This window comes from Helicoverpa zea, chromosome 1, assembly GCF_022581195.2.
Source record: "Helicoverpa zea isolate HzStark_Cry1AcR chromosome 1, ilHelZeax1.1, whole genome shotgun sequence".
NCBI lineage: Eukaryota > Metazoa > Arthropoda > Insecta > Lepidoptera > Noctuidae > Helicoverpa > Helicoverpa zea.
Window position 1 is genome coordinate 14,850,392 of NC_061452.1, and position 237,769 is coordinate 15,088,160.

Genomic DNA, 237,769 nt, shown 5'->3' on the forward strand with positions numbered 1-237,769 from the left:
AAATATTGAGTGTTATTGTATCTAGTGAATCTGTAATCTTACCATCTCTAACTTTAACTTACTATCTCTGAGAATCTATGAGGATAAACCGAAATGACTGTTGCTACATAGATAGCCCAGAGCCTGAAAAAGTATATACTTACATATAATATGCTTACTTTTTACCGAACCGATAGTAATAGAGGTATAACAAATTACAAAAGCTTATCCAAAATCCAGCAAGCATTTCCCAGAAAATACTAATCAGAAATATGTAAAGAAAAACTTATAAACGATTTATCCTGTACCTACTTACATACAATCATTTGACACATAGATACATACTTACTTACCGAACAGTATTTGTTGGCTCAATCCCATAGACGCAAGAAATAAGTGTGAGTGTAGAAACTATTAAGGAAAATGTCTCCCGAGACGTTTCAATCTACCCTCCTCAAATGTCTGACGTTTGGATTCTGCATAATATGATATGAAAATCTCATAGAACGTTGTAATATAATGTGTGGGATATACCAGTGTAATGTGTAAGTTACATGATAACTTTTTTGTGAGATATGTGTGAAAAATATTATGTAAAGATTTTCTTAGAAGTACTTAAACGTTACTTTAGTTTAAGTCTTACTTTAAAAGGATTTGTGTCGTAGTTTAAGTTGTCTTAAATTGAGTGGCAGTATTCGGGCGTGAGAGTTGTGTGTATTTTTTTTAACGATTACTAAGCAACTTGTTTATATTCCTGTTTCCCACCATATCTTTCAAATGTGGAGGAAATAACAGCCTCGGATAAAATAAATAGCTTTCATCTTCCTCCATTATGACGCTTCATAGCAACAGCATAAATGTTACGCTGCCATAAGACACGGATAAAAGTTATTCATTGGTTATTTCAAAAACTATGTTTCTGCGGTAATGTCGAAGTACATACATGGATTTTTACCTCAGGTAAAATTCATTATAATTCTTGAAAAATAGACAGAAGTTATGAACACTATATACATTTGTTCTACTGTAATATTCAAGTTACCCTTGAAAAGAGATACCAAGCCGTAGTACGTCGTTGGTCAAAGAGAACAATAATTATGTTCGTTGGCGGCCAGCCAACTGCGCACTACACGGAGCAGGCTGGAAGTGCCATCGTCTCACTGCTACTCAAGTAGCTTGTACCACACTATAGAAACAAGGAAAGCGAAATTAGTCATACACTAATTCCAATTCAAATAAGCGATGGGGTTGACATATCCAAGTAGGTAAAAACGCCGAATTCAATAAATACAATAACAATACAAATGATTAATTTCAGATTACTCCATATAGTGGCATCACTTCATCTAATGTTATTAGTATTATGAAGCTGAAGGAATTCTTCAGGTATTTGTTTACTTGACGGCGCTTATCTTAGGAGCGATACAGAAAAATATTTCAGGGTTAGACAGCACATTTATAGAGAGGCTGTAGATTTTCTTAATATTTTCTTGTCTTGAACTGTATTGAAACGATTTAAATATTAGCAGAGTAGGAAAATGGCTGCAAATAAATGATTAATAATATTTACAATTCAGTAAAACTCAAAGAGTATATCAGTAATCTCTTATTGGACTTATAGGACACCTCGAACTTAAAAGTACATAGTTAAAATCGAAACAGCTAACTTATAGATTCTGAAATGCAGAGATTTGTTCAAAAATCCACCAGAAATTGATATACAAACGCAAATATCCAACCCCCATGTCACTTACCTTGAAGCAGAACATAACTACCGCTGTCAACACAAATAGTCCGACATTATTGCATTTTTGCGAACCGCGATCATCCACTGCTTACTTACATCTGTACATCTGTACCTACGTATGTATCTTATGTGTGTAAATCACGGAGTAAGGAAAGATGATCGGAGATGCCATAATGTAGGTAGGTCAAGCGCCTTGTTCTAGGTCGAATACATAAGGCGGGTAAGACCAAAATGATCAGTTACAACTGAACTAACGAGGCCCGCGGTTTCTTTGGGACATCCGTCAACGATTTTTGGTATTATAAAAAAGGGGCGGGTTCCAAAGAAGGCTTATAAGTTTAGAGGCAGTAACATTCCCCGCCCTCAGCAAACCCACATTTTGGCGCGCTACATTCTTAGGAGATTTTCCGTTATGGCACCTCCGCTAGTCATTTTGTTCTCCATGGTGTAAATCCGTACGAGCTGACGCGATTGTGCCGTCTCAACCCTTTTCATAGCTGAGTTATGTGGACTGACGGGCGACGGCGCGTTGTGTATATGTTAATATTTAGAGAATGCTTTTGTCATTATGTTGTGTTAACGCCTTTATTGTTGGAAGGATCGAGGCTGGTTAAAGGTGGCCGAACATTGGATGAGTGACTTTTAGCAACGACCTTGCTTTTTGTTACAAAAAATAACCTAATAAAGCGGAAAATAGAGCCAAAATTTATTACAACAATGAAAGTCGTGTCAAAGAATTCCTTTTTAATTGTTCCGTTGATTACAAAGAGAAAAACAAAAGCAACACTTATTGTAAACATTTAACAAAGAGTAACGATGTATTGTGGTGTTTAAAAAGGTTTCAGGAGGTTTATGGAAGTTGGTAATTTCAAGGTGTTTTGGGAAGTCATGCGTTTATGTAAATAAACAATATTTCAAAGCATTTTGATATTCTTTTCATATTTTAATTGTCAACAAACGTTTTTTAAGTAAGGAAATTAAAATTCAGTCAGCCTTTGTTATTTTTTCCCTTAAAATATCTTCTGTACTTAGTTTAATTATAGGATGTACGGGGAATAATTTGTTTGATGGATGATTTATATGGATCAAAAACAGCTTACCAGAGAGATGGCTCTTGATAGAGAGAAGTTTAAAAGAAGGACTGCCTTATATTTAACAAAAACTGAAATGTACGACAGTAAAAAAGCAGGCAAAAAAAATTCTACCATTTCATAAGCTAGCTATCAATCACTAAACCAATGTATCATTTAATTGTCATTAATATTCACAAACATAATTCAGCTGATAATAACGTTTATGAAAATGTATGAAAAATAAAATGTGCTATTTGTCCAGAAGACTAGGGCAAAATAAGTCCGCTCTAAGCACTTAATTTTAAATAATATTCTAATGAATATTCCTACATTTTTAAGATTTCTCCTTGTCATAATATTCGAAGAGCGTCGCGAGGAAAAATGTCGCCGTAATAAAGTTAATATTATCCGCCTGACTTATTAAAATTTTACGAAAATATTCCAGGAAGGGGGTGTACCGAGACTTATTTAATATTCTATTATACGTTTATATTGGAGAGGTTTCTTGAAACCAGATTTTCCTATGATCAGCAAACACATAGTATTGTCAGATATGATGTTCATGGTTTGGTACATACATGATTTGTGGCTTACCTAAAATAATTCATAAGGATTATTTTCTTAATCCCATATTCCGTATCCTTGAAAGTATGAAATATGGCGTAAAGCAAACGCGAAATGACTCCGAACAAAATTATTTCCGAACAACCTTGGAAGGTTTTATTGAATAAAACCTTTTTGATTTCTTATGAAAGTAGACTTCAGTGAATTCTGCGTATATCGTCAAAATGACAAGGTTGCTTTCAGCATAATAGAGTTCTTAAATAATGCAATTAAAATTAACTAGGCGTTGACTCGCGGTTTTGGTCGCGTCCCGTGGGAACTACCGCTCGTACCGGGATAAAATAAAGCCTGCTCGAGAAGAGTGTTGCTGAAAACAGTAAAATAATTTTTCAAATTAGTTTAGTAGTTTCAGAGCTTTAAGAGTTTTACAAACAAAAAACAAAACAATATTTCCTTCGTACAGATAACCCACTAACTGGTTCATTTTCCTCTATAACTGTTCACTTGAACGCCCTCAGGACACAGCTCCATTTAACCTAGAAACCTCTTTTATTAAAATTCCTTTTATTAAATGATCCGGTATATCTTCGCAGTAATATAGAGGAAGTCCTTTTGTGTGAATCGAGTGCCTTCATCCCATTAGCCGTGTTTAATTCAATTACGATGGAGGGTAGTTATCTGGGTATCTCCGATCGGGTACAAAGTATCCCCGATACTTTTTTGTTTGATTCCTCAAGCGTATCTTGCGTGGGGGGTTTTTGAAAAGGACCTCAGTTCCCGCGTACGGCGTGGGAGTTTTTTTTTGTTAAGTAAAACCTGGATTTCTTTGAGGTTGTTTGCTAGTGTTTGTGAAAAGAGTAGTGCTTGATAATCACGTAATTGTGTTATTACAAGGAGTTTGCGCTGGGTTTGTTAACGATTTTTGCTGACGTTCTTAATCTTCGATTTCTTAGCTATATTGCCTTAAATAAGCAGTGATTTAAGCAGCAGTCAGTCAAGATTATATATATATAATGTTTAAGCTAACAGTCTATAAAAGTAGGTATCTAACTGATTGAAGTGTAAAGTAAAAGCGATTACGAGTGTAAATCTTTATTTAAACCAAGTAAACATCCTTTGTAAACAGCCCTTTAAATGGTTGTTTACAAGGTTTCAGTTCTTAAATCTACTCTTAAGATCGCCCACTGAAATAAAGGGACGAATTCGAAATAGGGATCAGTTTTTAATTCCGAGTAAATATTTTTCAATGACTGTGTCCGACTGAAATTCATATTAGGTAAATAACTGACAGTGGTTATAATAAGTAATCTTAAACGTTTTACTTAATTTCCTGAAATAATCAGTTTATTCGAAATTAAGCAATTATTATAGAACGTATTCATAATTTAAGTTCTATAATTATTATTTATTCACAAAAACCTGCGACCGTATTGCAAGAAGTAGTATTGAACGCGCGTATTCTTAACAAGGGAATGTCAGGAACAGTTCTTTAACTCTGCCTTTCTTTACGGACAATTTTAGGCAGTTTTTTTTATTATTTTTTGTTTCCTTATCAGTATTTACTTGAGTAAATGAAGTTATCTGATAAGCAAGCAAGCAAAAAAATTGCACGCTAATATGAGATGGTTTCCCTGAGTTTTGATGTAAAATATTGACTGGGGAATCGAACTAAGTTTAATTTGCAAATTCCATTACAACGATGGCATATTAAAAGAAAACGGAAAATGTCTCAACATGTACAACTTACACAAGGTTAAAAAAATATTCCCTTCTTATTTTAGCTGTCAACAAAATAACAAAGAAAAATATCGAAAAAGGGAATCCTTAAACTAGGGATCGATCAAGTTGAAGTTTGTTCAATCCATCATTGATGTTACTTTCGGATTCAGTCTGATATTTATCACAATCTGTGCTCCGTAATGTAAATATAGGGGCTTACAATGTATCTTTTGGATATTTCAGTTTTGAAAACAGTGTAAATAGTACGTCAGACGGAGATTGAGTGCTCTGTGAAAAATCTGTCATAAAAATACCGATTGTCTGTCTCTGCAGCGATTCATTGTCTAAATAACCATACATTGGCATATACCTTGGCTAGGTAGGTTTTGCGGGCCACTTGCCTTGGTGCAAACATCACGGATGCACTGAGAATTCACATCGATACATTCAATCTGACCTCCTGTCAGCCGATCTTTGCGTTATTAGGTTTTCCACAGAGGACGTAAGGATGAGATTTTCCATATAAGTTAAATCATGAGGATTTTCCTACATAAGTATTTATTGTACCTGTACCTTCTCTCCAGATTGGCTGACGGTGACGTGGGCGCAGGGTGGCATGCAACTGCAAGGAGACGCCTCCGCAGACGACGACGACTCCGTCAAGGGAAGGTGAGTGGAACACCTCCTGGCTTCAAATGAGAACCTAGCTTTGAAAAGATGGCTCATCTTTATTGGCTGAAATACTGTTATAATAATTATAGGAATGAAGGCACAATTTTAGCGATACCTACTCGCTGTTTCTCACGGTTTCATAGACGTACCGTGACTATGATAACAAGTAGCCAAAAGCCTTTCCTCGATAAATAAGCTATCTAATACTTCAAGCATTTTAGCGCGTTCAACCAAACAAACAGTTCTGCTTTATAATGTTAATATTGGTAATTTATTTATGCGATAAAGAATAGTTAACTCGCTTTGTGCTTAGACGCTTGAAGAAATGTATGATCGAAATACAAAATACCATATTATATAAAGCTTAATCAAGATGAATCTATAAATAGATTTACATTTCGGGTCTTCTGCAGCTATACAAAATCTTGTATATTATAGATAGAGGAGCGATGGAGCGAGACCCTTGCCCAATTATGCAAAGTTAAGGATACTTAAGGATCTTGTGTTAAAATTCGAAATATTATCCTTCAAAGCATTATCTTAACCATTCTTTTTTATCTGTATAAAAAGGTTAAGCTTCTATACGCATTAGTTTTTACTGAGTATTGCCCTAGTGTGCTATGTTTTAACCATAAGGTAATTAAATTCTTTAAGACTTCAGAAAAATAAAATATATTGGAGATAATATAAATAATGGCTAGGCTACATAGTGGTTAGCAAAAAAATAAACAGTATAGTGGTTTTCGGAATACATGTGTACTTACTACAATAACAAATGTATCCAATAAACAATAACTTATTCCTACTTATATGATTATTATCTCTTCCTAAACACTACGCATAAGTAAGAACATCGTAATGTTGCTTTATCCCTTCATAACAACATTAGGAATTGGTAATACAGTTGTATCACATTTATTTATCAGTTTGAACTGTAGGTCATCGAAACAAAGGTTACACAGAGTTAAAACTTCAGTAATCTAGTTACAGATCTTGTAGTTTACTTTGTAAAGCTCCGACACGCCACGACAACGCCACGCCAACGCAACGGCCGCGCCACGCCGCGGGACGTTCTTATTGAGGAAACTTTAGTCTTGTGTTTTAATTAAACGGATTTGTTGAAAACTTTATGTTTTATTGGTGTTGTTTAACTTATGTATCGTTTTATTTTGAATATTTTGAGGATTTTAAGACAATATTTAATTTGTATAAAAATCCTCTGTAATACCTACTAGGTACATTATATAGAGGTAGGCAGTTCTGTTTCATATTTTTTTAAGTGATTGTAGGTATGTCGCTAATTGTGAAACAATAGAAAATCAATTGTGTCTCGCGTATATATACGCTCCGACATACAAAGGGTTAATAAAAATGTTCATAAGCTAATACATAACCAATATGTTTCTACTAGATATCCTAACATCCTCGCCTTTTACAAACATGGCAACAAAAATTCATGAAACCAGAACATTTTCCAACCCGACTGATAAAGTGAAACTATGAGGTCGATTGCAACAGTTGCATCATCGTTTGCCCAGCAAACTAATATAGCAAGACTTTGCCAAGTTTCCAGCAGAACGGACTGTCCGACGCAGAAACGTGCCTTATTATTACTCCACAGGAAAACCCGATAAGAATATTGTGGCATTTTCTTACTTTGGAAAAATTGTAAAGCATTTTCTTTCTTTGACAAAACAAATATAGGTTTACAAATATTATAAAGCTGAGGTTTGTTTACTTGCGTTAATCTCAGAAAATATAGGATCGATTTGAAAAATTATTTCAGTGTCAGATAGCTAACTTATCGAGAAAGGCTATATGCTACTTACTTTATCCGGGCAGGCGAAGTAGTGTCCACTGAACTCGGGCGAAACCTGTGTGTAAAATATAACTTGGTTACAAATCGTGATACATAAATCCATTCGCTGTACGAAATAGACCAATAGAAACACTCAACCGCCGTGAACAAAATATTAAAGCACACTGCTGGATACATTCGTATCCCATTTTTCATCAAAGTACGTACCGTTGCAGGTCAGTGACCTATCGATAGAATTCTGTAAATCAACAAACAAAATACACATTGTAACAGTTCATGAAGTTCTGAAGAATATAAAACATGCGAGTAGGTTTTACTTTGTATTGAAACTGATTGATAATTTTTTACGATGTTTTTTATACTGAAGACTGGGAGGGTGAGATTTTAATGTATATGATATCTTCAGTGTAAAGTATATACAGTATACACATTATTCTGTGTAATTGTTTTTTTTTTCAATTGCATTATTGACTTATTGTGTGAAAAGTGGTAGTGAGCGATGATGGTAAACTAAGAGTATTTTGAAAATGTGAAATTAAACCACACAACAAAAAGAAATAAATAAACAGTAGCATTAATATTTTAAGAAAGAGGTTGTACAGTTCCAGAAATACAGTATAAACCATTTCCTGAAAAAGTTGCTATCACGTAAAAACGCTCTCAATTTTATCATTCAATTTCCCCGACACACGCACTACATTGAAACAAAAGCTATAAAACAAAAATAAGCATTGTGTGGACAGCCTGCATTCGCTTCCCATTCATAATTAAAAGTAAACAACACATACGAAATATTTGGTTATTTTATCAACAACTGACGATCGGGTGAAAAGGTTCCATGTGAGTCTACCCTGATCGGTTAACATTATTCTTATTTGCGATGACGAATCAATGTTTTTTTTTTATATAAATGTAGAAAAATTATTGTATAGCAAAACTATGGTAGCATTTTGAACTGCAGTTTGAATTATTATAGTGAAAATTATTATTTGCAAGAAAAAAGCGTTTTACCATAATTTATCTATCTATCTATGTTATTATAAGAGAGAGATATTCTTATTCAAAAGTGTAAAAGTATTATTACCATAAATCTTCCACCTGTTATTCAAAAACTTTACTTTTGCAAACCAATAGTAACTTTGTTACCACTAAAATCACAATGGTACCCACGGGCGTTGACATCTCAGCGTATAATCTGTTCCACCTGGCATCTCTCATCACAACTTAGATGGGAACCCTCACCGGACAGTTTATAGCTCAAACAAAGCTCTAAGCTTTTAATTAACTTTGATTGCACACAGATACATTCTATGTATTCTAAACATTGTACTACGCAATTTTGTGGCTGTTGTTGCTACGGCGTAGTCAATGTAGCTACGATGGCTACGACGTAGTAATCTAAAAAATATTTATTTGTAGGTATATTTTTCTCTGGCAGTCGTTACGGGTAGTCAAAAGCCAGTTAGTCTGACAACCAGTCTTACCAAGGGTATTGGGTAGCCCGGGTAGCTGGGTTGAAGAGGTCAGATAGGCAGTCGCTCCTTGTAAAACACTGGTACCTAGCTGCATCATAACAGATGAGGTAAGTATATTTATGTGCGGCTACTTAAGCAAAATTAAACAATTATAATTTTAAATCTGCAACTGAATTGTACAATTTGTGTTGAGCTGTTATAGTTGTATTTTACTTTCCAGTAGTTATTTGTTGAGTGACTGACTGCAGCTGAAGTGAACAGCAACGCTATGCGGTTAAAGTTGTACGCTATTCAGTTAATAGTACTAGTATGAAATTGTTGTTAGCCAAAATGTGGCCAGCATTTGCTCAATAGACATATAATATAAACATAAGAATATCTGCATCGAATAAAACAAAATTTGATTAAATATACTATCTTTTAATTTTATAGGTATATCTCGCAATATATCAAGAAAAGTCTCGCAATGCATCAGCTTAAATCCAAAGTATATTGACCTCGTAATAGGAACTTATAATTCTGTCAGAGTTCCCGCAAAACTCATAGAGATTGGTTTTCCCAAGTTTTTCGAGAAATCCAAGATTGATAACAAACTTTCTGATTTGTCTGTTGGGAAAGTTTAAATTGAAAGTCGATAGGCAAATCAACGTAATTCATAGTGTAATAAGTTCCGACAATTAAAACTGTGACAGTAATAACTATTTCATTGTGGTTACGGTTAGTGTGGGAGTTTGTTGCCAAGCGTGTTCCGTGTTGGTATCACTTAAATAGTCGATATTATAAATGGTCTGCAACTTCTGTTTATGATATCTATTAGTAGAACAAACATATATGTTTGTAGTTTGGTACATATTTGTACCAAACTGAAATATATATGTTTTCCAACTGGCATATTGTATTATGTATTTTAAACTTCAAGTTGACCTGCGTTAAACCACAACCAACAATTATTTTGCAAAATAACTCTGTAATAATTGAATACATGAATATACAATTTATGTTTTACAAGCTGTTTCTCTCGCTTGCATCAGTTTCAATTAATTCAATTTGTGGTTCAATTGCTTTATTTTTTACAGTTACAGAGATATGTCACAGGCTAAATAACATGCCGTTTTCGTAGCATCCCTCGCCAAGTATTCACCCCGCAGGTATTAACAATTCTAACATAACCTCTGAACAGCAATTAATCACAACTCCTTTGTATATGTGACAAATATCCCCCATTTAGTGACGTCATAAGCCAGGGGGCTTGATCTATTGGCCCCGGAGCACCTAAACAGGGATTTATATTTGTATGTATACAGGAACGACTTTTTGAGTGTTTCAAAATAGGTAAGCATTCCAACGTTTAAAGTCATCGAATATCGAATGCCCACATGATCGAAATAAAAACATGTAATTTTATACTGGCCTGTATAGCAAACGACAACCTCCTACTGCTTCATCATCTCTCGAGCCTTTTCGAAACTATGTTGGGGTCGGCTTTCAGTCTACCCGGATTCAGCTAAATACCAGTGTTTTACAAGGAGCGACTGCCTACCTGACCTCCTCAACCCAGTTACCCGGGCAACCTCCTTCTGCTTATCGCAAGTAAATATTAGAAATGCCAAGAAAATCATCTTAAAACAAGGTAAATAAAATCTAAAGAAACACTCGTTCACGATAACCAAATTCAAAACTTCAAGTACCTAATCACAAACAAATTTTGAAAACTCTCAAAAACGCTCGGCATTTTCCGGAAGGTACGTGCTCATTCCATTAGAGGCAGTTGGAAGGGCTCCAAGTCATTTACAAGAATATTTGTTGATATTAAATTTACATAAGCCCCACTAGCAAGTTACGCGGTGATTTTAACTTGGGAACATAAACTATGGGGTGTATGATACCGGCAATCTGCGAGGCGCGATGTTTGTGCATATTTTTACCCCGACTCGGAGAGAGGGTTGTGAAATACAATGATTATGGGTAAACAATATGCAAGTTCGGTTTATACGTAATCAATGTTTCCGAGTGCAGGATACACAGGGATATACAGGGTTGTGACATTATATGTTATAGAAATAGTATAGATTCATAGTCTAAAAGGGCATATGCCTCTCATACAAATACCTTTTTAAGTTTTTTTTCAAACTTCAACTGCATAGTTTAATGATATAAAGAGCCGACCTTTTTGGTAAAGTTATTAAGTAGCCACTACAAACACTACCAATACCCATTTCTTCACGCTCAAAAATAATTTCCACGAAGCTCTACCCAATAAAACCAATTCAATTATTCGTTCAGAAACATTACAATTATTTATTTTATCATCGGATAGTCGCGACATCGCCGAAACGTCCTCCGTAACATGTTTCTGTGGGAACACGATTAATCACACCAATTTGCGAGCGTTAAGTTTGCCAACGAGGGGGGAGGGCCCCCCATGTCTCCGTCTTCTGGTACAGGCAAATTTAATTTTCTTAATTGTTCCACTTCAGGAGCGGTGAAACTTCGTAGTGCGCTAGTGGAATTCTTGATTGGTGTTAAAAAATCATACTTTATTAGACGTTTACTTTGTACCTTCTAGCCTACATGAACTGTCATATTGAGTAGTTATGGATTACTTAACAATAATGAATGACACTCCAAAAACATTTAACGCATTCCCATTATAAGGGTGATTACATACATCCACGCACCAACTCCCGTGCTACTGTTTTAATCGTACCTACTTACTTTGCTTTGTATTTAAAACACGTGCAGTGGAACACACTCAACTCACTGACAATAACTCGATTCTCTTTTAGCTGTGGAGACAGTGTGAGATCCGCCTAAGTACTACCCATCTTCCTCCTCGCAGAGTTTACGTCATCGTTGCTTATCATCATCGGCGTGACGTCACAACCGGTGACGCTGTTTAGATTAATATCCTGTCAGACAAAGGGAAGAGAATTAGGCCTGTTAGGCCGGCTGAGTTCACAACTGTCTTGATATATTGTAGTAGTATTTCCAGATGCTAACAGGGTGAAGGGTTCAATTGGTATACAAAGTAAAATTATTTACTTTACCTACATATTTGACACCTAACTTTCTAAAAAATCCAGATACTTTTTTTTTATTTACCTACAGGAGTCTAAATAGATATTCTGAAGTGATATTACTACAAATTGTCATAGTAGTAAGCGAGAAAATAGCAGGGGTGGTCCTTACCTAAAAAGTTTCGTGTGCACATAGCTTAACCGCAGATAGAATGTCACATCCCAACCAATCTAAAAAAACAACTTACAAATCCGCTGTAAAACCAACAAAATTGATTAAATCGAAGCGCTTGCCGGCCGGCGGTGAAATCAAAGCGGCGGCATTCGATTCATTACGGGCATGTAATCAGCAGCCCCCATTACTCGCTCCATTTACCCCCTTAATGGCTGGAACAGAACCTTCTCGAGTTTTCACCGGATTTCTATGTGGTTTTACAATGTAAACAAATAATTTGGTTAGGAATTCTTTCCTAGATGGTATGGGGACAATTGCAGGTAGATTGGACTTGCCGTCGTTCTTTTACTACGCCTATGAGTTAAAATCTGAGTTGCGTGCACCTCAACAAAAATGGATTAAATAAAGTTGCAATAAAAAAAAAAAACATAAATATCAATAAGTTTTCTATTAACTTTGGGGACCAAATATTATCTACTCACTATAGATTCTTCAACAACAGAACACGTGAAGCGACATAGTGCCTAACCAATTAGTAAGCGTTTATCATTAGCTTTGGGAGTTAAAGTGTTAAGTAGTATGTTCTAGCAAGTTCTACGCAAGGAGTTCTGAAGGTATTTAACAAATTAACGATTTTGCGCCTGAACTGTCGGCTGTTGATTTATTTGTTCACTAACTTTATAGGAATACAAAGTTTAGTTTAAAATCAATGTTTATTCATGCAATTGTGTAAAATTTGTTTATTTAAATAGTGAGACTGATTTCCTTATGTGGTAGTATTCAGGTATGTATGTTGTATCTAATTTTAAGCATGTCGATGGTGCAATCCAAAAATAATCATAAGAAAAGATGTGCAATGTGTTTGCAATACAGACAATTTCTTTACATACAAGATGCAATTGGAAGTGCATACAAAATCCCATACAAAAGCCAATAGCATAAAAAACTGCAATACACTACAAACTATGTATTTATAATGCAGATGCTCATTACAGCAGCCTTACATCCCACCTGTCCAATACATTATTCAGGCACATACCCACTGACAGTGTCCACTCCACTGGCAGTGCCGTGTCCGGCTCGCGACGTTCATTAACCGGAACTATGATCACCGGGTGACGTCACGCAGTTCCCGTCCGTCTGATGTATGTCGTGTGACGGACAGTGAGTAGGTACGACAATGAATGTCTGTTTGTTTGTTGTGATCAGTTATGCTGGTGGGTTTACTGGTTGAAGTATAAGCAATAACGGTTTTCCCGGTTGTATTATCTTGTGTTGGAGTATTGATGAACAATTTAACTGCAACGGACAAAAGCTGCAACGCTGACACGTCTATTTCTTCGGAAAAAAATACATGTTAAAGAAAATATAAACATCGGAATTGATAACTTCCTCTTCTGTGCCAAGTCGATTCAAAACTTAACAGCACATTCCCAACCAAAGTCATGAAAAGACATGTAGTGTATAAATGCACTTTTGATAGCAATTAATTCTGCTACCTATTACTAAACGTTGAGCTCCCATATACGTGTAAGATGAACACATATAATTTATTCCGCACCCCGCTTAGCCGGCGAGTGGTTGAATTGCAGTGGCCTACATCCATTGAGCGGCGGACGTGTAATCGCCGACCGGACCGGCCGAGTGCCGGCCATCCGGGTGTTTGTGCGAGTTTACACTGTTGACTTTGGTAGTCCGAGGGTTGGACACTGGGCTTGTACGGTTTAGGGTTTTCATAGGTGGTTTAGTCTAGAGTGGTTAGTTATTAATCGGAAAGCGATCCCGATCTTTTAACACTTTTGAAATTTGTTAGAAGATAAACTTACTCGCTGTCATCCAAAAAAATATGCAAATTAATAACCGGCCAAGCGCGAGTCGGACTCGCGCACGTAGGGTTCCGTACCATCCAAACTAATATTCTATGTATATTTATAGATATCGAGCAAAAATGAGCAAAAAATTCACGTTTGTTGTATGGGAGCCCCCCGAAATATTTATTTTATTCTAGTTTTCAGTATTTGTTGTTATAGCGGCAACAGAAATACATCATCTCTGTAAATTTCAACTCTCTAACTATCACGGTTCATGAGATACCGCCTCGTGACAGACGGACGGACGGACGGACGGACAGAGGAGCGAAGACAATAGGGTCCCGTTTTACCCTTTGGGTACGGAACCCTAAAAAGCCCGGAGCTTAGGTTGCCATTTCAATAATCACCATAAGCAATTGAATGATTTTATTAAAATCCACTGCATACTTCTAACCTCATTAAGTAACAACAGTACAACACCAAAACTCATATTATTACATGGTACGTACTTTATAGATTGCCCATCTATTCTTCTGTACCAAATTCTCAAAGTTGAGTCCATACCTTCACACAGCAGTATCAGCATAGATTCGGCGAAACAGTCGTTAACGGTTCCCGCTGAATCAATACTCGTGTGACGTCAAATGGTTAGATGTAACAATTGCAATGAATTCTATTCAGCACTGCCTGATGGCGTCCGACTATACTGTCGCTGATGGCATTCCTGTGTATAGGTTTTAAAGCTTCCATTTTAATGGTTTTCGTTCAATTCTGCTCGACTGTTCGTACCGTTCAAATGCCTGGTATTGCCGTATGAGATCGTCAGACATTTTACAAAAAGGCGATTGTGTTGCAAAGATAGGAAGTGGTAAAAATGTATTTGATGTTGGCATGAATAAGTAAATTCATCAGAAGGCAAATGTACAAAAAAGACAGTAGATTTAATTATGACATTGTCCTCAGGTGTGGACGCGCCGGCAGCCTGGCAGCGACTCCAGGTGAGAAACTTCTAGAACTGCTCCGACCGAGCGCCGGCACGCCACGGCGACACTCCACGGCGGCGTGTGCGCCCGCGCAGCCGCAGCGGCCCGCGGGCTTCGTGTACTGCCCGTCCGACGCGCTGCCCTACTGCCCACCTTCCAGGATTGCACCGCCAAGGCCTATTATGAAGGTCTCTACATCATTTGCCGTGTACTTGTAGTCTACTATCAAGTGTTCAGTGAACATCTAAATGCCAAACTTATGTTTTTGTTGTGCAGCTCCAGCCACCGCCGCAACAAATCCAGCCAGTCCAGCCACAGCCGCCGCCCGTGCCACAGCGTACAACCGCAACAGTCGCGCCCACGCCCCTGCCAGTGCCGCCGCCCGCGCCCCCGCGCCGCTCCTCCCCGCAGCCGCCCCGCCGCGTGCCCCCGCCGACACCACCTAGACCCCCAACCACAACGCCACAAGTAGACCCCAACGGCAACAGAAGAACAGTCGCCCCAGTGCAACCACAACCCCGACTCGACTGCAACAGAAATCCACAGCCCCTTTCCGCCAGAAGAGCACCTCCTCAGAGAATTCCTGATTCAACGCCATTCACTCCCGCGCCGTTACCCCCTCAGAATACAGTCCAGCCTATGAAACGGTCTCCTAGTTCGGGGTCTAATATCAGCGTCCGTCAGGACTCCAACGTATCTTCGGACTCGTTTAGTCAGACCTCCTCCCCGTCATACACGACAAAGACTATGGAGGCGCCACTACTACCGCACCAGCATGTGAACAAGAGCCTCAACGCGAAGATAGCGCGGGGGCTGTTACTCAAGGAACAGCAGGACCGAGACTCGGGAAACGGCTCCATCACCAAGAGTATGTCCACGCCGGCCTCGCTACAGACTATCGTCAGATTTCAAAATGGCAGCAACATGTCCTTGCACCATCGAGTGAGTAAATATGACAAAATAATAATTATAGGCACAGTTCGACATCAACAAAAAGTACATCTTTCAAAACAGCAATGTGGCTTTTAATCTGTAACAATTTAAGTGCTACCATAACATTTAAACATTAAAACTGCTGCAGTACACAGAGACAATTAATTCCATCAGTCAGTTTGTATTTTCCACTTCACATTGCGCTCTCCACGGTCCGAAAATGGTTGCAAAAACATCGTTTACAGAAACATTTTTGTAGCAAGTGTTGGAGAATCTGTGCGTTTGGTAAAGCACCGTAAATACAAGTCGTTAGAGTATATTTTCGCGCGAGTGTACGTATGACACATATGGCCACTGAACAATTAAGTGTCGCTCGCAAGCGCTGCGTCGCCGTCGTAATTAAAATATTGCGCTGCATTAAGCGTTTGCTGTGTTTACAGTAAAAGCTTCAGTTGGTCCGCTTGTGTCCAAACCACAGGAGGTAGCAAAGAATATTATACCAACTAATTTAAATATAAAGTTCGAACATGAGAGTCAATTTATTTACCGCAATTTAAAGGTAATACAATTATTTATAATACAAACCTGCAATAGAAATTATGAGACAGGTCATCTTTCAACAAAAGCTGCACGGTCATATATCATTTCGAATACTTCTTTATTATAAAACCGCATCAGTTTCTCGCTTATTCCTGCAACTTCACAATCGAGAGCGGACTTTGCTATATCGAGTCGCGTCTCGGTTACTCGGGAATCGTATCGAAAAATTTCGATTTCAAGATTAGGTTCTCAGTATTGTGTTCTGAAATGAAATAGATTCTGTTTTTTAGAATTTAGCTAGCAAGTTGTTTCAATAATATTTTGGAAATATTTTATTATTATCTTGTTCATTTAATAGTAACTTAAGATTAAGTATGAGTTCCAAAGATAAATTAAGGGTGCAAATTCATTTTTTGCGATCAAATCTGGTTTAAATTAAACACACATAGGTGCTTTATCTCCTAAATTGATATTCTGTTTAATTTATTCCGGTTTCTGTACTCATCCGCAAAGTATTTGAATATTTTGACCGGAAAACATAAACTAGTTCTATGGAAGTAAAATCGATTTCCAATCACTGGGAGGCTGTAGAGTCCTAATCCTGAGATTATAAGATTATATCAAATAAATCGAGAAACTGATTGCGATGCCCAGAGGTTCGCCCGCCTGACGGAGATGGATTGTTATTGGAAAATCAACCGCTGGCTGCTACCTTGGAACATTTATTATTAAAATACTAACTATTTACGCTGAATCTGGTTATGGTTTCATTTCAGTTCTTGACTATTTATTATGCAGATCAACTGCTAGAGGATAAAATAAAAGTGCATTTTGACTTGCAGGTAGTGAATACATTTGCGATCTATCGGGATATTTACCTATTAGTAGAATATGAAATTAGTTAGGTTTTGCGATTTTTCTTTCGGAAATAAATGTGTATGTAGTTTTGGTTAATCGTTCAATACCTACAATAATATTCTCCTAAAAAAGATAGTACATCTGACAAATAACGAGGATTCACAAAAACTTGCAAATATTTGCTCAAAAGACGAACTCTTGATGGAGTCTTGCACCCACACAAGCAAGTAAAACTTCTCATAAACTCTTAATAAAATCTTAAAGTCCGTCCTTTTAAGTTTTCCACACACAGTCTCGAAGTTTCTAATCAGCGTTCGCCACATACGTATCTGCGCGGGAGGGTGTACGCCCGCCCGTACGAGATGTAGGAAGGAGTGTACAGTCCCGGCCACATATTACTGTTTACATGAGTCAAGACTGCGCCCCGTTCTCCGTATAACTTGGGGGAGTAATTCTGTATTGTATTGCGAAAGAGTTTTGTTGGTTCGTCGTTTCTTTCAGCGGGCTGGATCTGTTTGTATTTATATTTGTTTTGGAGTTAATAAGAGGTATCTCTTTGTATTATACAAGTCTTGACTTTTTTGGTACACTGAGACGCTGTATGGCTAGTTCGAAGTTTTACTTTGGTAAAATTAAATTAACTATACACAAAATACGTACTTTAAATTCACTAGTACCTAAGTGCATCCCATTCAATCAGGCTAAGACCTATCGTTGAGGAGAGCTTGTACACAATCTAGTACGCGTTGATCAGGTGCAGCCGACCTGACGTATGTAGGTCACTCTGTCGAATGTGCTTAGCATGCTAATGTCCCGTACGGCGCCATTCAGGGATGGCATTACATGGTAGCTAGGTATCAGTTTTATACAAATCCAGGATAGTGAAATAGGGATATATTTTTTTTTATATATACATAGGTATACCTACTTAAAAAAATACATATAATTATCTTAATGATGTTAGCCATATAAGCATTATTATAAAAAGAAGATTTCCTTATTTCCATATTCTTGCAAGATCCATACAAAGCCATTACTAATCGGACACCCTGTACAGGTGGCAAAACTCTTGTTTATCCAAAGCTAATCTCGAAGAAGACATCCAAACAATCAAAGTTAAGCCTTCATTGTTCGCAAACGTACCTTAATTCCGTATCAAAACCTGAAAACAAGGAGCTATTTGAAATGTGAGCATTGTGAATAGAGTCGACGTAACAATTATATCTGCGTCGAGTCCACAAAGCGGGCTCGTATTCAATATGAAACAATCGTAGTACGCTCACAGCGCCATTCATGATGTTACTGCAACTACAGATAAATCCTTTTTGCCCAAAACGGTAACCAGCTATGAATAACTACTGTTTGCAATGACATAGTTTGACGTAACTATTCCATTTTTAGACAATTTCTTTTGTTGATGACTGTAATAAGTAGAAATATGATTTTAGCATGCAAAGCAAAGGGTTCTTTCAGACAAAAAGTTGCAACCTGAAATGCACTCGGAGATGGAGTTGGTCTGTTTTACCGAGAAATCACTCGGAAATTGAAAATTACGTAGACAACACGAAACAACAAGAAAATATATTTCTGCATCTTCACTTGGTTACTTCCAAAGCTAACATTGAGTACATCAGCTTACCCAAAGTTCTGCTTAACAATTTGAAAGCTGTACCTGCAGCCTTTTGTTAGCAGCTACCTACAATCGGGACCATTCGGAACTATTCGGCATCTGTCGGCTCCAGTCGGCTGCAGGGAAGCAATCGGCTTAGTGCGCAGGACTTGCAGGCTTTAACTTAATCGTCCAAGTACAGTTAGGAAAGATTATAACAGTATCGGTTGCTCGCTACAAAGTTTGATAGTTTCCATATTTTCATGATAGGAGTTTTCCTTTTGCAAGCTGCAGTTACTGTCCTATGGATTCTTGCACAAAGAGTATTTACACCTACTTTTATGGTGTGAAAATTGATTCTATATAGTCTAGCGGTTTCACTCAAGCTTTTCAAAATGATATTAAATTACTTCACTCGAGAAAACTATAACCATCTCAAACTAAACTATGTTAGATTTCTATATCACCCAGATAGTTTGATGCACACATACTTTTCTAATATATTTTATTCACGAATTGCAAAACCCTTACTCATATAGTTTATATTCCCACCAGATGCTCCGTGACATGCGGGGTGCGAGCACAGACCCGAACCCCCACAAGTTCAGACTGATGCAGCTGGCACTGAATGCAGTAGCTCTCCTCGCCATCACCGGCGCGCTCTTCGCCTACTTCAGAGCTAACCCGGCAGTACAGGTGAGTAACTACTTAAGTGGATCGGAGTCACAATATTTAGGGAATAGTAACCATAGGCCGGCAACACATTGGGCATCGGGAAGAACGCAGGTAGACTGCTCTGCAAGAGTATACTTTTCGAATCCTACGTTGGTTTGTTGAATTATACTGTCAAACAAACAAAATTATACATGTAGGAAGGGTTCAATGAGTTTAGTAAATGAGTTCTAAGCAACTGATATTGTGCATGACCTAGAGTACATAATTAGGGTTCAAAAGCAACTTGGTTTTATTATTATATTCAGTGTAAAAGAACACTGATTTTATAATTTTTACCTAAATAGTACCTACTTACCTTTTATTCAAGTTAAAAACTGCTCGTTTTAGTTGTTTTTGTACAGTCGATGTCAAAAAACCACAATTCCATAAATGGAATGGCCCTTTTATATCTTCAAGCTCTATCAGCCCTAATACTATTCATGACAATGTGTAAACTTTTATAAATTCGGAACATACCGTGCCAACGTAACTTTTGCTTTTATTTCCCCTGGCTTCAACTCGTTCAAACAAACTTTGAATATTTTCTCACTATGGAGCACGCCACTCCTTACTGAAAAAATCAACAAAAAGAAGCAACTCAATTACAGAACCGCTTGTGTTCAGCTGAAAGCCATTCCAGCCTCAAAAACGTTGGAAAGGTAAAGCTCAGCTAACAAAACAATTATTGTGGGCGTTGCTCAAAGTCGCGCTCAGGCGGTGGCCAACAATTCCGTCTTACCTGGCGCTTTGTCTGTTTTGTGCGAATTATCACAATAGGCACATTGTGCGCGACGCGTTCTTGTGGATACATATTGTTTTTTGGCTTCCAGTGTAAAAGATTTTCTTAAGAAAGTAGTTTCTTGAAAGTTTCAGCTTTTTGGAGAATTCAAGCTTTTATATGCCTTTGTGTTTCTGTAAGTTCTGCGTGTACTTGGGGTAAATTCCACATTTATGTTCGACTCAAAAACATCTCAACATCTTCTTTACGATGATAACTATCCTGTATTGAACTTATCCCCTTGTCCCCAGTACGTATCACAAGTGGTGAACCGATCAACAGTGGTAACGTGGCCGGCACCCACCGACCCGCCCGGCGCGAGGAACCCGGCGCCCGGGGTCTGTCTGCCAGTCATCGTGAACTTCTGCCAGCAACACAGGATACCATACAATTTCACCGTGTTCCCTAATTACATCGGACACTTCGGACAGAGGGATGCTCAGCAGGTTTGAACTTTTTTTTGATAACAAGCCTAATTAATTATCGTCATCCTCGACGGCGATCCCATACTACCGGACGTGATCATCTTTAAGTACTCTTTTGCACCTAAAAATTGTAAGAACATATTTTACATAAAAACGATATATTCTATTTATCAGGACGATCATCTTTCGCAAATTATTAATTAATTTAGGTTGTGTGCGATGCGTCAAAATATTTTGCTTGTATCTGCAGGATTAAAGGCTAAAGATGTGGCGGAGAGATTAATTAATCGAGCTACATAAAGCAAAACAAGTTAGCATATTAAATACTCACTAATAGTGAGGTTTACTTAACAGTATTTAAGAGATTCCCCGAAAAGTGCCTGTTAGCTTAGTGGAGATATCCACAAATACATAATTATATTGATACATCCCTGGACTTGTTTACAAGACAAATAAACCAAGTCAAACGTTTCGATACGTCAAGTTTGAAATTGGACGAGTTTCGTTTGCTAGCCGTATTAGTTTAATTGCCGTACGAACAAACAGACGACGGGAAATTGAGTTTGCTAAGTGATAAGTGATTCGAGGTTTTGTAAATATTCCGTTATTAATTAATATCGTAAGAGGCGACGTTCGCTTCGTTTAAAAAAAGCTCAATAAAAGAAGTCGGAACCAAGAAAGACTGTTAATTAATTGCATCAAAGGGGATCGTGTTACCTAGTATTTAGGCTATGATGTTCTGATAACCAGTCAATTCATGCTACCAGTATTCAACCACCTATCTATTGAGGCACAAAGCCACTATCAATAATGCTATCAGTTCCACAATTCAAGTTGAATCTGGATTGCTGCCTAACATCAATGCGAGAGGTAATCCAAATGAATCGAACCTCAGCACCAGTAATGAGTATTGACGGACAGTACATGCACATTTCCTAGTAACGCTCTCTGTGCTAACCGAGCCTAATCACTATTGACTACTGTAATGGAACTGCAGGCCTTATCAATTGTGACTTTAGCTATTAGTTAAGCCTTTGGAGGCAGAGTTGCCGAAATGATTTCCATGAAATTGGTGCTTTCATTTGATCAGGACTTTGTTTTACTGTGAACACAAAAAAAAAACTGTTGTCTCGTTCGGGGTCCTGGACATTCACAAAACTTTAGTCCGGGTACATAAATTAGTACCTAGTCTTAGGAAATCAATGAAACCGCAGCTGGTAATAAATAATGTCTCAAATCAATCAGGTTTCAAGGGGTACAAAGGTCTAAAGACGCCAGCCTATAGCTGGGCAATAAGTTTAATGGCCCGAATCCAAGGTGAATCGTTAAAATACCATTTACAGGCTTAAACAGACATTTGGCGGGCTCAGCGGCTCGTTAATTAGCCGACCTGTGAGATTTTTCATTTTGACGAGAATTAAAATGGTCTTGAATGCCGATAATATTTTTGGTTCTGTTGGACCTAACGCATTGTAATAAAGAACTACTAATACTTAGCGAAGACAGGATCTTTAATTGTTGACAAAACCGACGAAAATATATGTAACCTACATTACAGTAATCTTAAAATCTAGGCATCACTAGATATATCTGAAGTATTATTGACCCTCTACCATTGTGTCTCACAAAAATGTAAATAGCGTGCAAATATAAATCGTGCGTAGACTAGATTATAAGGTCTTTATCGTACAATATCAGGATCATTTACCTCCGACCGAACCTATCAAACTCCATACAGCGAAGTTTCTTCAAAATCCTCTTAGTGAAAATGATCGAAAACCTAGTAGGCGCAGATCAAAGGGCTTATAGGCCAATTAATTTGTGTGCTCTCCGGCGGGCGCGCTAATCTCTGCTCCAAGTGTCAGGGCACGCCTCGCCCGCGCCGTCATTAGCTATATCATACGAATGTGGACATTTTTTAACTACTTTTTTTTGTGTGTTGGGTAATTTGACAAGTATATGCAAAATTTTCTGAATAGAAAATGTATCCACTACCACTTTTTTTTTAATGTGGAGATTTATTTTGTTTGTGCGCTAGATTTAAAAATCTTTTGGGATGAGTATTGAGTATTGGAATTTGAAATTATTGATCCTAAAACTTATAGTTGCTTCATCCAAAATTCACGAATGGTGAAACAGTACCATTGATTTAGGCCAACTTTTCAACATCATTATCACCCATTCAAGCTAAATGGACTGCGTTTCTTTTAATTACCAGAAACACATTTATCGGATTTACATTACCGCAAACAAAGAATGATACGTGAACGTTTTCATTCACCACGGTACCCGCAACCGACCACAGCGAATGACGAGGCGACATCAATAACCATTAAGTGAACCCTTTCGCGCGCGAATCAATCATTGTCGCGGAAACAATGCTGGCTCGACAAGTAAAATATCAGCGTCAGCCTCTAAAGCTCCCTTTTTAACGAGCAATGTTTATTAAATCGTGGCATTACGTCGTCCTTGCCTCATAAAGGGAAATAAATAGGTGTTCTTATCTGCAACAGTTGAAGTGGAAACACATGCTGGTGATGGGCGGCGGGAATATAGGCGTTCATTGCTTAAACATGGTTTTGTTGCATACATTTCAAACTTTATTTCAAACTTGAGAATGTTGAGGTGTTTATGGCTGTAACGTTTAGTGTAGTGGTAGGTAGTCTAGTAGGTAGAAAAATAAAAAAAAATTAGTAAATGGTATAAAAGTCTATATTCTAGGAAAAGATCGGCAGAGCCGGGAGTGGGTTTAGAATAATCGAGCTCGCGTTAAGTTCTGGCCCGCTATAGAACACTACTACCCTGTATAGTCAGGCAGCTCGGCAGCGGTCAGGCGGGGTAAGTGTGCAGCGCGCTAGTAGATGCCGGACGCGCAGGTAGATGCAGGACACGTAGATAGGCGCGGCACGTAGGTAGGCACAGGCACGAAGGTAGACACAGGCACGGAGGTAGACACAGGCACGTAGGTAGACAAGCGCGTAGGTAGGTGCACTTAGGGTAGGTGCACTACGGTACGTGCACTGGAGGTAGTCAGGTACTTGAACCCCGATCTGGGGTATACACTGATTCTAATAATAATTTTAAAAGCACAATAGTTAATTTAGGATAAAATTAAATGCGATATACCAGCGAGTTAAAAACCAACATAGACCAGTACTGTATCGGCTCGCGGTGTCGTGCTAGTCCCCGTCTCGCGATTGTTCGCCGGCTCTGCTCGCGTCGCCTCATAGGAGGGATAGTTCGCCGAACCGGTTTCCGTCACCCGTCAACGGCGCACGGCTCGCGGCGCGCGGCCGAGATATAGCAAGTCTAGTATTTTTAAATATTCAAAATATAACGTACAACGTTACAGTACCCCCCTTTTTAGCGTAGGATTTTTCCTAGGAAAAATCCGCTGCTTTCGCTCTTGCTAACAACTGATCTGAGTTTCTCTTTCATTCATCTTCATTCATAATGTAATCATCCCTCACTTTTCATTCTTCCTCACATTAAATAGCCGACATCACATTAGACATCTGTGCGTCAGCGTCCTTTCGACCTGAGTATTCTGCTTACAGTGCACAGAACACTCACCCAGTTCAGTCATGGCTGGTAGAGGATAAAGTTGAAACCGAGCGATTACTCACTACACATAACTATTAATTGATAGATTGAATATTAGAAAGGATAAATACATAAGTTAAGTTTGTGATTAAGGCTTACTTATAGAGTAATCAACCGCTCTTGCCAAGGCTTATTTAAGGAGTTGCACCGCTCCGAAGAATACCAAAGGTGTAGGGCCTTTAGCATACAGAAGGGATCTATGGGGTAGAACCACGATCAAGTTTCGTTTATAACCATCGGTGTAGGGCCGATAGTCATAATGTATTTAATATGGTAGGAATACGATGTATGGGGTAGACCATCATCATATAAACTATTGGGGTAGACCAATAGGTGAAAAATAGAAAAGCAATAGTTATGGGTAGTAGTAGTAAGTGGGTGTAGTTTACGTTATTTAGTTTAGTTTTTAGTTTATATTATTTAGTTTAGTTTATATTATGTATTTGTTTTAGTAGGTAACATTTAGGTAGTGCATTTAGTTTTAGTTGATTTTTTAAATTTGTTTAAAATTAAATATATTTAGCTATAATCAACGAAGTTTAAGTATTAACAATTTTAATTACTTTATGTAGCCGTAGTAACATTCTGATAAAATTAGTTTAAGTTATACTTTAAAATACTTTATGTACCATTTCATTAAAGTATAAATTGTGACTTTCTTGTAGGGTTCCATTAGAAGTAATTTTAGGTTTAGTGTAGTGATTTTAATGTTTGGAATAGATACGATTAATTATAAGTTTGTTATTTGTAATATAGGAGGTAATTTAACTATCTGTTTCCGAAGTTCGCTAACCGAATCTCCCCCAGTACCACCACGAACGGTAACTTCATAGTCTAATTCAGCTTTTTGTAGCGATAAAAACTTAATAAGGTAAGCCATGATAAAAAATTAAAACCGCAGAGAAGGAGTGTGTTGCAAAATAAAGACAAAAATAATAAAGATGCAAAATCAGCACGTTTGTGGTCAGTCTAACCATATGTGAAAATATATTTAAGGTATGTAAACTTTGAATTTAACTGTGAAGAAAAAAATAAAATTTGGGGGTAGAAAAATATTGACGGTAGGTCAAACAAAAAAAATGGACGGTTGAATTTAAATATTAGAAAAAAAAATTATTAAACAGATGTGGGTAGATTCACATTTGGTAGGCTGTGATCAAATTCAACACAACTGACAGACAACCAACACCAAGACAACTACAAAATGCTTAGCAAACAAGAACTAAACACAGCTCGATATATTCTACCATTATTGGGCGCCACTGTAACGTTTAGTGTAGTGGTAGGTAGTCTAGTAGGTAGAAAAATAAAAAAAATTTAGTAAATGGTATAAAAGTCTATATTCTAGGAAAAGATCGGCAGAGCCGGGAGTGGGTTTAGAATAATCGAGCTCGCGTTAAGTTCTGGCCCGCTATAGAACACTACTACCCTGTATAGTCAGGCAGCTCGGCAGCGGTCAGGCGGGGTAAGTGTGCAGCGCGCTAGTAGATGCCGGACGCGCAGGTAGATGCAGGACACGTAGATAGGCGCGGCACGTAGGTAGGCACAGGCACGAAGGTAGACACAGGCACGGAGGTAGACACAGGCACGTAGGTAGACAAGCGCGTAGGTAGGTGCACTTAGGGTAGGTGCACTACGGTAGGTGCACTGGAGGTAGTCAGGTACTTGAACCCCGATCTGGGGTATACACTGATTCTAATAATAATTTTAAAAGCACAATAGTTAATTTAGGATAAAATTAAATGCGATATACCAGCGAGTTAAAAACCAACATAGACCAGTACTGTATCGGCTCGCGGTGTCGTGCTAGTCCCCGTCTCGCGATTGTCCGCCGGCTCTGCTCGCGTCGCCTCATAGGAGGGATAGTTCGCCGAACCGGTTTCCGTCACCCGTCAACGGCGCACGGCTCGCGGCGCGCGGCCGAGATATAGCAAGTCTAGTATTTTTAAATATTCAAAATATAACGTACAACGTTACATGGCTCTTTACAACAGTTCAAAGTGTTATGTGAGATATGTGGGTTATTATATATATTAAAGTCTACTTTAGATTTTGTAGATCTAATCTGGAAGAAATTGTGTCTCACCGTAGAATACCTACTAACTTATGAAAAATCTCACTAGCACTATCGTTCCCCGTCTGCCCAAACAACTGTGGGACTACAGAAATCTTTAAATGTCAGCACGAGATGTATCTTATCGAACAATATTCTCAAATCCTGTGGAATAACAATGTCTAAAACTAGTTTAGTGTGTTATGTGAACTTTTGATTGTTACTAAGTGTTATTACATAAGCAAATGATTCCAAAAACAGGGTTTAATGAGATCATTTTGTTTACATTAACATAAACAACCACAACATTTTCAGTAGAATTAAATTCCACAATAATTAAATATCGTGTAAAGTAATTGTGTACAACTATTGTGACATAAACCTTATAATATTATATTGACGATCTAAAACACTCTATTTTATAGGCCATTCTCTTTATACCAGTCTTCTGTCCCCAGGACCTAGAGGTATACGAAGCAGTAGTAGACGTCCGTTGTTACGACCTGACGGCACTGTTCCTATGCTCACTGTTCGTGCCCAAGTGTGGACCCCTGGGCCACATGGTGCGACCCTGCAGGAGTTTGTGTCATGGTAAGGAAATCATTCCATAATAATCGAAAAATAAAAGAAAATCTAAAAAACACGCTTTTAGCAAGCACAATTTTTTTTTGATTATTTGAATTTGTAATGACGTTTCTTACCTAGTCATAATTTGTCATCAGAACGCAGAGCATGTGCAAAATTTCATCCTAATCGAAAACCAGGAAGTGGGTCACATTAAGATTCCAAGATTTTCTAATATACATAGTTACAAGCTAATATAGCCGTGTTAAAAAAAACAATCATAGAAGGTAAATCACAAAAGACACTAGCTATGATTTTCTGCTAAGTACACAAACAGCTAATTTGAAAGTTTTGTCAAGACGTACTGCGAGAGTTTTCGGCGATATTAATTAAATTCTTATAACGTAAAATTGTGACTGCAAAATTAATTAATATTTTCCTCCGTTTAATTAATTAGTAGGCTGTGATAGCTTCACAACTGACAATCTTACAAGATCGAGCCTAATACATTTTTCTAGTAATTTTCCTTCGTTTCTGTGCAGAGACGATGCGTCGGTGTGGCTTCTTCCTGGAGGTGTTTGGTCTGACGATGCCGGACTACCTGCAGTGTGACATTTTCCCGGAGTCCACTGACACGGACGTCTGTCTCGGGAACAGAGAGGTGAATGATGCGAGGTTCAGAGATGCTATGCCAGGTGAGAAGTCTTCAAGTCTACTGGTTCTTTGAATTTTCGAGTGTAACGGAATGTCTGAGTGAAATAGGACATAGTAACGAATCATTTTACAATAAAATTGTGTTTGCACCGTATTATTTTACCAAAGAAAAGACTTTGACTATGTAAAAATCATCGATTCAATATTTTGTTGACATTTACTAACAACGTAACTAGCTATTAAGGCAATCTGTGGTTTAACCTTCACTACCAGTCCTCTAACACACCACTTTGAATAGGCCTTTATAAACATTAAGTTCATTATTATGTTTTCCACGAAGGATCTAAACGTATAGGTAGAACAATAACAAGATATGTATCTCATTACTGAGTATGATAATTCCATGAATTCTAGAGGTCATCAACCAAGCTGACATTTAAAAGGATTATTTAATTGTAGAATATTGGTTTAGTAGACCTAAGTATCTTAATCATATTTTACCTAAGTTGACATTACATTAAATAGACGTGTTACGTGTGTACAATATTTTGCCAACTGTCTTTTGAAACACACCTGGTCCTGTCACAATTAAAGATTGATTTACAAAAAAAAATAGTATTCATAAATAATATTCCTTGTCACCAGTATGCCCGACGGGTTTCCAATGCGACGTGCGCCGCTGCATCCCTTTGGACTGGCGCTGCGACGGCCACGTGGACTGCGCCGACCGCTCCGACGAGCTCAACTGCAGAGTCTGCAAGCGCAGCGGTGAGGTGCACTGCGGCAACCAGCGGTGCATCTCGCAGGCGCACCTGTGTGACGGGAAGGTGGACTGTCCTTGGGGACAGGATGAAAGGAATTGCTGTGAGTTTCTTGATTAAGTATAAAAAGGTATTTTTACACCCTTTTGACAAAAGAGAGTTTTCCGCTTAGGTTTGCCAAGCGATATCTCTTGGCTCATGCGAGCAGTATCGGCATCCGCGCGACAGCAAATATTGACAACTACTGATAGTTCAGTTTAAAACCAAGCGGCACAGATTTGCTCCTCAGAATGAAATCCCTGCCAAGAATCCTCCAGTGTGAAAATGCTGTCATGGTCCACTTTTACCTCAAACCGCAATCTGCTTTTAAAATTTAGTTTTATGTGTTAGCGGATCCATTTAAATAACTCGCGCGTTGTGATTCTGCCGTTAAACCAAGATCTCTTAAGCTTGTTCAGAGATTGAAAATGATCGTAAAGGTGGTCGGATTCCGGTATGACGATGCCATTTTCTGTATAAAGCTAATTTTATTTTTCACAACATACCTATGTAGTATTAGACCGGTCCTAAAAGTCAGTGAATTTTATACGATTAAAAGAGGTTTTATGAAAAAAAAAAAACTCTTTATCTACTATGAAGTCTTAATTGTTGTTCGTAATGTATGTTAAATGTTGGCACAAAGCGTTCATTGTCACCATGAGTTGGTCCAGTGCCAAGCTCTTGTACTTATCTGAGATTTTAACCGAAACCGTTTATTTTGCTGGTTAGGAGCAGTCACTTTGCGGCATACTTCCATACAGTGGGGCTTAGATTGTCATGCTTTTAATGTCTCTACAACTATTGTGTTATTTTTCAATCTTTGAAAATAACCTTGCCATATTTATTTATTTATGTCATATTTTAAAAATAAGTGAACTCTTCTGTAAAATACTATTCTCAATTGTTAATAATAACCATTTCTCCTATCAGTGCGGCTAAGTCAAGCGAACGGCGACGTGGGTCGTGGCGAGCTGCAAGTGTACCGCGCCGCTAACCACTCCTGGTTCCCCGCCTGCATCAACACATTAGACCGGGACACCGCCTTCAAGCTGTGCTCCATCCTCGGATACTCGTAAGTAGACCTTCGATAACAAACACCCGTGAAAAACCAACAATACAATACTTACGGCAATCCTATGGAGATCATACCTAATATATGTTTTTACGTCAACATATAAACATAGATACCTAACTGTACAAGAAAAGTGACTGACTACCCCTTTTACAAAACTCAACAGATCCGACCATGGGTTTTCGCTTACACGAGTCAATCGAGTTCTGTTTTACAAAGAATGCACTACAAACAAGAACAGCATGATAGCACTCAAATCCCGCGCTATGCTCGGATTGGTTAAATGAAAAGCGTTTATCGCGCGCGGTGGAGCGCCGACTTAACCTGTGGAATTTGTTTCATTAGTAGTTACTCGCGTCACATTGGCTGAATACTTGCCGTCTAATGCATATCTATATGGTTGAACTAGTAATGTTGTTGCTATGTAAACTTACTTGACCTTTCACCCTGCTCGTTTTACCATCTAGCTCTTCAAATAGCAACATGCCCACTTTCAAAAACTCTGTATCTAATATAATAGGTAGGTATCCTAAAATGTCCAACACAAATGATATGTATTTGTTATTATCTAAGTAATTTTCATAGTTTCTCATGCTGAAAATACTATATCACACACCTAAACTGTCACTTGTCTCTGTCATAGCTCTAAAATATATGGATATTTCGTCTAACACCCTCGGATTTTTGCAGGTTCCTAAACAAAAGTCAAGCGGTGATCAACGAGAGCAGACCAGCATTGAGCAGTATAAAAGCAGCTGTGAACGTGAGCGCGACTCCAGGTCCTCGCGCGAGCTTCATGCATGAGCACGGGGCTGCGCAGACCTACCGCGCCTTTCTGAGAAGTCAGGGGGGACTGTTGAAAGAGCTGAAGGAGTGCAGGCCGGACTCGCCGAGAGTGCACCTCATTTGTGATAATTATGGTGAGTAGAATGTTTTACTGTATGGAATCTTTTGGAATTGGAGATAATGGTGTACCTGTTATTAATATTATCACATAACCGATGACGTCACGTATCACGTGACAGAAAATTGTATCAATCGTATTAAAAAAGCAACGTATTTCAGTATGTAACGCGACTTTTAGCCGCGGAAGCGTCCGGCTACAGCGTAAGCGTCTGTGTGATCGTGTCACCGGCTTTTACGCCCTTATGACAGGGAGAGTGCTTAGCGTTGCTACTTGTGATGCCGGGGTTTATTGAGAAAATTTTAAAGTGTGATAGTATAAAACCCTGAAATATTTTATTTTTAATCCAAAAGAACAAGACATAAATCGTTGAAATCACCATTTTTTTTACTGCCAAGCAGAAATAGTAAGTAAATGGCGTAAATCACATTAAAAACAAGCCCACCTCAAATAAGTACAAATAATGTGTTTATTGTGTTTAATAATGACTATATCAATCTAAGGCTTAAGTTTTTCAGCCCTAAAAACAACGTAGTGAACAAAGGGCACTTGTATCCTATCCCAGTGTTCCCGTTTTATTTTCTTTCTGTGTTATTTGTGCGTGAGTGGCGTCTGACGCCTGTGAGTGCACACGCACTTACTGGGAGCCATCCAATCTTGTCAGTCACGAGGGTGAATCAACTTTTGTTTTATAAGAGCTTTGTAAACTCTACTCGAAAGGTGCCGTAAGGCTTTAATGGCAGCTATTGTGTGTTTATACGTAGGTAAATTGAGTACAAAGGACGAAGTTGATGCTTTTTTAAGTAGGTAGATGTGATGTAAATACAAATCAGTCATGCTTATCATATACGGTTATGAAAAATTGATAAATTTAGTTTAAATCAAACTTTACCTAAAATATGACTGATATTGAATAAAAATTTCGGAATAACCTGAATCCTCCTCTCAATTTACCATTCCATAAATTCGATAACTCAAGGAAGGCAATCATTCTCGCTCATCGATTGCCATACATTGCCCAACATACGCTAACATTTGTGTATCGTTTCCTCAATAAAGTGGCGTTATTACAGTGTCATAAATAGCTTTCTATTCGGCTGGCGATATAGCAAGGAGCCATTACGGGGAAATAGGGAGGCTCGGCTAATGTGGCCTGACAAGTGACGGGCCAGCGGCGATTCCTGCTGACGACCGCTGAGTGCTGCCTTTACGCGTTATTTGTGGAACCACCCTGTATTATTATATATTGATGATGAGCAACGTTCTATTTTTGAGTTTAATGGAATTGAATTAATAATGATCACAGCGTTATAAAGCTTGGCTGTATTTTTGAACTTAAACTTAAAACAAGTATAAAGATGCCATGCATCAAGATATACAGTTTATGATGTACATACTTCGGAAGGTACTGGAGCAGGAAACGAGCACTTTACGTTACGAGTTTTTAAGGTTATTTGAAAAGTTTTTGATTGGCAATCTTATTCAGTCTTGTTGTTATATTTTAGCTATCTAAAAATGTACATAATGTAAAGCATCGCAACAATTGTATAAAACAAGTCAAGGTTCCAATGACAAACAAACCGAAGGTCGTCCAACGCCAACATAACAGAATTAAACGTAATTTGCTAAGACAAATGGCTTTTAATTATAAAATCTGTCATAGCCGAGGAGTGTAAAAATTTATGAAAGGTTTTGTTCGCAATTATGTAAAAGGAATTACGCAGCGCTAAGCCCACTCGACTTATTGATAAACTTGATGAGATTGTTATCTTCTTTCCTTTGGAGTTTCCCCCCGAGAGAGGGAAGCGCCTGTTTATAGGATCAACTTGTGAACTGCAGTTCTTTGGCCTTACAGCTGTAATGTATTTAAATTCATAACTGTGAGATATTGTGGCTTTAAATGGGTAAGTACGGAACTTTATGGGGTCGAATAATTATACTTATAGGGAAGAAACTTCGTAATTTAATGTGTTATGATTGCAAGTAAAAGTTGTACGTTAAACCCAGTAACATAAAATATTTACCAAGGAAAATATGAACAAACTGTTTGTTACGACAGACCTTAAATGTGGATCTGCACTACACGAATACAAACCTAAAAAGTATCGCAAGGCTTTTATCATTCAAAGTTGAACAGAGCAGTAAGGCACACCTATACTTTATTGAATTGTATAATAAAGAAGCGGCAGCTACTGAAATATATTCGAGCGGAATACTAAGCGTCAGTATTTAGTTCCGAACCCACCGAGCCGGAGCCCAAGTATCTCGAGTATTTCATGCAAAATACGCTTAAAATGTATAATTTTCTGCTGCCTTTACAGTATTAAACTAAGTGCCTAAATGGAACTATTTGATACCTAAACCAACTTGAGAAAATTTGGTCGGCGTTGTGGAAATTGTAGGTTGTTACAAAGAATATTTTTTCATTGGGCCTTCGTTTACCTTTAGGTATTTATTAAAAGAAAAGGTGAATTCAGTATTTGTGTATATGGAAGTCAATGTAGCTCTGTAGGCTCGATTACAATTACACCTACAAAACATACTGATTCATAACGACCTCAATATTGTGGTGAAAATTTTCCATCGAAAATTAATATTACTGAGTCTCTAATCCTAGACATTTTTGTCTTCGCCCATCAAAGAGGGGAAATTCTCTCGAAAACCTAAGAGCTTCTTATTTATTGAAAACCAAAAGTCGTTTACAAAAGGCTCTTTTGAAGTCCCCATAAGAGGATTTTATGGAAAAATAAAATAAAATCATCTCTGCTGGTTTATTCAGCGCTTCTGAATGACGTGTAGGCGGCACCCTTTATACTTAAGCGATATCATAGCAATGGTAATTTAATATGAATGGAAAATTTTACGTGAGTCGTGTCACACCACTTGTAGGCCTTGACGATATGGCCTACATATAAAAGAATCCGCCGAATAAAGATGTAAGAGCGAAACGATTTAATAAAAAAAGTTGCTTAATAATTTCGTTACCTTGGGGAAGAAAACTCGAATTCTTTTATTAAAGCGAATGAAAACGCAGCATCTCAAAGATGATCTGGCTCAAAAGTTTGTTGTGTCTAAAAGAATTATCGATCCCACGTAGTGGTACTTACGCAACGGCGCGCCGGGACGTCGACCGGGCTTTGCCCCAATGTTACTTGAAGGTTTGACCGCTGGCCTTGCGTCCTGACAACAGGCCTAGAAATGACGGGTTCCATGTAAAAGCTATCATAAAAACATAAATGCTATTATAGATTTAACGAGACAACTGTACATTAGGCCAAAATATAATACATCCCGTACTGATGTGTGGAACTGCATCTATTTGCTAATTGCCAATGGGTCTCTTCTATTCCTAAGCCAGTTTACATGCTTCCCTTCAGTGAAAACTAGCAACATTTTATGCAAAAATAATGCACAAATAAAATAGAACAGTAAGTACCTTTATGCACAAGTTACGAAGCCCATTCAGGAGTCTAAGTATAAAATCTTTATAAAGTATCGGGCAGCACTGCACTTCGCTGTAGTAGTTATTTGCGTTCTCTAGTACCGAGAAATACTTGACTATCAGGAAAACGATTCTAGGTCATCGACAGACAGTTCAATCTCACTCAGTTGCTAGGACAACGAAAATGTTGAAGACAAGATTTATTAATTAGTGCTCAAGTGATGAAATGTAACTTTTGGTAAAGTTAACCCACCCAAAACAAAAATGTGAAAGGCTGCCAAGTTCGATAATATGGGAATACTTCGCCTATAAAAGAAGTGAGATCTGAATAAGTACCAAGTTCCATACACATACCTCAGTTAAAAATAGTTACTTTTTAATGATGTTACTTGACAATCTTCTCTCGAATTAGCCTTCCTCGATAAATGGGCTATCTAACACTGAAAGAAATTTTCAAATCGGACCAATAGTTCCTGTGAATATAGATAGTTTTAGTTCGTTTTAGTTCCTTAGGGGTATAAATTTACACCGGGTATAAATTTACACCTTCATTATTTTGAAACTGACTCACACTTGGCCATTTTCAGATTTTTCCCTTTACCTTGACATAAAGACCTACCTCCATGCCAAATTTCAAGTTAATACGACCATTGGAAGTGGTCTAGGTTTTTGATGAGTGAGTGAGTCAGTCAGTCAGTGAGTGTATAGTAAAAATAGCGATTTTCTGACGTCAATATCTCAAGACCTACAATAGGTATATTAATGAAATTTTGTATTTTAGATAAGTGAGGGGGTCTCAACAGATACTATAAATTTGATATGCGTAAATAAAATAGATTTTGAGTTACAGGGGGGTCGAATTTGGCCCGAAATGGTTCTTGTAATATAACCCACGGCCGGTGTGTCGCTTTTTTTTGCTCGAACTTGGCGGACACACTGCCGTGTGTCTAGATTAGTTAATATTATATATTTTGGAACAATGTTTAATTTGATACTATAGATAGCGGTTAAGTTACCATTGATTCCTGGAAGACATACTTATACTTCAGTTCTTTAATCATGATAAGTGAAGTAGATACAGATAAGTAACTATAGTAAAGTAGTCTCGGGCCTTATTCTAGACAAGATTATCCCAATTATGGGAAAAACATTGAGCATTCCACATTTATCTAAACAACACAGCCATTCAAAACTCGTAAGTTAACTTATAAAAATACTATCCTACATGATGAAATATTTTATTTTGACTGCGTAAACTAAGTACATGTTCTGTTAACTTATAATGTACCTTTGTCATACTGGAAAATCACTTATCTCAGGAACTACATACTCGGTCCGATTTAATAAACAATGATTGTGTTAAATATCCTATTTATTGAACAAAGGGCTACTTTTTATTTAGTTTCTCAAGTCACGCTGTATTATTATAACTCTTATTTTATCCAAACCATTCGGTAGATATGGTTGCACCATTGTTTTCTCTTCAATATTCAGACTAGCATATTGGATTTCTACAGAAATTCGAATACGTTTGAACCCAAATCAAAGCACGTAGATTCTTAAGTTTATTTATTTATTTTACATTGACAATGCGCCCTCGTCTGCATATTACAATGTACACCGAAATTGTAAAATTCTTTGAATAAACCTGTACTACACATTATAAGAAGATCTTTTGAATACACATATAATGATGGTCTCAAATCTAAATGATCTCAAATTGTTTCTATTGACTTTATATCTTAATACATATGTTTGATTTTCGAGTAAGAAGATTTACTAAGGATCTTAATAAATTATTTAAGATTAAGTAAATAATTGCATAAATTGATTAAATAGATAATTCTAAAATTTAGGGACTCCGTCATTCAAAATATTAATTTCCTTTTAAAATCTTGGCAACTTTAGTAAGCGTTTATGTAAGTCTATGTAAGATACGCAATGTTGTATTTTAATAACAGATAAACGCATTTTTGTCTTTAATTCGATCCTCATTTTTAATAGAAAATTTAATTAAAATCTAAACTGATGAAATACTTGAGAGCCGTACATCAAAGCTTTGGAGTGCCCATAAATATAATTTACTTTGATACAAATGTGGGTTTTAAGACTAAAGTGGTAAGGTTGAAATTTCTTTGTGGGCTGTGGCACAGTGGTCTCATTACCTGTAACGAGTGGCCATAACTTTCGCCAATTTAATTCTATCGTCGCATCGCTCATACTGTACTTGTATTTTTATGACGATCGAATAAAAATGTTCGTCTGTACGTATCTGAACGGGAAAGTTTCGAATTTTGTTACTCGTGTGTTTCGTTGTACTTTTTATCGATTACGGACATGATTTATTGGGATACAGATTTATAATCTACTATAAACTATATTTGTATGATGTTAATTGCTTGTTTGGCGCTTGACAGAATAACACACAATAGACATTTATGATAACATTTTCCATAGACTATTCATACTCTCAAACCGAGATGATGTATGAAATGATTCAATTACTACATCAACTATATTAAGGTAAGAAATTAACAAGATTTCCAAAGTCTGATTCTTGTTTTTGTATTATTATTTTATTTTTTACTGAAAAAAGTAATACTTCGTCTATTTATTCATACAGGTAAAAGAATTATGTCAGTAACAATTTTGTTGCGGCTGTCTCGTCTTACGAACGACACCGGGTTAGCAGGTGGCCGATAAGTTTCGGGTATTACTGGGTAAACGCTGTCATTTACTTCAGACAATTTTGAGCTAGCGGAGAATATTTTGTAAAGATATTCAGTTTTGAAATAAAAAAAAGATTTTCAATAGACTTGAAATAATATTTAATATTTCAACTATTTTATTTATTTAAAATAAATCCGTGTCCGAAAATCTTATTTCAAATATATAAAAAAAATCGTGGATATTCAAAACACGGATATATTTAGATGTGTTCTTCATTGACAAACAATCTAATTCGGGATTGTTTAAGCAGTCGTAATGCGTAGCAATTTGCTACGCAAGCGTAGGCGTTGCTACGCAACGCTACGGCGTAGCGCAGCCCATTATTGGCATTAAATCTCGGGGAATATTTTCAGAACAGCATAATATATGAAGGGCAATCTAAATTTAGCCATCGTAAAATTATGTTTAAGTAATAAAAAAAATCGGGGAATATATGTTTTAATCATCCTCCGAGCCTTTTCCCAAACTATGTTGGGGTCGGCTTCCAGTCTAACCGGATTCAGCTGAGTACCAGTGCTTTACAAGAAGCGACTGCCTATCTGACCTCCTCAACCCGGTTACCCGGGCAACCCCAAAAGTCAAAAGGCAAAAGTTGCATTGGTACTTGCCTGACCTGGAATCGAACCCGCGACCTGGAATATATGTTTTAATGCTTTCCATTTAATTTACCTCTAAAAGGTAAAATAATAGAACTCATACGTTTGGTGGAGTTCACAGCATTTTAGTTTTTAAACCTTATATCGATAAAATAATTCAATATAAATACCACAAGTCACTATCTAAAAAAGTCGTGGTGGCCTAGTGGGTAAAAGACCAACCTCTCAAGTATGAGGGCGCGGGTTCGATCCCAGGTCAGGCAAGTACCAATGCAACTTTTCTAAGTTTGTATGTACTTTCTAAGTATATCTTAGACACCATTGACTGTGTTTCGGATGGCACGTTAAACAGTAGGTCCCGGCCACCATTGAACATCCTTGGCAGTCGTTACGGGTAGTCAGAAGCCAGTAAGTCTGACACCAGTCTAACCAAGGGGTATCGGGTTGCCCGGGTAACCGGGTTGAGGAGGTCAGATAGGCAGTCGCTTCTTGTAAAGCACTGGTACTCAGCTGAATCCGGTTAGACTGGAAGCCGACCCCAACATGATTGGGAAAAGGCTCGGAGGATGACTATCTGAAGAACCTTCCACCCGGGTTAAAGTCAGCAAAACTAATAATTGTAGTGTTTTGTTGAGCACAATAACATGTAATTTATCTGTTGCAATATCGCGGGAGAAAAATGTAACCTCAAAGCGGTTTGTTAGGTAACTTCGTTGATTGTTGGTTTAGTCCCCGAGCTGTCGCCGATAATCCCAAGCCTTGTATCCAGTCGTTGGAAGATTTCTATTCTTGGAAATACATATAGTGACTCTTCTAGCGTAGCGGATTATTTTGGACCTAAAATTAGTCTCGTTCTGGAAAGTTTTGATTAATAAAAGGCCTTGTAGGAAAGATTATTTTCTAACGTATGTGAATTGTTTGTTTTCTTTTCTTTTAATAGAGCTCAATGTGATTTTTTTAGGGTTCCGTACCTCAAAAGGAAAAAACGGAACCCTTATAGGATCACTTTGTTGTCCGTCTGTCTGTCTGTCTGTCTGTCTGTCAAGACCCTTTATCTCAAGAACGCGTGGACGTATCAAGCTGAAATTCACATGAAATACTCAGGTCTATTGTCCCTTTAAGCTGTGAAAATATCAAACTTCTAAGCCAAGCCAATCAAAAGATACAGCCAATTATGTCGATATTTTCAACAAATTTTGGACACTCGCAAAGGAATCAAAACCTACAGGATACTTCCCGTAAACTCAGAGTCTTGAAATTTGGCATGAAGCATTGTCATATAATGCAAATATAGGAAAAATTGCGAAAATCTCATTTTTTAGTTATATAATATAAAAAAAATATTTTAATAAAATGAAACTTACTACCTTATTTCTCACGAACGAATAAAGATATCAAATTGAAATTTATATCAAATACCTAAGTCTATTGTCCCTTTAGGCAGTAAAAAAATCAAACTTCTAAGTTAACGCGATCAAAAGATACAGCAGTTATGCCGACACCTTAGACGAATTTCCGTCACACGCTAGGGAATCAAAACCTACAAGGTACTTCCCGTGAACTCAGAATCTTGAAATTCGCCACGAAGCAGCGTTATATAGTACAGATAAAGGAAAAATTGCGAAAATGGTAAATTTGAAGTTACATAAAATATTAAAATATTATTTTTACTTACACGACATAAAATATTTTTTTAATAATTATAAACTTACTACCTACTCTTTTTTACATGAACGCGTAGAGATATTAAAGTTGAAATTCATATCAAACACTTCTTAAATATAATTGCCTCTAAACTGTGAAAAATTTTAAATCATTCAAAGGTCATTGGGCACCTTAGTATGGAAACCATACCCACGGCGGATACGAACGAAATATAGCACAGTATAATGATAAAGGCTCTGATTTACTATGGCATTAGTCGCATCTATGTGAACCATGGGATTCTAGAGAAAATCAGGTGTAAACATCAAATATTTTCCTCATTTCAATGGGGAATTTAAACGACCAAGTTTGACGGATTTGAGAAATCATTTCTTTGTAGTGAAAGAGTATACTCGCCGTTTATTTCCATTGTCATCAGGTCAGGATCTGATGATGGAAATCCTGAGAAATCGAGGGCAACTATCAGAAATTGTAGGCATGCATAGGATTAAAACTTGATTCTCAGATGTATGTCTGGTGATACTATCAAACAGTGAAAGTTTAGAGCTTACCTGATGATGGAGACGTGAGAAAGTCGAGAGAACTCTATGTATGTTTAAAATAAAACCGGCCAAGTGCGAGTCGGACTCGCGCAGCGAGGGTTCCGTACAAATCCTGTATAGATAAAAAGTGAGTTTCGCGCCAACCGTTAAGTTTAGAACAATCTTATATAGTTATGGTAATTTCGTGAGAGTCAAAATAGTTAATATTTTTTATTTTATAATATAACTAAAATAGTAGGCCAGTACCTTGTAAAAGTTATTTTATTAAAGTTATTTATATACAACATTTTATAGTCATCATCCAGAAATTTGATTGAAAATAACTAATTATGTCTTAAAGGTCATTGGGCATATCTGACCCGCTTTGTAAAAAGTGGCGGACATGAATCAAAGTAGTTTTAAATCGTGGAGAATGGTATGACGTTTCTTTGAATATAATATTTTATTAAAATTCCATGGAGACGAATGTCCAGGATCGTTTGAAAAATATAAAAGACAAGCAGTTTCAGAGGATTGTACAGGTTGCAATGCTAGTTTTAATTGTTAAAGAATTATCATAAAGAAGGAAGATGCCAATTCGGATGACCAGGATCTGATGAGGATCTGGAAACCCTGAGAAATCGAGGGCAACTCTTGAATATTGTAGGCACGCATCGAGTCATAACCAGACATGTGAGTGTATTTTTGAGGGTACTGGTAAACAGTGAAGGTTTGGAGCTGATTTGATTATGGAGACTACAGAGAGTCGAGGGAACTCCTGAACGGTATGTTGCAACTACGACGTGTTTGGGTTTATTTTATTCGTATTGGCGAAGACTTTCCACATAGATAGGTTTAACTGCCATTGTGGGATCGATAGCAAAGATCAGATATAGTTATGGGAACTCCTTTACAATTTATAACGTAACCTTGTGTTGGAGCTTATTTTATTTTAGGTGACGAGAATTCACGACTAACTTAGGTTAAAGCAGCCATTGCAGGAATGGGATCTTTTATTTTTGAGGGATTAATCACCTAACGAGCCCCAGTTTCAGGTTTTTTTCGAAACCGCCTGACGACTTGTAGCTGTCGAATTGTAACAACGACTTTACGTTTCTAGAGCCTTGACAAAAGTATTCTGTCCCTTTCTTTGTTTTATAAAGTCGGCTTTATTTTGTAGCATTTTACAAACAAATCCAACTTCAAACATATAAAAAAGCAACAAGAAAACAAAAGCAAGAAAGAAATTAAAAAGATGTTAGGTGCATCGGTCTAGAAGTCGGTGTCTAGAGGATGCATCTATATTTATTTAACCACCGAGATCTAGACCGATGCATATAAACAGTTTTCATGTTGTTTTTAGAAGTTGTTTTTTTTTTGTAAAAAGTTTTTATTTTTAACTTTTGTGAAAAGTTCTCGTCAATACGAATAATATAAACACGACGTAACTAAAAACATACCGTTAAGGAGTTCTCTCGACTTTCTCACGTCTCCATCATCAGGTAAGCTCTAAACCTTCACTGTTTGATAGTATCACCAGACATACATCTGAGAATCAAGTTTAAATCCTATGCATGCCTACAATTTCTGATAGTTGCCCTCGATTTCTCAGGATTTCCATCATCAGATCTTGACCTGATGACAATGGAAATAAATGGCGAGTATACTCTTTCACTACAAAGAAATGATTTCTCAAATCCGTCAAACGTGGTCGTTTAAATTCCCCATTGAAATGAGGAAAATATTTGATGTTTACACCTGATTTTCTCTAGATTCCCATGGTTCACATTGATGCGACTAATGCCATAGTAAATCAGAGCCTTTATCATTATACTGTGCTATATTTCGTTCGTATCCGCCGTGGGTATGGTTTCCATACTAAGGTGCCCAATGACCTTTGAATGATTTAAAATTTTTCACAGTTTAGAGGCCATTATATTTAAGAAGTGTTTGATATGAATTTCACTTTTTATCAAAACTTTAATATCTCTACGCGTTCATGTGAAAAAGGGTAAGTAGTAAGTTTATAATTATAAAAAAAAATATTTTATGTCATGTAAGCAAAAATAATATTATTTTAATATTTTATGTAACTTCAAATTTATCATTTTCGTAATTTTTCCTTTATCTGTACTATATAACGTTGCTTCGTGCCGAATTTCAAGATTCTGAGTTCACGGGAAGTACCTTGTAGGTTTTGATTCCCTAGCGTGTGACGGAAATTCGTCTAAGGTGTCGGTAAAACTGCTGTATCTTTTGATCGCGTTAACTTAGAAGTTTGATTTTTTAATTGCTTAAAGGGACAATAGCCCTAGGTATTTGGTATAAATTTCAATTTGGTACCTTTATTCGTTCGTGAGAAATAAGGTAGTAAGTTTCATTTTATTAAAATATTTGTATTATATTATATAACAAAAAAAATGTGATTTTCGCAATTTTTCCTATATTTGCATTATATGACAATGCTTCATGCCAAATTTCAAGATTCTGAGTTTACGGGAAGTACCCTGTAGGTTTTGATTCCTTTGCGAGTGTCGAAAATTTGTTGAAAATATCGACATAATCGGTTGTATCTTTTGATTGGCTTGGCTTAGAAGTTTGATATTTTCACAGCTTAAAGGGACAATAGACCCGAGTATTTCATGTGAATTTCAGCTTGATACGTTCACGCGTTCTTAAGATAAAGGGTCTTGACAGACAGACAGACAGACAGACGGACAACAAAGTGATCCTATAAGGGTTCCGTTTTTTCCTTTCGAGGTACGGAACCCAAAAAATAAAAGATCCCATTAGTAGTGAATTCTCATCACCTAAAATAAAATAAGCTCCAACACTAGGTTACGTTATAAATTGTAAAGGAGTTCCCATAACTATATCTGATCTTTGCTATCGATGCCACAATGGCAGTTAAACCTATCTATGTGGAAAGTCTTCGCCAATACGAATAAAATAAGCCCAAACACGTGGTAGTTGCAACATACCGTTCAGAAGTTCCCTCGACTCTCTGTAGTCTCCATAATCAAATCAGCTCCAAACCTTCACTGTTTACAAGTACCCTCAAAAATACACTCACATGTCTGGTTTTGACTCGATGCGTGACTACAATATTCAAGAGTTGCCATCGATTTCTCAGGGTTTCCAGATCCTCATCAGAACCTGGTCATCCGAATTGGCATGTTCTTTCTTTATGAAAAGTCTTTAACAATAAAAACTAGCATTGCAACCTGTACAATCCTCTGAAACTGCTTGTCTTTTATATTTTTCAAACGATCCTGGACATTCGTCTCCATGGAATTTTAATAAAATATTTATATTCAAAGAAACGTCATACCATTCTCCACGATTTAAAACTACTTTGATTCATGTCCGCCACTTTTTACAAAGCGGGTCAGATATGCCCAATGACCTTTAAGACATAATTAGTTATTTTCAATCAGATTTCTGAATGATGACTATAAAATGTTGTATATAAATAACTTTAATAAAATAACTTTTACAAAGTACTGGCCTACTATTTTAGTTATATTATAAAATAAAAAATATTAGCTATTTTGACTCTCACGAAATTACCATAACTATGATTGTTCTAAACTGAACGGTTGGCGTGAGACTCACTTTTTATCTATACAGGATTTGTACGGAACCCTCGGTGCGCGAGTCCGACTCGCACTTGGCCGGTTTATTTAAGACAACATTCTGTAAGACAAGGTATTTCATTGAATCATGACGGGGTCATCTTTCAAAAACTAAACAAATTGGGGGGCCAGAAAACGTAATTCCCAGCCATTCCCAAAGCCGAGGCCGTTAATGAAATGTCAAAAAAATTCATTAATTACAAAAGGCTAGAGCGATGAAACTGATTGTATCTGTGTTTGTAATTGTGGGCGCGACAGGATTGTCTAAACTTTAATTATGTTTTTGTGGGGCATTCCAGGTGAGGTTGGTCTACGGTATAAACTGAGAGCGAGAATATTAGATACCACCTGAAAATCAAAACTGATTAATTTATGTTTCTACGTAAATAGTTAGTCTACCCTCCCCACTCAGAGTCATTTAATGGTTACTTAAGCCATTCCTTAGTGAAGGATTTGTATGATATTCCGTCACTAAGGAGTCACTTTAGTAATCATTAAATGTCTCTGAGTGGGGAGGTACGAAGCCTAGTAGTTCCTAAAGTTAACAGTGAGCGCGTGAAATTCAATGTGCCACTGTTACATCTGATAATTCTCAAATAACATAACCGTATCCGTCTAATTGAACTTGGCAGCGTTCACAAATAAAAAATGTAATGTTTCAAGTCGGTTAATGGTAGTTAAGTCTGTGGGCGCTAACGCCCATCGACCTTTGTTTATCAGTCTTGGGAAGGGCTTCACTTAAATTTCAATTTACACAGCGGCGGACGTCAAGTGGGCTGAATAGAAAACTTCAGCTTTACAAGTTTAATTTTTGCTCTCCAGCGTTTATACGAACAAACAGATATTACAATAGAATTAATATTTACTTGCTTACTTTGTGTTGTGAACTGTTGGTTTGGAAAAAGCGAGAGGAATTTTGTTTAGCTGTTTCTCTACTGTTATTTTACTTTAACCTTCTTATAAAAGCGGTTACTGAAGGTTTTGTTTTTCTCTATGTTTTATGTGACTTAATTTTATTATTTTTTCAAAGAATTTAATGGCAAGATAAACCAACAGAAATCAACTTCTAGAGCGATGGAAAGATTTCTATGTAAAGATAATTTTTTTTTTGCGCTTTCCCGAAGTCTATTTACTATTTTTGATTACTTCTTTAACCGTATTTTTTTGTTCTCAGAATGCGGCAAGCGTCGTACAATAGGCGTGGCGACAAAACGCATCGTGGGTGGCGTGGAAGCGTCCCCGGGCGACTGGCCCTTCCTGGCTGCCATACTTGGTGGACCTGAGGAAGTTTTCTACTGTGCTGGTGTGCTCATAGCTGACCAGTGGGTGCTTACCGCTGCGCATTGTGTTGGCAAGTGAGTACAACAAATTAGGTTATTTAAAGTGACTAGGTAGACAAAAAAAAAAAATGGGTGGATTGTGTTAATCGTAAAAAATCCCTGTGTAAAAATAACAATATGTGTATTTGAATTTTCTATAGACCCTTGTTGCCTGAAAGAGAGTAAAGCCTGTGCTGAACTGTTATTTGGCTATTCAGCAACCTAGCTGTCCATCAAGCTAGGACCTAAAGTCTAAAAAGATTTTATAAGTCTTCAATTATACCCTTAAGACCTGAATCAGTCTACATTTACCCACTCTTCCAGCCACACGGACGTGAACGGCTGGACGATCCAGTTGGGCATCACGCGGCGTCGCTCACACGCCTACTACGGCCAGAAGGTCAAGGTCAAACGCGTGGCGCCGCATCCGCAGTACAACTCCGGCATCGCTCATGATAATGATATCGCGCTCTTTCAGGTATAAACAGTTTTGAGATCTATAATATTTTTGTAGGCTGTGTGGTTATTTTGGTTTAAGATTGAAAATAAATAGTCTCTAAGTATAAGTCCCTTAAAAAAATTAGGATAAAAATGACCTTATAGGTATTTACTTACTTATCTTCCAAGAAAAGTGACGAAAAAAGCGTCTTTAGCCACAGGTTTTCTTGCTGGGGAAGGTGTGGTAGAAAGGAGTCCGTTTGCCACAGTCAATACAGTTTAAGTTTTTCATCACATCTAGCTCTGCAAACATAACCCTAAGTATGTGCATTATCATTAACTAACGCCAATTTATCGTAGCTATCAGTCCGAGTCCGCTACCACGAGCAGGTGTCTCCAGTCTGCCTCCCTCCTGCCAACCGAGTGCTGAAGCCTGGCACGCTGTGCACTGTCATCGGCTGGGGAAAGCGGGACGATAAAGAGTGTAAGTATCCCTTATTCGCTTATCTTAGGAGCTGCTAATGCTGAAGTTTCATATCATGTCTGTTGGAATAATGCCATAATTTTTCTAGTATGGGGTAGATTTCAACTTCATTTGTTAGTCCAATTCTAGGGCCGCCGTCAGTTCTTTGATGAAAACCTAATAGGGTTGTCAATACACAAAAGCTATATATTATAGACTACGTTACTGTATCAGCAAACATAAATATGAAAATATCACATATATAATACTACATACATTACTTCTTTTCTTTTACCACAGTATCAGAATACGAGCCAGCAGTGAACGAAGTGGAGGTGCCAGTCCTGAACCGGGACCTGTGCAACCAGTGGCTTGAACACAGAGACCTTAACGTCACGGAGGGCATGATCTGCGCCGGCTACCCCGAGGGCGGCAAGGATGCTTGTCAGGTACGGTATCTGCTGATGACTATCTGCTCATGTGTATCACCAAACTTAGTAGCGGTCCTAACTACCTAAATAACTTCATAGCAAAGGTACGCGCATGTGGCTCATTCGCCGCTCGCACCTTCACCTTCTGCTGATACTTAATAATAGTTTCAGCGCAGTTATCCAAACTATAAATTTGTACTGACGAGTACATGTTATACGAGTACATTTTATTTTTCAGTTTTCTAAATCCTAACTTGACCGTAACTATCCGGTGAACGGAAGTCCCACAAAGTATAGCTCTTATAAATGTAATTATTTACTGTAGGAACGTTTAATTCTAAGCATTGTTCAGAAACCATAAACTTCTAAGAATAGCTTGCTTTATGGTCAGTCATTCCCCTTTTCTCAGGAAGTCTTATTAACATCAAAGGGCGCTTTTATTTATATTGACAATACAATTAAGCGCTAGTTAAATAACATTACATCAAGTTTACTAAAAGCAAGTTCATGGAGTAATCAATAAACAAGTCCTTCTAAACAACATTATGTATTAAGTACCTACTTGTAATATATTGAGGTATCAAGTAAGTATACCATGCGATAAGGACTAGTCTCTGAATTCCTAGTAAAAGCTGTACAATAACAATAAATAAAACGTACTTAATCTTCTAGTTGTGGTTTGGCAAACCCGTGATATAGAGGGCAAACTAATATTATTATTTCTGAGAAGCCAAATAAAAAAACTTCAGGAAAACCTCTCAGCACACTAATAAAGCCGTCAAGAAAACATCGCAGAGCCATAAAACTAAAAAAACTCCGTAATACGTCTCCCAAGCAAATATTTGTTCAGCCAATAGGTAAATCCAATGAGTGAGTGCGATGGAGCTCCCGACAATAAACAGCTCTTAGCTAGCTGCGACCAAGGAGGTATTTACTCCGCGCGCCCGAATTCAGCCGACTTCCTTTATGAACGCTACACTTTAATGGTTCAGTGAAGCGACCTAATATCGAGCCCAGACTTTATATAGTTTTATAATGTTGTGGAAATGCTATATTTTGTAATATTGTGAAATATTTTTCTCCGGAAAATTGTAGATAAAACTACATCATGTCCTTTTCTGGATGCTTAATAGGGATCGAAGGATTTTTTTACAATTTTACCATTAGTTTGCAGTGACGTGACCATAAGTAATTGGGGCACTTAAAAAAGGGTCGGAAATGGAACCATGGAACAATGTTTCCCACGTTCAATATAAATCGCTGATTGAGCAATTCAGGATTCGGTAGTTGCTTGTTTAGCTGACGATGCTGAACGTTCATTCTGGTGCTATTTTTATAGCCGGTTAAAAACTAGTTGATACGGAATACCTTAAATCTTTGTGGCATACTTTTGTACCAAATAGCCTTTTACTTTTACGCAAAATTCAGTTTTTACTTTCAATAAAATTATACACACAAACTTTTAAGTATTAAAGCTACTATCATCTGTTTTGAATATAAAATTGATGGTACAGACCCTAGACTTAACACTTAACGCGGGATCAAAATTAAATTGTAGCGAGTCAGCAGTTTGTTGGCGTGACAATGAATATACGAAGGGCGAGGGCTACCGATGTGTGCACAATAACTGACAGTACCTAAGCTCTGCTGACGCAGCGGATCTATGGGGCCGGTTCAATATTAGCCTTATTTTATACTCTAGAAAGGGACATGATTTATAGCAAAATTATATCTCGTAAAACTACATAGCAAAGTCATGAAGAAAAAAAATGGGAAGTGTCCCAAATGATTAAGAAACTTTAGACTATCAATTAAATTTTGAAAATAGACTAGAAGTCTTCCATAGACATAAAGAAATTTATCAAATCCCTCCAGCAGCATGTACTTTAAAGAGAAAGTGACGGAAAATTGAGTTCCCCGTTAAGGATACTTAAGCTGTGACGATGGGATAAGGAAAAACAAGTCAATTTCTCCAACGTAGTTGATTTGATGTGACAGCAAATATTTGTTTCCTTATTGCAGTCAATTCAGATGGAATCTGTTGCTTTATTTGGATTATGGACTTCCTTCGACTTGGATCTAATAATTGCAAATACAAAAATGTTCGAATAGATCAAGTTTAACATTTTTACACAAATATTTGAGTTATGTGCTAAAAGTTTGTCGTTTACTAATTTGCAGGGTGACTCAGGCGGGCCCCTGCTGTGCAAGGACCCGGACGACCCCATGCGCTGGTACGTGGGCGGCATCGTGTCTTGGGGCATCAAGTGCGCGCACCCGCGGCTGCCCGGCGTCTACGCGTATGTGCCCAAGTTCATACCCTGGATACACCAGCAGATCGCGCACTACAACGACGACAACGCTAAGTCAGAAGACATCTAAGATGGAAAACACGTGACATCACTTGCGAATATATAAAACACAAATGAAGACAAATATTCCCGAAACATGAAATTAGCGACAATATTTATACACTTACCTTTTATATTGTTTTAAAACTTTATACACATTCGAAGATAGTAATGAAAATAATTATACTTTTAGAACTTAAGTAGTGAAATCAAGCTCATAAAATATTGTAATTTATTATTCTTAAGTGGTGTCAATATTAACTTGACAATAAAAGACTCCGCACATTTTGCAGAGCACTAAAATTATGACAATAAATATTTTATAATGACAATAAATTAATTAATGGTGACAATAATAAAACAATTATATACAATCGTAACATATGGTAGGTAAGTCAATTTTTCAAGAAAACCTAATAAATGGACAATAAATATATACACGAGTTCCGGCTCTATGTTGTGTCTTGGGGAGTTGACTTAAATATTGCTTTCGATTACGTACGACATATGGCTAAATATTTTCACATATCACTCGTATATCGCGTGATGTAAATTATTTGAAGCTGTGATAGTAAATCATTTATTATGAAGCGAACAAGTCGATATTGTATTAAAGTTTACCCGTGACTTGAGAGTTCACTTTACATTGTGGCTGGGCGCGCTCGCGTCCCTCGATACTTTTTCTCGGGGTAGTCAGTCATTATATCGGTGACCTAGGTATTAATTATAATAATTATATACATATATATGAAAAATCTGTTTTAAAATTTTATACGTAAGCTGCTTTTATAAGTAATGTAGTGTTCTCGAAGCTTTAGCAGACTTTTAGGGAGATTGTTTTAATATTGACTTTCTTTTCGTTATTTTCTATTCTGTGTTAGTCAATAGTGGAGGGTGGTCCTTATTCGCGACGCGACTGTGGACGACGCACGAATGTGGACCATCATAGAACTTAAGTGTATGTTTGTTTGATGTTTGATGTTAGTAGTTTAGGGGAAAGTGCTTTTATAGAATAAAAATAAATCCCATTCACTTGGATGCAGGTTAAAAAAATAAATAATAGACGATCACTGTTTAATAATATATTGGTGTTAAACTATGCTGTTCTAAAGTTCTTCCTTAATGACAATAAATTATAAAATATGTTGAGTTTATATAGGTACGATATAATCGTCACAAATAAGGAATATACATAAATACCTAATAAACAAAGACAATAAAATTTAAATAAAAATTGTTTTGTGACATTTGGTCGAACGGTTGAACAATGTGAAGTCAAAATGCTACTCGGCAATGACAATAATAATTTTTGACAACATATTTACCAACAGATGTAGTATAAGCTTTGTTATTATACAATTTAGATACTTCTGTTTCAGTATTTCATAGGTAGTGTGACTTTTTTGAAAACCTTGAAATTAATGGATCTTGTAATTATATTAGTGAAATAGCTTTAATAGATTTTAAGAGATCATAATATTATTAGATAACAGTAGACGTAGGTGTGGTAAACAATTTTTAAAGTTAGGAAAGAAATATACTTAGTTCCTTTTATATGGGTAATATTTTAATTTCTCGTATGGTCTGTAGATATCCTGCGGTCCTTTGGGGTCTCGCAAAAGAAGTGGTTATAGCACAAAGCTATGCTCAAAGTAACATAGGTATATTTATTATAAGTATAGAATGAAGGACATTATGTTAACGATGTGAACATAAATTATTTTACAACTAATTTAAAACACATAAAAAATATCACTTCAAAAAGGTCTGCTAACTCTGCAGACAAGCTATCTCTGAATTTTAGAACAAACTAAAGTTTGTGCAGTATATAGGCTGAAGAAGGATAATTTTAGACTTTATTGAATTTTATGATTGTAAAGTATATGTATAATGTATGCACAAATCTAAATAGTTCATGTTCACATCGAGATAAATATATAATTCTACATTTACATGCAAGTATGGTTGTTGACTTCTTATGAGTCTCCTTTTCTCGAGCTTTCAATTAGTATTACGAGAGTAAAGAATATATATGTCAAAACAAAAATATATCAGATGTCTAAATTATCAGTTTTGTTAATATAAAAGGAGTTAGGTTCAAAAAATATTTAATAGAAATAAAATGTCGGACTTATCCTTTTCTACGTAGTGACTGAATTAAAATAATTTGATAATGAGAACAGACTGAAAAACCCATAGAACTCAAATAATTAGGCAGTTTGAAAGTACTCATAGCCAAAATGTTTATAATAACTAAATTAAAATATTTTGTCTGTTCTCGTTTTCATTAAAACTAGGTGTAAAACTTAGCTAGTAAGTTAGGCTAGTTATACATAAATAAATTAGTCTCTATTAGGGCCATGCTTTAGTGTTCTGTGACATCTTATGATACTTGTGATCTCTGCATTATGAACTCTGCATTATAGTACTCAGTATGTTTGCTAAGTTTATTTTCCACTCGCCTTTATGATTGCAACTTTCTAACGACATTTCTTAAGCACAATTTCTTCTATTTAAATAAATATTGGGTGAACTGGGCGGTTGGCGTGGTAGCGTAGAAGTACAAAGACTGATAAAAGAACGAAGTAACACTTGTTTCTGTATGAACATCAATTTTCACCAACCGGTTGCGAGATACATAACATTCACTTGATATTTGACTTTAGCTCCACTTCCCCTAACTTCAATTTATACATATACATATATTTACAAAAATCCCTAACATTATCAGATATAGCAGAATACTTCGATTCAAATAGGGATGAACATCATTTTTACTATGATTTAATTTGAAACAGGCGAGCACTTTTGATTTGTTCTAGTCTGTCCAAGTAACTTCTGTAGTAGCGAAGCTTACTTTATAGAGATGTGTCTCAAACGATACTAAGTTCGTTAATGAATTATAAATAAACATAAAAATGCATTGGTATTTGGCTTTATATAGAACATGTGTGGAATATGCATGTTCAGCTCTAAATGTTTATATGAACGTAGTCTTACATGTTTAAATGTACATGTATTGCGTATATTGTATACTGTTGTAGATTATAATTGCTGTTGGAAAATAAAATCTATGGTAGACTAAATTGTGTCGTGTTCAAAGCATATCTTCTCCGAGTCAGCAGGTTTGACTCCAACCCATAGTGATAGGTAATAAAATGATTAGATACATACGTATTTGTAAAGAAATAGTGACTATCGTAATTAGCGACAATAAATATTTTGATAATGAACAAATATATATATAATTCTAAATTTCTACTGGTTACATAGTGGTTAAGTTTTCATATAATATGAATAGTACGAAGGAGTTGTTTGTAACAAAAAGTATTCAGTTGCACCTATGAAAGTGATGAAGACCTAACCACTAAATATCCCTGAACTTTATACCTTATCCCTAAAGCTTGGAACTTGAATTACATTGCTTTATTCAACTTAATTTACTTAGTCAGTCCCAGATGATTTCATCGAAGCCATGCATTTCAGGCTAAAATAACGGTTGTGTATTTTTAATGTTTAGTGATAAATACGTCACTAGTATGACGTCACTGTTTAGTGCTCGCATCGGTGTACACTGGCCCCTATTGAATGTTGATCGTTGTAGAAAAATATTTATTAGATACTAATGAGTGTTTCTTTCCTCTTTATATACTGTATACTAGCTGGAACTGTTTATTTTATAAATATAACCTGTTAGTACACTGCCAATGAAATATAATAAACCTGATAAGGTTGATAACCTTAGGTACCATACTAAGAAAATTCATGAGTTTTTCAGAATCTATACAGGCTGGTCCTCGAATGTTGTTCATTTTAGATTTATAAGTATGGTATGAGAATTATTTCATTGGCAGTGTGCAATATTTGATTTGAGACTCATTTCGAATCTGTTGAAATCTTTAGATATTTTTATACCTATGTAAGTCTTATGAAAGCTTAGATATTGTCAATTTCTCGCCAACGAGTATTATATGCGAAAAATTTCAATTAATATCAATTACATATACTTCGTATCCTAATTGATTAATTTTACATATCTCTTACTAAAAATAAATATATCTTTCGATCTATCGAGACATCATTTAGCTTATTTTTTATAGTAAGAGATATTTTTAAAGTAGTCAAAGACAATAAAAGTGATGAGACAATATATCGATGGAAGACAATTCCGTAGTCTATTATTTTGTTGAATTTCTGTATTTTCCCAACATCTAGACTTATGAATCAACCTTCGTAGTTTAGATATTTGTCATTAAGAAATTAGATTGGAGTAATATAATTGGGACTAGGGTAATGTGACAGAAAAATTGTTTAATTGTCTTTGCTAAAATTATAGTTATTGTAGAAAAGTTTTGTCAGTCAGGAATACCATTTTTTTTTTCTTAAAAAAATCGTTATCACATCTGCATAGGTATAAACTTTGTTTAACCCCGAATAGTTTTTAGCACTAGTCCCAACTCTATTACTAAAATCTACAAAAAAATATAATTATTTAGAAACGTAATAGATACGCACAAGTTACTCTGTACTATAAAGCCAGTATTTTAGATTTTGGTTTATATACAAACTCATTACTGTGGAATACGTGTTAATTGGTGTTACGTGTTAGGGAGGTGTTGCTTTCACAGCTCTTTGTGATTCCTGTTTTTATACGATCCTGTAAACTTATGTGCTTCATATAATTAGTGTTATCATAATTAATTGTAGATTTGCAGTCTTATGTGATTTGTTTTGGTAAAGATTAAGGCATTCAAAAGCGATTTGTAATACAGATGTCCAAAATTATGTTTGTACAAGCTTATTTTTAGATTTTTCCGTATTAAGAGCCAAAATGAAACTTCGTAGTCAATTGACGATTTAAATATTAATTTTGATTTTTTACAAACATAAAATTGCCACAATCTTTACCAAGGCCATAGTTTTGAACTGATTCGCACAAATTGGACATAATATGAGTACGTCATACATAAGTGTAAGGTTGTTGAGTTGTCTCGTACAGAACATTTAGTATCGTCGTTAGTTTGTGGCGATCTCGCGTGCTTCTACCCCTTTGTGTAGCTTTTACTTTGTTCCTCAAGCTTCAATTAAATATTATAATAAATTGCGAGTATTTTCATTTGTTCTTACCTACAAAAATATACTATGTATAGTGTAAAAAAGGGAATATCTTGTCCATGGGAAAGAGGCAGCATTTTTAAACATTAAGGAGGGTGCTTTTCAATTCTTGTCAGGATAAAATTCTGACTTCTTTCTATTATAGATATGGCAGGCACTGAAACACGACTAGCTACTACTTCGAAGAAATTAGTCGTAAAGTTGAAAGGGTAGGTATACCGTTCTAATTCATAATCAAACGACAGTATTAATTGAATTAATATTTTACTAATGGATACAATATAGTTACATTAATCAACAATAGGTATAAATAACTAGGCGTTAGCCGCTACCTACTTAGACATGGTACATTCCCTATACACTTTCGGGCTGATAATGAGACGGGTGATCAAATGAATGGGGCCAACATCGCCTACAACCTTTTCAAACAAAAAAAGTAACATTTATAAGGCCTTTTGATAAAGGCGATGACGGCACCCATAATTAATTATAGCTACTGTTGAGAAAACTATGATAGGTAATTTCGATATTGCATTGTCTTACCCAACAGTAACTATGTAGTTACACGAGACTTACGCTTTGGATAGTTAAATTGATGAATCTGCGCTAAAACTGAGATGTATTGCTACGCCGACATTATTTTGTAGGCTGAAGTTTATTTACAACGAGAAAGTTAGTAAGACACAAATTGACTAAGGACTTGTCTAAACATGAACATTCATCTTAAAAAAAACATAAGCATCACAATAATCAAGATTCATAGATAGAGATTATAAAGTAAACCAGCGTTGGATAAACTTCAGCCTTTTTAATTTTATTTGAAGTTATTAGATGTAACTCGTTAAATACAGCTACAATCGATTAATGACTAAACTAAATTATTACACAGAGGACAGTTTTGAAGGCGCACTGGTACTATTGAGTTTGTATTGACAATTATTTGGGTGTATATTTAATTGAGTTTCAACGATTGACTTTGTTAATTATTAGTATTTCAATTGACTCTTATGCAGGAAGTTAATTATTATTTAATAACCTAATGACTTGTAATTGAAAGTACCCATTTCAACGTTTAGGTATCATTCATTTGTACTGGTTTAGAAACTGTAATTTACCAGTATATTTCATAAATGCCGTACCCGTAGCTACCTAACAAAACGGCCCTCGTATGAAGCATGAGTCTAAATTAAATTGTTCGCGCACAACATCCAAGTTCAGTCTTGAGTATTTTCTCTAAATTGACTAATCGATTGATCTGTTACAGTAATTATTACATTTACACACGAGTTCAAAGTAAAATAACTAACACAACGTATGCTAAGTATGTTTACATGTAAAATACGGATCATACCTACTTAAAAATTAATATATTACAATTGTGAATGTGGTGATGGAAAAGTATATGCAATGTCTATGGTGATGTACTATGAAATGTATTCTGAGCATTTAATATTAATTATTTAAAAAATAAGATCTAATCGTAACATAAGCAATTTTATTCAACATAAATATATATATTAATAAGTCAAAATATCAAATAACAAACTAGGGTAAACTTACAGTCTCAATAGAGGAGTATTATGACAATCACGTTATCTATAATATTGAGTATAATATCCTACATACAGCTGCGTACGCGCGGGAGCGATGACGTCATCGCACATAAACACCGTTCCATTACCGAAATTATTCACCTACTTCCCATAATGTTCGACATTAATATCCACGAAACTAATACATGAGTAATGTTCTAGTTATTATGACAATGAAGAAATAAAATCCTAAATGTGCACATATGCCTGAAGTTTCAATATAGGTATAATGTAATACTGATTACATACAAAATTGGTCCATATCTGTCACACACCTTGTCAACGATAAAAAACAACTTTAAATACAAAGTATAAATATTACATGAGGGGGTTTTAAAAACCGTTTAGGCCCCTCTCATATCCATTAATAATAGGCCTATAATAATTTTCTATAGGAAATTAAAATCGTTGTCAAATCGCGAAGGAAATACAAGAAGAGCATGTGAAAGATATAGTCCTAATTTAACACCCGACCACTACCGTAATTATCATAGACGTTAGTACAAATTGACAGTACACAAGGCTTTATACAAACAACTATACAATATACAAATGAAACAATAAAATTCTTTAGCCGAACACCTACTTCAACAATTACTTTATAGGTATACATCTAAATAAATGTGTTAAATCATTTAGTTATTTATAAGAAACAGTCTGGTCGTAAACTCATTTTGTTGGTAAACGTAATATTTATTTTATCGATTTGACAAAAGTCGATAAGTGGTTATCGACATGGTATGTAGTTGACCCGATACTTGTACAATATATAGCTTCCAAATATCAGTCTAGTTAGTACATATTATTGTCGACTAACGAAGACTAGTCGATTTAATGTTGCTCCTAAACTTGGGCCTAATTATACACTAATTTTAAGTTAATAATGTGCATCTTAACCCACCTTTTTAGGAGCCTACTTTTTTCAACTCACTATATCTTTAAACACATTTTATTTAAACTCATAAAACTGTGATCCAGACGATTTCTTACGCAAATCAATATACTATAGTACAGTGTTATATATAAATGATTAATAAAATAATATTTTTATCCGTTAAAATGACACATAAATCTAGTAAATACTATGTTAATAGAGCCTCAAGGCAGATTGCTTTACAGATAAAATATAACATTTTATATCAACAAATTATTTAGAGTGGTGATTAGTAAGTGGCTGTTTAAGGTACTTTTCAAGAATATTCTAAAATAATATTAAGTCTCTTAAGCCGTAGAAGCAAAAAATATGTTTTTCTACAGAAGTTTGACTTCAGTATCTAATAAAAAAAGCACATAATTTCCTGTTTGTCTAATATAATTTAAAACTCTATTTTCATACATTAAACAGCCACTAAACAATACCCTGTATAGGAAAATCTATGATTTCGATAACATATCAGTGGCGACGATATAATTCATTTACTTAAATTTAATGATATGAAGCAAGCGCAAAGTTTACCAATTTCAAACAATTTAAAATGTTTCATAATTTTTATAATAATATAACTACTATGCTCTACATGCTTAGCCAAGATATCATATTAATGTCGATAGTTGACTTGACAGCCCTAGTTACCACTGAACACGTCATAAGACAAATTAATTTTAAGGGCCGGACACAAACATACATTCTAATTTCAACATTATTACCATACTACTAAGTAACATTTTCATTCATCACCTAAAATACTGTGCCGCGGCATACAGCCGGACGGTTGCCGGCCCTTATAGAAATTCCGTCATCTGTCGACTTAATACGATGTCTGTGCTAAAACCTTCGATACTTTTCAGTCGTTAAATAGCCTCTTTCGAGAAAATATCACGTACACAATGTCTACCGCTAACAATATTGAATCGAACGTTAAAAATCTTTGGTGTGTTGAGTATAGTTCTTATTTCGCTACATTGTAGTTACAGAGTATTATTTTCACGCAATATTATGAGTACTTTTGGGCGGACAACCGACTCCAATAATTTTATCTTTTATAAACATAAGCTTTTAATGCGATGATATTATTCATGAACTGAGCTCATGTTTTGAGCTGAAGATTGTCAAGCGATTTTAATTAATAATCGCTCATTTGGTTGAAGGACGTGGAAATATTATTGAAAAGCGATCGACGATTCTTTTGGTTTAAAAACGTATTATTTTTAACAATCATATTTTTTATCGGTACAAAATCAGATTTATCGCGATTAAAGAAGGAATGTAAGAATGAGAAACCGAGAAAGAGAAAATGAAATCTTGTCAATAAAAAATAGCGTCTCGCTAACATTTCTGAAACTATTATGTTTAAGAACACGTTTTACAATGTAGTTTAAAATCACAAGGATATTATACAATATAATTAGCAAGTTGTTTATACATAGTTATTTGTCGTTCGTCATTGTTAAGATAGAGATATTAAAATTTAACAAAGTGACTCTGGATATGCAGTATTTTTTATGAATTTGGATCGGAATGGACAACCTTAAATTAATAGATTTATTGGACTGATAATATTTGTAAAGATTTGGGAAGTGTGCAGAGATAGGAAGATCGTAGAAATGACAAGACTCGAGATGTAAATTGATAGTAGTAAGTCACACACTTCCAGATATATTCTGAAAAATGCACAAAGTTTCAAAACGCGTATTATTTGAACATTAAATCGTTTTCAGGAAAAAAAAAATTCATTAAAAAAAACTCCAAGCAATTAGTAAATAGAAGAATCTAGAGTATGTACAGGGAAGACTAGGGCAAGATAAATTGTAAAATTTGCATTTTTACGAATTTTACCCTTATAACAATAGCAGAGAGATTCAAAAATAGATTTGTAAGGGACAACAGTGCTACATCAACATTTTGTTTTAGTCTTTCAACATTCGCTGTTTGGATTCGACGTTTAGGCCTCTAACTAAAATATTATTTATATTTAAACTCAATCATCCCTAAAATAATGATTGGAATTGTTTTGAGCGCAAAACCCCAAATTATGCCATTTCTTTACTACTCGATTTATTTAAATTACGCTCTCATAATAATACAATGTGGTAATATTTTTTGTAATATAATTTTAAACCAGTAAGATAAACCATTTGCGGCTTTTTAGCTTTACTTTGTCACCCTATGAACTTGAGTTCGTCCTACTTATCTACAAATGTACTTATAAAATTTTATAAAACTGTTTCATTGCGCTAGTACAGCGAATTTCTATTTTTCTGTAACTAATTACCATTTAATGAAATTACGTTTAAAAAGGCTCGGGAGTAAAAGAATTGTACAAAACGCTAAAAGGTAACTTAGATCTCCAAATTATAGTAACCGTTAATTTATTTCGCTTATGCATCGCTATCATTCTCGCACTGTTCACATTTTCACGACAAACTTCTCAGAGAAAAATGTAGAAGTCCTCCGTGCTGTCGTAACCGACGGGTGTAAGCTCAAGGAATAATGAACCGTATAGTTACCGCGGCGGGTCTAGTTGGACTGCTGGATGGACGCGAGGAAGGCGGGGTCCACTGACGCCACCTTCGCCGTCAGGAACGCGTGCATGCAGAACAGTAAGCTCTGCAGGATTTGACATTCTAATTCCTGGAAAAGAATAATCGTATTGGTTTTATTGAATCTTTATCATTACTTTGCTAAGGAAATAATAATTCTTCATATAAAATTATATTTACCTTAGTTTCTATAACTTTGGTCTCCGAGTCTTGGAAGTGTAGTTTCAGTTTCGATTTACCGTCATCGCTGGACCCTCGGAGCTGAGAAAATCTGCAAATATAATTGCACACTGAATATATGTATAAGGTAACTACAAAAGAACATTTCAGACACAGGCGACCTCGACTGACTTGTCAGGGCATAGAAGAGTCACCGTTGTCCTCGACTCTGACTCTTTGAAAGCGTAATGCGTAATCGGTAATGCGGATCGAGATGAACATAGTTCGCATTTATCTGCGAAGTTTCCCCTACCCAAATGAATAGGACAAAGAAGCCGCAGTATCGGTTGATAGCAATATGCTCAGCAGCGACTACCTGTACGCCCAGACGGGCTTGGCGCCGGGCGTGCCCTCGCTGAGCGAGAAGCCGGCCGCCCAGTCCAGCGTCAGCCCCGCCGCGCGGCCCATGTGCACCACCGTGAACGTCTTCTTCTGCAACAATGTACGCACACGTTACACGGTATTGTTATTATTTTCGCGCATCGTCAACGCGAGATGAAACGATTGGCGTTTGATGACTAATTAAGACGCATAATTAATACTTAACATAATAAAACTTTTTCGTGAACATCTATCAACTGATTTGTCAATGACGTTTTAAATTCGACATCAATAACCAAAAATATAATCGTTATCAAAGTTTTGTCTTGGAATAATTGCATACTTAAAATGTATGGAGACGGTAAACATGTGTGTACAATATGGCATACGCCCGGATGTGCTGATGTGCCTCCAACTGCAAACTTTTTCTATAGACAGGCAAGCGGTTTCATCATTTACAAAATATTTCAAATCTTTACAGAACTACCATATTCTGGGTGATTGCCGAGCATGTACAATTGTACACGTACTGGTTTAGCGCATAATGTTACCGATTATTATTTCCATACAAGAGGGCTTGTCTTTATCCTTCTCCGTGTGAGAGGAGGCCTGTGCAGTGGGACGATAGAAAGGCTATGACGTAAGAGGGCTTGTCGGGAGCAGAATAGTTTAATAGGCAGTCGTACATACTTTTCATATGAATAGTAAATATTGTTTGCCTGCAATGGAAATTTACAGAGCTATAATATGATCGGTATTATGTTTGTGAGTCCAGCGCTGCGTGGTCCGCGCGCTGGTGCTGGCGGGCGGCTGGCACCACGGCACGCGGCTGTTCATCCGCAGCCTCAAGCGCCTGCAGCTCGAGCGCGACCGCCACACGCACTCCTACATCTGGCACCCCTACAGCCCCATCAAGTTCTACTGGGACTGCATACAGCTGCTCTGCGTCTTCTCCGCCTTTCTATACATGCCCGTGCAAGTTTTCATCCACTGTGAGTGTCTTCATCTACGCATAATTACTATACAATTTCTTGTTTTGGTCTACCTCAAAATATCACCGACAAGATATTTCTCTGACAAGTAACATGGACGTATACTCGTCTTCTTCCAGGCCCGAATCCCGCGGATCCTCTTATCCTATTTACGGACGCGATGGCGTTCCTGAACGTGTGCACACGCTTCATCACGGGCTACCTCGAACATGAACACAAGATTATCATCCTTGACCCAAAAAAGATTGCTAAAAACTATCTCACAAGTAACTTCTTTGCCGACCTAATTGGTTGTTTGCCTTTACAACTCATAGTGCCTTTCGATGAATGCGAGTACCCGTCACACACCATCATGTTCATGTTCAAGCTGCTGAGGTGTCAGTCGTTAGGCGCTCAATGGAAGAACGTCATCGGACAGCTTCAATTGACCTACATCAACTACGTCGCGTTAAAGATCTTGGCGATGTTGATAATGTTCTTTCATTGGATGACGTACATCCACTATCAAGTACCAATATTGTGCTATCACGTGTATGAGAAAGACGTGGCTTTCATATCTTGGCTGAAGCATTTCAATATTATGAGAAATAAGCAGAGCGCTTCTTCACTATTTCAGAAGTATAGCACGAATTTCTACTTGGTGTGTGGTTTGTGTATTGGCGCGGGATACTACACGCCGCTGGACACGCACTTCATCCCGGAGCTGATGATGTCGTCCAGCATGGGGCTCATAGGGCTCATGTTCCTCACGTACGCGGTGTCGGCGCTGCTGCGCTTAGCGATATACCGCCAGTACGAGACCTACTGCTTCAGTGGCAAGGCCAAGGAGTTGGCGGAGTACATGGAGTTCATGCGATTGCCCAAGTATTTGCAGAGGAAGGTACGACTGTTCATCAACTATAAGTTCAACGAGCACTTCTTTCACGAGGACGCGATCCGGAACACGATCAACGAGCAGATCCGCCAGGACATCAACATGCACTGCTGCCAGCGCCTCGTGATGAACGTGCCCATGTTCCAGGACATGCCCGTCGCGCTCATCAACTCCATCATATTCAGTTTAAGACAAGTTTTGTACATGCCCGGACAGGTGAAGATCGCATTTTTTTTTGCAACCGTCTTGAAATGGTTACCCTTCATATAAAAGCACCTATTTATCAAAAGAGTGGCAGTTTAAGTTTAGTTATGTCATATTTATGTTGACAGACGGTGGTGGAGTTTAACAAACCGGGCGACTCCATACACTTGATTTCGTCTGGAACTGTGGCCGTCATGGACGCCACGGGTAGAGAGGTTAGATGTTATCGTATTATGTTACACGTACAAGGTGCTAATTGTAAAAAATGCCAATGTGAATTTAGGATCATAGTTTCAAAGGGTAAAAGACGTATATAAAACTGTTTATTTCCTGTATTAATAGGTAGACTAAGTTCCCGTGGTAGGGGTAAATCTCTAAAAGTTTATTGTTAGTCTGATGTCTATACTAATATTATAAAGAGGAAAACTTTGTTTGTTTGTTTGGTTGTAATGAATAGGCTCAAAAACTACTGGGCCGTTTTTAAAAATTCTTTCACCATTCGAAAGCTACATTATCCACGAGTAACATAGGCTATATTTTATCCCGGTACGGGCAGTAGTTACCACGGGACGCGGGTAAAGGGGTCTAGTGTTGTATATACGTGCAGGTGGCACACTTGCGTGACGGCGCGTTCTTCGGCGAGAACGCGCTGCTGTCGCCCGGCATCCTGCGCACCGCCTCCATCATCGCGCTGGAGATCACCGAGATATACATGTGCGTACTATATCGCAGTTCAATTGAGAAAGTCTGTTGAAACTATTGTAATGATCTTGGGTAGGGACGATCACTATGTATATAGCTACGTAGTACGTCTGAATTGTAAATCCGATAGGAAATAATATTTCCTAGTTCAATTGAATCTTTGAAAATCCTTTGCGAAGTAAGTATGACATAGCTTTTGAGGTCGATACTGCTTATCGTTATTATGTTACATATCCTTTACTTAAAACAATATTATTTTAACCGACTTCCAAAAAAGGAGGAGGTTCTCAATTCGCCGGGATCTTTTTTTATATGAATAAAACAGTTAAATTGTTATTTCCTCCCTAGCTTGGATGCGAATTCGTTCCTCGCGTGCCTGCAGCCGTACCCGCACTTGAAGCGTCGCATGGAGGACGTGACGTCACGCCGCACATACTTCACGCCACGGCCCAGGAAGAAGCAAGAGCGATCACGTTAGGATGTGTTAGTGTTAATTATGTAGAAACTATCATGGTATTTGTGTGTACAATAAAGCTAAGGTTATAGTATACCGTGATCTACATATTTTCTGAGATCAAATGTGTTATACTGGTCGCCTTTAGAAAGTCCGGTTATGATAGAATGTTATGTTTTGCTGTTTTCTTTAGTTACAATTTTAAATATTCAAGTCGATTATGGCCAATATTACGGGTGCGCCACCCAATAAAAACAATTTCTCGATATATCTTGCTTAGAACTACAGATTTAGGATCCCGTTACCGTTTGATAGATTAGCAATGCGTGATGTATAATTTTATGTAGCATACTACTCTTTGAACTTATATTACTTATTTTTGAACTTATGAGTTCAAAAAGTGAGTACAAACATAATACTCATAAGTTCAAAGAGTAGTATGCTACATAAAATTATAATTAACTATTACTTTTGAACTTATGAGTTCAAAAAGTGAGTACTCTAGAGGCTTGCAGTGGCCTCGTATTTATCAAAAGCAATTCTCTGCAACAAAACCTGCAATATTTTGAAAAATGTTTTCAATGTTAGGTACTATCAAAATTAAAAAATACCACAAATACCTATTTTATAGTTGAGTGAAGCTACCTACAGCAGTCAAAAAAGAAAGTCACTCAGCAGACAAATGAAATACATTCATTATGAGCTCCATTAAAAATCACTCTCTACCGATCTATCTACACTTAAAACCATGCATATAATTTCAGTAACACTCACCCCAAGCCTAACCACAGAGCTAACAATATTATTAGTCCAGGCAGCCTCGACCCGGAGCAGGTCCCGCCTGGTCTCGGCGCTGAAGTACCGCGGGCCGGGCGGCGCGGCCCCGGCGGGCCCGGCGGCGCTGGACTGCACGAGGAAGCAGTGCTGGCGCCAGTCCACCGTCTCGCTCTCCTTCACCGTGCGGAACATTGTCTGGTACACCTTCAGGGTCTCTGGACATTTGGCTAGCTCCGTTATGTTCATCTGGGGATCAACATAAAAATTCAGGGAGTCAGTCGCCTCGAGGGAAGCCAAGTCTCGTCAACCTGGTCTAAGTTGACGCTCATTCAGATGTACTTAATCTTTGGGGGTAATATGTAACGTGAATTTGTTAATAATCGACGGAACTAATAGTGCATATCAAATATTAGTTATACAGGGTCAATCCATATGGTTGAGAAGTCGATTTAAAATACTGAAACATGACATAAAACATTGGCAGTTGCAACCAATAAAACTAAAAGACACAGTTGAAAAATAATAAACTGAGTTTCACTGAACCACAAAAGTATTTGAATCTGTCTTCTAGGACCATTTTAACAACTGATACTGGCGGCATATGGGCTGACAAACTGTAGTGTCACTGTAAGACATTGTCATCAACTCGAAAGAAGAAGAAGAATACGGTTAAACATAATTATAAATAGCTTATTTTCAATTGAAAAAAAGTCCAACAGTATTTTAACTAAACACAACAAAAAAATATATCTTTTCTTTGTCAGACTTCTTTAACTTTTTTTGACTTCTCAAAAAGAAGAAGTTCTTAATCCCGACGTTTTACTATCACACTTGACACAATACATACGGGAGGCACATCGAACAGCATGACGTCGGTCCCCTTGAGCACGAGGAACTTGGGGCGGTACGTCTGCCACGGCTGCTGCGGCGCCAGCACGCCCTCGTGCACCCACCCCATGTACTCGATGCGCTCGCCCACGCCTAGCTGACGGTTGAACAACTTCATCTGGAGGAGAAAGAACTTTATTGTTAGGGCGATAATGTGGAATTTTGAATGGTATGTAAAAGGATGGAATTGTTGGCTTGCTGATGAGAGAATGAACTTTATTGTTAGGGGAATAAGGTGCAATTTTAAGTGTGAGGGGTCGTTGAATGTAGTAAGTGTAAGTAGTAATGGAGTATATGCGTATGGAAATAAGATAGAATTTTGAATGTGTTATGGGATCGAGTTGTTGAGAGTAGGCATGCACTGATGAATGGACTTTATTGGTAGTGGAATAAGATAGGGTTTTGAATGTGAGGTGGGTTTAATATGAAGGATTATAGTTCGGCCATTCAGAGAATGCGTTCCTGACACGTCGCGATTGAACTGACGACGTAACTTTGCAATGGCGTTGCAGTTACGATAAAAATATTTTTGCTGGTTGTTTACCGTTTTAACAATTGAGGAGCATTAAAACAACATTATTATATCAATAATCAATGAATGTAGTTACGTCGTCAGTTCAATCGCGACGTGTCAGGAACGCATTCTCTGAATGGCCGAACTATAGTTGAAGATTAGTACCTAATGCAAGTTGGGGTATAGACTACATTGCGTTTGGAACAAGTTAAGAAATTGAAATTAACTGTGGTAGAATCACTTATGAAAACTCGCTCTAGAATTATTAGAAAGATATTTTTGCTATATTGACCTGTAGGTTAGTGAGTCCCACGATGTTGTCAGAGATGCTCTTCAGCCAGTTGGAAAGCGCGGCGGGATCTTCCGCATGTATGACGCCGGTCGTCAGATGCGGCCGAGCGCCACGGACCTACAAAACACATAATTATTTATTTTACTAATTTGGATGATTCAGAAAAAGGCATATTACAGGAAATATCCACTTGAATATTTACCTCAAAAGCACCAGGTCGCAGCTTGTCAGTTCCCAATACATATCTCGTTACATAGCCCATCATTAAAGGTACTGAAAATAAGAGAAAAATATTCACCTTACATTGTTTTTGACAAGCGTCCAACCAATGTTGATCCAAAATTCTTTGAAACCAAAATCAGTGTAAGTTTTTTTTTTTATAAATTTTTAGAATTACTGGCTGGTATTTATAAGGTAATAAGTTTATTGTACCTGAGACGACATCAACCCACTCCTTCCCGTTGTCAGTATGTGCGTCGGAGGCGACGGATGGCGGGCGCGAGCGCACGGAGCCCGTGGCGCTGCCCGCCGCGCTGCCCGGCCGGCTGCCCTCCGAGCCCTCCGCCCAGGCACTCTGAGTGAACAGACATTATGAAATATACACTCCAGAAAATAAAGATTATGAACGAAAATATTGGGTAGAAAACATCTTAAAGCAACAGGAATAGTATTTAAAAGACCAAATATTATATAGTACGCTTTTGTGGCAATTTTCGTTAAGTGCAGGTCTGGATAAAATGATGGTACAAATTCATATGATTAAATATAGGGAAAACTTTTTTCCATAAACTAAAAATAATTTATTAATTAATATTCAAACAGACCTATTCGCTTGGAAACTGTCGAGTAGGTAATTTATAAAAACTAGGCCTTAAAGGAGCCTAATATAGCAAAATTTATAACCAATCAAACATTGTAGGATTTATAAAAACTTGTAAAAAGTCACAAACCTGCCATCCACCATTGGTTTGTTCGGTATTCTTCTCAGTATTGCAGTTAGCGTCAACAGTCTTATTGTGAAGCGAGGGATGGTCGTCCCCGGTACTGCTATCCGTGTCTGATGCACCATCCGCTGTAGAAATTACATTAGACTGTATTCATTTAAAATATTTAATAACATGCCGACATATTCCTGCTATATTTTATGTTATTTGTTACTGCTATTTAATTGATTTTGGTAACACTTACCTTGCTTCTGTAGAAATGGAGTGGCAGCTCTATAGTGTTTAACAGTAAGCACCACTATATCACCAGCATTCCGCAATATATTCACCGCGTCATCATGCTTGCACGCCGTTATGTACTCTCCGTTCACTGGAATAAACACTATTTTAGCTTGACAAGTTCACGATTATGGAGTACAAAAAAATCATAAAGAACCTACTTGAACATTGCAATATAGACTTTGAATTCATTTTTTATTGTTCCGCATTGTACCGTGTTCGTATTTATAGCCCGGCCGTTTGATCCCGTCGCCTAATTATATTAACTGTTGCACAACAATGCCGTCACTTTTGTCAAATTTGCTCCAGATTTCTCGTTATGACTGTTTTATAAGTGTAGATCCAGCAAGTTACTAATAGTTATAGGCGTGTTATTGTTGCACATGTTATAATTTGTAGTCCAGATGTGCGAGCTTTGTGAAGACCAAAAATGCACCTTTTTAAGTTATTAATAAATTAGCATAATTAACATGCATTCCATTCCTAAATACGCTTCAATCATTCGATTAAAATTCGCGTAGGTTTACAATTGCCGACTTTAATTCAATGTTGCAAATCATGCAGCGGACTAGCTGACTTGAAAGTCTCAAAAATCTAATCAGAAAGTCTTGGGTGGCCACTAGATCTCCGAAGATAATATCTCATATCAGCTGCATTCTCTTCAGCGAGCTCGATCTATATTCCGACAATCAAGATAAACCCGAGATTGTTATCAATCACGATCGAACCGATAAGCAATAAGACAATACCGTACAAACAACAGTAGCAGTAAAGCCAGCTCGAAATTCGATAACCGCAGCCAGTCTGCCAATCCATCAGGCTTACGTTAACCAAGTGATCCTAGATCGAAATACCCCCGAGTATTTTCATTGTCTTTAATTAATGGCGCAACAGACAAAGTATTTGCATCCAGCGGCTTCTAATTGCAACTTGTTAAGCAATTGGATGGGAATGGCGCAATGCAACTAATTCCAGGAATTAACTTTAATCTACAATTGTGACAATGAAGCTTGTATTGTACCTATTGCACGATACCAAGTTTTGCTGAACTATACGGTACAAACCCTTCATTTAGCAATAGCGTATGCAATAGCATTGTAAGTCAAGATTTACAAGAGGCCGAACATAGGACGAGCGTAGATACGCACGCAAGCCACGTACGCAACATAATGCCATCGCATCTCGGCACGGTCTAGCATAAATCATGGCCAATCTGCCAGCATTCAGCCAAGAAAATTCGCCTGCCTTCTAGGTATATACTAACTCTGCCATTCTAGATAGAACTTTGTTTATGATTTCAGCAGCTTATTAAGGCCTATGTTCAGTAAGGTGTAAATAATGTTCGTCTCAAAGGACTAGGTCGTGAAAACTTCAAAGAAAGGTCATCCCATCCTATACTCTGTGTAGGGTACCTTCTGGCTACCTGTTGATATTTGTACCAATTTGTGTTTACGTCCACTAATCCCATTCTGGATAGGCCGTAACCTAATTAACGAGCACAAAGGGTTGGTTATGTATAATTTCGTCCGTACCGAGATTGTGTGAGAAAATACACATTGTGAAAATTATGTTTTTCTCTTAAAACTTTTATAAACAGTTTTCATCAAAAAGGCGTGGTAGCCACTAACATTTACTTTGAGCAGCAAAAGAACGAAAATAAACAACTAAAAGCATCATAAATACAAGAGCTAGGTACTATTTTTGTTTCCTTCGTCTCACATCCGGATCGTCTTAAAATACAACGCCTGTATCCTGGTTGCGGCGACTTCAATCAATATTTATTAACATTCAGTGACAGCCGGGGAGATCGGAATAGCATAACTTCTGTATCGTTAAAGTATCCTATAACAGAAAATTAGAACTGGTTTTAAATATCCCGCGACAGATGCACAGACTGATATATCTATGCTCTGACTTGTTTACACCTAACCCTAAACCTATTCCCTAACCTATACACGAAACCTATTCACGAATTTTGTGTGCATCGTTACCCAAGAAATCGGTATGCTCCCCGAGGGAATGCGCGTGAAAGCTGTGAGAAAATTTGGCATATACTAAACTTAGACAGCTAAGCTTTTTATCACGAACTGTTATATTACGGGAAGAGCTTTTTTTTTCATCATCCTTTCTATTACTGGTCTACTGCTGGGCTTCCTCTCACAAGATTAAGCCATGAACAAGAACGACTAACATGGTATAGTAACTGCGTGTAAATAAACTATACCTACCTTTAATAACGGCGTCTCCAACAAACAGCTGGCCAGTCTGATCAGCAGCCTGGTCCTTGTATATCTTGGAGATAAGGATAGGGAGCTTATGTTCCGCACCCCCTTTTATACTAAGCCCCAGTCCTCCAACTTTCTGCCGCGTTATTTGGACCATTCGCTCCTGAAAATAAAGTTATGTTGAGGAAAATGTGAACAAAGACGGGTTCTTATTCGAACCTGACTAAAAACTAGAAAAATTTGATTTGACTGCCAAAATGGTTCAATACTACATGCCTGTTCATCCTACTTATATGTATTATAAATGTGAAAGTTTGTGAGAATGTATGGATGTATGTTTGTTATTCAATCACGCAAAAACGGCTGGACCGATTTGAGTAAAATTTAGTATGTAGATAGGTACCCTGGATTAACACATAGGCTACTTTTTTCAACACACTACGCGGGCGAAGCCGCTGGCGGAAGCTAGTATACTATACGAACGCTAGAACGTTTTAAAATATAAAAGAAAATTCTTATTACAGAACCAATAAGAATTTTCGCTCGGTGTTTGTCACGATTCATATTTGTTTTGCGTCAAAAAGTTAATTGGATTCGTCCGATTTACATGTGTCAAAACTCCGTGGGCGTCGTGTCGCTAAATTATGAATATGTTATCGATCAATAACAGCTAAGCAGGATGGCGCCTTCCTTCACCTCATAAATCATGCTGTGAACACTGTATTATTTACTCTTGAATATTGAGGCGACATATTTAATCCTTAAAAGAGAACTTCAAAATAATTGGGACTGGCCTTTTTTCCACAAAAGTAGGTAAAGGGTATCCCAAGCTCACAGAAAACCCAATTATCTAAACAATGGGAAATTTAAACACTGTCGGCTTTATATCCACATCTCGCGGCTCAGCTTCACTGAGATACCACAGGACCTGCACTAAATGTTTCATTGTGCGATTAATAATTCCCAACTACCGCCCATTAGCCTGCTCTGGGCTTCATGCAAAAATCATTATCCGCGTGGATTTATGTTGGAATTGTTATGGTTGCTGCCCGCGCTCTTTGAGTATCTCCTACCATAATATTTTATGGGAAGTTATTCTGATATTTTTAACGTATGAACCAGACCTTTGTTATAACATGAATGTGTGTTTAGATTTTGTTGAACATAAATAACAGGACAATCAGAAATGCGATGTCCCAACAAAATTCCACAAATAGCAAACGTTGGGTATTATGAGATATAAGGCTATAATATGAAGCCTAATAGGCACATTCCGAGGAATTAACAGCCACATTTATACTCCAGGATATTATACCAGCAAAGCCAAATACTTCCAGCTATGTGTGACTATTATGAGCCCGTACGACGTATGCCGTATTCATAGTCTAGCTTATGCTGCCAAATACCACGAAAATAATTTCTTCTTGAAAGTTCCAACTTTCATTAAAATACTGGAGCACTTTTGGAAAACTTCAGAGAGGTTAATATCGAATCGGGCACAGTTCAAAATGACCTCGTTACTGACTATAGATGGTTTGTTCGATGCTTTAGCGCTACGAGATTACGTCACGAGCACGGCTATTGTCTCGGAAAATTATGGACTGTTGTCTTGTAAATAGTGACGCCAATGATAGCCAACCAATTGGTACCTATCACATAGTCACGCACTGTGCTTTTAAAAGCATGTGCGTGATTATAACAAATATTACATTGAGTGAAATCTGCATGACTGATAAATATTCTAGCTAGAGGTTCTATTCAGGCAGTTTAACTCAGGCTCTCATGATGGACTACGGTGCCCTCTTGACTTCTGAGTAGGTACGTGACCTGTGTGTTGGAAGCAAGACTGACTTTATTGCAACGACTTTAATGAATAAATGTGCTTATAACTGATTGCTATCAATTCAACTATCAGAAATTTCCATCAGTGTTAAGTATTAATCAACCAGCATACCCACACACGTGATTCGCGCATAAACATTCCGCGCGGCCGTGAACTTTAAAACTTGTGCAAAAATAAAAGTATTTGTTTTAAACCTAGATTGGCTAGTTCTGTACAGCCAACATAAAAGGGTTGGGTGAGATATAAAATCTTTTCCGGCGTACGAGGTTAATTAACAGTATTTATGCAAATTAACCATGAAATAAAGCCGCGGGGAAATCGGCAAATATCACGAAAGCTTTCAATCGCAACATTTTTAAGTGCTGATATTAATTCAATTACTGGAAATGGTTTTAAAATTATTGTTTTTGCATACATTTTGCCCTCGCTTATTTTTTCTCTTAGCTTGCTGTGCTCTTTTGGCTTGTAGGTCAAAATTTAGTATAAGATCATGTATAAAAAATTGTTGTTCTCTATTTTGCTGATGAATTAAAAGACTTAACACCCCAACCTCTTTGGATAGCATTTAAAGGATAGATCTCTCTCTACTAGATCTCTCAAGACTACTTACCCTTGCATGGGGCACACTTTTATCCTTAATCGGCTGTGTAGGCACTGGGGCCTCACGCTGTACGGTCACCGCATCCATCGTGAGCACCAGCCGGGCTGGCCTCGGACGGGACTTGCCATCCGAGACCTGCACCATGCCTGTACGAATCTGGAAAGAGATGACTCATTAGCCAACATTCTTATCAGGCTTTAAAATAGGTTGAGCAATACACCATTAACCTGAAACATAATTTTTGGGATAGAATGAAATTTATATAAAGAAAAAAGTAGAAGAACACTCATCTTCACAATTAAATGACCATACAGCGAGCAAATTATTGCCAATAACATATGGATTGATAAGCAACCACATTTTTAAGTGTAGGTATTTGGATTAGCCTCGAGCCATCCTAGTTGTCAGCCTCATACTTAATACCACAATATTTTTTAATTCAAACCAGTACAACTTACTTCCTAAGATTTACAATATTAATAACAATAGAATAAAATTTTTGCATTGTTATTCTGATTTCATTAGTAAACAATACAGTAACTCCAGTGCTAATTCTGTACACGCTTTGAACACAAAGCAAACATAAAATTAACGTATCATTGTGCGGTCAAACAAGGAAAGTAATTAGTAATCCATTAATGAACATTTTTGGCAAACATTTTGTCATTGTTTACTGTGTGGTGATGCTCGGAGTGAATTGACTTATAATTGAGGTGAATATGTTTGAAAATGCAAAGGAAATGAGTGCACTATGCTTTCTCGATTTAAACCAATGTTAATGCAAAATATTACAAACGTAGACTCCTCATATAGAAAGGATATAGGTTTCTTTCCAAGTGTTAGAACTAGTTCCTTAGAGATACCATAGATTTCTTCTTCTATTCATTCTATATTTAAAAATAATTTAAGACATTAGTATGAAACAAATGAGGGGTATAGACATAACTTTAACTACATATTTAAATCAAGGGTTACATGGAGGCCATTTAGGATGAGAAACTCTTAGAAATGAGTTAAATGTTTCAACAAGAATACTGAATCACCTGGTAGCTCAGAGTTTAGAAACAAATGCTGATGGAAAAGAAAATTTTCCAAAAGAATAGAGACTACAAACTTATATCTTTTGGTATCATTAATTTTAATATCATTAGTTTTGAAAGAATAAATATTATTTGACCTGACTAACATCCAAAACCAAGGGAACTAAGGGGAGCTAATGGGAACTTCTGACACGAACAAACTAAAGATCACTTACCTTTTCATCTTTCTTCTCCTCAATAGGCGTCATCATTGTAGAACATGCACACCATTACGATATAAAAACGTTTGGAACGTACCAAATTTTATAACACTTCATAAAAATCAAACAAAAAAATAGCGTACCCCTGCCAGTCTCACGAACTTCGACCTCATAACGATTACTATCCAAAAATTTACTATCAAAAGTCCATTTCTAATTAGCCCTACTGTTGCTTCTAATGATAATATTAATTATTTATGGGTTACACATTACAAATACTAAAAACAGGTCACTGGCATACGATAAATCAATATAGGTGAACGGCATCAAAACAATTGAAATACGGGAGATTTACTACGGGACCATTGGATTTGCTAATTACTTATAACTGATTAGATACTAATTCTTAATTGTTAGAATGTTTTCATTGATGAAATTGCTATTTGATAGTACAATAACAAATATTTTAAACGAAGATTGACGACGGACGACACCTCCGAGTGCGCGCGGCTAAGTAGATACTAGTGTTGTACAGCGGGCGAGAATTGACCACAGATTAGTACTATTGTCCGACTACGACTAAAATAGATTTAGTCTTTTTTCATCGAAATCGATGTGTTATCGACTAAGAACAGTCGATGAACTGAATAATAATGCTTAGATTTCTTTAATAATTTCAAAACATATACACAACCTGTGCGTGGTTTTATTCGTTAAGTTCTATTACAATTTATTTACCGAGAGCAAGTTTAAATAATATGTACCTACCCAATATTAAAACGTCATATAATATATTATACAAAAACGAAGAAATGGTATATAGAAAAGAAAGAAAGAAAGAAAATACATTTAATTACGTAATTGAGGACGCATACATAAGTACCTACATAAACAATCAATATAATAAATAAAACAAAAAAGGGCTAAAATAGAAAGAAAACAAACATGAGGGGGTAGTATGCGTCACAACCACGCAATACGGCCCTCGCTCAGCATGATGCTGCGACCCCGTGCGAGACAAAGTCCCAGCGCTGATTTTCAGCGACAGCCGAAACTAACGTTATGGCGTCCAACGGGTGATTATGCGAATATGTGTTAAATAAATTGTGTTTAAATATATATTAAATAAATAGTGTTTCTTTGAAGAATATAATAGAATATAATTAGTTTACTCCATATGATCAAAATACATGTGGTCGCGCCATTAATTATCTATGCCTGTAAACCATAGAGGTCAGTGCTGTAACTTAAACATCTGCCAAAAACTATTTCAGCTACTGAAAATAAAAATGTATTTTTAATGGCGACCGACGCTTTCGTACTTTATTATAAGAGGGTAATATGCTTTACAAAATATTGTATAGTGTGTATGTATCATACGAGATAAGTATCTTGAGCAACGAGTGACTAAGTTTTATCTTATCCCAGTTTGGGATCGTGCGAGGTGTTATAAAATATGCTTTGTCATGACGGTGGGTGAGTAGAAGTTACACGTGGATTGCGAATAGTACGTAGTAAGCAGCATTCAACTTTAATTAAAAAACAACATTTTAGTTAAATTAGGGAATATAAAAAGTAAGGAATAATAATGATTTAATTAAATTTAGAATTAACATTAAAATCGTAATGAATTGATATCACAGGTACATAAAAATATATGAGGACATAACAAAGAACACAGATGAAGGATATTTGGAGCAATATGAGCCGACACAGCCCCTCCTCCAAGATTGCTCAACGATCAGGAGCCACGCTTCTGCTACAAGTGTGCCTCCAATGCATCCCACGCCTCAGGAAATCCCTACACCAGCGCATGTACGCCATGACCCCGTAGGTAAGTGACAATACAAACAGTTACCATGCGTATCAGCCAGTTTGTTCCCTTAATAAATGTTTTTTAAGTAGGTATTTGAATGGTAACTTTGATTTCAGGCGTCGCAATGGTGGAGGGATATCATTCCAACAGCGTGTGGCTGCAAACTTGAAACAACCTCGGAATGCTATGGTACGATGCATTGGTACCACCAGAGGGCATACCACGGACCGGAGACCATGATCTGAACGGATGGGTTTCCAGGTCAACTTGCTATATAGGTATTCTGGTTTTTTTGAATCAATAACTCCAAAAAGCAAATTGGCCAAGTGCAGCCTCCTCCTGGCTGCCATCTTTAATATATCCAGATTATTTATGTACGGAGTCACGTGGCTTCTTCGAGGAATGTTTGTGCAGAACCGAACACAGGCATTTTGAATACGCTGTATAACGTGTTCTGTCCTAGAAAGAAGGCATGGTCCATACACTATATCACAATAGTTTAGCCTAGATAGAATAAGACTGTCAACGAGTTGTTTGCGCAATGGGATGGACAGGTACTTTCGTATTCCATACAGAACCTTCAGTCTATAAAAACAGTTACGCAGAACATTATTGATATGGGCCTCAAACCTTAATTCGGGATCCATAGTTAAACCCAGATTGCATACTAGCTCAACTCTCTCAATGCTCTCGCCCATGACTGTCAACGCAGGATTAGTGGTCAAGATTGTACGCACTTGGTTCCTAGAACCCAGAACTATAAACTTCGATTTAAGGGGGTTAAGTACCAGAGAGTTCACTTCAGACCATTCAACCACTCTCTGCAAATCTTCGTTGATTTTCTGCACAGCCACAGATGTTTCATCAGCCTTGAAAGAGATGTACAATTGTATATCATCGGCGTACATATGGTAATTACAGTGAATGAATGACTTTGTGATATCTGCACTGTACAGTATGTATGTTGAAATTATTTACATCGTTATTCCAAAATATAGTAAAACTTGCCAGGATCGCTAAGTTCTGTGTAGAATGATGTGCCTGTATTGACAGACGTTCTGATAAGTTTTAATAGATGGCGTTAACTTCAATGGGTGACTGTGTTTATCAGAGACTTGCTTCTCGTTCTGCAAATAACATTATGATATGTGAGGAAAAAAAACAACTAATCCTACGCCTAACTGTTATAATATGTTTGTAATTTTTAACAATATAAAGTTATTTTGGAACTACCGAACTAAATTTCGTAGCATCTCTCACTAGTATTTTCATTAAAGCGGTTAAACCGATTGAGATGAAACTTGGTAGTTACTCGGACTCGGAAGATGGTAGGCAATTTGCTTGGATAAATCAATAAAAAAAATTTGAAGTCAAAGATTTTTATTTTATACTTGCTGTTTGACCCGCGTACCTACCGGGGGAACTACTTCCCGTACTAGTATAAAAATATATCCCTTCTATTAAATTAGAAGCAGTAGGGAAGTGAATTTGTTTCTTACTGGGGCCCGATTCTCCTAATTTTACCTAAGCGACCTTCGATTGACGTTCGACTCGATTCGACTGAGATCCAATCCCGACTCGATTACTATTGAAGCGTATGTGGCATTCCGCTATTTTTTCTTTGAAATAAACGTTTTTATTCCTTTCTGTCATTCAATAATGAATCATTTTGTCTGCAAATGTTTTACGATTGCAAAATGATTGCACGGCAAACTACCGTATAGACCAAAATTACCAAAATAGCATACCAATCGCACACCAATCAAATGTCAATCGAATACGATTGGTCTTTTATTAGTAGCAGAATGCCCGATATGGTTAAAACTGCTATTACGATCGTATTGCGATTCGATTACTATTCGATTTTGACATTATTAACTTAGGAGAATCGGGCCCCTGTTTGACGCTAAGCTACTATTCGGTACTTAATACGGTGAATGATACAATTCTGGACAAGCCACAGCCTTCGCACTTCCTGACACGGTGAGGCGTTTCTTGAGTAGGTAGGTACCTACTTTATGGTTCAACCTCGGGATATATAATTATGGTACTAAAATCTGAGACACCTTCAGATTTGATGTTGGTTTGAAAATAAAAATGCAACTCGCTATAGAGCACGCAGATTCACTAGTTGAGTTTTGGTGGACTAGATAGGTAGACAAAAACAGAAAGAAATCATACCACAACACACATCTTTATTTCTTTCCTCCGCACTAATATCAATAATTTTATTATTACACAACATGTATATAGAAAGATTTTTATACAATAGTGTATAATTAATACCTATTAACTATATTAATCAACAATATAGTAAAAAGAATTACGAATTACTTAAATACTGGCAGTCTATTTTAATGATATGTATCTTTTGCAGTTTGGAACAGCCGTTTAACATTACTTAAGATCTATAATTTCATAAATTAATTTAAGTTATCTTTAAAGTTCAAAAATATTTTACGTTCATCTGACTTTATGCGCCACGCGGAAACATTTTTAATTATTAAGAAATCTTGAAGAAACTCAGATTCGCGTATTATATTTTTATAAAAGTTTGCTGTGAGATTGTTAGAAGTATACATTAAAGTACCTTCCCGTTGAAATTTAGCTTGTTTCTATGGACCGCCAAATATCCTCTTGTGTTATGTATTTTGTTAATTCATCTATTTATGGATCTCGCAGCAAACGAGTAAATATCCATTACCTTTACTTAATATCTTCTAATATTTACAGTTCATTAGATGCCATTTTTATAAATCTAAACTGTCATAGATTAACAGCGTTTAAATAAATCACATTATTATAAATAATTTATTTAACAATGTAACATTAAGTAAATGGGGAGTCACAGTTTGTGACGAAGGTAATCACAATGTATATGAATTAAGCCCTTTTTACAAACAATTGACTGATGAGCCGTTCAATATTGTTTTAATGTTGTAATTTTATACGAAACGTTTTTATTAATTTCACATAATATAGAAAATGTCTCATTATTAAGTAGAAAGACGTTTAAATTTCCCACTGCACGGCTGGACTCTTGTTCAGTTCGAAAAATGTTCAAAAACACTAAACGTTACACGTGTATTGTACACTCTCGCCGTTCTTGCTCTTTTCTTTGTTGATATCTGTGGAAAGATTAAGATTTATTAACATAAATGCTGTATTTTTAATGAGACGAGTATAATCCTTATATTACATATCTCTTACTTGTCAATTAAAGAAGATATATCAGCGGGGACTGGGGCGAAGCTCCCCGAGAGGCCGTCGCTGCCGTTCGGGCCTCCACTGTTAAAGATTTGTTTCTTATTTTTATGTCACAAAAATATTGGTATCAATACATATTTGTTCATTTTTATTTATTTTTTAGCAAAGCTGGTTTGTAGTAAGCTTTATGTTGGGTAGTTTACAGCTTCAACTAAACTAAATGCTTAACTATAAAATGCAAATGACTATGAAAGTGAGAAAATGTAATATTATGATAATGATAAAACAAACTTACTTAATATAACAATTGCTTACGGTGCAACTTGACGTAACTAATCAAAGAAAAAAATACAAATTAACCATCAGTTTAATAAATAGTACCTAAAATAAAGAAATAAGCTAGAACGTAACAAGATTAATATTGCATTTAGGAAGAAAGATATTGGCCACTTACTGCTACTTGTCAATGTTAGCTTGATAACTGAAATGAAAATAATCAGTACGACTGTTAACGATGGAGGTGCATGGACTGAGGTGAGCGGTGAGGCGAGTGGTGAGGAGTGAGCGGGGGAGGTACCTGAGTTCTACCTGCTGGTCGTGCGGGCGCTACGCCGGCCGCTGCCGTACGCACTGTTGCAGGGGGATGTGCCTGATCCTAAAAAAGAGACAACATTATTAAAATTCTAGAACAGTATCGCACAATTATGAAACCACTACTTAAAAAAAAACTCCGGGTGGGATTTCGTAAACCAGCAGCAGTTGACGTATATTCATTACCACCACTTTATCTGGGTGTATGTCTATGTGTATATGTCTTCGCAGCTAACTTCAGACATGCCAAGGTAATTAAACTGTACAGTACACCGGAAAATGATGAAACAGCTCATCATACCTTTTGTGGTAGTATTAGCAGCGCTGTCGCTGTTATCGTCAGAGTCGGTGTGCGTGTCGCGCCAGACGGGCGCGGCGCCGGCGCTGGCGCAGGCAGCACGCATGCGGTGCCGCGCCTCCACTGTCGAGGATTTAGACAGACTCGATTCATCTGCCGGGGCAACAGTCATTCATGGGAACCAAGCCACGCTTGGCATAAGTAAAACATTATGCTTGTGATTCTTGAATTTATTTGACCACAAAGATTGTAACAAACTGATATCGTAATTTAATAATTTTAAACAATGCTATACATACTTTAGTCGATTTTTGGGTCATCGACAATCTTATTAGGTAGTGCAGTTGCACATCACTATTTTGCTTATAAGTTTGATTTGGGTGTTCTATTATTTTGTATGCATACAAAATTAGGATTATAAAAACAAATGAAAAGCAAAATTAATTACGACGGTTGGCTGTCATCTAACACGAATAAAGGATTTCAGGTCTGTAGGTATCTTTAAAGTGCGGGAAATTCAAATATAAGATACCTAGTTTTTTTGATGTTTTAGGCATTTTGTTGGTTTGATAAAATTAAGGTTGTTGCTTAGCATTGTTTCTTAGCTGCATCCATAGTACTGGCAGCCAACCCCAAAACAATGTTTTTCAATCCAACAGATCATAAAATATAATTACCATATCTGTAGTGATCGCATGCGCGGTGTCGGCGGCGATGCGGCGGCGCGGCGTCGTCCTCGCGCCGCGCTAGCGTGCGGAACTGCAGCGAGTGCGCCGCAGACACGCCGAACGTCGCGTACGGACTTATTTCGTAAAGTTCCGCTGGCGACAAAGAAAAAAATACAACCATTAAGACCAATTAACACTTGAAAGAGATTTTGGCACGTCCTTTGATATAAATATTAGCACGGATGTATTAAGGTACCTGAAGAGTCATCATTAGACTTCTCATTCCCGTTGATGGACGACGACGAGTACAGCTTCTGTCCTTCTCGAAGCTTTTCCCTTTCTGCTTCATTGCTTTCGCTAAGTTTCCTATCATCCCTCATGTAGTGGTCGCTTGATATGCAGAAGAATCTGCAAAAAAAATGAGTTGGAGTATTTAGTTATTCACTTAAATTACAACTAACAGTCTTCGTCAGCATGGCTCATGGTTGATGGTTCTTACTTCTTCTTTCCATGAACGAGACATACTATGGCGGCTAGAGTGACGACTATGACCACGCCGCTGGCTACACAAGACACCAGCACGGTACGCAGTGAGGCCGGGCGAGACGCACCCGACAGAGGGGATGATGGCTTCATCGGTGGAATACGACCTTCAGATGAAAATTAGAAAGGTGTTAGATTAGGTAAGGCATTTGTGTTTATCTCTTCATATAATTTTAATTATTTACCTCCAGCTAGCGTATGAGTATCTGCTGTAAGCGTGACGCGCTCCAATCCTGCATCACTGTAGGCTTCAACCGCCAGCTCGTACCAAGTGGCTGGCGTCAGTTCTCCTATCACGTGGCTTGCTGAGCTCAGCCCATCGCCAACCTGGAATAACCACGATTAAGACTCATAGAATGAATTTTATTCTAGTATATAATGTACCTACTATGTTCTTGTATCAGGATATAATCTATACGATATAGAAGATCTTATAAAAGAAATGGTTTCTAGTTTTACCTTTATCCAATGCTCAGAGCCAGCTCTACGGTAGGATACCCTGAAGCCAAGTATTGGGCAGCCGCCGTCTCGCCATGCGTAGAAGTTTATTTTTATTGCCGTTGAGTTCATGTGCACGTGATCCTCTGGTTTGGGCGGCTTCGGACCTAGACCAAAAAGTGGTGACGTTATTAAGCTACGAGTTTCATTGTCATGAAGATTGAACGACACTTACGCCCCCCTCGAGTAGTCGCCGTAAGAACATCGCTGGGTGGTCCTATGGATATCTTGTTCCTCGCCTGGATCTTTGCATTATAAGTGGAGCCACATTTCAGCATGTCCATTGTGTACGAGTTCACTTCAGGAGACAGGTCTACTGTGTGCCATTCGCTGTCGGAAGCTTGTTTGTAGTTGAGGAGGAAGCCTGCAAAACGAGGAAAAGCAGTTAGCATATAGTTTCGGTGACCATAAGATCGGAACTAATTAGGGAAAATATAACCTGGATCCAGTAATAGTTAATGTTTCTTACCTAATATAGGTTCTGTGGTCTCGCCAGGCAGTTGCCAGTGGAGTTTGATGCTAGAAGTAGTTGTATATTGCAAGGATAGCGCAGGCGCAGCGGGAGGCATGATGGCTGCTACCACATATACTATAGAGTCTTCGCCAATGGTGTTGCTTGCTGTACACGTGAAGTTCCCTGAAGATTGCTCGTTCACTTCTGTGGGTAGAATCGTTCATTTATGTAAGAAGAAGTCGGTTGGATAAGGCATACAACCATGTATGAGATATAGCTGGACAAAATATTATAATTGTGCGATGACGTCAGAGAGAAAAGTATCAAAGATATTTTCTTCCACACTTCTCTGCTGCACCGACCGCACTTAAAATTGGGTATATTACAGGAGGACGGGCAATTTTGCAGAAGAATTTTGATCATAATTGAAGTCATACCCCGTATATGCAGATGTCCGCGGTGCGTGACCTGGTAGTACTGGTGGTGCGTGACGGGCAGGCGCGCGTGCTGCCAGCGCGAGCGCGGCGCGGGCGCGCCCACGCACGAGCACCACAGCAGCGCGCCGCGCCCCGCGCCCACCGACACCCCGCGCCCGAACGACGCGATGCGCGCCGGGACTGGGGGGAACACCAAAACACATTAACCTACGGTAAATATACTGGATGAAAGTCAAAATGCCCCCAATGTAAAAGTTTGTAGGTAAACATATTTATAAACAATCGGGACTTGAACGTACGATGAAGAGGTATCGTTTGGCCTTTAAGTCCCAATGGTATATAAATATGCTACCTAATCTGTTTATAACCGACTTCGCAAAAACGAGGAGGTTATCGATTCGAATATTTGTATGTTTATTTTCTTTGAGATCATTCTGTGGGGAAGTGGCATTCAAATTATTAATATCACGATCCTACTCACTTCTGGAGCTAGGTCCCTGTCCCACCACGAGCGTAGACTCTCCCTCCCCGGAGCCAGTGGTGGCCGACACCCAGAATTCGTACAGCTGATTCTCCATCAAGTTTCGCACTTGGAACATCAGCTCCGTGTCCCCTTTCTTATCCGCTGGCACTGTGAAGCTCGAGTGCTTGCCTAGGCTGAAAACGTTTAAAAAGACGACTCGAATTTTAAGAAGTTTTTAATGCTAATAATAGTAAAAAAATACAGCATTAGTTTGCTTTGGAATGATAAAACTGACTCTTGTAATCATAAGTTACTCACCGTCCAGCTTCTCTGTAGTAAACAGTATAATGTGATATGATGCCGTTAGGATTCAGTGGAGGTAACCAGCTGACCAGCACAGAATCGCTAGAATATGCTAGAGCTTTGATCTTTTCGGGTGCTGAAGGAACTGGTTATAAAAAGAAATCATTAAAATAACACATTTTTAATTAGTAATATGCGCCTTCATATGAAGGTTCAAACGTGATTGAATGATATTCTCACCATCTTCTTCTGTCATGCAATAGACCGGTGTACTTCTTTTGCCGTCTCCAGCATTTGTGAAGGCGAGTACTTGAATGGAATAGTTGGTGTATTTTCGAAGGGTGTGTAGATAAGTGTCTGTTGTTGTCACTCGTTTGATCTCACCTACGTCTACTGTGAACAAGATTGCCATTGAATCATATTTTCACCTATTGCAAATATTTGGTTGCTCATATTGTTCTAATCAGTGTATTCAAAGGCTTACCATGATCTGTTGTAAGTGGCGAATAAATGACTTTGTATCCCTGAATGAGTCCTCCATGTTGTCCAATAGGTGGCGGGTTCCACGATACCTTCACGCTGGAAGATGATAAAGCTGAGCAGGATACTCTTGTTGGTGGAGACTCAGGCACTGGAAGTTAAAAATAGTTTTCTATACTTCTTCTCAAAATTTCAAAACACGATTTGTTCTTCTTTAGCTACTATTTGGTCTTAAAAGCAGGATAATCTTACCTCCTTCTAATGTGGTAGCAGAAACCGGCGCAGAGGCAGGTCCCGCTGCCACACCGTTGAATGCTCTGACTCGCACCTCGTACCGGGTAAACTTTCGGAGAGCTGATAAGCTTAGTTCGGTTGCTGACCATCCATTGACTGTTAGTGTCCTGAAAATACATAAAGTAAGAAGTTATTTATCTGCATTTTTTGAAAAGGACCTAAGAACCATACTTAAGTACTTTTAATATTGTAATATGTTTGCAAAGTATTTGTACCTAGTAGAATTTCTCATAGCAGGTGAAGCGGGACTTATTTCCGAATAGGTGACGGAGTAACCAAGCAGTTCTCCATGCCAGGCGTCTCGCGGCGGTGGTCGCCAAGATACGTGAAGTTCGCCAGGCCCACCTGGAGTTACGTGTACGTTGGTAGGAGCTTCTGATGGGGCTGTAATATAATTGAAAAGAGTTGAGAAAATGAGACTCAATGACAAAAAGGAAAATAAGGATGTATGAGTTTTATGACAGGCTATGTAAGTTCCTACCTTCTTCCTGAGTCTTCACCACTACAGGTTCAGTATAAGCACTCCTGTCGATCTGATTTATGGCTCCTATTCGGATCATGTATGCGGTGTGTGGCTTCAAGCTGCTCAGCAGGGCCTCGTAGTGAATGTCTCCTTTTTTGGTTAAACTGAAAGTTTGAAAAAGCATATCTTTGATAACTGAATTTAGAACTTAACTTGCCAAATTATCACGGTTGTAAGATTGATTATAGAGCTAGAGTGTCTGTGTTATAAGAAAAACATTCACTCACGTGACATGTGAGTGAGCGATCCCATGGACGGACACATTGAGCGTGACCGCGGCGTCCCACTGGTTGACCCTGATGGCGCCCTGCGCTGATAATGCGCAGTATTGCAGGGTGTAGCCAACCAGCGGCGAGTTGCCGTCGAAGCCCTGGCTCCAGGACAGACGGACTGCGCGGCTGAGGATTTCTGTGACTGATAGCGAGTGGGGCGTGTCGGGTTTTTCTGAGGAGCGATGTAAATGAATTTATATCAGTCGTTTTTTTTCATTAATTGTTTATTTTTGTGGAAGGAGTAGACACGTTTGACCGCCACAGAGGTATGTGAAATGTGAAAATCTTCCGGGACATTTCCCATCTCTCGGGAATACATGGCGTATTGCAGTATTTTATATACAATTGCACTGTACTGACCTTGGACGGAAAGATAAATATAATGGTCGCTATGGCCGTACGCGTTGACGGCCTGACACTTGTACACTCCGGAATCCTGCCGGTCCGCGCGGCTGATGTACAGCTGCGACCTTAATCCACTATCAGTCTTTGCTTCTGAGATACTTAGCCTGGAAACATTAGGAACATTTATAATCATGTCGATCTATTGAAGTGGTTGATTCAGGAACTTTTTCGGTCGTTGTTGAGTGATGCAACTTTCAGTTGGAACTAATATTGGCAAAATAATTGAAGTTGTCTTACCTATAAGTATTAAGATCTAAGTGGTTCATGTTGTGTGCCCACGTGACCCGTATGGGGCTGTCTCCGCGCACATCGCACACCAGCGTCGCGGGCGCATCGCGTCGGGCTGTCATGTTGTGTGACGTCAATTCGAACCTAGCCGGTTCTGGGACAAAGCATTACTAAGCTATTATGTTGTATAGAACCTGGTTTAAGAGCAGTAACAGTGTCGGCCTTAGACTTTTAAGTATACATATGTATGATATGAAGATCACTTCCTAGGATTTTGTTTTCAATTAAGTAGGTCACTTTAAACTTACCGTTGACAGAAACGAATATAATTTTGGTAAGTGGAGATCCAACTCCATTCTCTGATTTACACATGTAGTTTCCCTCGTCATAGGGGAGTGCTGACTCGATCCACAGCGTTCCATTTGAGAGGAACTGAAACCTTCCACCTAGGTTGATCAGAGGGACGTAGTCTGCTGATGATCCTGGAAATTGGCAAACAGTTAGACACTGTACGACATAGCAGGGTGTTCTTGATAATATTTAGTTTGGTGCTCTTGCATGTAGGATGTCTGTAGTAGGTATTATGTCATATATCATGATGAACCACAATACAAAGATTTGACTGCCTCGTTGGTCTAGTTGTCGCAAGTGTGGCTGCTGAGCACGAGGTCTCGGGTTCGATTCCCGAGTCGGGCCGAAATCGCTTTGTGGGTTTTAGAAGACTTTCACAAAGCAGCCCGAAGCCTGGAAGTTGGTGATTGATTCACCCGTGCATCGGAGAGCACGTAAATGTCGGTCCTGCGCCTGATCTCTTTCCGGTCGTGTCGGATTCCCGTCCCATCGGGCTATGAGAGTGAAGGAATAGGGAGTGCACCTGTGTCTGCGCAAATTTTGGCTAATCTCCTTACATGAGAACAGCCGCCGTAGCCGATAATCGGCTAGGAGGACATCATCATCATGATGAACCACAAATCTTTGTATTTCAACCTACCTCTTTGTTTCAACCAGGTAACTTGCGGTGTTGGTGAGCCAGTAGTTTGGCAGTGCAGAGCCAACTGTTCGCCAGCCAGCACTGCCTCATCCTTCGGTTCCACCACCCATTTGGGCGAGACTGCAGCGTGCAAGCAAGGCAACTTTCTTACATTTCTGGACCCAATGCAATATTTCACTTTAGTCACGAAAAGGAGATGGCCAAAAAAAAACCCAGAGTCGACAGAAACTTCGTATGTATGGTTGGATTCAGTATAATGTGTAGATTCCAAAAAGTATTTCATATCATCTAAAAACCATGGGGTTCTCTTTTTACAAGGTTTTTTTGATGACGATTTTAGTACATAAAAAGCTTAACTTTTCTGATTGCTGTTCATTAGAAGTTGTGCATAGGGTAAAAACTTTACACTCAGGTGTGTGTCTGTTAGCATTATACAAGAGTGAAGGTTTAGAGCTGACCTGATGATGGAGAAGAGAGAAGGTTAAGGGAACTCGGCAATGGTAAATATCAACTACCTCGTGTTTGGGCTTATATTATTCGTATTGAGAAGAACTTTTCACTAATGCGAATAGTGACTAAAAAGCTAAAAAAAAAAAAAAAAAAATGTAATTTTTTTATTTTATTTTTTATTGACCTTTGCCAGTTCAGAATGTTACCTACATATAATAGGGAAACCTCTTCAAGTAGGTAAGGTCGGTACTTAATCGTATCTGGAGTGGTTCATGTGAATAGTGCAATGGGTGGGGGTCAAACTCAAGACCTTTTAATAACCAGGCAAACTCTGTAACTATGTTGATATTACTATTGGCATGTATAATGTTAATATAGTTTATTTTTATGGTCCTTTATGTAAATAATCTCTAAAACCAACATAAATTCAACATAACCTATGTTTGCGAAAATATGATATAGCTCCTATACCCCATGGATTTCAGGCTAGAATTTTTGGCACCATCAAAGGTCTATCATAATGAACCCATTGGTACCCATTTCGTTGCTGTCGATTCTGGGTTTTTTTACTATGAAAATTTGGCCATCTCCTTTTAATCAAGATTCATTGCTTACACCATTTACAGAGCTTTAGTATGTAAATCGTTGTTGCCATAATGAGTTTGCATACATATAATTATACTATTTTTACCTTTCCTTTCAGCAGCAAAACATTGTTAGGAATGCATATTAAGAGCTACTTAACTATTTGTTTAAACTTAAGAACTTTAATATTGCGACTTATGTTAGACCGTCTTTGTTACATACTTTGATGTAAGTACTTACTATTTATTTACTTTTTTTAAAGTGAAAAAAAATACAGAAAATTGTTCTATACTGAACTATTTCTGTTCCTACACGAAAATGAATATACAGAAACTCTGTGTATTTTTGCATTTTCACAGCATTTTGTGGATACCAATAAACCCACATCTTTCTCTGAATTGTGTGGTTTACACTGATTTTGTTTTATACTATACGCACCAAATAAAACGATTCGTTTCATGAATTCAAACTTCAGCATGTCGATTCTATAAAATATCACAACTCACTTCGACATCACTCTCACTTCGACTTCGATCTAAAGGTAGAATTCCGTGGACGCGACAATAGTCAACCTTTGAAAATGTATGGCACCGTTGTCGAGGCCCGTGACAGTCGCGCGCGGCCGACGAATTTCGTAAGCTGCTCGCGGCATTGTCAAAAATTTAATTCTGGTTTTACTAAAATTCTATAGATGTTATTAAGCGCTAGACCATGTTGAGAAGCGTACGGCCGCAAGCGGCTCACGAAATTCGTCGTCCGCGCGCGACTGTCGCAGCCCTCGGCAGCGGTGCCATACATTTTCATAGGTTGACTTTTGTCGCGCGCGGCTGCGACAATCGCGACCCACGGAATTCTACCTTAAAGTTTCGTGATTGACATTGTCAAACTACACTAGCGCTTCACTATCGAGCGTGTTGACAAGTTGAACTAAATCAAAGTCGAGATTTTGACAGATTTGTCAAAATCTGTCTATCTATAGGGGAGGTAGGGGAGAGATGGGCAGTTGGGAGACATGATCAAATCAGAATAAAAGGGGGGTCCTTTTATTCTGATTTCTGATCATAGTTTTGTTTTTTTTTAATTGAAATTTTTTTTTTAATTTTTAATTTTGTGCCGGCGGCCATATTGGATTTAATTAAAGGTGTATACAAAATTTCAGACCAATCGGTTGACAGGAAGAGGGTGAAATTTGAATTACTAAATTTGATCCAAGAATAAATAATAAAACAAACGGGGTGAGCTAAATAAAACCGTTTAAATATCTCGTAATGTTGAAACTGATTGTAATTTTTAGGAAAGCTCTTTCATTATATCTATATAGCCGAATATAAGAAATGGCAATAAAAGTTGATATAGTTCGGCCATTCAGAGAATGCGTTCCTGACACGTCGCGATTGAACTGACGACGTAACTACATTCATTGATTATTGATATAATAATGTTGTTTTAATGCTCCTCAATTGTTAAAACGGTAAACAACCAGCAAAAATATTTTTATCGTAACTGCAACGCCATTGCAAAGTTACGTCGTCAGTTCAATCGCGACGTGTCAGGAACGCATTCTCTGAATGGCCGAACTATAATGATCTGTAAAATCTGATTTTTTATGCAATAAATTGTGAAAAAGTGCCCATCCCTCCCCTACCTCCCCTAAAGTATGAAATGACATTACGAATCGAAGTGAAATGCGAGTTGTTGATCGAGTTTTATAGAATCCCAGTACAGGACAGGACATCCAAAACATAAAAATTCTTATAAAATAAAATTTACCATTTTCGTAAGCCATCTGAAATCCAACGCTGTGCAAAACAAAAATGTTCAACAATTTATACATTTATATGACAAAATATTTGCCGTGGGAAACAAATGTGCGCTGTGAAAAGTGCTTGTAAAAGTGCATTTATTATCGACGGCATTTATTTGAATTCCGTGGTTAAAAATTCAAATTGGAAACAGGATTTTTTTTAAATTGTATATTTATTTTAAACATGTTAGTTAGAAGTTAGAGAATTTCGCAATTCAAATAAAGCCATCATTAACACTTTTAATAACAAGGGACTACACACAGTGGTTGTTAGTGATCCTGCAAAGAAACCAGCATACAGACAAAATAATGACAACTCGGTGCTCTGTGCAAGCGTGATTAGCCTCTTTGATGGTGGGAGCGCGGTTGTGGCATGAATGTTTGTTTTTTACATCTACGAAGGTCTTGCAATAACTTTGTCTGAGTACTACTATTTTAAATCTGGATCTAGGTATAGTTACTTATTTACTTTTATATTTTCTGTCGAAAAATTTATTTGTTTTAACAAGCAGTTATAAAAAATGTTGGATTGTTTATGATTCTTAGTTGGGACAACTCTAACTTCTTGAAAGCCTACTTGCAACATACAAATTGAACAATCTTGAAAATTCGTATAAAGATTAATAAAAATTAATCAAGATTATTTCAATTTCGTACAAAAAAAGTACTTAGGTATAAAAATGAAAATATGTAGCCTAAAGTAAAGCCTAAACGCTGTCAAAATGTCTCGTAATGCCACTACATATTGCCTTCCCGCGCTTCCACATCAACATGGACATCATGTTAGTGCTCGGTGCTGTTGTGCATATTGACTTGGCGGTTACCTTTGACCACCAGTTCGGCGGTATAGTTAACCTTGGCCGCGGTATTGGAGGCCACGCAAGTGTACAGCCCACTGTGGCGGGCCGACACCTCTTTGAATACAAGGTTGCTGAAAAAATCAGCACCCCGTTCTTCCACCTATACAACCAGGCGGGATGTTGAAGATTTGCACGATAAATAAGTGGTTGGATTTTAGGATTTAGAGTTTTGATGTTTTGAATCAGTTTGTCAAACATTTAAACTGTAGGACATCGAGGAGATCGAAACATAAAACACCATAATTAGAACGACTAAAAAAATATAGTAAAAAAAATACGGTACTCGATCTAAAGCATTTCAATTATCAATCCTCCAATCCTCATCTCAGTATAGTTAAATCTTATGATCACCATCTAATACTGACCTGTAAGCTAGAAGGAATGGGCGAGTTGTCTTTGAGCCACGTGAAGTGCACGGGCATGTCGCCTGACGTCACGCTGCAGCTCACCTGAGCCCGCTTCCCTTCTTGCAAGTTTGCAGAGAATGAGAACGGCTCTATTTCTGGTGGATCTGAGGAAATACGTTTTGTTTTAATAGCTAAACACCAGAAATCCAACTCATCCAAAAATAAATTAACGTCCATAAGAAAAAAGAAATGGGTCTGAGATATGATCGAATTTTGCAACAATCAACGTCTCCAGGAAAATATGTTTGGCTGAGACCAAAGAACTCACTGCTAACGACAAGCTGCAGCTCTCTCCTGGCTATCTCCCCATGCGGACCCATCACTGCGCAAGTATAGGCGCCCGCATATGATGGCTCCACTCTTGACACCTTGAGAGCACCATCGATACTACTGTCCCATTCCACCGGGTTGCCATCACGCTCCCATTTTACTGAACTGGAAGAATAGACACGATAAGAAATAACTTGTTAGTTGTTACTATTGGAATTTGGAAACAAAATGGTTGGTAGTGCAGCTTAGAAACTTACCTTATCGGATAGCCAGAGTATGGACAATAAAGAACCAGCTCACGTCCTGCTACTGCTCTAATTGGTCCTATGGACCTCACGTATGGTGGACCTAAAACATACGACAGATTGATGGAAAATATCAAAATGAATCAACATCTTACAGATACCAATGAGGCTTATGAGATCATTTAAGAGGTGCACCTACCATAAATATTGAGCCTGGATGTATGTGACACTTCTCCGAGAGAATTTGCTGCTCTGCAGGTATAAAGGCCTCCGTCTTCAGACCTTACAGCCGAGATGTTCAAGTAGCTCACCACGTCATTCGTTTTAGTCGCAAACTGTTCAACGCTGTATCTGCCAGACAGAATTTTGTTAATAAAGGAAACAAGAAGTATAACCACATTATTGAATCTTCATTATTAGCCCTGTCAAAATAGACATTTGAAATAACAAAAATTCCCAGAAAGCTGATTTTTGGTGGAGAGCTAGATTTGATCATTATCTAGACACACGGCAGTGTGTCCGCCAAGTTCGAGCAAAAAAAGCGACACACCGGCCGTGGGTTATATTACACGAACCATTTCGGGCCAAATTCGACCCCCCTATAACTCAAAATCTATTTTATTTACACATTTCAAATTTCTAGCATCTGTTGAGACCCCCTCACTTATCTAAAATACAAAATTTCATTAATATACCTACTCTTGAGATATTGACGTCAGAAAATCGCTATTTTTACTATACACTCACTGACTGACTCACTGATTCACTGACTCACTCATCAAAAACCTAGACCACTTCCAATGGTCGTATTGACTTGAAATTTGGCATGGAGGTAGGTCTTTATGTCAAGGTAAAGGGAAAAATCTGAAAATGGCCAAGTGTGAGTCGGTTTCAAAATAATGAAGGTGTAAAATACCCAGTGTAAATTTATACCCCTAAGGAACTAAAACGAACTAAATTTATCTATATTTATATAATATATCTTCGAATGGTCGTACCGATCTGAAATTCGTTACAAAGGTTTGTATTTAGTCAAAGTAAAAATCTGTAAACGGCCAAGTGTGAGTCACTTTCGAAAATAACGAATGTGTAACTTTGATCCACGAACATAATATATGATAACATGTCATGTCAGTCAGTTGGTAAATCTAGTCCATTTAGTTAATCTAGTTCATTTCTTTGTAAGAAGCATTGTGCATATTCAAAAATCTGAAAGATAGTATAAATGAGACATTTCCTTAACTAACTTAATCATAAGAAAAAAATAAAATAAACAACCTTACAAAAATAAATGAAATCTCACCCAAAACAAAAATGTGAAAGGCTGCCAAGTTCGATAATATGGAAATCCTTCGCCTATAAAAGAAGTGAGATCTGAATAAGTACCAAATTCCATACACATACCTCAGTTAAAAATAGTTACTTTTTAATCATGTTACTTGGCAAGTTTTAATAGAAAATTAAATACTTGATTCATTGCGTTTAGTAGGTTTATAAGAAGGTGTGTGAAAACTTGCCAAACAAAAATGTGAACATTTTTGTTTTGGGTGGGATAAATAAAATACTAAAAGTCCCCATCGATCCCACGTGTGCGTCAAAAGTAATTCGAAGTTAAATGTCAAAATTTTAGGTTTTTTGACTTTTTTTCGAAAACGGAAAGTTTTATCAAAAAAGAACATCAGACCAAAGTTGTAGATCTTTCAACAGTTTGTAGATCTTTGAACAGTTTTCTCCTAAATTTTACCATTCCAGAGATATCGCGATTCAAAGAGTCACATTACACATGATATGCACATATAAGCAACGCATATACGAGGGCTTTGAGTATCAGACTCTTACTGATTAAATACCGTCGTGTTCCGTCGTAAGCTTTTTATGTACCAGGGCCGCGGTAACTCTTTCGAACAATCCCGCAGCCCCGACAGGCCTTGGCCCTCCTGGGCCCCGCTGGGGCTGCTGACATGTCTTTGAGGAGCGCGTGGAACAACGCGCCGCCGACACGGTTTTTTTGTCTATTAACTAGACATGAGCGATGAGCCACCCGAACTCACCGCACAGAGACCCACGCCTACGGTGGCCGGGAGTCGTCTCGCGACACCCGGAGCCCTTGGTGTCTACCAGGTCCAGCGCGGCGGCCTTGATGAGAGGTGCGAACGCTTCGTCGTTACGCCTCCTCCTTCTCGGACGCGAGAGGTCGCCGCCGCCTAAAGCCACGACGAGGACCCGACGGTGCTCTTCCCACACAGGGCACACCTGGACTGTGTGGTCCACCGTGCCCTTGGGGCTGTCCGCACAGTGATGACACCCGGGTGCCTCCTCACGACCGATTCGATACAGATACCTTCCAAAACAAACGTATCCGGTGAGCCGCCATGACTCCTCCCGAGCCACTCCTCAATGAGGGGACTTACGGCCACTATGGTGGCGTGCCCTAATTTACAACATCATGTGTAAAACAGAGATAAAGTTAAAAGTTAGGAGTTTACAGTTTAACTTTCAGTTGCATTTTATAATTTTGTCAGCTTACTATTTTTAAGTAATAGACTGTTTGTGAAAATATTACTTTTTAAAAGAGTGTCTATGGAGTTTCTTGACGGCTCTTCTCCATGAGACCAACTTTTTGTTTCATAAGAGCCTGCAAAGGCCTTTTTGAAATAACAGGATTTTGATTTAGAATTTCAACGTGGGCACTCTAGCTTCAGTGACAAGCCACGTGAAGGTAGTTCAAAACCCGCCATGACCCAAGGTAATATCGAGGCTAAGCGGCAGTTAATTCTCGCAGACCAACATGTAACATACCGTGACATAACGATTATTTTAAAATTAAGCAAAGTCTCGTGGTCAACGTTTCAGCACACCTGAAAAAGCTGTTGACTCACACAAATCGGCCATTTTGACTACCCCCACTTCAGAATGGAATAAATGTTTCAAAAACTGGTTTAAATGCATGCAAAAGTGCATTAAATATCGCGGAGAATTCTTTGATAAACAATAAATGTTATTAACCTATTAGATTGTCTACACTTATTTCAAACGACACAACTTAAAAGGCAGCCCTCGTATATACGTGGCTCATATATGTGTCGGAGACTGTCATTAGTACGGACACTAAACGTCACGCAAGCGCGCCCTCTGGTGGCGTTTCCGGTGAAACAACATTTTGGCGCGCTTGGCAGAGTCGTGGTGGTCGGCGTGGCGTCCGCGGAGCTCAGTCTTCGTCGAGTCTTCGTGGAGTTGTCGCGTTACTGCCTTTCGTTACGTGTAGTGTACCTAGTGTTATTGCCTAGCGTTGTAGTACCTAAACTAATTGTTGTGTCTTGTGATTTTTGTATTGTAATGGTTCTTCTAACCTAACAGACAGACATGTGTTGCTGGGGAGTTTGTTCCGCCACTTCTTCTCCCCAGCCAAAACACATAGGAAGTCGCGAAGGGCGGGCGTTTTGGGGGCTGTCTTTTGTTCTTAGTATTGAATAAACGGTTTTGAGTTTTGAGTTCTCTTTGAGTTATCTCTTTGTACGATTACTCTAACTGATTTCGGACGATAGTGCCATCCTGATGACGCCTCCGACATATGCATATCATGTGTAGTGTGACTCTTTGAAGCGCGATATCTCAGGAATGGTAACATTTAGGAGAAAACTGTTAATGCCATTTTTGTAGAAAATTTTATAATGTACAATTTTGGTCTGATGTATTTTTTTTTTTGATAAAACTTACCGTTTTCGAAAAAAACACAAAATCCAAAAATTTTGACATTTGACCTCGAATAACTTTTGACGCACACATGGGATCGATGGGGACTTTTAGTATTTTATTTATAATGATCAAATCTAGCTCTCCACCAAAAATCGGCTTTCTGGGAATTTTTGTTATTTGACCACTACTTTTATGTCTATTTTGACCGGGCTATATGTAAAAAAATCTAAAATAAGATTCGCTGCCCAAAATACCTGTGTCCCCTAGCCATGGTATTGAGGGGTTGTCCGTCAAGCATCCAGGTAAAATGAGGTGGAGGGGAGCCAGCAGCCGAGCATTTGAGTGTCACCACCTGCCCCGGTCTTAGCACTTGTTCTATGAACGTATATTGGAGCTCTGGTGCTGTGTCTGGATGGCAAGGAAAACAAATTTACTTAGCCTTGACTGCGTCAAAAAATATTTGAAAGTATACATCATGGAAATGGAACTTTCAAATGATTAAACTTGCTCTTAGAAATCGGTAAGAAATATTGTAATACCTATCGACTTCTTATTAACGACAAAAGAAGCGCCATTATTTTGAGAGTAGGTATGTAGAAACTATGTTTGTGAATGCATATATGAAAGTATAAAAAAAAGTCTCATCTCACCTCCTAACCGCAGCTCCGCGCTAGCCTGCGCGGAATCCCTCTCATTCCTCGCCATGCACTGGTACACTCCTCTGTCAGCTCTATGCACGGAGGATATCACCAGCTGCTCCCCGTTGTTCTGCACCCTCACCCTGCCCCCCGCCACCCCCGCACCGAGGGGCACGCCGTTGTGCAGCCACTCCAAGCGAGGGGCTGGCCAGCCGCCCCATGTGCAGTTGATGGTGGCTGTACCACCGCTGTTTACCACCTGAGGGAAAAAATTAAAGATGGAGGAATTGCTCAAACTAAGGTATATACGTAGAAACTAAGCTGTATGGTGACATTTCTCTTGTCCAGGTAGACTTTACACAAATGATAAAACCTCATGAAAATGATTGTCTCGTCGTGCCTTAAGTCGCAGATACGTAATGATCTCTCTATTACTTTTTACATATCGAGTAACAGAATAACATTACGTTAATTAAAAAAAAGGATAATTAACGTGCAGCTACTCTTTGTATGTTTATTTCCTTTCCAGTGAAGCTCCTACATACTGAGCTCTGAGTACTAGGCGCTCATAACGGAACAGAAGGTTTATTTGCTAATAAACGACACTATTTGCTTTTACGACGACCCGTTTAATTAAACCGAATATATACGCACACGAATATCAATAATTTTGTTTCATACGCCGATCTACAAATACTTAAGGATGATACACCCGAGAAAAATGACTATAATATAGCCGAATAATACATAGTTTTTTGCTCGGCTAAATAAAATATTATTTTGTTACTAGAGCTTTGTGAAAAATGTGTATTTTTTATCAATCAACTGAAAAAAAGTATTTTTATCAATATTTATGGCTACATATTTCTCAGCTGGCGTCAAGCAAAACATTCTACAGAATATGACATAGATAAAGTACCCTTTTACCCATATTTATGCTGTAATAAATCAAGAAGTTCGTCAATGTATCTTCATGTTTTTTTTTTTATTTAAACAAATTTCGGTCTTTGTCACGAATCCCACTTTCAGCCCGCCCCCTAGGCCGTGTTAAAAATAATTGTTTTTTCTGTCACCAAATTAAAACCTTTCCGCGAATTTCCTTTGAGACTTGAGATGCAGGTAGTTTAATTAAAAGCTTGGGAATATTTTGCTTTAACACTAGTTACAAGAACTACACCTAACTAGTTTATTTTCGTCGAAATAAAGTGTGCCAAAACATGAATATTAATATGTGGTTGAGTAAACCCTATCTATAATTGCGCGCGTAATGTTTGCGGCACGGTATCGGGACGCATTTATTTTATTTTACGTCGCAAATATCCTGCGAGCCATAACTTCGTGCAGCTACAATGAAAAGCTCGAAATGCCCGGTTTTTTTAAACATTGCCGGTGATTGCTGTTTATTTTCCTGATAAAATACCACATGTACTTTTAAAATTGATTGCTGTATTCGATTAATTTTTATAAATGAATTGTCGTTTATTTTACAGGGACATGTGGCAAATTAATCATAAAAATGTCACTTTGCATCGAAAAATAAATAAATTTTATACGTGATACACGGAAACGATCACTTTATAGCTTCATTTGAAATAATAATTACCAGTAAAGGAATACTTGACGCTGTTTTAGTTGACTAAAAAGTTAGCTAAGCACACATTCTATGATCCATTGACGTCCAGTTTAAGCTCAAATCCACGACAAAAGTATCAACATCTAGCTAATGGTCACTAAACTTAGCTTAACAGTAGACTGGCTGTTAGTTAAATCAATAGGAACACGGCATTCGGAATAATGACAGCGATTGAGCCGACACGAGGCTGCAATCAGCAGCTATTTCGCACATTCCGCCGATCATTTTGCAAAATTACCAGCACGCTTGCTGATTGTATGCCGATTATCCACATCGATAGCTCTTTATGTGCCAAAGCAAGTTATTGTTGTAATACCATGACCTGCTTGTGAATCGTTATTTTATCTGGGTTCATAATACATACTTACCTACTTGAAATTAATATGTATAATTATTATATTATGTAGAAAAAGATGGTCACTGTGCATAATTCAATCTGATGTAAACAAAAATTAACCTTATTCGTTGCAGTTGTTATAACTGTTTAAAAGTTACTCAACATGTCTAAAATTTAAAGAAGCTAAGATGTAAAGTTACGTAAATACCCTCTTACATAGTACGTAGTTAAAAACATGAAACTACTCCAAAGAAGTGCTCGTTCTGACCTAAGATTTTATCTCGAAGCAGGCATAAAGCCACCGACGGCCACTATGCGCTACATTTTACCCAAAATACTCTGCATCCAAACAAAATTGTCGAGAGCCAAGTTTATAACGCCCGCAGCGAAAATGAGCACATAAAAAAATAACATCTACTAAAACATTCTTGAGTTTTTTTTTTTCATAAATGTTGATTCTAGGGTCAGAATGTCTTACTAGGGACAGTTGAAACAATCCGATTTGTAATTCAGGACCCTTAAAAGGGTTAGTGGTAACAAGTCTCAGGACTCAGTGTTGACCTCATACGGTACAATGTGAAGCAATCAAGGTAATCCTTTGTTTTGTAATACTGTCCGCTTTGATCTTCTATAACAGTATTCTTTTATGTTCTATAGCACTGTGTATATGACTCCGAATAGCCGACTCTGATATTATATGAAATTCTGATAAAAACTACGTAATAAATTGACGCAACTATAGTACTTCGGAATTTGTTTGTGTGATGAAATACCGGAACACTGATCCTCCACTCCTTAATTAAAAATACCGGTGTCTCTTTCGTGAATCTCTATCAATATGTATTCGGGAAACACACTGCCTTCACACGAATTTTCTGATCCTCGTGTTATTTTCTCATCGGCAACATTCCGTGACAAAAACGAGCAAAAACCCAGTCACACGTTATTCGCGTCACGGATCACAGCTCAACGCTCGAAAAAGCAAACACCAGTCTTCCGCAAAAAACGCAAAATTCTCAGCTTTAAAAAATCGGATTTCGTTTAGAAATAGCCTCAATATTTAATTGGATAAGCGAGGTTAATCTTGGGAGGCAGTTTAGGTCCGCACTTCCAACTACAATATTTACAAAGGTCTGCAAATAGTGGAGCTGTTGAAGAAAAAAGTTGGTTTTATTGAATTACATCGGAGCCGTAACGATGTTACAACGATTCGGGATTGGATGGCGCGTTCAATTGGATTGTATCTAAGGGCGCCGGAATCAGCCAGCCTACCGAAATGGACTAGGCCCAGGCATCCGCAATACACTGTTGACCGGAGCTCTTCGCTAATAATAAAAGGGAACAAATATAATGACCACCATAAAATGCTTTGATACCCTTAGTTTTGTAACCAAAAATATCTACTGAACACCAGAAAAATAAAGTCTAAAAATGTAATAGTACTATAGTACGCGCCAAATAAACTTGCAATAAAGGTCATTCAACCGCCCTGCCGTCAGGGGCGCATCACCTGTCCGCCATTTTGTAATAATGTCCTTCCGTCATTTCGAATTTGGAATGCGCTTGGGATTGACTACTCAACTTGTGTAGGTACTCTACTCGGAAAGTTTTACTGACTGATCATACTTTTGACCAAAGGTTTGTAATCCTTTGCGACAAGGACGCCTCTTACCACGATACACTTGTTTTGATCGTGTTACCGACACTGCCCATACATTATTTTTGTATCGTTTTGGAATATTGGGATACATTAGTAGAAGGAGGTGAACAAACTTTATTGCACGTTTATTTGACGCGGACTATAGCTATTTTAGTCACGACTCCACTTTAAATTGTATTCGACCACCAAATTTAGTAAATGATCACCAACTCTTGACGACCAAATTAATGTATTATTTTTGCCTAAATAAGTCACTGTGATTGCCATAAAATGTAGGTTTATTACCAAATAAAGTATTATGATGCCATATTAAGTTATGTGTCCGGCTTGCGCTATCAAAATATGCGCCCCTCCCACCGCACCGCAACGCCGCGCTGTGCCCGCCCGGACACGATTCCCAGTCAGTCAGTCTAAGAAAAGATGGCTTACGCATGATTTATTTTGGAGTAATTTCACTTAAATAGGTGGCAAAGTGTTAAAACTTTGGTTATAATTTTACATTAAAATGCGAGTTTCATTTTGGTGATCATTTACTATTTTTGTCTGCTATTTGTTACTATATCTGGTGATCAGTTAAACATAAGCCATAATAAAATTATACCTGCTATTTGCAGGTTTCGAGAATATACGTCTTGCTGTACAGTTTATTTTATCAAAGAAACTGCGAATTTCCTTTTCCGTTCACTAATAGTTTATTGAAAAGCCAAATGTAAAAAAAACACACAAAATATTACCTACACCAGAATTAGAGACTCCATGGTATGGGCAGGTAAGTACATAACACATAATGTATCCTTCACACTTCGTCAGAGTAATTGTGTAGTCCCTATGTGCTCTTTATGACTGAAAAAAGTAGAATGCATAGTTGACTTGCAAGAGTTCTGCTTTGTGAGATGCTTGAAAGACAATTAAAAAGTACCAGTAAAGTAAGACTTCAATTTAATACTTGCTTCGTTACAAGACACGATTATATTTTTAGGAGTTTAATTAAGATTAATGGCTTTAATTTAGCGCGGGTTATTTCATTTATAAACTGTCACAAGGCTCGGCTTATTGTCCAAGTTATCTTATAATTTTTCTTCATTATGGAAAGGCGTGGCTGTACTGCAAAATGTATGCATGAAGCGATATCTTCGATCCCTATTTCTGGATACATACTGCGTTCACAAAGGAGTGTGTTATGAAACACTTAGGTACGTGAAGAAGTTATCAGTAAAACAGATTTAGTTTTAACGCATGTGTGTATAATAATTATATTAACCGAGTAAACCAGAAAAAGCAATTTAACATAGTAATTTCACTGGCAATATATACCGGTACCTGGTAGCCTCAAATACATTAAAGTAGTCTGATGACGTCACAACCGCAATTGGCTGCCACCACGACCTATTAAACGCTCCCGTTGCAATACTCCTTTTTGATATACATACAGCTGTTTGTTTTAATTAATCAAAAAGCTTTTACTAGCCACCTCTTAACACTCGCCATCATTCCGATGAAAAATGTTACGCTGAACGTATCGAGTTTATTGGTGATATTTCAGCTTCGTTACTGCAGACTTCAAACGACGAAAGAAAATAAAACGCAGCCAATTAGATAATTCGAAATAGAAGCACTTCAAAGAAGCACGAATATTTTCCGCCAAGAGTTATTACCTATTGGGTAAAAATCAAGTCGAAATAAAAGGGTTCGTAAGTGAATTTGTTTTATACTTAAACATAAAACGTCTTTTTGGAAGCTTATTAGGTACAGTTTCTTTTATAAGGCAATTGTATCTTTTACAGAGAATATTGTATTTGGTATGATATAACAATTTTTGAGATGCTCGTTGAACCCACCACTACCCACATGTGTACGTCCTACATTTGCAGCCTACATAAGTATTTATTTACCCATACAGCATTTTCATGGATTTCGATAACTTTATCTGGTCGGTCTACTATATACAAAAGGTACAGATTAAGATTATTGTGTTTTGCAGGGTTACAGAGGTAGACCAAGTTTTGACAAAACAAAATAAGCCAACTGACCTGCGTATGCGGCTGTGCATGTGCGGTAAGATGCGCGCGCACCGCCAGGTGTAGCCGCAACGTCAGATGGCCATGCGCGTTAGCCGCTCGGCAGGCCCATCGGCCACCGTCGGCTATCTCCGCGCGTCGGATGCCGAGCGCGTCGTGCGTGCGACTGTACCGGCCGCCACCTTCTCCGTCACGGATCTCACGGAGAACTCCTCCACCAGTCTCGCGGTACCATCTAGGAAAATCAAAAGAGAAAAAAACATAAGTCAGCAAGGAAGTGTGTCTATATTTAACCACATGTAAAATTGTTGTCTCTGTCAAACTGAAAAGTTAATGTTTGTATGTCATGTTCTCAAACTTTTCTGACGACTTGAAAACATAATTTACCAAGGGATTTACTTTATACGGCAAGACACTTTTGTTTCTTAGTGAAAGTTTTATCAAAACAGTATATATGTACATAATCTTACGTCTTTACCAGATCAGTCCTAATCGCCATCTGATCTAGAAGACAACTAGGTAACTTGCACCTACAACATACCCTAAAATAATAACCGCAAAGAAAGAAAAAATCGTACGTTAATAAAATCCATAGCACCAATATAACATATTTACAGCACCGTTGTACATTCGTATTAACAGAAATCCGCTAATAACGCCACCGGCCCCTCTCAATCAGCGCCAAGTGTCAGGCACCTTTATGCCTCATCCCTCACAAAGCTCCGGCTGAATGGCCACATCCTTCTTAACAGGCTCTTTGTACGCCAAGTGCTCACATCACTTCCGACAGACGGAAGTCCTCATTAAATTTATATAGCTAGCTGACGCTCACTGGAGCTCCCAACTCCTCTAATTTGCCATATAATAAAATTACCGAGGATTTTTGCTAAACGAAGCTTTTTCAGTAATGATACGATCAAATTATTTCTTTAGTCGCAATAATTATGTGTTAGATTGAATTTGCTTTGTACTCATTAATTGTGTCATTAGATATAGAGATTTGGAATATTTCCTGAAAATGCCTGCGTTCCATAATAATTATGTTGGTATTTTGTTACTTTACGCTGTAATAGAAAATCGTACTTTGAATCCCTGTTTATATTCAATGCCTTTCGTGTTACTCACATACTCTGGTAAACTTCTAAATATGAGAACACTAAGTTCGCGAACCGCATTCTTCCCTCACGGACTAAAAAATCCCTCGTTAATGCAATATTTTTCTCATAAGGCGGTTGCTAGGCAACGTCACGCCTCTCGGTCATTACCACAAGACGGAGAAACTGCGAATGTTTTCAACAAGGATTTACAGCGGGATTTAAAAGACTGGAGCTGTTGTTTTTCCAACTGGATTTTAGATGAAATGAGTAAAAAACTTAGAGCAAGTAGTTTGGAAGTTGTAATTTGAAGGATTTGGGAAAATAGATCGCTTTTTTAAGTTAGTAGAAAAATATGTCTATGCGTTCCTAGTAGTTACGGGGTTGATGACATGAAACGCGAATAAAACTTGAGAATGAGTAAATACTGGTGAAAAATCCAATACAATCATATCATCCAGGTAGTAATTAAAACAAGGTAAGTCAGATCAAAATAGCGAAGGTTCGCTTCAAATAAACGATAGCAACATTGTTGTAAAGTTGTAAAGCAACGCTTTGTAACGCGACCGAGCTATTTTGTTACTGTAGGAAGGTACCTACCTCATCTTCGTACGTCCAAACTTTCATCAAAGAAACTCACTTCAATGAAAAACATTTTGTTTCCGAACTTAAATCAACGTGATTAAATCATTTGATCTTAAAAGGGCGTGTTCAGTAATTTTTATATGTTAAAGGTAATTTTGGTACAAAGGAAGGTTTTTGAAAGCTCCCATTTTGTAATTAACCTGAAGATTAAAGTTTTAACTGTGAATCGTAGGGGGTAGGTAGTGATTGCTGTTACGCAGTTTCCGTTGCTGAGATTTAATAACTTTAATGTCATTGTCAATAGCAGTTAGAATATAAATATGTGTATATCTTGAATTTGTATCTAACAGATAGAAGCTAAACCACAGTTTATGTTCCTGCCAAAAAATATCACTTTTTCAGCTTGAGAAGCTATGAACTTCAAATGCTGCCTTATTATATTAGGTATTCTAGACATGAGTAAAAAGGTTATTTTTATCTCCTACGTAATAAAACTTACAAAATTTACTTTGCCAATCATAAAATAAACGATCAGAAAGTAACTGTGCTTCTACGAAAAAAATATAATTACTCGAAAAAATTAAATAAAATACCTTTCCGCTTTGATAAAAGGTACATTAAAGCAAATTGAACAGAAACGCCATCCGTAATGAGTTATTTCCAGAATTTTCTGGGACTAAATAAATTTCTTATTAAGAATAACCCGTCGTGCGACTTTCTTTTTGTCGTGGGTCGCAATAGCCGGGTCTCTGCGACCCACGTAATTAGGTTTTAGAGGTCAACGGGAGCAAGGTGACGTGTTGACCATGAATTAGTGAGAAAGGCCTTCATATTTTTTGCAATTATATTATTTACCAAATGTCTGCCAAAATAACTACAAAAAATATTCTGAACACGCACAACACGTACCTAGATGGTACGCCAAATATTAAATTAAATGAAGATATTAATATTTGCTCTTGTATAGCCCAGAAATGTTTCCTGTTTCAGAATAATGAAGCAGCATTTAATATAATTATGAAATAACTATGGCAATTATACGAATTTTCAGAACATAGTTGAAATAAGATCGTTAAGTTGTATAGGATAACCATGTTTATCTCTATTTTAAGTCCACAATCCTTTCCCAAAAAGGAATGAAAACAAAACTCGCTACTGTTGACTGTGAACAGTTCTTTAATTAACAGCGTGGGCATTTAATTACAGACTAATTCAGCCTACCGAAGCCTCAGGAACCAATTCCTTTCATTTGCATAGATAACTAGATTGTGTCGACAACTTCCGGCAATTCACTGTGTTTTTCTTTATCTACGGAAATACTAGAACTGAAAGATGGTTTATTTTGTGTTTACATGACGGAGCTATGATTGTACATATGAGTTTGAATATGAAATTAATCCTACTTTCAGGTAACTGAGACCGTTTATAGATCCACATAAGCCTTAAAACAGATTAAGTACGATACATTTACCTAAATATGAAATGTCCCAATTCCAGCCGTATCGTGGTGCCCCTACACGTCCACTACTCGTACCTGCTCTAACAGGGTTAATTCTGCTTACCCAGAAGGCTCAAAACATTTATTTGTATTTGAACTAGAAATGAACTCCTTTGTGACGCACACATACTCACGTATTGTTTATTCAGTGTACGGACACACATGCCCGACGCACACACGCAAAATATTTTCATTAAGGGTCTTACAGGGCTGTAGCGGACTTGCTTTTAATTACTTGTTAGTTTATATTAGTTAATGCATTGTATTGTAATTAAACGAACTTGGTTAATGAAGTCGTGTAATGTTAGAGTTCCGTGGAGGCTTTGTTTTGATATTTGGTGGGTCGACTTTGAAAAGTTTGCAGGAGTCAATCATGACCTTAGTATTTGAAGCGGAACTGTAGTAGGTCCATCAAGAGAGACAAGTTTGTTCATTAGTGTTAAAACTTTAAATGGCATTACGATAACATTGATTAATGAAGTCCACCCATCGATAGTTCATCTATCTATTTTAGTTGACGTCTTCACAAATCGAACTTGAAAATAAGTTATAAACAACCGTAGCGCCCCATATCCCTCTGTCTAAATTATTAATGAGAAACAGAACTACGTCAGCTGGTGCTCACAATCCCGGCACACATAACACGCAATCACAACCACACATTCGCAGAAATTTACTTCAACTCGTACATATTTACGTATGCAAAATCGTGGGATATCGCATCGTTTCTCAAATCAAACGCACGTGGTGTAGGGATGGGAAGCACCGGGACTAAGGCACTGCTCCCCGGGGGCAGCACTCAACGCGTGATGGATACAGCCTTGACTTGCCCCGGGATAAATGTTCATGTAAGTCATAAGCGATAGCGATTTACGCATGTTGTATAGAAACGGTATGACAGTTCAATCTGCAAATAATCTTACTAATAGCGAATACCTGATACGAAACTAATACAAGATAGATATGGACAACTGTTCCACAACTTCAAACTTCTCGAACGCAAATCACCGCATGCACCAGGTTGTGTATTTATGAATGCAAAATCCGGTCAAATTGCATAGTTTGCAGTATTGAACACACGTAGTTGTTTTGGGAAAGTCAAACGGTTCATAGTGCTTCGCCGAGGTCATTAGGTCATAATTCGAGTCAGGAGGTCATAATTAGAATTTTGCTTCAATATGTATTCTGTGGATTGAAGATATATTTATACCTAACTTGTATTAGGACCTAAACTATCTTCATTTAGTACTATTTGAATAATTGTTACATGAGCATATTTATTTATTTCCGTAAATTGTCAACAAATAAATGAGTAAAACATGATATATTCTTAGCTACATAAGGAGAGTAAGTATATTGGTCACATTTGGTGCGAGCATGACAAAAATTTGGTGATGATCGTCTCCCTCGGGGCGTCACTTAGCATGTGATAGATACAGCCTTGACTCGCCTCGGGATATTACATACACGGTCTACACAATGAGCGTTAGCGATTTTAAGATATAATGTTGATGATTATAGAATTTTCAGTCTTCATTGTCAAGAAACGGCATATCTACTAAGCACAATTTCAGAATTTTAACCACTGCTAAAAATGTTTGTTTTCCCCTATCGAATATCTATTAACTCCGCCGGTGTCGGTCCCAAGCCCGAATGAGAAAGGAGGAGGGTTGGTATGGAAGTAACCCACCCATACCACAAAACAGTCAACGGGAAAGTATCGGGCGGCGGTAATTAACCCGACAACCCCGAGAGGCCTCAGCTTCCGTGGGGCGGTTACCAGTGACCGTGGGGCCCTAAATACCCTCTAAAAGACTGACGTAGAAGGACGTGGGAACCCACTACGATTACTCTTCCCATGAAAACCCCTATGGAATCAGATACAGTGAGAGAGATTATGTTGGGCGACCCGACTAACCATCGGCGCCACCCAGTACCCGGGCTGGATGGTGTGAAATTGGCGACCGAAGCTTCCCCTGATGTATACCGACGGGCTTCAGGAGGAAAAATGACTACTGTCGGTACCACAACTTTTGAGAGCGAGAAGACCTCAATACGAACAAGTCATCGTATTGACGCTTGGAATGTCCGTGGTCTACTAATGGCGGGCAAACTCACCATCATGGAAAAGGAAATGGAAGTACTTACACAAGATTTCCATACTAGGCGTCAGTGAAACGCATATGCGTGGTAATGGCCATTTCACCACTGCGGCAGGGAACACCATTTACTTCTCGGGCTGCGAGGACTCGAGTAGGAATGGGGTCGGAATCATATTGCCACCACACATGAACAAATACGTACTCGGTTATAACCCGGTGTCTGATAGAATCTTGACGATGAAGCTGAACAGCAAGCCGTGATCGTAGCATTTCAGTAAAGACCAAACCCAAATTGGTACGAACCCTGGTCTTCTCGATCTTTTCGTATGGCGCTGAGACCTGGATGATAAAATCTGCTGACCGCAAACGCATTGACGCTTTTGAGATGTGGTGCTGGAGAAGAATGCTCCAGATCCAGATCGCTGCCTTTATTAGATATTATTCGGCTATTGTTGAGCTAGATATAGGATAGCTGACACAAACTAAGGAAACTACTTAAATAGTTAATCCATTTAACATAACTTAACAGAAAGACAGACAAAGAAATGAAGAAAAAAATCGCTCATCTCTAATGAATTGTGTAAGGCGTCTTTTTCAACATTATTTATTATGATCGCGGCAAAATTCTCGTTTTCACGACCCCGGGGAAGCGTGCGTCAGCGTGTGGTTTTGATCTTACGCCTTAGATGGATGCAGAGATCACTGAACACGGATAGAAGACTGAATGGAAGTGCTACAAAGCATACGTTTTATATGGGAAATAAATGAAATATGTGTCCCAGGTGTGGGAACTTAATTTAAAAACGTAGATAGTATCCAGAGGTTGAATTATGGTGTTCATTCTACAAGCCCCTTATTTTCTCTTGTATATCTATTTTAACACCCAAATACAGAAAGATTTACTACGTCAGTGTTTTAGAACTGAAACATCATTGATATTAGGGGCTATTTATCAAACAACCCATAGCAAAAAATACATATAATATATCCAGCAGCCGAATTTTCTCCAACATCGGGGATTATGTAAATCCAATAATATATACCTAGGAACCATCCCAATATTCTTTGGATATCGCTAATCGCTTTTCACATGCGCCAACAATTTATACACATCGGCGATGTTCGACGGCGGTAAATTTCACGTTTTTATGAGTGTGTTGATGCGTGACGTCGACAAGTCGCCATCTTGAACGTTTTTGTGAAATATATTATCATGTGAACGTTAGAAGCGAAGAGTTTAGTTAGCAGTAATCTGGTACCTTGAAGTCGTAAATATGTTACCTATGTAATATTATCTTGCTGAGGAAGTAAACTATTACCAACAACATACTAAGCATGTACATTGTACGTGAAGTATAAGCGTTTTCCTGAACATTATTTACGTTCAATTTTCTTTGAACAAATCACCTATAGTCTGTTTTTTAATCTTGTAGACTAAACTGACATTACGAGTATTGTCAGTTTATTGCAAATTCTTAAATAGTGATGTTGTGGCACGACCGAAACTTAGCGTTAATAAAATCAAGTATCGTTTTTTTTTAAATAAGTCATCCTGAAATAGTGGGCTTATCCTTGATGATTACGCATGGCTTTGCGTGGTCAGATATCCCTGGCAGTTTGTAGCACGTCGTTCAGCCGTGTGTACGTACGTGAATTTTAAATATCAAACTTTGAATGAATATTAAATTCGTCTATTTTAATTAAAAAGTTACGATTCAACTAACCGGTATCGTAAGTACAACACTGCACCAAAGAACTAGCAACATTATTTGTAAGTTTGACATTTTGCAAGTGTCAATTTAGTCTTCGAGATTAAAAAACAGACTACAGTAAGTGACAGTACCATTGAAAAACTTTTGTATGAATATCAACTAAATAGGTATAGTTTACTGTCGGAAAAGTGGTAATAGTATGATAAGAAATAACTTTATCTACGTGAAAATATCTAAAGCAAATCGTAATGAATGTATAACTTTCACGAACTTAACCATGTAGGTACGCAGCGTAAACCACTTTTCTAGGAAAGTTGTTTTTCTTAGAAGTTATTTTACCCTTTACATGAAATGTTAACGTAAACAGACTTGTCATCGAGGTTTTGAAATCAAGTGCCATTGATACCAAATAATACGAATATGTAAATAGGCCATACTTTATTCAGGTGTCAATTTTATCAGCAGGTAAATACATGGAGTTTTCAAAATAACAATATGGCTCGTTATTCAGAAGAACAACTTCGATAGTGATGGCTACAAACTTGTTAAGAACAAGAAATACTTTTGGAGCACGTGAAAAGTTTATTACAAGTTTGGCACTTAGTATTTCTTGCGGGTTTGCCACATGAAAATGTGGTGTACGGTCAAATAAATTCTTAAAATATGCGTATTTTGTGTGTTTATTTGGAACAGGAGATAATGACACAGCATAGCCCAGTATGTAGTACACATATGGACTGCACGCACAGGCAGCAGATCGCTCCTATCAGGCAGCAGATCGTCAATATTTTTTGTTGGATTCCCTCATCAAAACTGTATTTTCCAATCACACACCAATATTATACACGAAAAAGTCTCCCCTCATCCGCTGTCACTTCACTAATTCATACCCAACTTAAATCCCTCAATATCGAAACTGTAAGCCTTATTAGAACAAGTCCTTGAAAGCCGCAAATCTCCTGGCGCTGCAGTTGTCCAATATCCTCAAAACTTGGTCGGTGGAGCCTCACTTAGTTATCTGTGGTAATGGAAAACGCTTGTTGTAGCCTCCCGGGAGTGACGTATGCTCTTTGTCATCCGTGTTTGTAGGAGCGAAGGTTGCCGTTCGAAATATCATTTTTGAGTGTTTAGGGGACCGTTATTGGTAATGGAGAAATTATGAGGCTGCCATAAGTTGGTTTTACATACAGTAAATATATCTAGATTTTAGATTTTATTCTAAAAAATTAATAATTCTTCCTGGCATTTAAGTAGAAAGTAGAAAACATTTAGTGCTGAATAAAAATGTTAACCTTTCTAGGAAGTACGTAACAGTAATTCATAACCTTAGAGAGAGCCGGAAAAGGTAGTGGCGACGGTAGCACGGTGAGAGCGCGGCGGGAGTGCGGCGGATACGGCGCGGGCGCGCGGATTTATTCGTTCCGGAGCAGTGACGTCACCACCCCTTGCCAACAATGGCCTCCTAATCATAATGTGGTTTTTGCCAAAAGATAAGCGGACGCTAATGGGTTTTAATGATAAATGAGTTCTGACCCGGATAATTGTTTATTTATACTGTCGAATAATATGAAATTACTGTGTACATTTTTATTTCAACGAGTGTAATTTCCGGTTCCACGAGAAAATGGAATGCTACATTATGAAAGGTACCTATTCTAAAAATCACCCTAGCACACACATTTGATAAATGAATTGTGACATACCTACATTTGGCAAAGGCACCGCTTATTCAGCGCAGTCCAATTCAATAAATTATAGCGACACGCTACATATACAGACGTTCAGAAACCCTGACAACTACATAAATCAATCACAAGAAAATCCCTTAGATTCGCGACGCCATGACTCGCACACAAATAATTGGGAAATGTAACATTTCTCATAGTACTTACCTACCTAAGGGATTTGTAAAGCGGTATGTTCACCAGGCGTCGCGACGCCGGCTAGCAGTCAATATCAAGATATTACTGTCAGAGAACTTGCTACACTAGAGTCCAACTTTGACATCGTCAAGTGTGGAATGCTCTAGAAACTTCTCGCTTAATAGGTCAAGTATGACATTGATATAACCCAATGGCTCAGTTTCTGATACTTGACAAGGGAACTGAAATCAACACACTATCTGAAATATAATTCCATATCACTCTTATTACCAGTTCCAGTGAAAAAAAAAACAGTAATCAATAATATATCGGGTGTGTCATACCTACCTAATCACATTAAATCCTATCACGCATAAAGTATTCTATAACGAATTCCATGAATTTTTACCAAATCCATCAAGTGGTTTAGCCACAGGAATTTTATTCTATTTTTATTTACTTATGGCTATCCATGTCGATGTCAATGTCGACGATTCTGCCAATGACAAGTGAAATGAAAAGCAAGTAGTGCTTGTGATTAAAAAAATAAATAAAGGTATATTAATTTGAGATGATGCTGTAGCCAATAATATTTTTCGTATTCATAATTTAGAACATTATGTGTAAAGCACAAATAATGCTAACCCACAGCGGCAAGAAGCATTTAAAAAAAGAACGCAGGTGTCAATGACCCCGACTGGCGATCAAAATAAGGTTGTTTCTTAGCAAAATTAACATTTAATTAAAAGAAGAAAGAATATTTAACAAGGCAATATGAAACTTATTTTAATAACAATAAGGTCATACGTTCGCGTCATGGGCGAAAAGAAAAGAAATAGTTTATTGTGTCACCGGGATCATTGCTGCCAACCTAACTCTTTAGAAATCAAAGGCACTACTTATACTTATTAATAATGTAATAAAATACTGTAATAAATATTTTATTTTACAGGCTGAATAATGAGCAATTCTTACATTTTTATTTGATCTTTCTAGCCTTCACTTGTTTTTAAAAAGTTTTATGCTTTCATTCGACTAAGATTTACTTTTTGCTAATTTCCGTATTCGGGAACGTATTGTGTGAACTGTTACGTTTAGTGCATGGCCGCCGCGCCCGCCGTCGGTTTCTTGATGTCCTTCGATCAACAATACTATGTTGATTGAAGTTGATGTCACTGCGTTTGTTTTGCGCAAGATATTGTTTTTGTGATAAAACGTGTATTTGCGACAGGATTATTATTTTTATTGATAGGTGAAGGATTTACGTGTTTTAGTGAAAGGTGTAATATTGTGTATGCGAAAGTGGACGCCATCTTTAGTGTTTTGTTTTTGTTTGTTATTTGTTATTTGTGAAGTGTAAATAAACAATGCCACGAGTAAATTACAAAGCCGAGGAGTACACCGACATGGTGCTTATTTACGGCGAATGCCAACAAAACGCTGCTCATGCTTTGCGGATTTTCATATCGTGAGCGATTTGCGTTTGTCCTACAGATTCCCGAATCTTTGTTAGTGCAGTGTAATCAAAGTGATGTGACGTGGTTGTGACGATTGAGATGTTAAGTTTGCCGCGTTTGATTGATGATGCCGCTCCTACAACACAGGTCAGTGAATTATGTAATGTCTAATGTACCTACTTATTGAAATGGTATTCTAATTCTCGCATTTTTTTTTTTCGATAAAATCATTTATTTGCGTATTTTTATTTTTACTTTGGGTCAGAATTAATATGTAAGTATATACTTACATATTTAACTTAATGTGATTAGGTACAACACACTTTGTATAGCTAAATTGTTTCCAACGAGTCTTCGATACAGGGTATATTTTGAAGTTAAGTAGCTATGGTGTATTTTACTTTCTAGCTAGCTGTTGACTGGTGTATCCGTCTCTTTAGCCCAGTTCCGATTTCATACGAAATAAATGGTGTGTTTGACGTATCGACGCAGTGGACATTCGAGATCGATGGCTGTATGTACCTATGGCAGTGGCCGGCAAGGGAAATATACACGCTTCCACGAATATACATTCACACAGGACTCTTTCAGTTTCTGTTTATTTGTAATTGGAACCAGAGAATATTGCGGACGAACGACAAAGCTCCGAAATGTTACTGACCTGATTTGTCACGTGTTGGTCAATCTTTGCTTGAAAATGTAAAAGAAAATGCGTTTCCCGTATTCATACACTTTTCAAGTTAACGCAGCAAAGTTAGCTCCTTAAATCGGTATCAACCATTTAAATATGAAATAAATCAAAGTGCCACCTAGGTACACGGTTCCTCAGTCCCGTACAAAACTGCAAGTGCAAACTTCAGTGAACATTCAGCAGTAAGAATATACGATATGTGCCGATAAGTAAAGGAAACGTGCTAAAGATTTGCCGCCGGCGCCGACGCTCGCTATTTATCGATACAAGTTTTCAACTACATGCTTTTCAGTTCATACGATAGATAGCCGCAAGGCATGAGCGGTGGCGGGAATATATATTTCGATATTTATAACCAACTTGTTTATACCGTAGATTGATTTTATCCTGCAATTTGAAAAGATTTTAGTAGGCAAGCCATAAAAAAGGCATTTTTAATCGTTTTCAAAACACAGATTTTAAATTATATAAAGCGGATAAATATTGATCGGATTGACGTAGTAAATTCACCCAATTAAGTACATAGTGCTCCGTGATGTATTTATATGCTAGCATCAAAATACGTATCTAAAACTTAAGACAAGCAACCTTTTATCACAAAAACCTGCCAGCAAAACAACAACTGAATCCACCTACAACTCATAAGCATAAACGTACAGTGACAATAACAGTGGCACTGACTTCAAACTTTTTGCTAACGACCTGCAAGCTCACGTCGATACACAACTCCTGCCAAGCACCCAACTACATGCACGTACTAAGTGCCTGCACTTAATACTAAATGAGAACAACTAGTATTATTTTGTCCTAGTTTTTGTTAAGCTAGCTCACAATTGGGGAGATAAGACTAAAGGGAAACATATTGACGAAATATTTTAGGAGCGTTTCAAGTATTGCTGAAAATGTTGCCAAAACGTCTTAGACGAAAGTAAGTCACAAGATTTTGCATGATGAAATGCCTTAGTTGTTTACATCTCCAAATTATTGGGCGAAAACATGATTGACGTTTAATTGTTACAAAACAACTTAAGGACAAACTACAAATTCACAGCTCATAAATCTCCACCTTTAAACTTGGTAACCGTCCATCAAATTCACATATCTTCACAGCGTAACCCCTCCATCGATGCAAAGAGCTGACACAACGCAGACGCGACAATTAATAACTCACATTAAGGCGTAGGCGCGCAGTTCTTGATATATACCTACGTTTCAGAAGATCCATTAGCGGTCAGACGCTCGCCTGACACATGACAAATGGTCGGGTTATGGCTGAGTTTTGAGCTGTGGCGCCGCCGGGGTCGGATCGCACAGATTTCAAATTAATTATTGATAAGTTTCATGAAGATTTTCGTTGGGTAACGTCTTAATTTGGTTAGTATTTTCTGGCTTTTTGAGTGTTTCTTGCCTTCATATAAGATTTTGAAACTTGATAGGCCCAAACGTATGAAATTGTACTGTGCTATCTGTTCTAAATATCCAAGACTACAGCAGCTACTTTTCTTCACAATATAGGTAAACTTTGATGATAAAATATCTAGTGACCTGGGTTTTCAAGATAACGTGCCTCGAAGTCTTTATGTTACAGGCAAATAACAAACATGTAAATGTTTAACCATTAGACGAACTACAAAAGCTTGAGCTAGCTTTGTGAAGTACCCAAATGTAGCTATTTAGATTTAGCAATTGTTAAATAAAAAGTAACGAGTTTTGTTCTGAGAAACGACAAACACATGTGGTGTAATGAATTCTTGATGACAAGCGCTGAAGTATTGTTTAAGATTTAAAGAAATCAAATTACTACATATAAAGATAAAGATGTAGAATTTGTTAATTTTCAAGTTTGATTTTTTGTGTACAAATTCACAGAACATAAAAATTATATCTGTAATTTTAAGTTTTCTTGGCTCTATGTTAAAAAAATGTGTTTCAATGATTATAATTATACTTTCATGCATGATATTTCAATGTTACGAACCAAGCTGTTGTTTCTGACTGTATTAGGCACCTAAAAACTTTAAAGGCACCACAGCACCAAACCTACGCTTTGCTGAAAAATGCCTTCTATTCAAACGACAAAGATAAGTCAGGTGGACATTAAAAAGGGGTGTATCCGTGTATTTAAAGTGGGTCAGCGTTCCGGGTCACCCGGACCTGTCCCAAACGTAATAAGTATTGTTCAGGGATGCACAACACAATGCTTCGTCCGCTGTGCGCGACTGTACGTCTTTATTTCTTTGTACAAACATGTGGGGATAAAGCATATATTTATTTTAAAGAGGAGCATAACTCCTAGGTACCTGTGTTGTTGGAAGGGGAAACACAAATGGTTGTACACCCTCATTTCGTTCTCTACCTTTTCATTGGGGAACTCTAAAGTGCTACTGACAAATTCTACTTATTCTGGGGTAACTAACATGATCATTATTTGTTGTTCCCACACCTTACCGATACCTACAAAGATCGGTTCACCAAAAAAAAAGAAACCTTTAACCTTGCAACAAGAAACAATTGTTCAGTTTCAAATATTAGTATAGATTATGTTAAACGTCCAACCTTTAACAGTCCCTAGGCTTAGCAATTGTTGACAGAAACCTAAAAGGCAATGTTTTCGCATGTTAAATAATCTTAAGTCTTTATTTTATTCGTGACTACTTAGAATATATTACCTGTTATCTCAAGAGTGAAATTACACGTATTATACTTGAGGTATTAAATTAGAGTCATGTGTGAAACCTGATATGTAAGAAAACAGGGTAGTTAGTTTGGACCGTCACTAAAATATTAGTCAAGCTACCTAATATAATATCTTCATGAGTTTACTAACTACAGGTTGTGACACTGTCTATGTGGACTTAAGAATTAGGGTCGGTACTAGGATAATATGTAGATCAAATCATATCTCAATTACGATTTCCGTTAAATGTCTTAGCTTCAAAGTTAGTCACTTGATGCTTCGCGTATTTTGGTCATAAACTAAGCCAACGTCGGATACGCAAATCCACGATATTTAACCTATTTATGTCTCATTATTATATTCAGTCATGTTTCTATTATTACCTTAAAAAAATATAAAATGCGAAATTGTAATATCGAGAACCTTAAATCTACATAATTGGATTCATAGTATACCTATGTATAATGAAAAGATAAACTAAGCCTCACTAAGCGTATTACATTCGTAAGTAATATATGTTGTAAATAGAAAGAAAACTCTAATAGGATTACTTATAAATACTCACTTTTATATGCCCAAGGATCGCATTTACCTCAGTTATACAAAGAAAAACACAAGCTTTACCTTTGTAGTACAATTCTAGCGAGAATTTTATCTTTATAAAGTAAAAGATACTATCGCAAAGATATAATGGAGCCGCCTAATTATTTAATACGGCTGCCACCTTTGTTCGGTAATTAAAACATAACCGAAGGGCTTTCCAATAAAATTATATTGCTCGCACGAGCGCGTAATTACTTAGAAAATAACTTCCTACGTGATAAAGATATTTTGTTAATAAGTATAAGAAATGATTTTGTGATCATGCGCAAAAACGGTAAGCATAACCAATTTCGACAACATTTAAGTGAGGAATGTTCTAATAATGGAAGACATAATTATGTATTACAATTTATGTAGATACAATCAAAAGTAATTTTGACCGAAAATCAACAGCAGTCACCCAGTAAAAGATCTTTTCTTAAGTACAGATCCAACTGCATTATGACACTCATAAATTTACGATAGGATATTATGAGAGGTCCAAATTGCTTTGCCAGCTCTCCGCTAGGGGGATGTAGGTCAACAGTCTCACTTAATTATCATACTGTTAAATGATGCATTTCTTAGAGCTGCTACTAGCAGCAGAAAAATTAAGTGGAAGTAGCCTTGGGTTCATAATAGGTTATTGAAATCAGTTTGTAATGTCATTTATATAATCTACTAAATTAGGAAACTCCATGAAATATAGTTTAGTTACGGCTATTACTAACGTGTAGTATAATATTCGAAAAATTGGGAAAACCTAGTTTGAGATTTCCAATACGTCAACACGTTTTCAAACAGTAGAACAAAATTTTATTGAACTCTGAAATTACTCAAAACATCAATAAAACCGCATAAAAAAACTTCACACACTAATAACTCGTATGTTTCCGAACCCGCAGGTTAAAACTTAGAAGGGCGCGGGTTAACGAGAGCCCTCGTAAAGCTATACGTTAACTACACCCCCGGCGTTGCCTGTTTACCCACTGTAATTGGCTGCAAAACTTGAAGACCATGCAAATTGAAGGGCTCTAGCATACTGTTGTGTGTTTGTTTTACAGTAGATACACCAGCTTATGTTATACTGATTTCCTGTTTAGTATTGTGAATGTTAATAGAGCAATGATAAAAGATGAACTTCATTTTGAATTAAACTATAGGAATTTCAGCTAGAACTTCAATTTTATGAGAATTAAAACTGAAACTATAACCTACCTGTAAGATTCCATAGAAATCATACTATTGCCGCATGTATCATACTTTTAGTTCACGATTTTTCAGAATCCTAAAATTCTTTTCGTAACTGATATTATCTATACCCAGAAATGGGATTGCATCTCCATGTTCTATTGATTTAGTTACGCAGAAAATCTACCGAAAACAACAATTTCGGCCGTTGGTATTTTCTGCGAAAAGGAGCTTTCGTTACGAGTGTGAGTTTTCTTGTACAATGTACCTACTCGTACATGACGAAATATGTACAAATGGCTATGTTCGAACAATGTCCCAATAATCTCGGCGAACTATATTGTAAACTAAATCTGGGTAGATCCCCAGTTGTGCTGAAGCTCTTGGCATCTGTTTATAAAGTTCAGTAATTGCCCGAGCCGGGAGTCGACCCCACTAATTGAAGGGGTACAGTTGTGATGCAATGATAGTTGTGATTGTCTTTGATATGCAGTATTCTGTTTATCTGGGTCTGTATTGTTTGTAATGATGTGGATGTTGGATTTGTCTGTGTAGAGTTTTGTATCGTGTATCTCAACACTATGCTAATTATTATAAAGGGGAAAGATTTTTGTGTGTACCTAAGAGACTTCAGGATTACTGAACCAATTTGAAAATTCTTTCACTGCTAAGAAGCTACACTGTTCACGGATAATATAGGCTATATTTTATCTAAGTACTAGCTTCCGCCCGCGGCTTCGCTCGCTTAGAGTTCGGTTATATAGAAGTTAACCCAATTTCAAGGAAAAAGTACCTACAGTCAACAAATGAATGTATTCATTTTCTGTGTCACAAACATCATCGGCCACTGAACGTCAGCTTAGCAAACGCTTCAAACGCGAACATGGACTCCTAAACTACTTAGTACAAGTACTAGGAATAGTTCCAAGAAGTGTTGAAAAACTGGAGAAATTTTTATCTTAACTTAAACTTGTAGTAGAGAATTCTTTCGCCCTTTTTCACAATGAATTTATAATACCTCACAAAATAATGGAAAAGTTCCCGCATTTTCAAACTTGTGATTAATAGGCGTAAGATCGTTCTTTGCTTGAAACATAATGTCTGTTTTGAAATATACGTGTGCAATTATTTATCTCTTCATTGTTAGGTAAAATATTATGAGGTGCTGAATACTACCTATACATAGTAAAAATATTTACACATACCTGCCATTTATTTGATAGATCATTCGATAAGCTGACAGGCATAACAGATTGGACCACAAACTAAATAAAGAATTATCACCTCTTTAGTATGACTTTTAAATAAATTAACTGAAACCACTTTCGACTTACACTTCCAAGGATGAAATAAAAATTCCGTCATGGTAGTTTAGCTTATAGCACAAAATATTCTAGCCAGTTCAAAAAGAGACAATAGAACGTCCAAATATATTATTATCAGTAGGTTGTTGTTGGTGTAGATAAAGCTGCCAAGCGCGGTAATACCCGCTGTATGAGCGTTGTATATAGCTCCCCTGGGGTAGGCCTGTGTACCGACGCTGTTTGCTGTGACGTCATTACGTAGACATACTCATAGTACAAACACTAGCTTATAATGTGGAATGTTCACGTGAATTATGACCATTTAATTATGGATATGTTTTACCTTCGTTTATGAATTTAGGAATCTCTTTTGTGCTTTTAACTGAATGTCTATTATACTAATTTCGTATTATTTTAGTTTTGTTTCGGATATATAATCTGGTAATGTTATCATAGGTGAAGTTATTTTAGTACAGGATATCCCGAAAATCGATCTCAGTGGCGTGCACTTGGAGAGGCCTATGTCCAGCAGTGAACTGAGATAGGCTGATGATGATGATGATGATAAGTTCTCTCAAAATGCGTATTAATTTACCAGTGTTATATTAAAGTTTTCTTTATAGATTTACCAGGAACGGTCTATATCCTGTTCGTGTCAATAGCTTTCCCATGGGAAAGCATAACTAGCGTGATGTGGGTTTACCCAGTAACGACCTTTTCCTCACATTTTGGGAGAATCGGGCGTCATAGTAAAGTTATATTATTTCAAAAAAACTCTATTGCTTAAGGTACATATCATGAAAGGCACCTTTTGATTAGATATGTGTTCGATACACAAGGTACAAAGTGAATAAGTTAGGTACATGTATAGGGTCATAGAGGTCGCTGTTGTTCTCGGGTTAATGAGGATACTTGGAGGCACGAGGATGATAAGGAACTTCGTTCTATTTGTAAGGAACTTATAAAAAAATAAGAGCACCCCAATTTTTGTAACATGTTTATAAAAAAAAAAACGTAGGTATTACTCTACTAGCTTAGGGATGTAGGTAATACCTTGTCAGTCTATTACCATAGCCTTAATAAGGGTGACTAACCCACACTTGATCCAAGGGACCAATGTGCTTACCCTTTCAAATGAATAGCACACAAATTGCGGATAAAAAAATAAACATGAGTGTGTAACAACGGGTCCTTAGTCACCATAATTGGGAGCGACGCGATAGGTACACAGACAAGGGTTAAAATCCTCAAAATAAAAAAGTAACACCCTCGTGAAGGGTTGTGCGAGCTTCACACAAAACCTTGCGGGACACGCACGTATATCTGTCACACTTGACACGAGCGCGGCTTACACTGCCACCGCGACAGATGTATCTACCACACATTATTTACAATTACACACTATGGAATCTTGAATGGACAGTTTGTTTCTAAACACAGATAAAATCAACTGCATTTCTGTTTTGAATGGGAGCATTAAATTAAGTAGTTTCTTTTTAGAATGTCATAAGTTGTAGCTATAATCACTTGGCAAAGAGCTTCGCAAGAACCATTTATTGCCACAAGAATAACCCATTTTAAACTGAAACATTTTCCCAAGAGGACCTATGTAGTGCTCATAAATATATCAAAGCACCAAATAAGACGTGTTTAACACCAAAGTTTAGCTATTTATTCGTTTATTTTCGAGCTGGCTCGCTTGTTTTCCTAAAGAAATGATTTATTGCTGACATCCTCGCAAGCCAAGCACGAGTTTCCTGCCAATATTCCGATAAAAATGTTGATAGCCGACTAAAGAGTAATGGAAATAGCCTGTTAGCCGTAATTTAGAAGATCGTAATATTAATCAGCTTTATCTAAATGGGGAACAGATAAAACTCATTTTGTGTAGGTACTACAAATGTTCGTGACTGTAAATTATTTTTGATGATGTGTACGTCTGACAAAGAAATAAAAGAAAATGATTTGTTTGCTACTATCACAAAGAATACTGTGTTCGAATATGAGTGAGAAAATATTAAAATGTTTTATATATTTTGCGATGAAATGGAGAGACGGTTCTATTTTTATACTTTATTAAAAACGTTATTTATTACGTATTTTTTCATAAGAGGTAGACGATTTTCTTTTTTTTTTGTATATTCGTAGAATTGAGTGAACTTTAACAAGAAGATTTCAATTAAAACATATTGAAATAACAGTTCATACGTGTAATACGAATAAACAAAGGTGAACTATCTTCATAAATTGGATGCAGCGCTGGGTAGTAAAAAATACCTCGTGGATCAAACAACGCGTGCTCTGGTATCGGAGAAATAAAGAGAGTATTTTCCTATTGAAGTATCGAGCTTCTATGCAATAGGTATCTTGTTTTAAATGTTGTATTGTAGCAAACCATTTACATTCCGAACATACTCGTCCAGTACGAGCGTCCCGTGGTCGCATCCCCCCGCGCTACCTTGACGGCGCGGACATAGATGCGCTCGGATAGCTTCGGCTTCTTTCGGCTCGCGCCGCTTAGGCGTCGAAGCGCCTACGACTGTTGGCCGGCCCGCACCCCGCGCAGTCCGCCACCAACCGGCGTGTGATACACACATATATATGTATGCTCGTTCCGCGCAGCCCCGCCAACAGCCGAGGCTAGTTAGTTTTATACACGAAGTCTATGTATACCACGAATCCTCCCGATAACTGTGTTCGTTAGTGATTAACTCTTTTTTTTGTAATAATTCTTATAACTTTTTTGTACTTTTCTGATAATGGTGTAGTGTGGTTATGTTCTTTCTTCATTATACAAAAGTAATCATAACCGGTGCGTTTAATTGGAAACCCCACTCCCATATGTGGCGCCCCAACGTTTATTTCGTGTGATAAAACTATTCCTACGCGGACATAAGTGTGGTGCGATAAATAAGTGGACACTTGTAGTGACGAACTATTTAGTTACCTACGTAGTTTTTACAATGCCGATAACAAGGAGCAGAGCCGCTAGTCTGACTCGCAGGGATGATACCCTCGAAGTATTCCCCGACCCCTCGAGACCGACGACGCCGACGCCGACCGCGCCCGCCTATCACCAAGATGGCGGCGGCGCGTCTTCGCCGCGCACCGACAACAACAACGCTACGTTTTCCGCCGATAACGTCGCGACTATAATTGCATCTTTGCAACGTTCGCAGACGGAAGCGTTTAAAGAGCTGTTCGACTCGGTGAATCGCGCAAACGCATCTACTCCAGTCGCATTGTTAGGGCAAAGCACCCTTACCCGCTGCAAGGCCACCTTCTCCGGCCGACCAAAAGAATCGGTCGAAGCATTTATTGACGCCATTGAAGCATACAGCGAGTGCGCACAAGTGACGGACTCAAATATCGTCCGCGGACTTGCGTACCTATTCAAGGACGAAGCCGCAACATGGTGGCAAGGCATTAAGAGTTCCGTGTCCACCTGGAGCCAAGTAAAGGAAAATCTAATTAGTGCCTACGGGGACCGACGGCCACCGCCACGTATTTATTTAGAAATATTTTCTACTCCGCAACAACAACACGAAAATACGGATATTTTCGTTGCACGTGTTCGCGCCCTATTAGCGAGGTTGCCGAAGGGCGACGTATCAGAGTCAGCACAGATCGACATGACGTACGCCCTGCTCCACAGCCGTATACGCAAAAGATTGCGGAGGGAGGAAATTAAAAGTTTCACTGAGTTACTCCGCCTAGCACGGAATATCGAAGACGCGTACGATCAAAAGCTCACGACGCCGATAAGTGATAACAGAGTGCAACAAAATGTGCAACCGCCATCCACATCCGCACATCATAGTCATCACGCTCCGCGCGCGCCGCCCGCTTCGTCGCATAGCACGACCGTGCGCGCGCCGACCTCAAGTGTCGTGCACGCGCGCACGCCGACTTCGAGCGACGCGATCGCGCGCGCGCCTGCCGCCGCTCCAGCCGCCGTCGCCGCGCGGCCCGCCGCGCCGCTCGCGCCGGCGCCCGCTCCGCCGACTCGCGACTCGCAGCGGCCCGCCTCGGTCAACAGGCAACGACCCGTCTGTTCGTATTGTAAGCGATACGGTCATATTAGGGACCAGTGCCGTAAGTTGGTGAACCAAGGTGAGCGTATCCAATCCAATATAAACTCTGCGGATAGTGAAACATTTTACTGTACTGATTTATTTTCATTTTATTGTACTGATTTTTTTTCATGTAAATATTTACAAAATGTTGTATGTAGCGATGCTACTACGGAACCCTCTGCTGGACGTAGTTTACGGCCTATTTTTAAAATTAAAATTATGAATTTTAACGGTACTGCGTTAATTGATACGGCCGCAAAACGTTGCATTGCGGGTCATTCGCTATATACTCTCCTTCTAGGTCAGGGACATTCTTTTAACTCCTCCTCACAGAACGTGAAGCTTGCGGATGGTATTATTCGTACTATGGACGTACTCACTACCACCTTAGAAGTACACTTAGAATCAAAAGTGATAACGGTTCCGTTTATAGTTTTTCCCGACTCTACCAATAATGAAACATTATTGGGTATTGATTTTATTACCGCCGCCGGAATAGTTATTGATTTTGATAAAGATATCTGGTATTTTAGTAGCGATGACAATATAAAATACACCCTGTCCTATGAACCTACGTCGCGTAGAGTGTCATGCGCCTCTACAGATATACTAAGAGATGACGAGGGCACTCATCTTACGTCAGCTGAGCGACAGGCGCTCGCTGATGTTCTTAACCGACACGCACACGTTTTTAGAGCAGGGGGAGGTCCGACTCCATATGCTGAGCACCGCATAGAGACGGGGGATCACCCACCTATTGCTGTCCCTCCGTATCGATTAAATCCGTCGAAGAAACAGCTGATGAAAGCCGAGTTGGACAAAATGTTACGTGATGACATTATAGAAGAGTGCGAGTCAGCTTGGTGTTCACCGGCGTTGATGGTGCCGAAGTCCAACGGTGGCATCCGCTTCTGCGTGGACTATAGGCGTCTCAACGCAATCACCAAGCCTGACACATACCCGATGCCACGCATCGACGAGCTACTACAGAGCACGAAGCGAGACTGTTACATGAGCACGTTAGACCTTCGTTCATCATACTGGCAGGTAGGTCTTCGGGAAGCCGATAGGGACAAGTCTGCTTTTATCTGCCCTCTCGGTACTTACCGTTTCAAAAGAATGCCGTTCGGTCTCCGAAACGCACCTGCGACGTTCCAGCGTCTCATTGATCGTGTCCGCTCTTGTTCAGCTTTACAGGATGTAACCTTATTAGCATATTTAGACGATCTTTTAGTCATTTCTCAAGGTTATACTCAACATTTAAAAGACCTCGAGGCAGTTTTTAAACGTCTGGCCGAATTCAACCTCTATGTAAACAGGGAGAAGTGCGCTTTCGCTAGGGGGAGCGTTCATTACCTCGGCCACGTTATTACACAAGAAGGTGTTTCCACCGACCCTAGGAAGGTGAGTGCTGTTCTCGAGATGAAGGAACCAGGTAACCTTAAACACCTGCGCACCTTTCTACAAACATGTTCGTGGTTCAGAAAGTTCATACCGAATTTCTCGAAGGTAGCTGAACCACTTACACGCTTGACTAGGAAAAGTCAAATATGGTCTTGGGACTCAGAGCAGTCTCAAGCTTTTGAGGAGCTGAAGCGTCTACTAACCACAGCTCCTGTACTGATCCAAGCTGACTTCAATCGTCCCTTCATTCTGCGTACAGACGCAAGTAACTACGCCTTAGGTGCGGTTTTATTACAGGGCGATGGTAATCAGGAAAGGCCAATTGAATACGCCAGCCGACTCCTCAACGCAGCAGAACGCAACTACTCTACCACCGAGCGTGAAGCGCTTGCTGTAGTGTGGGCGGTGGAGCGTTTCCGGCCTTACCTAGACGGCCAACCGGTCGTAATCGGCAGCGATCATCAACCACTGCGATGGTTGCTTTCACTTAAATCACCAACAGGTAGGTTGGTCCGTTGGGCGCTCAAGCTTCAAGCTTTTGACATCCAATTCCAGTACACACCAGGGAAAGCGAACGTCGTGGCAGACACGCTGAGCAGGCCGATCTGTTCTAGCGACTCTCGTGACAGCTGCGGTATCTGCTCAGTCATCTGTGACTTGCCTACGAAGACGCCTAGTGAACTTCGCTCGGAACAACTCTCAGACCCTGAAGTGGAAAAGATTGTCAAGGAGCTTGAGGGACCTGATGATGTCGCGGCCCAAAGATGGCTAGAAAGGGGTTACCTCATGGATCAAGGTGTCCTGTTCCGATATAATCCGGACTCTGAGAGTGAATCACCGCAACTAGTCATCTCTGCAAGCCACGTTCCAAATATTTTAAAAGAGTTGCACGACTCTCCAACAGCCGGCCATCCAGGCATTGACAGAACGTACCAGAAAGTAGCACAGCTGTATTATTTTACAGGAATGCGGAGAATAATCACTGATTATGTCAAAGCCTGCATCCACTGCCAACGATATAAGGCCACCAACGCCAAACCACCAGGCTTACTCCAGACACCCGTTATGAACCAACGTAACGAGGTGTTGGCTATAGATTTATTCGGCCCGCTACCGGAGGGAGACCAGGGGGAGCGATGGATTTTACTCGTTGAAGATACGGCTACACGATGGACCGAGCTGTATGCTCTTAAAGAAGCCACAGCAGAAGCTTGTGCCCACATTCTTATTGAAGAATACTTCATGCGCTTTGGTCTACCTCGTAGGATTATTTCAGATAACGGTGTCCAATTTGTTTCAGCCGTCATGCGCCAATGCATGACAGTATTGGACATCAAACAAAACTTCATTCCTCTCTATCATCCAGAGTCGAATCCTGCAGAGCGAAAGAATCGTGACCTCAAAGCCATGCTAGCTCATCTCGTAGAGGGAGACCACACTTCTTGGCCAAAGAAGTTGCCGGTGATTCGATTTGCCCTCAACAGCGCTAAGTGCCGCACTACAGGAAGATCACCCGCTTATTTGTCCTTTGGCAGAGAAATGCGATCCCCCACAGAGGTCGTTCATGACCTTCGTGCCATTGAGGAAAAGCATAACTTCGTGCCGCAAATTACACCTTATCTTAGGCAGTTCCTCCACTCGTTCTCAGCTGTAAGAGAACGCGTGGAGGTCCAACAGGACAGGGCGAAACGGTATGCTGACGCTTCGCGCCGACCGTCGGATTCTTTCCAGGTAGGTGACTTAGTAATGTTGAAGTCGCACCTACTTAGCAGCGCATCGAAAGACCGTACGTCGAAGTTTTACCCACGTCGCGATGGACCGTATAAAATCGTGGGAGTAGTTAGTCCCACAACATTCAATGTAGCCAGCACGCAGCAACCTGATGTTGTCATAGGCAGATACCATTCGCAAGACATTACCCGTTACCACGGTAATGATCACTCCTTCCCTCTTCCCGTCATCCCTAAAAGGAAACGCGGACGTCCAACGGTTAGCATACCAGTTCAGGAGCGAGGGCGTTCTCCAGAACTGGAGGGGGAGTGTGTAGCAAACCATTTACATTCCGAACATACTCGTCCAGTACGAGCGTCCCGTGGTCGCATCCCCCCGCGCTACCTTGACGGCGCGGACATAGATGCGCTCGGATAGCTTCGGCTTCTTTCGGCTCGCGCCGCTTAGGCGTCGAAGCGCCTACGACTGTTGGCCGGCCCGCACCCCGCGCAGTCCGCCACCAACCGGCGTGTGATACACACATATATATGTATGCTCGTTCCGCGCAGCCCCGCCAACAGCCGAGGCTAGTTAGTTTTATACACGAAGTCTATGTATACCACGAATCCTCCCGATAACTGTGTTCGTTAGTGATTAACTCTTTTTTTTGTAATAATTCTTATAACTTTTTTGTACTTTTCTGATAATGGTGTAGTGTGGTTATGTTCTTTCTTCATTATACAAAAGTAATCATAACCGGTGCGTTTAATTGGAAACCCCACTCCCATAGTATTTTATATGGGTGAATGTTCGAAACAATACCAATAATGATTAATTTATCACAGTTTGTGTAAGATGAAATTGGATGACATCGTGGGCAACTAACTTTGAGAACTTAATCCAGCCACTGTTTTCGTGGAACCTAATAACATTTTCCTGACTTAGCGAGTTTTGGAGTTAACTGGGATCAATGCCCTCGGTTTGGCAAAGGGAGGAATTTTACGCAAATAGCCGCGATGTGGGTGACCGCACTCCTCGTGGCTGCACCGAACAAAGCGCAGTTAGTTAGGGGTGCAGCCGGGTGCACTTGTCTGCCTCTGATTTAAGTGACTTTGAGCACTAACGCTCGCGCCACATTTTATATTTTTGTTAAAAATATCCGACACTCCTGTTAATTAAAGTTTATTTTCAGGCTTCGTTCCAAACGGGGCTTCTTTTCTAATTTATTTTTATTTGAAACGTAATATTTTAAAAGCCAGGCCTCAGGTTAAAATAAATTTAATATGCACGTTTTATCTTTATCTGGCAAAGTTTTATTAGTAACTCGTTACTACGCTAAATCGTTTTCAATAAATAATTTACTTTTAGATATGGTTATTTACTCAAACTCATGTAAAATAATCGATTGTGATCGATTATCTGACATTGAAAATATTTCACCTAAATGGTAAAATTGCGTGGGATGAGATAGAGTTTGGCTCTATGTAAAAGGTTTTTCACTTTTTGGACAACTGCAGAAAAAAACTAATTCTGAATAAATCAAATCTAGAACAAAAAAACTGTTAAGCACAAATTCTTGCAACTACCTATAGTGAAGCTGTCACGTAGTACTCAGGTAATTATGTTTTAGTGGGCGCCACTTTTACGTCCAACGTTTACGAGTGTTGGGGGCTTGTCGGCCGGTCGCGCTGTCGTACGCACTCCGCGCTTACGACGTCTGGGCCCGGCTTTATGTTCCTAGCGTAGGTTCCTAGTGATGCGCACTTTGTGCGTGTGCTTGTGTGTGTGCGTGTTTTGTTTTTGGAATGAAGTGGAGAATAGGGTGCTGGGTTCTGCTGTAGGTTTAGGTTTTATTGTATTTCATTTCGAACGGTCTGTGGATAGGTACAGGTTTACAAAAAAATGTAGATGGGCATAGCAGTTTCCGACTTGTAAGATTCTTCGATGTCGCTTTATTTTCTACTAATTTAATAGCTGTTTCTTTAAAAGGAAAGACATTTTATTTATGAAATCAGAAGGAAAATGCGAAAAAACGATTCCTCAAACAATTAAAATGCACTACGGAACCCTGCACTACACGATACTTTGCTGGATTTTTAAGATAGTGTTTTTTGCTACTTAAAATGTTCTGTTTTGCACGAGGAGGCTTTGTTTGCATATCTGTCGCTGGCTGGGGAATAAACTGGGATGTCAAATGCAGATTATATAAAAAACAAGGGACTACCTTAATAGCGCTTTCAAACCGGCCGATTTTTGCTCGATTTTTTACGTGTGACATATTTCGAGTGACAGAAAATCTGCTAGTGCGAAAGCGCTAATGTAGGCTTTAGGTATCAATCGTATTGACATACATATTTAGGTTAAAATATTTTCAAGTCTTTGACATATTGCAATCCTTCTCCGTGTGAGAGGAGGCCTGTGCCCAGCAGTGGGACGATAAAAAGGCTGTAACTAGACATATTGCAACACTGCTTAACTCATAACATTTTAGGGTCAATACCTAATATTGTAGCTATATCAACAGACCTATTCTTTCACACATTGTCATCAGCTTAGTATTCACACCATCCTCACCATAACATAATCCTCTGACGTCACAGCCAGTCTTTATTCGAGTTCGTTACACAGTAGTGTGGAACTATTGCCTCGGTATTACCTCATTATTTTTCCCAGTTTTCCTGTAAGCCTGTAGTTATGGGTCCCGCGGGGGCCATCCCTGCCTACATTAGCTGAACCCTGGCCGTCTGCTCGGTAACGCAAATGAATAGCTAATATCAGTCTTATTACCCGTCAATGTGGTTAGTTGGACTAGTATTATATATACCAATGTTTATGAATTCTTTATAACAAAGTACATAGGCACAATTAGTTCAAAATATAGTCTGTAAGTAATGATATAAGAATTTTATTTCTTTTTGAAAGGACAAGGATGCCCAATTTCTGTTAGTTTTAAAGACGATCATAAATTATTTAACAAAATTTAAGGCTAGACTAGAGTATTAGACCAAGTATTGCACAATGTAAAAAATCAAAATTAACATTGTAGTGCAAGTCAAAGTCAAACAAAATAATATTTCACCTTCATTTTTCAGCTCAAAGTTACAATGTGATTAAGTTTCGCAAAATTGTATAAATTATGTTAAATTACAACTAAAACATATAATTTGAAAATATAGTTAGGCGGTCGTCTGCTTTAGTTATCAAATCTATTTTCTGTTTTATAATGTAGTTGTCCAAATTAAATGAATAATTCATTCTAAAAAACCCACTCGACGCTTTGTACGTTCAAATTGCTTTAATTAACGACCGAAATTGTAATGAGACATTTCTATAAATTAGTGTTTTGAGATAGAAAATTAATCTACAATTAAGGAAAATTGGAACTGGCAATTCTGCATTTATTCCTGGAATAATAACAAATACAATTATTGGGCTGTATCTTGGACTTTTTGAGGACATTTGAAATATTTCTCCGAAGTCATTTTTTTGTTAAAAACTCGTGTAAGTGGTCACCCACATCGGACCGACCGCGCCAAGCATTGCTCAACCTTGTGATCACTCGACCACCACGATGGCCTAATTTCACACTGGAATAAAAAATGCAGAAATGGAGATGTTCATTAGGATAACTAAGACTAAAGTACTCACGTGATAGTAGCTTGAGGGTTAGCATGCACCAGACACGGGAGGATGACATCCCCTCCCCTTCGTACCGTGGCCTCCCACTGGCCGTGAGACACGCCGCGTGGTGCTGATGACACGCTCATGGCTACAAGAAAATATACCGTAATTTTAATTTGGTTTAGTTTTGAAAATGGAACTCATAATATTGTAACGGATAGAAAAGAAAAGACGAATCCATAATGCAATCAGGAATTATTAAGTGGCATGTTCAGAAATAGGTTACCTATAGGTAAAAAGTTTGATCTGGAATGAGTAGTGTACTTCATTTTAATTAAAATACCAGGTGTATTTTTTTCTGCTAAAAGGCTGTAAAAGTCAGGTATCATTCTGTACATGAATTCTGATTTTACGAAACGAATTCTACGAAACTGATAGGTTTAGCCATTTTTATGATTTGTTTTGTAGGTACTAGACTTTCCACGAAAACTATTCAATTATCGTCTAAAGTGAACTACAGATATATTACATGAATATTGAAATCAACTTTTGTAGTGGTAATTGTGTGTAGATAACAATCAATATCCATATCGATAAGCCGCATATAATGATAGTTTCACCAATATTGAAGATTGTAGCTTAACATGGATGCTGTTGAGATAGATAACCAATATGGTTGAGTACCGATAATATAGGTGATGTTAGGAATATGACCAACTTGCAAGTGTAGCACATCTGCATTTTTATTTATTACATATACAAAATAACAACTGTACAGCTGTTATCCAAACACAACTACTTGGACACAAAAAATATGTTTTTGTTTTACATAATCTATTCTAAAGTAACTTCTGAAGTTCTGTTTTTAAAGTCAGTGATAATATTGTGCTGTCAGATTTTGGTTTTAAATTCCTTGAACTTTCTATGCATTCAGTTATATAATTTTTTAGTTACATTTTATACTTACGAGCAACATCAATATTGACAGGCGTGCTTCTGCGCCTCTCGCCGGTGAGCGAGTCGAGAACCGAACACGAGTACTGCGCTCTCGAGTCCTCTATCCGAACTGATCTGATGATCAGCCGCCAGCCCTCGTCTGTTAGGAGGGTGGCTCCAGCTGTGAACAACGTCATTTTGTCATAATTTAAATCTTGATACATAGATAAAGTAGCAAGTGTCCTATGGGAACTGATCAGTGTACAGGGATTGAAACTAGTCCATACCTGCCTCTATTTTAGTCTTATCTATTGTTTTTTTTTTTCAAATAAGTCCTGTAGTTTTTTTCAATTAACAAAGTACATGTTCTTGCACCTAAAAGGCTCCAAAACCACATATTTAAACGTGCAAAGCAGGTCTTTAACTTCGGCCACGTGACATTAAAACTGAAAGGTCCTCATAAAAAGCGAATCAGACTTAGACGATGTTTTAATGCTTCCCCAGAGAGTTGCTTTCGTTGAATTAAATTCGCGCGGAGAAGTTTTTGGTGGAAATGCTTCATTGTAATGGCTGTGGACAGCGACTTAGTTGAACGTGACTAACTTTAATAAAACGTAAATCCTGCCCTTGTAGAAAATGCACTTCAAAGAACACCAAACTGAAACCCTCCGCTTTCGTATTTGTTGCTGTTTCCTCGTGAACAATAGCAATGAGATGCATGCAACACGAGATATGTACTAGCTGTACACTGTCTTGCAGTGTGAGTCAGATTACCGTTTTCAACGTAAGCATTGAAGTTGTTTTTTCTTCCTTTGCTATCACTACCACTAAAGATTCTGGAGCCTCCCTAAGCTTATTATTAAAATTTAAAGTGACATCATTATGTATCACTTACCCATATGATCAGAGGAAGGCAGCACCGAGTCGTCCCTGTACCAGGCAGCTACCGAGGCATGTTCCCTCAGCGCCGCCGGAGCCACGCACGTGAGGAGTGCCGGCCCTCCCGCCTCGGAGGGAGTGGAGGTCACGTGCACCTGCCACTCTTGCCATACCACTGTGGAAGGTCACATGCTGTTAGTGTGTTGAAAACGTGATTTAAAAATGTGAATTAAATTAAGAAATGTGTTGAGGTGGTGTGAGGAGTAGGGACACGGTTTCTACCACTGCCCAAAAATGGCCCAGTTGGTAATGTTTTCCTTCCTATCCTGAAAATTACTATATAAATAGCAGTCTCACTTGTCCATTTCATGACTAAATAGATAAAAACTTAAATGTAAAAGCGGTAAGTAGCTACTGTCATTGTCCACTCTAGAACACCTAACTGAAAAGTTATATTTCAAAAACAAAAAGTGATCGCTAATTAACTTAAATAAACAGACGAAACAAAAACAAACGAATAAAACAACCAAACATCGCCTCAAAATTGTAAAAGTATTAATTTCAAACCAATCAAAGGATCGTTTTAACTGGAATAACTGCAAAAAACAGTAGCTTTGATACCGCCTAATTAACCGTAAAGCTGTGTAACTCAGAGCTCGATGGGGTTGGCACAGAAACATTTGTGTACGACTACAGGCCTGATGCGCGACGGCGAATAATTTCTGATTTGCTCATAATGTATTCGACACAAATTGCCGATGTTTCTCTAGGACTTTGAGTTCAGGCTCCGATTTGCTTCAATTTAAAGCGAGCGCGCTTTAAACTTATATTATGGGTAAGTGCGACTGTTGCTGTTGTGATTGTTTTGATAATTTCATTTATTTAGGTAGTTCTAGTATGTCTTGATTAATCTAGTTGTTCCAAATTAGCATCGTTAGAATGAGCAGGTAGATTGCATGCGATGTTAAACAAAAAGCTTGACGGAAAGAAAATTTACAAGTACATTATTTTCTAAATATTATTACCACACCCAATACGCTTCCTTTTTCAAGTGGAGTGACGAAATAAAAACTCTCTGAATTAGCGTTAGCCAGAAGTTTCGAAACTTCTCCTAGCTTGTTATGTTTTTTTTGCAAAAACTTTTTCTTGCATGCAGTCAAACTCGTGTAGCAGATGCTTTAAAACTTTTGTGTTTCGTCCCCTTTGCTAACAGGATAACTTTTTAAGCGTCGCTCTTGGGAAATCTTCATCTTATTATATACTAAATAGTAGATACCCAAATAAGTGGAGACTCGTGTAAAATCAGAAGGGAATAGCAACATTTGTGACTGGGACGGCCGGACTGGGAGTTTCTCTTATCACTGTTTATACGCAAAATGCGTACATTTTGTACAGTTTTTCTTTTTGTTCTAGTACAATAGAAATTTTTGTTGACATCCAGTTTCGCAGTAGTGATAATATACGAAGCATTGTTACGTGCAAAATCTAATCCAAGCAGTCATTAGCACGGACCTATTACAGACATTAGCAAAGCAGGTCCACAAATTAAAGTGTGCCTACTTCCATGCACATTATGCATGTTGCAATACATGCAAGCTGCAAAGATGCGAGATGCGAGTACTCGGCAGTCAGACGTCTGGGCGCCGTCAGGGCGTCTACACGTTGCATCTTTAATCACGTCTAGTTAGAAGCGGCAAAAGGCTCACTATTTGCTCTCTCGTGTTTCCTTTCTTCTTGGGCGAGAAAAACTGTCGGAACTTTAAATTTTTTACTAAGAGAGTCGGAGTTGCAATTAACTAATTGCAGGTTCTTAGAAGTGTGTCAATGTTGCTCGTAATGAGGTCCTAAAGAGAGTTGTTTAGTTGAATTGATGTAGGTTGTGGCACTTTGCGAACCGTCGGTCAGTTTAATAGGCATATTACGTTAAGTGATAATATACTTGGGTTGTTTACCTAATTATGTAATTGACCAAAACATGTACAAATTAGTTCATGCTTGCAAACCTCTCAGTGCACATTATTCTTTTATTTTAACAGCCTCTAGGCATACTGCCTCCACACTTCCTTTTTACATAACAACTTTAGAACGTATAAAGCTAATAGAGCTACTTCACATTCACGACACGATCACGACACGACAACAGTCGATGTTGTTTCTCCAAACGCGATCGATGTTAATCATGATCAAATTTTCTAAGATACGGTATTAAGTGCGCTCAACGTAATTTGGAACACGTTTAAGGGACGTTTAAAAACATCTCCGATATTGGTATTTGATTATTATCCGTTTAACAGGAATTTGCTATTATTCTATTAATCGGAGGATATTGTTCAATGTTTACGTCAGACTTTGGGAATTTTCAAACGAGAATACAAGCTTAGTCCAGTTAGAGGCTATGGTAATTCACAAACACAAACCGTGCATGGCCGTGCACCGGCGGGCTTGGCGGTGAAACTGAGCTCATCTTGTTCTTGCTTCAGGCCATCCGTCTATCTGCATTTTTGTGACCGTCGTAGTATCCTTTGTTAACTTTGAAATGAACGAGTAAAAAGGTTTACGCAGAATCAGGAAAAGCTACGACAAAAACAACGCAAAATGACGAAAGAAAATTATAATTCTCAGTCAGCATGCAAATAAAACGAGCGAGATAAAACCGAAACGGTCTTTGACAAACTTTTACTAAGTTCTATAATAAAAGCATTCGTCTCGCGAGCATAAAGTCGGGCACTATAAAGCGATTGCGACGCTCCGAGCATAACTCGAGCACTTTAAACTGATTGTTATGAGAACAGGTTTAATGCTCGGGGATATGAAACTTCTTTTTAACGTCCGAAACGGCTTTTGTACTTAAGTTCATTTTGAATTTTCTAATATCTTCTTCCACGACCTTTATTGCGATCGTTTTATTCGGATTTTTAATGTAAATGCGCCTTCTTTTTCTGCGAAGGAATGTTTTACTGGCGTAGGTAGTACCGTATATAATGTTATATTTTATAAAGTATTTTGCTTTCAGGCACACGGGTAGAACATAGATTTTTATAACACACATATAAAGGAAGGAAAGGAAGTCATGTATAAATATGTAATTTCACTTCTATTACCTACACAGATATTTTAATGTGTTTATAATGATTTCGAGTTGGTGTTTATCAGTGTAATTAAGCGTCATTACTCTAGTTTCCGCGGTCCAAGAAGTGTAAGTTACGCGAGCAATTTACGCTTCCCTAAACCAAGCGTAAGATTTATTAAGAGTAATGTACATAAAATGCGGTTTGTTGGAACGCCTCCGCTGAGGTCTGCAAATACTCGTAAAACTGTCAGTACCCAAGGACCATTTAGAATATTACAATGATTTACTCGAGGAAAAAATGTTATAATAGATCCGAAAGTTGGTTTTTCCTCTTGCCCTTAATGGGTGTTCTTGTGATATAATTTGTATTTTATTTTGTATTAGTATTTATTACAAGGCAATATTTTGTACAAAACTAAATTGAATTTTCTGCGAAATATTTTAAATTATAATTTTAAAATAAACATTATAATTAAGAAAAGATTACGACGGAACTTAAATAAACAGACGGCCCCCGTATTTATGGAGAAAGTTGTCGATCGAACGTCTTGAACCTCTTTCAATTAGAATATCATTTAATGAGCTGTCTGTCGGTCCTTTGAGGCGAACAGCTGGGGGACACTCGGAGGTAAATTCGGATGAAGTGAAACTTTCATAAACACTCACAGAATTTAATGAAAACTCGTTAAGTCGGCTGTCGACTGAAATACACGGACGTTTTGTTGAACTGACCCGGTTGCTTCTGTATACAGACTGATTTGGTTTAGATGCTTTGTGTGTTTGTATGTTCTGGGGATACCTGTATGTTATCTTGTTAATCGAAACTTGACTAAGCTAAGTTTTTTGATTCACACATTATTCAAAAATATTTTTTAATTGTTTATAGCGAAACAAAATCTAAGCGATATGTGAAAGTAAATGCACTTCATAAAATTGAAAACCCTCCCTTTTTCTGCTCTTTTAAAGGAAGAAAAGTTTTCCACCAGCCTGTCTACGCGTACACTCCTCAAAAACGCAGCCATACGTTTACAAATCTTTTAAATTAATATGAAGCAAAAGTTTAGAATAACCGAAATGACCCGGTCCCAGTGAATTTCATCTCTCGGTCTGCGTCTTGCTCTGTATACATATTTGATTCAATTAAGTCCTCCTGATCCACCCTGCTGAATATTTGAAACGACTCGCGATTAATGCAGTCTCTGGCCTAATCACATCTACACGCTAATGAGGATCACAGGGTTTATGAAAGATTTTTGAGTGCAATTTGTGACGTCGTTTGTAAAAAAATACATTTTCTAGCAAGGTCTATTTGTGTTTCGGATATTTTGAGTGTCGAACTTCAACTGTCGAAAAAACTACAATTTTAAAATACTCTTTTTCGGCGTACTGATCGCAGATTTTAATGAAAGTTTGAACGGTGCTCATCTTTGTAACGTAACACTGCTCCACTTAACCCTTGGATGCACGAAGGCATAGACTAAAACGTTCGTTAGCGAATAAATTGGGAGCACTCTAAAGCAGCGCTAAGTTCGTCTGATGAAGCATCGCGCCGTCAATTATTTCAGCTGCCGTAATGATAAAATTAATAGCCGCACCCGCCGGGATGTATTTCACAGATAACTTTATTATACCTAGCTGTATTGTTGCTAACTTAATGGATGATTTTATTTGTGGCTATCATTATTCCTACCTCTTAATATTTCATGTACAAAAATTCTTTGATAAGTATTCTTTTTCAAGTTTTTACACTTCTTATTCGCTTTGCACGTGCTGTGTTACTTAACGTCGCAAATCAATCTAATTACTGCTGTTATTCAGTGACGAGGCCTACCATTAACATCAACACTAATATTCCAGTAAATTATACCTTGTAAGCGTTCACGGCTCATTAAACCGTTGCGTGTGCCCACAAACACGCGTTTAAGGAATTAAAGCAGGTATTTTAATAAAATAATAACATAGGAAAAATGGATTTCCTAATTTATAAAGCCGCCATGAATTATTTACAATCAAGAAATTGTTTGACCGTAATCTAAAGCTAATGTATTCCATAAGACAACTGCAACAAAATTATGTGCATGTATGTGCACATTACACAATGATATCGCAAAAATAGGAATGCTTTTTCTGCAGTCAGTTATGATTAGAGGAAATCTATATTATGTAGTAAGTATTATATGTATTTTAATTTAGATAAAAGCGTTGAAACAATTTTTGTTTAGAAAAATTGTATGCTCAGATGTGAGCCAAGTTCCCACGCTGTGTTTGTTCCGTCAACTGGAAAAATTAAAATCTAAAGCGTTGCCAAGTTTTGGAGGATAAGGAATTTTTATTTGAAAAACTTTCGCGAAATATTTGCACTTGTCGACGTTTTAACTGAAGTTATTGTACTGTCGGACTTGTGTGTTATAGTTTCAAGTACCACTAGTGTATTATTTTATTTCCCAACCTTCCACAAAAATGGTTTACTTTTTAGACTGTTACCTATTTTTTATTTATCTCAATATAATGTTGTAATTGGTGCGAAAACAGTGTTACGAATGTACAATGATTGTTAATTCATATCGAAAGCCGTCAATGACAAATGTTGTGAAATAGATTTTCCGTGTTAACATTCAATCAATTTCAATTAACTGAAATAAAAATTGTAGCGAGCCCGGTGACCGAGTTGAATGATCTTTGTTACTGTCTGGCAAAGGAAACAATAAACTTTTTATCTTTGCTCTTCTTTTTCCTTTATTTGACTTTCATCGCGGGTTAGTCATTAAAGTTGCGTTCAGACATGCGGGAATCGTGCGTTTACGAATCGCGCGGTTTGAAACCGCAAAATTGTGATGCTATTCAGATACGCGCGGTTAGTATGCGATTTCGTGCGTGTTAGCGTCAGTTTCAAAATGGAGGTCGACGAAGAAGTGTGTTTACTGTGGCTGCTCCTTAAAAAAAAGAAAAGAAAAAGGCGGTATTGGGTGCATCCAATATTACGTGACCGACTAGTACATGGTCAGTTCAGTTCAGTCTAGGTCATGGTCAGTATTCTTTTTTTCCACCGTGTCTTCGCAATTTCCAAATATCTCCACCAACTCTTGCCAAGCTCGGTTCTTGATAATTTTATTTGAGTAATCATCACACTGAATGTCCCATATTGCAGGTCTCTTCTCTACCTCATCAATAAATAGTTCAGTGTCGAAACGATCCATGGCGAACTCACGAGCAGTGACGTGCTCACCGCGCGGTATCCGCAACGCAACTGAACGCGAAGTAAAGACTCCATAGTAATAGAAACGCGCGGGAGCAGCGCGATTCTATTTTCTGGCGGTTGGGTTGCGGTAACCGCGCGGCTTGATTAACCGCGCGGTTATGTCTGAACGATTACTAACTAACTCATATAAATAAGACCCGCGCGATTTCCATGCGATTCTATAATCGCGCGGTTCCCGCCGTGTCTGAACTAGCGCTAAAGGTTACCATTTTTGTTACTTCTATTGAACATTTACTTCATTAACAGTTTAGTTTTTCATTTACTTAGACACGAAGTTCGCGTATCAGAAAAATATTCACAATAATGTTATTTTAGCTGTTAAATTGGTAAATATTTCCTCCCAAAAGTTTCCAGCGTTCTTAAATTAGGTAGCAACCGCACAGCCCAAACGGTCAGTTGTAAAAATTTGCATACACCAAAACCTTTTTGCTTAATCACAAAGTACATTTGTATGCAGTCCGGAGCGCCCTTATCTGCGGGAACGGAACCTGTAATGCACTTGTCAGACTTGAATTATTGGCGGCACGTCTAATGGACTCGCCCGATATACTCAGATTTACTCCCTGTTTTGCCAACGATGGGAATGTCCACTACGTTCATTATTGAGGGGAATCAGTTGATTGGTTTTGGGAGTAGAGGAGATATGTGAAAGGTTTATGCCTGTTTCTGGTATTGGTTACAAAGTGAGGAATGACCACGAATACATCTTCACAAAACTCTATATGTGACATTGGAATTTCTCGTTTCGAGGGCGAAGTACATTATAACAATCACATTTTACTTTCACATTTAGAAAATCCGTACGAATAAGGATATTAGAAAGGAAGTCCACACGTCGAGCAGACAGGCAACCATTATTTTAACTGAACAAGGTTTAGAAACTAATTTGATGTCGAATCGTCGCCTCTGTTTCCGTTTAATCTCCCACAAATTGGCGAACAGTTCCTTCCTTGGAATATAAAGCTGTAGTATTTTCACATTTCCAGACTTTCAGGTAATATTCAATTCATGGCAGTTGCTGGTTATAAATAGGTATGTCGTATCATCCCTCCCGGGTGCCATGCGAGGCGTGCGGATGGTGCCCAGGGGGAGGAAACCATCCATTTGTGATTTAATAGCATTAAAATACGATTGCGGTAATTTTGTTTGATAGTTATCGCAAAATAATGTGCTCTTTTATTGTTTTTAGAGATTTTTATTAGCTTCACATTTCATATGGCATTTCAGTTTTGCATATGGTGAGAAAAACACTCTCGCAACGTGTGAACCATGACAAGCTCAAACATATTTATCGATCATCACCTCACCCTCGATGAAGTAGGGCACATAAACCCCTTTAGCCATAAAGCTTAAAGGCATAAACATCAAAAACGCCTGATTTTTGCCTTCGTGACGGCAACGCGTGAACGCTTCCATTTCGAGATTGACTCGTTAGCGCTCGATGGCCGGTCTTCTAGCCGAAAATAACCGAATATCCGCACTGAACACCTCTTGGCGATATGGAAATTGTGCTCTGGACTCATTCTGTCACGAGGCGAACGACTGTATACGACAGTAACAGACATTACATAGTAGGACAAATTCACTCACTTATAAAGAAACAGGTTGTAACTTACCTGTTTCTTACCTGTTTCTTTATAAGTGAGTGAATACGATTGTATTGAAATATTATACCTGCACTGATCGGTACCTACCCGTACAGGTTTGTCTGTACCAGAAACCTGTTTCTTTATGTAAGCACCCTAAGCTTGTCCAAAACTAGGTAATAAATAATGCAGGAAACAATAAATTAGGTTTATCAAAATTATAAATAAAAACCGCACAGGAAATTGAAACATAAATTAATCCTAACCCGTTCATTATCCGAATCGGCGGATATAATCCGCTGAATGGCTGTAACTTCACAATCGTGTAACATCAGTGATCCGGTGACCGGTGTCGGGTGTCCGGTGTCCGGCCAGCCGAGAGCACATTGAGCCTCCATTACACGTATATTGAACGAATTAGGATTTTAGATGCGATCACTCATATAATTTTGATTGGTAAATATCGGCTTCGAAGTCATCTTGTTTATTATCCTTGTAAAGTCAAAGTGATGTCGATTTACTTTTGATGTGAGAATCATATTTTTTCTTGTTAAGCAACAATTCGTGTTAAGCATGTTTTTCCTACTTGGGTGTCTATTACACTGAGACACCAATCCTTTGCTTATTTAGGTTATTTATTTGGCTGTAATTGTGTAAGGTTGTAAGTTGAAGCCTGTAAAGGTCAAGTGGCAATTGCCGACAGGCGTAGGCCGACAATAATGTCTTCCTTAAATAAATATACCGACTGTTTCAAGAGAATGCTTATTGAAATATGATCTATTGTCTATTAGAAAACATCTTTAAGACTGTATAGTGTATTCTTTATCGGCTTCCAAAAACTGTTGTTGTTGTTACAGCTTTTTTATCGTCCCACTGCTGGGCACAGGCCTCCTCTCACACGGAGAAGGATTGAGCATTAATCACCACGCTTGCTGAATGCGGGTTGGTGATTTCAGACTTTATAGTCCAGGTTTCCTCAAGATGTTTTCCTTCACATTTTATCAGCCATAGATGTCCAAGATATACATACTTAGAAAGTACCAAAAACACTGAATCTTTATCAAAAAATCAAATAAATTAATTTTTGCTTTAGCCGTTTATAGCAGCGAATTATTTTATTATCAAATCGTGATAATCAAAAGTTGTAACATGACAAGAAACTTTATCAATTTTCTTTTTACAGTAAAACAGAAAGCAAAACACTCGTATTTGTGTGCAGTCGTGTAAACAGCAAAGTTATTTCTATAGTAAATTCAAAACTATAAACCTCTATTTGCAGCTCTCAGGCTAATCGTAAAACTGAGTTCTGTGATGTTTTCTCCCGAGAGTGGACATGAATAGGAACTCGTTAACGTAATGGTTAAGTTTACACTTCATCGTAAAGATTTACTGTTCCCGGGACTTTGGCCGCGAGTGTAACGTGACGCTCATTGACAGTTCAATATCTTTGACAGAAGGTTGACACTGACCCTGTCAGGAACGAGTATTATTTCTGATAGTTTATGGTTTATGTGGATATGAAATCTGTCAATCATTGTTCAATCAAAATAAAAGGATCGGAAATGACTATCATGAAATTAAATATTTCCTATGCGTTCATTCATGGGAAATAATTGACACAAACTTTATCATACACAAACATAGAAACCTGCTCAAGCACACCTAAAGTGATATATCACTAAAGACAAACAGATTACCGTAATAATAAACCGCGACCACTAATTTACGAGCCTGTCATTACGCATTAATCACAGTGGTTAGTGTTTGTCACGAGCTCTCCCGATCACTCACGAAGGCAGCCGAACGTCGCAGCCTATAGCTCAGTGGAGCACGTAAATCAATTGTCCGGTTGATTCACGACTATGTACGGAGTTCGGATCACCGGACTGGACATGTAAACTGGCTGTATTATCTGTATTAGAACTGTCAGCGAAATTGTTATTTATTTGACGGCTGTTTGCGCTTCAATGCGCTTGCTTGGTTGCAGGTGTTGCTAAGTAGTAGATATTACGTAATAAGATATCCCATGACGACTTAGCTGTCTGTATTTTCCGTAAAAATATTTCCTATAATTTTCCGTAAGGGTCATAAAAAGGGCAAGAAAAAAACACAACTCAAATTATTCGTCTGTTAAAACATCAACCTCTTTAATGAAATAACTGTAATCCTTGCACGAAGTAAAGATAAACTGACGTTTATTAAAAGGTTCTTTTAATTACGAAGCCTCATCAATCAGACATGACCTAGCAATACAAATAGTACATTGGAGATCCAATCTTCTGGCCTACGAAAATAGGTTTATTTTTCTTCGAACTTATTTTTGTTCGATCCCGACGCGCGCTCCGCGACTGATTAAGTATCGAAAAGCCACCGGTAACCGTCACTCACGCAATGAAATGTCACAGTAAATTAAACGGGGCTTTTACTTTTGGTCCATGTCAAAACAATCATTATTTGAATTTGTTTTTTCGGGAAACTGTACGAGAGTTGGAGTTGATATATAATAAAATGGAAAAGTAATGAAATAGTAAACTTTACATAAAATTGGATAAGGAGGTACTTAACACAAAGATAGCTTTTCAAAATATCCTTCATATCGACCGCTTTGTTGTTGATTTGACGAATTTGAAAAAAGTACCAGGTACTTTTAGTCATTAACATCAGTAAAATGAGCATTCTATTATTTTTAATTAATTCTAATTGTAGATGCGAAATGCCATTACAATAACATTTAATTAAGTTGACTGCGGTCTTTTCAATGTTATAATTAGATAATTACATTCGGTGGCCTAAAATTGTGGTTAACACAATTTGTCTAATAAAAGTTATTTTCAAGTTAGTTGTGACAGATAGATTTTAAATTCACTTTTTACTTTATCATTGTTTTGCGGCTTCTCATTTGAATTTGTATAAAATATGAATTTAGGCTCTTGTTGTTGAGTTTAATTGGTCACGTCAATTTCTAGTTGTTTTGTCAGATATTTGAAACCTATTATTGGAGATATAATTTCAAGACTTGTTGACAGAATTTTGGAGGAATAGCCAATTAACTATTGTACTTCATTCTCCCACATCTTTATCAGTATATTTAATTCATGACCCACCTACTTATGATGAATACCGAAAGCTCACCTACGATACACGAAAAAAAATCACTAAGTCATCACATAGCAGTATTAAACTACATACAAATGTGTACTCTATGAAGATTATTATCAACATGTTTACTGAATAAGTTAATAACAGACTTCATAATAAACTGTCGTTAGGTACAAACATGTAACATGAAGGAAAAAATGCTAAAGCCGGCTTTCCAAGAAGTCGAAATATATTCCAAGAATTGTTGGAAGTGGAATTCTTTTGATAATATGCTATTATGTCGTACTAATATCCTTTTAGTAGACATTATACTGTCATCTGAGAGTGAGACATACTGAGAACGACTCAAACGTAACTGTTAATACCTACCTACTGTGCTGGTTTTTCATCAGAAAGTTGATGTTAGTTGTTAGATAAAGTAGCAAGGTAATAGTACAAAATATTGCTACATTCCAATAAACTCCGGTACACCAAATATCCATAAGTATGTACCAAACAACAAATATCCTCCCGCAATAATTCAGAAATTATAGGTCCTCATTAATCACACGAAACCGAATACCAAATATTAATTAATGAACGTCCATTAAAAATATCAGGTGCATCTCGCAAATTATTTATTGAATCAACAAACAACGATAAGCCTGTTAATATGAATAAATCGGGATTGTTTACACGAGCTCCGCCGACAATCATTGCAATTCACAAAACATTTCCAATCAATTCCATGATGATTATTGTTATACTAGTTTGTATTCGTGCATCTACCGGTTTCAATGATCCAACAGAAGAAGATAGGACGGCTTAGGAATTTCTGATATCACAAATATTTTTTTCATCTATGTTAAGTATCTTAAAAATATTCAAAGCGAAACATCTTATTACGCTGTACCGCCTATTGAAAAAACGAGGAAGGAAAAATGAGAGTACATAACATTTTCTACGTAAATCCATCGAGAACTTCAAAAATCTTTAACGCCTTGGGAAAGCGCACTCAACAACTTGATTCTAATTAGAGAGTTTGTTAAGATACCTGCTTTTATAGCAGTAATATTGAAGCTGTTATTTGTAAACTTACAAAATATTGGAACAAAAAACATGCGAGTGTATTCTTTTTACTTTTCACGATACCCCGAGGCTTCTCTATATACCTGAAACCGCAGTAAACCCTGAAGCTATATCTACGAACAAAACAAGGACCAATCAGATCGTGTTTCAGCCGGCTGAAGAAGGCTGCATGATTTACCCGACGCAAATGAAGATGTGTTTCGATACAGATATTACCAACCCCATTCCCGAGCTCAGGCCGACTGTGATTGATAAGGGATGCTGGTATAAATTGTCTGTTAATAATTTATTATGGTCTGTTTAGCTATTGTTGTTGGTGAGCTCGTGGCTAAGTAACAGCCACACAAGTCGATTGATCGCAAGGTTCTTAATGCTTCGCTCGATCCGTGAATGGATGACAATCTTGCTATGACGAGTTCCTCTGTGTTTCAGAAGGCACGTGAGGGTTGACTGTATGGTGTGTGTGTTGAACATCTTTGGCAGTCATCAGAGGAAGTAGTTTTCTGAAATAATGTCGGTTATTGAGATTTAGATTTCTATGGTTAGTATACATGTGTGATTTGTAAACATTCATTTCAGCATTGTACTCGTACACAACGAGTACAATGCTGAAATTAAACGAAATAATTGAAAATTACTTGCCCTAAAATTTCAATTTGAAATCCTATTAACAAGGGTGCATAATTCCTAGAACAATTTCCAATTCATTACTTATATAACAATCTATTTGTTACTGACAAATTAAACTTAATGACATTATATTCTCAACTTATCAAAATATATCTATTGTACCAAGTAGACCAAGTTTGAGGCAAGAGACCAGATACAAAAAACACGCAGCAACAAAACACGCTCTCTAATTTTATAGGAAACCTAATGTTTTTATAGTTAGTTCTAAGACTATCAATACTAACTACATAATTATAATATTCTGTAAAGCTAAACATAGTGGTTACCCACAGCGCTAAGGTAGCCGCCGTGACCTTTATATTATAATTATAATATTCTGTAAAGCTAAACATAGTGGTTACCCACAGCGCTAAGGTAGCCGCCGTGACCTTTATATTATAATTATAATATTCTGTAAAGCTAAACATAGTGGTTACCCACAGCGCTAAGGTAGCCGCCGTGACCTTTATATTACGGTAACGTAGATGTATGTGCATGACATTATGATGCGTCAGTGTACGCGACAGCTGATGTGCCACAGAACGCGGTTGTTAATCATGTGCTGTTTACACATATGCTTGTCACAGCAGGACCTTGACTGAACATAGTTTTTATGTTAAATCTAGTTTAGGTGTCTAAATATTATTTTACTTAGGTACAAGCTTCGCACATGGCGGATTTTCCACTCGGTTCGTCAGTGTGAAAAGGCGGTTAAAGATAAGGAGTAGCTACGCTACTATGCTAGACTGATTTAAATAAATATTTCAGTGCTAGATAATACTGGCTTCGATTATTTACTCGTCAAATTCTTGAAACTTTGTAATTACTCGTTTCTTTGATGATGATATTGTATTACATACGTATAACTATAGCCAGTTTGTGAAGAGTAGTACCTTCCAGTAGCAATTTATTTGTGAGACGAGGGTGTGACGCCTGAAGGATACCTTTGTCGATGTTCATTTTGTGTTCGTTTTCTTTTAAACTAAACTATTGGGGATTATTTACAGTAGTTTTTATTCAGTCTACATACATAATAAAAGTGAAGCTGTAGTTTAGTAGCTGAAGTGTGTAGTAGGTAATGTGTTCCATCAAAATACATTAATTGCTAGACATACAATCTATGTATATAAATTTCCCTTCTCTGTGTGAGAGGAGGCTTGTGAAGTGGGGCGATTAAAAGGCTGTAACAGTAAATACGGAAAAATTATAGAATAAAAACGGATTATGATCGTTTAAAAATTTCTGATAACTCGTATTTAAGCAATACACAGTTTCAGTTTTTTTTTGATTTTCAATTACCACTTGAATTCTTTATTGTTTTTAGTAATAGTCGGTAATATGTATCAACATAAAAACAAATTGTCAAAAGCACACAAGCAACTACAGTCTGCAGATGACAGTTTCATAACCACTCCACATTGACACAGAACAAATAAAACTGTGTCTTTTTAAATGGTCGCGAGTGTAGGCAGGCTATAATTCCCTTACTTATCGTCCGCGACGAGGGTCGACACTTGACACACACCTCCGTTACCCCTCTATCTCGATGTGTCACTTTTACTACTATTCTACCGTAGAATTACTATCGAATAAGTTTTAGGCTTCGTTTTCTAGAATAAGGGTAACATTCGAAATAGTTTTTTCACTTAAGAACGCCATTTATCAAAGGGTTTAGGTGTCTTTAGGTGTTGTTGTGTTACGGTTGATATATGCCTTTTTTTGGATTATTCTGTACCAATGTGACCCTTAATTTTTTGGAGTCTAGGATACAGAATACTACAGTGCCTATAGCTACGGTACTTTTGTAACAACATTTCATATGGCTATTTTTGTTCTATTAAAGTGTCGGGTAAAATCAAAGACACGTGTTCGCGTTAACGGTCTACTTTATTGTGTCCTTTTCACACTAAAATGGTACACTAATAAAGTACATTACTTAGCTTAAACATACATGCACAGGAATATAATGAAATACTTACTTACTAGGGCTTACACATACTACACTATGACAAGGTCTTGGAATTCTCCGGAGTTGAAAAAGTAGTCTAGTCTATAATTATTGTAGAAGTGTTGGTCCTATTCCTAGCAATAGCTTCAATCTTAGTCTAGAAGATATAGGAGGTAGAAACGTGTCAGTTAAAATAGTATTTATCTTCATTAAATTCATTTATGTTGAACTTTTTTAATGCTTCTCTACCGACCGAACTGCATTGTTTCCATATAACCAAAAACACATTTGTATCGATTCCCACTGTATTACGTAAAAAACAATTATTGATTCTGTATGCATCTTATCTTTAATAGCTAACATTTGTTCATTGCGTTCAAGTAGGTGACGGATCTTAACGACAAATTATATCCTAGTAATAACTCCACTAACTCTATTAACACTTAGTTATATGCCTACCCATCAATATTTACCTAGCCTAAAAAAAAATATTGTATTAAGTTAAACATATTAGGAAAATGACTTCAATATCCCACTTAATCCCACACCACTTGAGTTCACAAAAACAGCAAAACGCTAAAAGACCGTACCAAGTCTGAGACGGTTGGGGTTCACGACAGTAATGAAACAAACTTCACTGGTACCTGTATTATTCATCTCATCCCCTTCACACGGTTACAGTAAAAATTTGATTAACCTCCTCGTCCTTTGTTTGTACTGAGATGAACGGGCTTAGAGGTTTTATTATGAAACTTTCAGCTTCAGAAGAATAGAGTCGAAGTATAACCAGTATGTTGATTTAAGGTTGAAAGGGAATAAGTTTGCATAAAACGTTCAAGCTAAAAAGTCAATTATGTAGTTGGGTATTTAGGTGCATTTTTACTAGAATAAGTTCTGAGAGAATAAATAATATTATATTATAGCTATAATATGAGTAGGTACATATCACTAAGTATCGATTTGAATATAAGTGGTACTTTTCACAATTATCTCCCAAAAAAGTAAATAAAAAAAGAAATTAATAGAACACCAAGCTCCACAACGGTTTTCTGCATTCCTCAATCGCAAGAAATATCCTTTAATTAGAGATTATTTTATGAAAATGTACTTGGATCCAATAAATGTTTTATTATGATCGTAGACACGATACGTACGTTAAGATAGTTGTTCCTTATTAGCAGGATGAAACAAAACAACAGCAGCTCGTTAATAAGCTTAGGTTAGACGTAACGAGCGGTGAGGACACGACACAGTCATGTGAAGTAGGTCTATTTTACGAAATATAATAAACAAAAAGATAAAATAAAGTATAAATCAGTCAGAACCACACAAACTTGCGACTTGTCTAGTGTTGCGGATGCACCATCCGCTTTCAGTAAGGCCAACTATCACATAATACAAAATTGGAAAAGTCCTATATTGTCAACGTTAATACCATATAGCCCATCTGAAGTATTTTTAACGAACTTAAAAAAGGAGGAGATTTCCTGTCAGTATTTTCTGAAGTCGGTTTATTTTTTTGTTCTTTTTTATTTTAATCTATTTTCCAAAATAATTAAATAAAATTTGAGTTTACCTGTGTACATATTGTACATACAAATAAAGCATTATCACTTTGCCTTCTGAATCTCCTAGCCTATTGTAAGTAGTGAAGCAATTCTTTACTAGCCCCGAGCCGCCCATAAATGTCGCGTGTAACGATAACAGTGCCTTCTTCATAACGATCTCTAAATGTACTGTAGCATTCGATTCTCGTTCTTTGTACTGAAGATAATTACCGTAAAGGATCGGTAGAATGCTGTGTTCCACAGCTTTGAAATATTGCAAAAGGACTTTTTCAAATCACAGAATGTTTCTTCTCTTGATGCAAACGGTGGCAGACAGAAAAATGAATCCATCTGTTCTTATCGTGTTTCTAAGGTCATCGTTAAGATAGAGCCTCATAAACAACCTATATGTTTGCCTAGAACCCACAGAACCCTTTATAAAATAATTTTGCTAACAATGTGGCATGATCTATGGAGCCCTACAATACCTGAGCCCCGATACGGAAGCTGCACAACAATAGGTGTCGGGTTACGGATGTCCTATTGTAGTCGGAGCTCACAGATATACGGCCGCCTCCCTCACTCCCATGAATTTGCGTGCAACGTCAGAAAAATGTTTTTACTTTCCTATTGAGTGTTTTTAACAGAATACAATAGGGCTTTCAGTATGATTTTTCGCTATTACAATGCTGTTATTTTTTACAAAGGTTATGTTTTTCAGAAGATATTTTTAACTTGGTTAAATTAAGATTATATTTGGATCGAGAAGAAAAAGTAATTCTTTTCCTTTTGAAGTTGCTCCTTGCAATTATTGTGCTATTCGTCTTCATTATCTACGCAATACACAACACGAACACGGAACATTCCCTACCTGTCTTCCGATAGTAAATAATTTAATTAGAACTCACGCCAGCAAATTCACTTGTCTGTACTAACGCTAAAACTAGCGTCAATTGTAACGTTTACGTACAATTACCGCATTAGATGTATGCCGTCGGTTTGATGCCTCACTCTCCTAGCTATTAGCTAACGGGCTGTGTGATTAAACCTTTCCGCTACCGGCGGGAGGTCGGTACCGCCACCGCCACCGCCACCGCCGTCGGTAAAAAAGCGAGGGTGAACTGTTAATTACTAGGCCTGAAGTGCGTTTTTGTGGAGTGTAGAAAGAGCAGTAGGTCAAGAGATCAATAGTGACGATGATGTTGAAAACAACAAAATAGTTTTTCTTAGATATTGCCATGTTTTTTCAGTAAAGTACAGTTTTATATAACTTAAGGAAATGTGTATAACGTAAATAATTAATGAGGTAAAAATTCTACGAAGAGAATTAATGTAAGCATCTTTTTCTGATAACTGTAATAAGAAGCTTTATTTATTCTTCACAACTAAACCGTATTACAAGTGAAAATATTTCGTTCAGTTATGATGGACTTAACCGTATTACTTCTCTGTTTCCCCTGCACTGTGGCAGCACCCGTGTTTACCTCATCCTCCGAGCCTTTTTCCCAATCATGTTGGGGTCGGCTTCCAGTCTAACCGGATTCAGCTGAGTACCAGTGCTTTACAAGAAGCGACTGCCTATCTGACCTCCTCAACCCAGTTACCCGGGCAACCCGATACCCCTTGGTTAGACTGGTGTCAGACTTACTGGCTTCTGACTACCCGTAACGACTGCCAAGTATGTTCAATGACAGCCGGGACCTACAGTTTAACGTGCCATCCGAAACACATCCAATGGTGTCTAAGATATACTTAGAAAGTACATACAGACTTAGAAAAGTTGCATTGGTACTTACCTGACCTGGGATCGAACCCGCGCCCTCATACTTGAGAGATTGGTCCTTTACCCACTAGGCCATCCCGTGTTTACCTACGGTTGGCAATAATAATTAACGTGTGACGTAAGCAGGGCCGCGGGGCAGGCGAGTATCACGGGTGCTGCAATTGAGGATATCATCAACGAGTTATGGCGTTCCAGGTTGAGTAATGACCGGAGTAATAGCTTCGTCGTGTATGATAGCAACATCTGGGTAGTGATACCTGTGTGGTCAGGGAATGTTATATGCGGAGCCTAAATTGGGTTTTACGCGATGTAGGGTATGGGGAAGTCTGGGTTTGGATTTTGCATCTGTTATTAAGTCAGATAAATAATGCGAGCTATAGACAATATACATAAGGAGTAGATAACAATATAGTCAGGTTTCTGTTAACAACTAGAAAAAAGCGTGAATTATTTAGAAGTAGGTAGGTAAGGAAAAATAAAGATAAGCTCATTACTATTAGTAACTTGACTGTAGCGCTTTCTTTTACGAAAAAGGCTAACGATATTATTATCTATCTAGACCAATAATTACCGATTTAGTTTTTCTCTTGTGTAGTAAGTATTGGGTGTTCGTTAAAAACAAAAAAAAAACGAATACGTGGTCTGAAAATAATAACTAAGAAACATTTAAGGACGGGCTCACATACATTACGTACGACGAAAGGAATTAAACATATAAACATTTTATTTACAGTGAAGCTTGCCGGAGGCAGCCACAGCAATGAATGGACCAAACATCAGGTGAGTTACCTATTTCTCTACATAAAGCATGCCTACACAATACGTTCACAACTTTCCTTCAAAAATAGTAACACCCTCAATTTTAAGCGCGTGCAGACCGCACCCAATCTATCAGTTCACTCGCTCACTAACGAAGCGTTCGTAGTGAACTCGAGCACATCTGTGCAGTTGTGAGTTCCGACCACTTAATGCAATCACATGTGCACTAAGCTTTATGTGAACTTCTGTGTTCTTCCCACTTCGAGTTTTTAAAAGTTCGTAAGTTTGAGAAACTGTAGTCTGGTTGCAAGATTATCTACTTGACTTGCTACAAAAATGGTTGGAAATCTCCGTTTTTAGGGGTAAAGTAGCTAAAGTAAATATTTGTTTATTTTTTAATCTACAAAATGTTAAATGACATAACTTTAATTTATACATATATAGTTATTTTTTTTAATATGAAAATATTTAATTTTCACGACGAATAGTCGTTTTTGTAACTAGAATGTACTTAGAATTTTAAAATATCATAATTACTCCCATGACATAAAAACTTTTTGATTAATTACGCATTTATAATGAGCTAACTCAGTGGTTCTTAACCTTTTTGGCTCCAGGGACCACTTTTGCAAAAATTGGCGTGCCAGGGACCACCAAGTTGGTTTACCTAAATTGGGGGTTCTCTAATAAAGAAAATAAGCACAATTTTATAATAAGTACTCATTTATATATTATTTAGCAAAAACACGAAAAGATAAAGATTTTAATTTAGTGTGATTTTTGAGACTGCATACTCTTCACCAACTTCAGAATTCTGGGTTCTGTGCTACTTAAAGCTAAGCGCATGTCGGCAGTGGCATCCAACCGATTTCGATGCTTGTTTTTTATGACCAGAAGCGTCGAAAACCCCTGCTCACATAGATACGTCGATGAAAATAAAGTTAAGTAACGTAAAGCAATATCTCGAATCTTTGGAAAAGAAATTGCTTTTTGGCTGCAATAATCTTCAAGAGTTATTCCTGATTCGAACGTATCTTTTAAGTTAGTGGCGTGTTGCATTTCAATCAATTCTTCTTGAATTTCATCAGAGACTTGGGAAACGTTGACAATAAAAGGATTCCGGATCAGTTTCTGAATACTTTTGTCCTCGCAGTCAGGAAAATAGCGATTGAATTCACTTTTTAAATTTGTCAAATGGAGCATCATGTTCTTCTGAATTTTTTCTTTAATATCTGCACATTGTCCGTCAATAATTTGGTTGAGCGTATCAAATGCAGAAAAGTTTTTCCTTTCGACCTTATTGATCCAAAGCTCGATTTTAGCAATAAACGCCCTGATTTTATCTTCATATGCAAATATGTTGCTCGTGCCTTGCAACTTCAAATTTCCTGATCCTTGGAGTTGAAGGTTTAATTTATTTATATGCGTAAAAAAGTCGACCAAATAAGCAAAACTTACCTTATATTCGGGCTCACAGAACTGATCTAGCAACTCTTTGTTTTCCTTGTTATTTAAGAATATTTGTACTTCCTCTCTTAGATCGTACAATCTCGATAGCATGTTTCCTTTCGAAAGCCAACGAACTTCTGTGTGGAAAAGCAGAGTTTCATGTTCAGCGTTCATGTCAGAACACAGCTGTTTGAATAGACGAGTATTGAGTGCGCTCTTTTTAATGAAGTTAACTACTTTTATAGCTGTTTTCAGAGCCATATTAAAACATTCCGGGAGCGTTTTAGCAGCCAATGCTTGACGATGAATAACGCAGTGCGTCGTAACTGCTGATGGATTTTTGTTCTTTACCAATGCTGCAAGACCAGAGCGAGAACCAAGCATAGCAGGAGCACCGTCAGTACAAAACCCGGCAAGCCTTTCCCACATAAGTCCATGTTTCTCCATATATTGACTTATTGCATTCATAACATCTGCACCTTGCGACGTCGTCTTAAGATCTTGAGAAAATAATAACTCTTCTTTAAACGTTTTATTGTCCTCCAAAAATCGAGCGAATACAAGTAATTGACAGCATTGGGAAATATCGGTAGACTCATCACATTGAAATGCAAAATAAGGGCTGTTTTTAATCTTGTCAATAACTTGGTCTTCAATATCAGTTGACATTTTTTGAATGCGCAACTTAACTGTGTCTAACTGTGTGTGTGTGTTAGAAAGCGGTATTTCACGAATTTTCTTTTGAGCTTCCGCGTCTAAAAGCTCTTCTGCAACTTTGAGCATACAGGGCTTTATCAAAGATTCGCCGATTGTGTGCGCTTTTTTCGATTTGGCAATCAATTTGGAAACTTCAAAAGAAACAGATAATGTTTTTTCAGATGCTGCATAACTTGTACCACTGGGACCAAGTTTCATTTTTTTGAAATTAGTGAGTTTGCCTTCAAAAAATTCTCGCGAACGGTCACAATACTTCGGATGCATGGACTTCAAATGACGTTCCAGCTTTGCCGGTTTTAAAGCGTCGTTAGAGAGAACAGTTGCACATAAAATGCATTGCGGTCTAATTTCGCCATTTATTTCTATTGAAGTAAAGCCAAGCTTAATATAATCGTCGTCATATTTTCTTTTTGGTGGCATTTTTCTGAAAACGAAGTTTTGGCACAGATTGGAGTATAGGTACATATTACTAAATATTAACTAATACGTAAGCATAGGTAAATAGGTACTTTAGTAAAGCTTTCGTCAAAGTCAAGGCGGTTTCTAACTATTTTTCGAGCACAAGTACCATACCCCTGGTACAACACCGTCGAGTGCTGATACATGCCTAAAATTGGATTCTGCGCGGCGATAAGCTTAATGTTCCGAGCCGTCATTAAGTTGGACCAGAACTATACCTACTTACACTCGAGATATGTCACACAATACACGACGACGAGCTACAAAACTCACAATAGGTACAGTGTTCGTATTAATTTATAAACGTAACGATTTCTGTTGTAAAAATCATAAAGTAAGTATTAATTTATTAAAGAAAAATTGCATTACTAGATAAGTACATTAAAATGTTTCTAAATACCCATAAATATTTCCTTACAATAGTCACATACAAACCAACACAAATCAGAATTGTCCATCAGTTTGTTAGTTAGATAGCTTTAAAAACCTAATAAATAAAAACATCACATAACTGGCCACGAAATAAAAATTTGTAACGCGCGCGGCGCGTGTGACTGTTGTGCGCCCTGAGTCGCGACTCGCGCCTGAGTCACGTGGGGCCGGCGGCGGCCCACCGAGCGGTAGGCATTTATCGCGCGCAAGTAAGTCGAGTGACAGAGGCCTGGTTTTAGTGATAATATGGACATATGAAAGATAAAATTGTATTGTTTTGACAAGCTTTTACTTGTAAGATCTATGGCCAGCTGTGGGAAAGACGGTTAAAGTAGGTAGGTATCTACGGCTCAATACATAGGTATCAAATGAGCCCAAATATGTTTATCGGGTGTTAAAATGGTGAAAATAAAACAGCTTTAGATTTCTACCAAATGACGACGATCCTAGACCGCCTCGGCTGCGCTCTGACTACTCGCAAATAATATTTAGTTTGGTTACTTACGAAATAATTAGGTATATCCTTATACCGTCGTAGATTAAGGATATTCGCTTTTTACTGTCGAACTTTAAATATTTTACCAAGAACTCAGTAGGTAATCCTCAATCGCTCAAGGCCACGTTATGACCCTACCGCTCATTACGACGTCGTCGTTACAAGTGACGATCGGCAACCCGCGCCGCTAAATCAAGGAACCGCCCGCCACCCCGCCCTCGTGCACCGCGTTTCGCCGTCGGACTCGTACCGCGCGCATGTTGCGTTGTTTGTTTCGACTCGCCTCATTATCTCACGTCACATATTTTTGGGATGGCTTCGCGGACCACTTGGGATGCCTCCAGGGACCACCAGTGGTCCGCGGACCACCGGTTAAGAACCACTGAGCTAACTGAACATTCATTTTAACAGAATTTACAAATATACTTATTCATTGATCCATTTCTTTTTGATCGGCGTTCACACTGGGTTTAACTCGATTTGACTCGGGCGCAGGAGTGGCGGCTAAGGCAATGTTTACATAAGTTATCTCGTAACATTATTACCCGGGAATGAGTGCGGAATTGTGACGTCACAGCCGGTACTCTCAACAGTAAGTGAGGAAACGTAATTCGATATTTTTATTGCGGAATTTCTTGGTCTTCAGTTGTTTTGGATGATTAATTATTTGTAGGTATGTGTTTGTGTTTGAGGTACCTATATTATGTTTTCATATTTCCCTTTCTAAATAATTTTGTGTTCAAAAGTAATTTTTTCGGTCTCTGGGACTTTTTAGTTTAGTTTGGAATATATTTTAGAATAAACAGTTGTATAAATCAAACCCTTGCCAAAACAAGGGATTTTTAGATTTTTGCACTCGCAAAATATAAGCGTAATTTATTATTGTCTTAATTCTACTAATTTATAATTGTAAAAGTTTTTATCCTTAAAACATAAAACGTTATTTTAGGAGAAAAACAAGTTGTAAGTAGAACGTAGGTAAAAACTAACATAAAAGCTGTAAAATATTGACGCTAAGCCGGAGCCAAGCCAGGTGTATACTTACAGTAATCACACACATAAGCAAACACCCGCAAGATTTACCCCAATCCTTTTTACGGATTCCGAAACCACAATATTGGTATAAATAAAGTACCAACATTACTTTCCCGCAAACATGAGAAAATAAAATACGCATATCAGCTTTCATACATCATCTGTGGAGCGTGTGTGTGTGAGTGTCGTGTGCATGTGTGCGTGCTGTCGGCAAGAATGTAATTTTGCTAGAATCTTTGAAGTTCGGAAGCTGGAAACGTAATCGCATATTGGTGTTACATAATATTTCGCTTGTATTAGTGAGAGTTAGTGAAAGTTTGCGGATTTTTGCTTTTTATTTTTATCTGTAAGTGGAAAAAAGATGCCTGTTTTGTAAGGATGTGCGTAGCAATTGAAAATAAGCTTATCGTAAACTTTTTTGTATTTTAATCGTATTAGTGTATGTAATTTTACTATTCTTCTGTATTTTTTACTAAACAATACTTAGATTTAAAAGATAATGTTACACATCACGTTATGTAACTCTAGCTAGGTAGGTAACATCTGATCCTACGCATCCTAGAATAACATAGAAGTCTGTAAAAGTAAAACTTCCCAAGTTGCGCAAGATTATCCCGTGAGCTGCTTAACTTGATGTTGTGCTTTCTAAGAAGCCACTGCGTAAGCCGCTGTTGTTCTATCTTAGCTTAGTTTACAAAACTACTAGGTAAAGCCTTCTGGAAAACGTAAGCATAGAAAGCTAAAACCTACCTCCTTAAATATGCAGAAAAAGTTTAGTAGAGTTAGGTTAATTTTTCACGCGAAATGCATCACGACCCTGCTATGGAATTTGATGAGTGCTTGAGAAGCCCTCTTGCAGTAAAAAATATGATAGAATGTGTGTTTCAGTGTGTCTCTCTGTATTTATGTGTGCAATAAAGAATAATAATAGAATTCACGGAGCTCGATATAAACTGCAATCTATCGTCACATGACGATAACGTGCTTCTGACGTGCGGTCTACCCTGGACAGGGCATTACTAATTCATGAAAGTATTCCAATAAAGAAAACTAATGATATCAGCAACCTCCAATCTTAATCTATATTAATATTATAAAGAGGTTTTGCTCATTAACTTAATATGTAGGTGGCAATTTAGTACAAAAATTCATTCACTAATAGTGTATTACATTATCCCTAAGTGCTATAGGCTATTTTTTATCCAGGGAATAAATATGGCTGCCAATGTAGAAAACTGTGAGAAAAGATATCAATATCGTGGAAAAATTATGAAAGATTTGTTTATGTTTTTTATTACTTTTTTGTTGCTATAGAAACCTAAGGCATAAATAAGATATATAAGTCTTGGTAATAGCGTCCCCTTGGTATTTAGTTATTAACGTAAACTTAACGACCATTAAACGTAAAACCATTAAATTAAACAACTTAAGCACAAAACTAAAACACGATTTCGATAATCCCCCACGTAACATAATAGTTACCATTACGATAAACATAATAATAATAAAGTTAGTTATGACAGGACTATTGCAGCCAATAAGCCTGATATAGTGGTGATAGATCGATTAGCGCGCCGCGCGATGATAGTCGATGTCACCGTCCCGCATGACGAGAACCTCGTGAAAGCTGAGAAAGAGAAACAAATAAAATATCTTGACTTAGCGCACGAGGTTGTCGCCATGTGGGATGTCGACACGGCTGTTACTGTGCCGATTGTCATTACGGCCAATGGTCTAATAGCCAAGAGCCTCGACCAACACCTCAGGAGGCTCTCGTTAGGCGGCTGGATCAAGGGATTGATTCAGAAGGCAGTACTCCTTGATACGGCGCGTATTGTGAGGAGGTTTCTGTCTCTGGGACCCTAACCACCGGTACCTTGGACCCTGTGCCCGATATTGGTGGCCATCTATTTTTTATATTTTTAAACGTTTTTTTTTTATAGGTAATCTAATATTTAAAAATATAAATGATATGTTGAAAGATAAATAAATGCACTACCATAAAGTTAGTTACACAAACATGTGTAAAGAAACTTAGTAAGGTACATAAAGAAAATATTATTGGCGCCCGCGCTGGGACCTACTCACGGCAATTTGAACAGAAACCGCCTTAACGAGCGATAAATTGCCTACGCACTAACCGTGACTATATGTACAAACGCAATATTTTGTATGTTCTAAGTTATGTTGTTTGTGGAACATTAAATTAGGTTATAGGCTCATTCATTAAGGATAAACAAAGCTGGTCTAGTAAGCCCCGAATGGGAAAGGTGAAGTTATCCAACGCTTTTGCTTTTATTTACACTGTTATAACCAGATTAGATTTTTTTCAGTATTTTATTGAGTAACATTTCAAAGCTCGGAAGGTTAAAAAAATCTCAGAAAAAAACAACATTATTCTGTAAAATGGGGCCTACACGTAATTATCGAAATATACGATTGTTACCACTTGTATCATCAATAAAGGTGATCATCCACTAACCTGCCTGTGTCCGCATGTCCCTTGACACGATGGTGCCGTGAGCGTTGTGCGCGCGACACCGGTACACCGTCGCGTGCACGTCCTGCCGGTACTGCACGGCACTGAACGGCAGGAACACTAGTGTGCCGTTGTCCAGCACTTGTCTGAGGAAGAAGATATAGGGTTAATGCTGTTGACAAATGATTTCTAAGATGTAGTTATAAAAGGCGTGTAAGTGTCGTTTAGATATAAAAGTAAATCATATAATTGGCAAAGATTGTAGCTTATTGAATAAGAAAATACAAAGAAAATCCTACTAATATTATAAATGTGAAAGTTTGTGAGAATGTATGGATGTATGTTTGTTATTCTTTCACGCAAAAACGGCTGGACCGATTTGGTTCAAATTTGGTATGTAGATAGGTGATACCCTGGATTAACACATAGGCTATTTTTAATCAACACACCACGCGGGCGAAGCCGCTGGCGGAAGCTAGTCCTTTATAAAACCTTTCAATACACGCGAAAGAAACAATAAAAGTCCGCCACAATATTTTAAACGCAACCGATTGCCCATTCGGAACTCGTAAAAGCACCCGAACTCAACGCCTCAACCCGAAACAAAAACGAAACGGCCGGTATCTTAAAAATTTAACTTGGAACCATAAACCGCGGGATGCTTAAATAATTCCTGACTTTAATTTCCGCAATGAAAAAAGGATAAGACCGAATTAAGGAGGAATTGCAGTGCCTTTTAAAAATGGAATGGCGGCTCGTAATTGGTGTCGGGATCGAGCGGGAAATTTTGAGGAAATATTGGACAGGCACGGCCATATTGGAGTGAGCGATAGAAATGAACGTTCAGGTAAAATGGCCGTGTTAACGAAAGAGTTTTTATTCGACGTGCAATTGCCTGGATTGCTAAATCCTGGCTTGAATTGCATTTGTCGGCAGAGTTAACAGTTTATAATCGACAGATATTTTGCTGTGATAAATCTTTTAGCATACATACAGTACAGTACAGTAGTTTAGAAAATATTGCAAATAGGTATAGTCAAATTAGATTCAATGTTATATGAACTAACATATACACAAAGTATGTAATAAATAAGTTATAAAAAAGAACCTTTACCGTCATAATTGGATATGTTATACGACTTACGAATATCAGATATAATATAATACTTTAAGGAAAAACCGAATATTATTCGGTAGGGAAGCTCGCATCAAATCAAATACGCTGTGGGAATACAAAACAAGTCACATTGACACCTGGCCGTGACGTCATCAGGCCTCCCTGACACCTATCAATCTATCAGAAAGCAACCAACATCATTCACATTTCCCGTATTTTCAAAATGCCTGAGTTAGTTTGATTGTTCCTTTGGGGTGTCGTAAAGCCACAGGATAATACGATAATCTATAGGGGTAACTTTTTAATAAGCTTATTTTGCACTTAAAGAAACCTGACTATTAAACTTTTATAATACACTTTCAGGCATAAAGAAAAATATTAAAACATGACGCGTGGCAACGATGCGTGAATCCTACTTACATTATAAATGTGAAAGTTTGTGAGAATGTATGGATGTATGTTTGTTATTCAATCACGCAAAAACGGCTGGACCGATTTGATTGAAATTTGGTATGTAGATAGGTGATACCCTGGATTAACACATAGGCTACTTTTTATCAACACACCACGCGGGCGAAGCCGCTGGCGGAAGCTAGTATTCGAATATTTTTGTAGCAAATATTACAATTTACTAGATTATGTTCGTTATGAATTACGTAGAATTTTATTAAATAAAGCGTGGCTTGAGGCTGTTATGAGATTCATCGTGTTGATGAGGAAAATTACAACGAATGCACTTTTCTTACGGGAGTGCGTCAGCAGACGAGTAATGATCTTAGGAAGAAATGAATATTTCAGGTTTTTGCATAGTGAGTTAGTTTCTAAAAAACGGTCTAGATTTACTATATATTTTAATTATTTGCTTTGGAATGTACAAAAAAATGCGCCCAGATATTGTTAAAGCAAGCGTTAGCTTAGTTTAACTTTTAATTCCATTAGATTCAGCTGCATTGCGACTGGCTAACGCGTATGTGGTGGTTCTTTTTCCAGAGTTTGGACAAACGATACTAGATCTATTTGTTTAATAAAAGTCACGAGTCATAATAATCTCTGAACTTAAAATTCTTGTTAATAAAACAACTGCAATTATGTCAACCGCAAAAATAAAAACACTGATATTGAAAAGAGCTTTCCAAAAAAAAAAAAAAATTTGAAATAATTTCGATTGTATAACGAATGCCAAAGAAAGTATAAGTAAACGTGAAAAATATTGAAACATACATTGGTACATGTAGCTATATGTACAAGTCCGCGGCAAGCGGCGAGTAGCCCTTTGATGTAACATGTAATCGTTTTACGTGCGAGCGCGGTTTGGGTCGACCTTTCACTTCGGCTTTGTAAGATTTTTTGATCAATTACCTCAGAAGCTCGAGATTTCGATCCTTTTGTGTTTGTTAATATTGATAGTGATAGATGAGATATGATTCGACAACTGGAATTGAAATAACATATTTGCCATTCGCAAACACGAGGTAGAAGAATTTACCGTAAAATACAAACAATAACATACCTTGCAATTTATCAGAGAAAAAACAAAATCCTTTGTTTGTCAGTAATAACTCCGGTTTCATACCGCCATCATCCACAAGGGACCCACGTTGATACAACACTGACAACAAGTTTCGCACATAACACAATTTGCCAACTCCAAACGATACTCATTCATCTTCATTCAACAAAACGAAAAAATCCAAACACATTGAAAGTTCACCGTCACCTGTCACTTTTGAACTTACTTTTTAAGAATATCGTGTTTTTGGAATAAAGGAAAACCTCCATTTCGTAGGAAGTCCCTGGGCACGTGCCATTTCACTTCTGAGAATAATTCGGTATGTTACTCTACAGTTTAGTTTTCTTTACCTAGATAGATGCTGATAATCATATTATTATTTTTGGAGGCCAAACTATGCTAGTACAACATTCTGATCAGTCATTTGAATCTGTAAACTGTACATGAACATTTACAATTACTTGAGTTTATCTTGTAAAACGGATCTTAGGAATTGTTAAATTAAACAGTCGAATTAAGTCGTACACCCAAAACCCTCAAATTAACATGCACAAAATATTCGGGCCGTTTCGTACATTATGTAGCCACATTCGTAACCCTAGCCCGGCTCATATTTGTATAATAATCGAGGTAAAAGTCGTTCCACATTTTAATTAACGAGCGTTTTATTTTTGCTGAGCTGTGCGACCCAAAAAATACAAGTTTTAATGTAGTTGAATATTTTTTTTATCACGTCAAGCAATTATTTATATGCGAAACCAAATGGAAAATGTAAATATCATATACGTTTCATTTGGAGATATTTTTCAGAAAATATTTTTGTTTATTTTAGTTTTCTTTTAACTTTTTGTTACGAATGTTTATACGATATATTTTGGATGAATGTCACCTGGAATTGACAAACGTTTTCAATATTGGATTTCATAATATTTTTATTTTTACGCAAAATATGTTGCTCTTCGCGCCAGACTTGTTTTTTTGCAGGCTATTTTTGTTAGGTATACGTCTGTACAAGGGATTAATGTTATTCTATTTTCGTAATAAATCAGTCTAGCTTTATGTTATTGAAAGTGTGACTCGTGGCGTCGAGGATCGGTTATAAAAGCGTAGCCGTGAAAAGTTTCACTAAGTACACTAAAAAATACTTATTTTACATATATTGGGGATAGTGGCACATTTTATATACCTAATATACTTTTTGGAACAAATACATAAGAAGCATGTACCACTTCTCCCACTCGATCACAAGGAGTTGGAGCTTTACATACATGTCATCATTGAGCAGGAGGTATATTCTCAGGGGAAATCTGCGGATAACTCCGACCTAACAATATTATAAGAGTTTTGCCTAAATTATACTAGCAATTTCTTTGTGGTGCGTTTGGAGCCATATTGGGAGTTCTCTAACTGATTGGAAAACTTGACGTAGTTGGTCATATTGACAAAGTTTAATATACATGATACGCAATTTTGTGGCAATTAGACTATGTTAAGTGGTTCAGTGAGTAACTGGTACAACATTTTCTTTGTTTGAATATCATACTATTTTTACTGAATTTTCTTGTACGATGACACTATCTGTAAGTTGAAATCTTGGTTTCATATTTCTTGGTAGAACTAATATTCGTATGGAGGTATTAATCAAGCCAGCTGTCGACACGCAACATAAGCACGTAAGTAGTACAAACAAAATAATTACCTCTAATCAAACACCTGGGTAATAGGCAAATATTATTATAATAATATCAATATTTGGCGGAGCGTCGTCGCGCAATGCAAACATTAATCATGTCATAGCCTTGCTTGGACAGGGAATACGGTGAATACTGGAGATATATAAAGAGTATGTAGGTCACTTTGTACGTATTGTATTTTGGTATTTACTTATTTAGTTACCTCTAGTACTACTTTCCTGCTTTAAAAGGATTCGCAAATATTCTATCTTGAAATAATCTCGTCCACAGTGATAGATCGAAATACATACAATTGTACACAAAAAGTAAAAAATAATCGTAAATAATTGTCTTTTCTCTCCTTTTAATTCGCGCAAAAGTATATTTATATTTGAATTCAGATTTTACCATTTATAATTTCATAAATATTTGATTGGTAGGCTTTTTGGAAAACACTGATTTACAGTTCGGCGAAGGAAAACATCGGAAAAATTTAACGCTGATCAAATATTGGCTTTCAGTTGTAGCGTTTATTATAAATATTGGTGAATTAGGTTCGTTCAACTAACGGTACTAATAATTATAATAGTTTATTTAAATTCCTCTCGTATGCAAGTTTTTCAAAATTACAGCCAAATTACAAATGTAGGTAAGTATGTTCACGGTTCATCTCTTTATCTAAAAAAAGGTTCAAAATAAAAACCTTAGGTATGTTATGATACTTTAACGTTTTGCATAGAAAGCTGTCAATGCAAACGTTTCGGCAAATTACGATATATGTGTCAATTAGTGATCGATAATGCTTAGATTGAATCTCGGTGACTAGCGCGAACTAATCACGACTGATTTGATTACACTGCTCGCTTGTTATGCTTGCCTAGTACTTCGAGTGCTGGAGAATTATTCTAGTTCTATTGATGGTAGATTTTACTTTTTTTTTTTAATTGAAGACTGAGTTTTTAACATTGACTAGGTAATTGCTGTGACTATAACTATAATTATTAGACTCACAAAAATTTTGACTATTAAATATGAGTGTGATAAATGTAATTCTGTCTCTATTATTCGCTTTACAGTACATAGTGACAGAATTATACCAATTTCTAAATTGCCTTTATCCATAAACTTAAAGAATCAATTCATTAATATGTTAAATCAATTTGTAGGTCAGTTCTATTTTCGTTCATATTTTAGTAGTAGCATACGTATTTCCCCACTTATTTCACATAGGTGTTGTCGTCAGTGTGTTTATTTATGGAAACCCAAGTATTAAATCAATTCATAGTTTATGAATTAACACCACAGTTAATAGCTACGTGTCTAATAGTAGGACACATAACTACTGATATCAATACATAATCAATAATGAAGAGCTCACATTGACACAGACAATGTTTGTCCGATATTAATAGCCAATTACTGTTCATACACTTCCTTGTAATATAAAGTGCAACGACAATGACCACTCTGTTTATTTTCACTGAAAAATTCGCTCGAAAAAGCATCACCATGTTTTTCTTTAAACATTATTATAGATAGTTCAACTCAGATTTGCGCGCGGCCCTATGTGTGCGTCGGCTTGTAAATATACAACTTTCATTCGTGTGACAGTGACGTCGTCCGAGCATGACGTGTTCTTATCGCTTTTTGTTATGGGTACAGTCGTTTACGAAAATGTCTAGTTCTTCACGGAGAAAATTTTTTGAAAAGGTAGAGTTTCAAAAAATGAAACAACATTTAAAGCTTTTTATTATTACATTTTACAGTTTTTCATTATTTTCTCATACGTTTTTTTTTCAAATTGACATTGACAATATCTAAGAAATAAATGAGGTGAAATATCTAAGATGAATTAAATACTCCTTACATATTTTCTAGCTCGGGGTACGCGGACAATAAATAAAAGTGTGGACTAAGAATGTAAAAAGACGTATAATCTATACTAATATTATAAAGAGGAAAACTTTGTTTGTTTGGTTGTAATGAATAGGCTCAAAAACTACTGGGCCGTTTTTAAAAATTTTTTCACCATTCGAAAGCTACGTTATCCACGAGTAACATAGGCTATATTTTATCCCCGTACGGGTAGTAGTTCCCACGGGACGCGGGTAAAACCGCGGAAAAACGGTTAGTCTAGTATAATAATGTAAACGAAATGTGTGGGGAATTTTAAAAAATTATATTGCTTCGCATAATGTCGACCAAAATAAGACGGAAATAATGAAACTCATAAATGAACGTTTAAGTCAAATTGATGAAGGGATGTTGGGTAATACTTGTCGACATGTACAAAAGAAAAAAGAAGAATACTATAGACATTTTGACATGGAGTCAAAATTTATAATTGACCTTGGTGAGAGTAGCGAATCCGAAAACTCATCGTTTGATTTATCAAGTACCTAGCTATTCAGAATCATTATAAATAAATAAACATTAAATTACGTAATAACTGTTTTTCTTTAAACAGCCTTATACAACCCCTAAATAACTGTATTTGTACCCGACTGTACCTCTTGTCACGCACACAAAGTCACTGTATATGTACAAGGGTTACCCACACATAAGGCCGCGCGCAAGACTGAATTGAACTTACTATAATATTGAGTCATTATTATGAGTTTCATATTGCAAAATGAACGGAGTGAATTCATGTTATATTTTTCATTCAGTTGTGTTTTCCTTTTAATGTAAATGAGTTGTAGTTTTTTTAATTAAAACCTTCTGTAAAATAAATAAAACTGCAAAGAAATAGTATCGGGGGTTTTTGCACAAACATATGTTCTACAATAGTTATAAATAGATCTCAAAAGGTGCTTCATATAATATCTTTATCCGATATTAAAACATGGTTGCAATTGTTCATAAAACTGCACACTGAACATAAAACAAGGAGCAAAACTATCTAACCAAAGTTCATGTTATTTGAAAAAGTGAGCTTTTGTCCTTTTTTTTGTCAAAGTCGATTGCTCTATCAACACTCGTCATTCTCATTGTCAGTAGGCGGTGCATGACAACAATTATTCCTCCGTCACCCGTACACAGAAAATGGGTCAACGATGTAATCGAATCTATTAACATTAATGCACAACAAACAGGGCGATTTAGTTATTAATATCCAATTAGCAGACAAGAGCTCATTACCGGTATCAGTTGAAGAGTCTATTGAGCCTTTAAAATAATGTTGTCAAGCCTGTATTCATTCACCGCTTATTAACATTGTATTACTTTATAATTAACCAAATGACAATCATACTCACTCCAGTATTAACTGGATGGAATTAAACAGACAATAGCAGGCGTCGGTATCCAAACTACACCTAATTGGCGAATGAGACACTTTATGTGATGTCTTATCTTTGTGATGAAACAAATGCTGCGGAATTATTATAACATGTGGGTTTTGATCAGTAAAAGGCTGACACTCCCAACCCACAGTGGATTTCAAATAATTGGCATCAAATAACCAGTTCCACATAAGTCATAATACCTAATCCTCTAAATAAATATCTTATCCATTAGCTATTTAAATAGGCAATTACCAGCAGGAGGCGTCATTACCATCCTCCGAACAAAAGTTATGGGTGTTAACTTTTCACATAAATTTTTGTCGTCCCCATTAAAGTAGGTAATGTAATTCTGAGGCTGAAGCTTCGGATATCGTTGTCTGTTGATATTTGTGGCTTGCTTAATGTTGCGGATAAATTATAACTTAAATAATACTGTTTTACAGTCCGGCTTTGTTAAAACAATTTTTAAAGAGAGGTGACCTGCTTCACAAATTAGCACCAAATCTAGTATAGATTTAATATTATGTAGGTAGAACGGTTTTGCGTAGGTTGTATGTCAACTAGATATAGAAAACAATGTGTTATTTATTGTTAAATGTGTTAAATTGTCTCTTGGGAGAAGCATCGCCATGGTTCAATTAACTGATCATTAGGTAGACAGTTAAATGCCGAGTATATTCACACAAAAATATGAACAGTAAAATATTCTCATTAGTTACTTTAGGTTGAATGCATTGAACATAAAATAAAGATTGTGGTTTATTAGAATTGTCCGTTTTTATGCAAAATGGAACCACTCGACAAATTTCATTTTTTACTTTTTTTGAAGAATACTAATGTAAAAGTGGTCTAAATTCTTATACAAAATTTTAATATACCTTCTTTCCAAGGGGGAAATCATGTGGTTCTTTTTTGTATAAGAATTTAGACCACTTTTACATTAGTATTCTTCAAAAAAAGTAAAAAATGAAATTTGTCGAGTGGTTCCATTTTGCATAAAAACGGACAATTTAAAGGCTTGCCTAAACATTTTTAATCACCAAAAAGGCAGTTAATTACAACTAATACTGTTACATATTGTTATAAAAAAGTATACAGGTGTAAAACCAGTGAATTCAAGTAAACATTATAATTGTAGCTTTACGGTAACCCTCGTTATGTTTTGTAGTGTCTTCATGTTTGGTACAAGTTAAAAAAATAAAACATTATATAACAGTATGAAAATAAAACTTTTCCCTTAACAAAATGATTGGTCAAGCATCGATGTCCTAACTTTGAATAATCTCGTTATCTACAACAATTTCTGGGAAATCTTTATTTACACATCTTTATTTTTCAAAAAATATAATAGGTAGGTACAGTAGCAGAATATCAACAAGGCAGCTTACAACTAAAACAAATACATATTTATTTTCCTAAGAAACCATTCTTTTCCATAATATAAAAGTACAATACACGTTGAAAACTTAAAATTGTCTTCATAATTAATCTTATATTCGCTCGCCGCTCACACCTCGTGTCTCCTACATTTTCGCGGGCCACTGCTCAAAGGGTATTCGTGTTCGTTAGGAGTAAACTGTCTATTACCTAGCTCTAAATATGAGCGCTTTTTATATGAATGTTTTATGGGTAGGCGAGAATATTTGTACGAAAGATGGGCTGATAGTATTTTAGTTTTATTTTATCTAAAGGTCAATATAGTGAAATTGAATCTTTTTAACATCAGAAAATTGTAGTGATACAAGTATGTAGAATACATTGTAACAAAAGACTTATTCTCTTATTTTTTTACAAGAAATGTTAATGTTAATGACAAACTTGAAGCACTAATTTGGCGTCTACTTTGTATAGGTAAGTTTTTCGCAAAGAATAAATCATTGAAAAATAAGTATCCACAATGAATCACAAAGTGGAAAATTGCAACAATCTAAGAGCAATTTCACTTGGAATCTTGTTATACTCGCAGAAGTAGGACGAACTATTTTCACGGCGTTTTCTTTCATTGTTCGAATTTTGTGTTTTTGAAACTTTGCACGAGGACTTTAAAAATTTTATTTTATTTTTACATGATGATTTTTTTTGTCTTGGTTTACTGTAGGGATAGCATCATTTTAACGGGTAAAATAAATAACCATAATACAGGTTCGTACAGCACTAAATTTTTGATTTATTAAGAAACTGTTACAAAAACTGTATTTAAATTTATTTTAAACGGAAACCCTCAAAAAGAAAATCACATTGTATAATTTACTTCATTAAAATTAAAAATGTAAAATGAATTCAAAGACATTTAAAATATCTGCGGAACTCTGAATGAAATTAAAATATAAAATACTTGTTTGCTAAATTAAAGTTACCTCAATTTCTTACCGGGCGTAAAAACCGGTAACATTTACATTTTATTTCTTTCTTTCTTTAACCGTAATTCGGAAATGTTCTCATTTTGTGAGTTAGCTTGAAAGTTCAATTTTCTTATCTGACGCTATAACTTGGATTAGTTCAATAAAGTATTGCAAACGTTACATTATCTTACAGATCAGCTTACTCGACGCATTTGTATAATCTTACTTATTTGACTTAAGAAATTGATCTTTAACTTAGTTGGGATAAAATCTGATTTCTATTTATGAGTTTTCTTTCTCAAAGTATTGACAATTTGTCTGTAAACGATTAAAATTCCAACTTTCTCAGAACTATTTGAATGTGAATAGTTTTCATTCAAATCAAATTCTGCAGTGATGCGAAACTGTAGCAACTCGTATATAGGACAGACATAAAACATAACTATAACATTTGTACCGATTCTCAAATACTCGACTTGAATATTTTCATACAATAGAAGCAGACATAAAATGCGCATATTTTGTTGCGGGGATTTTGTGAGACACGATTCCTTCATAACATTAAATAAAAATATTCATATCTGATATTATTACTATGTGGTTATGAAATATCAAAACCTAAGCTCAAGCTTACTCTACAAAGATTCTATTACGTTACTGTAGGAGCCATTAGCAATAGTACAGAAAACAAAACAATAGCAAGCTACATGATTATAATCTCCAGACTATTACACACACATACACATGTAAGTTGATTAAAAAACCTCGTAACATAGCCCACAAACACAAGTCTAAACGATTGTAAAAGAAAAAAGAAAAGGAAAAGTACTCGGTCAAAAGAGCAAAGTACGTAATAGAAAGACAATTTGGTTAAAATCCGATTAAGTACGGACTTCTTTTCTTTATTTCTTTGGAGATGAAAAAAGTAAAACATTCCGCTATCAGGCGGGTAATGACTAATAGGCCAGGAGCCGGGAGCCACGGCGCCGCGACCGAATCACACCAATTACTTTGTCAACATTTGAAAACTCCCTTAGAGGAAAATGTAGCAAATAAACATACCTTCCAAAACGAGGAAAACTTTTATGCATTTAGATTGATATGACATTCGCATGACAACTCCATTAGATAAATCTCTTCCAATCTGCTTTATTTGGAATGGATCACAGTTCTCAACTATTAGGTCACGAGTTTTAAAACACTCTTATCACTAAGACTTTCAAAGGCACTAAATCTTTAAAAGACGAGAATTAAGAGGCTTTAAAATATTTTATTTGAAAGTGGGATCAAAAGTTTAGGTTCCAGTGGTTACTGTCACAGAACCAGTTACAAAGCGTGTTAATCTTCGCCGCGAGTCTCGTAAACGCGAGGAACAAGAATGGTCATAACCATTTTATTTACTTTTATAGCTTGCAAGCTCCTGCAACGCGATGATTTACGTCGCCGGGAACTTTAGCTCCGCCAGTCGTAAAGTAACTCTGTTTGTACTTAGGTTGCCTATCTGTGCGGTGAATTGCTCCCTATCGTCATTTTGTCGAGACCATGGACGTAAATGTTTTCAGTATAAGTCACGTACCTAATATCAAAAATACGTAATATTGATAACTACATTATTTATTATAATAGCATTCAATACATTTACCTCTAATGGTCTTGCAAACCAACGTCTGAATAACAAGAAAACATAATGAGCAAGCGTGGCGATCAATGTTCCGCTCGTGCCTTCGAAAAACCTTTGACATTTTCCTTTTCCTCATAATATCAAAAGTACACATTTTTTGGTACGAGTATTTCATACTCGTAATAATTTAGACAACTGGATTTCCGAAAAGAAGATAATGAATGACTATTCGAATATTTCTGTCGTTTTGTTCCTGTTCTTCGAGTGAAAAGTACTAAACTTAATTAGATGGGTTTGCTTTGAGCGCGCTGAAATAAACCAGAGTAAGCTAACGAAGGTATGCCAAGATGGGGATTTTCACTTGAATAAAACCGGTAAATATGATGGAAAATAATGAGGTCTTGAATTGGAGGTCTCGGAGTCGACGTCTGGCGATTATTACGCATGGATGTACTAACGATGTAGATTATCTGTACGAAATTACTTGCCTAGTCAGCATTTTGTATCACTATGAATAATGCCACATACATAGATATTCAAAAACATCGTAGTGTAGGTGGAACTATTTTTACTTAAAGCTGGCCTAAAATGTGCTTTTATATTTTTGGCGATAATCCGACGTCTCCCGGAATAAGTAGGCTGAAGGTATTTGAACTGTTACTCTTTTAGGGTTTATAAATACTTCATACCAAATTCTTTTGTTGATTTTTCAAGTGATATAATCGGTTAATACACTGCATGAGTTACACTATTCATACTGTAGAACCGATACCTACGTGCCCTGCCATGTTACTAATTCCATATTTTAAAAGGTTAGTTAACTGAATTAACAACATTCATAAAACTAAAAGCTAACTCGAAGCTATTAAAAAAAGCTACATCGCACTGAAATAAAACGCTTAATTAAATTTTTCTTTCATTACGAATTCGCATGATGTAAAAAATAAAAGTCACCGGGTGGCCGCTCAACTTTCCGACTGACCCGCGAAATATATTTAACTGGTCGCTCTGAAAGACTACAAATTATGTAAATTAAAGAAACTTTTAGTCAGATGAACTATTATGAAAATTAGGAATTCATTGGGAGGGACTACGTACCCGGGACAGCCTGTTTATGGGCAGCCGAGCGTGGCGTGTCAATTGGGGTTTCAGGATATCTCAGATTTGAAGCTTTTCTGTTTAGATGGGGACCATTTTGTTTATAAATGTTTTAATTTGATTTAATTTATACATAACTTAATTTGGCCCTGGCCATTCTATGTGTTACTCATTCATACCGGTTTCTCGGATCTTTTTAAGCTTAGCAGTAATACATATATAGCTTGTACAGTACATATATACATTAAAATAACATAGAGCCTACTTTTTACCCGGGTGGTCTTTAAAAATTATAAGTTTTCTACGTCACAATAAAGAGAGAGTTCAACGATGTAATTATTATAATAATAGGTATTATAACTGGACGCAATACTCGCCAAAACAAACATTAACAATATTATGATAAACAAAAGCCAACAAAGGTAAAGCGAGTAAATAATATCTGTTTTATACGTTTTAGAAGTGACCATATTCAACAATAAAGCGGTGTTTGGAGCTTCCATTTAACTAACTGTGGTTTACGTCTGACAATACCAGCAGAACATGTTATGTAAATACCAGCTAGTTATGTACTGACGCTATATAAACAAAGTGTTGGGCTTCGTTGCTTTGCTGAATCTGTCATGTTAATTAATGAAATCTTGTTTCATTATCAAAAACAGTTCAAAAATTTAAGCACGCACGAGACATTCTAATTAGATAAGCATAGATGAAGTAGCTTCCGTCAGCAGTTTCACCTGTGTCGGCACACTCGGTTAAGAAGTTAGTTTTATAATATTCGTAATAGATGTATAGATATGTAAAGTAGGATTTTGTTACCAACCAAACGAAATAGTGTAAGTGGGATGTCTCATTTCTCCAACAAATTGAAATACTTCTTGGTAGAATGAATATCAATGGTTATACAACTGCTTTACATTCCGTCCACAACTCAGCATAAATTGTACGTTTCAGTGCTGAAACCTTTTCAAAGTATCCCATGATTGATTACGTTTTGTATATTCTTCATAACTCTTGAGTATTGATAGCACTCTTACATGGACCTGCGAATCGCGATCTTAAATATCACAAATGTTGGAGACCAAATGGCTTTCTATATCTGTTTATGTATTTCATGTTTTCATAGATTTTCTATTCTTTATGATTTTAATGATATGATTTGGTATGTTGTGTTAGGTTGTTGCCAACGGCTAGTCATTGTTTAGTTTACATAATTAATTAATACTGGGAATATAATTTTACCACATGTCTGTAAAAAAATATTTCCTTAGCTAGAAATAATTGTGTGTGAAAGATTTATTGTACGCTGACGATGCGAAGAATTGCGTTCTCAGCGCCAAGTGACCATTAGCCATTTATTCGGCAATTCACAAAACTGAACTTTGCTGAACTAGTTTCCTCGGTCCCATAGCTGTCCGGTCAGTCTGCCCGCCCCGGATAAATCAACCGTCACGCCGAAGATTTACGAGTTCACCCGAACGCGGCCGAAGCAACCGCGCTGACTTAGCACAGCTTAGACCGTAATAAACTGGATGAACGTTTTACTCGCTTATTCGATAATTTTAACGCGAAGAGTAAATATTTTGTTTATTCAAGGGGCCGGAGATTGAAGGAATGAAACGGTTTTGAAGTACTAGTTAGGTGTGTTTTGTAGTGAGCCCCATTAAAAGTAGTTAATGCAATTGTTTTGGATGGTTAGGAGTTTATTTCACATTGATATTGCTAATTAATTACTTAGTGTGCGATATTTCAGGAAAACCTTTCTATGTAATAATTCCGAGTTTGTAGTTATGGCTTGACTACGTACCTCTTCCTAGGCTTTTCTCATCTCAACAATATTGTGGTCGGTTCTCAGTATAGCCGGATCCAGCTGAGTACCAGTATTTATATCTGGTCTCCACAGCCCAGTAACCCGGACAAACCAATACCCCCGACATACACAGTAGCTGTGTTATTTTGATTTCAATACTAAGTTTACACCAGTAGTCTCAACTCAGCCTAACTATTTGCTATATCAATACACTTAGATCATGATACAGAGATATTATGTAATTTAGGCATGTACATAAACTAAGTAACACAACCGCACCTAATTGAATACACGGAGGTAATTAGATTATGATAATGCGTACAGGGTATTCTGTTTATTTTTTTCATTTATTTATTTTCTAACATATGATTTACATTTTTAAATATTAAATATAAAAATAAAAAACATTTAAAAATATAAAAAATAGGTTGCCACCAATATCGGGCACAGGGTCCAAGGTACCGGTGGTTAGGGTCCCAGAGACAGAAACCTCCTCACAATACGTGCCGTATCAAGGAGTACTGCCTTCTGAATCAGTCCCTTGATCCAGCCGCCCAACGAGAGCCTCCTGAGGTGTTCGTCGAGGCTCTTGGCTATTAAACCATTGGCCGTAACGACAATCGGCACAACAACAGCCGTGTCGACACTCCACATGGCGACAACCTCGTGCGCTAAGTCGAGATACTTTATTTGTTTCTCTTTCTCAGCTTTCACAAGGTTCTCGTCATGCGGAACGGCGACATCGACTATCATCGCGCGGCGCGCTAATCGATCTATCACCACAATATCAGGCTTATTGGCTACAATAGTCCTGTCAGTGATGATAGATCGATCCCAGTACAACGTGATATGGTCCTTTTCGAGAACTGGGTCGGGCGCATACCTGTAGTACGGTACCTCAAGGTCTACAAGGTTGTATTGCAGAGCAAGCTGCTGGTGGATAATCTTGGCCACTTGGTTATGTCTGTGCAAATATTCACCATTAGCCAAACGAGAACAACCAGATATAATATGTCTGATAGACTCACCCGGATGGTGACATGCCCGACATATGTCAACCGTCCCGTCTTTCACGATATATCTCCGGTAGTTATTCGTAAGGATAACTTCGTCCATAATTGCACATACAAACCCTTCGGTTTCTCCAAACAAGTCACCGAAGCGTAGCCAAGATACGGACGCATTGAAGTCTACATCGGGGCCATGAAGAGCCCCGAAGAAGCGTCCGTGTAGCTGTTTGCTCTGCCATACTTCCTTGCGATCATGGGTAGTTAGTACCACAGGTCTGCGCCAGTTCTCATTTGCCAACGATAGCGGGGTGAGTCCTTTGTCCACTGCTACCATATCACGATGCATACCCACGTTGCTTTTGAGAAGATATTCTCTGAGACTGCACACCTCACGGTTGTGGAGCGTCTTTGCATTTAAAAAGCCTCGGCCTCCACATTTCCGTGGGATGTACAGTCTCATCACCGACGATCGTGGGTGATGCATTCGTTCTGCGGTCAGCAGTGTGCGGACTCTCCTATCCAAGGCATCCAATTCAGTTTGAGTCCATTTGAGTATGCCGAAGGAGTACATCAGGACTGGCATGACCCAACCATTATAGGCGCGAACCTTGTTGCCGCCTGATAAGGAACTTTTTAGGACCTTATTCAGGCGGCCAAAGAAACGCTCCCGCAATGACTGTTTCATGACAGCCACATTGATGCCTAACCCCTCCGCCATACCCAAGTATTTATATGTATCGTTTGCGGAGAGTGATCTCAGATTTATGGAATCTGAGAGTTGTACTCCCTCAGATTCCACAATTCCCCCTCGCTTTACATGCATGACTGCACATTTGTCCACACCGAACTCCATCCTGATGCAACTACTGAAATTTTCAGTGATCTTCAGTAGCTTCATCAGCTGCAGTTCTGTAGTGGCAAACAGTTTCAGATCATCCATATAAAGCAAATGGGATATAACCTGACCTCCTCTCCGCAAAGGATAGCCCAGCCCCGAACCCTCTAGCAATGTGCTCAAAGGGTTCAAGGCCAGGCAAAACCAAAGTGGACTCAAACTGTCACCCTGGAATATTCCCCGCTCGATCTTAATAGGATCGCCGGTCCCTTCAATTTGTCTACATCCTGGATAGTGAAGAACCGTTCTCCATTGCTCCATACATGACGCAAGAAAGGCGCGTAGAGTTGTATTTATTTTATACAACTCCAGTACCCTCCTAAGCCATGTATGGGGGACCGAGTCGTAGGCCTTCTTATAGTCTATCCAACATGTCGACAAATTCTTTCGGGATCGTCGAACCTGTTGGCTGATGACCATATCAGTGAGGAGCAGCTCCTTAGTAGCACGGGACCCCTTCTTACATCCATTTTGAGAAACTGACATAATTGAATATTTTTCAATATGTTGGTTTATTTTTAATCTCAAAATAGATGTAAGAAGTTTATAGACCGTCGGTAAACAAGTGATCGGTCTATAATTTTTAGGTTCCGCGGTACTGCCTGATTTATGGAGCAGATGGGTAACTCCTGTTGTTAGAAACTGTGGGAGCGACCCGGCTTCTAAGGATGACTGAAACTGTGATGCTAAACAGGGGTGTGAACTTTGCAGCCACTTTAACCAGAAATTGTGCAGTCCATCCGGTCCTGGTGATTTCCAGTTTTGCATCGGACGAACTGCACAGGCTACGTCGGAGGAGGTAATATTGACCTCCTCCATTTCTGGTATTTGTTCACACTCCCGTTCAACATCACGTGTCCAGTCACCCTCCTCGTGAAATACGGGCGTCGACCAGAGGTTGCGCCAAAACATGTTTGTGGCACCATCATCCGGCCGGCTCCCGTCCATCACGTATTGCTCAGGTCGCTCCCAAGTTCTATATACCCATCTTTGATCACTCTGGAACATACGATTCTGGGTGTAACGTTCTACCCGTCGTTTATACCTTCGAATACGGCTAGCCCATGCACAGACTTTTTGCTTCAGGAAGTCGATGCGCTCCGCGATACGCGGCATATATTCATGAGGACTGAGTCCAGTCCCCATGAATGCACGTCTCACAAAGCGCATCACCCGTGGTCGGGTATTACCCTCCCTGAAGCTATATAGTTTGCCGATGAGTACTCTGGCCCCCTCGATACGACGCTCAATCCTGCACTGCCAAGCTGGTACCGCTGATTTTGGTCGTGTAGCTCTGTTACTGTCAGGGAATTTGACATTAGCTACACGACATGCAGCAACAGCCGCGCAATACATAATTGAGTGTGTATCAAGGAGGTCTTCGCTGTTTTCAAAATATTTTTCCAACAGCGAATCCAGAGCACACACCAACGCCCTATTCTGTCTGTGCATAGGCAAGCGAGGTAGTCGCGGTCGGTTTTCGACGGGTGAGTACCTAAACTCCTGAATCGCATCCTCCAGAGCACTCCTCACACGTTCGTTGCACTGAGTACTTACCGTTACAGCCCTATTGTCCTCATCCCCATCAACGAGATTGGACCGCGGCGTGACTCCGCCTGAAGGTGGCGGTGGCACCGCGGCCTGTGACGAGGTGGTGACCATAGGGCTGCTCAGCATCTCTAAGCGCAGCCGATCAAGTGCGGCGTCGTCCAGTCTGTGATTGCGCTGGATAACCCGCACCTGATCCGACAGTCGTTGGGTCGATACGTTGACGGCTGGCTCAAGCACCTGGAACAGAGACAGCATCCTATCACGGTACGCAGTGAGGTTAGTTCCTCCCTCTGTGGACCCGTAGTATGCGCGCATGACGTTCTCATTCATTTTCTGAGTCCATCTCATGCGCTGCACACAACCACCGGTAGCGGGGACCCTGCTAGGGACCTGATGGTCCCCCGATCCAAAGCCCGTCGGTGGCCGGCGTCTCCCCTGCCGACGTACAGGTGGTGGCGACGTCGGCGGAGAGAAGTACTCGTCGCTCGAGCTCGACGCAGCTGCAGCCGCCGGTATCACTGGTAGTCCGGGGTCCGGCGGCGGTGAGGCGGAGCTGAGCGACGATCCCGGAGGTGGTACTCGTGCGCGTAGGCGGGCCGCTCTCGTCAACATGATTTGTTTTCTCTCACATAGCCGATGCACATTGCTGATTTTTTAAAGTGTTTCTTGTCGTCTTTCTCGTATTTCATTTTTGTCGTCTTACTATTTTGCTTTTTTTTGGGTATTTCAATACATTATGTATAAAATATATATGTAAATTATTAATTTTTATTGAAAAGATTTGGAGAGAAAAAAAATGTGACAGTGACGTTGACGTTGCGTTTTTATTATTATTATAAATTATTATCTTCATTCTAGAATCAACAGTAGGCCAAGCACGAATATCTAACGTATTCGTATCGACAATGTATCGAGGCCTCGATTCGAAAACGGAGTTTGTCGATAGTAGGCAGCACGAACCACATTCGAAGCACTATCGAACACTCGATTCGAATTCTAATGTGACGTCATGCAAATGTAAATAGGGACGCGCCATAGTGAGCAAAATGAACGAATGTTGAATGAATCGTGCGTTCGAAAACTAACTCTAGTTATTAATATTTTTTTCACCTTTGATTAAACGTTTTATTATTATTAAATTATAATAAAAACTGAATGTTATATAAAGAAGAGACCCAAAGTTAATTATTAGACATTATAAAATGGCATTATCTTTAGCAATATAACATAGTTACGGAGATTTTTTTTTTTTAAATGACGTGTACCGAACGCACCCACTTGACATCCGACGCGCGTAATGGCGCCAAATTTGTTTATGTTTTGCTACACAACAAAAGTATTTCTGTTTTTTTTTGCTACAAAGTGCTTTTAATATAATAAATAATTATGCGAACCAGTCAGACGCAGTATGAAATGATGGTGGAATTCATGGAAGCGTGAGTAAACAGTTTTAATAAGTTTGAGTGGCATAAACTTTAGTGTGAAGTATTTTAAGTGCAATGCTATTTCTATTCCAGAAACGGAGATTTGTCAAAACCTTCAGGCGGCCCACGAGGTCGCAATTTCATAAATATGAAATGGAAGGAGTTGTCAAATCAATTAAATAGTGAAGGCACAGGCGAATCAAGGTCTGAGGAGAAATGGCGCAAGGTATGTTAACTCAAGTGACGCTATTTTTTTTTGTTGTTGGGGCACTTGAATAAAGTCACTCTTAAGTGTCTGCTTTAATTAGTTAGGTATCCAATATCTTTGTGTGAAGTAAGTTTGTTTGGAATTCCTGCTTAAATAATTGTTTTTTAATTCAAGGTGTGGAGCGATTACAAAAATAATTGCAAGAAGAAGTGTGCCAAAATTAATAGGGCTGCTAGTGGCACTGGTGGAGGGCCAGCACTTCAATTATCCTTGACTGATTTAGAAAACCGAGTCATGCAGATAATTGGAGTGCAGGCAGCTACTGGCTTGGTGGTGGAAGAAGCAGGGTTTCAACGGGTTAGCTACTTACTTACCTATTTTTAAAATTGTTTTTTTTCTTTATTAACTAGTAATTATTATTTTTTAATTTCAGGAAGCTGCTGAAATTTCTCAACCATCAGAGATGAGAGTTCCTGATGCACATGTGGATGACTATGAAATAGGTAAATATGAATTTTACTTTTATAATAATTTTTTTAAATTAAATAAACTTTTATAAATTAATCAATTTATGTAAATATGTTTAATGTGGTTACAAATATTTGCTATGTATGTTTATGCATCCATAAATTAGGTACATAAAAGCATCATAATGTTTGTTCAATGTCAAGTCTTGAAAAAAAAATATTTATACATAAATCCCAATAAATTTATACATAAAATATTTAGACATAAATATCACATTACACAGTAAATGTTTTTTCTATGAGAACTCAAGTTTCTGCTAATAAGAAAAAGGCCTAGTCAAATTAACATTAATAAAATGTTTTACAGATTGGAATATTCCGGGCACAAGTAGTCAGCCAACAGTGGCTCCCCCTAGACCGCCGAGTCCACGAGATGAAACCCCTGTTCTCCCATCCACTGATCCTCAAATACATGAAGAGGAGATGTGGAAACCACCACCACAAAAAAAAGCCAAACAACATATAGGAAAAATGTTTTTAGAAGCAGATAGAAAGGCAAAGGAGTATGCTAGAGAGCGTGATAGGGCCTATGAAGAATTAGAGAAAGAGCGGTTGCGGATTAGGACAGAAGAATTGAGAGTTAGAGAATTAGAGGTGAAAGAAAGGGTGAGACAAAGAGATGATGAATTGAGAGTGAGAGAATTAGAGATGCATGAAAGGGTGAGACAAAGAGATGATGAATTGCGATTACAGGCTAAATGGTTGGACTTTATGAAAGAGGCTATGGAAGTTTTTGTAAGGTGTATGGAAAAAAAAACTTAGATTAAGGTTATTTTTTAATTGTTCAAAAATGCAATTTTTAAAATTATTAATAAAGAATTAAAGTTATGAGTGTAATCTATTAATTCTATCTACTAAAATATTCCTCATCGCCCTTCCCCTAATTAAGTCATCTCCTCCATTTTCCTGAAAAAGATGGTCAGAAAAAGATAAAGATATGTTTTGGAGTTCTTCTGGTTCCGGTTCGGGTACGTTAAATTTTAGGGCTAAATTATGCAACACACTGCACGCAGTAATGATTTTTGCACATTTCTCCGGTCCATAGTGGAGTGTGCGATCTTTACATAAGCAACGCCATCGGTTTTTTAATCGGCCAAAAGTATTTTCTATAGCCACCCTCGTCTTTCCATGGACTGCTGTGTATTTGTATGCTGGAGTCCCTTCAGCAGCATCCGGAATTGGTGTCATTAACCAGGGGCGTTGTGGATAGCCGGAATCACCTGTAAATATTCAAAACTTTAATTTTTAAATATTCAATCTTTTTTTATTTTCAATTATCTTGTAAACTAGCTGACCTAGCAAACTTTGTGTTCCCATATTTTTTACCCGATTTTTTTAATTATTTTAGTTTAGTAAAAATCGTGTTCCTGACTAAAACGAACACAACAAAGAATTATCCAATTTACAGAATAGTCGTTTGAAAATTATACGTCTACATTAGATTACAATTACAAATATATTCGGCAAATCAATTTTATTATTTATGTAGATGGATGAATTTACTTGATTGTTACTAACCTAATAACCATACATGTTCATTATTTCGATGTAACTCCTGCATGTAGTTATTAGCTAGGCTATTTTCCCATATGAAAGCGTCGTGGGTGGCTCCTCCATATTTTGCATTCACATTTAGAATTCGGCCGTCACTATCACATATCTAAAATAAAGATAAAACCATTAGTAGGTACACTGGTATACCATAGTAAAGTGGTACATACATAATGCTAGTATGTTATTAGTAGTGCTCAATCGCATACATAGTTACAAAAAACGAAATGCTTACCATTTGTACATTTAATGAATGAAAATGTTTTCTACAATAAAATAAATGTTCAATTTCTTTCCTGGGTGTAAAAATATGGAAATGGCATCCATCAATGCATCCTATAACTCCAGGAAAACCGTACTTCGCAAAAAAGCTGTAAGACAAAAATAAATATATTTTAATAGGCAATCATATGTTAGTATTAGAAATTAATGTTAAAAAGTATACAATAACACTATGTTTTAAACGTACTTCTACAAAAAAAATACTTAGATACATTTCCCCTCATAGATACCTATCACAATGTTCATACTAACTTGCTTTTTACTAGGTCTCTTTCAGCTCGAGTACTGGGGAATCTTATAAAGGTGTTAAGGATTGCAGGAGTTACAAGAGCATCAGTGACTTCCTTCACACATTTGCTCACTGTTGTTTGGCCCAAATATTTAGCCATTCCCACTATTCGCTGATATGAACCATTGGCATAAAAAGATAATGCACAAAGAACCTGAAACATAAAATATTTACTTATTTGATTTTAAGGATGTAACAATTTACTATTAGCTTTATACAGGGTTACTGGTAAGTAGACCGCATCCTTTCAGGAGGTGATAGTATAGGTCAATACGGACAAATTTGACCCTGGGATACACTGGGCAAAAGTTAACCCGTTTCAAGATAATCGAATTTCAAGATCAGTCGTCTAGGTACACGTATAACTTTTCATTATTAGTTAAAAGTCTCATTTTTGTGGATTTTTGTTTGTTTTTGGATAGAAGATGAATCATTTCATAATAACAAACCATAAAACTGTACAAATCTCAGAGGAAATTATAGCGAACAGAAATTACTTTTTTAGTAGATATTTTCTCAAAAATATTACTTTTCATTTTTTTGTGCAGAATACTTAAAAAACATCTACATTTATATGGCTATCCAAAAAGCCACAAAACACACAAAAATCCGCAAAAACGAGACTTTTAACTAGTAATAAAAATGTATACGTGTACCTAGACGACTTGTAAAGAAAAGATCTTAAAATTCGATTATCTTGAAACGGGTTAACTTTTGCCCAGTGTATCCCAGGGTCAAATTTGTCCGTATTGACCTATACTATCACCTCCTGAAAGGATGCGGTCTACTTACCAGTAACCCTGTAGATACCTATTTTGTCATATTAAATAAGTTGCAATTCGGTATACACTTCCATTTCAATACTGAAATACAAGTAGAAGATATTGAATAGGTATATTTATGTAGAATCTAAGTGGTTAGGTACCTACCTTAAGTTCTAGACTAATTCTAGAACTCGATGTTAATGATGTTTTATGTTTAAGTTGCTCACAGAGGAACTTAAAAGCTTCTTTATTTAGGCGATATCTATTTTTAAATTCGGTTTCATTTATGTCCAGTGGGTTAATTCTATTCCTAAGTTTTGCTCTGCGCGTAATTTCTCTACAATGATTAAAAATAAACATATAATTAACTCAATTTTTTTCAAACACATTAATTCAATAGGTACGCAAATAAATAAAATATGATTTAATTACTTACCTTGTTTCTCGTGATTGATATCCATAATTTTCTATTAAATTTGCCGCCAAAAAATAATATGCGGTACTACGTTCATACAGTGGCGGTCTTTGCATTTTAAATTATATTGAAGCTATTACTAATTGTTCCAATAACTTAACAATAATTTTAAAACACTTTTATTCACAAAACTAACTCTAAACAAAACATAAACACGGTTAAAACTATATTTTTACACTTCTCGAAACCTTTCTCACCGACTATTTTCAAGTGAATAATGTTTCGACCATACTCGATAGCCAGCCTTCGAGAGTTTACGTTACCGTACGTCAAAAGAATGTTCGTGCTGCCAAAAATCTCACAATTGTTTATAAGTATCGAGTTTCGTTTACCATCTCGTTTCGATTTCGATACGACAGCGCGCCAAAATCATTCGTGCTGCCATGTTTTGTTTCCTTTTACGCCCGATAGGGGCGCTGTACAATTCTCATACAAATGTTACTCGATTTCGATACGAATAACTTTTTGCAAATATTCGTGCTTGGGCTAGTGTATTAGTCTGTTTTATCTTAGCGGTAAGACGATTTTGATATTTGTTACTGAGCTAGAACTCCTATGTGTGAAGCATTTTGTTTTCAGCACACATGTATAGGTAGGTATATTAGCTATTTATCCTTCCTAATTTGATTGAAATGTGAAACGAAGTGAGATTCTTTATCTGTTTGTTGTGCTTTAATGCTAAAAATATCCAAGCGATTAAGATAATCTACTTATTTGAACGACTTTAGTCATCTCAGTACAGTACGCGATGATGCGGACGAAATCCAGTTTGTAATTCTGTCATACTTTGTGTTACAATGAAGCCGATAGTCGAGTGCTATAGTTCGGCCATTCAGAGAATGCGTTCCTGACACGTCGCGATTGAACTGACGACGTAACTTTGCAATGGCGTTGCAGTTACGATAAAAATATTTTTGCTGGTTGTTTACCGTTTTAACAATTGAGGAGCATTAAAACAACATTATTATATCAATAATCAATGAATGTTATAATTTTGTGCCAAACTGAGTGTCAAATAACTTGGTAAACAATATTTTTCTAAATCTATACTGCGCTATTACAAGGTTATGTCAGCGGTTTATATTTTGTAGTGCTGTGCTAAAAATAACAGGCAAGTATCGTAATCTGTTCTTATACAGTTATAATATAAAATAATACCTTTTGATTTTCTTTTTACTTTTATGAAATATAAAAATAAAACTATGACCAAACCGCATTTTTATACTTAGATTAAAAATGGTAACCCCAAATGGCGTTATGGGCCGCCATTTTGTGACGCTAAAACAGTCGTCCGTTGTCGTTTCGTGCGCATAGACCACGTTTTTCAAGTGTTTTCGATCTGTTTTTATTTGATTACCCGGCTTTTGTTAGACCGAGATATCAGGATTGATTCTGTTATTGATAATAATATAATTATACATGTAGGCGAAGATGATGATGAAGACACCACCTCCTCAAGCAAATCGGAGTCTGATTAATATTCTGTTCGCACATTCAATTCAATGTACTTGTAACAAAGAATAAATAAAACAATTTTATTATATGAATATTACCTTTTTTTGGTTTCCACTTAAATAACTAAAATATAAAACAAATGATTCCGCCAATTTAAAACGAAAATAATCTTAAAATAATGCGGCGGTTCATTTTGAAGGAACGGTAACGAACTCAGTGTTATGTTGTGCCCATCACTAGTCGTGACTAACTGATAGGTGTCAGGAACGCATTCTCTGAACGGCCGAAGTATAGTTACAAACAAATCAAAGAACTGAGCTCTCAGCAATCAGCTGCTTGCGAATGCGACAGTCTCATACAACGAGACCTGACAACCCGGCACAAAGACAAAAGGAAATTGCAATAACTAACCTACAAACCACAATACAAAGTATAATACATTCTCATGCAATTAAATAAGATTCAATTTCACTTGCTAAACAATACTAGAACATTTTCACCAATTATCTCCACGGAAACCTGTAATTATGCGGTCCCTTTAATTCGAGATATATTTCTCAGTCGATTGTTATCTTTATATGGTTGTTATAAAGATTATCATTTGCTATTAATATTGATATTCTTCGTAATTGTTTCTGCTAATGGGACAATTCGATATCTTCTTCTAAAAATATGTTTCCTATATGAATAGGAAATTGTAATGTAAAAGGAATTCCGTGAGAGAATCTTGAAAGGTTCTTGAATGATGAAATATTGAAGACGTTTTATTATTATAAAACGTTAAGGTTATAAACAACATCAACAGAGCCTTTCGAGAAAAATGAAATGTGAAACAATATAATAGAATTTAATATTATTATATCCTAAACTATCACTGTTATCAAAACACCCTTAACAAACCCGAAACTCCTAAAACATTAAAGCATTACTCCTTCGTAAAATATAGTGTGGCGTTAATTCGTTCGACAACGACGTCCCGGGCTCGGATCACCGCCATGAATATGCATGAGGAGACAAAACAAGACATTATGTGAACAATACCACCCTCACCAGGGCACGTGACGTCACGCTAAACCCACCACAAATATGACTGATTTATACCCGGACAAATTGCTCGCAGCAATCCGCCGGACGCTGCGCACCGGACATTGGCGGTTGACACAAATACGCGACTTTTTTTAGCGAAATAGAAATCTGTGTGTTTTTGTCAAGGGTCGTTGTAGCGTGCTCAAATATCTGTGACGCTCTACAAATGTGTTGGACTGCGGCGAGTGTATTTTAAAATTTCAGTTACACTGATATAAAATAAAGCGAACCACTCTAAAAATAAAATTCGTATCCATTATTGAAATGGTTTGTTGTTGATACGATGAGTTTCCACGGACCTGACTGTAGCTCACAATCGGCCAATATTAATTTGGAATCGTGAATTGATTAAATATTTTTGGCGTTTTTGTCAGTAAACCACGTATTTTGTACGTGGTTATTACTGGAATTACAGCCGCAGTCCGCAACACAAACCAAGTGCAGTCCAATAGGAACATTGTCATAATTCTCACGGAGAGCTCGCTGGGAGCCGCGACTGCGTCTGTGGACCAAACAAATTAGTCCGTGCTATGAAATAATGTCAAATGCGATTTTCTTTATGTCGGACGTTGCGGTTTTAAGTTTCGGACCACGAATGACAAATTAATTTGCTGTGGTCCGTGGTTTTAGGTGTGTCATGTACGTGAAATATGTATTAACTGGCGTCTATTTACTGACCTAAATAAAGTGGAATATGATGCGCGTTTGACCCACCTTTGGATATTGGCTGACTAATAAGCCTAATAACATCATCGCCGATTATGGGATGTCGCTAAAATTTTACACGTTTTAAGAGCCACTTCCAATGTACATAGTTAAGCTGTTTACTAGCTAAGGCCTATACAAGTATAGCATTTCTCTCTACGTTTCGTACTAAAGTCTAAAATATATAAAAAAATCTCTACAGTTAAAATGTCATCCGATACATAGAACATAGCATGAATAAAGAATAAAGTTTTTTGATTCGCAAACTGTACGTAAAAACAAGTTTCGTATTTTTGAGGTTTATGTGCAACAGTTATATTGCTTTGTTTGTGAAACTAGTGCGGTTTCGATCTCTCCATATATCCTGCTACATACGTTTAATTATATTTAACTGAGAAGTTTATTCAGTTAGTTCTGTCCACATTTTCTGTAACATCGAATTAGTTTGAATAGCACTTCCTATAAACATTAAATTCCTAGAATAGATTATCCTTTTGAGTTTCCATCCTTTTGAATAGAGGGATTAATGCTAAGCTTAGTAAAGTTAATGTTAAAACTAAGAAGTTCATTGAATGTGAAAATTCACCGTACAAACCAACTTTGCTTGGGTGTTGGTTTTTTTCTCATTACTCCTTGCTGCTTTTATGGTGTAACGGGATACGATACTATAAAAACTTCGGAATCCATTTACTTATAATTGTAATCACTTTAGAAATAGTATTTTTTACACTATTTATGCTATTAGCTGCAGCTGTTATCAACTCAATAAAATACTTTTATGCTACAGATAAAAGCCACTTATCATAAAAAATAGTACTTTATAAAAAAACATGAGTGATTCATTTTCCATTTTTTACGTCAATACCAAGGTCCATGTTCTCCATGGACCATGGTCATATTCCGGTGGGTAGTGTCATTACCGTTAATGTTACCTCACTGTTATGACACCATTAGGCAGTTTATAGGCTTTTGGGACACTAAACTAGTTATCTGCTCACATCCTATGTGCTGATGGTTTGAGCTTACGGTAGGAAGGCGTTAAAGAGTTTATGAACGATAATGACCAATAGCATATACAGAAGCGCGTCTATTTAATTTGTAGATGTAACCAAACTTATCCTTACTTAAGTATTAACTACATAATTGGATATGGATAGTCTGGACTGTATTTCAATAATTATGTTTGGCAGAACTAGCCATTGTGGCCAAATTATGCATATAAAGTATCGTATAGTAAACATACAAAATTATATCTTTGTAAATACATAGTACCTACTACTTAGCTAATGTAAACTTATTATTTTCTCTGCAAATATCTCCGTGCTGACAATTTAACTCTATGGAACATTTTACAACTTTTTTTTTGAAGATTAGTGAAATTGTTTTTGTTTCAAAAGGCAGCGGTCGTTAGTCGGTGACCTAATTCTCGCAAGCACGAGATAATGTTTTTTTTTGTTGTTGTTAAACTTTGTACTTTACTATACGGCCAAAATAAAAATACTAGAAGTACAAAAGTGGCTAAGTAGTTAAATAAAACATAGTTTCAGTTTTGAAGTATGAACTTTTTACTTCAGTATAAATTATAAAAAACGATTGATATTTTGGACAGGTGCATCCAGTTAGAAGGGAAGCCCCCAACATAGTTGGGTAAATTCTAGGCAGATAATGAAGTTAGTAAAACCGAAAAAAATATATTTTAAGCTTCGTATGAAATAAATCTCTAGCATTCGTTATAATACATATTTCTATTGCAACCTAATGCTCAAGGAGATATAATCTATTCTCGTACTGTAGCAGGCTTTTGTTTCAAAACAGTAGTTGTTGTGATCGCATTTAACGTAGTCACAAACATCTGCAAGTTCTCAAAACAAAATAATCACAGTTTGACAACAAACTGGGTCGACTTAAATAGGCCACTTTTGTAGGTACTGTCTTATTATTTTTATATTTAAATATCACTATTGTTTTTTAGAATTTTGTTTGTAAATTCTCTTGCTTATGATTAAAAAAAGTATAAACGAAACTCTTAAAAAAATAACAGCGATATTTAACTTTGAATTATACGGCAATTACGATGAACAAATACCACTCATGAGCAAATAAATGCTGTGATATTTGCTGGATAGTTGGATACCTTTGAATAAAAAACATATTTCTTGCTTTTTCCTGGCTTCGCTACTACTAAAATAGATCCCGCTAGATTCCACAAACAGCAAAAATAAAATACGAAAGCCAGCAAAAACATTCACAACAAAATTGACTTATTCAATGAAAAAATATCAAGAGTACATTTCTGACATGAAAAACGCGAACAAGCTTGATAAATATCAAACAATTTGTAGCCAATAACTAAGTTGAACCTCCAACTAGTTGCCAATTACGTCCGCTGCAAGTTGTTCAATCAGTGGCGCTAGTGTAGCCCCCCGATTGCCCTGGGAACTGGGAACTGGAGGTATTTACACAAAACACTTTATTTGCCAAATACCGAACGATATTTACCCTTAACGGTATTATCATTTGCCTGAAACATATTGTTTGCTTGTTACAATGTAAGCTCAGTTTAATGATAAAATTATTATTTATTGAATGCCCAATTATTGTTAAAATTACTGGCTGTTTTGTGAATAGTTTGGAATAGGTAATTGTGGGATGCCTAGATTTTGTAGTTGTGTATGATAACGTTATTAAGTACATTCTGGTATGTAGTTCTCTAATGGAATAAATCATTATTGACTTACGTCTCGTTTGCGTTTAACAAACTGCGTAATGCACCGAGATTGTTGCTGTTCCACGCTTTAGCTTAAACACTTCAATGTTATTTTAATGAGGCAACGTTATTTTTTTATTTCTTTGAGTTGTGTAATTTAGTATGGTAAAGTCGGTTGAATACTAGTGTTTTTTTTTATTATAAACTTGGCACATGCATACATTAACTGATCCTGAAATGCATTTTTCATTGCATTTAAATAACATAACAAAAATAAGTCTGCCCACGACAACCTTCGTAGCAGACTACAATATAAGTGCTACGCCGCTACGAGCTTGCTACGCGGCTACAAACATGCTACGCGGCTACGAGCTTGCTACGTCGTCTTTAAAATGTCATACAATGATGTGCTAATGGTGACATAGAGAACAAAGGATGCACTCTCGTCGTGTTTATTACTTAAAGGAATATCCTTCTTTCTATTTGCTCTGTTACTGAGTACAATAGCTATTGTATAATAAAATGAAACATTACCACAACCGTTGAAGTAAAACAAAATGAGTATTTTCAAAGGTTTCGTTAAAATTGTATATATTGTTTATTACAAAATTTTATATTTTTGTATTTTATTTGCTTTGGTTATTCCACAATGTTTATTATAGTAGCATAATAATTTTGCCAGTAACCCGTTGCATTGGTATAACGTTTGTCATGAAAAGTTATAAATGCCGCTGAAACAAAGGACTTGTGTTTTTGTTTAAATACTATGTTAATACCATACTGAAAGTAATAAATTTAACTTCATAGATTACACAGTCGGGGTGAGGTTTTAGCTTTCGTTAATTTCAAGCTTGTTTGACACAAAATTACAAAATACCTATAGTCTGGGTTATCATAAGTTATACAAGCTGTTGATTTGCATCCGTGCCATATTCAAGGAGGTAATTATGCCAATGATTCTCGACCCAAATCAATAAAAAAATTGATACGTAATTTTTTTTCTTTAATTTTTTTTCGGAATTCCGTAAATGTCATCTAGCCTTATTTAAATTTGGGGCGTGTGTTACTGGCGTTAAAACCGTGCTGCACCCTCACACAAACGCAAACACAAAGCATACGCAACGATCACTCATAAATTTCATTCATAAAATTGGATTACTTCGGAAATACCACGACATTTCAATGACAAAAAAAGCAGTGCATATTAGTTATTTCCCATCTACTGTAATTCCAATCGATTATTTACGTATTGTATGTCCTCCTCCTGAACTATGGCACAAATGCAAATCAACACCTTGTATACTGAAACAACTGTCTCAAACAAAGCGTATATATCTATGTATGCTCGTCTTTTGTTTCTCCTATTTATGACGCCATAGCTGTGACGTCACGATTACAGTATGTTTATATGAAAGGAATATGGCGTGACTTGTTTGCATAAGTTGACGAGAGTTTCAATTGTTTTTCACTACCAAAGGATTCAGCGGAGATGAAAAGCTTAGGAAACAATTGTTTGCTAGTTTCTTAATGACTTGTTATAACTAACATATTATATAACGTATTGTTATAAATTATTTTTGTTCTTGTGACATTGCATACAGCAATGTTTTTTGTGTCAATGATTTTTGATACTTTATGTTTGTTTGATGACTTTGTGTAAGTATTTAAATGTTAACAAGATCTAATGGTTAATCCCTACCATAGATGAAGTAGTTAAGTCGGGATATATTGGTTATATATAGCCTTATTTTTGAAAGACCTTTGCTTGATTTCTTGTTTTACGAACGGTCAATAGATTTAAAGGAAAATAAATCGTTTTTCATCATTATCATTTGAGTTTGATCCCATTGAACAAAACACATAACCATGACACTTAGAAGCCAAGAGAAGGCTTGAAGTTAATTAGTTTTCCCTGGAATCACAAAGGAACACCTTCGCGTGGCCTTCACAAACAAACCTGAACTTAATCGAACTATCTTCCAACTTCACGTACATGTGTAATTGCTGTTTGTTTTAGAGATAATTATAGAAATCTCGTTGTCAGGCGGAATATTGACTCATTTTAAAGTCCGTATAAGCAAAAACCTACTAAGCATTATTTAGGTATTTAGGTACTAGTTTTTCCCCGCGGTTCCAGGTGTTCCGAGACAACTACTCTCTGCACCTGGTAAAAGAGTAGCTTATGTTCATTTTCAGATTTTAGGGTGCTGGGTAAAACATTCGGTTTGTCATGAAAGCCGTAGAGACAGATACTTACGCATTTAGAATATTGGTACTTATTAATACTACTTTCCTTTTTAATAGACAACTCGATACCTACAAGGTAAGTTAGACACAGTTTTAGCCTGAAAATTCTGTATGGTGGTTGCATTAGAATGTTCACAAGCGAGTACGGTTGTTACAAGTAATTTGTAACTTGTTGCGCAAATTGCTGAGCCACTACACCAATTTAGTGTTTAGCTACTAATGTTCTACTGAAAGTACTCTCTCTTTCTATCTATCATGTAGATAGTCGTTTAAAAAAGCTGGTAGATAATATATATCCTCTAAATTTTTATTGCACAATTTGCAAGTATCTTATATATTTTTTAAATCACCGCACCATAGCCTATACCTATTAATTTCATTCATAGTTTCTATTTTAAACAGGTGATGTTTTCACTGACAATTGTGAAGTGTGAAAGCCACATTTGTCATAAAACTTTATGACAGCTAACCACCGCAGCATTTTACCATCACCCAAAATAAACAACAACTGAAACTAAAACTTTCAACTAAACTAAAACTTCCAAACTAAAATGAGCGTGAACAATTAAAGAATCCCCGTCACTTATCACCGACTCGCGTGTCGCGGTGATTACTCGCGGTGTCCGGTGATAAGTAAGAAATACGCGATGCCTAAGCCGCGATACGCGAGCCATCCGTCTTTTTGACGCGATACGAGAATCGAATAGCTTTTGTTTTTCGTTTTTGTCGGAGGAGGAGGAGGAGGACACAAGAAATAGTTTTGTTTCGGAATTTCATTTGTGGTATTTTTAGTTAGTTTAGATCGCATTATCTTTAAGTGGTTTATTTAAGGATTTGTGGCTTCGTTCAAATGTTTTATTTACACTACTTTCCATCGGCGTATATGCGCAAAATGTTTACTCTTATAAATAGCTAGATTTCATGTAAGTTTCGTCACACACTCACAAATTTACGCCGTTACTTATAATATTAGTGTAATACTATTTTATCTAACTTTTTTTCATATTTTTTATATTGGTTGTTGAAACTGAAATTCGGTCTAGACGACATTATTAATTGCCAACAAAAGCAATATACCAGGCCTAAACTCGAGCATTACTTAATATTATTGTATTTAGGGACTATTTACTATTACTCCAGTTGGAATAAACAATATTATTCGCAAAGTGAGGCACAAAATAGGCGTTAGGTCCAAAGTAAGCTTATACTTTGGCTTTCGATGGCTTACCTCCTCCAGAGAATATTGCCTCTGAAATATCACTTGTATTGTACAGAAAATAGAGGTTATTTATGTTGACACATGGGCTCGCTACATCGTGTAATATAATTTATATACAATTTAGTGTCACCTCTTGTTGGTGTCTCTAAGAAATATTGGACTAAATATTTGATTCGTATCTCTTCAGGAAAGAATTTGAGGTCAAAGTTGTACAGCGAGGAAATTGAAAAAATAAATTGTTGAGAAGTTACCGGACCTTAGATACACAAGAAAATATTAGATTACGCTGGAGTTTTTCAAGTTTTATCGTGAGCTTGAATTAAGATATTTACAAAACGTCCTTCTACTAAAATACTGATGAAACAATATTTGTCGGAAGGATTCTTTTAAAGTAAATATGAAAAATAGTAATTGATCATATTATGCTTATATAACATTCCTTTAAAGACCAGAATCTTAGTTTTATTTTGATCATGTGAAAATTTTCTTGTAAATATATTTTATGGCAGCCTATTTTATTTATTTGTAGCAATTGCAATGATATTCAGAAGAAGGCTTCGTCTCCGAATATAGCGTGAACTATTGATCGAGTGAGATCAGCCGCGCGACGGATTTAGATGTGCTGAGCTATACCGGCTTATTGTGTGCCTAATGTGAAGTTGTTGCTTTATTGCTGGATATATTCGGGAATAATGTATGTGTAAATATAATATTTCCAAATCCATATGACGTAGGTATATGGGGTTTATATAATATAACATTAGCAAGGTGTTGGAAAAGGAATATACATATGGGTTTGATAACTAAGCCTGTTTTGTTTGTGTAAAGTTTGTAATAATGTTTTACATAGTTTATGTGACATACACCAGAGATCTTCAGAGATTGATATTAATTAAATCTTAGTTGAACAAAGCGTTTCATAGTAAAGTTTGGTTGAAAACAAACATTACGACAATTGGTACCTACCACTTAGCAAACTGTTGCTTATGAATATTGTGATTGTTTCTTAGCAATGTTTAGTAAATTTATTATACAGGTATGCCAAACCATCTGATAAATGTTACGTATCACCTATTGTCCTCAAACTTGGTCTAAGATTGAAACCTTCGACTTACCCAAACTAACACAGTTGAGACCCCAATACACAAATAGAGTTTACAAATTAAACTTAGTTGGAGAAACTTTAATGGCTGCGGACATATTGAATGGAAATCAGACATTCCTTGCTGATTCCGCTATAATTGTCTATAATTATAAGAATAAAATTAAATGAATGAAAAAAATACCCTATATGTATTAGCACGCTAGCACACCATTTCTTTTCATCAATCAATTTTTATTATATTAAATTGACTTTTTATATAGGTACCTACATGTCTTCTAAATAAAATATTGCAGTTTTTCTCAAGTAAGATGTCGATTTCAGCCTTAAACAGATTTCATAGGAAAGAGTGGTTCAGTCATGACTTGTAATGACATAAATCACGTTTAAATATACTATCAATATCTTAAAAGATGAGTTAAGGTTTTTTACCGCAGATGAGCTCTGACGATAGCTACTACAAAAACTTTCCTCTGTAATAACATTTACAAGCAGTTAATATTTAACTCGTCGTTCTCCGCAATGAAAATAGTACAATTTTTGTTGAAAATTATCTCAAAGTGTACGTGAGAGTGTAATATAAATAGTAGGTTACAGTTTATGTTTATTTGTTTAAATGTGGGATCGACCCTTATTTGATTATTCAAATTGTTTTCATACCCTCCAGCTATGGATTAAATACCACTTTCATAAAACAATTTCGCTCATATTAATATGAATGACTAAAAAACATAAAATACTTCTTACATATCGTGCAAAAAAAAAACACATTACATCTGTTTATTTTTATACACACTACATTTTACATATTACAATGTTGTCAAAAATTACGAAATTAAACAAAAAAGTTTCGCTACATAATGACTATGCAAAAGTATTACTAGTTTATTTTACTTGTGTTCTTATCATAGCCTGACGGTAGATTTTACATGTTACACGATGTTTAAGGTCATAGACCACAGTTCATAAATTATGTGTCAACTTGACGTTAATTTTAAGTCAAATCATCCTGACTAGTGTGAAGTATGAACTAAAATAAGTAGCTTTGTTTCTAAATCACAACGCGTATGAAAAATATGTATTTTATTATGTGTTAAAAAATCTAGAATTCAAAATAAAATTACAGGTCAATGTATTACACTTATCGAGCACTTTATTTTCATGTACACAAGGTATGTCTAAGAGTATGAATTACAGTAGTACCTAATTAATTTTAGTAGTCGGACCACGTGCTATTTATTGTCTTCCACCCTCTATCCTGAAACTGGTTAACATCAAGTAATGCGTAATATTGTTTGTTCTTGTCACTCGATTAGCCAAAAGTCGCGAACAAGAGAATTCGATCAGCTTATTACTTCCTAACTTAGTTACCAGAGACCAAGGCCTTAATAGACCCCAACCGAAGGTTTAGGATACATTATAATATTGAACGTTAGTTTAGGCACTCACCAGTGAGTGGAAAATTCAGATAAAGGGAGAAAAGGAAATATTAATGTGAATTTTGATGAGGTTAAGTGGTATATTGTTATTGTATTCAGATTTTGAGAGAACGAAAGTTGTATTCATTTGCTAGATTGTTTGCTAGACTGTTTTAACCCTAGATAGATAACCATATTTCACTGTACACTAAAGATAACCATACGTCGATTCGACGTGCGAATGTTTGAGTGAGCATATTTTAGATTATGTATATACTATGTTTATAAATGTGATATTATGTTTTAATATCTTTAATTATATGTTGATAAAATGAAAAACATTAGAGTTTATTTATATTTTTATAAGAAAAAAAAATTAAGTACAAAACAAGATAATTTTTACTTTTCGAAACATAAACGTTTAGCAATCTTTCCATCATCCTTATAATTGATTGTGTCATCATCATCAGCCTATCGCAGTCCACTGCTGGACATAGGCCTCTCCAAGTGCACGCCACTGAGATCTATTTTCGGCTTCTCGCATCCAGCTCCTGCCAGCCGTCTTGCGCAAGTCATCACTCCACCGTGCCTGAGGACGTCCTACACTACGTTTGCCGAGGCGTGGTCTCCACTCTAGAACTCGTTTACCCCAACGGTTATCGGTTCTTCGGCTAATATGGCCAGCCCACTGCCACTTCAGCTTGCTGATTCGGTAGGCTATGTCGATGACCTTGGTTCTCTGACGGATTACCTCATTTCTGATGCGATCCCTCAAAGAAACGCCGAGCATAGCTCTTTCCATAGCCCGCTGAGCGACTTTGAACTTGTGGACCAGCCGTACCGTCAGTGTCCACGTTTCGGCTCCGTAAGTCATGACAGGTAGGACGCACTGATTGAAGACTTTTGTCTTTAGGCACTGTGGGATCGACGATGTTAGGACTCGACGTAGCTTCCCAAATGCAGCCCAACCCAACTGAATTCTCCTATTCACCTCGTCCTCAAAGTTGTTTCTACCTAACTGCAATGTCTGCCCGAGGTATACATATTTCCGAACAACTTCGAGAATGGCGCCGTGTATCGCAATCGGTTCCGGTAGAACATGTTCATTGAACATGACCTTGGTTTTGTCCAAGTTCATCCGTAGGCCGATGCGTAGAGAAGATTCAGCCAGGTCGTTCAGCATCTGTTGTAGGTCCTGCAGCGTTTCCGCCATGATGACGATATCGTCAGCAAATCTCAAGTGAGAGATGTGTTCGCCATTGATGTTGATGCCGCGTCCTTTCCAGTTCAGCGTCTTGAACATATCCTCCATTGCATTAGTGAACAGTTTCGGGGAAATAACATCCCCTTGTCTCACTCCTCGATGCAACGGTATGGGCCTTGTTTGCTGATTCTGTACTTGGACGGACATTGTAGCGGCTTCGTAAAGACATCTCATCACTTGGATGTATCGCCAATCTACTTGACAACGCTGCAGGGACTCCAGAACAGACCAGATTTCAACCGAGTCAAAGGCCTTCTCATAGTCCACAAATGCTAGACACAGGGGCTGATTATACTCTTCGGTCTTCTGTATAAGGGTCATAAACAGAACATTAAAATTATGTGTGCGTTGACTCAAACTTAACTAAAACAATGTAAATCAACCATATTTATACTTACAGTTATTTAATATGAGTGTACACCATTAATTTACCAGGTAATTTTTACATTTTAATTATTAGTTTTAAAAATATTAAAATATAAACATCCTTTTTGTACCCCTCCGTGGACCGTTTCCAAACGCGGTTTCAAACTTCATGATCAAAATTAAAATGTAATAATTTACAAATACTAATACATCACCTCTTTTAACCGTTATTAATATAATCAAAATCCATTTTTCCACTGTTATACAATATTTAAATAAAATTTCTTCAAATTATGATACATGAACAATTTGTTATTAGGTCCGCGACTCTTTCCGTGGTCATAATATATACAATGTTTGAATTCTCAATATTTGGAACGCAGCCTAAATTGTTTATTTGAACTGGTAACATTTCAATCGCTGTCAGTTTAAGATACCTTGGTTTCGGTCTGCATGCGCTCCGTCAATTAAAAAACAAAAATTGCTTAAATCAAAGATTATTTCAGTATAATATAAAAGATCATTGCGACTTTTCTGTGACTTCGATACCACGGTAAGTGTTTTATCAAATATTATGGAAATCTATTAACATCAATTGTTATGGGACGCCATTTTTACAAGCATTGCTTTTTAAATTCTAACCTAAAATTTTGACGTGTTTTTACGCTTGATTTGATTGATTTTCTCATCCGTGGACAAACTTTTCCGTAGACAGTCACTTCTGTGGACGTAGACTTTTCTGTGGACATTGACACGGAAAAGACTGTGTCCACAGAAGTGACATCTATTAAGACTAAAACTTGCTTTTTGCAAACAAATTATGTGTTGAACAGCTAGAGCATTTGTTTTTGTTACTTTGCATAGGATATTATGCCATGTATAATATATTTATTGTCATGTTTATTATGGGACTTTTTTACCAATATTGTGTTGCATTTACGTGTTATGTCTTTTTTAATGCTTGGCTTGGTGTGGGTACATGGTTCATTGTCATTGTTTCAGTAAATTAAAATGCCTAGAAAAAATACACTAAAGAATCTTACTGATGAAGAAAAAAAGATGAGACGGCGTGAACAAAAAAAAATAAGTATGCGTCGAGCTCGGGCTAAGTTAACTGAAGCTGCTGTTGAAGAGATACGCAAACAAGATAGAGAAAGATACCATAAGAAAAAGGATAGAGGAGATATTAAAACAATTGATCAGTTTACACCGAGGCAACAGCGGCAAATAAGAAAAATGTGGCGCGAAAAATCGAAGAAACGGCGACAATTATTAAAGATGCGAAAAGCTACTGAATCACTTATACAAGAAAATACTCCACCGGCAAGTCCGTCTTCCTCACTCTCGCGAGTTGAATCTGGACGTGCAGTAGCTGCCCGAAATAAAAGAGCAAGAAAAGCTGAAAATGAGGCTTTAAAGAAAAAGGTGTTTCAGATGGGGAAGGTAATTAAAAAGTATAGAATGAGAATACGAAGACTAGAAGAAAGAAAACAGAAAGCATCGAAGTCGAGTTCTAGAAATAAAGTCTTGAAAACGGATATAAGAAAAGCTGTGCATGATTTTTTAATAAATGACGAATATAGTAGATTAACTGCAGGTAAAAATGAAACAATAACTAGGAAAAAAAGCAAAAGGCAAATTCGTTTACTAAATGACACACTTTTAAACTTACACATAATATTTAAACTCAAAACAGGATTTAATATTTCATATCAGACTTTTAGGAGATATAGACCTTTTTGGGTTCTGTTTCCAAAAGCAGCTTCAAGAAACACGTGTCTCTGTACGTTACACGAAAATAATGATCACATAATTCGATCACTTCAAAAATCGAAAGTTGTTTCTTACGGATCTGCATCCGATGCCGCTAAGGCATTGTGTTGTAATAATACACTGACTCCTAAATGTTTAGAGAGAGAGTGTCAGAGCTGTCTTTATAAGAAAATTGATTTTAATAACTTTGCCGAAAACGATTATATAACTTATGATAGATGGGTTACAAAAGACGTGGATGTAGTTATCAAAGGTGTACAGAAAAAGTGCAAGAAATGTGTTAAAGAAACTGTTAAAACTACGATAGGTGCGCTAGTGAAGTTATTACATTTAAATTTACCAGTATTCATGCAACATGTAGCTAATATGATTCATCAAATGAGATCAATACAAACATTTAAACAACAATTAACGTCTACCAAAGGCTTGTTGCATGTAGACTTTTCCGAAAACTATAATTGTAAGTATAGTGCTGAGGTTCAGTCGGCTCATTTTGGTGGCTCGAAGCCTCAATTGTCTCTTCATACTTGCGTTTATTATAGCGCGGCAGAATTTCCGAATAATGGTTTCCAAACTACATCCATGTGTTCTATTTCAAAAAATTTACGCCATGATCCTGTTATGATCTGTGCCCACCTTAAACCAATTCTACAGCGAATTAAAGAACTCAGTCCAAATTTAACAGAACTACATATTTTGAGTGACGGCCCAACGACCCAATACCGAAACAAAACTATGTTTCTTTTAATTGTTAAATTCATTAGTCGAGAATTAAATGACGTGACCGATATTGTTTGGCACTATAGCGAAAAGGGGCATGGCAAAGGTGCTCCAGACGGAGTAGGTGGCTGCATAAAAAGGCTGTGCGACAGTTCGGTTGCGATGGGCAAAGATGTGTCTGACTATGACTCACTTATGTTATGTCTAAAAGAGAACTGTAAAGGAATTGAGATCTACGGAATTGGGGATCCAAATATTGAAGACATTCAAGAAATAGTAGATAAAAATGCGATGAAAGCTTATAAAGGGACATTTAAGATACATCAACTTTCTTGGAATCAAAATGATCCAAATATTTTACATGCCCGAAGGCTTAGTTGTCTGTCTTGTGCATCTAATGCTGTTTGCCCGCATTTTGAAATTGGCCAGATAAAGGTTCCGTCCAATAATACACAAACGCATAGTCCCTTGAGTATGGCTGACGCAAGGAACGTTTCTCCGAGAAGTGAAGACACGGCTAATGCTTCTACAATAACTTATAGGTCAGATCAGATTACACCTGATGGAGGTACTTCTCATAATGTCCCATCACGTCCCTGTAAAAGATTTGGTTTCCTGCCAGACTCTGATGATTCAGACGTGTCTTTACCTCTGCAGGATGAGAGATCCAAGTTCCTTTCAGACTCTGATGACTCTGATGTTATTTTTACACCTCGCTATCGTCATCCATTGCCCACAGACAGCAGCAGCGAAGGCGACTTCATTGTACGACCTAAGCAGTCTCAAAAACCTTTTGTCGATCCCTACACTGATAGTGGCGATGACGAATAAAACAATATGATATGTCTCATTATGTTTATTTCTATATTATTTTACGTTCAGTTTGGTTGACATTATGTTTGATTTAAGTCAACCGAAAATAAATCCCTTCTGTGGACATAAATTCATTATTTTTTCAAAACGAGAGGATTGTTTATTTTATGACATTTTTTATGTGAAGATGATTAATACAGCCAGATTGTTGTAATTTTAATAAAACTCTTATATTTAGTTTAGAATTATTTAGACAAATTACAACTTTTGTCTTTTCTGTTGATTGTGAAGTCTTTTCTGTGGACAGTTATAAATTAAAATATTGAAAAACTAATTAAAATCAAAGCTTTGATCTCTGAGAATATTTTTATTATAATTATTTTATGTTTCTCAAAATAAATGCTGATTCGAACCAAACAAAATACGACTTTGATTTTATTTTTATTTTTGAAACCCAAGTTTGTTTATGACCCATAATCTGCCGCACTGTGTGGATGTGGTCTATGGTGCCGTATCCGCTCCGAAACCCAGCCTGCTCCGGTGGTTGGAATTCGTCGAGTCTTCGCGCAAGTCGGTTCGTGATCACTCTTGAGAACAGCTTATATACGTGGCTTAGGAGGGAAATGGGTCGATAGTTCTTCAACTGGGTTTTGTCTCCCTTTTTGAAGAACAGGACGACAACACTCCTACTCCACGCCTCTGGAGTTCTCCCTTCAAACAGGACGGCATTAAAAAGCTTCTGGAGCTCCCCCAGTACGGGCTTACCTCCTGCTTTTAAAAGCTCTGTTGTAATGCCATCCTCGCCAGGGGCTTTTCCATTTTTGAGCTGTCTCAGAGCGATCTCGATTTCGCCACTGCTGACTTCTGGCAGGTCTTCGGTGAAATGGCGTGTTAATGTGGCTCTAGAATCCTCATTTCCGGGATCAGGTCGAGATGCATGCGATGCGTATAACCGGCCATAGAAATTTTCCACTTCCGAAAGGACTGCCGGCACCGAAGAAACGACTTCTCCACTTGTTGTGGTCAGCTTCGTCAAGTGGCTTCTTCCAAGAGATTGTACGAACACCTTTGACCCCCGATTCAGCTCAATTGCTCTTTCAATGGCAAGAGTATTGGAGCACCGGAGGTCGCGTCGTACGTGCTTGTTGATCTCTTGGTTTAGAGCCCGCTTAGCTGACGAAGTGACAGGCGGGTTTTCACGTCGTTTCTTCATAAGCCCTAATGTCTCTTCCGAAAGCTTTGATTTCTTGCCCTTACGCTGCATGTTACAGAATCGCGAACCTTCCTCCCTGAGGATCCGAACCACATATTCATGGTTCTGGTTAACGTCTGTTGTGGTTTCCACGGCGGCAAATCGGTTCTCCAGATTTGACTGGAACGTTTCAGATCCTGTCATGGTTTGGAGCAGTGTTGGTCGGAGCCTGGCCTTCACCAGACGGAAACGTTCGGCCTTGAAGTTGATATTCAGAGAGCCTCGGACAAGTCGGTGATCGCTCCCGGTATTAAACCTATTGATCACGGAGACGTCTCTGAATATGTGCTTCTTGTTCGTCATGATGAAGTCAATCTCATTTTTAGTCATAGTGTCGGGGCTTTGCCACGTCCACTTCCTTTGGGGCTGCTTTTTGAAAAAGGAGTTCATCAAAAAGAGCCCCTCGCGTTCGAGGAAGTTGACGAGCATTTGCCCCCTATGATTCCTGCTTCCAAATCCATGGGATCCTACTGCCGATTCGCCGCAAATCTGTACTCCCACTTTAGCGTTAAAGTCCCCCATGACAACGGTGTAATGGGTCTTTGTAGTGATGTGGAGGGCCCTTGATATATCATCAAACATATCCTCCACTTCATCGTCTGAATGTGTCGAGGTCGGTGCGTACACTTGCACTACCTTGAGGCTATACCTGTCGGTGAGCTTTATGATAAGGTACGCTACCCTGTTCGACACACTAGACACCTCCACAACGTTATCAGCTAGGGACTTATTTACCAGAAACCCAACGCCACCTTGGGATTGTTGGTCTCCCTCTCGGAAGTACATTAGGTGACCTGATTCGAGGGTTATGGTGTCCTCCCCCTCTCTTCGAACTTCACATAACCCTAATATATGCCACCTAATCTTCCCAAGTTCCACCTCGAGTTGCGCCAGATGCGAGTCAAGCCGCAGCGTGCGGCCGTTGTACGTCGCAAGAGTAAGTTGTGTTTGGTGGCCTCCCGTAACCCGGAGATTCTTCGCACCCCCTGTCCCGCCGTAACCACGGTCGCCACCGTGACCGGGAATAGCGGGACTGCCGGGAACTAGGGGCCGTGGCTTTTTCGTTCTGCACATTGAGGAATTTAGCCTACTGCTATCACGCTGGCCAGACGGGTTGATAGAGGGTTTTTTTCGAGTTTTCCTTCTCTCGCACGGTGTTCGGTGCATTTTTGACTCCATTAGTCGACTTCTACGACACCCACTGGAAGAAGGGGGTAGCGACACATGTATTCTTAAGCCGTCGCTACACGGCAAAATGAAATTGATTGTGTAAACTTTTAAAAATCATTTTTTTTTAATCTCTAGTATATAACAAATTAAAGTAAATCACAATTTTAATTCATTTTAGCATGCAAGGCACTTAGGGCAAGCGCTAGACTTGAGCTCTCCACAAATGACATTTTTGCAGCTGTCGGACATTGTCTTTGTCATCCTTCTAATTTTTGAAGAACAAAAGGCACAATATTTCCTTTTTTTTAGCTCAGGTACACTTTCATGTTGTGTGGGAGGTTTGGCTGGTCTTTTTAGCAGTATACTACTATTTATTTCTTTGATATTTATCGGCAAAGTGACCATTTTACGCCTTGTCTACATCCATGTGGTCATCAGGCTACCGCTGAGTTTCTTCATAAAATCTCTACGACCCAGCGGTTTTTCTTTCTTACAAATCATATTATCAGCAGCAGATACTCTGCCACGTGTTCTGTCTTACTCGCCGTCCAAGGATGATCGCTTTTGCCACTGAGAATTTGACGCTATGGCATGACAATACAACTCGGCATAGTTAGCGAAGCACTTTCAGAAATTTCGGGGTTATTTCCAAACATGTCTTCAGCATCAGTGTTTCCCTTCACTGGTGCACTGTCTTCAAAGTCTTCTGCATCACTTTGTACTTCATCTTCTAATAAACAGTCATCAGTTTCACTGTCCGACACCTCAATCTCTTCATCGCTTGTTTCACGCAACAACCGACAGGTTGCTGCATCGTCTGCACGGTTTCGTGACGTCATAATGTAATTTTTATCGTGGCCTATAACAAGTAAAAAAAAAAACGAATAAAAAACATGTAAATTTATGCTCAAAAAAAGACAATAACACATTTTCCCAGCAACAAAAAACGAACACTAAAGATAACCATACGTCACTTCGACGTAAGGTAGGTAAATATTGACGAAAGTATTGCACTCACCGGGGCGATATGGGTATGTCCTACAAGCTCCGACGGCCGAGTGAGTTGACAGGAACGGGCAGGATAATAACGCGAAAAACAAATGAGTTATAACGATTTTTCAAAATCGATTACGTCGTTTCGACGTAGGTTATCTATCTAGGGTTAAATAGAATCTGCCTGATATTCTCTTAAATCGTTCGGATTATTTAAACATCAGCAACATATTTCTTTAGATTTTTATTGCAACTCATATCTTTTGGAGAAATACACGTTTAATTTCAGCAAGTCTAATAAAAATGGACAGCTCTCCATTCTTCATTTCAAATACAACACAAAGGAACCTCAAACGAACATTCGCAAAAATTCACAAAAGATATATCAGTACCGAGTACAGACGCGAAAATAAAGGAATGTGCACACTAGCGCCGCGCGGTGTGCGCCCGACCTGCCCGAACTATTCACATTGTCTGATACATATTTCATGACGCTCACGAATCGCGCCAACACTCGGATTATTTTAAAGATATACCATTTGTACCGCAAACTGTGATATTGAAATTCAAGGTTTAACGCGGAGGGCACTTGCTAATTTTGTGATTTGCATCAGTTGAATTTAAGATGTTGTGGATGATCTTCACAATAGAAAGCATTTTTTACACAAAGAGTAGTAAGTTATTCAAGCGTCCTCCTTTGGAAAATTAACAAAATTATTTAACAATTTACTCGTCTATATTAATATTAGGTTGTTTTAGGTCTTGACATTTTTATATGACTTTATTTTCAGTACATGTATTACCTACCGCTACCTCGTTAGGTATGTTAATTAACATTATAAAATGTAGATATTTCTATCTCTGATCAAGAGATAAGTGTACCTACTCTCTCCAAGTGTACATATTGTGCGAGACAAGTGAGTATATTGTACTCGTCTAAGTACACTAGACAGTGTACTCATACGAGCACACTACACAGTTTTCCACTGAAGCACTCTCTGTTAGTAATACATTTACTTGTAGCTGGAGAGCTGCTCGACTAGCGAGCCACATATGACCACTGTCTTTGTACGTACTAATAACTTCTATGATACATACATATACTTCAGTAGTTAAGTGTACCATACAGTCCATAGGATGAAAATGTTATAATGAATTGAATAATTTTTGTGAGAAGCAACGACTCTAATGTCATGGCAGGAAACCACTGAATACCACTTGCATATTCATATCAATGAAATAATGCAAAATGTCTCAATTTCATTGGTTTCAAGTTTACTTCAAATTTTAATAAAGTTATACGCAGTAAACTCGGGTCAGTTACAAAAACGTTTTATTCCAGAACTGTGAATGTTTATTGCGAACTGTAAGAATTACTCGACAATGTAGTGGAAGGTAAATGTATCTGTAGTATTGTTCCCGATTCATTGCAAGCAAGTGTATGCTGTTGCGTGATGCATGCGATCTGCGGTGCTTGTGAAAACGACAACATTTCATTTTGTAATATGTTTACACGTAAATACTATGCATTCAAATATTTTTTTCATTGAAGCCACTTTAATAAAAAACATGCTGTGTAAAACTTGGAAAGGAGTTACTCGTGGTTTCTTTTCAAAGAGCTGTCGGAATAATTTATTGTGACTCGTGGTATCTGTGACGTGTGCCAAATAGATAGGTCTTTGTGTGAAGCTTATAAATATACAAACAGACAAGTTTACTGCACTGTCACAGCTGCTCCAGAAAGTGTTATTTTACTTCTCGGTTGCAAAAACCTATTTTTATATAATAGGAACAGTTATATTCACAAGATTTTACGTCTAACTGACTATTCACACATGCAATCAATAAATTTTTGATTTAAGCTTGAACTTAATTTTTACAGGAACAGAAACAAAAAAATATTTCAAAACAAATCTATATTATATCGTCGAACGCATGCATAAACAAGCATATTTGATTCTGGAATATTCTCCACCAAACCAGTTGGTATTGTAATTCCCGACACTTTCCCAAGTAAAACAGAATTCTTATAAAATTCAGAGGCATCAGGTGGCTTCACCCCTCTTATATTATACAAGACTTGCCAATACGTGTTTATTTACTTTTCTACAAGTAACTCCAATAATGTAGGATGTGTGGGTTAAAGTACAACTTGTGTACTATGTTTGTTTTGTGTTTAACTTATAATATTGTTAGTAATTTACTTGCGAAACTTATGTGCGTCGAAGTGGCTGGCTAGTTATTTATGAGACTGATTAAAACTTTCAGGTAATTTGTTTCGAGTTAAACTTTCATAGATTCTTTGATGTTTTTATCATACTTTTAAATGCTACAGCTAATAATTTTATCGAATAGTCCGCTCTTCATTTGCACAGTTAGATATATGAGATATTAAAACAAGTGTGTATCTAAAAACAACCTATCTTGCATTAGCAATTCACCGCAATCTTTAAGAAAACGTCGTGGCAGGTTTTGATACGTTTCATAAATCATATGTCGTGTTTTTCAATCCGAAAAAGTTATCAAAATCAAAATCAAATTGTTTTTATTTCAAATAGGCCTTTGCAGGCTCTTATGAAACGTCAAATTAGTTGCACGGTTCCAAAAAGTTGGTCTCATGGAGAAGAGCCGGCAAGAAACTCCATAGACACTCTTTTAAAAAGTAATATTTTCACAAACATTCTATTACATAACAATAGTAAGCTGATAAAATTATACAATGCAACTGAAAGGTAAACAGTAAATCAATACAATCCAAAGAGAAAAGAAAAAGACGTTTAATTGCCAGGGAAGCCACACATGGAGAGATGAGTTATCGCCATATAATATCTTTATCGTCAACGAAGTCTTGAATTTTATAATAAGCTTTTTTAATGAGGGTGGATTTTACAGTGTTCTTAAATTTTATATCCGTGAGATCGGTTACACACTTAGGCAGCTTGTTGTAAAAACGGACACAGTTCCCTAAAAACGATTTATTTGATTTCGTTAATCTGAATCTCGGAACTACTGGTTTGTGCTTGTTTCTTGTATTAATCGAATGTATATCACTTTTAACAATAAATTGATTTAAGTTTTTGCATACGAACATTATATTTTCTAGAATATAAAGAGAAGGAAGTGTAAGTATTTCAATTTCTTTAAATAATTCTCTCAGTGACTCGCGAGGGCCGAGGCCATAAATTGCACGAACTGCCCTTTTCTGGAGTACAAATATTGAATTTACGTCCGCCGCTGCCCCCCACAATAAAATACCGTAGGACATTATACTATGGAAGTAAGCAAAATACACGAGCCTAGCAGTAGCAACGTCAGTAATCTGTCTTATTTTTCTGACTGCATAAGCTGCGGAACTCAGCCTTTTTGACATTGCTGAGATGTGGGCACCCCATTGCAATTTAGAGTCAATGGTGATGCCCAAGAAGACGGTTTGACTAATAACATCTAATTTATTATCGTCCAGAACGATATTGAGCCCTACTGGTGTTATATTGGGTAAAGAGAATTTAATACATTTGGTTTTAGAAGAATTAAGAAGCAAGTTATTCGCGGCAAACCAATTGCTCAGAATAACCAAGCTATCGTTTACGTTTATGGGACTAGATTCCTTTCTGTTAATTTTGAAGACAAGGGAAGTGTCATCTTTGAAAAAATTACGTGTGTTAAGGTAAGTATTAAAAAAAAGGTAGGTAATTTTGTCCTGCTAGAATTATAAACTTCTACTGCACTTACCTCAACCCCGGCACATCATCAAGTTGAGCACCATCAGGCTGCTGCCACGCGATCTGCGGCGAGGGGAACCCGTGCGCGGCGCACGATGCGCGCGCGCCGGTGCTGTTGGAGAACACCAGCCGAGGAGGCGGCTCCATCAGGAACACCGGCCCGTGCTCCTGGCCTTCACCACCTGGGGAAGTAGGTTAGGAGGTTAGAATAGGGATAAAAGTAAGGGTAGTAACAGTGAGTGGTTGAGTGACGAAACTCGTCGCGGTCACTTCAATGGACTCAATAAGACCTCATGAAAGATGACCTGTATTTTATACACCAGGATATCTCATCTGATCTTATAATATTTACCTATGCCTAGTTACTTTGAAAACTTACTTATGTAAAATAACTTAATATGTAATACTTTGTGAAGTTATTTATTTCGTACATCGCTTAAAATATTTCCATAGCGTAGGAGTATAAACTCAAGTATAATAATGAATGTTAAGAAACTCAATGTCAAAATATCAATTTACATGAGATTGCCTAAGACAATTACTTTGGCAACCGTTGGAAATTGTTACGATGTTATCATCCGTGTAAGCCCATACCTAAATATATCTTATATTATGTATTTAAGGATCACATTGTCAAATAATGTTATTCTAGTGTTTTGTAAAAACTGAATGGTTCTCAGAAAAGCGTTCGTGTATGTCTAGCCAGCCAGACATTGCTGAAGACGTTATAATGTTACCTCTTTTGTAGATTTATAAATATAACTACTATAAATAGAATATGCCCGGAAACTTACCGTTCCCGCAAAATTGTCCGGGTTACAATAACTTACTTACATTTCAGCAGGACTTACAAGTTGGCAATTCTATCGTATTTTTATTGGAGGGAATCCTATTATTTTGCTCCGACAGACCTTCCAGGAACTTGGTAATTGTTATTGGGTACTTCGCAAAAATTCCGTCTAAACCAAAAATATAAAGAGAGCTATAAAATTCTTCAAAGGGCTCTCGAGCGGATTGCAAATTTTTAAACTGCCATTAAGGTTAAATTAACGCAGTATAGTTCGGCTAGCCACAAGGTTAAACTACGATTAGGTTCCAAGTTGGCTCCTAACGAAGCAGTTATCTAGATAAAATAAGTTGTTAAAACTAAGTTCGACTATGAACACTTAATTTTGGGTCTAGTCGTTGAAAAGGTTAAGTTGCTCATTTAGAACTTTTAGCGCAAAATGATGAATAATTTTTGAAAGTTATAAACGAACTGTAAATCACTTTATTCCCAAAGCTCTGAAAGCGTCTGAAAAATATTTAGTCCAGTACGTAATTATACTCTCCATTCAGAATACTTTTAACTAAATTATTCAGCATTTTTATGTCCTGATCATACGAATCAACACAGATAATTTATCAATATAACAAATGATTCCAGGAATCTCCCGATATTCCATAATTTCTGTACTCAAGCAAAAATATACATGCAGAGGAACAATTGTCAAGTTTCATAGACTGTGCCCATTGATACTCTGACTATGTTATGTATGTATGTATGTATGTACTATGTATCTACTCTGTGTCACGAAGCACATACATTGTGTATACATCGGTGTTGTGCTCGGCGTAGTGTGAAGAAGTTTCACTAAGTTTCGCGTGTTGTGTTAATAAATCATTGTGTGTATGACGAACTTGTACTTCTCATTTTAAACTATTTATGTTACAAAAGGATGCCTCTGAAGTGTGGGTTTGCTTGTTTCCACTGTTTGAAGACTGGTGAAAGTTAGTTTAACGTTAATTTGTATAGAAATAAGATCTTACATACCTACGACTATTTGTCTTTTTGTGGAGGTAAATAAACGCTGCTAGCAAAGCTTTCGTTTTCCCTGTCCTCGACCACTTGTCAATATTTTCGGCCACCAAAAAAAGTGCAGCAAAATGTTTTCCACTGAATCCGGTGCTTGTTATCGTTCGCAGATTCCGGGTTAAACCGAGATTTGTCAAATTAGACATCGGGTTAACTGCCTTAACGTGGTTACCGCCGACAGACAGACGGCTGGCTTGATATGTATAATACGCCATTTGAATTTCAAACGCCACTCCTCCGTGAACTGGTTTCAACTAGCGTTTGCCACAATGTTATGTTGGAATTAACATAATAATGTGTTATATAACTAAGTTTGGATTATGGGGGCTCGGATTGGATTATTGTTGGTTCGAACTGAACTCCCATACAGGTACGCTTATAATCTACATATGTACTACAGTCATCTATTGTCTAAATAACAAAGCGTTGTTGCGACTGCGTTATAATGTTTGATAAGTTGGATAAACAGTGGTTACTATAGAAAACGGAAAATTATACAACGCGTCTCCAACCCTTAAATAATTTGAAAAGGTTTAATTTAAAGAGGGCCAGTAACACCCATTCAGCTCACTCAAACGAACCAAAGTAATGTTTACCGACACAAAATGAAATGAACACATGAAATACTTTGGGCTACACAAAACAAATATTATTTCAAGATCTGTGGGCTTATTTTCAAATCCGTAGGATACTTTCAGGAACGCAAATATTATTCAGCTTCACATATTCCTCGTATTGAAGTGCAAAGCCCTACTTCAGCCGCCAATCATCTAGATATAGAAAAGACTGGAAATTCGCACCTTCCTGGTACTGTCGGCAAAAATACGTGCACACTCGGGTTGTATTTGCGCGCGCATAAATATGCAGTTTTAAAGGTAGCTCGTGACGTCACTACGTATCGCAGCCGTTTTGGAACGATCCGAAGCCGAATGATCTGATTTTGCTATCTGTACTAGATACACGAACGCATATTTAATGCACTGTAGCTCGTTCGTTCGTTAGGAGAGGGCGCCACTGTGCTATTGTTGTCAACATCGTATCCGTGCTATTTTACAAATTAAAAATATTATAAACGTATATTAACTACCCAGACTTGTGCCAAACTGTGAAGGCTAGTGCAAATAACCAGGATTACTGTTATTGGACTGGAAAACTGTGTACTTCAAGCGCAAAGAAGAAAAATATTTGCCTAACGGACCCCACTGTCAAATAAGAAATACAAAGAAATTGAGAGGAAAATCAATACAACAATACAGGCAGCAGGTTAGTCAAAGTGCAGTGCAAGTACGGGTAATGGTGACAACCCCTAGTAAAAGAAAACATAAAAGTGAAAAAATATAACCTAAAAAACTCAAATTCATCACTTCGTTGCATCGGATCTATATGCTAGCGCCCCCTATGAACGAGTAGCGAAACTCAAAGAAGAACTCGATTGATGCGCCATCTATGGGAGAGTGACTGAACCGCTTGCAGAACTAATCCATACTTAGATCCTTCTACAGCGTAACTCTTACGCTGTTACTACACCTGCCACTAGAGGGCGTCAAATCCATACTTAGATCCTTCTACAGCGTAACTCTTACGCAGTTACTACGCCTGCCACTAGAGGGCGTAAGCAGTAGGTAAACAAACCGAACATTGTCAACGATGGAAGAGATAATGAAAGTGTTACAAAATATTCAAAGGGATTTAGCACAGCAAAAGAAAGACATGAAAGATATGGAGGAAAATATAAAAGAAGCTATAAATAAAAACATAGATGATAAATTTAATCGCATTGAATCAAGAACACACGAACTTGAACAGAAAATAGAGGACCAACAAAAGACAATCGACTACCTGGACAAACAATTAAGGAAGAAAAATATAATTTTCTTTGGTGTTCCTGAAACAGAAAAAAGTTATGAGGATCTGCTTAACTTAATCCTAGAAGTAATTAACAAAAAAATGAATATTTCATGTCCTAAATGGGAGATTGAAGCAGTGGCTAGAAGGGGAAAGAAAAACGGCACTTTAAGACCAATTGTAACTACAATCACAACCACAAGCCGGAAATTACAGCTTCTAAGAAATAAGAAAACATTAGAAAATACGGATATATATATGAAGGAAGATTATACACCCGCGGTTTTACAAAAACGCAAAGAGCTACAGGAAGAACTTAAAAGTAGAAGGTTGGGTGGAGAAAAAGTTATGCTACGCTACGACAAAATAGTCACGTTGAAACCACGCGAACAAGTAAAGAATACTTCTAATAAAAGATTCCTATCTGAGTCACCAGAAGACAAAAACAACTTGAAAGCATCAAACAAGGAGGAGCAATCAAAACAAGCCCCCAAAAAAAACAAACCTCAAACCATAACGACTTTCTTACGTCCTTCACTTCTCAACCCTATACCTAAAGCACCCTCAAGCTCGGACCCCCAAACACCTCCAAAAAACTAATCTGCGCCCCTCCATCTCCATCTCTCCCAACACGGCCGGTCCCCGTGGGAGACGTAGACCATAACCCTCCAAGAGCAACTTCAAAAGAGAACAAAAACAATGTATGTAACAACAAATTAATTATTGCGACGTACAACGTCCGGACTCTATCGTCATATGAACGCTTACTAGAACTCGAAGAAGCCATTAGTGAAATATCATACCATATCATTGGTATATCAGAAATGCGAAGACTAGGGAATCAAATAGAAGAATATAAAAACTTTATACTGTACTACATAGGCAATACACCTGGAAAATATGGAGTAGGCTTCATAGTAAAAAAGTCACTCAAAAGCAACATAATAAGTTTCAACGGAATTACGGAGCGAGTCGCAACATTAAACATAAATATGGAAGGCCATTTGATAACCCTTATACAAGTGTACGCACCGACTGAAGCGGCGAGCGCGAACGAGATTGAGGAATTCTACAATACAATCGACAAAGCCCTGGAATCAGCACACAGAACCATTATATTAATGGGCGACTTTAAAGCTAAGGTAGGAAAACTCAAAGCTGAAGAGTTCTTAGTTACAAAAATGCACGGATACGGCGAAAGAAATGCCAGGGGACAAAGATTAATAGACTTTGCATTCCAAAATAAACTAATGATTACACTGGTCAACAAATTATTATTATTTTTTTGGTGCAAAGGTGAAATATACAATTTCTTGTAGAATATTTGATACGTAATCGAAGTCCAGAACATAAAGTTGCACTAGCACGTAGGGATTTAGAGATATACCTCTCCTAAAGTACCAAAAACGCGTTTTTTTATGAAATTTGATGTTATTTTTTGGGGATAGCAGAATTTTCTAGTAATTTCTAACTAAAGCATTATATAGTACTACTTATTAAACCCATTTTAATTTATATTTTTGCAAGTTTTCTTTCTCAATATATACCATTTTATATCTAAAGTGGAGTTTTTTCATACTAACAGGCCAAATAAAATATAGGGAAGATCGAACTATCGTAGCTGTATACATATTTCATGAAAAGATAAACTCTTAGCGTTCGAAATAAAAATGAATTTCAATCGGGAAGAGTAGTACTATATAATGCTATAGATAGAAACTAAAAAACAATTTTGCTGTCCTTCAAAAAAATCGTCAAATATCGGTAAAAAACGCGTTTTTGGTACTTTAGGAGGGGTATATCTCTAAATCCCTACGTGCTAGTGCAACTTTATGTTCTGGACTTCGATTACGTATCAAATAATCTATAAGAAATGATATATTTCACCTTTGCACCAAAAATGCTGTTGACCAGTGTTATCAACACATGCTTTAAGAAAAAACAAAGTAGAAGATGGACTTGGCGATCCCCTAACGGACTACACAAAAATGAAATCGATTATATCTTGTCAAATCAACCGCAAATTTTCCAAAATATCGAGACAATGAATCTCAACTACCCATCCGACCATAGATTAATCAGATCAACCATAATACTAACCAAACAAAAAGTGAGTAGAGCTAAATTCTCCAAAAATCAATATAGTCAATTAAAGGACGAAGAAGAAATAAAAAAATACAACGAAAGCCTAATAACACAGCTCTCTTCTACCTGTACTATCTGGAACGACGCCTCGGTACAAACTTGTTATGACAGGATAGAAAAAGCTATCACTAGTAGCCTAAAACAAGCGCGAACAAAAACAGAAGGATCAAAACACCACAAAATACTAACGGCGAGCACAGCAAAGCTATTGGAACGACGAAAAGAACTACAGAGAACTAAAAACAAATCTCGAAGCGAGAAGAACGAACTTTCCGCACTGTATAAAATAGTCAACAAATATATAAAAAACGATTACGCAAGATATAGACAAACCACAATAGAAAAACACCTACAACACACTGGAAGTACAAATAAAGCCTACAAAAAACTTAGAACAAATACAACATGGATAGAAGGTTTGAGAAAGCAAAACACAGAACTGCACACTAGGAGTGACATTATTAATACAGCAACTGAATTTTACAGAAATCTCTATAGTAACAAAGACAGAACTACTAACGACTCAGAAAAACGAATTGTAAGTACGCAGGAAAATAGCTTTAGACCCATTGATGAAACAGAAATAATAGAGACAATAAAGAAACTGAAACTCGAGAAAAGCCCAGGCTCGGACCTAATCACAAATGAAGCATTGAAAAAAGCACAAATTGTTCTAGCCACACCACTAGCTGAATTATATAATATGATTCTACAAAATTCTGACATACCAAGCCAATGGTCTGAATCAAACATCATACTGATATATAAAAAAGGCGACCCCAAGGATATTGCGAACTATAGGCCAATCAGCTTGCTGCCAAGTCTCTACAAATTGTTTTCTACCATTATAAACTCGAGAATTAGCTACATATTGGAAAAGGAACAACCTGTAGAGCAAGCAGGCTTTAGAAAAGGGTTCTCAACAGTCGACCACATTCATACTCTCGAGTTGATAATGGAGAAATATCAAGAGACTCAGAGGCCCTTATACATAGTATTCATTGACTATCAAAAGGCATTTGATACTGTATCACATATGAGCATATGGGAGTGTCTAAAGGAACAGGGAGTAGAAGACATATATATAAATATTATCAGAAGAATATATGACAACAATACAGGAAGAATAAAACTAGAATCCATAGGCCCGAGTTTCCCAATTAAAAGAGGTGTTAGACAAGGCGACCCATTGTCCCCTAAAATATTCATAGCCATCTTGGAGTCAATTATAAACAAACTGGACTGGAGCACATCGGGACTTTATATAAATGGTGTTTATCTGAATCACCTAAGGTTCGCAGACGACCTAGTGCTGCTAGCAGAAACAAGCTCTCAGCTACAGACGATGATAGAGGCCCTGAATCAAGCCAGTGTTAAGGTAGGACTTGAAATGAATACTACGAAGACAATGGCAATGACAAACAGCTGGAAAAGACCAATAAGAGTAAATAACAGACCACTGGAATACGTAGAGAAGTACGTCTACCTGGGAAAGTTAATCAGCTTCGATAGGAAAAACAATAACTTAGAAATAGAAAGACGAGTACAATCAACTTGGAATAAGTTTTGGAGTCTCAAGACCATCTTTAAAAGCGACATGCCAATAACTCTTAAAACAAAAGTCATTAACTCAAGCCTTATACCATGCCTGACTTATGGTTGCCAAACATGGAGATTCACCGCTGAAGTAAAAAGAAAGATTAATGTCTGTCAGAGAGGACTTGAGCGCAGTATGCTGAAGATAAAAAGAATGGACAAAATACGGCACGCCACTATAAGAAAATTAACAAAAGCAACTGACAGTCTGAGTTTTGCAAAGAAGCTAAAGTGGAAATGGGCAGGCCATGTAGCGAGAATAACTGATCAAAGATGGACTAAAATAGTAACTTTTTGGAATGGTCCACAAGGCAAAAGAGCCAGAGGTAGGCCTTTTACACGATGGGAGGATGAAATAAAAATTACAGCAGGTCCAGATTGGAAAAAAGTAGCTCTAGACAGAGACAAATGGGCTCTCTTGGAGGAGGCCTTCACCCATCCTGGGGTTCCTGTAGATTAGATTATAGGTACATAGTAATTATAAGAAAATAAAACTAACATAGTATTAAGTCAAAAAGTCTACTAACACACACAATGTTAAAACAACGTAGGCAATCTAGAGGAAATAAAAGGCTTTTTTATTTATTTTATTTATTTTAGCTCGTTCAGGGACGTATGCCAGATACTTTTGTCACTAGATATTCGTATTTTTCTGAGAGTTTCTGAGAGTAGGTATGCCTGCGTGCACTTGTTTGTCAAATGAGACACGGTCAATGCTTTTGTCACCATGCTATACAATTTCGAACAAAAAAATTAGCTTAACAACTTTTATTTAAGAGGTTAAACATGAAAGGCCTCCCTCAGAGCAGTTCCGTGGCACCAGCGCTCCCCTCGCTCTCACGAGGTCAACGCCTTCCTCATTCTAAGAGCCGCCACTAACTTTATTTCTACTTAAGTTCTTTTCTGTTTATCCTTTTTAACTTTGACTTTACTATATCCATCATAGTTTCATAGTCATCAAAAATATATTATGCAATATATTATTTGGACTAGATATTGGGGAAAATGACAACTCATTATTCCGAATAAAAACCGATTCAACTTTCACAATTCACTGACCCAATATTCCTAAAAGCAAAACAAAAACACGCCAGCCGTACTTTTTTACGGATAGCAAAAAAGCCTTGAAACTTGGAACGTTTAATACTTTTATCTTGGGCGTCTTTTGTTCAGTTAGTACCTGTGACGTCACGCTTTGTGCCTCAAAGAACCTGTCGCCTCGATTGTCTACCGCTATGAAATCTAGGACACGAATTAAGGTTCCCCCTGTGAGAATTTTAGTTGGATCGACAACAAATGGGAGTTTTGTTTTTGCTGCAGAATCATATTCTGCTATGCGTCGACTTCTAATTGGAACCTTCATTTGTTTGCAAAAGGAAAAATGATTCTTGCACGCCAAGTAAAAATTGAGTTTGAAAGATATGTACATTTTCAGTAGATGAGTAGATTAACACACGCAGTTAGCAACCAGTTTTGAAAACCCTTCACATATTTTTTTAAACACTACAAAAATAGCAATATCATTCAGAAAACTGTAGGATCTACAGAATGTTAGAGTTGCAAGACCTCGCTAAGTTATTCAAGTGGCGCACCCCTAGAGTGCAAGCGCGGTTATGATGTTATTGCCCACTTTGACAACCCTGCAGCCTGTAGCTGCCTGATGCACGCCGGGTAAAAAGTATGTCAAAGTATCGCTAGGTGGTGTTAAATATGAACAACATTGCAAATTATGTTTGTTATCTTCTACAATCATACTATTTACCAAACTTTTATTCTAATCTACGTTAAGATCCTTTGTACCCTATCTATTCGCCTTTATTTTTATGCAATGCTTTGATAAATGAATACGGTAGAAATTGCTACTAAATATAAAATACAACCTTCATTATTATACCGTCACCTAATTAAGCTGCCCCAACATAAAACAACTACATAACATAATTTTGAAATAACAGTGCAACGTTAAATACCACGGCAAACGATTTCAGGCTCAATTAAGCAATGCTATTTACATTGTAAACGAGTGTCCGCGTGTAACATCACTTTACGCAATAATTCCTACAATACATGTTCATTACATAAGTCTAGTTTATGTGGCTTTTAAGATCATTCGTCATAATATTCGGTACGACAGTAACGCTTTGTTTTAATGAGCTCCGAGACGGCCTTGATGTCAACTTGCTCAAGTTTAAGGGCGAAATATTTCAAATTGTAAAGTAACTTGGCCTGCCTGTAACGTTATATTACTTTGAATAATGAATTGCAACTTTTATTAAAGTTACCGTGGGTCAAAATCACATATGTGAATGTCCTTTGATAGGGTTCTATAAAAATGCATCCCCCAGCTCCACTCAAAATACAGCCACCCACATTGTACTACTTTGTCATTATTTACTTTTCATTTGGCCTATTTTTTAACATTGTCAACAAAAGTGTTCCAACTACCCGCAGTTCACGTTCAAATTGAAACGAACAGCGCAACAACAACAATAGGGGCAGCAATTCAGCTCGTCATAACTCTATGCTCTTTTGTTTTTGATTTTTTAAAACCTCCGCGCACAATGGGGAACGCAAACATATATTTTACCCAAATAAAAGTTTAGGAGTTTTGAAAAATGGCCAAGTACGATGTTAAAATGTTGCCGGGGGCGCATTGCCGCTGCCCCGCCGGCCTGACCGTCACTCACCATTTATTTGGAACTGCATGCAGGTTCCGTAGCTCTGTTTTTGGAGATAGCGTATGCTCAAAGACATGTCACGTGAAATTTAGGAGAACTGGAGTGTACGAGCTTTGAGCTGGTAATAAGTAGAAACAGTACTTACGGAATCCAATACGAGGATTTGGAGAAACATTAATTATATGATTTTCCAATAAATAATTCATGTGAAAACATTATTTTTGTTTGTTGCATAGTAATGGAATTCCAACTCTTTGAAGCCTTATTGCAAAAACAGTATAAACGTAATAAATTACAGTGACGCTGAACAATGCAACGTTACTATAACGAGAAATAAATCGCCCGCTCCGATGAAATGCATTATATTTTGCACTTGTGTCCTGTTTAAACAATTTTAAGCTTGTTTTATGTGTTGTGTGCAATTTAACACGTAATTTATGATAGTTTCAATTGCCGAATCTATCAACAATTTTGGGAATCGTTTATGGGATATTGGTTCATGCATGAATTAATGTTATTTCTATGTATTTTACAATTTGATAATAGGACTAGTTATTTTGTACCCATCACACAATTTGTTACTTATTGTTATTGAAAACACTAAATATATTTGACTATAGGTATCTGTAAGCTTACCTATAAAATCTGCAACGTTATACTCATCTGTATTTTTTCCGTTACCGCAAGGCCTTAAGAATGCAAGAGGCAGAAAGCGTCCAATAGCCGCGAAGCCTCACAAAGACCTCGTTGTCTTGATAACGGTAACTTTGCTGAGCATCCTCCAGCCAGCAGCCAGGGTTACGAAGCAATTTCAAGTCCCAACAGAAACTAATTTTAACTAAGTGTTGTATATTTTTTTACAAGAAAGTCAATAGTTACGAACTTTTCAACAAAGGCTTTATGTGCTCGGAATATTTTACTGTTTTCTACAAGATTATGTAAGGCTTGTTGTCTCACTACTGCTGTGCATTTTTATTTTTATGCTAATAATTTAGTTAGTCGACAGTAAATAATAAGTAGTGCGTCCTAATAATATATTATATTAAAATTTTTGAGAACTACTACTAATTTAATTATATTTTTGTGATGATCAATCTATATCTTAAAAAAAAGGCTATTGTTACTATGATGTTTTAATACAACGAATCTTCACTGTAATGAAAACTTCATTCCTTCAAATGAGATCTCTCAGTTTTATTCTTTGGAGCACAAAACACAGCTTCTAGAATATTCCGCAAACAAAAATGGCGCTTTGCAGACGTTCGTCACTTGAAGAATGGAATTATTATGATTATGTTAGTGCTAGAACTGTTTGCTTTAATGAACAGCTTGAATTAAATGAACATGTTTCATTCTAAGTAATTTTAGTTAATGCAGGTCGAAATCTGACTTGGTTTGTATGTCTTTTAACTATTAAGAAATCTACGAAATACGCGAGATCAATGTTTAAAGATACTGCATTATTACTATAGAGTTAAACTTGTAAGTCTTGTTAATTAATAACGTGAGTTCAAAGTTACTTGAAAATTGATTATCTTAATTGGTTTACAGGTACGCACTGAACCGGAGCTTAGGAAGTCAGCCTCATGTACTGGTGAGTTAAATTATGTGATTTTACATTATTGGTTTCATTACTGGGTTATTGTTCAAGGTAGATGCGTGGTATGTATCAATAATTTACTTAAGTGACAAACTAGTCTAAGTCACTTGAAAAATATGCCATAGGGATTGACGGTGAAGTGCTCATTCACCGTTTAATTAAAATGTCACTAAACCAATATGATTAAACACGTGGATTTATTTTAAGCGAACAAACTAGTATAAAGTTAAAAATAGAAACAGTATCGATGGTCAAACCAACCGACACTTACTCCTAGCTACCCCAGCACACACTATCTCGGGCTTTGCAAAGATCCTCCTCTCCATAAAGTAACATTGACGAAATACTCGAGACTCGCTCAGTTTTACAGATAACTTGGTTCGCGTCTGCTCGTCTAACTTGCATGTAGCTGATGTACTTACTATATTGTTCTTTCATCGTGGCTTCCATCTCGTATGGAGTTCAAACCCGATTTATAGCCAAAAGCTACTAAGATATATGAGCTAAGCTATGAACTATGCTATTTCTTATTTGACTCTGTTTGGATGAATATTCTTGCCGATAACGTTTGAAAACACGAATAAAATATAACTATAGTTTTCACATGTGAAAATATTCTCCTAAGCAACTTAAAACTTTCGTTATTACACACCAAAAGTCCGAATGTAAAACCAACATCAAAAGTGAGTAAGGTCCTCGATAAATCCTTTACCTTTGATAGTCAACTTTATGCTATTTTTAGGCTTTGAAACCGCCAGCCTTTAAGAAAATAGGCTTAATATTTTCCAACGGTTACCCGAGGAATCTAATAAGCTGGCTGGGGCAATCCGATTGTCCCGGCAGACGGACGGGGGGTTAACGCAATTTGACGTGGAGCCGAATTGACGGCCGACACGTGAGTCTGACGAGCTGTTCCCGACAGTTTTACACTGCAAGGGAACTACACTATCTGTGGAACTAGAGTACACTTACATGTGTGACGTCATAGAGGATAGATGAATTGTGTCACATTGTTGTGAAGATGTAAGTTGTAGAGTAGCTGACGGGCAGACGTTGCCGGAAGACGTGCATATGAATGTAGCTATAGCTAAAAGTATAAAAGTTTTTGCTATTTCTTGTCTTGAAAGGAAAATGATTACTTAAGTGGTAAGTTATTATAAAGGGTTTATACATTCAGGTTTACTTAGTTGTTTTTTTACTCACTGTGAAATGTATTAAGTATTTGCGTAAAAGTTGAGTAGGTAATAGAAACGTTTATGTGTTAGCGAAATAATAAAGTTTGGATATGGAATACAGAATTAAGTAACTTCAAAAATATTCAGCACAGGAGTAAATATTGAGAATATACTTAAGATAAGTAGATTTACATAAGAAAAATGTCACTTCATAACCAGGAAAAGGGAACAAACAAAAAATTCCCGAAATCCTTCTAATTCTGGCAGTCGCTTATCGCAGCTTATTTTGAGGCTCATGCCATTGGAATATCTACCTTAAGTTGCAGTCACACGATCTAAAATTGTACAGGTGGAAGTATTGTGGGGGCTGCACGCCAACACATTAGCATATATACAAGACAACAGCAAGTTCCGCGTCTTTCGTTCTAAAGTTAATGAAAATGTTTAGCAAACTCATTATATTTTAATAACGTGCAAAGGGGATCAAATGTGAGAGATGTATGTTGTACAGCACTTTATAATGGAACTATGGCTTTGTATGGAAATAAATGCGAGTGTAAGCTTCCACGGGCGCAGTTTTCGTTGCATTTCGTAAAGTGCTTGAAAATATAGACGTGAAGTCTCGGCGCGCTAGATTTAAGTGCATACGTTTTTGCAAACTATAGCACTTTTGTTTCGTGTCGAGTACCTATTATATCAAGTTTCTGTTATTGTTAAACTATATGTAAAATTGTTGAAATAACAGTACCTATATCTGCGTATTTTCGATTATATAAGTTACATAAAATTATTACTATACATAACACTTCCACAACATTAGTGCCGGAAAATAATTGTACCCTTATATTACAGGACAATCCGTTTACATACATACATAAAACAGGTCCTTAATTCACCCACACATACGAACTAAGTACGTTATTACATCGCAAAAGCTTTATAATTATCAATGTGTGAGTATGTTTACTACTTTAATAATGTCGTGGGAACGAGGAGCGGAACCGATTGAGAACAAAATGGCTTCAAAACGATCCCCGTTCAGGTTTATAGTTATTATTGAAATAGCTAAGTTATATTATAGTATCGTTACTGTGAGGTTAGTGGTGCTGTTAAAACGTTAAAAGGCTTAAGTTTAGTGTTCAAATAATATACGTGTTTCATTAAGTTCGTAAGGTTTGCGCTGAATCGAGTTTTGTTATTCGAAAGCTTAATCAAAATTGATGTGTAATGGACAGTGTACTTTTTTGAATGTAATTTTAAGTTTTGAGTTAATATTGTTCTTTAAAACACTACTTTTATTAGATAAATATAAAACTTATGAACGTTTTGTTTTCTTACTATTAAATCTAGTAGTAACTACACAAAACGATCCCAGATACGAAGAATCAACATAATGTGTTCAATAACAAATAAACATAGTAAACAGATTCCATATCTGCGGAATAAGACCCCAATAAAAACATTATAAGAGAATTAGAACTAATACAAACAAAGCCGCAGGGAAAGGCTATCACATACATAAGATTCCTTTCTCAGCATTATTGCTGTCCTAGAAAAACAATAATAAATTGTGCTTGATTAGAAATGAACTGATAAACAGATATATTATGATAACCGATAACCGAATAAAATAAAACTCTTATTTATGTACAATCAACGAACTAAGACATAAAAATATGTAAATTCGTTATGTCAAGATCGCTAGAATCGCCAAAAATAATGATAATCAAAAAGATGAATTAAAATGTTATCACTGTCGTATAAACTATTTATCAGTTTTAGTATTTTCCCAGGCAAACAAACAAAATAAATAAGTTTACCAACATGTGGTTCCGTATGATATGTGTGAGTAAATCTCCTTACCCAATGTAATGTTATCTTTTTACTGTCGGATATAAACCGAGCCATAATAAAGTTTCGTTTATTGATGCCTGATTGGCTCATAAAATATAAATGATTGCAACTCGTAAACTTACACAACATGAGAAAATGCTGCTTCTTCGACAGACCCATACTCGTAGTAAAGAAACTATAGAAAAATATATGTCATCATCATCATAATGTGCCGAGATGCGTAAATATAGTTCGCGAATTAAAATTTGTAAGTACAGATCTTGTCGAAAACGTTTGATGGTCTGAAGCTCTTGCAATATCCCCCTTTTTATATCCTAAACCTTTACATAGTATAAAAAAAAAAACTAAATTGCCTAAATGAGCTTCTTAATTTTAAAAAATTAAGGTATAAATGCCGTCTAATTAATGTGAGTGCGTGCGGCATTAAATCTCTAACGCCTTTCAAAACAAAGGCTACAAGTGCGTACTCCATGTCGTAGACTATATAAAACTGAAAAATTCTGCCATCTACAACCTTCACAATATCAACTTGCCAACTTAATTTACTAGCACTTACTAAGAAAAATCAAAGCAAACAACCTCTTCGAAACGAGGCGTCGTGTCGCGCGTGTCGTACGTACAAAGGGTGTCATGTGTCGTGATTTTTCATCGGACGTACGTCAATTAACATGTAAATTGGACTCGCTGCCTGATGAGTCCCCGACCTAGGGTTGCCAACATTTATTAAGTGATCTAGGAAGTACGTGTCATTTGGTCACGCAGAGATTTTTAAGCTGAAAGAGCTATTTTTAGCATATTTGTTTACTGAGGAAATCTTGAATGTATGACAATATTCGTATAATATCGAGGACTATAATGTGTTTGTTAAACTTGATATAACAACATTGACATAGCTCACCTATTTATTATAATGATTATAAAAAATACAGTTGGAAAAATAATCTTCTTTTCGTAAAAACAAGGGTCTTTTGTCTGTTGACATAACATCCGAGATCCTTAATTAGCAATTTATTTTACAAGAGAATAATGCGGCAACCCTACGGGCTTGTATGTATACAGGGTGTATATACATTTCCGTGTACACATTTTAAGCGGCAAAGAGGATTTGCTTAATAAAACAACGGATTTGTTTAATTCCGCGACCGACGGCTGTTCACAGTTCATACAAGATTTAATTAAGTTCACGAATACATATTTTGATGTGCACACTGCGGTGAGTGGCGGTTTGGTTAACTAATAATGTATGTAAAGTATATTGGCATTGAAGCAAGGCTTATAAATAGATATAGGCCATAAAATAGTATCAGGTTTTTACGCGGCCTAGACACTTCCTAGGCGGTATTCCCGCAAGAGTATCAACGTCTGCGAATATCGTAATAATGTCATTAGATAGCAGGTGAGAGATATCGCTCGTGCAGAAGAAAGCAGCAGTTCCCATAATCCATTCGTTGGGTACAGCACCCGCGGGACACATCCCGCAGCTTTATACCTCAGCTGTACGAGGAAAAACGAACCATAATTGCACAAACGTCTTAAAAATGGTAATAGAATTTTTCTTCAACTGTTTTTGGAGACAAAGGCGTAATAAAGATAAAAGGAAGGCTTTGTGGCCTGAAATACAACGGTACAGAAGTTTAACTGCAAAAATGTCAAGGTCAAGACGTAATCCATTATTGACAATGCTTGCAAGAATACAGGTTCTGCGGTTGCTTTGGTATATTTGCGTGCGTCCTACAGTTCAGTCCTTTTGCGTTTACTTGCGCAGTGTGACGATAACTGAGATAAGTTCAAGTGAACTGTCACGTGGCAAATTGAATGGGAGTTGGGTTGGCTTTTCGTCTGCGCTTTGTCTTGGCCAGTCTTTGTTTGCTCCGCCAAGTCCGAGGTGAAAGGTCTTCATTTAGGGAACGATTTCCTTTTGAATGTAGAATGGGATGTCGGAGAAAAGCTAAGGAAAATTAATCTTTGCTTGAAGATAAGAAATGCTGACAACGAAGATATGAATTAATCTCATTCCGACAAAATTCTCTGCGATAATTGAAAATCCCTTAGCCTAGAAATATATCGACGCCCTAGTTTGATTTCTAGTTAAGCAATAATTTTATTATACAAACAATGCAAAATTTCTCGGTAAAAGCCTTAATGGATTTGTGTCCATTTAATCGCAAAATCCTTTAATTTTAATGGGACCCCAAACAAAAATAACATTTCTGACTAAAATGGATATCAGGTGAGTTACCTGTAAAACATTTATTCCTGTTTAAATAGATAAAAAATGAATCTTTTTGCAGTCGTTTAAATGATAATAAAATATATATATTTTTTAAAATAAATTCTAGTCTAAAACTCGAGTTTTCTCTTGAGCTGCACTTAATATAAGTGGACAGGGACTATTTGATTCACAGTGCGACTAATCAATTTGCCAGTGTACTGCAGGTCCGAATTCGAATCAACTGACAAATATTTGTATAACCTAGTAATACTTCATGTTTGACTACGTTCCAGCTTCGGGAACATTTCCAAGAAATCTTACTGGCACCTTCTGGAGAGATTCTAGTTAATCGTTCAAATGTGCCCCAAATATACCTACACTAGCATGATGGGTATACTAACTGCTTTCTATTACTTTATTAAATGCTTACAAAAATAAGCTTGCTAATATTTAAAATGAAAAAAAAAATGCTGTATTAGAGTTAAATCATTTTAACGTTTCTGGTATGAAAGCAAAACAGAGAAAGAGTTTGGCAGAGAAAATTAAAAAGCTTAGAATCCTTACTAAGTTCACCTGTAACACTATCTACCTCTTAGTATACAGACCTAACAATCCTCTATTATGTAGCAAGATGAACTCGAAACTAACTAGCATGAGTAATCCACGGCGGCGGTAACTTATGAACAAAAACTTTAGCTCATGTTAATCCGGTATAACCTGTGAACTTCTAGATTGAACCATTTACTATGTATGCGTCTATTGTACTTAGTTATAAATTATGAGTTTCACAACATAAACTATTGTGGTAACAGTGTTGTAATAACTCAAATTGTTTTAATACGTGTAGGCGGTTATTTGCCTGGCTTACGCAATCGAAAAAAAGTTTATTAGTTCAACAAAGGCAATTAAAATTAGCCTCAATTACTAGTAATAGTATTGTATTTTATAGTGTCTATTGTAGTGAAATCAAAATGCGATTGATAGCGATAATCCAGCCGATTGTATCAGCGGGTACATTAAGCGGAGCAACAGTCGACGTAAGCCGCTAAATCCCACTAAGTGGTTTAATGACTAACTTAAGATTCATTGATTGATTGCCCCGAGTTTGCTAGATCAGGAATAAGTGGCCTGTATAGTATAGCAACAACGTTTATATTTGGTAGTCGTAATTTCGAATTAAAGTAGGTCAAGTTTGTAGGTTTTTGAGATGTTATCCCTCTATTATGTATAAATTACGATAAAAATTCTCATTTTATCTAAAGAATTTCATTTAATATATCTGACAGTCACTTCTCGGAAATTAATGAGGAACACACACAGAAAAATGTAGCAGTATGAGCAGTATGAACGAACACAAAGACTTCGTGTTTTTAGAAATACTTAATTTGAATATTGCTCTAGCTTTAGATTTTATACGAATTAGTTACTAAAAAATTAACATTAATATTTCCACACTTATGTTATAAAGAGGAAAAATTTGCATTTTTGTTTGTTTGTAATGGATAAACTCAAATCTACTAGTTTGATTTTAAATATTCTTTCACCATAAAAGCTACATTATCTGCGAGTAACACAGGCTGTAATATTTTATCAAAGTTCGGGCAGTAGTTCCCACGGGACGCAGGTGAAACCGCGGGAAAACGGCTATGTATGTTATAAAATTTGAGAAGTATTTAACAATTTAGCGAACTCAATAAATTATAGAAAGATACCTAAAGTTATTAATAAATCTAATAAATCCATTTTAGTCCAACTTACCCATGGCAAACAGGATGATGAGAGCTGACACGACCCAGGAGCACATTGTGACGTCACTACCGGCTCCCGTTACATTGTCTAGTGACGAACCTCCTTTCTTTCACATTGGTAGGATGGGTGCTGCAACAAACAAAAACTTGTCATTATGTAGGGTCTTTGGGGTGAATGTGTTACCGGGAGTGCAGTAGTTAGGTTAATTGGAATGTTAAGTGCTGTTTTGTGTCCAGTTCAGTATTAGGGTAGGTATTTCATTGATCAGTAGAGATGTGTGTAAGTACCTACATATCTTGACATTTAGGTCTAGGAAAAGAGAAATTAAGTCCAAGTCATAGTCGAATAATACAGATTAGGCAACAAGCCGAGTGGAGTCCAGCAATGAAGTACACTCGAGTGAATCATCACATAATTTTTGTTAATAAAAAATACAGAATTTATGATTTCTTGTAAATATTTATCCAAGAAAGATAAAAAATATATCTACAAAGGGAAACTTGAGCGGATTTAAGAGAAAAAAGTTAGTCCAAGCCTTAAGAAAACTTAAGAACTTTTGCAAACACTTTTTCTGTTCCGTTGGCACTTGCGGAGTTCTTTTTAAAACAAAAATTCTTCGGATTTATTTATTGCCTTAATGTTCGAGTGATCGCTAGCGAGGTAAAGATGAGGTGGCGAGTCTCGTTTTTATAGCTTAACAGTTAGTATGTTACCGGTGAGTTTTGCTGTAATACGGATCATAAAACTGCATACGTTAAGTTCCGTTGCAATGAGTGAAACATGTAAAACTATTTAGAGAGCTATATACCTATTCTACGCAAAACTGAAGTGGATTCTTGTAGTCAATGTAATGCAATTGATTATGGAAATACTGGCATACTGTTTTTTTTTTCACTTTCTTACAATTTTTTTATTTTCCAATTAAAATCACATGCGTGTAATTTTGTAACATCAGTTTGTAATAATGTTGTGATTGTAATGTTTACGAAATTGTATTAAATTAGCTGGCATGGCGCGGCTTCGCGTGCGTGGAGCAGATTTACCCCCGACTTATGGGGATTAAAGTCTCCCAGCTCATTAGACACATTACGCGAAGTGAAATTGAGGGAATAACCATTAATGTTGTTACAAGTTTTTTTATAACCATTTGTTGCTTCACGTTTTCTTTGGTATATTTTTCATCTTCATTCTCGACTTGCCTGTATCTTTTAGCTTTAGGTCTTAATAAATTATCAATGAGTGTAGGTACTACTTACTGTACTTGTGATTTGACCTCAATTATTTTGAAAGAGATATTGAATTCAAGTACATATAAGCAATCAAACAGTAAGTTAAGAATACGGATTTGTATACTATATTATCCGAATATAATGTAATCACATTAGCTACATTACTGGTCTCACTTCAAGCATTCGTCATCATAACTCTCTTACATGACCGCGCTCCTAAGCGCAGCACATACTCTCAGAAAGTGAGTCCACTTTATTTCCTAAGTGAAGCTCCGAAAAGTATAATTATAAGTCGTAACATATTTTTACGTGGCAGTCATAAATCTCGGAGACAAGTTGGTAAAGTGAGCTGAGGCGTTGATAAATGAGCGCCATCTCCCCGCCGACTCTTCGCTTTACGAGTGGCCGATTATGAGCTTGTCGCGTAGTTTCGACATGTCATAGTAAAATATAAGTTTGTTTGGCCAGTATACAACTTGCACTGTACTCGGATTTCGTCTTTGCTGGTTTGTTCCAAATTAATTGCCATACACGTTATGATCCGTGTCATTAATAAAATGCGTTTTATCTCTGTGTATATTTGACACAATAATAAAATTAAAAGTATGAAAATTGTTCTCAAAATAAACAAGAAGAATTAATAATGCAATATTGAAGTAAAAGTTGGTGAAAGTTTTAAGTACAATCCGCGAAGAGACGTTGACCTGCAAGGAGCGAAATTAAATTAAGATATTGTACGCTTCGGCGAGACAATGCATCGCTAAATTGTTTTTATCAAACTTTAGACAAGTTTGTAGCTTTTATGCGTTTATTTAATAAGCGGAGCGGACTAAAGACACTGATTTTGCTTGATAATTAAGATTTTAAACTTGATGTTATTATTTGTTAAATTGGCATAGACTCACAGAGTAACAAGACACAAAGCGAGCGTGTTTCTTGAGCTTGATTACTAAAAAAGCTTGATTACTAGAAAATGAAAATTGTAGAGGACCTATCTCTATTTAGATAATATACAAAGGTTTACAAAAAGAGGCTACATAAGGAGTACATAAGAAAATATACAAATTTACCACATTGGCAAATTTAAGTGTATTTAAGCTTTTTATGCCACAAGCAAAAAACTGCTAAGACAAAATCCACTCCTAACTTTACGAAAAACAAAGCCACTGGATGCAACTCGGAGTACCATTTCTTTGCTTGAAAACATCGTAAAAACTAACAAAACAAACCAAAGGAAAATATGACTGCAGTCTTACTGAAGTTTGCACAAGTTTTCTGAATACCCATATTTGAAGCGCGCTCTTGTCCTTTTTTCTTAATGACGTCATCACTTTAGAAAGTTCCAGAAACTCCAGATGACTGATTTAATTTCTGAAGTGTAATGTGATGGCTGACCGAAGGTTAAACCTATAATTCGTTGATAAGATCAATTTGATGAAGCTGGCAGGTTCGCCAACTTTCATCAGAGCCTTTTGTTTTTATTACAGCGTTTCTGGTTCACTCGAGCTCGTCAATTTGGGATAATAGCCTTTTTGATTACAAGACCTTGTGTCAATTTGGTAAGTTCTTGCTTAAAAAGTGCCTTTAATCCGGCTAGATTCATTATGAAGAGATTGTTATACAGTTCAACTTTAATCTTGAAAGATAATGATCAGACTTAATTGGTTATCAAATTCCCTTGCATTGGTTTTGGATACAAATGTGACTCTCTCAAACAATATTTATTTCTGTAGCTAAAAGAGTAATGTTAACACTGACCTATGCTTAAGTATTATGAGATATTTTGAATTGCATCAATGTTTCGTATATGATGCACTTTAGGCTTCAGTAATATTTGATACATGTCACCCATGAGTGCTGGGAATGTGATTGGATCTAAAGGGTAAAATTTCAGACGTCTAGCTAATCCAAGGATGTAGGCTCGATTTACAACTGAACCGAATTCGGCGAATGTGAGATACATTCTGTATCTAGCATTTGAAACGCATTCTATATTCTATCTATATTAGGCAGTATTCATGGTGTTTGTTATTGGAGCTAAATATCAATGAAGCATAACCATTTATGAGTTGTAGGGAATTTCTAAATCCCTGGATCGATAATGGATTTTGGTTAATCCAAGTGTCCAGTACAAGAAATAGTTTTCTTTTTCATAAGAGCTCTACGCTAACTCTTAGCAATAAAGTTCGTTATCTAAAAAATATATCTAAGATTTTCTAGTTAACTATGGAACCCTAAACTAGGCACACTTTTTTATGTTTTATCTTTACAATAACTTAAATAAACTTGAACAGTGAAATGGTTTGCCTAAACCATTAAATAGTTCATTTTAAATTCTAAGCAAGAGCCTCACAATTTATGAGCAGGAACGCTGATACATTCATAATTAGTTCGGAGGATTCCTAAATCTAGGTTTTAGAGGTGTGAATGAGACCACTAGAGATTTGAAATGGACTTATATTTCTTATTTATTTAATTAAATAAGATTTTTTTGGAATCTTAAGATGTATGAAGATGACTGGTAAATACCTGATCTTTGTAATATGACTGCCATATTACAAAGATCATTTACCCGGTACCAGGTAAGAGACTAAATTGGTTTGTTTCAAGATTTTATTTTAAAAAGTAATTGCCGACCATCGGGACGACCTTAGGCCAACTGCTTAGTCTTCAGTGTGCGGGTACTCTAAAGGTATACTATGTCCATATTTTATTATAAATAATATCATTCGTGTATTAATATTATTAGACTTGTCAGGAAAATGTATTTAATAAATAATAGCGCAGAAAGGTTCTATTTCATTTACGCGGTATTATCTTTCTGTCTTTATAATAATGTGAAAAAAGGTCTTTTAATACTAGTGGAGTTCTTTGTGGCGCGTTTGCCCGGGGACAGAGAACTACTATATTTGTTGCCAGTAATTAGCATTGCTGTGTAAAGGGTGTAGCCTCCGGGAATTACAGACACGTGAGATATTTCTACTTTGTCTTTGTCCACAAAGCATCCACAGGTTTGTTTTCCTCTTTATATAAAACTTTTTGCTCGTAACTGCTTAGGTATTCCAAGAATGATGTATTTTTATAAGGTATCATTACATGAACATTAGAGGCAGGCGGTACTTCTAAGAAATATATTTGTTACAGAATTGATCGTGCGAAAAGATTAGGAAGATCAAAATAAAAACATCATTTTGGTTTCTTATAATATATCGTCTATCTTGACGACATTTATTGTCATTGTTACCTACTTTAGTTTTATTGATCTCATTTCTGTATTGAGTAATAATTTTATACATTTTACGTACATAAGAGTAAGTAGATTGTATGAAACAATGTTTATTTCTGACTGAAAATGATACTGACCACTGACAAGAACAATGAGAAGAGTTGCAATGAGCATGTGAAAATGTTCGAAATATCAACAATGAACCACGGCATATCATATTTGTAATTATGTGGTACACCGCATTGTATTTATACGAATTATGCTGAAATATCCAGTATTACTCAGAATTATTTATAATTTTAATTACAGGTATTTCATTATTTTGCTGTTATAATAATGTGCTTTTTGATGTTGACGTGAAAACCAACAGGAGTAAAAATTAAAAACAAAACCAAGAAAGAAATTGGTGAAATTTCGGTTTGCACAAACCCATTGAAATCGGAACCGTACAGAGGAATGTACACAAGGAGCCCAGTCAAACGCAACACACCAATTGGTTCACTCTAATGCACCCTCACATCAAGTGTAAACTCAAACTTCATACTCGCTCACACGCAAACACATAGACACAAAAACGCACACAAACAACCGCAGACTGTCTGAAAGACTTTTTTCCTTTTCCACTCCAATGCTTTTGCAATGTCTCCTATTTGTCTAGGCTGCGAACACCAACGTAATACTGCGTCCCACCTTGATCTTGACACCTTCTGATAAAGGTCAGATTGCCCTGATCGGATCGCCAGTGGATCGGTATAGACAGGCGGGCACTCGTGAGCCTGAGAGATCAATTATGCATGCCATGACAAGAGATGGGGGTTTAAATAATAAAGGGGATCTATTCAAAGTGACGGCAGATTTGATACGACTAATTATTTAAGTCTGGGATTTGGGTTCGGTATTAGTGCTCAATATATACCTACCTAGGTATTATATTTTGAAACAACTCGCACAATGTATGACTATGTTATACATTGTTACACGTTATCTACGTGTCGTTTTTTTCCACATGGCTCCATATTTTACAAGGCTTTAAAAATCCTTATCATTAAAAAAACTGAACAGAAATCAAAGTAAAAAAAAATGCACAATTTAACTTTTTATCAGATAACTTGTAAAGACGCCATAGCAAAGCACGGGAAATTGCAATGTCCATCCCATGGGAGCTATCCATTCAATGGTGTAAAGACTACCTCCCCCCCACCTTCGTCACTATGGTGAAAAAAAAACTTGTCGTATAGTCCGTGAATTGAAACGGACTGGCGACTTGGCACATTCACGCCAAGAATGATGGCTCAAGTTGCCATTGTGTCGCAGATGGAATGGGAAACTTTAATTCGGTTCGTCGACGTTTGACCCTTCACGAGTAAACTTTCAGCTTTATAATAATGAAAGTTTTATTAACCGATACTTTAGCAGAGAAGACAAACATTGTTAAGTTTCCTCTTACGTAAGTAACTGTTATTTTGGGAGGTTTTCTTTCACAAATTATTGTATACTAGCTTTCGCCCGCGGTTTCACCCGCGTCCCCTAGCCTGATGGTGACAAAAACTATCCTAAAACCTTCTCTCGGGTCTAAATTACCTCCCCTCTAATTTTCAGCCGAATCGGTCAAGCCGTTTTCATGTTATGTCGTGACAACGGATTTCATTTTTATACATATATAAGATTTCTTTTATATAAGTTATAAAAATTCACTCTTGGTAATTATATTTAATTATTCAAGTCGTAGGAATAAATCTACTTGACGTTGTCTGCCACGTGTAAAGTCATTAAAGCTGAAGTCTGTGTACCTATTTTTTGATTTACACTTGGTGATCATATTAGCGACTATTGGTATCATATAACGGTTCCATAACAACAGTCGTAACAAACCTATTTGTTACGTCGATAACATTAATGTATTTTCACAAGCTATTATTTAAAGATTTCTCATAAACTATTTATATATGAACAAAGAACTGACTTTCACCTAGTGAAAATAAGTTTAAAAAAATAGAAGTAAAACATGTTTAGTTCTTAGCACTTCCAAAAAGCTCCAGGCATTCTTCCAGTTCCTTTATTCTCCAAAGGGCTATAAACTGTTCTTGACGAAAGCATTTTCAAACAAAATTCATATTTTATCACAAGTTACCAAAATATATTTTGTCTCATGACGAATTCCCTAATTACTCATTTGAGTTCGTAGACGCGTAGTCGCTACGGCGTAGCGGCTACGAGTATCGTAGGCTTTTGAATTTTTGGAAATATTTGATTACTATTAAAATTAATTAATGAATATATTATACCAGTTCTTTGCGGTAAAGTTGTGAAAATATTTTTTGTACATATATTTACATACATGCCTCTTCTCACACAGAGAAGGTATGAGCTATGAAAGCCTACCCGCAGCATCTATTAATATAGGTACCACATAGTAAGTAGTAGATTTAAAAGTTTAGTTTAACAAACATTGAAACAAATTAATACTATTATAGTTCGGCCATTCAGAGAATGCGTTCCTGACACGTCGCGATTGAACTGACGACGTAACTACATTCATTGATTATTGATATAATAATGTTGTTTTAATGCTCCTCAATTGTTAAAACGGTAAACAACCAGCAAAAATATTTTTATCGTAACTGCAACGCCATTGCAAAGTTACGTCGTCAGTTCAATCGCGACGTGTCAGGAACGCATTCTCTGAATGGCCGAACTATAAAAGAGAAAGCCATTAAGTACAAAGTAGTGAGTTGACCTGGATGTGGTACATTCGCTTCCGCGTCGCGTCTCGCAAGACGCATGGGGTGCATCCGTTACTGTCGCTGACAACAGTGTGACTCAAACACTAAGTATTAAATAACTTGACTAACTTAGGAACCTGTTTCTGATTTAATAAGCAAGATGTGAAATAGCCTAGCCTTGAGCCTGGCCTATGTCCAGCAGTGGACTGCGATAGGCTGATGATGATGATGATGATGATGTGAAATAGTTAAGATATAATAAAATAATTACTTGAAGTATAACGAGCCTTAAATGATCTCAGTAATTTGTCGCAAGTAAAGCCTTCTCTGTTGGTAATCACTACTACTTGGGCCTTTTGACCGGTTAAAGTACCAGTATAATATAATTATGAAAAGTATTTGATATCTTCCCTTTTCTAATAATCATAATTCTCCCTAAGTGTTGAACTTCGTAATAAAGCTGTGATTCTGCACTAGGTCTCCATTTCCATTAACCTTAATTCTAGTGCTACCAAAATCCATTTCCTAAAGTTATCTCCTCTACCGTCCGTCAGTCCGTCCGTCGAGCTGATTACTGCAGGAGTTGTCAGTCGCGTCACGTGCTGCTCGATAGTTAGTGTACTTGTTGACAGACCCTCACTAGTGCCCCTGTCACTGCAGGTTATAAGACGACTGGTGGAGAGGGGGTAGAGATTCAAAATGAAGGAGATTTTAAAAGGCGCGTTTTAGTGTAAAAAATTGATCTATGTCAGATCAGAATTATCCGGCGATAAGTTAGGTTTACTATATAAAACTTTAAAGTTTATGTAATACCTAAAAGGTACGTTATGGAAAGCTTTGTTTCCGAGAAAACCCTACGAATGTAAACCTGCCACATAAATAATAACATCAAACAATAGAGAATCCATTATCATCGCTTAGAGGCAAACGTTCGTTATTAATTTAACCGTTTGGTATTCCGATAACCCTCTAATATCAAAATGATATTAACATTATCCACAGATAAAAGCATTACTGTAAGCCTATCCTCTCCATTATATATCCATTTCAGTCGGGTGACTATCCCAGCCGTGGGAGACCTCACATCTGCTGTTTTTCTTTCCCTTCACATTATTCAAATTACGTAAGTAATAATACATGTAACACTTAGCTCGCACAAATATTATGTGAGCGAAGTCAGAATAAAGTACGAAGTTATTCCGAACTCGTATTAAGTGGGAAAGAAAACATGGAAGTCGGAATATCTCGGAACGGAACTAATGCGGGTTCCGTACCGTATCGGATACTATTTTGTAACAATACATTTTGAAATAGCATTTAATTTTTAGAGCAATGTTTTGATCGTTTAGATATCATTGTTACACGACGTGAGAAGATCTCCCAACAGATACTGTAGAAATAATTGTTAGTACTCTGATTGTAATTTTTGAGAGCTTGTATTTAGAGCAAACAACTTTAAATATTTTCAGTGCAATGGTTCCTGAAGAATCAGTTTATGTAAATGATGAATTTTATCCACATACTTATATTATGTATAGTTACTGTAGTGATGCTGCGTCGAAGTACAAATTGCGGCTAGTAGACTATTTACATAGCTATCTACATATTATCTAGATTGTCGTTTGAATTATTTTAAAATTAAACCAAGTCTCACAAAATGAGCTAATCAAATAGAGCTTCATAAATTATACACTTGTCACTTACTCAAATAATGATAAGATCAGATATTACTTCTGCAAAAAGTTCAGTATAGTAGTGTTGCCAGACTGATAAAAACAAAAGAATATAGCTAGTTATCGTAGTATAAGTGGCAACACTCCAGGCGGATAATGTCCCGTAATGGTGTGAAAGCATGGCTATTGGCTGCCCCGGGCTGATTACAATCTATGGCGCTAACACGTGCTTGTTTCAACATGGTGTTATTTCCACGGTGTTTGTTATTCGTTGTTACTTTCATGTAGAAGATAGTGTCCGCTGATAAATAGAGTCGATGGCCATTATGAAGGTTTTCTACATAACTTTTCAATGTAGATGGACATTTTTATATGTTGATGTATCAAACCATAATTTTAGGATATACCTAAACAGCATTGTTCTTAGTATTATACCTAACTAGTGCAGTAAAGTTTTAATTCTTGTTACGACCTTACTTTATTTTATTTATTTATTCCTTTATTTCAGGCAACTAGGGCCCATAAAAATACCAATACACATATATCGTACATTACAATACTTATAAACTAATACATAAAAAATCACCATATCAATAAATATATACAATACTATATCTATAAACAACTTAAACATACTATAAATATATAACAAATATTTTTAAAAACTTTAAGTCACGTTACTTATGCAGAAACATACATAACTTAAAATGCACTTAAAACGGTTTGAGAATGTTGTGGTTTGTTTCCATTTAAAAATTAACTATTCACGAGAAAAACATTTTAATTATATCACGTTAGTTTCCTATAATGACGATTATACAATCCAGTACAATTTGCACAATTTGGAACCAAATGCAACTAAACTCGCACAAATCCATGTCGTAATTCATCTTGCTTGTGCGGAACATGCAATGTTTAGAAAGTTAGTCAAACCCTGTGCTTCGTGTAAACAGCGGTTACAAATTACATACCATTAGCCGGCTGCGCTTGTCCTAGTCATTAATGACGACATATAGCTCTAGCTGTGATGCTGTGCCTGACACACTTCCCACACATACACATGCTCTCAACTACTGCTAGATATATGCCGAATATCCGAATACCTTCTTTGTTTATCAGATTATACAAAGCTACAGAAATATAATTCTACTTAAGGATAAGAAAGATACATTAATACCAAAATAATGGCCCACTTTGTCAACCAATCGGAAACAATTAATGTCAGCTGACAAAATGTACAAAACATTAAAGGTAACCTCACATTTCCGACAATCGACGCCCGAGTACATTCCTCGTACATAAACTCAACATCAAAAATATAATTAGGGGTGCACTCGTAAAGACTTTAACCCTGCATTCCGCCGGTCACACTTAATTACTACGTACCTATTTAAACGCGATTTTTTCGTGCCTTTCTTTCGCACAAACGGTGGTATCGGTTTGCAGGAGAGGGATGGACACAGTGGATGGTTTGGAGCGCGTTTGCCGAACACCCGCCGGCGGTGGCGGCGCGAGGCTGACTAAATCTGTGTCCCTCTCAAGCCAGGTCAGGTCACTGCCGAGCCGCGTCCACACGACGACCATTTCCTCAATAAATTGTGTAAATATTTTAACATGGGCCCGGTGTTTTCAGCGGCAATTTGATGGGACACGGCTCGTCCTGGCACTTTGTACCTGTCTTTACGAATTTTATTGTGCCGATTTATTTAGCCGCAAGTGTAAACACGTGGGGATCAAACGCGTTCTAATTCTGTTTAATGATTCAATTTACAGCATTAAACGATGTGATAACATTTTTAAAGGATTTGCTATTCACTTAGAGTGCTCGCTAGACCGTTAAATTGTGGGGATAGACTAACAAAGAAATTGAATGATGTTATACGCTTGTGAAAAACTAACTCTAAAAAAGTTAATGTCTTAGCATTTTTAGATTTAAAGTACTCCACAAAATTTAATTCATTACAATTTCTGAATGTCAGTCACCAAATTGCACTACTGCACTAAAAGTTCATCATTAAATATTGAATGCACATGTCGAACAGCAGCCGCATGCTTATTATAAGCAGCACTTAAAAGACGTGTCAAGAATAATCAAAAGTATTCTAAATCTTTGTCTAAGCACTCGTCGTCAGCAAACAGTACATAATCCTGTCGGCGCCCAAGCAAACAATCGTACCAACTCAATCAGCCGGCACTATGGACGCGGCTTTACTCAGCATCCCACGCACACACGCGCACCCAGCACCACGCACACTAATAACAAATCCTTCGGAAAATTTGATACATGCTCACTAGTGTGCGTAAGAAGAACCCGCGTCCATACACAAGGCTTCACAGTATTGGTTTCCCTGAAAATGGCCGCCGTGAACTCCGCGCATGCGTGTGAAAACCATTCACTGGTTCAGTAAAAATGTTATGGTCCATTTTAATTTGGACTTTATGGGATAGGAAATAAAGGTTATTGTATATTTTATGATGGTTGAAGAGTAAATTGGTAGTAATCACGGCGGGTTTTTGAAGTTCGGACTTGAGTAAGGTAAAGGACACTTCTTGACGTTGGCGGCGTATAGAGAATTAAAATGAGTGCTCGTACAGCTACAAACTTACAGCGGTTATAGCGATAGATGCACTACACTGTACGTACACTGTGCCTGCAATAGTTGAGAACCGTAGCTTTCTGCAGAAAAGTTATAACAGAACTTTATACTATAAAAGTAATTTAAACAACAATGTCGCTTTGCAGTTACTTACGCGGTGTCCTGCGTGAGCGACGAACGCGACGCGACGCGACGCAACACGACGCGACGTAATGCGACGCGATGCTATACGCGACAGATGTCCTACGTGATTTTGGTCATTACTTCTCAAATCATGGAGAAGTTGTGTTACAATTTTGCTTGAAAGTTCATATTTAAAGTACAGACAGCAACAATCTTCCAACTTGTTTGTACTAATAAACGATTTCTTTAATATTTATGTTTTTTTTGTCCCACAACAATCAACGCTTCTGAATAGTTCGCGGTGTCGCGTCTGGTCGCCCTCAAAACAAGTACGCGTTACGTCGCGTCTCGCCGCAGACTGTCACATAGGCCGCATGTAGGGAATTCCTTTGAGTTGATCGCGTTCGTCGCGTTCGCAGCGTCGCGTCGCGTCGCGTTCGTCGCTCACGCAGGACACCGCGTTAAACTGTAAATCTATTTAGAGTATGGAAAATGATTGCTACACGGCTGTTGATAGTGGGAGGTTTAACTAATAAAGTAAATCCAGGTTACTTGATTAACATAAACACCTGCTTCTGACCTATTAATTAGCATCCGTTTCAACCAAATCATCCTCCGAGCCTTTTTCCCAATCATGTTGGGGTCGGCTTCCAGTCTCACCGGATTCAGCTGAGTACCAGTGCTTTACAAGAAGCGACTGCCTATCTGACCTCCTCAACCCGGTTACCCGGGCAACCCGATACCCCTTGGTTAGACTGGTGTCAGACTTACTGGCTTCTGACTACCCGTAACGACTGCCAAGGATGTTCAATGACAGCCGGGACCTACAGTTTAACGTGCCATTCGAAACACAGCCAATGGTGTCTAAGATATACTTAGAAAGTACATACAAACTTAGAAAAGTTGCATTGGTACTTGCCTGACCTGGGATCGAACCCGCGCCCACATACTTGAGAGGTTGGTCCTTTACCCACTAGGTCACCACGACTTTAACATTTTAACACACTAATTATATATTTAATTAACCTAAAAGTTATTACTGTGCAAATATAGATTTACTTCACAAATCCGAATGTTGTGTCTTTCAATGGCAAAAACTTAGCAAAGTTTCCAAGAAACCGGTTAGTCTCACATCTATAAACTTGAAGAAATTTCCATCGAAGCAACTGAATAAGCAGCAATTGTCCTGGAATTCCATCCATTTAATTAATGAGCATCTTGCTGACACATAACGTCACTGAGTGGAACGGAACCGCACAGATGCAGACATCAAAGCGATGGAGCCGAGATTGTAAAATTTTACGTTTGATCCCCTTTGACGACTTCACAAGAAATCGTTTAGAACCTCTACTAATGAAAAACTTTTCACGAAACGCAGGAAGTTAGAAGAACTTATTTTTGATTTATATTCTACATATCTGTTTAGTAAATATTTTATTTTTTGCTATATTTCTGAGAAAAATGTATAAAGGTAGTTTTTAGGTTCCTAGAAGTTATACCTACCTCTCTTTTTTCAAAATACTTACTAAAAGCAGCTTAATGAAATTTTTGAGAGGGTAGTAAATCCCTTTCTTAATACCACACTGTAGAAATAGATTAAGTTTTTACATACCTGTTGTGAAACTCGAAAGCAACTCACTCATATATCTTCCTTAGTAGGCGTTCACAAATTGAGATGACCACTAGCGGCCACTCTTCACGGCGGACAGAATTGCAGACAAGTTCATATAGAGAGCTTGGCATTCACGTCACATGCTGCACTTTTGAGTCGCGACGATTACTCCAACGTATTGAATGTCAAATTAAATCGCTTGTTTAATGGACTTACTCTTAGGGAATATTCAGTGCTTGTAAGGTCAGCAAGTAGTTAGAGTGAGAGGAATCTGTTAACAACATTGTAACTGATTGAAAAATCAATTATTAGTCTTCACACTTCTATTGGTACTCACAAATTTTGGTATTGTTGTTGAAAAAAAAAGCTGCATGTTTCATCAAGAGGGCAAACGAGCAGATGGATTGCCTGATGGTAACTGATGAATGATTTTTCTTTTATTTCAATTAGCTTCGCCCCTGGTCTCTTCAGAGAGCGCTTTTTTATTGAAAGTTTTGACTTTTGTGATACATCTAGCCTTACCAAATTAGAACATATATCCTAATAATAGCGCTGTTTTTATCCGGTAAATAAAGTAGTCCTACAGCACTAATATATCTGCGGTATCCGTAGTACAGTGAGTTGTGGTGGCATATGGCAGGAGCAATTTATCTCGCCGCCGCTGCTCTGCGGTCGACCAATTAGTGCATACACACGTGTAGCGGGGGCAAGGGGGGATATGCGCATTAATGGGATACTGAGGATTATCCCATACATGCAGCCGAATTTTGATCATTCGAACAAAGTATACTTTGCAAAATTAATATTCCGTTAATGTTTTTACTGTCTGTACTAGGTAGAAGGTCCTTCTATTATACAACAACTAATTGTCCCTACACGCTAAGGGAGGTCCAAACACAAAACAAAGCAACTCCGACCATGATTTAGGTATTGTTTACTCAGAAGTTTATTTCGCTAACAACACAAACTTCAATGTTACCTTGTAAATCAATACTAGGAGGATATCGGATTTAATTAACCTTACAACTAAATGGACAGTATTTACCATCTCGTTTGTTCACTATTAGCTTAATAGAAAGCTCAGTAGCTCTCTATTCACTATTATAAAAATCTCGTAGCACCGTAGCGTCGTAGTACTACGCCATCTACGCCTCGCTACGTCGTAGCAAATCGATTAGTATCAGCTATTCCGCTGCAACAAATGAGTTTTAAACCCTCATAATCGTTAGATAATGCTACTAGATAGTATTTAAAAATATATACTAGTAATAGGAAGTCGTGAATTAATATATTATAACGGAACCGTGACGTGATAAAAGGCGCGTTAGTCGCCAATTATACGTCGGTCAGAGATCCAATGTTATTATAGACTCGCTAAATCACGTTCCTCGAGGCCTTAAGACCAAGCATTGTTCTTAGATAACAGTTTATTACTATCATATATATCGTTATACGGATGTTAAATTACGTCCTCAGTGAGTCAGGGCGTAATTATTTTTACCACATCACCTACAGATTTGTGATTATATAATACTACTAGATAAGAAATGGAGTCGAAATGATAAAACTTAATGTTAAACTTGTAACATTTAAAGCCTAAAGCGAATGATCTCCAGCATACTCTGGCAGCCAGCCAGCCACTGAATTGAAACATCTTGGTGCCGGGAGACGCACTTGACGCCAACTTGCCAGCAAAGTGGCAATGCCAACAAAACTATTGACGACGGAATATCATGGGAGCTGTTTAGTTTATGTCTTTATGGGGATAGATAACTGTGTGGTCTCAGTAAATGGTGGAAATAGTTTATTGTAGTGTTTATCTTCGTTTAGGATTTTAGTGTGTGTATAAATACGGTAGAAAAAGTATTATAACAATATTTGTGCGTTATCTAGTCTCAAAACAAAAGATTGATGCACTAGGTATATTTGGTTGGTACACAGTTGATAAACATACTCATTATTTATTCCTTAATCAAATTACCTATTATTAGTAACAGCAAACTTCACTCACACATCAAACTTTGACTCATGCTAGAATGGAATCCGCAACCACCGTCTAAACTGTCCTTTTAGAGCTAGTTGCAAAAAAACACACAAAGATACGAATCAATCGATTTTATTTTTGTTTCCTTTTAAAATATTTACATTAGCAATCACGCAGGCAGTGACAGTTAACATAAGAATTTAGTAGTTTATTGCTAAACATTGTAAACCTACGGTTCAAAAATTCACAAGTATAAAACAAGGTTTAATATTAACCATAAATGTTTGAAAAGTGGCTCGTTTAGATTAAGTAGTATAATTGATTACTCAAAAACCTAAATAGGTATATTCGAATTGCTTATGTGCACTCTTAACACTGTTTAATGGTGTTCGAAAACAAGAACAATTTAAGTAAAAGCTATGTATTTTTATCAAATACCTGTTATTTACGTTTTTATTCGAAACAAATTGGCATATTCTTAAAACTATTTGGCACACATTTCCATAATTTATTGCTACAATTTTATGCAAACAAAACCCATTCAATATCGATCATCGCTCACGTTTTGTTTCAATTAAAAATATAACATTAAAAACCATCACTCGGCAAAATGTATACAAAGTTGTAAGACAAGTATAAAAAAGTAAACTTAATAATGCTTTTGAGCATCTTAAAGTGATTCATAGCACATTGGCTAGAGAAACCATTACTTGAAAGCAGTGCCATCTATCGAGCCCGTATGTCAACAGGAAAATCGTATTTTCTCAACTCAGCCATAACACTAACAATAAAAATCTTGTACTTATCATTATTGACATCTTATTTATATGTAATCTATGTTCTACTTTATACAATTCGTCAGATATGATCAGGGTTTGTTTAGTCCAATAACTATTGATAAAGTGTAATGAGTATTTAACTGACTATGGATTAACTACAAAAGTAGGAGTTTAGAAGAAACGCTCCGTTTCACTGGTAGGTATTAAAATTATCTTTTGATGATACCGAATAGGCCGCATTAATTTTTCAAATCCAACACAGTACAAAATATCCTAAAATATGTACAATTATATTTCCGTGTTAAAATCTCTTAGAGCTAAAACGGTAAATTAGCTAGTTAACAATTAATATTTCGCTTGTAGCAGTCTTTATTGTCGTCGTAATTATACGTGTATTGTAAAATCTCTTCTCTCCTGCTCTTGCCGCTGCTGGTATCTGAGGAAATAAAACAGTGCCATCTAGCTTCCAACTGCTATACAAATAAGGCCACACCTTGCTTAGGGTCTACAGAGAAGCTTTTGTTTCAAACAACGCCATCTACCGACTGTTATCATTATCAGAACAAAATGCGGAACATGTGACTTTGAACGCTCCTTTTACCCTTTGCTAGATGGCTCTGCTATACTTGGTCTTTAGGGTAACTTTTTGCTCCTTTGAGAGTTAAATAGGATAAGGCATATGCTAATGTTTGAAATGAGTTGTTGTTGCATTGAAAAAAATATGAAGGCAGATCATAAAAAAATAAAATGAATAAGAATGTATGAAATAAATGGGGTACCGTAATGTTTACCTAAAGCATAGTTTACCTCGACGCGGTGGGCGCGTGGTGTCGACGCGGGCGCCGGCGCTTGTCGTGCGGCCGCGCGCACAGCGACCGCGCGTCGCCGGCGGACTCCGCGCTCGAGTCCGTCACCGCGCGGAATACTTCCTCTGCTACTACTGTAATGGAAGAAGAAACCTCTGAAATTGTTTCATTTTCATGAGAAATGTTTTATGTAACATGCATATTGCTAGTGAACGATCAAATGAACATCGAAGCAGATTCGATGCTGTAATTGATATGGTTTAGCAGTTATCTAGGAAAATGGTTTCGTGTGTGACTTGCTGACAATTGTTTAAGTTTTTGCGCCTTGCCTTCTTCAAAAATGGGATATTATCAAAAGATCCCTCCATCAATTATGGATGGAGTAGAAAGGGATATTTGAGTTTTACCTAACTCAAACCTACCCACTTCCCGATGGGATCCAAGGATTACCCATAACTTGTCGTCGATAACAGTGACATGCAAGGCGTCTCACCTTTCCCGGGCGTGACGGGCATCCTGTAGGACACGCTGGAGTTGCACTCGGCGCAGGGCGAGCCGCTCGAGTCCGAGTCCGACTCCGAGCGACGCACCATCAGCGTCATCGCGCGCGACAGCGTGTACTCGTCTGTCGAAACATATTGGTGTATTTAATCCCACCCAAAACAAAAATGTGAAAGACTGCCAAGTTCGATAATATGGGAATGCTTCGCCTATAAAAGAAGTGAGATCTAAATAAGTACCAAGTTCCATACACATACCTCAGTTATAAATAGTTACTTTTTATTGATGTTACTTGGCAAGTTTTCATACACCTTGTTATAAACCTACTTAACGCAATGAATCAAGTATATAATTTTCTATTAA

General features: G+C 37.2%; 6 protein-coding genes across 7 annotated transcripts; 3 read left to right on the forward strand and 3 right to left on the reverse strand.

The window, feature by feature from the left end:
* The first annotated feature begins 5,671 nt into the window (after window positions 1-5,671).
* On the forward strand, window positions 5,672-53,234 carry LOC124629902 (atrial natriuretic peptide-converting enzyme). Its single transcript, XM_047163567.1, has 15 exons — window positions 5,672-5,751; window positions 15,015-15,222; window positions 15,311-15,976; window positions 19,530-19,670; window positions 20,718-20,912; window positions 27,006-27,138; window positions 27,654-27,806; window positions 28,411-28,629; window positions 29,496-29,637; window positions 30,328-30,557; window positions 44,305-44,485; window positions 44,774-44,927; window positions 45,248-45,371; window positions 45,651-45,799; window positions 47,963-53,234. The coding sequence occupies exons 1-15, from the start codon at window positions 5,699-5,701 to the stop codon at window positions 48,161-48,163; spliced, it is 2,949 nt and encodes a 982-aa protein (XP_047019523.1). The 5' UTR covers window positions 5,672-5,698; the 3' UTR covers window positions 48,164-53,234.
* LOC124629889 (gamma-1-syntrophin) lies at window positions 33,608-72,183 on the reverse strand. Of its 2 annotated transcripts, XM_047163556.1 has the most exons (14): window positions 71,704-72,183; window positions 70,458-70,604; window positions 68,008-68,167; window positions 65,745-65,870; window positions 65,507-65,628; window positions 64,989-65,130; window positions 64,759-64,829; window positions 64,557-64,673; window positions 63,710-63,868; window positions 62,860-63,108; window positions 58,855-58,970; window positions 58,500-58,590; window positions 58,287-58,410; window positions 33,608-33,733 (listed from the first exon to the last, which is right to left on the reverse strand). In XM_047163556.1, exons 1-13 carry the CDS (start codon window positions 71,737-71,739, stop codon window positions 58,297-58,299), a joined length of 1,650 nt encoding a protein of 549 aa, XP_047019512.1. In that variant the 5' UTR covers window positions 71,740-72,183; the 3' UTR covers window positions 33,608-33,733; window positions 58,287-58,296. The 2 variants fall into 2 exon arrangements, with proteins under 2 accessions (XP_047019512.1, XP_047019504.1); XM_047163548.1 differs by lacking the exon at window positions 33,608-33,733 and having other exon boundaries at window positions 53,495-58,410.
* Window positions 72,184-75,682: 3,499 nt separating this feature from the next.
* Window positions 75,683-220,208, reverse strand: LOC124634834 (Down syndrome cell adhesion molecule-like protein Dscam2). Its single transcript, XM_047170487.1, has 38 exons — window positions 220,163-220,208; window positions 201,455-201,626; window positions 154,002-154,144; window positions 128,160-128,318; window positions 127,296-127,445; window positions 126,356-126,476; window positions 98,775-98,997; window positions 93,127-93,373; window positions 92,731-92,884; window positions 88,980-89,131; window positions 88,793-88,883; window positions 88,534-88,700; window positions 88,224-88,369; window positions 87,823-87,958; window positions 84,160-84,279; window positions 83,477-83,650; window positions 83,178-83,322; window positions 82,896-83,044; window positions 82,491-82,707; window positions 82,222-82,367; window positions 81,956-82,124; window positions 81,699-81,847; window positions 81,451-81,597; window positions 81,207-81,359; window positions 80,982-81,111; window positions 80,682-80,857; window positions 80,201-80,380; window positions 79,779-79,967; window positions 79,485-79,673; window positions 79,271-79,416; window positions 78,997-79,138; window positions 78,768-78,918; window positions 78,525-78,676; window positions 78,278-78,421; window positions 77,604-77,753; window positions 77,300-77,366; window positions 76,715-76,792; window positions 75,683-76,632 (listed from the first exon to the last, which is right to left on the reverse strand). The coding sequence occupies exons 1-38, from the start codon at window positions 220,206-220,208 to the stop codon at window positions 76,581-76,583; spliced, it is 5,622 nt and encodes a 1,873-aa protein (XP_047026443.1). The 3' UTR covers window positions 75,683-76,580.
* On the forward strand, window positions 173,191-174,899 carry LOC124634868. Its single transcript, XM_047170532.1, has 5 exons — window positions 173,191-173,348; window positions 173,430-173,562; window positions 173,719-173,901; window positions 173,978-174,047; window positions 174,379-174,899. Exons 1-5 carry the CDS (start codon window positions 173,299-173,301, stop codon window positions 174,831-174,833), a joined length of 891 nt encoding a protein of 296 aa, XP_047026488.1. The 5' UTR covers window positions 173,191-173,298; the 3' UTR covers window positions 174,834-174,899.
* Window positions 174,835-177,488, reverse strand: LOC124634858 (putative nuclease HARBI1). The gene is made up of 6 exons (XM_047170522.1): window positions 177,394-177,488; window positions 177,123-177,294; window positions 176,157-176,347; window positions 175,858-175,993; window positions 175,590-175,731; window positions 174,835-175,291 (listed from the first exon to the last, which is right to left on the reverse strand). The coding sequence occupies exons 1-6, from the start codon at window positions 177,486-177,488 to the stop codon at window positions 174,897-174,899; spliced, it is 1,131 nt and encodes a 376-aa protein (XP_047026478.1). The 3' UTR covers window positions 174,835-174,896.
* On the forward strand, window positions 190,966-194,519 carry LOC124634850. The gene is made up of 2 exons (XM_047170509.1): window positions 190,966-191,554; window positions 192,004-194,519. Exon 2 carries the CDS (start codon window positions 192,013-192,015, stop codon window positions 194,323-194,325), a length of 2,313 nt encoding a protein of 770 aa, XP_047026465.1. The 5' UTR covers window positions 190,966-191,554; window positions 192,004-192,012; the 3' UTR covers window positions 194,326-194,519.
* Window positions 220,209-237,769: the final 17,561 nt, after the last annotated feature.

What these genes read in the sequence shown, in the direction of transcription:
- LOC124634834 (XM_047170487.1), bottom strand. Translation starts at nt 220,208, where the DNA reads ATGTGCTCCTGGGTCGTGTCAGCTCTCATCATCCTGTTTGCCATGG. An exon ending in TACTCTGGCTATCCGATAAG is followed by an intron (nt 88,701 to 88,792) that starts GTAAGTTTCTAA and finishes CTATTCTTCCAG; the next exon opens with TTCAGTAAAATGGGAGCGTG. An exon ending in AGCGCCCGCACGACCAGCAG is followed by an intron (nt 76,793 to 77,299) that starts GTAGAACTCAGG and finishes AATCTTTAACAG; the next exon opens with TGGAGGCCCGAACGGCAGCG.
- LOC124629889 (XM_047163556.1), bottom strand. Translation starts at nt 71,739, where the DNA reads ATGATGACGCCTATTGAGGAGAAGAAAGATGAAAAG. An exon ending in AAAGTGTGCCCCATGCAAGG is followed by an intron (nt 68,168 to 70,457) that starts GTAAGTAGTCTT and finishes CTTTATTTTCAG; the next exon opens with GAGCGAATGGTCCAAATAAC. An exon ending in GTGGGTTGATGTCGTCTCAG is followed by an intron (nt 64,830 to 64,988) that starts GTACAATAAACT and finishes TCTTATTTTCAG; the next exon opens with TACCTTTAATGATGGGCTAT.
- LOC124634850 (XM_047170509.1), top strand. Translation starts at nt 192,013, where the DNA reads ATGCCTAGAAAAAATACACTAAAGAATCTTACTGATGAAGAAAAAAAG.
- LOC124629902 (XM_047163567.1), top strand. Translation starts at nt 5,699, where the DNA reads ATGCAACTGCAAGGAGACGCCTCCGCAGACGACGACGACTCCGTCAAG. An exon ending in GCTGCGCATTGTGTTGGCAA is followed by an intron (nt 44,486 to 44,773) that starts GTGAGTACAACA and finishes CCACTCTTCCAG; the next exon opens with CCACACGGACGTGAACGGCT. An exon ending in AAAGCGGGACGATAAAGAGT is followed by an intron (nt 45,372 to 45,650) that starts GTAAGTATCCCT and finishes CTTTTACCACAG; the next exon opens with TATCAGAATACGAGCCAGCA.
- LOC124634858 (XM_047170522.1), bottom strand. Translation starts at nt 177,488, where the DNA reads ATGCAAAGACCGCCACTGTATGAACGTAGTACCGCATATTATTTTTTG. An exon ending in AGAGACCTAGTAAAAAGCAA is followed by an intron (nt 175,994 to 176,156) that starts GTTAGTATGAAC and finishes TTTGTCTTACAG; the next exon opens with CTTTTTTGCGAAGTACGGTT. An exon ending in ATTCATTAAATGTACAAATG is followed by an intron (nt 175,732 to 175,857) that starts GTAAGCATTTCG and finishes TCTTTATTTTAG; the next exon opens with ATATGTGATAGTGACGGCCG.
- LOC124634868 (XM_047170532.1), top strand. Translation starts at nt 173,299, where the DNA reads ATGCGAACCAGTCAGACGCAGTATGAAATGATGGTGGAATTCATGGAA. An exon ending in ATGGTGGAATTCATGGAAGC is followed by an intron (nt 173,349 to 173,429) that starts GTGAGTAAACAG and finishes TTTCTATTCCAG; the next exon opens with AAACGGAGATTTGTCAAAAC. An exon ending in TGTGGATGACTATGAAATAG is followed by an intron (nt 174,048 to 174,378) that starts GTAAATATGAAT and finishes AATGTTTTACAG; the next exon opens with ATTGGAATATTCCGGGCACA.